The 241,416-nt window shown below is 37.5% G+C and overlaps 15 protein-coding genes and 1 non-coding gene across 32 annotated transcripts; 11 read left to right on the top strand and 5 right to left on the bottom strand.

Moving 5' to 3' along the window:
* The first annotated feature begins 7,544 nt into the window (after nt 1-7,544).
* wbp1la (WW domain binding protein 1-like a) lies at nt 7,545-20,666 on the top strand. Of its 2 annotated transcripts, none has more exons than XM_065296640.1 (4): nt 7,545-7,761; nt 13,948-14,050; nt 16,520-16,681; nt 17,958-20,666. In XM_065296640.1, exons 1-4 carry the CDS (start codon nt 7,612-7,614, stop codon nt 18,662-18,664), a joined length of 1,122 nt encoding a protein of 373 aa, XP_065152712.1. In that variant the 5' UTR covers nt 7,545-7,611; the 3' UTR covers nt 18,665-20,666. The 2 variants fall into 2 exon arrangements, with proteins under 2 accessions (XP_065152712.1, XP_065152713.1); XM_065296641.2 differs by lacking the exon at nt 7,545-7,761 and adding an exon at nt 13,064-13,539.
* Nucleotides 20,667-20,821: 155 nt separating this feature from the next.
* Nucleotides 20,822-23,769, bottom strand: cyp17a1 (cytochrome P450, family 17, subfamily A, polypeptide 1). The gene is made up of 8 exons (XM_065296639.2): nt 23,298-23,769; nt 23,077-23,215; nt 22,676-22,905; nt 22,459-22,545; nt 22,148-22,351; nt 21,887-22,056; nt 21,697-21,800; nt 20,822-21,162 (listed from the first exon to the last, which is right to left on the bottom strand). Exons 1-8 carry the CDS (start codon nt 23,628-23,630, stop codon nt 20,885-20,887), a joined length of 1,545 nt encoding a protein of 514 aa, XP_065152711.1. The 5' UTR covers nt 23,631-23,769; the 3' UTR covers nt 20,822-20,884.
* A 428-nt stretch (nt 23,770-24,197) lies between these two features.
* On the top strand, nt 24,198-26,761 carry borcs7 (BLOC-1 related complex subunit 7). Its single transcript, XM_065296642.2, has 5 exons — nt 24,198-24,358; nt 24,543-24,605; nt 24,724-24,767; nt 25,830-25,850; nt 25,973-26,761. The coding sequence occupies exons 1-5, from the start codon at nt 24,227-24,229 to the stop codon at nt 26,022-26,024; spliced, it is 312 nt and encodes a 103-aa protein (XP_065152714.1). The 5' UTR covers nt 24,198-24,226; the 3' UTR covers nt 26,025-26,761.
* A 1,371-nt stretch (nt 26,762-28,132) lies between these two features.
* cnnm2a (cyclin and CBS domain divalent metal cation transport mediator 2a) lies at nt 28,133-46,282 on the top strand. Its single transcript, XM_065296631.2, has 8 exons — nt 28,133-29,795; nt 37,809-37,952; nt 38,042-38,179; nt 38,277-38,446; nt 39,094-39,187; nt 39,526-39,588; nt 41,274-41,452; nt 42,277-46,282. Exons 1-8 carry the CDS (start codon nt 28,337-28,339, stop codon nt 42,487-42,489), a joined length of 2,460 nt encoding a protein of 819 aa, XP_065152703.1. The 5' UTR covers nt 28,133-28,336; the 3' UTR covers nt 42,490-46,282.
* Nucleotides 46,273-60,295, bottom strand: nt5c2a (5'-nucleotidase, cytosolic IIa). Of its 4 annotated transcripts, none has more exons than XM_065296635.2 (19): nt 60,163-60,295; nt 59,211-59,328; nt 58,530-58,568; nt 57,674-57,747; nt 54,050-54,167; nt 53,873-53,968; nt 53,548-53,639; nt 53,400-53,457; nt 51,563-51,656; nt 51,405-51,458; nt 51,205-51,288; nt 51,062-51,103; nt 50,563-50,670; nt 50,397-50,463; nt 50,138-50,308; nt 49,967-50,018; nt 49,655-49,715; nt 49,401-49,577; nt 46,273-47,993 (listed from the first exon to the last, which is right to left on the bottom strand). In XM_065296635.2, exons 2-19 carry the CDS (start codon nt 59,309-59,311, stop codon nt 47,736-47,738), a joined length of 1,746 nt encoding a protein of 581 aa, XP_065152707.1. In that variant the 5' UTR covers nt 59,312-59,328; nt 60,163-60,295; the 3' UTR covers nt 46,273-47,735. The 4 variants fall into 4 exon arrangements, with proteins under 4 accessions (XP_065152707.1, XP_065152708.1, XP_065152709.1 ...); XM_065296636.2 differs by lacking the exon at nt 60,163-60,295 and adding an exon at nt 60,105-60,125; XM_065296637.2 differs by lacking the exon at nt 58,530-58,568.
* Nucleotides 60,296-61,856: 1,561 nt separating this feature from the next.
* inaa (internexin neuronal intermediate filament protein, alpha a) lies at nt 61,857-64,997 on the top strand. Its single transcript, XM_065296630.2, has 3 exons — nt 61,857-63,124; nt 63,790-63,914; nt 64,034-64,997. Exons 1-3 carry the CDS (start codon nt 62,075-62,077, stop codon nt 64,275-64,277), a joined length of 1,419 nt encoding a protein of 472 aa, XP_065152702.1. The 5' UTR covers nt 61,857-62,074; the 3' UTR covers nt 64,278-64,997.
* Nucleotides 64,998-65,753: 756 nt separating this feature from the next.
* pcgf6 (polycomb group ring finger 6) lies at nt 65,754-71,579 on the bottom strand. 2 transcript variants are annotated; one of them, XM_065296628.2, is made up of 10 exons: nt 71,250-71,579; nt 70,682-70,781; nt 70,497-70,593; nt 70,212-70,267; nt 70,017-70,076; nt 69,784-69,904; nt 68,779-68,806; nt 68,522-68,620; nt 67,273-67,359; nt 65,754-66,385 (listed from the first exon to the last, which is right to left on the bottom strand). In XM_065296628.2, exons 1-10 carry the CDS (start codon nt 71,361-71,363, stop codon nt 66,338-66,340), a joined length of 810 nt encoding a protein of 269 aa, XP_065152700.1. In that variant the 5' UTR covers nt 71,364-71,579; the 3' UTR covers nt 65,754-66,337. The 2 variants fall into 2 exon arrangements, with proteins under 2 accessions (XP_065152700.1, XP_065152701.1); XM_065296629.2 differs by having other exon boundaries at nt 69,784-69,898.
* A 452-nt stretch (nt 71,580-72,031) lies between these two features.
* polr1c (RNA polymerase I and III subunit C) lies at nt 72,032-76,189 on the top strand. Its single transcript, XM_065296627.2, has 9 exons — nt 72,032-72,143; nt 72,356-72,427; nt 72,532-72,639; nt 73,346-73,478; nt 73,641-73,760; nt 73,986-74,138; nt 74,637-74,786; nt 75,090-75,206; nt 75,304-76,189. Exons 1-9 carry the CDS (start codon nt 72,060-72,062, stop codon nt 75,420-75,422), a joined length of 1,056 nt encoding a protein of 351 aa, XP_065152699.1. The 5' UTR covers nt 72,032-72,059; the 3' UTR covers nt 75,423-76,189.
* A 4,459-nt stretch (nt 76,190-80,648) lies between these two features.
* ldb1a (LIM domain binding 1a) lies at nt 80,649-101,306 on the top strand. 8 transcript variants are annotated; one of them, XM_065296620.2, is made up of 13 exons: nt 80,651-80,862; nt 81,047-81,086; nt 82,964-83,064; nt 93,300-93,402; nt 93,593-93,637; nt 94,044-94,119; nt 94,296-94,398; nt 95,759-95,931; nt 96,416-96,538; nt 97,563-97,646; nt 97,790-97,913; nt 98,002-98,153; nt 98,748-101,306. In XM_065296620.2, exons 3-13 carry the CDS (start codon nt 83,037-83,039, stop codon nt 98,976-98,978), a joined length of 1,242 nt encoding a protein of 413 aa, XP_065152692.1. In that variant the 5' UTR covers nt 80,651-80,862; nt 81,047-81,086; nt 82,964-83,036; the 3' UTR covers nt 98,979-101,306. The 8 variants fall into 8 exon arrangements, with proteins under 8 accessions (XP_065152695.1, XP_065152692.1, XP_065152694.1 ...); XM_065296622.2 differs by having other exon boundaries at nt 80,653-80,862; nt 98,002-98,147; XM_065296619.2 differs by having other exon boundaries at nt 80,655-80,862; nt 94,293-94,398.
* On the top strand, nt 96,202-96,336 carry LOC135787702 (small nucleolar RNA SNORA13). The gene has a single exon (XR_010547171.1). It is a non-coding gene; the product is annotated as a small nucleolar RNA SNORA13 (small nucleolar RNA).
* A 586-nt stretch (nt 101,307-101,892) lies between the features above and the next one.
* Nucleotides 101,893-112,981, top strand: prom2 (prominin 2). Its single transcript, XM_065296618.2, has 24 exons — nt 101,893-102,087; nt 102,526-102,820; nt 103,571-103,626; nt 104,433-104,638; nt 104,801-104,921; nt 105,042-105,105; nt 105,204-105,287; nt 105,865-106,058; nt 107,233-107,307; nt 107,846-107,909; nt 109,154-109,310; nt 110,094-110,246; nt 110,364-110,487; nt 110,601-110,689; nt 110,776-110,860; nt 110,959-111,102; nt 111,226-111,294; nt 111,377-111,469; nt 111,605-111,658; nt 111,785-111,865; nt 112,203-112,271; nt 112,368-112,457; nt 112,610-112,722; nt 112,858-112,981. Exons 2-24 carry the CDS (start codon nt 102,601-102,603, stop codon nt 112,916-112,918), a joined length of 2,466 nt encoding a protein of 821 aa, XP_065152690.1. The 5' UTR covers nt 101,893-102,087; nt 102,526-102,600; the 3' UTR covers nt 112,919-112,981.
* Nucleotides 112,982-113,698: 717 nt separating this feature from the next.
* On the bottom strand, nt 113,699-118,425 carry hps6 (HPS6 biogenesis of lysosomal organelles complex 2 subunit 3). Its single transcript, XM_065296617.2, has one exon. It carries the CDS (start codon nt 117,876-117,878, stop codon nt 115,371-115,373), a length of 2,508 nt encoding a protein of 835 aa, XP_065152689.1. The 5' UTR covers nt 117,879-118,425; the 3' UTR covers nt 113,699-115,370.
* A 438-nt stretch (nt 118,426-118,863) lies between these two features.
* Nucleotides 118,864-121,691, top strand: nsmce4a (NSE4 homolog A, SMC5-SMC6 complex component). 2 transcript variants are annotated; one of them, XM_065297533.2, is made up of 12 exons: nt 118,864-118,963; nt 119,071-119,117; nt 119,450-119,589; nt 119,695-119,775; nt 119,922-120,052; nt 120,154-120,296; nt 120,522-120,621; nt 120,714-120,804; nt 120,992-121,086; nt 121,161-121,209; nt 121,284-121,369; nt 121,465-121,691. In XM_065297533.2, the coding sequence occupies exons 3-12, from the start codon at nt 119,472-119,474 to the stop codon at nt 121,534-121,536; spliced, it is 966 nt and encodes a 321-aa protein (XP_065153605.1). In that variant the 5' UTR covers nt 118,864-118,963; nt 119,071-119,117; nt 119,450-119,471; the 3' UTR covers nt 121,537-121,691. The 2 variants fall into 2 exon arrangements, with proteins under 2 accessions (XP_065153605.1, XP_065153606.1); XM_065297534.1 differs by lacking the exon at nt 119,071-119,117 and having other exon boundaries at nt 118,876-118,963.
* Nucleotides 121,692-124,657: 2,966 nt separating this feature from the next.
* Nucleotides 124,658-194,818, top strand: tacc2 (transforming, acidic coiled-coil containing protein 2). The gene is made up of 24 exons (XM_065296616.2): nt 124,658-124,954; nt 138,649-138,878; nt 140,900-141,013; nt 143,757-150,179; nt 151,451-151,897; nt 155,768-156,040; nt 170,878-171,008; nt 171,647-173,087; nt 175,695-175,755; nt 175,855-176,110; nt 178,644-178,693; nt 178,815-178,918; nt 179,096-179,246; nt 179,800-179,934; nt 180,949-181,041; nt 182,166-182,225; nt 183,014-183,079; nt 185,578-185,715; nt 185,789-185,865; nt 187,750-187,793; nt 191,579-191,739; nt 192,547-192,653; nt 192,794-192,914; nt 193,916-194,818. Exons 1-24 carry the CDS (start codon nt 124,844-124,846, stop codon nt 193,979-193,981), a joined length of 10,860 nt encoding a protein of 3,619 aa, XP_065152688.1. The 5' UTR covers nt 124,658-124,843; the 3' UTR covers nt 193,982-194,818.
* A 408-nt stretch (nt 194,819-195,226) lies between these two features.
* ly6pge (lymphocyte antigen 6 family member pge) lies at nt 195,227-200,438 on the top strand. 2 transcript variants are annotated; one of them, XM_065297532.2, is made up of 3 exons: nt 195,227-195,742; nt 199,280-199,396; nt 199,818-200,438. In XM_065297532.2, the coding sequence occupies exons 1-3, from the start codon at nt 195,691-195,693 to the stop codon at nt 200,012-200,014; spliced, it is 366 nt and encodes a 121-aa protein (XP_065153604.1). In that variant the 5' UTR covers nt 195,227-195,690; the 3' UTR covers nt 200,015-200,438. The 2 variants fall into 2 exon arrangements, with proteins under 2 accessions (XP_065153604.1, XP_065153603.1); XM_065297531.2 differs by having other exon boundaries at nt 199,280-199,408.
* A 30,506-nt stretch (nt 200,439-230,944) lies between these two features.
* On the bottom strand, nt 230,945-241,243 carry LOC135786968 (uncharacterized). Of its 3 annotated transcripts, XM_065296615.2 has the most exons (9): nt 241,111-241,210; nt 238,239-238,270; nt 235,986-236,166; nt 235,792-235,894; nt 235,614-235,691; nt 234,873-235,531; nt 233,189-233,388; nt 232,717-232,876; nt 230,945-231,723 (listed from the first exon to the last, which is right to left on the bottom strand). In XM_065296615.2, the coding sequence occupies exons 3-9, from the start codon at nt 236,164-236,166 to the stop codon at nt 231,572-231,574; spliced, it is 1,533 nt and encodes a 510-aa protein (XP_065152687.1). In that variant the 5' UTR covers nt 238,239-238,270; nt 241,111-241,210; the 3' UTR covers nt 230,945-231,571. The 3 variants fall into 3 exon arrangements, with proteins under 3 accessions (XP_065152687.1, XP_065152686.1, XP_065152685.1); XM_065296614.2 differs by lacking the exon at nt 241,111-241,210 and having other exon boundaries at nt 238,206-238,256; XM_065296613.2 differs by lacking the exons at nt 230,945-231,723; nt 232,717-232,876; nt 233,189-233,388; ... (1 more) ...; nt 235,614-235,691; nt 235,792-235,894 and having other exon boundaries at nt 236,106-238,270; nt 241,111-241,243.
* Between the last annotated feature and the right edge of the window lie 173 nt (nt 241,244-241,416).

The following is a 241,416-nucleotide window of genomic DNA, read 5'->3' as shown; positions in this document are numbered from 1 at the left end:
AATGAGATCAAAATGAAGTGTTTATTAATTGTACAGTAGGGCATAGTATACAATTTCAGAAGATGAGTGATCCATGCAGCAGTCAGACTTAACAGAATTTGCGTAAACATAGACTTAACCTATAAACAGCAGTAAAGTCAATCTTAGTAACTTGCAAATACTCTGTGTGCAATGTGATTTCTTATCAGTAGTATTAATTTTCATAAAGTTAACTTATAACTGTTGAATATACAATCAACCCTACGACTAAAGAATCATAACTGTTGTGTTACATGTGTTTTAATAATCTCTCTGTGGTGCTCCTAAAGAGGCAAGGAAGACATTTGGTGACCCTCTAAGTGTTTTTGACTAGTGTTATACACCGTAAAGTGAGAAATCTGAGGTCAAAGGTTAAGTCTTAAAAGCTATGGGTGGCTGCCGGGTTTGTGCAGGAACAGACATCTGCAGGAGGAGAACAGAAAAACCAAAGTAGACTTGCCTCTTTTTTCTTATTCTTCTCAAAGTGTTGTCTCACAGTGCAATAGTAGCTTAGTTAGTGTATGACCATCCACAGCTGACAGAGGCCTGCGCTGACACGGTTAATCCATGCCATCCCAAAACAACTACCTCATGCTTCTGATGTTAAAACCCCCTTGGATTTGACTCAGTCACAAGATGCCACTGCAGTGATGTTGTCCCATTACACTTTTGTTTGCTTTGGGATTCCTCTGTGATAACTCATAGGAATATATCCATCAATCGATCCTATACAACTCAGCGGTGTTAAAAAAAAGTGTAGTACTCTCTGCTTTATGTAATACATTTTAAATCGATAGAAATCCACAGTCTGTTTTCTGCATAAAATCATCTTACATAGTGTAAAGAACATTCTGTGAAAATACAACCTTGATATCTTTAAAATTGATTAAGTTCATGTCAAAGATGGAAATCAATGTGAAATCACACTTTGACCCTTCTAATCTGATATTTAGATTAATGTATAACCTGATAATGCACTGTAAATCATTTTGAATAGTGTCTACCAAATACATACATAGGGGTGATTCTCACGAAATCCAGACTTAGAAGGTGTCCAGCATATGCCAATTTTTTTGCACTTATAAGATTAAGGTCTGAACTCACTATACCATTATTTTTAAAGGAATTTAAAAATATTTCCTATAGAATTATTTACAATTTTTAGATCATCATTATAAAAAAATTATCATTACTGCAACGTGATATTACATTAAATTCATGCATTTAAAAACTCATGTTTCGGTAATGAGAACTAAAAAGTTGTCTAGGTACTATGACAGACAAAATTTCAACTTTTATCTAAAGAGAAAAAATAAGAACTGCTTACCTGGTAGCCATCTTGAGTGTCACAGTCAATTATGTCCCTTCCAATATTTTTTTTAGAAAATGTTAGTTCATTGGGGGCTTTAACACTGATTGAAAATTGTTGCGGAGGATGAGAAAATTTTTCTTGGACACATTTATATTCCTTATTATTGTCTCTATATTTATCAATGATCACCAAATACCACATGTTTCTTTACTGTAAATGTTAATAGTATAACATGCACTGAAGCTTTTTATTTTATAGATTTTTTTTATTATAAATATTTCCATGTCAAAGAACCAAAATCCAGTCATGGACACGTTGCGGTAATGAAAACGTTCCCCTTAAATGTGAAAAAAACTAAAAAATTGGTTTGTATGATGTCATTTGAAATCATGTGCAAAAAAGTACATGAAGAGATGTTTGTAACTGTATGCTGCTTATATTGATACTCTTACTTTGCATTTACTTTTTTTTAACAAAGTCTAATTTCGCAAGAATCACCTTAGCAGAAAGAATATCTGCAGAAACCATGTGGGTCCCATAATAACTAACCAGAGTTAATGTTACTCTTTCTTTGCACATTGTCCACGTACACAGCAAATTTTCCATATCCCACCCTATAACATATGTTCACCATTTGTTTATTCACTACTGAGCAATATACGTTGACCAACTCCCGGGACAATGCACAGAACAGTTGCTGCTCAATGTAATTCTTTAAAGGTGGGGCTCATATTGGGTGGACGTGATTTATAGTCAATCACTGAATAATTATATCACATGCAATGTGGTACAATCCATTACCTGATTTTGTCACTGAGGATAAAAGGCATGCCTACACCTCCACGCAGTATTGTACAATCATGCAGGAAATATGGCCTCCTGGGACTCCAGGACGTGGTCCGTTTAATAAATAATAATCCATATGTTTGGAGCTCAGCGGCAAATGGGCACTCAGTCATATTGAAGATGACACTGTGGATATTCCTAAATGCAGGCATGAAGCATAACTAAAAATTGAGAATTAGAATTAGTTCGATTGTGTGCAATGCTTTAATCACATCTGCCTATCAATCTATCTAATGTGCGTCTGTCTGGCCTCTCACAAGGTCATTAACAAAAGCTCCTTCGGGATTTGTGGGTGAACCACAAGCTCGCAGTTTCTTTTAAAGGTAATGAAGACCTTCAGAACCTACAGCAACACAAAGAAACACGCACATTATCTATAGATCAACCATAATGTGATTATTTATATTTGTCTTTTCTGCTCTCTGATCTTCATACTTGTCTGTGCATGTAACACAGATTCAAAAATGCTGGCATCAAAAAAGAAATGATTACACAGAGGTGGGATTAAACCACTTTACACGCTCCGCACCTGCCCAAATCGCTGTAAAATCATACTGGCAATTTAAGCTCAGTAAAAGGTCTACGTTACTCAAAGAGCACAAAGGTTTACATTTTCCGCCAGTATTACACAACAAATATGTTTACGCCATCTGAGCGCATTCCAGCTTTGATCTCAGAAGAAACATCTGGATGACAAGAAGGAGCCCTCACAAGAAACCGCTGTTGACATTTTTGAAAGCATTATGATCTAATTTGTTTTAATGCGTAGGTCCAGTTGTTTTGTTTGTCTGTAAAGCATCTATTCCCTTGCTGGACACATGCTCCAGCATCATAACACGGTTCAGAGCAAAGACCGCTTCATAAATTTAGATTTAAAGGACAGGCTAAAGGCTGTAATGATGCATCTGGTGAGCTTTTTGGCATGCCTTTTTAAAGCCTCAATTACGCCGTGATTCTCCCGGCAGATGTTGGAAGAATAGTGGGAAGCCGAGCTATTTAACTGGGAAAGTGTAGCAGGTGAAACCGTATCCGTCAGGTTACCTTAGACTTTAGAAAGGTGGGAGCTCATGCGCCGTGATCATGTTTTATATTTTGTGGTTACAAAATTGAAAATCACAAAACGTGTTTAGTAATAAACATAAACTAAAAATCATCCATGCATATTTCTCAAGGAGGTTAGTTGACTGTATGACTTTTATTAATAAGACCTGTAAACCACATAATAAGGTGGATTTCATTTATTATTCTCTTGAATGATAATCCCAACAGTTCTCTTTACTTACTGACTGGACTACAAACGTAATGTGAGATGAAGTTAAAAGTTAGGCTGTGTTTTGCTTGGCCAAGTTCACTGGACTTAAATGGAATTGAGGACTTCCTTTTAAGTGCAGGTGACCCTTGTTTCCTACAGGACGATGCTTTTCCCAAGCTGCATTAGCTTGTGGTTAAGTATCAGGTGTCACAGTGGCTAATCACAGAGCCAGGAATAGGCTTCAACCCACATAGACATCTCAGTGGATTCTGGGGTAATTTTACACCAATAGTGCCATCTAAAGGTCACAAGGAGGACATATCTATTGCGCTTTATTTTGGCACACTAAAAGCACATAGGGCGCAAAGTGCTGCCCCTTAAAATATTAAATGATACCTAATATTTTTGCATACATAACATATGTATGTATGTATAATGTATAAGTTCAGAGTTTGCTAAGCCTGCTTTTAGGGTTTTTATAAAAGTATTTCGACAAGCAACCCTGCCCAGAATTACAGAAATTTATGTAAACTGCCTTTATAGGCTTCAGATGTTATGCAAAGCATGTTGCATGGCGGCACACAAACGGGAAGAACAGGCAACGTATCTCAAATTGTTGTCATTTAGCTTTGTTTATCTGCTACATGTATCCCCATTGAGCATTGGAATCTGATCCATCTGTCAAACACTTTCAAAGTCTTTAGAGTTTGAATCATAAAGGGGTTGACAGAGGGTAAAAGGGTGGAGGGGTAGACCGAGCCAACGGTGCTTCTCCACCTCTCAGCTTCGACTGTGGGAGAAGCCCAGGACCTGTCACTCATCTGTATGCTAGATGCGAAGAATACATGCCTTTCATGCGGACCTCCAGCATCTCTCCTAAAGGAATCCCACCAGCAGTTAATGAAAGGCACCCTTTTCCCTAGAGGAGAAAAAAAGCTAATTTGAAGAAACTCGACCCTACTTTGCAAATCAGTCAGTAGATATCTGATTGTCACTCCAAGAGCTGGGGTCTAATCCTATTGTCTTTTCGATAGGATTACTTGTGCTGGGTACCTCTCCCCCTTTGGCACAGCACGGGAGAAAAGGCAGATTAAGAGGATTAGCTTGTATCCTCCTAACTGTCAAGCTGGGATGTAAGGATCCATTGACTTTACTGCCCTGAATGAGAGAAGTGCCCCAAAAAAGAGAGAAATAAAAAGCAGTGAACAAGAAAAATTCCTGAAAGAACAATGTGATTTGTTTGCTTTTGTTCCTTTTAACTTGGCTTGGTTCAAAGGGCCTCACCTAAGAAGCCGCGGTCCGAAGTTAGGGAGATGTGTCCCAGGAATAAAGCAAGAGCCCTTAGCTATGTCTGTCAAAATAACATTTACCGCAAAACAAATAGGTTTACTTGAGAGATTACACTGATTTTTTTTAGGGATCAGTGGTTGTCACTTTCTTAATGACAGCAGATGCTTTGGTTGTGTCTGAAACCTGAAAGATGCAGCTTTCACCGGCATCTGGAGGTAGGAAAATATCAAGACACCTCTTAAGTCAACCAGCGTTGGTTCAAAATGGACACACCCAGACGTTGGGTAAAATTTAAGGGATAGTTCACCCAAAAATGAAAATTCTGTCATAATTTTGTTCTAAACCTGTATGAATTTATTTTTTCTGATGAACACAAAAGAAGATATTTTGATAAATGATGGTAAGCACACAGCTGATTGTAATCATTGACTTTCATAGTAGCAAAACAAATATTATGGAAATATTGTGATAAATGATGGCACACAGTTGATGGTACCCACTGAATCATTGTATTTGTTGAATTCTATCGAACATAAGTGTATGGGAAGTAAACTTAACAAACAATTGAGTTAAATGTTCCCTAAAAATTTTATTAATGATGACAAAAAATTAATAATGCCATTATATAAACTCCACCCCCTTCAATTAGGATCACCATAACACTGAATCAATCAATCATAGTGCAGCTGCTCAATACAACTAATCATATAGACCTTTTAATTACAGCTTATCAAATATGTATTTAAATTAAATGTTACATTTCAAACCATTAATTTATGTGTTTGTTGGTTTGTTTGTTTGCTTGTGTTCTTAAAATGTATATATTGACAAGTTCATTGACTGCCAGAACAACAATTACTCATATTACACTGCAACATCATCGGGCAATAAGATGCCAGTCTGTATTGGTTTTATTAAAGAGCACCTATTTCATTGCTAAAAAGTTATGGTTAAAAAACACATTTTCAGATACCGTACAATTTTTGTAGCTCCAGATTTCACTCTCTTCCTGAAACGCACAGATTTGAAAAGCTCTGTGTCCCTGATTGGTCAGCTTATCTGTACGTTGTGATTGGCCTGAATACCTCTAAAGTCATCCGTAAATGGGACGCTCCTTACCATGTTTAAAAGATTTGGTTGCTAACAGGAGTTCACTTACAGGCTGAGTCCGAAGCAGAAGAAATTATGATAATGTCGGTCTTGTCTACATCACCAATCCCAGGAAGTAAACTGTTGCCTACAATCCGTGTGTTTGTTGTAGTCCAAGAAAAGAGATGTACGTTGGAGACGATAACTCGCGTCATCGTTTACTTTGGGGTATGTACCTTTAGCATTTATGTAACATGTACTAATAGTGCGTTCCAGGCAACCTGTAACCAGTGTTTTTCCAACCTTCTACCCATGAAAGTGCACTGGAACGGCAGTCAAACCCATGACTTCCCAAACGTGAACTCGTACTAGATCAATCTACTCCCAGTTCAGAGTCGTGATTCGTGGTTTTAAAGTCGTAATTTACGGGCTCAAAAACCAGCCTGAACGCAGCATAATACACACCTACACACCAAAGGATATTTAAAAACGCAAATCAAACAATAGGTGCTCTTTAATTTGTTAATTTTACACCACAATGTTATGTTGTTTGAACAAATAATTTTTAAGTTAAGCTGACACACTTATTTGTTGAATTTACTCTTATTAAGGTCATATAGATAAATAGATTTTTTAAAGTCATCTCAACATAAAGGATAAACTAAAATAAAATTAAAATAGGCAAAAGTGAAAGTTTTTTTTTTTTAAGTGCAGAAAATGTTTACACTTGACCCAACACTGGGTTAAAACAATCCAGCATAGAAATATACCAGTCAATGCCGGTTTGTCCCTTTTGGACCCAACACTGCAAAATTTTTTATTGTAATTCTGTTCATGCAATAAAGCAGTTAAATGTCATGTAATTGAGTGGATAAAGGATGTAAATAATAGCATAAATGTAAATTTTTTAACGTTTTCTATCTTATATTTTCACTCATTATTTAAAAAAACATTATTTTATATCTAAAGCTCATCTTAAGCTAATTTAAATTTGTATAAGATGATGTTATGGTGCATTGTAAGTCTTCGTACAAACGCTGCGTGTTAGATCATTGATAAAAGCCTTTGGTTTTGTGGGGTGTACAAAGAGAAACTTATTGAACGTACCAATCGAAAGTTTTAATTATTTAAAAATTTACTTTATTTTATTTATGTTCTGCCAATAAACAATGCTTATAAATTGTAAATGGAACAATGAAAATATGTAACCTACCAAAAGTTGTTCCTGATTTCAGTAATTCTTAAAATTGCATGTGCTATAAATATAAATTACATAATTTTGCAGTCCAATACATTACAGGATTGCAGTTATGCAGGTTCTGAAACACTGTTAAAATCTGAGCATTCAAGACTCCATAATTAGTAAACTATTAAACTTTTTCTCTTTGAACAGTTTCCTCATATCTGTCTAACTACATAAAGATTAATTGCTAATTCTTGAATTTATATAATGAATCTACAGTTAACAATATACAACATCAGCTTCACCACTGAGCAGGATATGTTGTTTACATAAAGGAAAATATGTCATTTCCTGTCCCTTTAAATTCAGAGTCAGCTGATTTCTTTATCTCAGCTGGTGAAGAACAACAAAATAACGCCCAAATCGGCGATGACATCGGGAAAAATGACAGATAAATCAGCCTATCGCTGCCTGTTCTATTTGCCAAACCCGGAAGTGTACGCTTGAATGGACCAATAGCAACTGTTCGAAGGAAGGGGCGGAGCTTATCTTAGACTTTCAGAGTTTGTGGACGAGTTGAAAGAAAGAGACGTAACTGAAGCTAGCTCGTAGGCTAGCTGAATGTTCTGCCGTCTCGCAGATGTGGCGAAAGCCACAAGAAAGGGCGGAATGTGGGGGGTCCGATATATAAGACTGGGAATGGGCTTGTCTATTACTAACGCGGTAATTGGACCGGTCGGTTCGGTGTCAGTGGAAGCAGCGTTGACCGAGGTAAAGACACTGCTAGCATCATTAGCTTAGCCGGCAGACTGTTACTGTGTTTCAAAACCTAACGAGCTCCCTTCTTGAATATAATTTTTGCCCACAAATGTCTAGCTAGGCAGTTAACTAGGTTTTAAGCCACAGCTTTTGTGGTTTTTTTTACAGCAAAAATTAATTAGGATCTAAGTTTTACACTTTTCAAACATTTCTACAAGTTTTGAAGTCAAGCTCGTTGTGCGCCTCAGTAAAATTAGTTTTTTGGTAAACACAAAAGTTAGGTGACACAAACCTGGATGGCTGATGTCACGTTCATATGTCTTTTAAAGTTAAGTTGCATTTAAATCTTGTGAAATCCAAGATAGTGTTACTGTGATATTTCTCTAAAACCAACCTCAAATTTCTGTCTGTCTGTTGAAGAAAGAAGAAATGAGTAATTGAAAGTTAATGCATAATGTTGTCTTTTGGCAGGTGTTAGTTTTTAGTTAATTAGTAAATGTCTTTGGACTGTACATACTTGACTGTTAACAAAGTCAACAACACATCGTGTAATTTCATTGAGTTACAGAATCCAATCTGGAGTTTGTCCTGTTTCTGATTTGTGGTTAAGATTACATCTGAGGAAATAGCCAAAACAATCTATCAAACATTGTTGACATGTTATCTTCCTTTATGTCAGTCTTTGTGGTTGCAAAGAATTTAAGTGATCTAAAATAACTCAAAGAAAATTGTATTCATGATGATGATGAAGGCCAATTTATGTTGTGGTTGTTGCATTTTACTAGTACAGCTGGCATTGAGTGACACACAAATGTAGGCATAAATGTAAAGCACATTTAACCAGTATCTGTTTCTGGAATAATCACATATTTAAAAGGTTTTACTGAGGCTGTTTTGACTTGTGCTTTTGTTCTGACCTTGACTATGAAAGGAATGTGTTTGTGCTGATGCTTTTATACTGTTGTGTTTTAACAGGTGTTAGATCAAGGTCAGACAATGAAAAACAGGGAGTGGGCTGGTTGTTTAACATAGGTGTTAATGCAAACTTTGTTTTTAATATGAAAATGATCTCAGATTTAGTCTCTTGACATGACAGCACGTGGTTGTTGGCAGCAGTCTCATTTTTTTAGACAATGGACTGGCTTAAAATCTGATGGGTTTGTTAAGTCAACATTAAAATCTAATCACAACCAGTTTGCATAATGTGTGCACTGAGTGAGGAAAAATGTAAGATAGGACTTATTAGAGTTTCACAGCCTATCTCACTGCCCCCATTCCACACAACATCCATCAAAAAAGCAAGTTTAAAACCATTTAGCATTGTAAATATTTAATTGCCAATAGTATTGAAATAAATTACACTTTAGCATTAGGCATAAATATTTTTTGTAAATATAGGTTAATTTTGAAAGACACCACTTCTGTTCATACTGCATTAAACGTATTTATATGTGGCTGCCATTCATTTATTTAATGTTTTGTTCAGTTGCGTGTTATTTTAAAGCTGTGGCAAAGCAATCTGTTGTGCACATACAGACTTTGTTTATTAGTACATAATAATGGTGTACTTGTTAACTGGCATTATGTCATTTGAGAAATAACAAAGGAAACTTTGGATTCTACAGAAGCAAGTATGATTGCTTAATCTCAGAGCTCACTGTCTTGTTCTGTCCTGTCCTTTAAACAATTTCTCTATAAACAATAAGTTTTTATAAGGATTTCCAGAACACCATTCAGGGTTGGCTCGAAATGAGATGGAGGTGGGCCTGTCCAGAGCTATGTTTCCCAAAAGCATTGTTACCTAACTATTGTCATTGTCACCATTGAACTCTATTTGTAACAACAGAACTTGCTACCATAGTTTCTTTTGGGAAACGCCCCCATGACGCACGCATACACGTGTACCATGGCTCAACAACACACTTTACAAGTGACGCATTTTAGTGTTTAACAATTAAATTATTAAAGAAAATGCCAATTATTAACTTTTTTTATAAAACGTTCTGTTGAGATCCTAATCATTTGCTTGATCAAATAACACTATTAAATAATCTTACATAAAATAATATTTCCCATCTCCTCTTTTAGGGCTGCACGATTTGGATAATTTTTCCCATTGCGGTTATTGATGCTAATATTGCGATGTGCTGTTGCGATTATAATAAATGGTATCATGATGAGTTAACTTGATGGGTTTTAAGGAAAATCCACACACATTTTAGTGATAATGCTAAAATGTGTATTTGTAAAACTAGAAATGTTTTCGTATTGCCACGTGATGTATCAACTGCTTAGTGTCAGTAATCCTAAATCCAAAATACCGCCATACAACAGACGTAGAGTTTTTTTTTTTTTAGGTACCAGATCACTGTCAATCTCCTCTGCATCCATCTTCGCTCTTGTATTTCCGCGCTGCGCACACACAAGTGACGACGCACACCACACACGTGCATGCCACACGTGCACTGCCTTTTTTGTTCTTTTTTCTTTTTTTTTTAAACAGCAAGGAAAATCATCAAACTGTTAACATTTATTTATTTAATATAATTGCAACATTTTGCTGTCATATAATCGCACAGGCTGACATCGCGATTGCGATGCGATTAATTGTGCAGCACTATCCTCTTTTAACTGTTATGGTCTACCATAGCTAAATTGAGGTAAAGCGATCTTGGATCTTGAGTCTGCGCAGTAGCGATTTCGGGACCAGTCATGCGCAGCAGGAAGTGAAGCCGCGAAATCAGACCAGTCACTGGGGGGCGATCGAGATGTTTTGGCTTCACTTTTCAGGGCTTGTGCGGCACGCTTGTTGTAAACTATAATAACTGGCTTCGGTTGGACTATTGACAAAAGTCACTGCGCAACATACTCATGGCAACGCTCGCTCACTACGCTGAAACTCTCTCGTAAATTGTGTGAGTCCAAAATGGTGTTGTTACCGGAAGCTAGGTATTACAGTTTATACAGTTTTGAAATATAGATATCATTCGTACAAAATCGTATTGATTACACGCAGATGACCTTTATTTACCCCTTAGAGTCGTGTGGATTACCTCTGTGAAGGATAAATGCACTTTTTTGAAGTTTAAAATTCCTGATCCCTGTTTTCTACCATTATAAAGCTTGAAAGAGCAAGGCATTTACTAAAATAACTCCAAACATGCTCATCTGGAGGATGATGGAAATATGCATCTCGGATTGAATGAAGGTGGATAAATCATTAGGGTAGTTTTGATATTTGGCTGGAGTATACCTTTTAAACTAGCAGCTATGACTCCTGTTATAGACCACTTTCGTGTTTGCAAACAGAGATTACTTTTTTAGGGCGGAGCCAAACTGGTTGCAGAAAGTGACAGGTCTGCAGTAGCTGTGAGAACGTGTTTTAAAGTCACCATGAAACGGAAGTAGCGATTGCCTTATTTTCCCCGTGGTGACGTATATCCGAATGAAACGGCTTTTGAGATGAAATAAGGCAGGGCTGGATTTGAATTTGTCCATCGAGATCTGATTGGATCGTTTGAAGTTGGGTCGTGTTGCTAATTGCTAATCACTGCGATCTTCTCCCGGACCCCGCCCACCTGCCATACTTTTGACCGGAAGTGAAGAGAGATCGTTGAGGAGGGGAGGAGATTTGCATTTTTGATTAAAGATTATGAGCACACACGAATTTTTAAAAAATAATGAAGCTCACAGATAAGTCATTTGTTAATAATACCACACTATTAAAAATACATATATAGTTTTTCATTTCAATTTCATTGCGACTTTAACATTAAACCGTGATTTTTATGGATCCGGTGTTCTGGCGAAGTCTGTTCCCCTATGTTTCCCTTTAGTGCAATGTTTCTTATAGCGTTTTAATCATGTTATGTTTATTTTTTAGATAAATAAAAAGTTTAAGTGGCTTGGTTACTGATGTGCATGTGTGTAATGTATATGTATTGTTCTTTTTTGCTTAATCAATTATTATTTTTACAATCTGAATCGCTAAAGTACATATAAAATCAAAACTATTATGTATTATATATAATAACGTTTATTAAATATTTCATAATTTTCCTGTTTTCTATTATTTTTACTTATATTTATAGCTTACGTGTTTGTTCTAAAACTATTATAAAAGTATTATGTTTACACATAAATTAAAAAGGCCTGTTTATATATTAATAACACTTTACGTGTGTGTGTGTGTGTGCATGTGCTATATTTATATATTCATTATGTAAACATAATAATTTTAGAACAAACAGGAAGAAGACATAAGCTAAGATATAAGGAAATAAAAAGAAATAATAGAAAAAAATTATAAATAAATAATAAATGTAACGTGAAAAAAACTCTATGGGGCGGTTTCCCGGACCAGGATTAGCTTAATCCAGGACTAAGCCTTAGTTTAATTAGGAAATATAAATAGTTTTAACAAACATGCCTTACTAAAAACATTACCTGTGTGCATTTTGAGGTAAAACAAAGGATACTGATGTATTTTAAGATATGTCAGTGCAAGTTGTTTTCAGTTTGGAGAGCTCTTAAAAGTGTTTAAGTCTAGGACTAGTCTAATCTATGTCCGGGAAACCGCCCCTATAAGAAACACACAGAGGGAACAGACTTACGGAACACCGGACATCTTCTCTAATTATTTTCTATTCTAATTATTAATAGATTTCCAGATGATTTCTTCGCTCCAGCCTGTCCGTTTAAGGCTTATTACAAACATTAACCGTATATGTTTATCTTTAAATGGTGTCTTCGATGATGATATTCTATAAAAATGAAAGCCATCTTTTTTGGCATTTCTATTCTGACACTCAACAAGACATTTTCCAGTGAGTTTTCTTGCTCGTTTCACTTGTGTCTAATTCATTGAATTTGCGTGCGCAGCTTGCAGTGATGTAACTGTGACGTCTACTCCAAAATGGTCTATTGCTTTTACATGAATGCATCACCTCATACCAGTGAAAACGATTGATTTTGTAGGTAATGAACTATTAACTTGTAGTATTAACTTGTAGCTTGTCAACAATAGGTCAATAATTTGCATTATTTGCAAAAAGTCTACTAATATGTTTATTAAATGCGTAGAAAACTTTTTAAAAGGTTATTTTTAAGATCAAGTGTTCTTATCAACAAATATCCTAAATCTCTAACCTCTAATTTGTCTGCGCTTTCATTGCTGTTCCCTGTATGGGCTTTTTGGCACCATGTTAGTTGCTTTCTGTTCTTGCATTGGTATGCAGAATGTAGACTTTTGCTTTTTGCAGCTTATCATCTCTAATCATTATCTCAACAGCCCACGAATTAATACTAAAGGACATTTTTACTCCTTACACTTGAAATAGTAAATATATGCATCAGCGAAGCTTTCAGATTTATAATGTTTTGTAAGTGTGCTTTGTATCCAGCTTACCATTCGAGGCAACTGTCAGGCAGGCAGTTGTCTTCATAGCGTTTGTGTGTAAGTGAGAGAGGGTGCGACACTGAGAGAAGGGACAGACCACTTGTCTGGTCATCCTGTTTACTTGCATTCCCTGGCAGTGCTTGCTGAGTTTGAAATGCCATGAGGGAGGCTGAGTGTGTGTGTTTAAATTGAGAGCTCCCGCTAATAAACTGGTCAGTTCATGTCACACTGTACCATGTGTGGATGGTGGGCCGCCCAAGCCCGACCTCCCACTGTCTTTTCATCGGGCTTTGCGCACAGTCCTGTGTGTAACAAAATCGTGTCTCTGCTGGGCCGATTGTTGATTTGTCGGTCGGGTGTCTACAATGCCTTTTCTGCAGGGCTTTCGACAGGTAATACAAGAATGGATAGGATTCAAGGCTTTTATCATTTATAATACGGTCTGTTTACGCAAAGGATTGTAACGTAATATGCTTCTCATTTGCATTTGGATTTAGACATTTTTTTTGTTCTTTATCAGCACACCTGCAGGTGAACCCTGGTGCCATTGTGTTGGGACTTTGTTTTGTTACTGTGCCCTTTTTTTTTCTTTCATACCAAATATATTGGCTTTGAGTCACAAATAATGTTTGCGTTGTTTAAATTCAGGATATATTTTGAATGTTTGTTTCTTTTAAACCTTGCAGAGCATCCATGTGTGAGCAGGAAGTCTTTCACCACAGTAGCATCATGGTCGGAAATACAACAACTCTTCTGTTGTTTGTGCTTATGACGTGTGTGTTTTATGTTTGGTTTTACAGAGCAAGCTGCTGTGTTTTGGGGTGAATAACCAGAGCTATTTCTGCGATTCAGGTCACTGCTGTGGAGAGTCTCAGTGCTGCAGCTATTACTATGAAGTGTGGTGTAAGTATCTCTCAGTCTTTTCTGCCTACACATGCTGTACTATCAAGCCAATCCACAGAGTTTATGTTGGCCACAGGGGCACAGAAAGATGTTTTAGGTTGGTGGGGGCTGTGTGTATGGCCATATGACGTTGCAGAGCTCCGGACCACTGTAAATCTTTAGAATCCTCTTTAAATTAATAATAATTAGTTTAAACACTTTATTTGAGTGTCTACATGTATAATTAACGTAAGACAGTTTGCTACAGTGTTTAACATCTGTGGTTTACTTTGGGATAGCAGCAGGGTTTGATAGAAAGTTGTGATGAGGGCCAGGGTACAGTCTCCAAAGCTATAAAGGAGTTTAAAGGATTATGTATTTTTTAAATTATGAAATGGTTGCTGCATTATTGGGACAATAAAAGCCCTGCAAACACCGACACCTAACCCTAACAAATACTTTTAAATACTTTATTTTTGTTGATTTACAAACCTACTGGTTTGGTCATTGATGCACACAGTGCCTATTGTTATCTAGTGACTGGATTTCTCAGCAACATACACATAGACAACATTTTTTTGACCAACAATTAAGCTTGACATCAGCTCAGTAGTACCATAACTTTTGTGAAATTGCACTAAAAACACCTTGTTCAAGGTTGCTTTAGCTTTGGCAACATGGGTGCCACGCATGTCCTAAAAAAGAAATTCCAAAACACTTTGATCCCCCTGGTGGCTCGCTGCAGTAGAGGTTGTAAAACCCATCCTCTCAGTGTAAACGAATGGGACGTGAGCAACACTTAAAAATCAAGTTACACTACATATACGTTTTGGTAATTTCTTATCATGCTGGTGTTCTTTCAAGTATTAGTGTTTTTTTATAAGTTTGATTTAAGTTAGTTATTACATGCATTTAAACTTGTATATCGACTTGATTTGTGTGTACAGAGTACTTTGCAGACTCTGGCACCAAATGACGTCATTGGTGCAAGATGTCAGCGACCATTTCTGAGATGTTTGGGTTCAACTTTCTCTTTTTTTAGGCGTCGTCCATCTTTTTTACAGTATGGTGGTTGGCAAGCCCCTCACGAGACACTGAAAAAGCTTCTCCCCCAAAGAATCGTCTTTTTTATTGATTGATTGTTGGTTCTTTTAATTGGAAGGCAAGACTTCTGTTACCAGGGCAGGGCAGCCATATTGTGCATTGCATTGTTCCCTAGTAATAGGAGTTCTCAGTCTAATTTCCAGTATCTTTAATAACCACTAAACTGTATATTTGACTGTTTTCAAACAACTTTCTACAACCGTATTAATTCCATGTATCTTGTAGCTTGTCTTCTTATCAAAGAATTTTAGCTTAATGCCTATTTCCATTTTCATTTCCATCTACTTATTTAATTGTTGGGTAAATAGGCAAGCTGGATAATGCACAGTCACTGTCTTATTAGACCAAAGTATGTTTTATTCTAATAATAACCCATGTTTACCAGTACAATGTCCCATACATCTCATACTGCAACTATTGGACTATGTGTGATCGAAGTTTTAATGTGAAATTGTAACCTGTGACACAAGAGCAGTACATGCCTTTAAAAACGTCATGGCTTATATTTGACACAGCAAATGTTTTTTTACTATAAACTGTTTTAAGAGAATTAAGATTACAATTACACAGCTTACTGGAACCACATATGCTGTAAATGACCCTCAACATCAGTGGTTTTCAACTCCAGTCCTCACCCCCCCACAACAGAATGTTTTAGATGTCTCCTGATATGAAACACATGATTCCACTCATCAGACTTCTTTTAGAATTTTTAAAACATCATTAATTAACAAACTGATGAACTGAATCAGGTGTTTTATATATGGAGACATCTAAAATTTTCTGGGAAGGGGGCCCGAGGACTGGAGTTGAGAACCACTGCTCTACATTATAAAGGGTTTGGGAAGCTTGGTTTATCCAAAACAAGTCTATTGCAGCACCTTGGTTATATGGGTTAATAATTATGTGTTGGTTATAACTTTTGAGTCATGCGCTGGCACCGATTTAGTTGTTGTTCTGCCCTGTTCACACCCGTTGGCAGTGTTCCTGTGTTATCAAATTACTCCTCTCCCTTTAGCGTACCATCTATTTTAATAACTAAGGACTAACCTCACCACAGTAATTACAGCACATCATCTGCTGAGTCAAGGGGCTGAACTTAGTCCTTTTCACATCATTCCAAATATGTACGACCCGGGCAGACACAAACCCAGTGTAACTAGATCTGGCCAGCTCCTGTAAACAGTTGCCTTAAATTGCTGTATTCGGAAAAGTGGACTCCCCATCTGCCAGAAAAGGTCTTTTGCTGTATTTGGGGAAATGTTTTACACACTTGGATCTCACATCAAATTTCCCACAGTTCTTTGAGTGGTTTATGAGTTTTCATTATGCCGTTGCATTCATATCTGAAAGTGAAAGTGATGTTATGCGTGTGGTGTTTTTCAGGGTTTTGGTTGGTCCTGACCCTCATCATTATTCTGGGATGCTGCTGCATATGTCACCACCGTCGAGCCAAACACAGACTGCAGCAGCAACAACGACAGCATGAGATCAACCTCATCGCTTACAGAGAAGCCCATAACTACACCTCTGTACCCTTCTACTTCAGTCAGTACCACTTCTTTCTCCCCCCCCCTTCTTGCCTCTAGCTTTCATGCTAATCCATTCAGTCAGTTTTAGCACTCTTTTGTAAATCACCATGTCTACTAAATGCCATAAACGTGAGTCAAAAACATGAAGAGTTTTGAGGGATTTTACTTTTTGAAACACAGAGTAGATGAGACATTGCAGTACAGCTGACTACTCCATGAATATATATATATATATATATATATATATATATATATATATATATATATATATATATATATATATATATATATATATATATATATATATATATATATATATATATATATATATATATATATATATATATATACACACATAATGCCTGTAAAATCTAGGCCAAAGTCTCATAATCTCTTTATAAGATTAGGAGCATCAAAGTTTGATTTCACTTTAATTTCAGTCATTGGCATGACCTTACTCAGGCAATATTTAAGATATCCAAGTTATATTTTCACAGAATGTACTTTACATTAAGAAGGATGATTTTATGCAGAAAACGGTAAATCACAAAAAAAAAAACTTCAGTTGGGTTTTCACAGGCAGGGTGACATAAATGCACTACACCCTAATGTCAGTATAACTGTAACCAAAATAAATGTTAAAAAACAAAAACAAACATATAGACAGTGGGATTTATTATGGAATGCACAATACAATGTAAAACAACAGTGCAAGTTGAAAAACCTTAAAGGGACACTCTCCTGCTCCCCTAGAGTTAAACATTTGATTTTTACCGTTTTTGAATCCTTTCAGCCGGGTCTGGCGCCACCACTTTTAGCATAGCTTATCACAATCTATTGAATCCGATTAGACCAAGGACTCTACTATTTAAAGTTACCAAGGAGACAATTTCAGGTGCTGCGTAATATCATTGCGCCTCCTGCAGCCATGTTAGGGCAGCAAAGTCCTTGATTATTACGCCAGAATGAGAGTATAGTCCTAGTCATATTTGCCTAGAAAATCACAACTTTTAATTTTCCGTAGGTCTTAGTACACAATGTAACTACAGAAGAGTCTTTGGATATTTTTTAGCGCAATGCTAATGGTCTAGTCAGATTCAATGGATTATGCTAAGCTATGCTAAAAGTGGTACCAGCAGACCCGGAGATCAGCTGAATGGATTCCAAAATGGTAAAAATCAAACATTTAACTCTAGGGGAGCTGTAAAATGAGCATATTTTCAAAAAAAAGTGCAGTGTCCCTTTAAGTTTGCGGACAGTACAACAATTAAAAAAATCATCCTCTCTTCCAGGGTTTCTTCCTGGCTACCTCTTACCCCCATACGAGGAAGTAGAGAACAGACCTCCAACCCCTCCGCCTCCATACAGTGCCTCTCAACCAGGCCAGTCCACCAGCACTGACCCCCTTTGTTCTGATCCACCGAATGAGCTCTGCTCTCCCCTGCAATCCAGCCCGGTTGCCTCTGCATCTGAGAACTGTTCCCCAGAACCCTGTGTGGAGCCCTCGCATTCTCTCTCAACTCACCATAAACCGTACCTCACTGTAGAGGACGAAATTCAGCAGGTAGCTTGCGCCACCTCCGACAGCCTGGTAAAACAGAGCGACAGCAAGGAAGATCTGACAAAACCTGGAGATCAAAGTCTGGACTGTTCTCCTGACAGCAAAGACAAGACTCCAGGGCGCCACAGGCGCTTCACAGGTGATTCTGGGATTGAGGTATGCGTTTGCAACCAAGGGCCTGGGGATGGAGAGGAAGAAGAGGAGGAGATGAAGGAGCTCATGGATGGAAAGATGCTTGAGGAGCAGGACTTTTGTGATAGCTGCAATTCCCGTAGCAGTGGCCCCCAGGGTCTAGGGGACGAGGAGCAGGGCCTGGCTGCCTCAGATGGGGCTCTGGAGCACAGGGAGCATCAGCGACCTCCTGTCTGCCTCCATCTGCACACCATTAACGAACAGGAGGGTCCGCATCACGGGAACAATATGGATCCCCAGAGTTGAGCACAACCAGTTCCAGCAGAGTCTTGCTTTAGACTCTTGTCTCCCTTTACTTTGTCAATATACATCGGTTTGTACTGTCAACAGTGTCACTTTGGGTGTATTGTATATGCGCGAGTGAGAGAGTTTTAGCTGGGCGTTTGTGCGAGTCCTATGTTTTTTAGGATAAGCTAGTAAAGACGTTTTATAGGTCTGTTTCCTCAAAGAGGGGTCATGATCAAAGCCACAGGGGAAATTTTGTTCCTCAGTTTATAGCCTTATAGGGTTGACATGCCTGTAGATCTGGAGGTGGTTTGTCAGGGTATATTGATTGATTGTGTTGTTTTGGCGCACAGTTTTTACCTGTAATACCATTTAAAATACGGCACCTCTCGAATGGGCAAAATTACACGATGTAAGAAAAAGGGTCAAGACTGCCAGTGCATTCCAAAGAGCAGTCTACCAACACTTCAGAGCTTTAATGGTTAAATTCTTTTTTGTCTTGTTTATGTTTTTCAATTAAATATTTGATCTGAAGTGTCACTGCATGATGAAGTGTCTAATTTTATCCATGCTTCTGTCTTGTCATTGTATTATATGGTCTCGGCTTATCCAAAACAAAGCCGTATTTTGCATGATTATTTGCATAAACTGAATCGATACCACATGCTATAAAGTAGTGAATTATGAAGTTTATTATGCAATGACTCTTTAATGAAGGCTAATATACCATTTGTGTAGACGTACCCCAGCTTATACATTAGCAATAGGTGCCTTTGTTAAATTTGAGTAGTTTTCATATGCCTTAAAAAGTACAGTTGTGTGAAAGAATGCATTTATGCATAAATGAATCAAGGGCCAATATCAGTAAACATTTTCATCAATGATAACTTCTTGTTTTAAAGGATCACTTGATAAGCCTTCCATTGAAACATATGTATGTTTTGCCTTAATTTTACGTCTTTATTTGCCTATAGTGCAAGTTTTTGTATCTTAACACTGTAAGGGAGCTCTTGCACCACTAATGGTAAGGTGAGTTATGACTTTATTACATAGAATAAGCTTTTAATGCAAGTTTATTGTAGCAGATCAGGTAAAATTACTGTTGTTATGCTAGTATTTTTTACAGATTAGCACTTACATTTTATGATAAGATTGAGATACAGTGTGTTTTTGTTTATTTTGTGGCAGTATATCTGCCCCAAGCCGCTCCACTGCATTTCTTACACTGTCGTGTGTGTGTGTGTGTGTGTGTGTTTTTAATAGTTTTGTTCTGTTAAGGAGATTTTTTTTCCTCAGGCCACTGTGTTTATTTGACCTTTTGGTTCGGATTAGCAGTAGGGTTTCATGAGTTAATTTAGGTTTGTACTGCTTTGGCTGGAAAAACTGGTTTTGGAGGCGGATTACAAAACTGACTTGGTGCCTTTGGAAAATTTATGTAGCAGTATTGTTAGACTAACTCTAATATACAGGAAAGAGTGAATCTTGAGTGGTTTGGACCAGTTATTACATCATAGATACATATATTAAAATACATATTTTTTTTGGCCAAAGATTGAAGCTATGAAATAAGGTCAGTTACAGAAGTGATCTGTCACAGCAAGGAGCTTACGCAGTTCATTCTCTACTAGCTCTAATCCTGATTGTTCTCTTTTGTCCTTTGCTGTTTGAAACCAATATTGTTTAAAGGTGGATATCTGAGTCACAATGTTGGTTAGCTCACTGTAAATGAGTTTTGGTTGACTGTTGTACCTGATAAAAGTTGTCATTGCACTGTTTTGACACTGATGCGGTGAGATTGTGTGCTTGAAGGTGACGAAGGCTTCGCAAGCCAATTGATTTTGTTTTTCTTAAGCTTTGATTTTAAGCCTGGTACTACATTATTGTTTTTTATCTGTAGTCACTTTCTTTTTATATATATATATATATATTAAACTATTTTCTGCATTTTGTAAAGACTCAACCAAAATGATTGATTATCAAAGAATGTTCAATATTAATAAAATAATATTTTTAAGTCAATAAATGAGTACTTTGACTGATTCAGCCACCCTTTTAAAATGACTGGAAATGCTTTATTTTTTATTATGTTGAAGTCACATTCGTCCCAAGAAATTCATTCTACATGGGTTTAATTTGTGATACAGCAGATTTATTTTCTTTTGACCGCAGGCGTAATAAAAAAATATTTACAAATGTATCAGGAATAAAAACAGGAGTAGAAAATACACAGATCAAATTTACTTAGCACATCTGAGGAAGATTTTCCCAGTCCTTTCTAAGTTTAGCAATGACCTTGAATTTTATGGGTTGAAGAACCACACCAAACTTGCCCTGGAGATCAGGCAGAGGCTGGCTAGTGGGCATCTCCAGACTAAACCTCTGCAAAATCCATGCCAAGAAGAGAAAGAGCTCCATCTTTGCCAGAGCTTCGCCCAGACAAACGCGCACTCCAGCGCCGAAAGGCAGGTAGCTTGCTGAGGGACAGCGCAAACCATCGCCCTGCTCATTCAAAAATCTTTCTATAAGATTAGAAAAAGCCTTTTGTTAGCATCTTTTTCATTATTCATCCAACATACATGCATACATAGATGCTGCGTAGAGTGATACAGCACTGCCATATTGAGGAGGTCAAGACTAAAACCTAAGTAAACAGAGAGCTGCGTGTTTTCAGGATTAATAAAACAAAAACGTATACAATTCTCAAGGGGTTTGAAAAAAATATTTGGTATATATACAAAAATATTCAAGTTCATTATATTATGTCTACAAAAGTATCGAAAAGTAACTGGAGACTAAATGTTTTTGTGCTCCACGTTGATGGTTATCCATTAAGTAGATAAATGTAATCGTTACTGTGGCTTTAATAAAATAAAAAATACGCTGCTCTCCTGTTTACTTTTGTATTAAAGCACAATTTGCCCTTTCTAATATGGCGGCGCCCTTGAGGGTAATGACATCATAGTAACGCTTTCGACTCGCTCTCGCGATTCTGTGATGTCAACTATCGATCTGCGCAGCGCTAATGATTTTAACGATGAAGATTCTTATCTTACCAGGGTCGAACAGCTCCGGATTTTTCCACTCTTTCTCGTCATGGTGAATAGACCACAGGTTAATAATGACTCGTGTCCCTTTCTGCACAGTATACTCTCCCACACTGTAAAGAGAAGGAATCATGCCATTACTGTTCGCCGTTCGGTACGTCTCGTTCAGTAACTGCGAGATTACCGTGAGGTCCACTACCTGGAGTCCTGAAGTGTCACGTGAGGGATCAGGAGCGGGGAAACGGGTCGGATTCTTAGCACTTCTCTTATAGTGGCCTCGAGATAAGGCAAATTTCCTCTGTCACCGAGCTGAGGGTGTCTGTCTTTACCAATCTTTGCGTCTAGCTCCTTCTGAATCTTTTTTTGCACCTGATGTTTAATGTTTCAATAACATTAAAGTTTAAAAAAAAATAAGCTGTTTATTTTTTAAATGCGGTCAAGTGGAAGCAATTTTATTTACCTGTGGATTATGGACTAGGTATGCTATTGACCATTTCAGGACAGTGGAAGTGGTTTCCACCCCTGCCCCAAAAATGTCCCCCACTGTCATTAGAATGTGATCTTCAGTCAAACTAACATCATGCGTGTTGTTATTCTCAGAACTGCGCTTGGCCCTCAACAGCGCATCCATCAGGTCGCGTTGGATGTTATCACTGTAATTCAACTGTAGAGGGAGACAAAGGTCTTTGAGAAGGAATTGTTGATGCATTACTTGCATTTCATTTTTTACTTACAAATGTGCATTTTGTTCAAATACATTTTGAGATTTACCTTGTGCTCCTCGTATTTTCTTTTAAGCAGTTTGTCTCTGATGGAAACACATTGTCTTAAGATGCTGAGGTCTTTATTAGGGAATATCTTGGGGAAAATATAAATTGTTATTCTTTTGAATATTCTTAAGACAACATGTATTTTTGTAAATAACAAATATGAAAAGTCATAATTCGAATGTTTCCCAAGACACATTTTAAATAAAGTAAAAGCCTACCTGCAGCCATGGGAAAATATCCACCAAGCTGTCTTTAGCAACCGTATCTACGATTCCCTGGCTGTACTGGAGCATAGACTCAAAGTCAGCATCCCCACGTTTATATGAGGAGCTGAAACACAGGGCACAAACCACATTTGTGACGGCACGTGTCAGCTCTGGTGCCAGATCCACTGCACTGTTCTGAGTATTAGTCAGAACTTGACACATGGAGCTCGCCTCTCTGCAAACTGTAATTGGAAAACAACAATAAGGTGGAATTGAAGATAAGCATAATTTCAGTAAAGAGAAATTTTCAGGTTGAAATTAGTTTGTAAATCCCAGATTTTCAAGGTATATGTGGATAAGCAGCATATCAATGTTGGCAGATGGTGTTTTCTTTTAGGAACAGTAATACTCACTTATCTTCTCAATGGAAACCGATCCCTCGCCAAACATGCAGAGAGCCCCATGCACCATCTTCCGATGGAACTTCCATGTGGAACTGTAGTCGGCAAATGCAATGTCTTTTCCACCTCGAGTTAACAAGTCTGTTGTAACCTTAAAGAAAATCATGCAAAGTTTAATTTAGCCTACAAAGTACTTTGTAATGTAATTGAAATAAGCCATACAGTTTACTTACAGTTCTTGGCCTTCCTGAAAATATTTTTCCTTTTTTGATCAGGACCTCTTTTGCATGATGATGGTTGTTCACAATAAGAACTTTGTGGGAACCCATCATGAGGGAATAAAGATTTCCATATTTCTTCTGAAGCTGCTGAAAGTGGATGTGTGGAGCAACGTCACTCCTGAGACTAAGAATACTCCCAATGATAGGCAGTGAGGGGAGGCTTGGAGCAAATCTGTTGCCCGGCAGAAATCCATTCATTTTTCTTTTTAGATACAGCACTGCCAAAGTTACTGCAGAAAACAGACATGAACAAATGACCCATGGCATGATGTGTTGATCTGACATTGTCAGCTACATTCAAGCAAGTGTCCACCAGCTTAACAAACAGTATGAGCTGTATGAGCAAGTCAGCGGGAGATTTTATGTGATTTCTTCAATGCCAGCTCCTTGACCCTGAAATAGTTTGGCTTTAACTAAGTGTCATCAGTGCGTTTTTCAACAAAGCTCCTAATTGGTGGCCCACATTTAAACATGCATAAATATGTGTGAGCAATTTGTTTTTAATGTATCTTTCTTTTCTTCTGCTTTCTTTCTTTTAAGATATAATGTACTCACTTTGATGGGTTTCATAAAATAAAAGAACATAAAAATAATCAAAAATTTACAACAAGCCTTTTTTTTAAGTAACCTGTATACATAAAATATTAAGATGTGTTACTAATATTTAAGATAAAACACCAAAAAAAAAAAAAATCAGTGGAATGGATTAAAATGAATTCATAAATAAAAAAACCACCAAAACTGCATGCTTTCTTTTGTGCATTTGCTAAAAACAGTAGTTTTACATTCCTCTGTCCTGTGCTTTTAATTTGTTTTTCAAGGTCAACCACTCATGCTCACGCTTTTAATTTGTCTCTCGCGAGTATCCGTAGTAAACAGTGATGGCTTCCTCCGAAACACAACCTCGTTTCGGTCAATCTGTTAAGGGTTTATTGTCTGATAAAGTCAGTTCTTGTAGTGGAGATGTGATTGCTCTAACCCGCCAAGTGTTAAAAGGATCTCGCAGCCAAGAAGTAAATATCCAACACATTATTTAATACGCTATTATCCTGAATGCAAGGGTGAAATAGCAGCCTTGCTAGTTGTTATTTCTAGTAATACACCCAGGTGCCGATCTTTATCGGATCTTAAGATAGTGAGATCTAATTTGAATTCAGTAATTTTTATATAAAGTATTACAATTTCTAATTTCTACAGTTACTCAGCCAGGCAGCGAGAAACATGGTAATTCAAGAGGATGCCATTCTGCACTCTGAAGATGTAAGTGACTGATGTATTTTAACTTATTGTATTGTTTTCCTCTTACTAACATGCATTATATTTGCATTATATAAAAGACAAATAAATGTAATATCTTAAAGTGTTTTTATACTTGCAGAGTCTACGGAAAATGTCTATCATAACGACTCACTTGCAATATCAGTAAGTATTTAACTGTATCAACGTCTAGTACACAACATCAGTAAAGTTGTGTATTGTGTAAACTTGGATACACATTAAAGGGGACATATCATGAAAATCTGACTTTTTCCATGTTTAAGTGCTATAATTGGGTCCCCAGTGATTCTATCAACCTAGGAAATGTGAAAAAGATCAACCCAGTAACTTAGTTTTGGTAAACCAAGCTCTGCTAGCATGTGAAAAAATAAGCCATTGAAATTTTGCTCCCCCTGTGATGTCAGAAGGGGGTAATACCGCCCCTTAATCAGCACTATCCAACCACGACACTGCCATGTAGTGCAAAGATCAGCTCATTTGCATTTAAAAGGACACACACCCAAAAACGGCAAATTTTTGCTCACATCTACAAAGTGGCAAATTTAACATGTTAAAATAAATATGAGCTTAAACTTCACATACGCACTCTGGGGACACCAAAGATTTATTTGACATCTTAAAAAGTCTTGTGAAATGTCCCGTTTAATGTTTACTGTAATTTAAACTGACAAATCAAATTAATTTCTTTGTTATTTGCAAAGTAGTATAGTAATATTATTTAATTAAAATTATTTCCATTTATACATATGGCAGACACTTTAAGCGACTTGAGTGCATTACAAGTTATACATTTTTATCATTATGTGTGTTTACAAGGTTTGAACCCCTGACCTTTTGCACTGCTAATGTAGTGTTTTACCACTGAGGTATACAGAAGGACTATTAGTAAAAATAATATTATATAATAGTTAAAAAATGTATAGAAAATAATAGTGAAGGAAATTGCAAGTGCATTTTTATGGGAATTCCTTCAATACTGTTTACATAAGGTCTTAATAATAATTTGATAATTCAAAGTTTGATGACTGTATCATTATTTTAAAATGTGAAGGAACTATTCATAATATCTTAACATTTGTGATTGGTGGTTTACATGTGTGATGGAAATGGCCAACAGGGAATTAGCAGGTGTAGACACATTATAGTGGACCCTTAAGTTGTAAATAATAATAACACTGAATTTTATTATTTTCCTTTTAAATTTAGGCAAGAGGCTATTCAAAAGAAGTAAGTCATAATGTTTACATAATTTCAGTGAAGACATGATTTATGTGATATTGTGTTTATACACATTTGGAATTCAGAATCAGAACAACTCTTTATTGTTTCTCTCTTTTTCTTCTTCACAGTGTGGAACACTCAAAAAACCTGCAGGACCAGCTGAGACATTTAATGAAATAATGGGACTGTGATCCTAAACTCTTCTATGATCACACCATGGACATAGTTTCCATTTTTTTATGTTTCTCTCATTGACTGATCAAACATTAAATAGCACTAACTTTTTAAGACTGCAAATGATTATTTATACTGTATAGCAGATTGCTCTGTTAAAATATCCACATGCCAGTATTCCCCTTTGCTCTATATTTTGCTGCTGGGTGGCCCTTGTAAAATGTCTGCAAGACCTTCAAGTGAAGGCTTTTCTGGAGGGAAATTTTTTTCTGTTTTCATATTTGTCTTTTTGTAATGATAATACATTGACAAAAACATGTTGTGTCTCTCTGTGCTGGATTGGAATGTGTATGTACATTTGCTTTTGATTTTTAGGACAAAAAAAAATGTCTTGTCTATTCATGTCTTGTTTAATAGTGGTGTTGTTCCATATTTACTTAAATGTGTAATTTATAATTGTATAAAAAATACCAATACTTTGGTTTAAGTTAAATGGAACTTTATTAAAAGTATGTAAGTAAGGCAAATAGGAAAAAACTTTTTTTCTTGAAAGTTCAAAATGGGGGTAGGTGGTAAAGGTTATCCCACATGCAATATCAGCAGCTCCTTTCCTTGCAAGGGCAAGCAGATGGATGTCCTAGAGCCGGCCTTGAGCGTAACTCTAGGATTCCACTACAAAATCTTGATTCACTGTATGTTTGCAAGAAGTATATGTATGTATTTAAGCATAAGCTTTAAACTCACTTAGTTATCGTAGTTATTCATGCACAACTTGCAAAACAATTCAAGTTTAAGTCAAGTTTAAACGGTTAATAAATGGTCTTGCACTGCCAATTCACTTTCAGGATCATGGGAGTCAGTAATAAAAACCTTGAGCTGGAAAGAATGTTCTGTACCTCCCTTAGTTCAACTTATCACTGTTCAAGGTCTCTTATAATACCATTCTTGCAACATGCAAGCAGATTGAAAATATTGTGCTTTTTAAAATAATGTGCTATGATCTAATACATCCAAATTATATTTTACTTTTTTTTTGGTTTATTACAACATTCACAGCAAGAAGAAATTGTTAGATAAGAATGGGGGGGGGGGGTTATTTTAATAAATCCTTTAAATAGTTGCAGGTTTAGTTTGTACATAAAAATGGTAATTTAGTACATGCAGTATGATTATTAGTTTAATTAATTTAGATTTACTAAAATCAGTTTCAGGGTTATTCTAAACATTGCATTAGAGACTCCAGTGTGAAACTATTGTCAGAGTTAAACATAGTTGCAATTACATATTTATGCACCTATATGTACACAGAAAATTATTTGTTACTATGTCAAACTAATGGTTTTATAAAAAATGATAATGAAAGAATGATGGTCAGTAGTTTTTGGTTGGGCTTTGGCTCCCTCTACAGGCCAAAAAGAAAACCAGCAAAACATTACTAGTAGTTCTTCGTTTCGTGCACTGACATAATAATGAATGAAGGCGTTATGTTTAGAGAAGCAGACGAGTTTACAAACTCAACTTTACCATCGAAATTAAAAATCACGTTGTTCTTTTTTCTCGATATTTATTAATTTATAGTTTCTACGAACTTTGTTTATTTATAACAAAAGTGTAATAACTTTGTAAAAACACTTTTTTTGACATATTAATTACATGTGTAAAACGATGCGTTTACTAAAAAAAAAAAACTTGTCAAAATATGTTTATTGTAACATGGTTCAATTACAGTCACCATGGTTTAGTTTTTTTTTTCTATAATTTTGATTCCAAAACGAGATAGCTTTTTTGATTGTGCATTCCAACTCCATTTGGTTTGTTGTGATTTAAGCCTTCATAACTAAAACAAAATAAGCCAGAAATAAGCCTTAAATCCTCAATACGTTAATGCAATGTATTGGTCAGTAGTTTTATTGCTGACATACTGTTGGACGTTGTTGAACACTCCCACCTGTTAGGTAGCCCCTATTTGAACCATTGATTGGTCTTTTAAAACACCCACTACCGCTTTCATGCACGTTAAGCCCGTCCCTCTCCGACATTCCACACGTCGTCATTGGATACGGTCTTCGATAGTCCCGCTGTAATTTGCATACACGATCCGATTGGTCAAAATGACAGTCCGTCAAGAGGCATCTGTACAAACAGCAGTTTACATAGAGCGTGCTGGTGTGTCATCGTGGTGCAGAGAGGCAGCGATACGCGCTGAGTAATGCCGGCCGTGTCGCTTGATGTCAGGCAGGCTATAGACAGGATGAAGGCAGACTCTAATTTCCTCTGACTGTGGCATCTTCATTCACTAAAATCTGCCCATTGTCAACATGGCAGAGCAATGGACCGCAGTGCCCACTTCTAATATGGCGGCGCTGAACCGGGCTCGATCATTGACTGTTATTTTCTTAATTGTCAGCGGTTGTTTGATAAGCTGCGCGCATGGGAAAGACTCGCCGGATGAAACCGTCATCATCGGACTCAGACTCGAGGACACGGACGAGGTGTCTTTTATGGACAGAGGTTATTTGCGCGTGAGCGAGCGATCTCGCGTCAGGTTAAGGGTCTACGGGCAAAACATTAACAACGAGACGTGGTCCAAAATTGCTTTCACGGAACACGCGCGCGACAGCAGCGCACCTGCGGAGATTCCAGGTGACGCGCTTGCCCCTCGTCCATGTGGCATCCGAACCTCCGACATCATCATCCTTCCCAACATGGAAGTTAACAGAAAGACGTCTGGGATTATTGAATTAGAGGTGAAACCGTTGAGGAAAACTGAGAAGAGTAAACTGTATTTTCTGTGCATCGCCACAAATGCACCTGCCTTACCTGGCGCACAGGACACGTGGTCTGAAAGCACCTGGGTATATCACGACGGGCACGACACGAAAGTTCTTGTGGTGGAGGAGAAAAAGTTCCTGCTGCCTTTCTGGCTTCAGGTGATTTTTATTGCGATGCTCTTGTGTTTGTCTGGGATGTTCAGCGGGTTGAATCTGGGACTGATGGCCCTGGATCCCATGGAGCTCCGGATAGTCCAGAACTGCGGCACGGAGAAAGAGAAGAATTACGCGAAGAAGATCGAGCCAGTAAGAAGCCAAGGGAACTACCTTCTTTGCTCATTACTGTTAGGAAATGTTCTGGTCAATACCACTTTGACTATACTGCTTGATGACATCGCAGGTTCAGGTCTGATTGCTGTAGTGGTGTCCACTATAGGCATTGTGATATTTGGGGAAATTGTGCCACAAGCTATTTGCTCCAGGCATGGCCTTGCTGTTGGTGCAAACACAATATTCCTCACGAAATTTTTCATGATCCTTACTTTCCCTGCGTCTTATCCTGTCAGCAAACTCCTGGACCATGTCCTGGGTCAGGAGATAGGCACGGTGTACAACAGGGAGAAACTTTTGGAGATGCTCAGGGTGACAGATCCGTATAATGATTTGGTGAAGGAGGAGCTCAACATCATCCAGGGCGCTCTGGAGCTCAGGACTAAAACCGTAGAAGATGTCATGACACCCCTGCGGGACTGCTTCATGATCGCCGGTGATGCCATCCTGGACTTCAACACCATGTCTGAGATCATGGAGAGTGGCTACACGCGTATACCGGTATATGAGGGTGAGAAGTGTCATATTGTTGACCTGTTGTTTGTCAAGGACTTGGCCTTTGTGGATCCAGATGACTGCACTCCATTGAAAACCATCACTAAGTTCTACAGCCACCCTCTGCATTTTGTCTTCAATGATACAAAGCTGGATGCCATGCTTGAGGAGTTTAAGAAAGGTAAAACTGAATGCAGTGTTTCACAAAAAAAGTGTTTCACCAAACCCTGGGATATTTTCATGTATTTATGAGCCAAGTTATAAGGTACACCTATAATTTAAGAGATTTTGAAAGATCAACAATATAAAAAAATTCATTGTACAAAGCTATTTCTGTCAGCCATCTAAAATCATTTTGACCAAGGATGCTAAGGGCAACTGGGTGACCTGAAGGGGTCTATGACATTTCTTACCATTTATCAATTTAAAAACCATATAACTAATAGACCTGGTTTTATAAACAGGACTTAGATTAAGCTTTAGTTTAACTGGGACTTAAGTAGCTTTATAAAGGTGCCTTAGAAAAAACATTACTGGTGTGCATTTTTTTAATATATATATATTTTTTATGGCCCTTTTTGCCTTTATTTGAAAGTGATCAAGGAGAGGACAGGAAGGTATGGGATCGGCAAATGACCACGAGACCGAATCGAACTCTGGTCGCCGAAAGTGCGAAAGCACCACATGTCGGAGCGCTGCCCCACTACACCATCGGCTCCGACTACTGGTGTGCATTTTGAGACAAAATAGTGGCACTGATATATTTTAAGATACATCAGTAAAGTCTATTTAGGACCGCTCAAACATTCATTTTATTCTGGGATTAGGCTTAAGCTTTGCCTGTAAAACTGGGCCATGTTCTTTTATAGGTCATATAATGTAGATTTTTAGTTAATGATGAATTCTCACCAAGAAAAGCTAGCTTTTTAAAGGGACACTCCACTTTTTTTTTTTAAATGCTCATTTTCCAGCTTCCCTAGAGGTTAACCGTCCGTTTTGCAATCCATTCAGCTGATCTCCGGGTCTGGTGTTATCACTTTTAGCATAGCTTAGCATAATCCATTGAATCTGATTAGACCATTAGCACTGCGCTCAAAAATAACCAAAGACCAATTTTTTTTTATGTTTGCTCCATAATAATTAATTCTGTGTAACTGGAACCTGTTGTACACAAACATGGACAAATACACTGCTCCATGTTCTTAGAAAAACCCTAACCCCAAAATAGCTGGTAGAAATCTTAAAAAAGACAAACCAACGTCCTGGTCTAAGGCGGTTAAAACTTATTATCAATGGCCTAATAATCAAGGAATTTGCTGCCGTAACATGGCTGCAGGAGGTGCAATGATATCACGTAGTGCCCGAAAATAGTCCCCTGCTATTGAAAGATACAAGGGACTATTTTCTGCTGCTGCATAATATCATTGCTGGTGTAACATGGCTGCACGAGGCGCAAAGTCCTTGATTATTACTCCAGAATGAGAGTATAGTTCCTAGCCATATCGGCTTTAAAAATCGCAACTTTTAATTTTCTGTCGCTCTTAGTACACGATATAACTACAGAAGAGTCAAGTTTTAATTTAAATAGGAAAAATATTGAAATTCTTTGGTTATTTTTGAGCGCGATGCTAATGGTCTCATCAGATTCAATGGATTATGCTAAGCTATGCTAAAAGTGGTAGCGCCAGACCCGGAGATCAGCTGAATGGATTCCAAAACGGTAAGAATCAAATGTTTAACTCTAGGGGAGCTGGAAAATGAGCATATTTTCAAAAAAAGTGGAGTGTCCCTTTAATACTGGGGTCACTGACCGGGGTTGGTAAAAGTTACAGTTCATGCAAGTATTTAGGTTTCAAGGCTCAGCATAGTATTATTGTTGGTTTGATGTAAGATAACAGTTAAAATGTTACTTTAACAGTGGCACCTGTTGATGGGATGATATGTTCTTTGCAATGATTAAATGCTGACATTTTAACATTGTTGTTGGAGCAGAGTTCATGAAAGGGCCATATTCACTCCTGTCTAGTCCTATAGCTGTGTAGTGAGGAAATTCAGTTTTGGATATAATCCAAGCTTTTATTTTATGACATCACATACAGTACACAAGGCTGTTTTTACGATAGGTCGTCATTCCTTCAGCAGGCTCGGCTACGGACTAGTCCGTCTGGCTTGCAGTTTTCATTCACTGCCTTGAGCAATGAGAACAAGACGTCTCTAAGCAATGGCTGTGATTTACGGTTCTTTCTCTAATATCAAACAGCAATATGAGTTGCTTTGAAAAAAATAATAATGATACCTTGATACGCCTGGGCGTATTTAAACTCATAGCTGATAGTGGGCATTTGGTCACCATCACTAGTGGTCAGTTGTTTTAAAGACTGACATTAGCATATACCTTCTGCATTAAATGACCCTTATTAGACATTAAATTCTACAGTGCTGTTTTTAAACACGGTTGTCACCCTGTTGGGAAGCGGACCACTGTAGAACCGTGGCCCAACATTCCACAAATTCTGCCTCAACAGGAAATGGACTTAAACAGATTTGGCCAACAATTGAGGTATGTGTAGTACAGTGTTAGACACCCACACATCTCCTGTATAAAAAAACTCTATATCACCCACATCAGCCCTTTTTCTCTGTCTTTGTTGAGACTCGGCATACCTTTTAAACCACGTTTACTCAACACAAAAGTAGTGATATGCTGTTATGGGGAAAGCAGGTTGTCACCTGATGTGTCAAAGGGCAAGTGGCCATTTAGCTGCATTGTAATGGTCTGTGTGTGTGTTTTACACAAATGCTAATTCCAGGTCCCTCTTGGTGCAGATGTCTACAGTTCATTTTATCTTACGTTGTGGTCTAGCATTGATGCATTGCACAATGCTAGACATTTTTTACTCCGATCTACTTCATTTGTCCATTTCATGTTCATGTAAACAGCTCATTGTTGCTTTTTAGTCTTGGCCTGTCTGCTCTTTAAAATCGACTCTTGCTGGGAATGAGAGGTATTTGCGTTCAAAATGTTGTGAGGTTTGTGAGGTTGGTATGTGTAATCCTATAAGCAGGGTCAGGAATTCACAGGGTTAATTGATGTTTATGTTGATAAAGCAAGGAGTTTGGCAGAGTTAAACACAAATTGTGTTGGAAAGATGATAAACGGTTAAGATTTTATGAAATAAATGCATTTCGTGAAGTTTTCAGTTTGTGTAACTGAGTGTCAAACCAATAGCCTACTTAAAATAATATATCTGAAGAATGCATACTTTCCAGTACCCAAGCATTTGGTCTTTCACACACATCCATACAAATGCACAGTTAGACCTCAGATCTAGGCTTTATCAGTAAAGCTTAACAATAAAAGATTTTGGTTAATTAATTTTTTATAATATATCAGTACTGTATTTATTAAAAAAGTAAGCAGAATCCGATTAACGTCATAATTTATAAAAAAATACTTTTTTGCTTTTATTTTATAGCATTCAACTACAAATCTTTCTTTCTGTAGATTACACATCATTTATTGTAGATTGATATCTAAAAGAAATTTTTTCTGGGTGTGTAAAGTGTTTTTAAAGTCTAGACTAGTTTCTGAACGCATTAATTCATGAAGCATTTAGTCTGTCCAGAAGTTTTATGTCTTGACATTAACTTTATAAAATTTATTGTATTCATTGTATACCAAAACCAACTGAATTTTAATGAGTGGGCCCTTTCTCTTTACTAAGCTTCATGGCTATGCTTGAATATAAAGGATTTAAGTAGGCCCTACATTCCTGGTTGTTCCCCCCTGATGAAGGCTCAGGCTGGAGGAGATGCTCTGTATTCAAATAAGAAAATCTCAACCAAAAACAGGGCAATTGTGACCCTGCCTGTGAAGCTAAAGTCATTTTTTGTGATTTACTGCTTTCTACAATACATTGTCCTACATAATGTAAAGAACCTTGTGTGAAAATGGAACCTTGATATGTTTAATATTGACTGAGTAGGGTCAAGACTAAAAAATCAATAATTGAAATCAAACATTTAATCTCATAATTAGTTTATGAGACTTTAGACTGGATTTCACAAGCGAGGTCACATTTCATGGACACTTTATACATTATGGGTGCTGATTTTCCTTTTGCGTTTTATATAACTGTTTATGGCCTTTTTTAGTGTTTATGACACCATGACTCATAGTTGTTCCACACGGGAGAGCAGCTTGAATTTACAGCTAACTGCATAGAAATGTCTCTCTTGCAAGGTGAAATATTATTAAGATTGTTGCAAGTCTCTGGCCTGGGAACAGTTATTTTATTGTTAAAAAAAGCACTAGATAAAAAAAGAGGACTGTCGCTTTGATAAGTGCATGCAACATTTGTAAGATGTTCCAGTAAGGCATCACAGACGTGCCACCCACAGTCCCACTGACTATTTATAGGGATATTCCATTATGGAAAATATCTATGGAAAAACCTAATTCCATAAATAAGGTGGGAATGGACCGAATGTGTCTGAAATGTGTTGTCTAGAAAGCGTGTGTTTATTCAAGAGTCATCTTGGTTCCGTTCACTTGACTCCAGATGTTTAATGTAGGCTGTTCTGGAAAGAGTTTTTTTTTCTCAGGACGTCACTATCGATAATAAAACATTCACGTAGAGTGTCTTAAATATTAAAACGTCTTATCTGCAGTCATCAAAGGCTATAATTCTTATGCCTTGGGAACTGTGGGTGAATTATTACCTATGTGTCTCCAATGACTACAACTATTATGTCAATTACAACTTAGTGACGAGAAATAATTTGGCACATAATGACATAACATTAAGCTTTTGTATAAACTTATTTAAGGTTTTAAAATGGTCAAAATTAGATGGTGGTTTGTTTTTATTTGCTGTTGAAGACTTGCTGTGACACAGTGTGGGTGTTTCTTGGAAGCTCCGAACAATGGTCCTTTTTCTTTAGATGCTTTGGATATAGGACTGTAACTGAAGTGAACCGATCAAGTCGTGTATTGTCTTTTATTTACTCCATGTGTTGAGTAGTAGCCGTTTCAAACTCCTTTAAGATGTAATAAATCAGGGGGTGAGAGATGTGGGCTGGCACAGCAGAGCAAACCAGCTCAGCTTAGACTCTGAACTGTTAAACAGATTTTTATTAGCAAAATAATCTTCGCTTCCCACTGTTTTAAAAGTCTGACATGCTAGTTTTAAATGGAAACAGACCTATATTTCCTCAGGCGAGTAATGGTGCTTAGTGATTCCAGCAGGCATGACACAGGCCTAAACATCCGAGCATGGGATAAAATAAAACCGGTCAGTCATTAACTCCGCTCTCTCTACTAAAGGAAAACTGCCCTGTGGAATTGTAAGGAAACATCATCCTCTGTTTAATCTGGCGTTTACTTGTATTTATAAAGAAAGGTTTACACGGACACCCTACATAACGGATTACTACGCTGTCATGCCGGTGAGAGCATCGCCCAAGTCGAATGGAAACTTCATTTCGGATCTAATATTAGCTCTGGCTACGGAAAATTCCTTTCAAATGATCACTAGCTGAGAAACAGGAAAAGAATTTTCTTTAACGTTTTGGTTGACAGTGCTGGGCAAGAATTTTTAAGCGGCTTAACGAGGAGGTCCTGGGAAAGCAGATGTGGAACCATGAGAGATTTGCTAAGAAAACGCGTCAGACGTTTGTCTGACTGACTACAAGAGCCCTTTTAACACTTTTTTTTTTTTTGGTTGCAATTGTCAAATACTTACTCTCCCTTAGATCACTCCAAAAAAGATGACTTTAGTAAGAATGCATGGCATATTTTTTCCAATAGTCAACAAAACGGAAATTCTAGTTATTAGTGCATTTATGGGCATAGAGGGTTTAGAAGTGCACCCATGTTAGGTTTAATCTTAGATGCGTCATAATCAGGCCTGCCACAGACGTTTTGTGAGATGTTATGCTTCCAGATACCAGTAAGAGTGAAGTACTAATTTAAACACATTTCCAGAAATCCCTTTCACAGATTCCATAGATTTCCAGACATAATCTGCAAATTATGTACTATTGGAAGATAGTGCTGGGATGTCTGGTCACCCTGGAAATTTAGGGGAAAAAATATTCCGTTTGTATATGAAGAGTTCAGATGCAAAAGGTGCTAAACGCCACCTCTGTCAAAAATGACACAAACTATACATTGAGCAAATACTTTAATGTCAAATCTGCTTAATTCTTCCCTCAGGCCATTCAGAAATAAAAAATATTTTAAGCAGAATGCATTTAAGCGATACTTCATCCAAATATCAAAATTACTCCATGATTTACTCGCCCTCAAGCAATCTGAGATACATTTGTCCATCACCTTTCAGACAAACACATTTGGAGTTCCTTGTTCACACTGTCAGTCCATATTTTGGTGCATATCCGATTGGAATCGAATCACATTTAGAACGTGTGAACGGATAAAAATGGCATGAAATCTGTTTCAGGCTACATCCAGAGGTGGTTTGAAATCCGTTTCAAATCGCATTTCAGAAATCCATTTCTGTAGTTTTTTGGTTGCGTCATGCTGTCATGTCACATAAACGCAACCCCAGCGCAAACTTTGGTTGCACTCTAAAAATGGCTGGGATATTTTTGACCCATAATGGGTAAATATTGGACAGAAACCATCACTGGGTTCAAATTGACCCAATGCTGGGTTGTTTTAACCGAACTGTTGGGTTATTAGACATCATGGTTGCATAACAATAACCCAACATTGGGTCATTTTTAACCCAGCATGTGTTCTGTCCAACAGTTACTCATTATGGGTCAAAAATAACCCAGCCATTTTTAGAGTCTACCGTCCATTTATGATTAAATGATGGGTGTTTGGGAAAGTCCATGTATTGGGGAATATAGTTTCTACAACATCAGACGTCAAAGCAGATTGTCGTTCCAGGGCGACGTCATTGCCATAGAAACAGTGCAGATAATCCGGAACATGGCAGAACCTACAGGACACACAGATCAGATCTGAACAGTTGTGATACACAATCTGGACAGTAAGTCTGTCAAATCGGATATTCACCAAAATCAAATATGGACTGACAGTGTGAACAAGGTATTTAGTAAAGGTCCTTGCACTTCCAAGTTTTATAATGGTGGAAAACTGGGATCAAGGAAGGAATAACTTTTGACTTTAAACCCCAAAAAGTGCATTCATCCTTCAGAGAGGTAATCCACACAAATCCAAGGGGTTATTTAAGGTCTTCTGCTTGTATATGATATCGATATTTTTCTTACAAAATCATATTTCATTTAGGGTTGTGCCAATAGATTAGATGATAGTATCGTGCATCGACAATCGTCAGACATATCGCTAATAGCGGGCTTTCATGACGATAGTTGGCGATAGTTATTATAATTATCATCATAGTTTCACATGCCAATACATGTGTGCTTTTCCTCGCATGAGAGTGTTTGTGGGCTTTACTTTGCTTGAGAGAGGTTATAATTCGCGCAGATTCCTTCTCGCATTCATGTGGACTCAATGCGCATGTCTTGAACTCCTGCTCAGACCAAAATGCGATCGGCATGGACTCCTCCTAGCACCTGAACTTTTAATACTCGTGGCTCTGACATTGGTGAGTTTGTTGTTCCCACTACCTGGCAAGCCAGAAATTTTAGAGCGCCTGGATTTAATGATGCACATGGATTAGTGGCATCAGTTTTAAGATGGTTGCGGTCATGACAGTGTTGTCCTTTCTTCTTTTTTGTCCACAAATCATGCGACTTGCCATAAATAAGTAAAAAATAAACAAAATAAATGAGTAAACTACTGCCCCGCCCCCCAATACTGTGGTGTACCAGTGATCTCACAGGCTGACAATAGGACCATCTCAAAATGGGTATATCGACTAACACGAATTTCAATATTCATACTTTGGAAGAGACATTCACTAAAATAACTTCATATGTGTTCGTCTGAAAGATGATGGACATGTGTGTCTCCAATTGCTTGAGGTTGAGTAAATCATGGGGTAATTTTGATATTTGGCTTATGGATCCCTTTAAGAATCCCTTATTAACAAGAAATCATTAGCAGGTTTTGCATCTGAGCTCTTCATATTTTGATACTTAGTTACAATAAAATGTATTCACAAGTGGTCCACTCATAACCTCAAAATTGCAGTCTAACTGTATATGTAACATTGTGTTTTCTTTGCTTTGGCAGGTAAATCGCATTTGGCCATTGTTCAACGAGTGAATAATGAAGGGGAGGGAGATCCATTTTATGAAGTTCTGGGCATTGTCACACTAGAGGACGTTATTGAAGAAATAATCAAATCTGAAATTTTAGACGAGACCGATTTATACAGTAAGTAACTCCCGATTTTATCCTGTTTTTAACACATTCCAATCAAACCACTATGTTTAATACCGTCCTCCTGTTGTTCCCAATGAAAGCTGACAATAAGTCGAAAAAGAAGATTCTTCACAGGGAAAGGAAACAAGACTTCTCAGCTTTCAAACCCACAGATAATGAGTTGAGGGTGAAAATCTCACCACAGCTTCTGCTGGCCACGCTGCGCTTTTTGGCAACTGGTACTAAATATCCGGCATGTACAGTAACCGCGTGTCTCTCTGTGTTTTCCTAATTTTGTCATAATGGATGCATTCAGAGCTTTTTTCTTCCCACCAGAAGTGGAGTCGTTTGGTCCAGCTCAAATGTCAGAGAAGATCCTCCTGCGTCTGCTGAAACATCCTAACGTCATCCAGGAGCTCAAGTACGATGATAAAAACAAGAAAATGTCAGAGCACTACCTCTTTCACCGTAGCAAGCCTGTGGATTATTTCATCCTCATCCTGCAGGTCTGAGCCTCACCGGCTGTATTACGAGTCTGTGTTTTGATCGATTGCGAGATGATGTCACTTTTATAAGCCAGGCAGATGTTCTTAATGCAGTGTTAAAGGAAAACACCACAGTTTTTCAATATTTTACTATGTGCTTACCTCAGCTTAGACAAATTAATACATACCCATCTCTTTTCAATGCGTGCACTTAATCTTTGTACAGTGCATCGTGAACGTGTTAGCATTTAGCCTAGCCCCATTCATTCCTTAGGATCCAAACGAATGAATTTAGAAGCCACCAAACACTTCCATGTTTTCCCTGTTTAAAGACCATTACATGCACTGCCTAAGAAGTGAGGTGCCTGCCTACACTGAATTTGAGGGCATCAAGGTGCGCTGGTGATGTCAAGGCAGCAGATTTATGCTATTTTCCGGTTTAAACCCGTTTGTCACAAATTCAAGTTTTACAGTTCAAATTTTTTTCTAAATATTTATCTTGCAGGGGAGAATGCAATCCCAGAATACCTTGCAGCAAGCTTAGTTGTAGCCATATATAAATAACTTGATGTCTATGAAGGCAACCGCATCTGTGAGAAGCTTATGCTAACATAATGACATGAACTATGAAATAGTTTTCAAATGGCAGCATCTCTCTTGGCCCACAGGGGAAAGTGGAGGTCGAGGCTGGAAAGGAGGGAATGAAGTTTGAAGCTGGTGCCTTCTCATATTATGGAGTTCTGTCTCTAACCTCCTCACCAGGTCTGAACGATGTTTCGTCACACTCATATGGATCTTCTTGAAAATAATTGATTTTAATTGAGATTTCAATGTACTAAGTGCTGTGCTAATGGGAGAAAGGCATTCTATTCCAAAAGAGATATACAACCTCATCTATCTCTCATTTGACTCTTTCCAACAAATTATGCATGATGTTCTTTTCACAATATATTTATTATTAGATGTCTTTGGGCATGCAGAATACATGTTCTTTAACTCTTAATCAATCACAGAATGCAAATGATTCCTGGTGGATATTGTAAATCATATTTCCTCTTCATGATTTCCTTCTATCTTTCTCTATTCCTCTTGACTTCTAGTTCCTCTCTCATTGTCTCGAACCTTTGTTGTGAGCAGGGCAGAATCTCTGGCAGGATCTCCAGGTACTGCACGTCTTTCTTTGCCTTTTCCACCTTTTCTTAGTTTAAACCCCTGACAATTGTTCTTCGTGATCTTAAGATGATGATCTGAATGGCACATGTATGAGTAAAACACGATGCTCATTACTGTGCTTTCAAAATCATTGAACTGTCTAATACAGGGCTTCTCAACCTTTTTCACTTCAAGGCCCACAACTATATTTGGAGGCCTCACAATTTCTAGCAAATAAAATATACTAGAGCGTAGCATAACTTGAACAATGTACATTTGTTACAGAAATAAACGAACATCTTGGTTTTTGGTTGTTTTAGCTCAGTTTTATGCTTGTTTAGTCTAATTCTTAATAAGTCACCTTTAGGCCTCTTTTGAAGTTTGTTGAGGCCCCCTAGTGGGCTCGGCCCACTTATTAAGAAACACTGGCCTAATAAGAATTGCAACCAAGACACGACTGATTAAAATCACAATTTGTGTGTAAGGCTACATGGATATTCATATATTGTAGATGATTTCTGTGTGCTTGTTTTGCTCTCGGGTGCTTTAGTTTTTAAACATGAGCACAAAATGTTCACAGATTTTCTAAATGGTGATATTTTTTAGCTGTTAGAAATAGTGAAAAAATAATCAACAACATAATTAGGTAAACCATAAAACTCATGGCATGAAAACCAAAATACAAAGTTTTAATGTAGTCTCGTAAGACATTACATTTATATAATGCTTAACAGATCATTAATCCCTCCACAGTCATATAGTTAAAAATTTTAATAAAATTTTGAAGTCATATTTAGATTTAAATGTATATGATTGTTAATTAATGCCTTTTTAATGAAAAATATGAAGCATTACCAAAAGTCCTCGACATTATGATACAATTGAGTGTACTTTTATTTATTCATTTATTCCAGTGTTGGACAATTTTTCTACATTGCAACTAACAAAAGAGCGCTTTAGACATTGCCTTTTAGTGTAGTTTCCTTATTTCCATACAAACAGAAAGGGTCACAGTCAAAACCTATTTTCAGGCTGAAGTCTTCTATGTAAATTTGATCAAATCCACACAGTTAGACATCTGACCTCAGGATTATATACATTCCAGTGGAATGACTGTTGCACTGCCTCCCCACGGACACCCTTTGAACTTTTTTCTTTAAGAAGTAGAGAACCTAATCTTATTTTGATTAAAAACACTTTGCTGCACATTACGTGCGAGTTATTAAGCAGATGCACCTAATCCTAATTATGTCATGTCACTGTTTTTATGACCAAAGATTAGAGAAAGCGTGTTAAAAGACCAAATATATGTATTGAGAGTCTTACACCGTTTATTGTCAATTATTCTATCACAGTGCTGTTAAAATTCTGCTTTATATTTAATTCGCACACACTTATTCATTTGCTTTTGGAGAAATGTATACGCATTAGATGCGAGTCACTAAAATGTGAGCATGGACGGATGCTTTTGTTAGCTAATGTTTGAACAAATCTTAAATTGCTGCCAAATTGCTTCACAGTTTGTTTTGTAAATGAATAAATCTCAAATTTTGTGTCTAAACAAACAAAAACAGCGTTTATGTCCACAACATCAAAAAGAGGCATGTAAAATAAATAACCTAGACAAGCATCTTTACGGTTGTTTACATCACACCGGAACCAGCAGCTGACAACTGACCCTTTATTTACTACACAGAAAATAAGTCACCTCCACGACCGTTCGGACTCAACCACTCGGACTCCCTGAACAGGAGTGACCGGATGGAGGCGATCACTCCCACACTGGGCAGCAGTAACAACCAGCTCAACTCTTTCCTGCAGGTCTATGTGCCAGACTACTCTGTGAGAGCCGCCTCTGACCTGCTTTTCATCAAGGTCTGAATGAAACCAAGAATAATCCTTTATTATTTAAGTGCTTAAAGTTGTGTTTTTAGTTCAGTTGTACGTTTTTCATTTAGTACTCAAAAAGACCCATGTGTAGTGATGCAATGCTACATTTTCAACGTTTTCAGTATAAACTTTTAAAGGAAAACAACACAGTTTTTCAATATTTTACTATGTTCTTACCTAAACTTAGATGAATTAATACATCCCTCTCTTTTTAAATGTATGCACTTAATCTTTGCACAGCGTGTCGTGAATGTGTTAGCATTTAGCCTAGCCCCATTCATTCCTTAGGATCCAAACAGGGATAAATTTAGAAGCCACCAAAAACTTCCATGTTTTCCCTATTTAAAGACTTTTACATGAGTAGTTACACAAATAAGTATGGTGGCACAAAATAAAACATGGCGATTTTTTTTTTTAAGCAGATAAAAATGAGAACTATATTGTATGGCAGAAGAGCACTTCACAAGAGGGATAATGTTATTGTGTTTTATTTTGTGCCACCATACTTATTTGTGTAACTACTCATGTAAAAGTCTTTAAATAGGGAAAACATGGAAGTGTTTGGTGGCTTCTAAATTTATCCCTGTTTGGATCCTAAGGAATGAATGGGGCTAGGCTAAATGCTAACACATTCACGACACGCTGTACAAAGATTAAGTGCACGCTTTGAAAAAAGATGGGTATGTATTTATTCGTCCAAGTTGAGGTAAGAACATAGTAAAATATTGAAAACCAGTGTTGTTTTCCTTTAAAATGTTGTCTGATCTCAGCTCTCCTGGTATACGTCATTCATGCCCTCTATCTATCAGGTGACCCGGCAACAATATCAGAACGCCCTGATGGCGTCACGTATGGACAAGACGCCTCAATCCACAGACAGCGAGTTCACCAAGATCGAGTTGACCTTCACCGAGCATCAGGATGGACCACTGGATGAGTCAGCCACTCTTCTGATCCAACAGCAGAGCTCCGCAAATTCACACAAACCCAACCACACCGCCCACAACGACGGGGCAATTTAACTCCCTTCAGCAGAGGGAGAGACAAGAAAAGAGGGGGAGAGAAAGAGATGGTGAGAGATTGTGCACTGTCTGTTAACCTCTTCCTTTCCGCGCAGTGAGCGAGAGGCCTTTGTACACCGGGCAGCTTCACTGATGAGTCCTCATCTAAATGGGATCGGAACGCACTCGAAGACTATACAATGTGAAGGACCGCATATCCCACAATGCATGCACTAATGACCTTAACACATTTCGTAGACAGCGGATCAGTCAGGGACCATATCGTTTTGCTTACTCATCTACTGATTAAGATCATACACACCACGCTCAGGCTGCCCGTGACTCTTGGCATACGCCCAGGAGGTACGGGGACCACAGTACGGCTACGGCACACTTGAAGTACACACTTTCACTTTCTGTTCAGAGAGAGAGCTGTGAGGGGAACAAGGTGAAGAGTCACACCTCGACCAGAGGTCAAAGAAATAATGGTGCCTTTTGACAGTGCCGAGTTACTCTCTGCTTTGTCAACAAAGGAGAAATGGAGGCCCCTGAGGGCCCAGGTGACACGGCCATCTCCCTCATCTTCTATTTCACACATTTCCTATACAGTTAGACTCAGGAAGCCTGAGACGATGCTGCCACAGAAGAGACTTCCAACATTAGCAAACATTTAGCGTAGAAATAAATAACACTAAGCCTGACAAATTAGCATTATATTAGCTTATCGGACGACCGGAACTGAGAGGCCTCATGACCAAAGACATTTGGCATTTAACAAAGTATAAGGTCGTGGTTCACTGTGGATTATGAAGCGTTCAGATGTAACAGATCTTTTAGAGATAACCAATCTAAGCTATTTCAAATTTGGTAACGCCGCAGCAGCTTTGGACTCGAAATGCATAAGCAGACGATGCAGTGTTTGTCTGGATTGTGCCAAATAGTGCAGTTATTTTTTTAATAACAATTTCGGCAATTTCTTCTGCCCTGGTTTATCCATGTCAGGGGGTTGTGTATCTCATACATGTAAAGATATGCTACGTACAGCATTTGCAGTACAAAGAAATCAAACGTGTTTACATACGAGGGCCTTTTTCATCTATATAAAGATTTTTTACTTTAATCCTGAGGTACAGCGTGTCACCTATTTTAAGGTGAAAAGAGTTTGCTGGTCTCATGACCGGTTTCATTTTTATGTACGTTGGACCACTCTTTATTAACAGTGTTTTGATTTCCAGTGCTTTTGTTGTAATCACATAACTCTTAATTTGTATAAAGAAAATTGTTTAAATGTCACAACTACCTTTTTTATCAGAGAAAATTAGCTGCATATATAGTGGAACCTCGAAGAAACATCTTAAAGAAAAGCTTTCTGGAGGCCCTAAACATTTCAGGAACTTACCCGATTAACTTTTATCGTTATACTCATGATCTCCATTGCTATTTTATTTTTATTATGTTGTTTTTTTTTTTTTTAGAAAAAGCTATTTGTGTAGGACTCTGTCATGGGTTTTTTAAAAGTGGTACTTGCATTTAAGTCAAATAAACGTAAAAAGGAGAATAATTAACCATTAATGTATTTATTTTGAATTGATTGATTATAATAATTTACATTTATACACTCGATACAAAGGGGAAAGATTCTCTGGCTTATGTTTTAAATCTGCCGGGTAACGTTTGGCTTCGTGGCTTCGAGGGTCTTTTTTCCAGAACCTACTGAGATGCTTCTGTCAGAATTGTAAGCCTATTGGATATCAGGATATCATTCAAGTCTCAACTGTTTATGTAGCAACCTCTCAGTGCAATAGTGATACAGCTATGCAGAGACAATCCTGACCATAATTAATATGCTTTACAGGTAGTACACGCAGGATGAAATAATAAAAAAAACACTAAGAGATTTTAATAGAGAGGCTGAGAGGTGATGTAGAGAGAAGTCTTAGATTAACATTACACACAGAGTTATAGAGCTTGAGATGTTTGGATGTGAAATCCATTCGGTATAAACGTTTTAACAAAGGCATCTGTCAGCATTCCTGTTCTTATGTTACATGTGTTTTATTCCAGTTCTTTTGGCACTGTGTTATGAGGAGCACCCTTCATTTCCTTTAAAACGTTCGCTGGTGTCCTAAAGTTTGGACAGTATTTTCATGTTGGATTGCCTGCCTTAGAAGAAAGGAAACGTCTTCACAAATGTGGTGCTCTAACATGCGGTTTGAGTCTATCATACACTGCTGCTATTTTCAATCTTGAATGTGTATAGAGATACTGTACAGTCATAAATCAGAGAGTACTATTGTATGCTTACATTCTATAAACCAGACATACTATATCAGATTTAAATATACCTATTATATATGTATATATAATGCAAATGGAAATTGCTATAATAAACTATGTTTGACAACTTTATTGCGGACTGTTTTTTTTTTTTTTAAAGAATTTATTTTGCTTAATGTTTTGGAACGGAACGACTAATACTACATGTTTATATCAGACCATACCAAGCTGGCCAATTATTTAATTCTGGCTAATTGATTAATCTATCACTAGTTAAAAACTTTCCATACGTATGAGCAAAATTAAAGGGATGGTGCACACAAAAATTTAAATTCTGTCCATGTTTGTATCCAAACTGATCAGAGGCCCCATTGACTTCCTCAGGAGAAAAGAATACTATGGAAGTCAGTGGGGCCTCTGCTTGGTTTGGTTACAAACATTCCTCAAAATATCTTCCTTTGTTTACATCATTTATAAAACTGTCAATAAGATCCTTACTAAAAGTCTACGTAAGCACAAAAGCCAAAAGTGTCATACGCAAAAAATATGAAGACTTATAAAACAAAGCAATGTTCCCTTTATAAATCACAGATCACCTGCAAGTGTACGTACATGAATCATCCTCATACCCACCCTGCAAAACCTTTCTCCCATAAACAGGGCTCCAGACCAACTTTTATCACTAGGAGCACAGTTGCCCCAACTGAAAATTTAGGGGCACATACCGTAAATCAACATGCTAACCAAATATTCACATTTCTACTAATAAATACTTTGATGATAGACGCAAAGTACAATGTGCTGTTTCAAATTCAATGTCACATCACAAAAAAAGGTCAAATTAACTGGTCGCACATGTGTGACTGGATGTAAAAGTCAGTGGCACACTCTCAAATTTGGTGGCAGTCTGGAGCCCTGATAAAGTTTTTTTTATAGAGCACAACCTTCGCGTGGGAATTGCCGTATGCACTCTTTATAAATGAGACCCCTGGTTTGTGAAAAGGTGGGTAAATGATGACAGAATTTAAATTTTTGGTTGAACTATCCCTTTAAGCTAAATAACCACCAGGGGGAGCTGCAAAACTGTGGGATTTGCCCTTTATTCTCATTTAAAACACTGTTTTAACATTTCAAATGTGAAACATCACTAAAAACCAACTTTGTGTGTTGCAAACCATACAGATCTAACACTTTATAAATGAAAAACTTTTTAAACACCTTAAATGAAAATATTTAAAGTGACATAAGACGGCAGTCTTATTTTTACATTAAAACTACAATACGATCTAAATGCATCATACTAAAAGGTTTACTCTTTTCAGTAAAGCACAACACCAAAACACAAAAACATGATGAAAATGGCAGTAAAAAATAAAACGGATTCACATCCCTCAATGGGCACTGCTGTTTTCAAAAAAACAAACCAAAAAAATCAGACAAATCCAGAAATGTCAAACAAAATTATCAACAAATTAGACACAAAGCAAATACACCTACATTTACTGTGGGTTTTTTTTTTTGGGGGGGGGGGGGGGGGTAATCAAGTTGCTTAATGTAAATAATTTGAAAACTATATTATAATCACACAGTACAGCCTTTAATAATTTATCAAAATTATAGACTCTAAAACAGTCTTTGCTTATGTATAATCACTTTTCTCTATATTTCTTTATAAATTATATTAGCAATTATAATTAACTTAAGTAAACCATAAACCTAGTTGTTTATCCTTCAAAATACTGTTCAATAACATGTTACAGGTTTCTATCCACATGGTATTGAAATTCCAAAGCAACCTAGTCAAGCAGTAAACTAATACTATAAAATAAATCCCTTACTCGACTTAAAAGAACAACAAAAGACAAAACCGCTGCTGGTGCTAATAAGAGTACTGTATCAGTTAAAAAGCAAGTTTAAGCCTTTACGCAACAGAACCTTGAAATAAAAGCAAACATGGGTCCAGGTCAAATAGACAGTATGTACCTGTTGTTTCTACTTGAACAATGGCAAAGAAAAGTGTTATGACTCCTTTTGGTCCACTGTCACCCACAAATCTTTGTGTCCATATAGTCATCTTAATATACAGTATTCTAATCCATAAATCTCTGTCAAAACCTAAAATGCTATGCCATGTTCATGCTAACATCAAACAAAGTTACTTAAGTTACTAAAATATTTTGTTGAACTAACTGGATATAAAAATAGTAATAATCTATGATCTAGATTCAAGGTATACAACACAGTGACCATGGCGAGTGCATAAGTCATATTTCAGTGTTGGCTTTTCTTCCAAGGATTTAGCAAGCGATATAAACATGAGGTTGAATCTTACAACTCCTTATTTCCACCTGTGCAGCACTGAGAAGTAATCTTGTAACATTTCTTTACCAATGCATAACATTTCATTATTTCAATGTATGCACGGATCACTCAATAACATGAGAACTATTTGCATACTAACAGATAGTACTCCGTTACATTGTTTTACCAGGCAGTCAGACAAAAAACGGATTTGAGCTCCCATTATTGGTGTGAAATGACTAAGGTAATATTTCCCAGCATGCTTCACGGCTCATCTCCAAAAGTTTAAATGCAATATACATAATCCATGAAGCCACTATATAAGTGTAAGCATGCTATTTCGCAAGCTTTAATAGACCAGCGGCAGACTTTGTAACCGTTTTATGTTCACACAATATCATGCAATGTCGTTTGTTGTAACTATACACAAAGTCTGTAAATTCACACCTGTTAAACCAATTTTTTTGTCATTTCTTTGCTTTAAAAAAAAAAAGTTTGGAAAATAAGAACTTTGCATATACCTTATTTAAAAACAATACGCCCAGTTTAGCTTCATACTCAACCTATGAATGTAGTACTTGGTACAGTAATAATTAGAATATACAGTGCAGGAAATAAACATACTCTCTTATATCTGAATGTGAATGCTATGATCATACTTATTGATACAGAACCCGAATAATGCCAGCTTATTCTTCTTCCTCCTCCTCCTCTTCTTCTTCTTCTTCTTCTTCATCCTCATCATCTTCGTCATGGCAGTGGGTGATCTCCTCGGGGGTCTGAGGGAAGAGGTGTGGTGGATTGATCTCGCTAACTGAGCGGGTCAGCTGGTGTCTCTTACACTCGCGGTCTTTGAAGTCAATTGAGTGGCGGTTGCGTGTTGCCATTGGCGACTCTGTGTCAATAATGTCCACATGAGTGTGCTCCACAGTGGACTCATGAGGCATCTAAACATAAATCACAAGACACAAAAGCAATAGCTCTGAGTTTATTACATGAAATTGGATAGGCTGAAAGTTTAATAATACAGTTGCTTAGAGTCATTTATATCATTGTATATAAATACACACTATACTAGTGTACTCACATAAAGGATTATTAGGAACACCATACTAATCCTGTGTTTGACCCACTCACCTTCAGAACTGCCTTAATTCTACCTGGCATTGATTCAACAAAGTGCTGAAAGCATTCTTTAGAAATGTTGGCCTATATTGATAGGATAGCATCTTGCAGTTGATGGAGATTTGTGGGATGCACATCCAGGGCACGAAGCTCCCGTTCCACCATATCCCAAAGATGCTCTATTGGGTTGAGATCTGGTGACTGTGGGGGTCATTTTAGTACAGTGAACTCATTGTCATGTTCAAGAAACCAATTTGAAATGATTCGAGCTTTGTGACATGGTGCATTATCCTGCTGGAAGTAGCCATCACAGGATGGGTACATGGTGGTCATAAAGGGATGGACATGGTCAGAAACAATGCTCAGGTAGGCCGTGGCATTTAAACGATGCCCAATTGGGGCCTAAAGTGTGCCAAGAAAACTTCCCCACACCATTACACCACCACCACCAGCCTGCACAGTGATAACAAGGCATGATGGATCCATGTTCTCATTCTGTTTACGCCAAATTCTGACTCTACCATCTGAATGTCTCAACAGAAATCGAGACTCATCAGACCAAGCAATATTTTTCCAGTATTCAACTGTCCAATTTTGGTGAGCTTGTGCAAGTTGTAGCCTCTTTTTCCTCTTTGTAGTGGAGATGAGTGGTACCCGGTGGGGTCTTCTGTTGTTGTAGCCCATCCGCTTCAAGGTTGTGATTGTTGTGGCTTCACAAATGCTTTGCTTCATACCTCGGTTGTAATGAGTGGTTATTTCAGTCAAAGTTGCTCTTCTATCAGCTTGAATCAGTCGGCCCATTCTCCTCTGACCTCTATTATCAACAAGGCATTTTTACCCACAGGACTGCCGCATACTGGATGTTTTTCCCTTTTCACACCATTCTTTGTAAACCCTGGAAATGGTTGTGCGTAAAAATCCCAGTAACTGAGCAGATTGTGAAATACTCAAACCGGCCCGTCTGGCACCAACAACTATGCCACGCTCAAAATTGCTTAAATCAACTTTCTTTCCCATTCTGACATTCGGTTTGTAGTTCAGAAGATTGTTTTGACCAGGACCACACCCCAAAATGCATTGAAGCAACTGCCACGTGATTGGCTGATTAGATAATTGCATTAAAGAAAAATTGAACATGTGTTCCTAATAATCCTTATGGTGAGTGTAAATATACACTCCAGTGAAAAAGTATTCATGCTTAATACAACCGTTGTGTTTGTTGACCTTACCTGGACGTGGGCGGCTCTAAACAGGTAGCTGAAGGGATAGTGGAGGAGATTGATGAAGGATGCAGCGTACAGATCAGCATAACGCATTACTTGAGACGCAAAGAGAGTCTGACGGGAGCCACTGCGAAACAGGCTTCCCATCATTCCATAGCACATGTCCATATCATGAGTCACTTTCTGAGAAAACACCACACCACACATTAGTATGAAAGAAACAATGGCACTTGTTCTTTTCTTTGTATCAAGAAACGTACTTTAATTTTCTTCTGAAGAGAACTGATATCAGGCCTTTCATTGCTGCTGCTGTCCAAATCCCTGTGGAAAGAAATATTTGTTTGTTTGCGATTTAACATAATCCTCAATAAATCAAAGCTTATGAGATTTGAAGGTGTTGAAAAAGTATAAATAACTGCGGAGAGGAGAGAGGAAAAAGATGTTTAAAAATAGTAAAGAATGCACACTGCATTATCTGCATGGCAAACGGCTGCAACCAGCTATGCGTCCTTCTTTGTGAATGTAAGCGCATGCCTATGGGTGCTTATATGTGTGTGATACGTGATACCTACTTGTAGAGCTCTGCCAGAAATATATCCAAACTCTGCAGCTCTTCAAACAAGGCTATAAAATAAAGAACATGGTGAACTACAATCCTGTACCTTACTTAATTTCATCACATAGTTGGCTTCTAATAATAAGCCTTCCCTTTTAATATTGACCCACAAAATGTTTAGACTCACTGCTCTTGTCAGTCCACACATGCAGTTCCTCAGCCAACTCAGGAATCACCAGAAATGTTCTCCAGCCCTGACGTTTCTTTGACTTAAGGATGTCTCCAAAAATGTGGTCACCGATGTACAAAATGTCCTTTCCTTTAGCTCCCAGTAGGTCACAGACTATGTCTGATGAACCTGAGAAAATGTTTTCCAACCGTATCAGGTGCTTTTCACTAAAAACATTTAATTAGTATAAAGAAAAACAGCATGAATATTATCTTACCACCAGAATACACTATGCCATGCTGCAATGGACCTGTATATGTCCCAATCTTCAGTCTCCCAGTGGTCTACAAATAAGATGCATATGCGAATCATTAAGTAAACTCAATCTAACTAATAGAAAGCGATTTAAAAAAAAATGCATTTTAATGGCACAGAGAGCTTACCGTGTCCACCTGTCTCAAGACTGTTCCCTCCCCGAAAAACACTGGCTTTCTGGCATCCACCACAATGAGGTCAAAGTAAGACTGCCAGGGCCTATGAGGAATACCAATCTGTAATAAAGAAATAATAGATTCAGTCTGTCACTGTCATACGCTGTAAAACTGCAATGCAATTAGTTCACATATGGCCCCTGACACATCCTGTCATTCTTTTCATAAATGTTTACTCAATATTTGTTGCACACTTTATAATGAAAAAATGTCCAACTATGTACCCAATGGGTACACAGACGCACCATAACTGGTGAACTAACCTTCAGGGAGTACACACTGCGGTATCCTGGTTTAAGGTTTCCCACACTTGTAAGAGAAATATGTCGAATGTATACTGACCCCTTTCACTGGACATTTTTATAGGGGGTCTGAGTCAAAATAGAAACACATAGAAACAATGGTACATGCAAGTGTACCCTAAAAATCTAAATATATTGAATTGACTTACTTTTGGACCATGTGGAAAATCAAACAAGTATGTCATTATTTTCTGAAAGAGAAAAGAATGTGAAATCATATTAAAGAATATGTACCAAAAACAAAATTAGATTTTAATTAAAAATGACTTCTGTCACATCTAGAAAAACTCACATCTGTGTATTTGTAATCACTGTTGGTAGCAAGGAACACTTTGGAAACTTCATTCATTCGACTTAGAAGCAAAGGCAACTTGGCCTAGATGAACAAAGCACCAAAGACAGACAAACAAAACAAGTATTATTAGAATAACCTATTATTGAAAAATAATGAATTCTGAATATATCCAGAAGGTGATCATTTGTTTGACTTACATCCTTCACCACATATTTCTCCAGGTTTTCAACAGTTTTCTCTTTCAGAGACCCCTAAAATATCACAGACAGAGAAGCAAATCTCCATAGCATGACATTTATATTAAGTCCATAAAGATTAGAAACACAACAACATGGCACTTAAAAGTATTTTTTACCTTGAAATGGACCCAGTCCACAGAATCCCTGACATCCTGAAACATGCTCTTGTAGGACATGAAAAGATCTCCATCTTTAAAGCCTGTCTCACAACTGCAAATGACAAATAAAGTCAGCATCCCACAAACTCATGACTGAATGTGTTTGTTTCTTTATGTAAAAGGTGACATAGAATGATTGAACGGTGTATTTATCCTTGTTTTGTGATGTGACATGTAGACAAAACATTTTTTGTTTGGGTCTGTAATGCCTTAGAATCTTCCTAAAAACCTCTCTCAGATAGCTCTATTAGAGTGGGGGATTTTAAACAAGTGGTTTTGCACCTATTTGGCTCCCCCTACTGGCTTAACTTGCAATCTCATTACTGATTGGCTGACTTTGCTGCCACTCAAAAAATTGTAGCCAATTATTTTAAAGTGGAGGGGCAGTGAGATGCCTGTGATGTCATAAGTATCAGTTTTTCAGTTTTTTACATTTCTAAAAGAGGAATTTCTATGAGACTGAGATGTTTAGCATGTCTAGCACTTTTTGTATGTTTGTGAATGCAGGTAGACTACCATAAATCAACAAAGACCAGGTAAAAATGGTTTTTCATTCTCTGTCCCCTTTAATGAACAAAAATCTGCCGGAAAAAACAGATGATTTCACAAAGGCCCTTTAAAAATGTGTTATAGGGGCAGTGTCCCAGACAGGGTTTAGATTAATCCAGGTCTCACTGTACGTTCACACCGCTGCAGACTTGAGCTTCCAGAGTTACCGGAAGTCGTTCATTTACAATGGTAGCTGGATTCTCTCAGCTCAGCTGTCAAATTCATCGGTGTCGCGTTTTGGGCGACAATCAGAAAGTTGAAAGAAGCTAAACTTTATGGTTATGAGCTATGATGCGGTTCAGCGGAAAGCAGCGACAAAACGCCATCAACCAATCGGAATATAGCCTAGATGTTCTTCGCTGGCTGATCCGGAGAAACATACAATGTAAACTTTCGTTCCTACCAAAACATTAGTTCAGAGAAAACAGACGCAGCCAAAGTGTTAACAAGCTTCCCCGTACTTTTTGACAAGCGTCCTTGAACGGGCAGCCTGAGCTTCTTTGGAAGCTCAAGTCTGCGGCGGTGTGAATGTACGGTTAGGGGGCGTGCACACCCGGTGGCCGGCGTATGTTTTCAATTGTTTCCAATGGAAGCACTGCGCTTTTCAAAAATGGCAGCAGCTGGCAAGTTTTGACTGAGCGTCAGCCGTTTTACCGTGCTCAGTGGCGAAATGTTAAACTTTGGGTGAAACGCAAAATATCACTTCTTACTCGGCCATCCAATCACAATGGAAGAGGGTCGGGACAAATATCACAACAACCAACCGGTGCATCGTTCAATGACTGATAAATAAAGCAGAAGTATCATAGCAACCAAAGCGCTCAGTAGAAAAAAAGCTGGCAAGCGCCTATGTCGGTGTCCGCCTGCTGTTTTCAGTCATGTTTAAACAGTTTGATGTACACGCCCCCTTGGTTATATTAGGACATTTATATATAACATACCTTACAAAAGAACAATATTGGTGGGCATCTTGAGACAAAACAATGTTAAGATATGTCAATGCATGCTGTTTTTAAATTAAGGCAGCACAAACATGCATTTTAATCTGGGACTAGGATATGCCCTGTCTAGGAAACGCCCTATGAAATTTAAAATGTAATAAAAGAGAGAACACACCCCACCAGTGAAAAAAAACTATTAATTAAAACAAAGCTACAACATCCATTTATTCTAACTCAAACATACAGTATGTGCAGTAACTTCTATGATTTTGTAGTATTGATCGAATAAGAGTATAAAAGCAAACCTTGTGTATCTGGCACAACTTGTAAAGAAGTCAACCAGACAGGCAAAGAGGTATGTCTCTGACAAAATACAAAACAAGACATATGATATAGATGATTCTGTTATTGATATTGGTTAATAAATTTAGTAATAACGACTGCTTGTATTACCTGGCAGGTTGAAGAGTGTGTTGAGGATGTAGAACCGATCTGTATCTCCACGCTGGATAAATTTGTTCGGGTAAAGCTCTCTTATCTCTGGACTATTAATACAAAATAAACATTTAGTATATTTAGTTCCTTTTCACAGTAATTTATGCAGCAACTGAATTAGTCTCAACAAAATGGGTACATAGAAAGCTGTTATAATATCGTTACTGCCAAAAAAGTAAAAATTAAGCTGTTTAGTTTGAGCAGAGACATAAAAACACGTGTCAACTCTTTACTAAAGCTCACTTATCAGAGCATCAACCGTTCTTGAATAAAAAGACCTTACCCACGCAGGAAGTTGAAACCATGAGCGCACACAAGGATGTTTCCGTATGCATCTACTTTCAGCAGATTGCCATACATTGTATCAAACACCAAGCCTCTGCAAGATGAACAGAATTTGTGTGAACAAAAGAAGAGAAAACTGGCTCTATAAATAATGAAAAATACATTTTCAAATTACCTTGTTGGAAAGGCAGGATCATAAACAAAGTTTAGCAGCTCTTGTGGATAACCAATAGAAACCAGTCTTTCCACTGTCAGGTCAAATCCAAGTGATTCATACTCTGGAGACTTGTACACTATTAAGAGAACACAAAAACAAGTTAACCAGAGTGTGTAAATGTGGTTAAAATACAGCAATGATATTTAAAGAAATTAAATGTAATTGTACTAATGAGCTAGCATTAGTAAAGAACCAATAAAAAAAACTTCTCTTGCTTTTAAGAATTGCAAAGTGAATTCCAATTATCATTTTTATGGCACGGGGGTGTTGAATACTGGTTGAGAAATGCATTTTCATAATGCATCCACAAGTAATTCAATAAAAACACCTGACCTGTCAAATGTCTTAAAATATCCAACCAAGAGCAATGTCTTAGCAACGACGGTCATAGCCGTTGTATAAGCAAAATAACTGACCCCAGTTCTTTGAATTATTTACAAAAATAATGCACACTCCGCTTCACGTCATGTCACATTAACAGCATAGGTGTGCATTATTTTCGAGAATTCAATGGTCGTCGTCAATTATTACTTATTGAATGTAATTCAATACTGGCATTTTATTACCAGTTTCTTTAATGAACTATGGATGAAAACCCTGCTTTGTTGATTACGCCTATCAAAGAATACAATTTTCAATCAAGAATAAGGCTGCACATATTCAAAACTGTTCAATAAATGTAAGACACAGACTGATTTAGTTCAAGGTTATTCATAGATTATACTACTCCAAAATTAGATTAAATAAAATATTTGGCACTGTTTCTCCACTCTGTGACAGATGTAAAATAAAAGAGGGCACTTTGTCACATATGTTTTGGTTTTTGGACTGCTACACTCTTAGAAAGGACTTACACATATTTGTGTATAAAGTTTTTAACACATTATGTGTCATTTTGTGTTGATTTTGTGTTAAAATAAAACACGTGTTCTGTTAAAAGTAACACAAAATGTGTTGTTTCAATAATAACAGAGAGATGTGTGGATTCAAGGACAACGCATTTAGTGTGTTGTCCCAGAATCAACACTAATGTGTTGTTTTTAACACATCTGTTCTAAGAGTGTATATTTGATGTTTTCTCAAAAGTATTTCAACAGGAGGTTGGATCTTCTTAGATATTAAACACTCTCCCAAATTCGCAGCAAAAATCCCTACTGATGGGAATGACTCTTGCAAAAAAAGCAATACTTGTAAACTGGAAATCACCGGATCCCCCATGTTTCAAAGTCGGGATGAGTGAACTGTTCCATGTTATACAATTGGAAAGGATACGTTCCCTGGACCATAAATCCCAAAGGCAATTCCAAAAAGTATGGCAACCCTTTGTGGATCTCCTCAAACCAGAACAGTGATCTATTATTATTCACTTTGATTGTACTATTTTTCTTTGAAATGTAATTTTATGTCCATCCATCTTCCCCATTTCCTTTTTTTTATGTTATTTTATGGTACTTATTTATTTCTCGTTATATGTTCTTGTATGTATACTGTAATGTGCAAAATCAAAAAAAAAAAAAAAACAGAATAAGGCTGCACAATATATCATTTCAGCAATGTGTGCATGTGCAATAGTCACTTCGCATGAACATTCAATGTAGTAAGGTAAACATATATCAGTCCACTGTATATTTTCCAAAAGGAAATCTGTCTGATGTGACCTAATTTACTCTCATTCATGGGTTCTAAAAATAATAAGAGTTATTTACTATCATTTTTATTTAACACAGTTGTTGACATGCAGGCTTTAATGATGAAATCATAGCACTATTTTTTCAAGTTGCAATCCCAGAGCTTTACAACAAACACAAGGTAAATGCAGGTCATTATTTTTGAATAATATATTATTTTCAAATAAAGAAAGTGAGGTCATTCCCAAAATATCAAAATGCCACTTTTTTAATTAAAAAAACAAATATTGTGCAATCCTACTCAGTAGTAATCTATAATTTGACTTTACAATGACAGCTGTGTTTTGGTGTCTTTTGTCAAAAAAGAGAACACACGAGTATGTTTAACCTGGTTAAAGTACTGTAGATTTTATCTAGATGAGATACACCAAAACCTACGGCTGTTGAACTGTTCATGCTGAGGGTTTGTGGTCGAGGCAATCAAAGGTCAAAACTTCAACTGATACAAAGGACATGGAAAGTTACTCAGATTACAACCCTGCTTCATTATGCTGTTGAGAGGTGTCCTGTTACACACTTTAGATCAAAGCATCCACAAATACTTTCAGTTATAAATCTGTAACTCTACGAGCATTATTCACTGTCTTAATCAATTCATCTGTCAATCCCATTATGCACACTTACAGTGTTGTTCTGTTGGCAGAGAGGCTTTTCATTTACATTTAAATGCATGTACTACAAACAACAGTACTAGCTCCAAAACTGTGGAACAATCAGCCCCTTTTAATTCAACAGGCCCCATCTTTCAAGGTTTTTAGGTCTTGGCTGAAAATGTTTTTAACCCTTGCATTTGAAGTTAGGGAATGAGTGTTTTACTTTTTTACGTGTTTTTGTTTTACTCCCATTTTATTGTGAAAGCTATTATATTGATGTCTATTATGGTCTAGTCTAATCTAGTCTGTCTTTAGTTTAATCTACACTGTAAAAAGTCCTTGTTGCACTTAAGTTTAACTTGAATAAATTAGTCATTTCAACTTTTTTGACTAGTTAAAAGCTGTTATAAATTATAAAGTTGTAATAATTTAAACCCATTAAACTTTATTATTTTTACTCCTCACTAGTCAAGAAAGTTGAAATGACTTATTTATTCAAGTTGTTTAAACTTTAAAATGTAAGTGCAGCAAGGAATTTTTTTTTACAGTTGTGTCTAGCTGAAAATGTATTTCCAGCAGTGACTAGAAGGATTTCCGCTTGAAAGAGAAAACTGAAATGTCAACCCTTAGACCAACCTTCTAAGATCCCAAACTGCTGGATCTGTCAATATAGCAACAGGGTTCACACCCAGCTAAAGATTTATTCTTAGATACAGTCCAGCACGCTGTCACAGGCACTTTTAAGATTAGGCAATCTCAACCTACAGTCAAAATATGTGTGTAATAAACACGTTTTATGGCCCTCAAAGAATAAGCTGCATTTCTCTTCCGAAATCTGCAACGCTTAGCACTTTTAATAAAGGAACATTTAAGTGAAGTTACACAGCAATTGAACATTAGTCTAAGCTGCTCTCATCTGACAAACCATATGAAATTAAAACCTTTTCCTGTAAGCCTTAGTACTTGTTTATGGACAGAGGCCAATAAACAGGAAGAGGACCAATCAAATAGATGATGGCTAATGTTATGGATGTCAGAAACGTTCTACCATCTTCTATGTTGTTTACTTTAAGTCAGGGGCTGCTATTTACAGACCTATTACACCACTGTGGGCATGTTGTCACTATATTCCTTTAATAAACTGCTCCTCGATACAAGGTCTGTGGATATTGTTGTTTCACTTGTGTTGTGTTATAACCATTTAGCAACACAACTCTTATTTGTTAAAAACTTCCTTCATGATGTTAATCTAAAACAACTTACAATGCAGGAAGAAGTCAAAATGCAGATACTTATCTTACCTGCTAGAGTGTAGTCCATATCAAAGCCAAAGCATTTTATCTTCTCCATTGCCAAACTTCTATTGACAAAAACTCTGTGGAGGTAAATAATATAATCAATATAATCAAAGTCAGACCGTAACAGACAGTGCCATTCCAGTACAATCTGTGAGCTGTGTTTGTATTAATACAGTTAATGAGTAACACTGACATAGAAGTGCCTGTAAAAGCATTAACTCACATCTCTTACATTTTGCTTAAAGAAACTATGCATTTGATAAAATTATATCAATTCATAGTTCAGCCAACATCAGCAAAACATGAGATGTATAAAAGGTCAAGGTAATATTCATTGATTTCATATTGAATCAAGTTTACAGGACAGAAATTACCTGATGATTGGTAATAAAAAAGCATGCAAACGCTCATGGCATCATAAATAAAACATAAATAATATTATGGTCCATCACACTATTATGAATTAGACATATTTTGTTATGGGCAGCTCTGGCTAAACAAGTTAAGCGCCAACTGAGTACACATTTATTATTGCCATTTGCCTATGTTTAACAACACATTTTCTCTTAATTTCAGTGAATAGTAGTGCATTGTTTATCAGTTGTGCATTTCCAGTAAAGCATTTAACATGAATTTGCATTATTGACTCTAAAACCAATGAGCTGCTACACTATGAGGAAATTATGTGTTAAATAGCATGATGACAGAACTCAAAGGGAAAAGAAATGAAGAAGTCATCTTACAGTTTGCTTCAACTTGAATTTTTAGTGCAGTTCATGATTACATGGGAGGAAAAACAACTACAAAACAAATGATCAGCAAGTCAGCAATGCATGTCAACAACAAAACATTGGCATACCTCATAGAAGGATGACAACGGGCCAGATCCTGTGGTAAGCTTTATAATAAAGGAATACATGGACTATATATTATACCAGTACATACAGACTAGTGTATGCTACTGCATAAACAACTGCACTGGTCCGCTTATAAATGACTACCCGGGCCCTGATTTAAAAAATTTATTATTTCCCATTGTGGCTCTCACAAAGCTTTACTAAGTCAATGAATATTCTACATGAAAGTATTGGTCTCAAAAACAAGTAATGCTGACTGGCCAGATTTTCCTGTCAAACTGCATAAAAAATAAATCCGATCTGGTTAAGAAACACAGGCAGTGTTAAATCCAATGTGTCAACACAGTCAGAAAACACTTCATTCTTTTAACATGGCACCAAGCTGGCTTACATTATATGCAGGGCTACAGAACTTCAACAAGGGAGGTGAGCGAGTTTGACGAACAAATGTGCGTTAACACAGATGCATTCATCAACACACACACACAAAGAAAAACAAAAATGCTTTGCAAAATTTGTATTTAGGTATGACAAAGAGACATGGCCTTATGTAGGGATTCAAATTTAGTAATAAATATTCAGAGGCTTGTTTTTCATTAACTAAGAGACCGGGTAAGCTAAGCAGGATCTGATACAAAAGAAATGACGTACAAAGCAGTAAATATTTATAAATGTATTATTACCTGTGATGTACATCTCTTCTGTACTTTTTCATCGATAAACCATCCATGTTGGCTGGAAGGTCTGCATAATCCTGGAGTCGGTCACTCCAAGACGTCGTCATCTTTAACCGTTTTAAGTCTGAAAATGTACACAAACCCCTCAGTACAACATACATAATGTGGCTATGAGTCTTTTAATGAAACTAATGAAAGAGTACACCCAGTACTGGTTTAGCAACTTAGAAGTTTCCATCAAATGGTAAATTATTAAATAATAGCTAGTCTGACCCTGGAAATACCATTCAAAATGTAACAATAACAACAGAGGAGACACACAAACCAATTGTAAAAATATTGGGAACATCATCAACACATCTATTTTACAACATTTATAATTCTTTAAACAAGCCGGTTAAACAGCTGGTTGGTGTAACTTATTTCCTGTATGTCAGAAAACGAACAACCATAAAAGAAAGACCAGAAAAACAAACAAACAAATAAACACCAAACAGCAAGATACCCCGAAACACTATTGTGAAATGTGTTCGCTGACTCAGTGTTTATAAATATATTACGGGCATAGGTGTCGAAGCGATAATAGGCTAGTCTGCTGCACATAACACCTTACCGCAGTCTCGTTCAAATAAAAAACAATATTCAACGTAAAGCTTAAAAAAATGCATCTGACATATTAGACAACTGTGTTGATTCATGAAAATATGAAAGAATAATTGTGAGGAAATCTTTCATCAGGTAGTTCCGTGACTGTACATTTAGCACATCAGCTAACGTTAACTCACATTCCTTTAATTTTTAAACAACAGGAAAATAATGCGTTAAATGAGGGAAACCGCTTTACAAATGTTATTATAATGCTGATATACACAATTTTCCTGCAACTATGTAAAGACACACCGTTATTGAAACACGTTATCCCCCTGTATGTACACGTATGTTTCAGCTGGCTACTTACCTCGTCTCCTTCAGTGATCAACAACTGCAGCGCTGCGCTATCTGTGTTCTGCGCAAAGTGCGCATGCGCGCAAGACCCACTGTTCTTGCATAAATCACTTATGATTTTAATATTCAAAGTAATAGGTTTTCTTTTACCATGTCTTTTAGACAAAGTAATTCCTATTTTGCGCTTCATTGTTGACAAGCTGTGGAAATGACGTCATACAAATATACATGTAGAGTGTAACATTAATCTAGAAGCGAAGGTCACAGAACAGCTAGAGATAGACTCTATAAATAGTGACTTGAACCAGATTGAGAGTATTGTATTTTTGTTGCAGTCTTGTAATATTTAGGAAGTATAAATGATCAGAATAAAGCAGAAATCATGATCCGTCGAAACCTGGTCAAAACTCTAAAAGAAGGATCGCATTAGAAGAGAAATACTGCCATCTACTGGCTGTCAACTGTTGTTGATTGATATGTTTTCAGATTATTAACCAATTCAATATTTATCCTACATCTGACAATTGACGATTTAGATATGTTAATATTAAAAGACGAAAGTGTAAATATGTAAATGTAAGTTACGTTATGATTACGTTAAATGAAATTAGGTACAAGTGTACACATTTTAAATGGAAAACATAAATAAATAAATAAATAAATATTTATGGCTTGTTAGTATTAATGTTTGTTAAAGGCTGTGCAGAAGTTATTTGCAGGCCTACATTTTTTGCCAAAAAACAAACAAACAAACAAACAAAAAAATATGTGTGTCAATATCACATATTTTCTTAGTATTTTTGTCTTGTTTTCAGTACAAATATCAAAAATTCTTAAATTAAGATGCTTTTTCTGGATGAGCAAAACGACCCAAGAAAATGAGTCTAGTTTTTAGACCAAAAATATCAAATTTAGGTGATTTTGTGCATAAAACAAGCAAAACAATCTGCCAATGGGGTAAGCAAAAAAAACACTAAATTCAAGAAAAATTCTAGAAAAATTAGCTTACCCCATTGGAATATTTTTTCCTTGTTTTATGCAGAAAATCACTTAAATACGATATCTTTGGTATAAAAACTTATTTTCTTGGGTCGTTTTGTTCATCAAGAAAAAGCATATTAATTTAAGAATTTTCTGATATTTTTACTAAAAACAAGACAAAAATACTGAGAAATGTATTTCTTGAAAATCTTTTGCAGTGTATATGTGTGTTTGTGTGTGTAATTCGGTTTTAATATAGGCAGGTGTACACATTTTAAATGGCAAATAAATAAATATATGGCTTATAAGTATTAATATTTGTTAAAGGTTGTGCAGTTATTTGCAGGCATACATTTTTAGCAAAAAAAAAAGAATAATAACACAAATTGTGTCGATATCACTTATAAAGATATAAACCCTGTTTTTTTTATTAACCCTATATATAAATATGTATATAATAGTTTACAAAATATACATTTAAGGATGTAAAGGTAATTAAAAACATAGAAAGTGATGAGATTTCAAATATAGAGGTTTAAGTGAGCCTATGTCTTATAAAATGGGTTGAAGTGTGTTTTGCTTTGAAGGGATTAAATTTACACGGATTACATTTTAAAGAAAGCATAAAGAAACTTAAACAAGAGGTTAGATCATAAGTTAAAAATAGACCCACTGGATTTAACTGTTTCAGCACTGCGCAAATCCGGACAGTTCCATCTACACATTGCTGTTTCAAAGAATTCAGAAAATCTTTATGTGAAATGTACGGTCAATCGATTCGAAAACAAATAAACTAAAACAACGCTTTGAAGTTATAAATATTACGGTACTATAATTTTGATTGTCACCACAAGAGGGAACATAATACGTTGTTTAATGGAAGCGTCCGCCGGGTATATAACGAGAATCACACCCATTTTTAGACTCCATCAGTTGTTACCAAGATGAGTTACGGGTCAGACCTGTACATGTCCTCATCCTATAGACGGATTTTTGGGGAAACCCCTCGTTTTACGGCTTCCCCATCTAGACTGAGCAATGTCTCTCCACGGGGTTCTGCGTCTTCCAGTGGTTTTAGGTCCCCCAGCAGCGCAACTCCCGCCGCGTTTTACAAGAGATCGGGCCGGTCATCTTCCTTCTCCCCGATCCCTTTCGACAACGTGGATTTCTCGCAAGCGTCTGTCATAAACAACGAGTTCAAAATCATTCGAACCAATGAAAAGGAACAACTGCAGGGTCTCAATGACCGTTTTGCTATGTTTATTGAGAAAGTGCGCAACCTGGAGCAGCACAATAAAGTCCTGGAGACCGAACTTATCACCCTCCGCCAAAAGCAGACCGAGCCGTCTAGACTGTCTGAACTCTATCAACAAGAGATCAGAGATCTTCGCGCCCAGCTTGATGAAATGAACAATGAGAAGTCTCATATACTTATAGAACGAGACAACATAGAGGAAGACATGCAAAAACTCCGAAGCAAGTTGGAGGACGAGATTCGAGCACGAGAAGAAGCCGAACAGGCTCTCAGAGCATACAAAAAGGACGTGGATGATGCCACAATGGTACGAGTGGATCTGGAAAGAAAACTCGAGTCCCTTTTGGACGAGATCAATTTTTTGAGGAAAGTGCATGATGAAGAGGTGACAGAGTTAACAAGCATGATCCAAGCAGCCCAGATATCTGTGGAAGTGGAGTTATCCAAGCCCGATCTCACTTCGGCACTGAAAGAAATCCGAGGCCAGTATGAAACCATCGCATATAAGAACCAACAGTCTGCCGAAGAATGGTACAAATCAAAGTTTGCCAGTCTAAACGAGCAAGCCAGTAAAACCAACGAGACAATGAGAGCCACGAGGGAGGAGATCAATGATTACAGAAGACAACTGCAATCCAAAACCATCGAAGTTGAAACCTTACGAGGCACAAACGAATCGCTTGAACGACAGATCCGTGAGATGGAAGATGCGCACAATGCCGAGATCGCAGGATATCAGGTAGGCACATAATTACAATGTATTGTTCTTGAGGTGTCCCTAAAGGGTTTGTATTTTATTTAGGTGGAGCTGGGGGTGTTAATTATTATCATGTACACTTTAAAATGCAATTCATGATGTTTTAATAAGTTATCTGAGCTCGATGGTTTCTGGGCGGCCTCTGTCCATGGTGCTGAACTAATGCGCACGAGGTTAATACGACTAAAGAGTCTCTCTGATAAAGAGGATTTTGCAAGGGTGGCTTCTGCAAGGTCATGGTCACCTGGTGAAATAAACACAATTTATTTTATATTGATATAACACAAATATTTTGCAAATATTGATATTTACTAAACAGTTAGTACCATATACCATTACATATTTACTATGAACTATAATAGGCCTATTTCAATTTCTTGAAAGTGAAAAAGTGCCACCTTAAATCAGATTAGTGTCTCTGGAGCTCCTAATGAGAGTTTTTTTTTAACCAAGACTGTCTAATTTAGGTGGAGACATCATTAATTACTTGCTAGTGAGGTGGTCATGTAAATATAAAAAGTCCAACAAACCAACACATAAACTGACTTAATGTACCATATTACTTTATAAAGCAACATCTGTCCATCTTATGATGGACATTGCACAATAGTGTTAAAATAATATTTGTTTTCATTGACCCTAACCAGGAAACCGTTGGGCAGCTGGACCTCGAGCTTAGAAATACTAAAAGTGAAATGGCACATCACCTCAGAGAGTATCAGGATCTGTTGAATGTCAAGATGGCGTTAGACATTGAAATTGCAGCATACAGGTACGGTACACAGGCAGTTATTCATTGTTACTATTTTAATTACCCATAAAGAAAGCGAAAGAATGAGAATGTCACATTAATGTACCTATGACAAAAAATAACTATCAATGTCCTTTTAGGAAACTACTGGAGGGTGAAGAAACCCACTTCAGTTCTGGGATCACTTTCCCCAGCACACCCAGCATTAGTTATGGGTTTCAGAGTCTTTCCACTTTTACATCAAATCGCAATCCCAAAAAAGAAAAAGAGGAAGAGACACAATCCAAATCTAAGGCAGCCATCAAGCGGGATAAAAACATTGAGGAAACTGCTGTTATTATGAAGGAAGAAAAGAGTGATAATGTTGATGCTAAATCTAACTAGAAAGATAAAATCTGACACATGCTATAGATAATGTTGTGTTTAATATGTTTTTCTCTAGTGAGAAACTGATTTTAATCATTGTGTGATGTCTGTCTTAATGTTTGACATAGTAAACACTGCCATTAGTAGTTTATGGTAAAAGCACTTTTAAGATATTCTTACTGTGACATGGTTGTAAACATCATATATACAGAATGTTGGTATCACACTACAGAATTACTGCCTCAAATATTTCCTGTATCTCCTAATTAATGTAGCATTATGGATAGTATTTTAGCACTGTAAATGATGTTATAAGACTATTAACCTTTATGGAGAGAAGAGTTTTTGTAGACACAATTTAATGATTTTAGATAAATTCACATGTACTGTATTATCATGTATTGTTGGGTAGCATTATGGCATATTTCAAATAGAGGACCAAACAACTAAATTATACTTAAACTGTACCACATGTATGCCTTAAACACATTAACAGCAGCAATTTGAGTATCATGTTTCTTCGTATTGTCCATATTTGGCTCTCTTTAACATTAATAAAAATGTATCACAAATCTGTAGTTTGAATGGTATTTGATTTTACGATATGCCCACCAGGATGAATAATGCCTCTCATGTATTTCTTTGACCATTGTTGTTTATTCAAGTCTTTATAAGCAATGCTCAATAGCAACATCCAAGTGTACATATATCTAAATATATTATATCTGAAATGCATTTCATTGTTTTTAATAGTAAAGCTGACCTTCTGTTTGAATGCTAATGGATTCTGTTTCTTTCCACACACAACAGAGGATTTAAAGATCTGATCGATACCTCCCTCCACCTAAAATCAGATGCCCTTTTAAATTCCCTTTATAATCACCAAAAGAAGCTCCTTATGTAAATGGATAAGACAGCAAACGTCAAGTTTATTCAAACTGATACAGTGAACACGTGATCAAGGTAAATTACCAGTTTAACAAATTCAAATTTTGTTTCTAAATTTAAAGAGACTATGACACTACACTGTACTAAATATTTTAAGATGTTACCTAAAACAAAAGTACATTCATTTGATGTAGTATTTGTAGTGGATGCGGTTCTCATGGAAACTATTTTTTACGGTCTCCAGTCTAGACTGTCCCCACGGATTTATGTGTCCTCGACCCCTCCCCTCCTCTTACTCTTTTAGCAATCCTATCTCTAAAGCATTTAAGGGTGATAATGGTTAACAAAGAAGCTCCTACAATTGACGGCCTCAAATCTTAATTAGTTTAATAAAGTGGGGTATATTTACAAAGGAATTCTCAAAACTGTAAAGATTTCTAAATAAAAATGGGTGTGTTATTTATGTGTGTGTGTGTGTGTGTGTGTGTGTGTGTCTGTGCTGATACGTGCACACACACAAACACGTCTGGCCAAGCACACACCTGCATTAACTCATAATGTTGCTGTAAAAAAAGACTTGACTCCATAAATGAAGCTTTTGTTAAGGTATTTTTTTATTCTCAGACGATTTTGTAGAAAAAACCTGAGAAACACAGAGAGTAATGCACTCGATTCACATTTGAAAGATGAGGAAGACAATGAAATAATTAACCATTTAGAGAAAACTAATATCTTGCAATGCTATGACACTGTGGGCACACTGCATTTTACAAAGAAAATATACCTTTTCTTTTTATTTAATTAATATAATCACTGTTAATTGTTCTAGAATCATACACTATTTTACCCTAACTTGTAAAACACCTGCACTCCTAGGTGTAGAGTAAAATCGCCCCCTTATGTTTCTGCAACATAACAGAGGTATAAAACAGAAAACTAACAGACCTGTAAACTACAAAAAAAATAATAATAAACCAAATTCTATTGCTATTATACAGTGTTTGGTGTAAATAACTCATTACAGTGCTGAAGTTTATCAGTGCATTTGCTGAAACAAGTGTGGTATCTTTCTAGCAAATTGATCAAGGAAGGCATCATTTTTGCATAGGATACAATCTTTTAAAGCTCAGTTTAGCTCTTGAAATTAAATCGCTATGACTAAGTTCACAGTAGTTGGTCTTTCTATAGGTTCACTGAGCCGGCAGCATTAGTCCAAAATGTAAAACCAACATCCCATCCTGAAAGAGCAAAGAGACACGAGAATTTAACTTACATTTTAATGTCTTAATAAACATAATAAATGTCTTATTCTGGAAGATTGCTGTCATTTTAATATTAATTCATACTACTAACAAAATTTTTTTAATCATACAAAAAATTACCACGTTACAGTACATATAGCAGATGTTCTGAACCTGGTCTGTCTCTCTCTCTCAAAGAAACATACAAATACCCAATTTAATTTTGTAAAGAAATACTTGACCCAAAAGAATTTGCAGTAAAGATTGGTGGTAACAACCACAAGCCTTCATGTAAATGCTATTTTCAGACGACATAACACATATCACGCAGCAGGTGAGGCTCTAATGTAATGCTGTGTGATGACAGAGTGAGACAGGAACTAGACAAGGCGCCTGTAGTTCACACTTATTAGCAGTTTATACCAGCCGAGCTGAGTCTCTCTAAAACATCACACTGCTACTGACTAAACACAAGTCTAGGCTAGATTTCTATGCACATAGACTTTAGATGGATATCTGTTACATCTAGCTATTTTTAGGGTTGTAAGCATTATTTGCCAAATGCCAACAAACACGGACACAGCGTTGTTTGTTGCTGTTCGTCGGATCACTGTAAATTAGCCAATGGACAATTTTTTAAATCAAGTAACAATTTCTTTAAGTTCTGTACTGTTTTTGCCTTGCGTATACACTTTCTACACTTTACGTTTTACTATTTCTTAAGGAAAAAAGCAAAAAAAAAACCACAATTGCATCAATAATTATACAAGTCCTGTAATATATACCAGTTCTATGAAAGTTATAGAGAGAAAATCATGAGTTGTTCTCTTATGGAGGTGAAGGTAAAAAGAAAGCTAATGTCATTTGCAAAGGATGGCACCCACCTTAAATGAATTTTTCCCCAGGGTGTTACACACTTCGCTCAAAGACTGGTACTGCTCAAGGAGATGCTGTCCGCATACAACATCAACCTGCCAAAGAAAATTATTAACTATAATACTACAACACAACTCAAATATTAAGACAGATTTAATGTGTACATGTATACAGTACAGCATTGACACATTCAGAAACTGTAAACAACTAAACTTCTACAATTTCAATGGCATGCTGTTCTAAAATAGGCTATTCCCAACATAATTAGGTGATTTTTAGCGTCTATTATGTAAAACAGGTTGTCCTGGTACAAACCACACCAACCGTGTATCCAGATAAGTTTTGGCTAATCAAGACTAAGTGATCAGGTGCCAGGTAAATACCATAAGCCATTAATCCAACATCCGTTTAACCGTACAACATGCTACCTCCACCTCAACTCTTCAAAGGCTATTTTATACCAGATGCAATTGTCTTAGTCTGCACTGGTAAAGCTGAATAATATAAATAAGAATAACAAAGCATGAGATTTTCTTTTCAAACATAACCACTGCTATTCACAACTGCAGACAGCTATTTTTGCGCTTGACTGAGCCATGGCCCTTTTTAAAGATTCCAATCCTTATCCAGAATTGGGATTAGGGGAGAACTAATTAAACGGCAACGTGGCAGGACTGTAAAGTGTGATGGAGAGTCATTGAAGCGTTGAAAGAAAAAAGTGAAGATGCTATTAACATTATTTTATTAAATGCTCTTTCATAAAGGCTTATACTGGAAAGAGCAATGGTTTACTAGAGATTGATTTGGCTGAATTAAGAGTCTATCTCATTGGCAGAACATGCCAGCAGCAATGCCAAGATGGTATAACTCAAAATATTATAACGTATACAATGAATATAATGTTGTTGCTTTGATAAGGGTCTGGCAAAAGCAGAAATGTAGACAAATAAAGAAGCAAAAACATGACTCAGCATCCCTGTTTAATTAGCGTCTGACTGACTTTACCAGACCTGTCAGATTGAATTATTGAGCGTCTGACACAGCAGTGGTTTGTTCACCAGACACATCCTCAGACAGTGTCAGACCTCTGACAGAGCTGGCCATCTGAGCCAGGATATATGCCTCTGGTTACATGAAAAACAACCTGTTAACTGTTTCCTTACAAATGGACTGTTGTGGAGACATGGTTTGTGATTTAAATTCCAGGATTCAAAAAATGTGGATGCGATAAAAAAAGCAGAAACAACATTGCTTCACCTTGCAATTTGGACTCAGCTCCATCTTCCTCCGGATGAAGAGCTCCACATGACGGATAGTAGCTTGCCCTGACACACGCACATACTTCCTCTCTAGAGGCTTAAAAGTAAAAATATTATCGACATGCACACAAAAAATAACTAGCATTCAGCCATTTATTTCACAAGAACAAAAAAAATGCTATTTGTTTTGAAGTCTTATCTGCGTAAAAGTCATCAAGTTACATATCAAAGCTATTGACAAAATGTGAACATTACCTTATAATTTGCAACTCCTTCTTCAGCTCTGTAAATCAAAGATATGCAAGATAAATAGATTTAAATACAGAGCACATCTCTTTTATTTGTATAATAACAAATAAAACAAGGATGGGCATTTGCAATTATACCACTGTATAACAAGTTCGATCAAGAAAACAGAACAATGCCTATGAAGAATCTTCTGTTTTTTGATAGATTGGCTCCATCTTGTGGTGCACATGAACTCCTTGGGATTTAGAAATTAGTAAACATTAGGGGTGGGGGGATACAGCATAGTATTGTGATATTTTTCACAATGATACTGTGTCAATACACGGACACCAAGTAGCATTTTCATTTTGCATTGTTCGAAATACCTGTAGTATAGTAGCAGAGCAGTGCATACCTGTGTGCATTTAACCCTTGTGCGTTCGCATGAACATTTTTGTTTATTTTGAACTTAAGTATGTTTTAAATTGAAGCAGAAGGGTTAAGTAAGGACTAGACTATAATACAAATATTTTGCCAGGTGCATACAACATTTATGACAGGTTTTCATAAAAGTGTTGGCAAGTTTGCCTACCTGATAATCACATTTTGCAGCAATAAAATTTAAGTGAGATGAAGCCAATCCCCCCAGCAATATACTGAAGAATATCATAATAAATCTAAAAGCGCAATAATATGGTATTGTGCCATAAGGACCATGATAATATTGTATCGTGCGGCCATTGGTAATTCCCACCCCCAAGTAAACATAAAACAGCTTTTAAAACCCATTATGTTACATTTTTTATACTAAAGGATTTATAGCAAATTTTAAAATCGCAACTCCTTACTAGTCAAGAAAGTTGAAATAAATTAAAAATGTAAGTGCAACAAGGAATTTCTTTACAGTGTACAAATGAATAAAGGAGAGGAGTTGAGATAAGAAGGTGATGTCAGCCCAAAAAAGGAAAGCCATTTCAGAGGTGGAGCTTTAATGTTACTGATAAATTTGCAAAAACAGGAAACCTTACTGACCCCAAAAACTCCAACATCAGAGACACATCCAGCTCTGAGGGAATTGTAAAAATAGACTGAGGCAGGGCATCTTTCTTATGTCTCTGAGGCAGCTTTACTGGACCCATGGCTGGCACTGCCACTGGGGTTAAAGAGAGAAAATTCTCATCATTAGAACATAAATAAACAGGCTTTTTAAAGGTGTACAAAATATTCATAAAATAATCTCATTAGTTGATTTAATTTATACAAACCTGGCTTTGGAACGTCAAGCCCTCTCTTTTTATAAAATTCACTTATTCTTGACCTTTCATCTTGAGGAAAACAAATTTAGTTGTCAATTGTTGATCACACGCACAAAACAACAACAACAGTAATCTTCAAATGAAAGACTTTGCCAGTATGGGGCAATTTGGTTAAACTAAAGTGAAAACTAAAAGACTGATTACCTTCTTCCAAATATGGCACCATCTTAAAAACAATGTCTTGTAATTGCCTATCAGGTCTAAAAGAAACAGATGAAATTTGACTCCTTAACAAACAAGCTAAAGCATAGAAATCAAACAGTGAAGAACACAGAAATCCCTTAGGGACTTTCAGGCATATGGGAGGCCATTATATAAGGGAGGGTCCTGAATATAGCAGCTAAGCTAAATCTCTAGTGATAGCCCCAACTAGTAAACAAGACTATTAGGATTTCATCATAAAAAATAAAAATTAATGTCACAGCTTACCTTACGTGGTACAGTGGCTGTGTCTGATGCACTACAATAGCACAGTTTGGACACCTGTTGCTGTAGAAAAAGTGCTTTACTATGCAGCTCTTACAAACTGGGGGAATGGAAAGAAAACACAAGTAAGATAAATATATGTAATGTTAAAGGGCAGTTTTTACAAAAAAAAAATCATCAATACTTACAAGTATGAAGACACTCTGTAATGGTGGTTGCATCAATGAAAAAGCCATTGCAGAGGGCACAGCGAATATAGGGATAAAAATTCCTGAGAGGCAGCAAATCCTTAACAGAAAAAAACAGAGTTTTCATTTAATATGCAGGAATAAAATAAATACATAAATAATCCGGATAGATTATTGACAAAACTAGAGAAAAATAGTACAACATAGTTTATATACAAAAAGTACAAAACGTAAATACTAAAGAATTCATGAATTTGATAAAATGTCATAAAACTTTGGCCCCAGCACCATCGCATGCCCCCCAGTTTGAGAACCACTGCGGTCAAGGGTCTTAATGTTTTTCTTTTTAATCAATTTACAAACATTTCTAAAATTCTGTATTAATTGTAGATCAAATGATTGTAGCATCAGGCTATAACATAACAACATTTAAAAAAATTGAAAGCATTTATTGCACTGTAAAGGAGATAAAACAAGAGATAGAAGGTACATGCAGGCTACATTTAAAGGTAAGATAATAATACTTAAACTTCCTGGAACAAACTTTAAACTTGATGGTGCAAGTTACCTCGTCGTCGGGTTTATTTATCTCGTTGTGGTCGGACACAGCGTGACAGAGGGAAGGGCTTATGGACCCACGCGCAGATCCCTCCACTTCAACTGTCTCTACAGTTCCGTCCATAGTCCACCCAAACAATCAAGTTCTCAAAACAACTGCACAACAACTCAGTGCCTGTCTGGTGTCTTCTATAGTGTCTGTATGCGTTCACTCTAGCGGTATCGCCAATAATCATTTCAGGTATAAGTTTAAAAAACACTTCTGTGCACCTTCACGGTGTTCGCGCTGTACTCAGTGAAGCAGTTTATTCAGTCCAGAATAAAAGTCCCACGCTCAAAAGCAACACGTTGGTGCCGCACTTAACCAGACTAGAATAAAAGTCCTCAGATGATAGTGGTTGTGGGGTAAACAAACGAAATAAATAAAATTAAATAACTAATAGGCGTAAAGATATAAACTAAAACAAACACAGAAATGTAAAAATGTGTATACATAAATCAAAAAGTTAAGGTAGTACAAATACATGCATAACGGATTGCATACTGATTATTTTCCCAGATTACAACTATACTTTTATATGTAAACATTAACTTTTGTGAGCTCTATGTAGATTTGAAAAAAGATTTTGCATAAAAATTATTGAAGTTTTGGAATTCCTTAATTGAAAATAAAATACTGCCACGAATTTCCTTTATGAAACGCATTGTTTGTATTTTATAAGATGTTTAAATCTTCGTCATTATGTATAAGTAAACGCAACAGTCAGAAACGTTTTCGTTTTGGCAATGTTTTACTGCTCTCTACCGGCGCAAGGAACGTATGACAGCAAAGATGGCGGCGTCCAGGAGCAACGTGGATGAAATTCGTGATCGAGTAATATTGGGTGAATTTGGGGTGAAAAATGTAAGTTATTGCTCTGCGAGAGAATTGCATATGGTTAACTGTTTGTCTGTGTGAATATACATTTATTAGGCAATTAAGCATTCGCAATTTGATAATATACGTTTGCACATGCGATACAGTTTTCTTTACACATGTATATGTTAACTTTTTCATTAAGAGGCGTTTATAATGCACACACATATTTAATTGTATTGTATTTCAACCAAACTCAGGTCCATACTACAGATTATCCTGGAAATTATCCTGGTTACGATGACACATGGGACCTGGAAAATTTTAAAAAGGTGTGTGTTTAACTGCACTTTACTTAAATGTTTACGTTCATTGCCATTAGTTGCTAAGTCTTTTATACTTAATTGGTGTAAACGTGTATAACTTTACTCTTCAGAACTTCAAGATCGATATTATTCATTCGGATGAAACCACGTTGGAGTTTGATATGATTGGAATAGATGCTGCTATAGCAAATGCTTTTCGCCGTATATTACTTGCTGAGGTATGTTTAAATGACATTTTACCTATATGCATTTACGTCTCACCTACCTTATCTTTTGCTATTATAGTGTTCTTGTAAATAAAAAAATATAGTGTTTTTGTATTGGAGACTGGGGCTACTTGACACAAGATCATATCTAAGTTACTACAAGGTTTTGAGTCAAATGTTTTCTAGTACTGTATGTTGTCTTTGAAGTTTTTATTAAGTTATATAAAGCATATATAACATATATATATATATATATAAGAATATTTTTTGTAACTAATCTATAGAAAAAATAAATAACGAATATTCCAAAAAAAATGTAAAAAAAAAAATAAGGATTTCATAATATCATAATCCTTGCATGCGTTTTGTTTTAAAAATAACCTTACTATTATTTTACTTTTTATTTTCATAGAAAAAATATGAAATACAGGTTCTGGTGTAGCAGCATACCCCATAGTGTAGTTATCATGTGTTTATGGTCTTCATGGACTATAAAGATAAAAAAAATAATCTTTTTCCCTTAAATTTAAATTCATGTACATGAACCCACCCTGAGAAATATTCTGTCGAATATATGGCAACCAGTATGGGTCTCCCCTTTGTTATATAAAAGCTGTTCTTGAAACAGTAGATTATAGTAATTATATAGCTTATTAACACACTGCCCTCATACTTTTCTCATTGTTTAATTGTTATTTTGTCTCATTTACCAATTTAGGTCCCAACAATGGCAATTGAAAAAGTGTTCATTTACAATAACACATCCATTATTCAGGATGAGATTTTGGCCCATAGACTTGGTCTAGTGCCCATTAAAGCAGATCCTCGTCTTTTTGAGTACAGAAATGCAGGTGAGAACACTTAGCAAACATAATCAGCATGATTTGTATATTTTTATCAGATTATATGTTGTCCTCAATAATAAGCTTGTTATTCTAACATGACTGCCAGTATTAAGATTAAGTCATAAAGATATGAAGACAGAGATTAGAAGTGTGTGTTTTGTTTATCAGAGGATCAGGAGGGCACGGAAATCGACACAATTCAGCTTCAGCTAAAGGTAAAATGCTCCCGAAATCCTAGAGCACCTAAAGACTCTGCAGATCCCAAGGAGTTATATCTCCATCACATGGGTGAGTAAAGTGATACTTACTTGATCATTCCGTTATGTGTTGCATAAAGGTCACGCATTTCACAAATATTTAAAACATTTTGATTGCACAAAAATCCATCAGAGTACTGTGACTGTCTTTAGAGATTAAGTTTACATCAATATTACTTTTCTCACCACAATCAAACCTTTAATGTTTCACTGTTGTGTTTACACTTTTACACTGACCTCTTGTGTTCGGTTTCAGTGTACTCGGGTGACATTAAATGGGTCCCTGTTGGAAACCAAGCCGATGTGTTTGCAGATGCCAAGATTGGCCCTGTGCATGATGACATTCTCCTGGCACAGCTCCGACCAGGACATGAACTTGATATAGTCATGCACTGTGTCAAAGGAATAGGTAAACTAACATTGGCTGTTTTATTTCCAGAGGTGCAAATATTTTTCTTTAAACAAGGTTAAACGAATAGTTTACTCCCAAAAAAAGAATAAAGAAAACCATCAGGGTGTAAACAACATGAGGGAGAGTAAACCGTAATGAAAATCTTCATATCTGGATTAGCTTAATTATTTTATCAATGCAAAAAAGGAAAGGTTGTAGTCTCTTTTTCTTGTATATTTATTCATTGATTAAAGGGGACATAACATGAAAATCTTAGTTTTAGTAAACTAGTTCATAATTTGTCTCCCCTTGTGATGTCATAAGGGGAATAGGGGATAATACAGCCCCTTATTCTGCACTATCCAGCCACGGCACTGCCATTTAATGCAGAGATCAACTCATTTGCATTTGAGGAAAAACCCAAAACCGGCAAATTTTTGCTCACACACATGTGAAATGTCCCCCTTTAACTTAAACTGCATGAGATTGTGTAATCTTTTTATTGGCACCTCACAGGCAAGGATCATGCCAAGTTTTCTCCAGTGGCAACTGCAAGTTACAGACTTCTTCCTGAAATAACATTATTAGAGACCATTGAGGGGGAAAAGGCAGAGAGGTTAAAGGGTTGCTTCTCACCTGGAGTTATTGAACTTGAAAATGTTAATGGTAAGACTCTCCCACTTTATTTGCAAGTAGTGTTGGTATCTGTGACCCTGCCTGTGAAATCCATGATCTAATTATGAGACATGGAGCATCAAAGTTTGATTTTAGACTTTAATTTTAATCTTTGACATGGCCTCACCCAGCCAATATTAAAGATAACAGAGTTATATATTTTTACAAAATGTTTTTTATTATGTTTATTTTATATTATTTTTAAAATACAAAAATTACTTAGGCAGGGTCACATTTGATATGTTGAAAAAAGTTGCATGTGTCATAATTTTACAAAATAATCATATATTTCAGGAAAGCAAGTGGCTAAGGTTGTCAACAGTCGTTTGGACACATGCAGCAGAGAAGTTCTCCGACACGACGACTTGAAGAACTTGGTGAAACTTGGAAGAGTGCGGGATCATTTTATATGTATGTTCATAATGAAGGGTGTTGCATACCATATAGTATTGTTTTTTCCGAATGATGTAATAAATTACAATTTTCTTTATCTTTTTTTTCTTCCCAGTCTCAGTTGAGTCCACAGGGATACTGTCTCCTGAAGTCCTGGTTAGTGAGGCCATTAATGTTCTCATTGCTAAGTGTCAGAAGTTTCTCACAGCACTTGATGCAACAGACATGGACTAAATGGAGAAAATTAAGGCCAGTCACAATCTGCCTAATACCTGGAATTAAAAGGACCATGTATCAGTGGAGTGAATGGTGTTATTGGTTTCATGAATCTGTATGTAGCTTTTGGTCTAAAGCTTTCCTTTGTGATTTCACACCAATTCCATCACCATATGCACAACCAACAACTGAACTTTAGCAGCAGCACCATTAATTTTAGACCTTACATTTGCATCAGAAGATCTTTATTCAATCTTAGGACAGTAAATCTCTGAAGACTATGCTTGGTGTCTATGTTAAGTTTACTCTCTAAGCAATGTAATAGCAGAGGTGAACAGTAAAGTATTTTTTACTCGAGTACATTTTTAATGTTTATTAGGGTTTTTTCTTTTAAAAATGTTTACTTGACTTAATTCTAAAGCATAATGTCATACTTTACTCATTTGCATTTTATATTAAGTTGTGTTTAATAATTTATTGCATTTAAAAAATGTAGAACTTTCTTACTTTACTAAATTACTTGCACATTAAATTATTCATATCAAATAATAAAAAAATATCGATACAGTATTATGCTTTGGAATATAGTGAAGTAAAAGTTTTCCCAAAGAAAAAACGAATAAAGTGTACAGAATTGAAAAAATCTACCCAAGTTAAATAAAAGTACTTTATTGTCCACTTCTGTTAAATAGTCAATTTATTATGACTATTACAAATATAATGCTATATATGGCATTTGACCAGACATGTAGTGACATGTTTATGTTTTTCCATGTGTATAAAATCTTTGGTTTTGACAAAAAAAATTGTCTGTGTTATTTTATCAGAACTATTAATGTTTTGATCTCTTTGGCTTTGTTCCTGCCTGGTTGTTGGCAGCATCCGAATAATAATCCTTCGCTCTTTATGCCTTACTCGCCGAAGACCATTTGCTTAATGTATATAAACCCCTTCAGTGTGATACAAGACACTCCCCTTAGCGTTGGGTCCTGATCACACGGTCAGGGCTTATTTCTGCGATAACAACTGGCTGCCTGTGCATTAACACGCTTATTACATGGCTATTTACCTCATGAATAAGGTAAGAAACATTTGTTATTAATTTGAAATATTTTATTTGCTAATTTTAAACGAAAGCAGACCTTCCATGAGAAAAAAACCTGTTTATTTTTGTTCGGTTTAGTCATTTGTAAATACAATTCCATTGTGCAAGTAGACTAAATAATGCAGACCTATTGAGACTTATTTCCAATCTTTGTAGCAGTGACCTGAGAATCTGCATCTTTAAAAGTTAATATGATGGTATGTCTCGGTATGTGGGGCTTGCTTGAAAAGTTAAAAACACAGATCCACATCTAATAGTTATGTTCTATTGAGACTTATAAAGTGAACATGTTTAGATTCAGCATGTGCTGTTTTGAAATAAAAACATACTGACTGAATTATAAGCTAATGTCCAGCATATGTGGTTGTTACCAGAGGCAGATGAATTTAAAAAGTAGCTTTACTATATTTGCACTGTTGGACTTTGTTTTGCACAGTTAGGGCTGTAGTCAACACAATGAAAGTATTATCTCTTTCTCTTTCAATCACTTCAGCACCTGATGGACTTTTGCAGATTTGGGCACGAAGCTCTGTATTTAATGTCTATTAAGCTCGACAGGAAATGTGTTTGCTGTTCCCAGGATAAGTCCTTAGATTAATTTTTCTTTTCCATGTAAACTGGCATTTTGACTTAGTCGTACGCATAAGTTTGGTCACCCCTGACAATTTCCATGTTTTTCATTTATAAATATTTGGGTGTTTGGATCAGCAATTTCATTTTGATTTATCAAATAACCTAAGGGCACAGCAATATCAGTAGTGAAATGAGGTTTATTGGATTAATAGAAAATATGCAAAATGCATCAAAACGAAATTAGATGGGTGCATAAATTTGGGCACCCCAATAGAAAAAACACATCAATATTTAGTAGAGCCTCCTTCAGCAGAAATTCCAGCCTGTAGATGCTTCCTATAGCCTGCAATGAGTGTCTGGATTCTGGATGAATGTATTTTGGACCATTCCTACTTACAAAACATCTCCAGTTCAGTTAGGTTTGATAGTTGCCAAGCATGAACAGCCCCACAGATGTTTAATGATATTCATGTCTGGGGACTGGGATGACCATTCCAGAACATATCAGAATGTACTTGTTCCTCTGCATAAATGCCAGAGTAGATTTTGAGCAGGGTTTTGGGTCGTTGTCTTGTTGAAATATCTAGCCCCGGTGTACCTTCAACTTTGTGACTGATTTCTCAACATTATTCTTAAGAATCTGCTGATATTTAGTGGAATCCATGTGACCCTCAATTTTAACTAGATTCCCAGTACCGCCACTGGCAACACAGCCCCACAACATGATGGAACCTCCACCATATTTTACTGTGGGTAGCAAGTGTTATTGGAACTTGATGTGCTTTTGCCGTTATGCATAACCCCCTTGTTATGACCAAATAACTAAATCTTTCATCAGTCCACAACACCTTATTTCAAAATGTAGCTGGCTTTTCCAATTGTGCCTTTGCATACCTCAAGGGACTCTGTTTGTGGCATGTGTGCAGAAAAGGCTTCTTTCGCATGAAAGTGCGCAGAGTTGTTAAACGATGCACAGTGACACCATCTGCAGCAAATTGATGTTGTAGGTCTTTGGAGGTGGTCTATGGGCTGTTTTTGACCGTTCTCGCCATCCTTCGCCTTTGCCTCTCCAATATTTTATTTGGCCTGCCACTTTTGGCCTTAAGAAGAACTGTGCCTCTGGTCTTCCATTTCCTCACTATGTTCCTCACAGTGGACACTGGCCACTTATTTCTTTGCGATAACATTTTGTAGCCTTCCCCTCAACCATAATATTGAACAATCTTTGCTTTCAGGTCATTTGAGAGTTGTTTTAAGGTCTCCATGTTGCCACTCTTCAGGGAGAGTCAAAGAGAACAACAACTTGCAATTGGACACCTTAAATACCTTTTCTCATGATTGAATGCACCTGTCAATGAAGTTCAAGGCTTAATGAGCTCACCAAACCAATTGTGTGTTTCAATTAATCAGTGCTAAGTAGTTACAAGTATTCAAATTAACAAAATGCCAAGGGTGCCCAAATTTATGCACCCGTCTAATTTCATTTTGATGCATATTGCACATTTTCTGTTAATCCAATAAACCTCATTACTGCGTCTTTCAGTTATTTGATAGATCCAAATGAAATTGCTGATCCAAAAAATATTTATAAATGAAAATCATGGAAATTGTCAGGGGTGCCCAAACGTTTGCATACGACTGTGTTATTAGTGGAAAGGGCACTGCATTTGCGTTGCATCAATCGTTTACACCATTCCACCCATGACACATGCCGTAAACAGATATCTGTTAAAATTGGGCCAGAGTGTATTCAGAGACGACGAGTTGCCTAAGGACAAGGCGCAATAAGTGGGTCACCTTCTATTGTGTGGCTCTCATCACTATAACAGCTGCGCTGGGGAGGTTCTGCTGAGACTGGTTGAGACTGGAACACACGGATGGAGTCGCTTGGCATTCTCCATTTCTCTCCGCTCTCGCAGACTGTGTCAGTACATAGCTTTGCTTTTTGGCAGGAACCACTCGAAGGATAAAAGACAGTAAAAAGATCTAATATCTTTGCTGGCCAGAACTGTTTAGAAAACATACTGTATTATTTTCCTTGGAAAGCAAATTACGATCACTTCAATAAAGGATCAATTCCAATCACTGACATTCTCCAATGAAGCTCATTGGCTGGACATTTTCAATTTTATAGTATTTTCTTAGTTGGAGTGCAAAATGCATCATGGTGGTCTGTAAATATGTAAATGTGTTATCTGAGGTTGGTTGAAATTTACTAATAATGTGGGAAACACAATGTTAGGATGTATTTGTGACCCTGCCTATTAAATCCCAGTCTTATAATCAAATGTATCAAGATTAGATTTTTCACATTTTGTCCCAGACTGAGTGCTTGTTGGCAAAGAATTTAAATTGTTTTGTTACTTTTTGTTTGTATAGTGGCATAATGATGGCGAAATTAACAATTGATAACCAGCCTCATGACCTGCCACAGGCCACCCACAGTCTGTTCATTGACCTGATGCATTTGCATTCATCTTTAACTTTGGCAATCTCTAATCTGATTGGCTGACTTGACATAACCTCAAGACGTCTACACACATTTTTTTATTTTCCGCAGTATTTTGTGGTGAACTGTTTGTGAGGACTCTTGCACCCTGCCTGTGAAAACTCAGATCAATAAATTTTTAACATAAAGATGTCCTACATAATGTAAAGGCCATTCATTTATGTTTTTATGCAAAGCGACTTGCAGATCATTACAAGGTACACATTTTTTTTATCAGTATGTCTGTTCCCTGGGTTCAAACCCATGACCTAATGCAATGCAATGCTCTACCATTGGCTATACGGAAGCATTCTGGGAAAATATAACTATTTATGTTGACTGAGTACGACCATGTCAAAGATTGAAATCAATAAGTTAGATTATAAGACCGGGTCACATTTGACTTGTTTCAACCTAGTCTATAGCACATAAAACAACTGTGCTTGTTTATGTTTTACTTTCTTTATGTCTAAGTAGGACAAGATCAGAGCAATACTTTTGGACCAGACTTTTTGCTAAAGGTCTATCCACATGAGACTAGCCAAACCTTGACTCCTTGTTTGCATTGCTAATAAAACTCCCATTGCATTTGATCTCCTCTCAGATCAGCTGATTTGAATAACATCTGACTCATTATGTGTGAGACAATGGAACATTGGAAGTTTAAGAGGGAGGTTGCTTCTGGCATCCTGAGAGATCATTAAAACGGCACTAAACCCAATCTGACAAGGTTTGCTTTTTCTCAAAACAAGTCTGCAGGTATTCATCTCCAGATGCTGATCTGTGACCCACTTGGCAACGTTTCAAATAATCTTTGCATTAAACAGTGTCTGTATTTGTAGCAAGTCACAGGTGGCCGGGCTCTCAGGCCCCAGGACCAGAAGAGTTAATTGAATACAAGGCGCCTGTCTGCCTGAACGCCCACCCGCCAGTTCTCCTGCCTACGTGATTGCCTGCCTGCTTGAGTGGAACTGTGTATTTCCAGTGAGTGAGAGACAGAATAATGCCGTGCCTTGTGTGCCCCGGCGAGCTATCACTGCTCTGCCGTTGCCATGGTGACAGTGCCCTCGCTGGGTACAGCGGGCTGGAGAAGTTGCTCTGGCTCTGCGTCATATTTATTCCAGCGGATCCGTGCGCTCTCTCCCGCCTCTTCCTCTAAATTCTCTCTCTCTCTTTCTTTCTTTCTATCTCTCTGTCCATGCTTTTTAGGGCTAATTGACCCAGCTCCAGAACATCAATACACAGAGCTTCGACTGCCACAAACAGCGCAGACCCTGAAGAGGTAAAACGTGGTGAGGCGAACAATGTGATCTTGATTGCATTCATTTGCATGCGGTTTTGACTGCGCTCACTTGAACTGTGAGGTTGTGTTGATGCCAGTGCTGTCAGTCTGAATGGTTTGGGTTTTGTTTTCATGCTGTTAACTGGATTAAGAGTTGATTATGGATCCTGCATCTCTCTGTTGTTTCTCTACAGTACGGTTACAGCAAGAACGCCATTGTGACTCCAAGGGAAGGTGAGTGTGTGTGTCATGCAGGTAAACATCCAGTGTTGAACAATGCCGTTTATCAGAGAGAGTGCGCAGGAAGGACAGAGGAGGGATCATCTTTGTTTTCAGTGGAGCTGCAAGTGGGAGCGTGTGAATGTGTGACTGAAAATAAAGAGAGAGAGAGGGAGACCTGATTGTGCGGTCTGTGGTGAAGAGAATCTCCCGAGGCTTATGGCTTCAAAGCCAATCTGTAGCTCTAAAAAACAAAAAGCCATTTCCCTCGAAGCCTCAGAGCAACCTCTCCATCTGAAATTATTCTCCCTGGAGTGGCTCTCTTTGTTCTTCGCTCACTGTTTTAGACCACAGGTCCTTTTAAGTAAAGAAAGTAAATCAAATGAGGAGTTTATTAGTAGTGGATTTAGCTAGTCTTGTAGCTAAGCTGGTCAACCATTGCACTTGCAATAAAGGTCATGTTTGGTCATCCAAGTGAATTTAAAATGTCGGTTTGGATAAAAGCTAAGTCTGCTAAATGTAAATCCTTAAAAGTCCTTTGTGTCCTAGCTTGAGAAAAATGTGTTAAATTTTACGTTTGATTGGCTGCTCACTCATGCGCATGTGGAAATTGTTGTCTTCATGTCAGCGTATTGATTTTGAGTGACAGGTGACATGTATCAACAGGAGTATGATGAAACAGCCCTGTTCCCCTAGATACGCCGGATGAGAGTCTGTGAAATCAAGGGGTTGTTCTCAACCCCTCCGGAGTTGTCAGACGGTTTGACGGGCAGTGAAGGACCAGTGGTGTGTGAGATTTGGTGGTTAAAAGCACAGCCCACTCGGGGGAGAGGCTTTGAGAAGAGAAAGCGAGGGAGGCGTTGGATCGATCGCAGAGCGGGTGCCATGTGGACCTCTCCATGTCCTCTGGGACCGAGTGAAGCCAATAAGTGTGTGACTTTGAGCTCCAAATAGGGAGGGAGGAAAGAATGCGACAAAGCCCATCTGCAGAATTTCTCTTAATGTTGAAGTAATAGGCAATAACTTCTACATTCGCGGTGACTTAGTGTTTATTGAATTGCTGAGGCAGTTTTACGCACTTGTTCCTTGACGAAATTAGACTCCCTGGCGTACTACTTGCTAAGCTGTCCGGGTGCTCCAGGTAGGCTTTGCATTTTTAATATAAACTGTCTGTAACCATTAACAGAACCATTTTCTTGTCAGCACAGTTGCAAAACATGGTATAACCGTGTATATTCTGATAGAGATACCATTATGGTATTATGTAAATACCATGTTATTACACAGAAGATGCTAACGTATTGCACGATTCAATCACAGAACAGAAGATAAGCTATAAGAAGACAAGAAGGGAGATCAGTCATGCTGCAGACAAAGTGTGCGTCTCACTCTGGCAGGGGTGAGCTGTGCAGCAGACCCCAGGGAGCTTCAGGAGGGCAGGCTGTACGTGTGTGTGTGTGTGTGTGTGTGTCTGCCTGTGTGTGTTTATGTAGTGTGTCGTAGCTCCACTAGGCAGTAATGACTCCGTGCCTCTGGGCTCCAACTGCCTGTGTTTATCTCCGTTAGCAGCACAAGGCGAAAATAGGCAATACATTCACAGAGAAAAGAACAGCATCACATGGACAGCGTGATCTAAAATCTGCCTCACAGGTCACTTTGACCACTTTTACCCCCCTCCTCTGGTCCTCTCCTATGTCACACACACATAATCTCTGTCTCACTCTCATATTTTCACCCTCCCACAAGTATTGCAATTTGCATATTAATGAACCTGGGCGCAGTGTCGAGCAGGAGTGTAATTCCTACTTCCTGCTTCTCGCTGAGCTCTTGTTTCTACATTTTTATTTTTGTGCCCTCCTCCTGCTGACTCCCCACCCCTTTCTATTTCTCAGAAGAAGCCCATGCTCACAGTGCGTGGACTGAACAACACCGTTTCATTAAGAGCAGTGCCAAACATGTGAGAAGATGTCTGTTGGAGGTTGTGCTTGCCCAGGTAAGAGCTTTAATCTCTTCCGCATGGTGAGCTTCTGGACAGGCAGGAGTTGCGAAACAGCATGGGTGTTTTGGGTGGGATTTTGAAATAGTGAGGGCTACCTGGAAAATCTTGTATCTGCCGTGCACCACTTACTGTAGGTCATATGCTGCTTTGTGCACTGTAGTCTGTTTATATGAACTGAAAAGGCTTGACCACATTATTTAAAACTGAAGAGGGCATTTCTGTAAAGCTATTTGTTGTAGACGTTTATTTTTGTACTAAGCCGTTAGTACAAGAAATGGATAAGTGAACTCATAGCAGGGACTTCCTGGACGTTACCGTGACCTGAATAGCCTCTCTGACTGGTTTAAATAGCTGTGCAGAGCGCGTTCCTTCTGGTGTGACGTCAGCCCTCGTTCGCACATCTTAAAGTACTTTGCATAGAAGAACAAGGTTTTACTGAAGCTGGACATTTTGGCATGTAAACTTTTACCAATTCAGAAAGCATTTTCTTGTTTTCCTTGTACCTTTTCTGGAGGCATGCTTCATTATTTGTTCCAGTTGCAACGAAAGGACTTTCTGAAATGGACTTTCACTACTGCCCAGTGCAGTTGTCTAGGTTGCAAGGCATTGAAATCAAAAGCTATAGCCTTGGATGTGCATTTACTTTTATGGCACTAGGTGTTGCCTCCACACGTACAGAGTTCAGGTACAGGGGTGAATCTGTGGGGTCTGTGTTTCCATTGGCAACAGCAACCACAGGGTTGGGTCATGGGAGACTATTGTGGTCTCAGGGCAGGACACACTAAGTTGAAAACGAAAAATCATACAGAGGAAAACATCTGATTCTTGTCCCTGTTATTATTAGAATACTTGTAGATTTTAGTCACATGTATAATTCATTTCAAGTTTTTGACTTAACCGTGTCCTTTGTGTAGCCGTCTTATATGCATCTTGGGCCTTGGCTGATTGTTTCAATCAATGACACTTCGCTGCTGATCTAACAGCAATGTGTCCTTATAGGATATCTTAAAATTATTACATGTTTTGAACTTTCTGTTCTGATCAATGACAACATGTAATGTCATACTGTACTGAACCTTCTGAGATGTTGTGCAATACCGTTAAAGAAGGGTATAAAAGCTGTTTTTCCTGTATATTTGCCTTTTGGTGGAACATCCAAATCGGCCAACTGAATTATAGAGATCTAGGTTTCTGTAGGTTAAAATACTGCTCAGACCTGTTGGACCTATAACGATCATCTATAACAGATCGAGTATGGTAAAAAAAATGAACTGAGAAGGTTGGACTTTGGTCTGCTGTGAAACAGCTTGTGTTGACTTTGCTGTGGAGACTGATGTGCGCCAGTACCTAAATAGAAAAGACTAATTTACACGTGCAGACACAAGGAACCCTTGTTTCTGACCTGGTCTTTCCCCACATCTCTCTCACAAGGTAGTCACTGGATCACCACCCAGATATGTTTTTAATAGAGTCCATATGTTCAGTGTATAGACGTTTCCAAGTAGTTTTGCTTCAAAATATTCAGAATAATAAGTCACGTAATGTCCGTCCTCTCCTTCGATGCGATTGCAGATTAAAAACAAGGTTTTAGAGGAAAGGCAAGTTTGAACCGGTGTGTGAATTGTTTCTTGTCTTAAACCCAAGGCAAGCAGTTTCTTCAGACGCTCTAAAGAAAGATTTTTATCTCAGCACAAGAGCCAGCCATGAAAACCTCTCTGGCAACCCAACTGATAAACAAGCCAAAATTTGGCATATAACATTTGTTTAAAATCAAGTCACAAGGGTACATTTTTAGGAGCGTAGTCATGGAAATTTCCACAGACGTGTGTCCTGATTGCTTTCCTTTTTTTTGCGGAGAGAGGCGGGAAAGAGAGAAGCAGTGAAGAAGGAAGACAGAAAGAGAGGCTTGAAATGAAAGCGACGACTGCCTTTGTGTGGGGTCCCTCTGTGCCGTTTTGTAAAAGGCAGAGGAGCTTCATAATGCCTGTCTGTGATGTTCACGTCTGTCACGACGCAACCTCCCTCCCTATCTTTGCTTACAACACATGCCCCTCCTCCTGACACAGGTTTTATTTGAAGTCTGGTTTGTTTACATTCCTACGCTCATGTGGGCTGCACGTATAGCGCTGCGGTGATCTTTCTGTCTGGATTCGTGGATATTGCTGAGCATGGATTGCCTCTTCTTAATGGCCTCTTTTATAGCTTTGTTTGAACAAGATAACAACCCATACCGAAGCTTTTAAACATGAGCTATTTGCACGACCGCTGGTGCTAAAAGCTTCATCCACTTTGCTCAAACAGCTCTTGAATGCACCTCTCACCCACACGCATACGCACATGCACACGCTCAATGTCAGCATGTGCTCTGTTACCTCACGCAGAAAGTCACATGGCCGCTTGATTCAAAGGAAACGACTTTAAGCAAAGCTAAAATAGCAACCTCACAAAGCTTGCCTGTTTCAAGTTGCACAACGGACATATGAGCAAAGAACGAGGGTAGGGTGTGCCTGTCAAGTCGAAAAGCTGTACTGATTTACAGTTTCCCTGCTGGATTGGTAATGCCTGTGCGTGGCATGTTTTGTGTGTGTGTGCGCGCACACCATCCCCCCCCTACCCGCTGCTCCAGAGCCGCACAGATCTGTCTCATTTCACAGAGCTAGAACAAAATGGCTTCCTGTGCAGAAAATCAGCTCCCCTCAACTTGTCAGCCACTGGCAACATTAGGATGTTGCCGCTCATTGTGTCATGTGTCAGTGATGGTGAGGGAATATTAGATGAGAGCTGGCATTTACCAGCGTCACAAATCTCCACTATAGTAGGAATCAATACAGTGTATGAGCAAAAAGGACGTTTTATTTTACTAACATGAATGTTTCACAAACATTTTGTACATATTCGGGTCTTTAACAACCCAGAATGTATATCTAACAGGGATGAATCTTTAAATTGCCCCATTATTACTATAAAATTGTCACAATATTTTTTTTTCAATTAAAACAAAGATAAATAAAGCACATTTCTCTATATTTTTTATATTTTATTTGTCAGATGCAAAAATAACCTGTGTTAAAATTATCCACTACACAGTCTCAAGGCAATTTGTATGTATTTTATGAGGCGAATAATTCGTATTAATTCCATATTCATACATTTTGTACGATTTGCTTTTGCCCCTGTGACTTTGGGGTTAGAGGTGGGGTTTTATAATTGTTTTTTTTTTTATAATTGTACAAATGTGTATGATTCACTTCGTACAAATTCATATGAATGAGCCAACTTGTAAAATACTGTGAAATCGGGTTGAAATAAAATCACTGTTTTCATCCAAAATTTCCATCCAAAAATGTAAGTCACGGTAACAAAAGAAAAGCATTAAAATATTTAATATTTTAAAAATATTTAATATTTTAAATAAAATAATACATTATTTTTAATGTATATTTTCATGACTTCATATTCGAATTTTATAATATTTTATTATAATAACTTAAAATAATTTAATATTATAATTTATTTGCCACCCTATAGTTTTTACAAAAAAGATGATTTATTTATTTGTAATAAATGTTGATTTTTGTAGATGATGCCGCAAGTTGTTACAGTTCAACATTTGACATGAAACCTGTCATGCTGTTTGTGCTGTAGACATGATGACTGACACTTTAATTTATGCTGCTTTCCATCTCCCCAAACCCAAGCCAGATGTAGTGACCGGTATCACAGAAAGAGGATGTACTATAGACTTGGGTCAACAAACTAGCAACCACTTACAACACCCTAGCAACCGCATAGCAATGTATTTAGTGTAATACTTAGATCACCTTGGTAAAGATAACAGCAACTTGGCAAGCATCTACAACACCATACTGTATAATTTGTCAGTATCCTTTACATGGGAATGCACCATAAACATTTCTTAGTAAATAAGTAAACATTTTGTTCCGATAATAATAAGGTGCTTATATTGTGATTAAGCACTGTGCTTTATTTTATATGATTAAGGCTTAAGAGAGGGGTATACGAAAGAAGACAAGAATCAGATGTTTCCCTCTGTATGATATTTCCCTTTCAACTTAGTGTGTCCTTCCCTGAGACCACAATAGTCTCCCATGACCCAACCCTGCGGTTGCTGTTGCCAATGGAAACACACTGAGTCCGCTAACAGCAGACCCCACACATTTGCCCCTGTACCTAAACTCTGTACGTGGCAACACTTAATGTCCCTGAACTGATTTATATGCCCAGTGACAGCAAATGTATTTTCCTGTGTGTTTTACGGCTTATTGATTTTCCTCTGCATTCTCATCAAGTAACTCTGCCGCCGTTTTTGAGGTCTGACACTTTTGGTTGATGGCACAGAATGTTGGCCAACAAAGTCGACGTTTACCACAGTTAGTTATTAGTCATTAAGCAGACACTTTCATATACAAAGTGACTTACAGTACATTTATTACAGTCTCAATTCTACTGGGAGTGATTTGAGGTTAAGTGTTGGCTCAGTGCATTGCTAGTACAGATCTTAAACACCACTAAACTGCAGAATACATCGAATATTAAGACATTTCAGATATTTCGTTCCCTCTTACAGCACAGCAATTTATGTTTTCTGGTGATTTAATGGCTTAAAGATATCAAAGAGATACTTGGAAAAAACAGCCAATTTAATCCACTAATGGGTTCATCCAGCTTATGTCTCTGGGAATCTAATTTGTGTAAGACTTTTCGGCAGTAATGAGGGGTTTGTAATAAAAGAAATGGGAGTCACCTGTAGAGCACTGGATGCATAAAAGACTGAAGAAGTGGTTCCCTGCTGGGCCACCCCAGAACATCCTCATCTGTTTTGTATTAGTGCTAAAGGCGGCTTTTAAAGTATGTCCGTTGCTTTTGTTAACATGAGTCATGTCTAAAGCTAGGTCAGATTTTTAAGTTTAATTCATGAGTTGCTTTAGAACTTAGTCTTTAAACATCATGTTAAATCAAAACTATAAACAAACCATTTCCACATCAATTCTAAATTTAATTCTGCAGTTTAAAAATGCTGGGTTGTGTCAAACCATGGTTGGGTAAAATATGGACAAATCCATCCATTGGGTCTAAATAACCTAGAAAAGGTCCAAATGAGACCAAACCTTGGGTTGAAACAACCCGACATTTCTTGGCATTAATGTAAAGCTTAATTAAAAACTTATTTTGTTTTGGAATAAAACCCTTGCAATAACATTTCTCCTAACATAACCCATTTAACAAATATTTAGTTTATTTATATATATTGTATACTAATGTCTACATTTTAAAGGAATACAGAATTAGCTAATAGGTATGTACATCTCTGCATGTATAGCATACGAATGTCTGAAACTAGAATTTGATTAAACTTCATTGCAAAAGGAAAAATTAGGTATATCAGTTGCAGAAAGCGCATTCAATTTCTTTCCTTTATGTTTCTATGAGTGAGGACAGCCATTATAGCCATTATTGTACTGCAGTCAGTTCTCCTCAGTAGTTAGTATGACTCTCACATATGTTGTCGGTTGCCAGCGCATTATCGCGCTCCGCCAGCCGTGTAGCTGCGAGCAGGCTGGGTGAGCATGAGGCACATGGATCCTCCTTCGCTTGTGTTTGGGAGAGATGAGGCAATGGGATGACAAAGAGCCCCGGAGCCCTAAGAGCCAAGCAGGGGCCTCATCAGGGAGAGAAATTTTGTCAGCCGTGCCTGAGTGGAGTGTTTAAAATGGGAATAACTTCACTGCTGCAGAAGAACATTTATAAAGCTCCATAAAACTTTATAAAGCTCATGAATTCATCACCACCCCCGAACATTAAGGCTAGCTGTAATCTTGTCAAACATTTAAATCAACGCGAAATGAAAACTGACCCTGATTACTTTCCTAATGCATATTTCAAGTCTTATTGAAAATGATTCACCAATGCATGCTACTCCAAATACATTTTGAACTAAAATGTAATAACTTTCTTTCCCTCTAAAACTATTTCCGCTGATGTCACTGAGGCTGGAAAGGCTATTGAATAAAAAGCAGTGGCGGCTCGTGACTGCTCATCCGAGGGGCGCAAATACAAAATATGTGTTCGGAGTGTCATTTGTGGTGCTCGTGTTTTCAAAATATGTGTTTGTCACGTCATGTGAACCATGTGCATCACGTGTTTTGTTAAAATAAGTGCCTGCTGCACACACGTTAAAACCATTTATGATAAAAGAGACCCCCACGTTCACAAAATACACGCAAGACACTCCCTTAACACTAAACTCTGATTACGCATGAGATTATGCGAGTATCTGGCAAACGTGAGTGTCTCTTTTATTATAAACCTTTAGACGCGCAAACACATATTTTGAAATTACGAACCACACACATGATGGGCTACATACATGTTGTCACGAACTTCGCATCAAGCGTCCTCGAAAAAAGAAGTCACCGGCTGCCACTGATAAAAGTAAACTGAGGTTTTTTTTGGTATGGAATCCCCACTTTTCATAATCACATAAATTTGAGAGGGATAAACCTTAGTTTAATCCATTAAGTATCCAGTGTCACTTAAAAATAAGTCGCCTCAGTCACAACATGAATAGGATTTCATATTGACATAGGAAATGGCAGCTTATTAGATCCTTACATCTTCATGCTCTTTGTAAATATGCTCATGCCAGATAACTACCTTCATTATCATACCCACTAATTTATATAACCATCCTTTGAAACATATGTCTAATTGTGATTAACTCTTGCTTGCTTTGTTGGGTTTGGGATGCAGTCCTGTGGTCTGGGTTCTGTACCCATTCAGTGACACCAGAGGGCAGTGGTGTTCCAGTTTATCTGTATGTGTTGATGGATTTATTTAAAGTGGTCTGACACGTGCCAACAGGCAGTTGTGAATTCACTGTGTACTGTGACTAATATAAAATTATCTTTTAAAGCACAGTTACTGGCTTGAATTGTTATGTCATTCTTGACAAAGTTATATCATTTTGGTTCCAATTACTTATTGCTAAAATGCAGTAATCTGAAGGATAGATGTTCATTTACTCACTTTTATGTTGTTCCAGACTTCTCCTTTGTAAAATAAATGATATGTTAAGTAGTTAGTGACTCATATCAGTCACCATTTTCAATTCTTTGGAAGTTTTTGTACCTGAGAATGAGTTATTGATGACAGAATTTTACCCCTTTAAAGGAGTAGTTCACTAAAAAAATGGTCCAAATTGACTTGACCACAGTTGACAATGGTCCCCAGTTTTGGGTTGGACTACTCCTTTAATACCAGGATAAATACTGGGGAAAGAACACTGGAAAATAGTTCTGTAACTCAGTTGAGTACCATTATGTTAGCAACGCAGAGGTTATGAGAACAATTCCCAAGGAACACACATAAGATTATGTATAAAATACATGGATAATGTGTCCGAGATTTGTCCCTGCATCGTTTGATTTAGGTCCATTCACACTGCCAGTGATTTTCTGGAACATGTGAGTAATGCAACTTCTTTCACACAGCACGTTGATCCCAGAAAAGTGGTGTCCAAAGTAAAATTGTGTGAAGGCAAAAACATTCTGGAATTGATCCTGTGATCGCTCCCGGGTAGGGACCTAACATTGTGTGCTGCAGAGATGATGTATTTTTGTAAGCAAAACCCGGAAACAAGTTAGCATTTTTAGCAATTTCAGTTCAGTCGTCCTGAAGTTTTTTGAAAGAGTTTTGGTTAAAATTCTTAAAGAAGATTTTGGGTTAACATAAGCCCAAGATATTAATACCATAAAGTAGCATGCACACCAAAGTGTTAATGCCGGCAGCCGGCATATGTTTTCAATTGTTGAGAAGTGCCGCACTTTTCAAAACGCCAGCAGCTGGCGGGTTTTGTCGGCACTGAGCGACGGCACTCAACGTTTTTTTCTGCACTCAACGTTCCACAGTGTATTTTCTTATGAAGAAACATGTTTTTAAATGTGTTTAATAAAGTTTGAAAAAGCTGTCGGAAGCTTGGTGGTGATGACGTTGATGTCGAGAGACCAAGGTTCGCTTGTAGCCTAAGGTTAGCTTTTTATTTCTAGTAAATGCATTTAGACTTTAAAATTCATAAAAGTTGTGTTTATCTGTGAAGATTATCTTGTTGCACAATTGTTGGTTAACAAGAGTTTATTTTTTGCAATAATCCAAAAGTGTATGGGAAAAATTAATAGGGTTTTTGCCGAGGGAACCAGTGTCCTGCTAATTTCCGGTTTAGGCAACAAAAATACGTCATCCCTGCGACATTCTATTGCCATAGTATTCCTGGAACACGTACTGTGTGAACAAATGACAGGAACAATGCCGTAAGGAGTGTGTTTTAGTGAGAATGTGTGGCGTGTAAATAAACCAAAATCACATGATCCCGGTACAAATTCTGGACAAATTATCCTTGTATTGTCCTGAATGCACTGTAAGTCACGTTGTGCAAGATGTAGTTGTAAATTAAATGTAAATGCAATCAAGGAAAATTTTAAATGATCATACTGTAAAAAAACATGCTGAATTCACTCTGTGGGGTCATTGGAATTGGGAAGAGTACACATCAGCATCATAAATTCTTTATTTATTGCCACAGAACTGAAACCAGTGAAACTTTGTTTCTGCACAATTCTTTTCCTAAAGATACACCTTCCATCCAAATCTTGATTTTAGCTTGTTTTATTAGAGGTGGAATTGGATCTTTAAGAGACTGAGCCCCTGGAGATTAAGCTGAGGATTTATATGGACAATTGGTTAAAAAGACCTTATTTTTTGTGCTGTTCCAATGAAAGCTATTCTTACATGGAGTAATTAGTTGTATGGCTTAGTTCTTCATCAATATTGAACATAAGCTATGCAGTGTGACGTTGATTAACATGGAAAAATTGACCTTGCTTTAGCAATGATTTTCATTGCTTCAAGTCATGTGCTTATATCAAAGGTCCTTAAAGTTGAACTTTGTGGTGGATGACTGTTTTGTCTTTTTTTCCACGTTACTACATTTATACCAGTATTTCGATCTTATCTGTATTTAGTAAATAGCAGAAGGGAGGCAGGGCAGAAGAATGGGGGAGGGGTGGCTTTGGCTTAGTTGAAGGATTGATGCTCCAGCAGGGGGGTTGCACACGTAGAAAGACGGGCTTGTGCCATTGTTCGCGTGCAAGAACAAAGGGTCGCACGGGCACTTTTCTTCTTTATCCCACCTAGTCGGGTTCACTTTTAACAACATCTACAACTTCCAGTTTTGTGGTAGCCGTCTGCACAGCGCAATGGTTTTAAAGGGGTAAAGCTGATGTTACTGCCCTCCTCGCTTTAAAAACAGCGAGGATACTATCGACACACGGGGATATTATCGAGGAGGACCGAGGTCGTCGATTTACTGCGTGTATTTCTCCAGGTGCGGATAAAACTTAAGCAAGGTGCAAAAGTGCCTAATTGCAACATTTAGTTGTCAAGAACACAAGGAAATGCATTGAATTGTGTCGCTATGGTGATGGATTGTCAGCGCCAGCCTGTGCTGGGCCTTGCCTGTCTGGTGTCGCGAGAGCAGCCTGGCATAGCTAAGCTATGCTAGCAAGGAGAGTCGTTATTATCAGACCATAAAATATTTAAGTCTTAAAAAACATTTGAAAACGGAACTTGTTGTACATTCAGAACTGTTTATGGAAATAGTGGTTTAGGAGATTTAATCGTGAAATGCGTAAGGTGTTAGCTTAGCACAAATGTGCACCCCTTGAACAGCTAGGGCAAGTTTACCAGTGGCCCTTATTAACGTGAATAAAAGTTTCATTGCACTGTATTAACGTAGTCTACCTATTTAAATTTAAAGTATGCTTGAAAAAAATGCATTAAAATGTATTAATTCATATTTAATAATATTGCTATATTTTTAAGTAAAATTGATAATAAATATCAACAATCTGTGCAAATAATGGATGGATGTTTTGTCTTTTATACCTGCAACTTTGCTCTAAATGCAGATATGTTTATATCTATATTTTTAAGTAAAATTGATAATAATTACAAACAATCTGTGTAAGTAATGGATGTATGTTTTGTCTTTTATACCTGCAACTTTGCTCTAAATGGAGATATGTTAATAAACCTGTGTGTGTATATATAGGCTTGAATTTTTGTTTATTGTGTATATTTTTAGGCTGTAATTTTATAAATATACTGTTTTTATTTTTTTTAAATTGACTGTTTTCTGGTCTTTTGTATCATAGGCTGTTCGTCCAAGTCGTTCAAGCTGTACTCCCCAAAGGAGCCTCCCAACGGCAGTGCCTTCCCTCCATTTCACCCAGGCGCAATGCTGGATAGAGATGTGGGGTAAGACTTAAAAAAATTGCGAGCACAGGGTGGCATACTCAACTTGTGGAAACATTACCCTGTTATTTTTTAGCAGCCATGTGTGTTCACTGTGCTGACATTGCAAATGAAATTGACTGTAATATTGTAGATATACTCATAATGTCTATGGTTACGCCAATATAGTCTCATAATGTATCATATTTTGCAGTCCAACACCAATGTATCCCCCATCTTACATGGAACCTGGAATAGGGTGCGTATATGCTTGTAAAGAAATCTGTGAACTATTTGAGCTTTTATAAAGAAGAGTAAACCCAGACAGGGATTAAACTAGTCCTAGACTTAAAAAATATTAAGAGCTGTACAAACTGAAAACAAATTGCACTGACATATTTTGAAATACATCAGTACTCTTTGTTTTGTCTCAAAATGCACACAAGTAATGTTTTTAATAATGCATGTTTGTTAAAACGAATTATATTTCCTATTTAAGCTAAGCCCTAGTCCTGTTTTAAGATAATCCCTGTCCGGGAAACCACCCCTAGATCTATTATTCCACCTTTTTGGTCCTTGCATTAAATGTTATATTTGTTTATTGTGTATTTAGTAATTATATGCTTATTATTGCATATTTAATATGTAAACATGTCATGTTACAGAAGGCACACACCGTATGGGAATCAAACAGACTACAGAATATTTGAGCTTAACAAAAGGCTACAGAATTGGACAGAGGTAGGAAACACATTTTAGCAGCAACATTTTGACTTATGTTTCACTTATTTAAATAATTTTAAAAGAACACCTTTCTCTTATATTAGGAATATAATTTGCATGTGATTTAGTTTACGCACAGGCAAATTTTAGTTAAGGTCATAGTTAAAATGATTTTTGAATGCTTTTCTCAGCAGGACTGTGACAATCTGTGGTGGGATGCGTTCACAACAGAGTTTTTTGAAGATGACGCAATGTTGACTATCACATTCTGTCTGGAAGATGGACCCAAACGATATAGTAATGTTCTCTTTTCATTTCGTGTATTTATTTATGCAAGCTGTATTGTGGCATACAGACAACTATCACAAGTGCAACATCAAAGAAGACATTTAAAGACAAAAAGTAGACAACAAATGAAGAGTTTGGTTCCTAAACGCAATAAATCCCTTTTGACAAATTTTGGTAAAAACGTGTTTTCTATACCAAGAAAGTGACAAGATGAAAACCACTATTTTCTGTTACAAACTTTCACATAGCATCTTTAGGTTATAAAAACATAAAAAATTGAAATCCATAACTTGATTTTCAAAGATTTATTATAAAAACAAATATTTTTTTTCCAGAAAATGCAATAAATCCATGACAATTTTTTTTTTCAAAATTCTATAAATCTATTTAATCAATATATAAATGTGCATTCATTTTTGCCATTTTATATTAATTTAGTTGAACAGTTGTACACACTGATTAAAAAAAATTAATGGCATTAATCAAAACACTTACTTTGTCATATTAGGAACACTGTCATTGCAGCGTGGTTATACTTGACGTCGTCGCTTAACATTTTTCACAGCGATCAGCTGTGATTCTCGTTGACTTTGAGTAAAATAATGGAAAGTTTTTCAATAGATCCCCTGGGGTCAATGTGTTAGCACTATGGAAGCTATGCTGTCGGGAGAACAAGCGATCGTCTTCCGAGTGCCTCTCGCGTAAATTATTAGATGTTGATGGCTTACGTTTCTTTCCCGTCACAGAAAACCACCACAGGTTTATCAATGCTATTAAAGTATTATTTCGTTTTTGTTTGTTTGTTGATCACGAAGTACAAAGTAGATATGGAAAACTAGGACTCTGTGTACTCAACGCGCCACCATTGTTTGTTTACATTGTGTGGAATGGTGCGCTGTAATTTGTGGAGCGGATTTATTGCATTCTGTAGAAAAGGAGGAGTGGCGTTTATTGCATTTTGGGAAAAAAGGGAGAAAAGATGACAGAATAACACAGCAGATATTGGATTTTGCGTAAAATGAAGATTTTACTTTTAAATACTGACCTGATATAATACTGATTCTGGCAGTAACTCATTTTTTTCAAAAATGGCGTTTATTGCGTTTTGGAACAAAACTCTTCAAATAACCAATGGGTATAAATGAAAACAGCTAATCATTATATATGACATCACTTTGCTATTCAGGTGCTAAGTAACTGCTTGTGCATTTGACTCAAGTTAAATAAGCAAGTTATTAGATTAGTTAATTTTGTGGTAGTTAATTGACTTTTCTGAAGCCTTAATTACAGATGTTATTGAATGTGAATTATTGATAAAATATAGGTGTAAGTACATAAAAACAAAGTTTCCTATTTTTCCTATTTTCAGCTATCGGTAGGACGTTGATTCCACGATACTTCCGAAGTATTTTCGAGGGTGGTGCCACAGAGCTCTTCTATGTGCTGAAACATCCCAAGGAATCTTTCCACAATAACTTTGTGTCCTTGGACTGCGATCAGTGCACCATGGTTACACAGAATGGCAAACCCATGTTCACACAGGTATCATCTTCCTCTGCTTTTATGTGTAGTTTTATAGTACAGAGGCTATAAAACTAGCTGGTTTTGTATGCACAATTACAAATTTTCAGTGTTTAGTGCATTGGTTGTCTGAACAACTAGTTGGTTAAAAGGATATGATGTATTATTTAGGGTTTGCTAGACCCCATTCAGGAGGTTTTACAATAAATACTTTGACCGGAGTTGCAAATCATATATGAGCATAAAAGTCAGAAATGAATCTTGAGTTTGTGTGATTTATTCGTCAATATTAGCCTCTATGTGTTGCCCATTTATTTCTTTTCCAAAATGAATGTGGTGTCAAATGAGGCTTACAATAACTCTTATTGCAATCTTACATGAAAATCTAAATGGTTCCATTAAATAAGCTCTGCAATAAGAACAACACCAAGTCATCAAATTGGATGTACATAAGGAGGAACTGCACATGATGTTGATTTTATGTTAAGTGCTTTTATCTCTGCAGGTGTGTGTGGAGGGCAGGTTGTACCTGGAGTTCATGTTTGATGACATGATGCGTATAAAGACGTGGCACTTCAGTATCAGACAGCACAGAGAGGTTGTGCCGAGGAGCATCCTAGCAATGCATGTAAGTTATTCCTCATTGTTTAATAACTGCTTCTAATATCCAAACTGTAATGTTAAACATCTGCAAGTAATTCACCCCAAACCACTAAAAGGGATAGTGCATCCAAAAATAAAAATAATGTCATTACTGACTCACCCTCATGTCGTTCCAAACGCGTAAGACCTTCGTTCATCTTCGGAAACACAGTTTAAGATGTTTTATATTTAGTCTAAGAGCTTGTTGACCCTTCATTGAAAATCTATGTACAGTTTACTGTCCATCTCCAGAAAGACAATAAAAACATCATCAAAGTAGTCCATGTGACATCAGTGGGTCAGTTAGAATGTGTTGAAGCATCGAAACATTTTGGTCCAAAAAAGAATAAAAATTACAACTTTGTTCAGGTTCGTCTTCTCTTCCGTGTCTGTTGTGAAGTGCATGTGCGAGACTAAAGTCATGTGACTGCAGTGATGCGGCTGACATCCAACGCGGCTGACGTGTTATCTGGTGCACCCCAGCTATTTTTTGTTTATTTGCCCGGGCTTCATTTACAGTCTGAGGGAGATGCACGCTGTAAGTTTGGAAAAAAAACTTTGCAAACATGTCTGAGGATAACACGTCACCCGCATCACTGCAGTCACGTGACTTTAGTCTTGCGCATGTGCTTCACAACAGACGCGGAAGAGACGGCAATGCTGAATAAAGTGGGATTTTTGTTATTTTTGGACCAAAATGTATTTTTTATGTCATTAATGACATTTATTTTCATTTTTGGGTGAACTATCCCTTTAATGTACAGACTTCATTCCTACTCTCTTGTTGCTTATTACAGCTTTAGGTAGGGCGTTGTCTTTTTTTGAACTTCATACTAAGAAATTCCTTTTTGATGTTAATATAATGGTATTGTTTAGTAGAGAATTAAACTCTTATTGTACAAGCATTATGTAATTGTGTCATTAAAGCAATGGTGCCATTGTAAATTCAGCTTGTTCATCTTTTTAAACATAAATGACATGTATATATATTTTTTTTAATCTTCCAACAGTCCCAAGACCCTCAAATGCTCGACCAGCTATCAAAAAACATCACAAGATGTGGATTATCTAACTCTACCCTGAACTACCTCCGAGTAAGTTCGTTTTACATCAGTACAAATAAGAAAACCTATCATGCTGCAATGGCTGCCCTTATCTGTTCTTTTATTTTTAAAATTGTCTATTTGTCAAAAAATTAAACGCTAGCATTTTTCATTTGATGGTTTCGTCTCTATAGCTTTGTGTAATCCTGGAGCCCATGCAGGAGCTGATGTCAAGACACAAGACGTACAGTCTCAGCCCACGAGACTGCCTCAAAACCTGTCTGTTTCAGAAGTGGCAGAGGATGGTGGCCCCACCAGGTGAGCATCAGGTGACTTTTACCAGACCAGACATCCAACCATATTTCAACCAAAGTTTCTCAAATAACCATCTCCTCTCTCGTACCAGCTGAGCCTGCGAGACAAGCCCCCAGCAAACGAAGGAAACGAAAAATGTCCGGTGGCAGCACCATGAGTTCGGGAGGGGGCAACAATAACAACAGCAACAGTAAAAAGAAAAGTCCAGGCGGCGGCGGCTTTGCGCTTTCCACCCAGGTACCTGTAAGCATCTCATTTTGATGTCTGTTTACAACTATACAAAAGCTATGGGAGATAGGTGGTGGGAGGTGGGTGGGAGCAAGAGAAACTTTTTTTTAAAATATGAGTAACAATAGCAAGACAGACCCAATTTTAGAGACAAGTGGACATGATCCAATGCTGGGCAGTCCCTGGTCCTTTTGGGCCGCAGGTCTGTGAGTTTTGTGATTTTTGTCAAGTCTGTTAAAGCCTGTTGGGTGTTTTGAGCTCCAGAGACACGGCCAATACTTGAGACCCGAGGTGGAATAAACCCGTGCAGCACTCAAGGATCCGGGATGCCCACCGCTGATCTTTTCACTGTGGCAGGGCTATTTAGTTTTCAACACGGTTCCCCAATGACTGAACTTAGCCTTTTCACACACACAGCACTTCCTGTAGGTTTAAGTTCCTGTGGCTGGTGAACTGTGCTGGGCTTCATGATTTGGGCACAAGTGTCTTATAGTGGGCAGAATAGTGGAGGTCTTCTCCCTCGATGTGGTGTAGAAAGCCACCGCGTCCCCCACGGAGCACCCCCCGGGTTGCGGCGATAATGTTTGCGCCCCTTCCTGTCCCCTGCAGGATGTGATGGTGGTGGGAGAGCCCACTCTGATGGGAGGGGAGTTCGGGGACGAGGATGAGCGACTGATCACGCGGCTGGAGAACACACAGTTTGATGCGGCCAATGGCATCGACGACGAGGACAGTTTCAACAGTTCCCCTGCCCTGGGCACCAACAGCCCCTGGAACAGCAAAGCCCCTTCCAGCCAGGAGAGCAAAAATGACAACCCCAACTCACAGTCATCCCAGTAGAAGAATTAGGGGGCTAGACTCGTAGCTGGTAGACACGCACCTTTGTTAAAAGCGCCAATCGCATGACAGTTCCTAAAGGTCTTCGGCCTCGATTAGTCCTTAATTGGCTCTGTTGACTTTTTTTGTATCATATTTGAAGAGTAAAATTACTCCTCGCCTTTCAAAACGCCGTTTTGTTCTTTTTATTTTTTTGATTCTTTGAGAGTCGTTTTCCAGTATCGCCTTTCGCATTTGACCTCTCAGAGCCTCGACTCGATTAGGCTTGGCGAAGGCAGCCGTATCTGTGGGTTATTGTTCCAACCTCGGGTCTCTCTGTGCGTGCTGTGCTGTGACACGCATGGCCGTTTCTGTTGTGCTCACCTCACAGGAAAGGATCTTTTTTTATCTAACCATTTGGTAATATGACCATTGTGTGCACCTCAGACTCAAACCCAACACTCCATTTTTAAAAACTAAATTATTTGTTTTATAGGACCTGGTTGGAACAAAAACCTGTACAGTACCGGAGCTTGAGGACCGGAGTTGAGAACCACTACGTAAAGTCCTTAAAGTAAAAATAAATAAAAAGTGTAAAGCATTGAGGTTTTTGAGTTTGGTCGTGCCCAAAATGGTCAGGGAGAACATGCCTGACCATAAAGCCAGACTCAAAGGAAGTGTTTAATTTTTTGCATTTTGTTTTTGTTTTTTATTTTTATAACTATTTCTAAGGAGAAAATAAGCAAGCAAACAAAACTCTAAATATCCTTTGCACTCTTGTCACTGTATTTTGGATCTATTTTTCTTAAAAAAAAGATGAATTTTGTTCTTATTGAAAATTGATAATCTTTAACTGGAAAAAAATGCTGTCAATCTCAATGTAAAATAACACATTTTGTATTGTTATCAATATTTTAAGGAAATGCTACTTGCTCTAAGCTTTACACCTTAACTGTCTTTCTGTTAAAATTGTCTTTGATAAAGAATATTACATGATCATAGCATGTATGTCTGGGTACTGCATGTGCAGACATTAGCTAGTTCAGCTTTAACAGTCCCATTGTTTGCTGGATTTAAATCCCTCGCTGTTATTCAAGACTGTGATCACATTTTGTTCAGAGACAAATTGCAAGTGGACAGATCGTAGATACTTTTTTTTGTTACAAGAAAGAACGGATCAAAATTACTCATGCTTTTGTCGTTCACACTGATAAGTTTGCTAAGAAAACATTTCTAAGATGGTATAAATATACAAATTTTTCTTCCCTAATGCTACAGACCAAGGAGCAAGATCCTTTAATCAACACATTTCTATAAAGACTCTTTTTTTTTTTCATTATTTTGTTTGTGTATTTGTGATTGTATATTTAAGACTGTAGCCTGTATAAGTTCTGTATAAGTGTAATTCTATTTACTCTTCTTGTTCATCTTCACAATCTGTTTTATGTCAAAAGCTGAACTTCTCATTTCAGAACATGTTTTTAGATGCATTAAAGGTACTACCTGTCACCTAAGAACTACCTTTCATTCAAAAGGGTAGATTCTAGTTGTTAAGTCAATGTCATTGTATTTATTATAATTTTTTTAAGTCTTTGCCATTGCATTATATATCAAGACAATACATGTTGCTGTGTATTTGATTTTGCCTTTGTATGTTGTTTCACTTTTAATGTTGTTTTATCAGATGACATAAATATAATGGACTCCATAAAAGAATACTTATTTAAACTAGTGTTACAACAGTCTAGACCAGTGGTTCTCAAACGTTTTGGGCATGCAACCCACCCTCGTGTCTGGTGCACCCATTCGTGCTAAAAGAATAATGTGAGACATAAAACGTTCTTAAACTTAACATTTTGATTAAACAAACATTTAGTTACACAAAATGTAGAGATGTTGGTTAGTAGCCTTTCTTTTCTGAGGTTTAATTACATAGAATTTATGATAAATTAATATATTTTTATAAAACTGTGCCCCAGTTTGAGAACCACTAGCCTAGACCATCAATTCTTAAAAGCCTGCAGTGTATTAGGTTTTAAAACACCAGAGGGCACTCCTGTGAGATCTTCATCTTATAAATAAGCATCAAACTAGCCAAATCCAGCATTTCCTCCTGTATCTACTGCAACATCATACAGACGAAACATTTCATTTTCTACATTCATCATCAGTCACTTGTAAACTACAGTGTTGTGTAGGCTTCATTAACCAAATCGGCCAAAACCCCCAGGTGTGCTTTTTCCTGTCCCTGTAGAGCCACTTTGTTAGTGGTTGTTTTAGAAGGATATTTTTGCCTAGTGTCTGCCATTGACAGTTGATGTATGGAAACAATAAAACAAATTTTTACAGCTATTGTGTGTCACACGTGGTTAAAATATGCACAACATTACAAAGAGAGAGTTCCATCTAATTCACATCTTCCATCTAATTTATCTTACAGTGAATAATTGACTCTAATAGAACTGCTATTACTACAAATGGTTAAAACAGATCTACTGTTTTTATTAGCATAATGCAAACAGTTATAGCGTAAACAAGATTTGAATCACATTAGGCACCAGGAAGTATATCCTGCTTTTTACAGATACCCATCAACACATTTGGAAACATAAGGTAACTAATTGTATCCAAAATCCTTGTATCAAAACAGGACATTTGCATAATTGCATGTATTTAATTATAGGCTACATATCCTGTAGTTATGTAGTAAAAAAGTTTTCTGTGTTGCAATGTTTTGTAACATTTTTTTACAAAGTTGTGGGTTATAAATTAAGTTTGTTCACTGTCATCATCACTAGTTTCAACTGAAATGTGATTACTCAAGGTAATTCGAACAACCATTTTACCTTAAAAAAATTACAAATTAACCAATGAGAATTAATCTAATGTAGCCCACCTGCAGATTTTATTTCATCCCTTTTCCCTGCATGACTATTTGTATGTCATTCTCAAACTCAGAGCCTCCCATTTATCCAGCCCACACCTTACCCCTCCTGCTATTAGTCTGTATGACTTCGGTCATTGCAGCTGAATTGCAGGTTTGTCTGCGATAGAGGTCGCACATTGGATCTCATTTGAACTGGTGTAAGGAATACAAACTCAACTCAACTGGAAGGCTATAAAAAGAATACAGGTACTAAAGTTACTCCATTTTTTTCAGAATCTTTTTATTATGTTCTAAACTAACTGTTTTTAGGTAAACAAAGGTTTAGTGTATGCCACCTGTGATTTCAGAGTTGTTTATTAAATTTGTTCTTGACCTTGTTAAGGTGTTACAGGTAAGTCCATGCCGGGAGAAGTTACCTGTTCCCTTTCTATAATATTCTAATGACAATAATTGCCATTACTATACAATGGACAAGTGTGTGCATGATAGTCTTATAATTTTTTTTTTCTTTGAATGTCAGTGACTAATTCTTTCACAGGATCTCAAAGAAACTGTGAAACATGTTGCATTATATCATCTTAAAAAAGTTATTTCATAAACAGCAGTCACATGGCAATTTATAAAAATCTAAAAAGATTATGGTCTTATGTTTTGTTTCGTTTTGAATATGATACTCATTCACAGGTGAAGTTTGACGGCCATTGGACTAAAGACATGACCTGACAACTCATTGCCGTTGACTAGTAATCCAGATTGAGAATGAAGGGGCAGGAGGTTGGGGCAGTGGTCGTTTGGAGCTGCTTTTTGCTGCTGCTTCAGCCATGTGGGTGCCAGGTGAAGACCTGTCCAGCGGAGACGAGAAGACCACAGCTACAAAATGCAAATTCAACATCAGCCCAGCTAAACGTAAACAGTGCTTTTATGTCTCCAATTGTAAATTCTTTCCTGGACTCGGTCAAGAGCCGCCCTTTCCCTAAAGGTAAGTTTGCTGAGCTGTAATGTTTATTCTGTCTTACATTTAATACAAATAGAAGAAGCTTGTTGAGCAAGTTGTTTTTGTGTTGAATAACCAATGACAAAAATTTGAGAGCGTATTGGTTGTAATTAGACTTATGTGGAGAAGCTCATCCACATGGCTACATGATATTCATTCAGGTGGGATAAATGCACTACGTTAATAGTCAGAAACAAATCCCCTGGTCGGACACCATGCATAGTCAAATTAATTTGAATATCCTGCCTCCCTCTTTCGAGGTGTTTTGTTTACCACAAAATATTGTATTACAGCATATTGCTCTAGTAAATATCAGAGTTCATTTGTACCTAGAAAGACAAAAACTCTAGCGCATTCAGAGAATCAACCTTCTTCCTGCACACCTCATGAAACGGTTCACAAATTGTTAACAATTTCTCTTTGATCTCTTTGAACTATTTTCAATAGCAAACCTATTTAGGAAGCTATTTGCTCTGACAATATAACGTCATGTTAGTCTATAGAAATGAGTCAGTTTTTCCAAAGCACCCCTTAATTATGTGCTTCCTTTATAGTTAGATTTTAACCAAAGTTTTCTATTACAATGACCACTAGCCATTATCAGCTTTTTAAAACAATTCAACAATTGAAAAACAAAAGATGATACTGTTATTGCTACTGGAGATACCAGTGGTAAAATAGCACTCTATTAAACACTGGTTGAAATTCACAATTTCTATAACATTATTTCCATAGATCTGCTAATAGGAATGATACAAAACATGGCTGTATCGCAGGACTCGATTAGAAAGGTATGTAAAGATTTATGCCTGTAAGTAAATGTTAAACCTATGCAAGGTGTTTTTTCCTAAAAATAAGAATATTTTGATTCAATAAAAACTAGGGATGCACCGATAGGATTTTTTGGGCCGATACCGATTTAAACAGACAACTTCTGGCCGATACCGATATTTAACACTTGTATACAATACTATACAGTTGGTCTATTAGCTAGTTTATTTCTGCATCAAATTATTTTTACTGAACATGGATTGGATCTAATTAACATTCAACTGACCAACATAATAAGAGAGGCACAAATTAAGCTAAAACATTAATAAGACAGCATGAAAACCTTCAAAGGTGGTTTTTGCTATTCAGCATTTATTTTATTAATAACATTAACAATATTTTTTTTTAACAATCGGTATCGGCCTTTCTAGTGCTATTGCCGATGGTTTCAAATTCATCAAAAATCGTCCGATAAATATCGGCGGCCGATACATCGGTGCATCACTAATAAAAACTTCTAAGCGCTTACACTTAAAAAAGAAAATGCTGGGTTATGTCAGGACATTGTGTTTGTGTGTACTAGAAAATATTGCACTGAATATTTTTACTAAGTAAATGATGTCTTCACATGCATGTTGTATTGTGTAAACACTGACTGTTTGCCTGTTATTGCTTTGATCATGTGCTACACAGGTGTTAGCTCATACAAATATACATGGACACGCTGTATATAACGTAATCAGGAAGTTTCTTAGTTTTACAGTTAGTTTATCGTGACTCATGTACCCACAGTAACAAACCTGTCTTACATCTTTCACATTGCCAGGTTTTGGAATACGAGAAAGGTTTCCTGGTCTGTATAATTATTGGGATCCTCTACATCATCCTCATGCCTCTAATTGGTCTAATCTTCGCCTGCTGTCGTTGCTGTGGTAACTGCGGAGGCCGCATGTACCAGGAACAGACGTCGAAAATTAATTGCAAGAGGAGAACCTTTTACTGGTTCACATTTTTCATCACAATAATAATTCTGTGAGCACCATTTAAGATTTAGGCATCCTGGAATAAGCTTAATGTGATTTTTGCCTGCTTCTAAACACTTGACACATCAGTTATTAAGCATTATCTGCTATTTTAAAGCTTGTTTTTGTTCTCAGTAATTAACGTGCCCTTTTAATATTATTTACTTTTCAGGGCAGGGAATATTTGTATGTTCATGAGCAGTACAAATACTTCGGAAACTTTGAAGCGTGCCCCTAACGAACTTTCCAGCATATTGGAAAATGTTCAAGGCTATCTTGCAACCGTTCCAAAGGTACATTAATCAGAATAGAAATGATATTTGTTATATATGTTACACATATTGTGGGTGATTCATAAATACTTTCATTCCTAGATTAAAAAAAAATTGCATAACATTTTTTGTTTTTAACAGCAACTCCAACAAGTGGTGGATGGGAGTTCTGCAACTGTGGATGAAGTAAAGAATAACTTAAATGGTACGTCTCTTATTCATTTTGTTTATTAATCTAAATGCTTTTACGCTATAGTAAGTTAATCCTACACTGAATTCCTGTGTAATTGCTTATATAAACAGGGTCTTTGCTTGGCACATTTATCCAGAACGGTCTTGCAGATCATCTCAGCCCAGCACTGAACTCCATTACAGATTTAGCTCAAGGTACATGCACGGACCAGTGCCAGAAATACATTATTTATTAAGGGATATTATTTCCCCTCTGGAAAAATATCCAAGTTTTTTCTAACCATATAAAACTATGAGTTATCCTTTATTAAAACCTAAAATGAATCAGTTAATATAAATTCTTGATCTATAAATTCATTAACATAAGATTAGTATATAATGCAGTAATGTTTCTGTGTCATTTCCCCTCTCCGAGATAAATTTCAGTTTTCGTTGAGCACTTTTTACACTACTACATCTAATATACTCTAGAAAATTACTCTAGAGACTAACATTTAGACTTGACCCAGCAGTGTGTCTGTAATTTATGTGCTTTTAATATGTTAGGAAGGCTTGCAGTTTCATTACATTTACATTACATGTAGGCATTTAGCAGACGCATTTATCCAAAGATTAGGAAACAATAAAGTGATTTATAGGGAGGCAATAATACTTGCTTAGACATTTCTATTATTTATATGTATGGAGGTCAACCATTTTGGCCTTTCAGCTAACTTTCCAACATTCATTAATCATACAACATTCCTTTGTTCTTTTTGCATGTGTGTTACAGTAATAAACAGCACTGGCGTTTCACTGAAGCATGTTAATAAAACTTTGGAGCAGCTGACACCAAAGGTGGATGAGCTACGTCGTAATTTATCTGCGGTACAGCAGCGAATCAACAACACGCTACATTCGGCCTGTGTAGACTGTACATCACTTCAGACAGATGTTGACAAACTAACCCTGACTACAGATCTCAATGTAAGCCAATCCAGGGGTATCATGGGGACAAACGAGTTAAAAACCCATAGGGGAATTTTGTAATGGCCAGTCAGTGAAGCATATGACATCTTGATTATCACGATTGTGCTTCTGTCGTTCTGGTAGTTTCAGGTTGAAGTTCAGAGCAAATTACTGCACACGCATGGATGACTTTTATCTTCCTCTACAGTTTTAGACTGTTTGCTTTGCACACAAATAAAGGTGCTTCACGATTTCATAGAAAAAACTTTTTTGGCTAAAGGTTCCATAAAAACTACTTTTTTGTAGTATAAAGGTTCTTTAGATTATAAAAAGTTATGAAAGTTATGAACCTTTGACTGAATGGTTCTTTATGAACCAAAAATGGTTCTTCTATGGTATCACTGTGAAGAACCCTTCGGGCACCTTTATTTGAAAGTGCAGTTTTAGCTTTGTTATTGAAACAGAAAGCGTTCTGTACCTTCCTCTTGGGAAGAAAATTATAAGCATTGTTATAAAACCTCAGGCAATAATGCACAACAATGTAATGGTTTAAGTTACGTAGATACTACATTTTTCTCCAAATACAGAGCACCAAGTTGTATTACCTGCTTAGCTTTGGCACACAATGATCCAAACACTCCCATTGTTGGGAAACAGCGAAATGGGAACAACACAAACAATAAGTAACACGAGAAGTTAACGTCAGTGTTTGTAAGCCGTTTCTCTTAGAAACCCAATTCATACCAATAAAAAGGTTTAGTCAGGTCAAACTTTAAATAAGAACGGCTATAGAGGTGGATTTGTGTAGAAGTGGTTTTGCCCTATTTTAATGCATTAGAAAATGTTTAAATTGCACTTAGAAATTTTGGTAACACGAAATGGGTTAATACTGGGAGAAGAAACACAAAAACTATAACTGGGACTGTAACCTTTAAAAGGTCAATATATGCACCTACTAAGAATAGATGTACCTCTGAGGTACCACCAGTATGTACTAATTTGCTTCCTTTAGAAACAAGTTGTACTTTTTTTTGGGGAGGGTACCACCCTAGTGATACCTGAGAGTGTACTAACAAAAGTTAATAAACAACTAAAGTTAATAAATGAACTCTATTTTAAAGTGTTACCAATTTCTTCTAACTCCTTTTGCATTATTTGTAGGCATATTAGCATATTTGTCTGTTTTTGACAGTTTCCCGATCAGAATGACCTGATGTCTGCTGTAAACAAAGCTGAGAATGCTGATGTCATCGGACAAGCAAATAAGGTGAGGGCAAAACATAACACTCAAAACGACTAACAGTTTTCACAGGGACACAGTTTAGTTTCTGTTTTCAGCATTCACCCAAAAATGACTTAGATGTGGTCTTCTGTACAACCTCTGTTCCCCTTTACATTTGTTAATTTAGCAGAGGTTTTTATCCAAAGGGACTTACAAATGATAGATCATTGACAGAATGGAAAAATTGACAAAAATGATAATTTTACTTTAACATAAACCTATAAAAACAAAAGTGAAAATAAAGTGGTCTCTTATTTTTTTCTGCGCCTGTATGTGGTGGTTAAACTTATATGTGACCCTGTCTGTGAAATCCATTTGAATAGAAGCATCAAAATTTTATTTGAATATTGGACATGACCTCACTCAGTCAATATTAAATATATCAAGGTTATATTTTCTGGGTTTAAAATAGCTGGGTTTTCACAGGCAGGGTCATATATGGGTGAGTGTGTTTATAGTAAACAGTAATGTTCTCTTCATGCTATTAAAGCAGTTTGGTGAGTGTTATACATTTATCTTCTAGGGGAAAGAATTTTTTGACAGTATTCCAGAAAAGGCGAGAAACGCGACCAGGGATAGTGTGAAGGGTACGTTTTTGTTGTTTAGTGGCCACTTTTCATCTTTATTTTAAACTTTTCAGATATAATACTGTATCTAAAAGCTTTTTATTGGCAACTAAGCAATCACTGGGCCCATTAATGTTTATTCTCTAGGGATATTGTAGCATACACTCCAAGAAAGGATGTGATATTTTTACAAATTTTTTTGTTATGCTTTCAACACAATATGTGGCATTTTATGTTAATTTTGTGTTAAATGTAACACAAAATGTGTTGTTCCAATTAAGGCTGATCTCATGGAAAGTCGTCTTATAGTCACAATTAATTTTTTTTATTAGTGTCCATGGCATGAAATTCTGCTTTTTTCGTGCCTTGTGCACGAATGTCTTTTTCGTGTCACTTGCACAATATTTCTATTAATAGTTTATCGTGTCTGTTGTACGACTTTCTTTTTCGATTCATTTTTTGTATTGTTTTCTCATTGGTTTTCCTATTTTCTTAGCATTGACCCTAAGGTTGGAGTTAGAATCACTTCCTGTTACATTTTTAGACATCCTAACCCAAACCCCAACTCCAACCCTAACTCCAGGTGAGAATAGTTTTAAAAACGGAAGAAAAACATGTAGAAACCAATACATAAAAGTACATCCTAACCAAAACCCTGAATCTAATCCCAACCCCAAGCGACAATGATTTAAAAATAGAAAAAAAATGAGAAAACAAAACATAAAATGACGTGAAAAAGAAAGTCATGCCACAGACACAAAAAACTATTTATAGAAATGTGTGCTCAAGGCACAAAAAAGCTGCATTTTGTGCCATGGACACAACCCTGCTGAAAAAACCAGCATACCAGCAAGACCAGCATATGTTGTGTTTTGGTGCTGGTTTTCTAGTGAACACCAGCTAAACCAGCATCAAACCAGCATCAGCACCAGCATTAGCACCAGCATCCCATGCTGGTCATACCAGCATATGTTGTGTTTTGGTGCTGGTATGCTGTGACCACCAGCTAAACCAGCATAGACCAGCATAATTCCCATGCTGGTTTGATGCTGGTTTTTTCAGCAGGGAAATAAATAAATAAATCAATTTTTTTATGACAATAACACGACTTTCCGTGAGATTAAGTTGTTTCAATAATAACAAAAAGATGTGTGTAGAACACATTTAGTCCCTGAACTAACACTGATTGTGTTGTTTTTAACACATCCTGTCTTTCTGTTCTACGAGTGTAGTTGTTAAAATGTTGCATCTTTTTTCTTTCAAAGTGGCTCTAATGGAGCTTGATAAAGTAAAATCCCAGATTGCAGGTGTGACTAAAGGCCTTCCTCTGAAGGCACTGGATATGATATCAAGTCCACTTAAGGAAACACAAACATATATGTCAACATATTCTCCATACATACAGCAGTCCAGTCAAATCAGGTACTATAATCGTTACTCACGTGCATCTTTAATTTCTTGTGATTCATTAGCTAGTGGATCATTTGCTAGTTTAGGGCTTTTCACACCAAAATTAACCTAGGGTTATGAAACCCTGCTCTGAACCCCGCATCGCGGTAACGTGAAACGAAGCGGCGTTAAGATGTTATTACTCGATGCGTAGCAACAGTTTAAAAAGCACTTACCTCATATCACGACTCACGACCTGTTCAGAAACTCCATTGGCTGTGTGCAATCGTTTCACCAGTTGAGAAAAAACGTGAAAATTCTCTGAAGGGTAATGGAAAAACATCTAAAATGGGGTATAAAAAAATGTCCCAGAAGCTAATAAAGACTTGCGTTGGGACCTGTTTGGTCACTCATGCGGTAGCGCGAGACAGTTATTTAAGCGGTAGCCCGCTAAGTTACTTTAATTCAGTCAGTCTTTATTTATCCAATCGTGACTGTTGTTGTTATATGCTAATAAGAACGTTAACCCCAGCATTTAATTAGGAATGTACAACGTGAAACGTTAGAGGATGAATAGCTTACCTCGGATTCTCTTTTAACCCCTTAAACCGTGGTTTAGAATAACCCTTGGTTAATTATTTAAAGTGTGAAAAACCATAAATTGTGTCTAAATATTAAACACTTACTATAGCCTGAAGTCTGATTATAATTGTTTATACCGATTTCCTATCTTTTAAATATATCTAATTTATAATATTCACCACAATTCACCATTATCTCAAAGTAAAGGGTAAAAAATCTTTTGTTTGTTTACAGCCAGGCTATTGGATTGGTCCTGAGCTGTTTGATTTTGCTTGTGGTGGTTTGTAATCTTCTGGGTCTGCTGTTGGGTGCGGCTGGACTGAAATCTTACGATGACCCATCTGAACGGTCATGCACATCCAACTGTGGAGGAATATTTTTCATGATGTAAATACGAACTTCCCTGCAGATCTGTGTTTGGTTGTTGTTATGCCTTCCATTGTGATCAAAAACAATCAATTCATGACCATGTACCTGTAATTATTTCCTCTTGTGTCATTTCAGAGGAGTAGGTTTCAGCTTCCTGGTTTCTTGGATCTTCATGTTGGTGGTGCTGATACTCTTTATAGTGGGAGGGAACACTTATACCCTTGTTTGTGAACCTTGGCAAAGTGGGGAGCTCATCCGGGTACTTATTCATTAAAAATGTTTGACTCTGATTTGTTGCAATTTAGTATAACTTTGCTGGTCTTGTGGACTACATCATTATGCTTAATTGATAACGTGATTGTGTTTATTTAGGTTGTTGGCACTCCAGGGGTGATTCCAGGATTTAACCTGTCCGCTGCTATGAATTTGAAGACAAACCTGACAATTGTTGATGTGTACAGGTAAGTTGCACATAGCAGAGATCGATTGAACAAATTACAATTTTATTATGTCCAACATCAATCAAACGTCAATTCCTTATTTCCAGTGATTGCCAAATGAACAAGTCATTATGGACCACCCTTCATTTGAATGAGATCATCAATCTAAACGACTATCTGAGTATTTCAAAGGTAGGAAATGTTTACATTTTTTTTTGCTAACTGCTGAATGAACTGAATCAGCTTTCTTCATCTGCCGGGCACTAACAACGATTTAATTCTTTCAACAGTACACAGGGAACATCTATAGCTCCTTTGACGGTGCACAAATTAACATAACAAATATCACAATCCTCACTTCAGAGACAGAGTCCCAGATTCACAATTTTTCCGACACTGCCACCACTACGAACTTTAGCAGCATCATGCAGCAGGTGCACTTTACGTTTCATTTTCAGATCTAGATTAGCATGTTTTCAAAAACTGAATTCATAATAATGTAATAACAGTGGATCATCTGTTTTTTGAGGCATTAATCTTAATATTACATATTTTAGATCAGTGATATTTCAGATATTAATTTATCATCATCTGCAAAAGATCTGGAGGATTTGGCCTCCAAACAGGTAATATATTGTAATGTTTTTAAGTTTTTTTTTTTTAAGTATGATTGATGTGTATCATTAACACCTTATTTGTGTATTTTAGAGCAACCAAACAATCAAGAATGAACTAAATAGTGAAGCTAAAGAACTGCGAGACATCCAGACCGCAATTACTTCAACTATCATGCCTCTGCTGGTATTTTAAAATGCAAAAGACAGTCTTCAAAATCTAATTTTTAATAAAGATGGACTAATAGATTTGTTATTAGCTCTCCACTTGTTAACGTCATTTGCTTTGGTTTAGTGTGATGTATTATGTTCTTCTATGTAGCTCGATCTGAACTCCACCATTAAGAATCTAAGTGCAACAGCATCACAAATCAATGTAAGTATCAAATCTAAAAAAGTTGTGACTATACCTTGAACAGAATGCATCACTGTATTAAATAAATGAAGATGTAGGATGTATATTTTACAATATATTGGCTTTTATTTTCTGAATTTTTTGTAGGGAACTGTGGAGAATGTTTTAAAACAAGTTGCCATGGCTCAGGACATTTTGAACTACAACATATCACAGATAGTGAAAACTGTAAGTGCTGTATTTCACTACTGTAGGAATGATGTGTCATAGTAGTTTTATTAATATTAATAATAACCATATTAAAGGGCTTGGATGCAAAAGCCACTAAATACCACCTGCGTCAAAAATGGGATAATGATATTAACTGAATGCTATCATATTAAACGTTTATCAAATACTTTTGCTTCAAATCTGCTATATCCCGGCCTCAGGCCATTAAAAAAATACCGGTTTGTTGGCAGAATCCATTAAGAGTCTAACAAAAAAAATGCTCATTTACAAGAAAACATGTCAAATGCACTTTTAGAGGGTTTTGCATCTTAAAAATGTTCTTCTCATTCTGCAGGGGAGCAAGGCATTCATAGATTGTCAATTGAACATCTTTATGACATTTGTTCAGTGGGCGAATCAAACGGTATATATTTCATTTTTCTTTATATTTAAAGTGTCATCTAGCCTAATGCTATACAAATTTGTTGCTTATTTAATAATATCGTATTGCATGTGTCAGATTACACAGCATCTGGGGGCTTGTGGGCCTGCGGCTGAAGCGATCAATAGATCAGAAGATCTGGTCTGTAAACACCTGGTGGGAAGTTTGGTAAGAGTTGTTCAATTTGATGTCGTCTTTTACTTTTTTAAGGCTAATAGAGTTTTAAGTGTCCAGCAAGTTTCCATGTAGTAAATTTTCAGCAGTGGACTATTGGACATCGGGCCCAAATACTATGTGTAATGTCCCATCTTTGTTTCCAGAATGGCTTTTGGTTCAGTTTGGGCTGGTGTATGATGTTCCTGATCCCCAGCATTATTTTCTCAGTTAAACTGGCCAAGTTTTACCGCAGGATGGAGTGCACAGATGTTTATGAGTAAGTTTTCTTATTAGATTTCTAAATAGATCATGAATTACTGTAGCAGAGCATAATGTACTTAATGTAAAATACAGAGTTTAATGATGAAAGAAATCCATTCCAATTATTTTTTTTCTGATTCTCTATTTATAGGAACAAAGTCATGATGAATCCTTTCCCAAGGGCCCAAATTGACCCTAAGATAAATACATAAATATGAGTGTAAAGAGAAATTATTTATACACACTGACCCATCAATCGATGAACTTTTTTTTCCCCCAAAAACAGACATATCTAAAATTTACAATCAGAAGATGTTTGTGCCATTTTAAGTTATTTATTTTAGTTATTTTAAATAGTTTTTGAATGAATATACAAAATGTAAAGTCAAAGATGGACTTTTTAAGCGAATGATTTCTCTACTATATTTTAAACGCAGTGGAGTCATAAACTCACATTTTTTGTGTCAAAATGTCAAAGAAAACCAACTTTTACTGTCGTTTTTTATTTTTAATGTGAAATTATGTGGGTTCAAGCTTTAGAGAGCACTTTATTGTATGGAAATACATATCTTTTTACTATATTTACAGTAAGAAACATTGAGATACTGTTATTGACATGTTATAGACTTAAATATTGTTGTTTTTCTTTTAACATGAAACATTTCCATGACATACTTGTTGTAATGATCAATTGAATAAAAAGACAATGCAGGTAGTTACTATTGAGAACTTCTGTTACACAACTTCTGTTTCACAAATTCATCACAGCTCTTTGTTTCGTGCAAAGCATTGTTTGCTATATTGTCTCTCAGTTCTTATAGAAACCCCTCCCTTGCAAATCCTCTGTCCTGTGACCGTGGTCTCACGACAGAACTGCCCTTACAGCAGTGTGTCAGCCAGAATAAACTGCACTAGTCCAACGCTTGTAGTAAAACAAGCATTCCACACATACCTGTGCCGCTTAAAACACAGACAACAGGCTTTCTTGATACCTTGAAGAAAATGTTATGTGTTCAGAAAGCAAGGTAATATAACAGCTTTCAAAAACATTAGTGTTGTGCAGCATGATAAAGTTTATCATTTAAATATGTACCTGTTAGTTTGTATTTGGATTATAAGCCAGGAGTATGTAGATGTGTAGCATAGTACCAAGGATACAGATGTGATTGCTCCTGAAAATATGCAAATCTGCATATACAAATATTTGTAATGCATTTCACAAGCTCACAAGTATACAATGTAAGGCATTTGAATGATTATTCATCATGCATAAAAGGGTGTTTCCACACAACTCTCAGCAGACTGGTTAAATAAAAAAACAAGGTTTGATGTCAAAAAGTATTTTTAATTGCTTTAAAAACAAGCACACAGTGTGATACAGAATGCCTATTTTTAGTGTCTTTAGTTACTTTAGATCTTAAAATGTACAATGAAATATTAAATACAGTATGGCTTTGGATACTTTTGTCATGCTATTTTGTTACCACTTGGGAAATATGTGAAACTTAAGGGGTTTGGGTTTGAATACAAATAGTCATGCAGAGCAAAGCTGTCCTGAACCATTCCAATGTGTTTCAGTTTGAAGCTCACCGTAATTCACTGCATAATAAAATTAAGTTAAATTCAATTAAAAGCAGTGCTGTAAATGTTGCTGCAGCCTAGGTCAACATAAGTCTAATGACTTTATAAAGCTTTGTATTGGAAACACACTGCCTGTAATGAATATCTGAATTCCCCTCTTTGACCACACAACCATAAGTCATTTATGTACTAATAACCGTCAATGCAAGTGAGGGAAGTGATGACAGAAATTGTTCACTTTAGTTCACTTTTTAAAAACGTTTTCTTCTCATTTAACCGAGCCAAAAACAGATCTGAATATGTTTTGGTCAAAATCTGAGGAACAAAATTATGCATAACATTTAATTGTTTTTTATAAAGTTAAAATCCCTGTAAAAGCACAAAGGTAAGGATTTGCAAATACAGAGCAATCCTTATATGTAAGGCATTGTAAAGCATTTACCTATCATCAAACTGCCAAATCTAAATAGTCCGATGCATCAGCATGCATGTTATATTTTACTGTACATTTAACGTACCTTATTAATAACTGATACGTGTCTTAGCAGTGATACATCTTCCACATGTGATTAAATAATTACAACAGCATATTGTCTGTAGTGTATTGTAAATAGAGAAGCGAGATTAACAAAAAGAGATTACAGTGCCAAGAGTTTCTAAAATAAATAAAACATTGTGTATTGATATTTAACCTTGTAATAGGATCAGGGTGATACCATTGCCTCCATGTGATGATTTAGAGATAGGTTAGAAGGGTAAAAATACAGGTTAAACTTAAAATGCAGACCTGTCCATATGCCAAACACGTACAATGAAGTAAACCAAATAAATGTTAAGAACAAGTGTTTTACAAACAAAAACTCATATAATACATTTATATTAGGAATAATTAAAGCAGTTAATCTCATTACAGGAATGACTTTACAGTTTTAACTGTTCATGAAATATCATTTGATCCAGAAAGAACCCATCATTTCTTCTCAGTAGTAAATAATACTTTTTAAGAGCAGGTAATTATGATTAAATAAGTCTCCTTTCTTTAAAAATTAAGGTGTACACGCATGATATTGGGAAATGGAAAGGTCAGCCCAAACTGGCTTGAGGTGTCATTTGGGCTTCAAGGGAAGCCCTCTGCTTGGTTTCCTGCAACTCATTGTCCAGCTCAGCGCCAAGTCTTGGAAGTCCCTTTGCCTGACGTGGAGGAGTCGGAGGAGGTCGGGTGGGTGACTGAAGGATGTCTGCGTACCTCTGACTAGGTTTAGTTTCCCTTTGGAGAACTTTCCTGAGCAGTGGTTTCAAAAGCCCGATTGTGACCTGGCCTCCATGAGCCTCAAAAGGTCCAGAGTTTTGTTCTGAAGACGGGAGGTTTGTCAATACAATATTGAGTATGCTCGTAACGCTCATGTCCTCTGGGCACAGAGTCCACAACAGATCCAAATAAGGGTCTAGGTCCCTGTGCTGGGACACTTCACATAACAGAGCGCTAAAAATCTCCTTGTTTAGAAACGGGCTCTGGCGGCAAAACTTCTCGGCGACTTGCGTTGCGCGCTCCCATCTGCGCTGTTCAATGAGGATTCGTAAAGCTTGCATTATCGCATTGGGCCGTTGACTGCACAAGAGCAGCTCCACTTCCAGGTGTTGGTCTTTGCATGGGAGCGCCATTAAAGCCCTCTTGTAAAGTGGCAAGCTCTCAGAGCTCTCCTTAACACCGTAACTCCACGAAGAGGTGGAAGAAGTGCCGGCCTGCTGGTGTGCCAGCTCAACAAACCTTGGCATCCAGCCGGGCTGGAATTTATAGATGGAGTGGCAAAGGAGCTCAAAGACTGGAAGTACAACATTACCTGTAGCGCGTTTCTGTTGATTGTTGCAGTGAGCGAAGTTTGCCGTTTGCTGGATGGGGCTGAGTATAATCTTCCACAATTCAGAGGAAGCTTTAGAGGACAACGAACCTTCACCATTGCACTCTAACTGCAGGGCGGCCTGCACGGCATGCCAGGACTCAGTGGGAAAGAGTTGAAAAATGCTGTTTAGGTATTGAAGGTTTTCCTTGTCGATTTCAGCGCTTAGCAGCCTGCAGATTTCCTGCTGCACCAGGCTTTCACAGTAGCTTTCTACATCTTTTTCAGAAGCCTTCACCATTGATGTTTTCATGTCCTCTAGCATTACAAGACTCCTAAGCTCTGCTTCAAGAGAGTTCATCAACCTCTCTTGACCCGAGGACTTTTTCTCTGCAGATTTGCTCTTGTGGTTGCTAAGGTAATCCCCGAGGATGGCAGCCAGCGATATGGGGGCTTGAAACATCCCTTCTTTTTTTAGCTTCTCCACTGTGAGCTGTGCACTACTGAGACTTCTTTGCTGATAATACTTACATGCCTCCTCAAACACAGCCTCTACCAACAATGTACTCGAGTCAACGGCTATTGAATTTGGCTTAGCATCCAGTTCTCTTGGTGTAACTATAAATAACCCTGTCTCTGAAAGCATCTGTGGAGATTGACTGTCCAAAGAGTTTACAAAGAGAAGGCCCTCCTTTTTCAGACTTATTCTCTCGATTTCCAGACCACATTTAGCATCTATCAAAAAGAGGGTCCTGCCTACTGTTAGTGCCAGGGTTTCATTATACATATTCAGGCTATTTTGTGTTCCACCAGTGCCCAGGCAATTGTCAGGCAATTTGTATATCTTTAATAGACTGCCATCCCTCTTCATAATGCACACCCATCTGGTGCTGAGGAGAAGCAGGAGGTCTCCACATCCAGCAGGTGAGAATCCACAAATATCAGGAGGATTTATGGTGGAGAGAATACCAATGCAACCTGCAACTAGTCTCTTAAAATCAGATGATTCTTTGTTTGAACTTTTCATTAGAAGTGAACCACGACAAGTACTGTGGACTGTAAAAGTGTCATATTCAGGGGACCACGCTAGAAAAACTTTGAAAGCATCAGTCAGGTCTGGCAAAAGGTACACCAAATCCCCAGAAGTGATAGCAGTGTATCGAGGATTATTAAATAATGCAATTTTAAGACGTCCCAAACTGACACCCCCCTCATTTACTTCTATAGTCTGTTTGCAGACACAGTATTTGAAGTTGCTGCAGGAGCTTTCACATGAGGGTCTCTCCTCACACCAAACAATGAAATTCCCACAAATACACACTGATACCACTTTTGCTGCTGGGCTGTTACACAGATCCACAGTCTGGAGTAATTGCCATCCCGGCCTGCACTCTAGGAATTTCCAAAATTCTGCTTTTCCGTTCTCAAAAATGACTGCAAGTACGCATGCTCCGTCTTCTTTGCTTTGCGCGATGTAAATGACATCCACTATCGGGACACTGCGGGTCAGCATTAGATCAGCGTGCTTCTGACATTGCATTAAATGGGGTTTGTGGTATCTGTCATATGTCATAAGACCGCTCGTGGGCTGACGCATGATGACATGAATGTGACGTCCATTTGGACTCAGACGAACATCTGACAGGCTTTGGGAAGCGACGTTGGAGTACGCCTCTTTTAAAAACTCTTTTAAATCCGTTCCCCTCGTGAAATCTCCGAAATCGGTAACTTGCTCTAATTCAAGTCGAGTCATGGTAGCTGAAATATAGGTCGATGTAGAATAGGAAGCACGCGCGTTAAAACACGTTCACTTTGGACCAGTCAACATCCATAGTCTCCCAAAAAACACGTCCATAGCTCATCTCACGAATTAAATCCATGGTCGCGAACGTTACAGCTTTATTTTCCGATAAACTTGTGAAATAAACGTTAATTTCACTTGTGTCGCTGTCCCACTCCTCCTGACATCACGAGTTTGTTAATTTCCGGACAGTGTGGTTGTCGTACAAAACCCAGTGAGTCGCCTATCTAGGCAGCGTTTTTTGGGCCTCACGGCTCGTGCATTTTACGCCCATATGTGTTGTCTAGGTAGGGAGCTCACTCAGTTTTGAAACACAGCCTATGATTTTTTACTCTGGAGAAAGGAGGAGTCTACAAGCTCACCCTGCTCTACAAAGGCTATCTTCTATGCTTTGGCAAAATGAATTTGGCTATTGCTGAAAATATTAATAAAAAAGATTATTTTACAGTTGGAAGCATTGCTGGGTTTAAATGCAAGTCAGAAAGACAAACAAACTCACACATTTTTATCAACTTAATTATTGATGACTGGCACCATGTAAAGTAAATTCTCATGCAAGAAATGCTTTTAGTGTTTATAAAAGAAATAATACACAACGTTAAGCTATTTATGTTTTACATGCATGTATTTCTTTTTATGCATGTATGCAATATTGCTTATTCTGTGTTATTTTTCCCTTCCTATATTTGACTATACTGTTTACATAGCCTATGTACCTGTCATTCAACAATAAAATTAAATATTTATTTGCATTTTTCTCTTTTCGTCCAGATTTGCATAAAATTCTCTATTATCTCATCTTACATCGGTATAATTATTTTCTTTAAATACAAGACTTTAATATTGTTATTTTTATTTTAGTGTGGTTAAGATATGCAGTGTAGTATCGATACTAGTTTTTTATATTGCTTTTACAGTCTGTTATGAAGGCTTTTATGTGTTATTATTTACGTCACGCGCTTGTCGGAAGTGACGTTGTTAACAAACGCACTTCCTTTGATTCCCGCGAACTTGTGGACTGCGGATTTGTAAAGTTTGTAAGTTTTTATGATACATTACTATTTGCTAATCTCTTATACCCATTTTGATCATTTGCCCTCTGGCTTTGTATTTTTTTAATGTCCGATCTTGTTTTTATTTGCAGTGGACAGCAAGTGCAGCCGTCATCATCAAACATTAACCTGTTTGTTAGTAAGTTATACTGAATAATACTTTATACTATATAAGTTAAATGTTTACACGAATTACATGCACACAAGCTCTTACTGTATTACCAAATCTATTAAAAAGTCTCACTAAGATCGGTTTGTTTACGTTGTCTCCTAGTGTTGATTCGCTCCATTGCTATTAATAAGCAGGAAGGGTGCCTTACTATGTCAAAATAAAATACAGTAACGTTATTAGTGTGCTTTATTATGGCTACTATACTGCCATAATAAATACATAGTATGCTGTGCTATTTATTAAAATACTAAATAAATAGTATACTGTATTTTTCTATTCTCTGTGTTATTCTCTTAAAGGTCAAATCTAAGGGCTCGTACCATGGGTGATGAAGATGAGATTGGTGCTGGTCCCTCAGGTATCAGTGAGGAAGATGATGATCCAGCACGCAGAAGAGAGATCAGGAGCAAATACAGGGATCTCATCAATTCTGTCCAACGTAAGTCCCTTAGCATGACCTTTGCTTTATTGATATGATTTGAATTTGGTTTATGAAGCAGGTATGTCGATAATCTATAAAAGCACTTTTTCTTTCTCTCCATAGAAAATCGGGACGACATGTTAAACCCTGCTAACAATAAGCTCACGGATGTTTTGGAAGAAGCCAACAGACTTTTTGCAAATGGTAATATATGCTTACAAATTCAGTAGAGGAGTTGGATGAATGATTTGTCACACCTCCAACAGAACAAACCTAGTGTAATGTCATGTGTATATATTTGTATGTGCACCTTCTCCTGTGTAGTTGTGATGGTGTTTCTTTACTGTCAGTTAAACAGGCTCGGGAAGCAGCGCTGGACGCACAGCTCCTGGTACTTGCCACTGACTTAGGGAAGGAGAAAGCAAGCCAACTACATGCAGAAGGCTCTGCTTTTGACCCCAGTGCATTTGCAGAACATTTGGTAGGGTACTCTTAAGGCTAGATCTTGTGTTTGGGTGCAGATGAAACAAACTTTGCACTGTTTTATTCTGAAATTAATTTTTCTTTGGTTGATCATTCTAGTTGTCTTTCATGGGACTGAATCGCTTGGAGGACGACGATGATCCGAATGGAAATTTGAATGGGTATTTGCCACAAGATGCCTGGCAGAAACTGGCAAAAAGATCTCAGTGCTGCTTCAGGACAGCCCCATCATTCCACTACATGTGAGCAATATTATGCCAATGAGATATTTGTTAAACTTGTTTAGGGTGATATATCATGAATAATAATTATGATTTTTTTTAATTAAATACATTAAAGCATAATCATTAAATGCAATATTTAAATTTTTTGGGGGGCTGAAACGTTTTTATAAAATAGAAATGTTATAAACAATTTTATCAATATTTAACAAAATATGCCTTAAACTCTTCTCATTTTAAATCAAGGCTGGGCTCATTTTTGGCCGAGCCTCCTCCACCACGCCAGAGGGTGGAAAGACAGAGAAAAGCAGCCAGTAAAGAAGCAAAGCGAATTATGCCCACTCAGGTGTTCACTTTATAATGCAAGCACTCAATTATCCACTCAATTATTTTTTTTGCAATTCATGTATAACATTATTTTGAAAATACAATTCACAGCTTAAGAAAATGGAGGAGTCGCACCAAGAAGCAACAGAAAAGGAGGTTGAAAGAATTCTTGGATGTCTGCAGGGTTACTTTGCTGATGACCGTAAGCATATTGAGCAAATTTTACTAGTCTGTTTGTTGCGTTTTCATTATGTTGGTGTAACCTGTCAAGACTGCTGCCATTTTGGTACCTGACTTTATAATAATATTTCTTAATAATTCCAGTGATTATTTAGCAGCACAATTGTTTTTGTGCAATACATCTAAATCATCTAAATTTCTATGCGCAGCTGAGGATCCAATTTCGTACTACGAGTTTGTCATTGACCCGAACTCCTTCTCAAGAACTGTTGAGAACATCTTTCATACATCTTTTCTCATAAGGGTGAGTAAAGAGTCTATAGCAGTTTTGGAGATTCAATTAAGCTGTGGAATTAATGTTCTTTATATCCCTGGCAGGACGGTCTGGCAAGGATCTACTTAGACAAGGATGGGCTTCCTTGTATAGGTAACATCTAGCCACTTTTTTGGTTGTATTTGATTGAATTTGCTTGCATACTAAATTCAACTTGTTTGTGATAGCGCAAGTAGAAGAAGGTGAGATGGAGCCCGGTGGAGCGACCACCCGTCATCAGTGTGTAATCTCCATCAGTCAGAAAAGCTGGAGGGTGAGCATGTCATGACTGTTTGGTGTGCTTTTGCGTTCTTTCAGCAGTTGTTGTTTGTTGAATAACTTACAGATATCTCTTTTTTTTTCTTTAAGGAAATGATTGAAGCCTTTGAAATTAAGCAGGCTTTAATTCCGGCTCCAAAAAATGTGTCGCAGGAAAGTTAAGTAGAGAACAACTGTAAATGGCCAACAACCACTTCAAAATTTCAAGAATCAAAACATTGTTTATAACCTCTACAGTTTTTTAATGTTTAAAAGATCTTAAGTTTAGAGGTTTTTTGTATTTTGTATAGTTTGTAATAAAAGTGTTTTATATAATACATGTATACAATTGCAGTCTATGATACATTACAAGACAAACGGATATGTTAGACAAAAGCTAAGTTTATTAAGAGAGATCCAGTGTGATCTTTTTTTAAATTAAAACTAAGCTTGATTTGATGGCTTTGTTTTAGAGATTTTCACCTGTTATTGCTGTTTATCTCTGTTCAATCTCAAAGCATCCGTTTTGCCATAAAAATCATACTATAGTATGAAAAAAATATTTCCTATGTGCTTCATACAGTGACCATCACAGATTCATTATTTCATGAAACAGGTTTGCATTGTAAAACCATTATGTAAATGTTTAATTCTTTTGCAAGTCAAAACTCTCTTTACAAAGCCCTCCTGTCACAGTTTGAGTGTCTATCAAAAAGAATTCCCAAAAAAGAAAGATAAAAATGCTTAAACAAGTCACACTCCCTTTGTTTCATTTTTAAAGGGAACATATCATGAAAATCCTTTTCCATGTTTAAGTGCTATAATTGGCTCCCCAGTGCTTCTATCAACCTAGAAAATGTGAAACAGACCAACCTATTAACTTAGTTTTAGTTTTAAACCATTCTCTGTAAGTATGTGAAAAATAGGTAATTGAAATTTGGCTCCCCTTGTGATGTCAGAAGGGCATAATACCGGCCCTTAATCTGCACTATCCAACCATGGCACTGCCATTTTAACTTGCTGTAATAAATTATCTATATGGTATTTTAAGCTAGAATTTCACATACATACTCTGGGGACACCAAAAATGTATTTGACATCTTAAAAAGTTTTGTGAAATGTCTTCTGTAAAAACTATTCAAATAGATATTTTAGATGGATGCAGAGATTGCTTTTATTCTGTGTACCTAAAAAACTAAAGACAGTGGTAATGTAGTTCTGTTATGATTACCCAAAAGAAATCATTATTCGTTGTACTAAAATGTGGTTGAACATGTTAAAAGTAAAATATAGGGTGACTTTAGGAAATATAGGCTACATGTAAATAATACCACCTAGTGGCCAAATATTGTATTTTCGGAATTGATGAGGCATTCTTTTGTAGTTTTTTATTTGATAAACATCAAATTTAAATAGAAATAGATGTAATTTAAACAAGATAAACTTAAGTAAAGGTAAATTTTAAGATGTCACTTGCTAGTTTGAGGGCAAATGTTGGTTGGTAGTTAGTACAATTTAGTAGTATTTCAGTTTTATTTACTGTTTCCCTTAAATTAAAGAAATATGTTTAAAGAAAAAAAACTATATATATATATATATATATTAAAATGGTGAAATTTTACAATAACTTGGGTAACACTACAATGTATTTAATGAAAATGTAATGAGATTATGTATTTGACTTTTTGTGATACTGCACAAATGGTAGCCAAAAGTTTTTCTTTAGTGTCACAACGTTAAAAAAAAAAATGGTGCTAAATAGCACTAAGCTTGTAATCATATGGGAACCATTTTTAGTGCTATATGGCACCTATGAAGAATGGGGATGATATAGCACCACTATAGCACCAGATATGGTTCTATATAGCACAATAGGGTTCTACATAGGTGCTATATGGCACTTAAAATGGTTCCCCTATGATTATGAGCCAGGGAACCACTTTAAGTACTATTATTGTTGTTTTTAGAGTTGTTTGTTTGTTTTTTAACATTTTTATTTTGGGGTGAATGTGTGCACAACTAGTCATTTTTCATGCTTGGTAAATTGTTTATTAATCAGTTTATCAAACAATGAAACACTTTATCAATCCTATTATTGAACTACAAAAAACAACACGGGATGCATGTCTCTAAAATAAAAAAATTGAAAACTGAAATTTTTTAAAAGTGCACATAATAAATTATATAATTTTTAATTGGCAACATGTGTTTTGCCTTTAATTTTGTTTAATACAAATTGATATTTTAAGTCTCTAAACGAAATGTATTAAAAGAGGTCATTAGTGTCCATTTGCGTATTGCTGTAGTCCTCCATATGCACACAGATTGGTCCAAGTTTGGATTAACCGTCATGTAGTTTGATCCCACAGACATCTGAATCCTTTTAGAAGGATCTGCCTTGTGTCAGACTATAATCATCATCCCACTGCTGTCTGTAACTCTCATCACAAGACACTGAAGTGTGAAAGTCTCGTCTCAGGTCAGTGCCTAGTGTTAAAATTTTAGCATCTATATCTGTGTTTTAACAATTAAACAGGTTGGGTGCTGTTTTATACAACTGTGAGTGTTATTATAGCATTTGGTCCTGAAGAGGTGGTATACTGTATTTAGTTTTGCACTTGAACTGGTTATTAAATGTCTATAAATAAAACATCTGCTTAAATTAGGTCAGTGTGATTGAATGCTTTATATAGAGTCTTACATTTCATTTACTAAAGGTTTGTCATGATTCTTGAAATGTGTGTAGTTTTTTTATAGTAGTAAAGAATGCCTGTATTTAACACAAAAAAAGTAATATTATTTAGGGCACAATTATACTCTTTCTATATAATATCAAACTTTAGTTATTTGTATTATTATGGATGCAATTTAGCAATCTTCATCCATAAATTAATCTAACTGAGCTCTTAAGAACTGGTGGTAGATGCTTATTGAAAGCCTCCAGATTTCAGTATATTATTTTATGGGTTGCAAAACAAAAATCATTGCATTTATTGTGATTGTAGCAGCTATATGAATGTCTTTATAGTCCTGTTTCGATTGGGTGCTGGCATCATTTTATCATTTTGATGCCGAGCATCATGTCATCCAGCCTGCAGCTGTTGCTCTTTCAAACCATCTGATGTTCTTCTAAATATTTTCGTTCTTATTCTCGCTCTATATTTTTCTCTCCTCCCCCTTCTGCCCCTGCATGTGTGACGGTTGCTTTCGATAACAGAGGGGCTTTTTACCCCCTTACTGTGCTGCATCTCTTTGCATCAGTGCCGAGCTGTAGAATCGAGGAAAATGTGAAGACGCCCATTTTGCTTTCCTGAACTGTGCTATTTATATAATTGCATTGTTATGTAAAAGACCATGGAGCATGGATGCCACATATATACCCTGGGCATTGCAGTAGATGAGACTTATTCACACACACACATCCTTGCACGCTTGCACTCGCTTATGCTCTGCCTGGATTGATCAGTGATGCCATGCCTCTGTAGTGGCAATGCAATTCTGGAAGGACTATTTTTGCAAGCCTTGTAGTGCCGCTGTCACGTCTCCTCAGGAGGACATGGACTACAGGATGGGAAACTGCATTGGTGTCGCACGCAGTCAGGTAACATCCTTCAGAAATTGCAGCTAGAATGGTACGATGAGATTGACTGAGAGGAGATGCAGTGGGTTGCGGAGATGCAGTGTGGTTGCCTGTGCAGGCAGAAGGGGGATGAGAGGCAGTATTTGTGTTTAAATGGGCTGACGTCAGGGGGATATGAAAGGAAGGAGCATGATTTTTTTTGGCAGTCTCCTGTTGTGCTGGCCTGTAGTGGTCGGAGCTCAGAAGATGAAGAGAAGGAAAGGAAAGGGGGATAGAAGGAAGAAGAAGAAAAAGGGGGAGGGGCAAAGGACACTATACAAGATCTGTACAGTAGGGGGTAAAAATTAGAATCCTATAAATGGAAGCCAATAGACAGTGCTTTTAGTCAGGATGGCAACAAGCAAATTAAATGTATATACCAAGCTGAAAATAAGCAGATCAATTCTGATGCTCCTATGGCAATAAATGAAATACTGATATAAGCCTGGAACAAATGGATATTGTCTTGATACCTTACTAATTATTTATGAATGAAAATCTCTTGTTTGTGTGATTAAACATATTGATCTTGTACTGCAGTCATGCTATACAGTGCACTTACAGTCTTGGCTATACGTTTAGTTTTTGTGAATTTTATTTTTTGTATGGCATAGCACAATATGACTACAGAATAATGGTTTAATTTTAAAGTGAAATAAATGTATGCTGTTGCAGAAATGTATGCAAATAGATATCGGACAAATAACATAATATAATGCATGTGTGGATGTTGGTATGTAATGCAAAATTTGTGAAAGGAAACAATTGGGATTCAATTGAAAGCAAATGCAAAACATGGCAATAAACATGAAACCAAATTTAACTCAAATATATCAAAATATATAGAATGCCTGCATGGGTTTGTCTCGTATTCAGCCAATGCTGGGATAAAACAATAACCCATAATTTTTAAAGTGTGCTTTTTTGCATTGTTTCAAAGCAACTTTAATGAAAGAAAATGGTAATGGGAATTTTTAACAGTGGGTAAATTGTTCTGTCCAATATTTACTGAACCATCCCGCATTTTTAGCGTGTAAGTACATACAGTACATAGAGATTTTGCAATGAACAGAAATTCAACTTTGCAAGCAAAACCATTAAATTTACCTAAGCATTGAAGAAAAGTGGTACTAACGCAATTTACAAAACCCCAAGGTAACATCTCACAGGAAGCAAGCCAACACGGGGAAACCAATGTCCAATGATGTGTAAATGGAGAGTGAAGTGGAGAATTAATGGGAAATTAAGTGTCCATATTTTACAAAGTGCATGTGCAATTGCTTTAAACCATGTTGACGGGCTTAAGAGATTTTGTTTGTTTACAAATGTTACCAGGAGCCTGGGCAGCTGATATTGTCATCTCTAAATCATCCAGGTCATTGCATAACCCCCTTTCCCCCATGCTCTCCATGTCAACCCACTGCTTTACACCCCCCCTCTGTTTATGCCCCTTCTGCACTGTCGCCAGCCTTATGAAAATATAGCAACCCGGTGTGTCATTTACCTCAGGAGAGAAGTTTGCTTGCTGTGGCCCACTGTAAGAAAAACAGTGTAAGGAGCGTGAATTTGGATAAATGCTTACCCTTGTATGTTAGGTGAGTGCGTGCACTGCTTGTGTGAGTTTTTGATTTTACTTTGCTGTTGTTCCTTTTTGTGAATTACACCGTGACCTACACTAGTTTAAAAGTTTTACCTATTAATTACTATAAATTACACTGTAAATTTTTTTAATTATTTAGTTAAATCAACTCAGATTTACAAGTCATTTCAACTTACTATTATTTATCTTGACAAGAAATGAGTTGCTACAACTTATAGAAATGAAGTTGACTTCTTTCAACTATATTTTATAAGTTATAACAACTCAACCTTAGTCAAGATAGATAATAATAAGTTGAAATGACTTGTAAATCTGAGTTGATTTAACTAAAAGATTTAAGGCTGTACACTGAAGAAATACTTTGCTGCCTTAAAATTTTTTGCTAAATCAGCTCAGATTTACAAGTCATGTCAACAGACATGAGTTGTCACAACTTATAAAATATAGTTGAGAAATGCCAACTTAATTTTATAAGTTATAACAACTCACCTGTAGTTATAACAACTCATCTCTAGTCAAGATAAATAATAGGAAGTTGAAATGACTTGTAAATCTGAGTTGATTCAACAAAACATTTTAAGGCAGCAAATATTTTTTACAGTGTACCTGTAAATGTGCTCATAAATTCTTTAGCTAATGCATTTGGCCAAATCATGGCACACTAACTAGTGTACAGTGTCAGTACACTATGTTTTGTCTATGTCCTTGCAGCATGAAGTCAATGCAACCTACTATTTTAAGTTTTGGCTTGTGAAAAGTTGACATAACTTATAAAATCAAGTTGAAATTGTTTAACTTCAATTCTAAGTTAAAGTAACATAAAAATATATGTTGATTTGACAAAAATGCTGAATATTTCTTACAGTGCAGTAGTGCAGGAATAAAGAGAACACCTGCCATTTAAAGCCCTTAATGCTTGCAAGTGATTTAAACTTTATTCTGATAGGATAATTAAATAAATAAATAATAATAATAATTATATATATATATATATATATATATATATATATATATATATATATATATATATATATATATATATATATATATATATATATATATATATATATATATATTAGCAGCAGGATTATATTTCTTGTAAATCTTTAATGTGAGATATATCACTGAGAACATGTTTTTGGACTAAGATGTGTTCTAGCATCATATGGGTTTACAAGCTATAGTTGGCCAAAAGCTTTAAGGCTTTAAATCAGTGCTTTGTTCATCTTATGTTATTATCTTTGTTTACCACAAGAGTCTGTCCAAATCTGGCTATATACAGTCTCAGGTAGTTGTCACTGGGGTGGTACCTTTTAAAAAGGTCGAAATATGTACTAATTTGATACAAATATATTCCTTGAGGGTACCGGTATGTACATCAAAGACACCAATATTCACCTTTTAGGTACAGAAATGTATTTTTGGAAAAGGTACCACCCCAGTGACAACTTGTGTCTTGTACCTTTTTTTTAGAGTCTATGAGAACAGATGATCTAAAACTTATTTCTGTGAAAGTTGTTGTATAAATACTTTATTATATATTATACACCCCTGTCTGTTTAGAAGGCAAACTGATGCACATGACTCGTGGCTTTATGGGAAGACTTAAATAACGGGTGACAGACTGATCTATTTATAACAAGTTTCACATTCAGGTTTGGACTAACATGTACAGCAGGCGCTAATCACCCAGCCGAGTTACATGGGCACACAAACAGTTCAGTAGCAGAGGACCAGCTGATATTGCCTGGTTTTTGTAGTTTGATAATAATTTTGTGAGTTGGAGTTGGTCCATTGTTATCATATCTCATGTCTTCTTCCACATGTATTGTAGGAGATTTTTTTCAATTTGATTCCGGTATAGAGGAAAGCTGGAAAGCTACATATTCCATTGAAACACCTGATTGCTTTCATGTAGTTTAATTTCAATCAATGACTCATGACATGTCTTTACTTAGTTAATATATTTTAAGATTTCAATGTTATCACAAAATATTTACATCATGTAGGAAAACAACATTAGCTAGGTTTTCACAGGCAGAACGTTTTTTTTTAAGTGATGTTTTTAAGTTTGCACTAATTGCTTACAGAAGGGAGAGACTAGAGTAGTTATTGTCAACCCACAAACACACTGTATAGTACTTACACAATATGTCAAATGATGAGCTTACTGCACCAGATTAACCTACTGACACAGCTAATGCATCAAAGACAGACTCACAAACTGTTTCATGATGCAAGACATCTTAAGTCCAAACATCAATTTATTCTGTCACAAAACAGTATGAGTGTAAACTCTCGCCTTCTTAAATACTGAAAGATCATGGAAATAAACACACTGCTGTATGTGGGTTAGACAGATGCGATGATCAGTGCTGGGTTTCCCCACATGAGAGTCTGTTGTAGTTGCGGTTATTTGAGGGGGCAGAGACATGACGGTTGCGCCAGGAGCTTTCCACTGGCTACAGATCAGCAGTGTGTGTGAAATCCCGCAAGACACAGATTTACGTTTGTAATGAGCTTGTGGTTCTGAGCTTGAGCTCAGTCCAGATGTCTGTTAGGCCCATCTAGAATTGCTTTCTTCATGGGATATTAAGACTTACAAACTTTAATGCAGTGAACAGCTCAAGTCAAATGCGCCGGAAAACATAACTGTGGAAATGTGGCACATGGGAATCGTTTATCCCTGCAGATTTTCCACTTTAACATCAACCACACCGAATCTTCTGAAAGTACATGTTCAATTGTGCAGTCAGAAACAATTGTACTGTAGCTGTCATGGGCGCTCACTTTTATAAAATATTTTATAGTTTATATTAGTACCTCAATGGTACATGTATACATTTGTGTACCTTAATGGGTTAGGGCAGTGGTTCTCAAACTTTTTTGGCATGCGCGGCCCCCCTTGTGTACGGTGCATCCTTTCATGCCTCCCCCCAAAGAAAATGGATTATATAACACATTCCAAAACTTTCAATTTGAGTTAAGCAAAACATATTAAATTATAAAATGTATGGTTGTAATGTGCTGTTGGTTCGTAGCCTTATTTATCTGAGGCTTATTAAACAGAATGTATGATATATTAATGTATTTTATAAAATGTCATTAAACTGGGGCCCCCTTGCACGTTCTCAGGGCCCCCCGGCCCCCAGTCTGAGAACCACTGGGTTAGGGCCTCTCTAGAGGATACTGTCCCAGTAACAGATTGGAAACATTTTTTAAACATATTTGACAGTTTTTGTACCTTTTTTCTAAGAGCGTCGAAAGGTTCTGGTAAATGTGAGATTTTCCTCGCCACCCTGCGAATTAAGAAGCTGTACTACTGGACAGCAGCTCTGCACTTTGTTCTGCTTTCACCAGAGCCTCTTAATCTCAACACATGACACATACTTACATATTTTACTCTTTGTTTTGCACAAAGCACAGCGTTTATCTGGATGTCTGGCGTAGAAATTGTTTGTAAATCCTTGACAGTGTCCTTTCCGCTATCTGGTTCCTCAGTCTGCCAGAGGTGGTCTGTGTTGGGTTTCAGTGGTGGTCTAATGTGAAGGGGTCACCTGACAGCCCCGCTCAACAAGATGGGAAATGAAAACAGCACTCAGGAGTTGCCGGTAAGAGGGAATGATTCAGCAATCCAATGTTCTGTCATAGTAAAGTGTGCTCAGGCTTAAACTATCATGGGTTTGAGCTGTTATGACATCTCTTAGCATTCTAACACCGACTTTCATGCTGCCTGCTAAAAGTTACCTTTGTTATAAAACAATAGCATAGACAGAGACTGAGATTTTCACTTTTTATATCTGTTATTACTGTGTTGTAAAACATTTGGTCTGAATTTAGATGTAAAAGAATGCAGATGAGATGTGCGTGTGTGATAGTTTTATATTTTACTAGTGCATCCAAAAATAGTAATTCTGTCATCATTTACTAATCCTTGTGTTGTTCCAAACTATGATTTTCTTAATGGAAGTAGTTAGGGACCAAAGTCTGTTAAGGACCATAAAAGCAGTAAAATTGTCATCAATATAATGTGTACACTAAATCCCAAAATTTAGCTTTGTGTGAAACAGAATTAATTACTCATATGGACTGAAATGTCTTTTTTAAAGCCAACATTCAATGAAAATCTTGCTTGAGAGCTGTGGTCACCGTTTGGGCAATTCCATGTAAATGTCAACCTTATAATGAAAAATAAAGTTTTTCCTAAAATGTTTATCCATACTGAAATCTCAGATGTCAATATTTGGTGGTTTAAATACCCATGTAAAGTCTCTGTTAAAGTTTTAAAAGCATTTTTGCAATATTTTCCATAGTCAAGTAAGTGTACATTTTAGAATTGTCACGTTCATAATGTAAAAATGTCATGTCCATTTGTGTTGTTTTTTTCCTCATAAATGCTTTACAAAATTAAGATAAAATAAATATAAAATGAGCCATCCGTGTGTGCATTTTAATTCACAGAATTTCTACAAAGTATGTTATCTCCCAAAACCTTTTGGTCACATCCATAACACATGCATGTTTCCCTTATCTAAAATATAAAACATGCACTGTAAAAATACTTTGCTGCCTTAAAATTTTTTGTTGAATCAACTTGGATTTACAAGTAATTGCAACTTACTATTATTTATCTTGAATAGAGATTAGTTGTTATTACTACAGGTGAGTTGTTATAACTAATAAAATTAAGTTGACTTTTCTCAACTATATTTTATAAGTTGTGACAACTCATCTCTGTTGACATGACTTGTAAATCTGAGTGGATTTAACAAAAAAATTTAAGGCAGCAAAGTATTTTTTACAGTGTGTAAATAGACTGATATTTTTTATGTCTGGACTCTATCATCAGGGGTTTAGGAATATATAAACAGATAATGTAATATATTTTAAAAAATTTTGTTAAATCAACTCAGATTTACAAGTCATGTCAACAGAGATGAGTTGTCACAACTTATAAAATATAGTTGAGAAAAGTCAACTTAATTTTATAAGTAATAACAACTTACCTGTAGTTATAACAACTCATCTCTAGTCAAGATAAATAGTAAGTTGAAATAACTTTTAAGTCTGAGTTGATTCAACAAAAAATTTTAAAGCGGCAAAGTATTTTTTACAGTGTAAGAAATTCATTCTCAATGAATTATTTATATTTATTTAAAGGGGACATATCATAAAAATCTGATCAACCTATAAAATGTGAAAAGATCAACCCAGTAAGTTTTGGCAAAACCATTCGATGCAAGCATGTGAAAAAATAGGTCATTGAAATTTGGCTCCCCTTGTGATGTCATGGAATAGGGGATAATACCGCCCCTTATTATGCACTATCCAACCACGGCACTACCATTTAGTGCAGAGATCAGCTCATTTGCATTTTAGGACACCCAATAACAGAAAATTTTTACTCACACAAAGTGGCAATTTTAACATGCTATAATAAAATATCTATATGCTATTTTGAGCTAGAACTTCACATATGTACTCTGGGGACACCAAATATTTATTTTACATTTTTAAAAGTCTTGTGAAATGTCCCCTTTAAATTTATTACGTAATATTTATATTATTTATAAGTTTTGACTGCAAATGTCACATTCATAATGCTGGAATTTCCTATTTACACGGTTAAAAGTAAAAGTTGGATCAACTTAAAAAATTACAAATCTTATCACATTTCAGTGCCATCAAGATGCAAAACCAGTAATGTTTTATATCAGGTATGTTTGTAAAAACGACTTATATGTCCTAATATAATTAAGGCCTAATCCTGGCTTAATCTAAACTCTGTCCGGAAAACTGACCCTTAAAGTTTGCAAAGCCTTTTAATGCTGACACAATTCTTTACTATTTATACAATATTTAAACCTGTTGTTTATTTCTTAATGGATCCCCTAAGGAATGTGTTGGCCAAAGTTATGTTACATTAAACAAACTATCCAACTTGAAATCTAGGGATTATCCTAAAAGGAGCAAATCACTTGTGCTCTAGGTTTTTTTTTATTTAAGTTTGTTTTCAAAGTGTACTTTGCTTTCAACCCTGAAGCCTGTATGTGGCATATTTGCCCTGCATTTCTTCAATGATCTAGTTTTCACCACAATTGCTCATTTTATGTTGCACCCATTTGTCTCTGCCACAGGAGGGCGCCCCAGATAACGTGGTGCTATTTCCTCCAGAAGAAACTGAGTTTGATTCGTTTTCTGAGGTACTGGATGGCTGGCTGGTGCATGTGTGTATAGTTTTTTGTAACGGCATTGCTTTGCTACGATAACTTGTTGGCACGTGATTGCAGTTAGCAAAATATTTAGGGAATATACTGTACAGCAGCAAGTGTTTGCTTAACAGTTTGCCAAATAAGGAATTTGCTCGCTATTTAAACAATGTTAACAATGCGAGTGATCTGAGTTAGCTAAGACGGTAAGACATAATGTTTAAGGGGAAGGGGGTCATTAGGGGGCCCCTACAAATTGGGGCCCTAGGGAGGCAATTAACAAATCATGTCTGAAAAGCATAAACAGTAAGTGTGTACATGTTTGCTTTTTATCTTACAGAAGCTTGAAAGTCTCTGTATAACATGATTCCTAACAGTAGGATACTTTAAGATCGACCTTTGGCACATTTCCCAGTATTCACCTGCAGTGGGTGCATCAGAAAGCCCACAGCAGGAAGTGACAGAACAGCAGCAGAAATAAGAGCAGGAGGTAACTAGAGAGGGAGGGGCCGAGAGGGAGCAGCGGGAGGGAGTGTTTAGCTGGAGAGGAGGGAGGGATCACTACTCAAGTTGCCAGTGAGTGTCCTAGTATGAGCCTTTGTACTAGTAGTTACTCTCTGGAGGAGCATACTGTACAGTACACACTTCCTGGGACTAGCAGAGTTTTCCTCTGAATGCCCTCAGAAGGGCACGGATCGGTAGCTGTGGAGGGAAGCTGAGTCAGGACTCTTTGGAGGACATTTAAACAGAGTCAGGGCAGCAGCATGTGTTGCAGCATGTTTGTGTCTTTAGCCGGCTGAACCATAACATGCACACGTCTCTCTGCTAAGGCACTCTGGGAGTTAAGAGCTCAGGGGTGCTGGACTGTGAAGCCGCAGCGTGGTGTTGCAAATGTGTGTGTGTCTTCTTACAAGGTGAGTTTGGGACTGTGCAATTGTGTGTTGGGGACAGAGCTCAAAGTATGGATTAATTTACCTTAGGGCATTTCAATATAAAATTACATTCAAGTAGGGAAGTATTGAAACTTTTTGCAATTTTATGAAAACTATTCTAAACAAAAATTGGCTTTGATTTAATAATCTTTTATCAGAAAAGTCTCTTTGGGGTCACCATAAGTATAAAACCTAAATAAATAAAGATGCAAAAACTTTATTTAACTGTAAATCACTGTTTTTGAATGCATACATTCAATATTATGAGTCCCATTTTATAGCAATCATTTCTATTTCTATTTATGTATAACTAACTAGATGTCTGTCTTACTTGTGTTGGGCTTAGCTATAAAAGTGCCATGGCAACCAATAGCCCTACATAGGATCCATGATAGCTAACAACAGGGATTTACTGTAGTTGGTCTGTAAAAGGGGCAGGGAAAAAGAGACCATATAGGGTCTGCATTTCAGGATAATTCATACTGCAGGTCAAAGGACAAATAAAATGTTATTACTACTAGTTACTGGTTATTACCATTTCTATTCCTTAAGTCCTCTGTGTTCATTACACGACCAACAGAACCGAGTAAAGGAAGCTCTGGACTTAAATCTAAGAGAGATGGAGATCACTACATGTGATGTGTGCTCACTGAAGTTGTTTAGATATAAGTTCAGAGCCCAAACAGGAAACAGGAAGTTGTGGAACTTGAACTCTACCGTGAGAAGCAAGATCATAGATTATTTATGAATAGTCTAGGTGTGAAGAATTGGGTTGTTTTGGTATGAGCAAACTGTTACATATCACTTTCAAATGAATAGGAAGTTTGAAAAAAGTACTTTATGTGATCAAGAAGACTTTCTGGCTCTTGCTTATTGCTTTGAATAAAATACAAGGATTGTAACACATTTTGAAAATAATAATTATATATTATTTATATATATTGCGAATTATACATATATGAGTCCAGCAGTGGTCTGTTTAGGTTTTCATTTTATTGGCATAGCAATTTGAGAATAAGTTTAACTGTATAATGTACATGAATTACAGTATTTACTGACAGCATGCATTCAAGCTGGCATGGACTGCAAGTTTGTGCCACATCTGACAGTTCATGTTTTTATAATATATGTGCTTTAATGGAAGCAATGAAATGTGACATTGTGCTCGAAGTAGGTATTAAATATTTCCATGGATACTGATATCCGACTATTCGGAAGGATATCTGCCAATACAGATAGTTTGGTGGTTATATTGGCTTGAATTAACTAATTTCAAAGGTTAAATGTTCTGAATGTTATTCATTCATAATGACCATTAAAATTAAATATTAAACTAGCGTGTTTTTTAGAGTTTTATTGCATTTACCTGTTCTCTTTTGATTGACAGGTTATATCAGCCATGACTATCGGCTGTTTTTAAACTTTACTTCTTTTGACCAATGTCGATCATTGGCCGATATATCGATGCATCTCTAGCCTAAAGAAATTATTGTGCAGGCAGGGGGTATAAGTCAGCTAGAAAGCATCACATCTCTTTTTACACCACACAAAGTATTAACTTTAAAAAAATTAATTGTAAATCTTTTAAAACTACAATTTTGGGTTATTTCCTAAAAATGAAAAAGTTGTGATTTTAATAAGTTTACAACATTCCAAATCACACAAAAGTCCTTGTTTTCTACTCTGAATGTGTGTAAATGAATCCTCAGGTTGATGGAGGAATCTTATAGCAGGTCTTAGCATTTGCTTGGGAGCAACCCAGGTGCTGAAGGAGAGAGAGAGATAGTTAGAAACACAGTAGGAATACCAGTGATTTTTCCGATGTAAGAAATGCATCCTGTTCTTCAGGAGTGTTGCTGTTTTCTGTGGAAAACATAAATTTGTCTAATTTCAGCCAGTCACCTGTCACTATTAAACAGCATGTATTCCTGGTTTGGTGAACAAATTAGGTCACTAAAAAGTGAATGGAAATTGATCCCTTAGGATTGTCTGCAGTTGAAAGAGGATGTTTAATTTGATACCGTGCCCTGATTTGAATTGAGTGATGTTTGTGCCTGTGAATGTTGTGTATCAGTGCATTAATACATAAATGTCTTAAAGCTCTGTGTAATTTTGTATGCATGTGTGTGTAGTAGTCAATGATGATGAAAACAATGGTCAATGGATGTGGGGGTTTCTGTAATGCACCTCTAATGTGACTTTTGTTCCCATGAGCGTGAAACATGATCCTCTTTAACTTTACAAAGGCTTGTCTGTGAATCATACTGTCTGTCAATGAGTGTATTTTAAAGGGATAAGTGTTCTTACAAAGTATTTATTACACAAATGATAAGAGGAAAAAACATTTATGACTTTAGTGTGTGATGTCATTTTTATGTTTGTTCTCTTTGATCTTTTCAGGAATAATAGTTCTTGGCAAAAATAGGTTTGCTAACCTATTCTTACATTAAGCTTTTTATGTGACCAACATGTTGCTTTTAAACTGATGAGGTCATTAACTATATAAAAGCTATCAGAGCTGTTAAACTAATGTGTGAGCGATATGACCAAAATTTTATATCATGATAGGATTAATTTTTGTTTATCTTTTAATAAGGTTTTTGTGTTATGAAAATATAAAAAAATAAAACGAACAAAACTCAAGCTCACTGAAGATAAACAGTTAGTGGTGACAGAATGATTAATAATAATAATAATAATATATGAGATTTTCTCTCAATGCTTTTTGATTAACATGAGTGACAGACGGGAGCAAAATTAGGTAACTTCCCCTTTAAGACCAAAGTCCGGATCTAATATACTGTTACACATGCGTTTGTTCTTTTAGCTGTTTACTTTCTCTTAAGCCCTAAACGGTTGTGCTTATGAGGAATTTTGATGCATGTGTATTTTAGGCAGCGGCAAAAATGCTTAAGAACTTTAAGGATTAGTCCATTTTCTTAAAAAAATCCAGATAATTTACTCACCACCATGTCATCCAAAATGTTGATGTTTCTTGGTTCAGTTAAGGAGAAATTATGTTTTTTGAGGAAAACATTCCAGGATTTTTGTCATTTTAATGGACACATAACAGTTTTGATGCAGTTTTTCAAAATTGCAGTTTCGACGGAGTTTCAAAAGACTCTAAATGAACCCAAACGAGGCATAAGGGTCTTATCTAGCGAAACGATTGTCATTTTTGACAATAAAAATAAAAATATGCACTTTTAAACTACAACTTCTCGTCTATCTCCGGCCAGCGCAACCTCATGTAATTGCAATGTTGTGGAAAGGTCTCGTGTTACATATATGAAACGCACATTTACGGACCATTTTAAACAATAAACTGACACAAAGACATTAATTAGTATCATTCCACATACAACAACTTCGGAACGGTCAACTTTCTCCACACTTGTAAACACTGGGGCGTAGTTTCGCATATGTCATCGTGACCTCTTGACGTGATGACGTATTACGTGAGGTCGCGCTGGCGCATCACATGACCGGAGATAGAAGAGAAGTTGTAGTTTAAAAGTGCATTTTTTTTTCTTGCCAAAAATGACAATCGTTTCACTAGATAAGACCCTTATGCCTCGTTGGAGATCGTTAAGAGTCCTTTGAAACTGCAATTTTAAACTGCATTAAGTATTGGGGTCCATTAAAGTCCATTAAAATGAGAAAAATCCTGGAATGTTTTCCTCAAAAAACATAATTTCTTCTAGACTGAACAAAGAGACATCAACATTTCGGATGACATGGTGGTGAGTAAATTATCTGGATTTTTTTAAGAAAATGGACTAATCATTTAATGAGCATGGGATAAGCGGCAAGTGATGTGCGGTGACGTGATTACGCGTCTGGTCGGAACTCTAATTCCGGTTTCTGTTTGTTTAATGGTCTGACTAGTTGCTAAACTGAACTCTTGAAGAAGTACCTCATCGAAAATAACACGTTTTGGTTTCCTAGGTAATGTACGTGTTGTTTATTTTGCTTGTTATATAAATAAACTGCTTTAAAAGGACTTTGCTGTTATTTATTATTAGCGGAGTTTACCGGAAGTTACGTGTTTTCCATGAAAGCCGCTTGTTTATGTAGTTACTGCTGAAACCGTTTATATCTCTGTTGTTTGTGTTTCAACGGCTTAAAATCACTTGTTTTATAACTGCGGTGCTTAAATACATGTACAAACTTTTCGTGACCATGCGCCCAGCAACTTGATGTGGGCGCGTAACCTCGATAGAGAGATCGTCCAAAATCTCTACCGGTGGACAAAATGTTTAATAATAATTTATAACAATTAAACATTTAATTAAAGTAGTTTTAGATGAACCTGCTGTATCTTTATCACACTTGCAACAAAGATTAGGGGTTTAATTTTTAGTACTGTGGACTTTTTACCAACTGCTTCAAAATGTAAATATGCAATTATGTGTTTGAAGTGGTTTGTGAATGTCTATTTAGCTGAAGGCTATTTTTTGTGATCTGGACAACATAGTAAAACCTGTTACATCCATGTTAGTTTATGCCCATTAATATCCATTTTTTCATTCCTATGTGTGTGTGAGGGGGGAAAACGTGTCTGAACGGATCCCTAATTTGCAGTACGATATAGGGGATTGACTATAAAACACTTTTTTTTTGAGATTCGTGTAAACATTCTGAAGGCACAATGACAAATGATCAGGGTGTGTAGTTTGGAGTTGCTCACCTCATGTTTTTTTATAAAATAAGTGGGTGTGTTTTTTTTTCTTTAAGCAAATATTTTGTGAGTGAGCATGAGTGTGAAAAGAAACCTGAAAATAATTACAAGTCACAAGTATTTAATTATTTTAAGTTATTCAACAAACTTGTTTGGTAAGTGAACATATTTAGGTATGTGCAACTGGGTGATACTGATCTCAGTAAACACTAGATATCAGTTTGCACTCTAATGGCTTTTATTGTTTTTCTCAGGCTGCAGTTCACAATGATGAGGTGAGCCCAGTAAAGGAGAAGAGTAACGGTGCAGAGAACGGATCTGTCCGCACTGATTCAGCCACAGCGGAGCCACAGGTGTCTGATGAGGAAGACAAGCAGCGAAGACAGGAGGACGAAGACAAAGAAGAGCTTGAGTTTCCTCATGACCTGCTGCCCAGCATTGACCTCAGCACTGAACTCAATCTAACCTGGGGATCCTCACTTGGGTAAACGTCTTATTTTGAATCTTTTTTTGCTCCCTGCTGGAAAAGTTGATGCATGGTAGCTGGTTTTGGTGGTTTTAAGTTAGATCAGATAGAAAACAGTTACCATGTAGTTAGTTACCAGTATAAACTGGATTTTCCAGTTGCTTATGCTCATGCATGTAAAGCAACTTGCATAAAATTGACACAAACATTTCCTAAGGAGAACTTTGATGTAATCAAATAGCAAGGGGCAAGTTTCAACATGATAAGCGCTGCTTTTGGAAAACTATTCACATCTTTTATATATCCTGTCAAGTTAAAGTATTTTTAGAATGATCATTTCCATGACCTCTAGAATTTAATGTGATAATATTTGTCTGTTGTAGTTTATTTCAGTCTTGAAACTGAAAACTACAGATTAGATTTTTAGACTCTGACACTTTCTCAATTCTGTCTCACCGTATATGCACTATTAATATTTCACAATCACAGCAAAATACACAACTTGCGCTTGTGTTTGTTCTCTTCCTTGTACTCTGTTAACTGGATACACGCTGTGTGAATGTGCATTAATGTCTGACTCATTTCTATGGAAAATTTGACTGAACGGATAACTGGCTGAACTACAGAAGAGTTGCAAATCCTGCCAGTTGTAGGTTGTACAGCCCAGACACATTCCTCTGAAAAGAAATTTACATTTTAATGAGAAGGCTTAATATTTTGATTTTAATAATTAGTTAAAACAACAGCTGGATACAGATTGAATCTTGTAGAAATCACAAAACAATTCTAAGCAACTTTTGAAGCTACTTAGATATGTGAAAGTAGTCTTAAAAAAAATGTAAACATAACATTTCATGGCTGTTAATAGAGTGTAACATTTCTAGTATGGCCTGTATATACTCTATTAAAAGTTTATTGATTTGTTAAAATTAGGGCTGGGCATAGATTAATCTAGATTAATCTCTTACAAAATAAAAATAATTTTTTGCATAATATATGAGTTTGTAATGTGTGTAAATATTATGTATATTTAAACACACACACATACATATATATATATATATACATTTAAGAAATGTTTTATTTAAATATCGTTTTTTAATTTATATATAATTTAGAATATATAAAAATATGATTAAATATATATACACATGTAAATGTTTCTTAAATACATACATGAATGTGTGTGTTTTTATAGAAACATAATAATTACACACAGCACAAACTCATATGTTATGCAAAAAATTACTTTTATTTTGTATGAGATTAATCTAGATTAATCTATGCCCAGCTCTAGTTAAAATATATAAACATTATTAATAATAAGTAAATATGTTACAAAAAATAATTAAACTTGCATTAATATTATGGGGAATGTCAAAGAATATATTTTTAAGCTTAAAGGGATAGTTCACCCAAAATTTAACATTCTGTCATCATTTACCAATCAGAAGCCCCATTGACATCCATAGTAGGAAAAAGAATACTATGGAAGTCAATGGGGCTTCTGATCAATCGATTTCAATCGATTTGGTTACAAACATTCCTCAAAATATCTTCATTTGTGTTTATCAAAACAAAGAAATGTATACAGGTTTGTAACAACATGAGGTTGATGATGACATCATTTTCATATTTGGGTGAACTGTCCCTTTAAACCTCAAGATTAATGCAGAAAACATGAAAATAACAGGGATTGGGTACACAGTTTTGCTTCTCAAGAATTGTATCTTGTTTTACTGGAAAACATTAAAAAGTACTGACTCTGAGAATAATTGCAATGTAAATTGAATTTGTAAATTCACCGTAATTTCATTTGTAAGCATGTTGTGAGTTTCTCACAATTTATTCTTATAATGCACAAGGTATATATGGACCTAATGTTTGCGCTTTTACAAAAGCATCTGACATCTCAGATTCCTTTTAAACCTCTCTCATTTATTTAATCTTCTTTAAGTGAACGCCTCTGGTTTAATGTGTTAATTGGCTCATGTTCTACATTCATGGGTGTTTATCTGTGCATGTGTGTATCTGTATAGCAGTGGTCAGGTGGGCTCAGGTGAGATGAAGAATGAGACCACTGCCAACCCTCTGCTGGCAGGTTTACAGCACTACATGGAGGCCAGTCCACCTGTAGTGGGCCTCATGAAGAGGTAACCGAAAAAATCATAAAAATGGAGACCGAGAGATATCACTCCAAATATTACAAAGCTAAATTTGGCCAAACATTTTCTAAAATTTTAATATGGTGATATCTCTCTTCCTTCATTTTGTGTGGCTATTGACGTGGCATCACTTTGCTGTAGGCTTAAAATTTGATTGAGCTGTTTTGCTGTGAACTAAACTAGTGGTTGGTTTGTGACTTGTGACAGCTGCAGTGGCCCTTTAACACACTTGCATGAGGTGAAAGTGTATGGCTTACCAGATCGATCTACAGCGTGAACAGGAAACCGTGTTTAAATGTGGTGTGTATGGTTGTTTTGTGTGCGTGTTCAGACTGTGTCAGTTGTTTCGTGTTGAGACAGTCATCGACATGCAGTCACATATGGTTGTAATTGCATAGGATTGCACTGACACAGATGGATGAGATCTACGTTCCTACTTGACATGTTTTGATGATATTCATTATGTTTGCTTTTTCAGCACTGCCCTTCTTTGTTTGACGTAAACTCGGCAATAAACTAGGTATTTATTGTACTTTTAGTATTATGTTGCTACTTGTAGTAAGGGCTCAAATCTGCTTTATTTACAATCAGTGGACTGTGGGTATTTAAACGTTGCCTGACCGCACTTTAAGGAGTGGCTGCAGTTCAGTAATTCATGCAGGCATATGGCAAAGGCCTCAAGTCTTAGCATATACACATGCACACATAACTACAGTACAGTATGTACACTACAGTTATCCCACTTTCCAGTTATGCCAGGGAATGGTTTTGAACTTTTTTCTGTATAGGAGTGGCAGCTCCAGTCATAATCATTTACTAAATAAAGAAACAGACTGCATGGTTGAAACCTTTGTCATGTATTGTACAGTCTACACTAAAAAAATGATGTGTTTATATTTTACACATTATGCAAAACAAATAAAATGGACAACACATTAAAAGTTGAATGTAACACAAAATGTGTTGTTCCAATAATAACAACACAGGGATGTGTCAAGTTTGTGTTGTCCCCAAAATAAAACAGATTGTGTTGTTTTTAACTCAGCTATTTTTAGAGTGTACAGTATATCAACAGGCTGGCAGGTCACATGACCTCTATGGTCCAATCAGAAAGAAGAATCATTTGGCTTTTTCCTCTCTCATTTGTTTCCCTTTGGAGTGAGGATGATTGATAGATTTATTGTAGTAAATGACAGGCATAAATGTTAGGTAAGCAGCCTAACTGTTTTAAACACGAGACACAGGGAGAAATACACTAAGGTCAGGGAGAATCGGCAGTGTGGGGAAGCGTGGCTGTCATGTTAGATCAGCTGTAACTATTTAATTTGTATGATACTGTGTTTTGGCTCCTAAAACATGAACTATTTTACCCCAGGCTCTGAAGTGTCGGCTGTAATAAGTAAAAAATGCACATTTTGTACATTTTTTGATTGTTGTTCGGATCATAAGTAGGTAGTTTGATGCTGGTCCACTAATGGATGATGAAAGCAGTGATGCATTAACCTTGCTCTGAACAGCTTAAAGGATTAGTCCATTTTCTTAAAATAAATCCAGATAATTTACTCACCACCATGTCATCCAAAATGTTGATGTCTTTCTTTGTTCAGTCGTTCAATTATTTCAGGAAAAAACATTCCAGGATTTTTCTAATTTTAATGGACTTTAATGGACCCCAACACTTAACAATTTTAATGCAGTTTAAAATTGCAGCTTCAAAGGACTCTAAACGATCTTATCTAGTGAAACCATTGTCATTTTTGGCAAGAAAAATAAAAAATATGCACTTTTAAATCACAACTTCTCTTCTTTCTCCGGCTGTGTGACGCGCCAGAGCTACATCACGTAATTGCGTAATGACGTGGAAAGGTCACGTGTTACAAATACGAAACGCACATTTGCGGACCTTTTTAAACAATAAACTGACACAAAGACATTAATTAGTATCATTCCACATACAACAACGTGGGAACGGTCCTCTTTCTCCACACTTGTAAACACTGGGGAGTAGTTTCGATACGTCATCCATGACCTCTTGATGTGATGATGTATTACGTGAGGTTGTGCTGGCGCGTCACAGAACCGGAGGATGACGAGAAGTTGTGGTTTAAAAGTGCATATTTTTTATTTTTCTTGCCAAAAATGACAATAGTTTCGCTAGATAAGACCCTTATGCCTCGTTTGAGATTGTTTAGAGTCCTTTGAAACTGCAATTTTAAAATGCATTAAAACTGTTAAGTGTTGGGGTCCATTAAAGTCCATTAAAATGAGAAAAATCCTGGAATGTTTTCCTCAAAATCATAATTTCTTCTCTACTGAACAAAGAAAGACATCAACATTTTGGATGACATGGTGTTGAGTAAATTATCTGGATTATTATTTTTTTTTAAATGAACTAATGCTTTGGATTTCTGTGAAGGCTGTTACATAGCTAATACTTTAATTTCAGCATTAAAAATTTATTTAGAAATATCAGGAATGAAAAATATGCATGAGTGCAATTGATTTGTACTATTCAAGAGTAGGCTATGCTTCCTTTTGAAGAAATATTTGTAGTATGTGTGTTTGGTTTCCTGCCCTTTATATGGTAATGCATTTAGTTTTGGCCATGCATGAACTTTCATCCTGGCATTAGTGTGAGTTTTTGGCCCGGTGTGAAATGAGAAACTGAATGTTACTCAGATCAGATACATTGTAACGTCTCCAACACTCTCTTTTGGTGAATCCTGAATAGCTATGACGCTGACCAAGTCTCTACTGCGAGCCCATTGGAGCACCAGGCCCAGTCAAGCACAGCTCAGGAAAATGTATCATCTCTCAAGCCTTTGGCTGAAATGGATTTCGAACTTGAGGAAGCTTTTAAGGAATGCGAGAACCAAATGGCTGTTCTGGGCATGTCCTCACATGCAGACACCTGGAGTGCAGGTGATATGGACAGGAGTTTCTCAGTTGCCCTGCCTGACCAAAAGGATCCTGGATCATCTTCACAAAGCGATCAAAGCGATGTAGTGCACAAAAATGTGTCATCGGCAGGTGAAGTGGAAGTGTTTAGCTTTAGGGACTATATACTGGGAAAGAAGAAAAGTAATACAGGTGCAGTCAGAACTGATTTAGGAAATAGCATCATGGAAAACCATAGTGAGGAAGCTAGCCAACTGTCAGATCCAAAAAAGCAAACTAAGTCAGAGATAGAGACAAAAATAGACACTGCTGAATACATACCAGATCAAGAAACGATAGAGAGTATGTGGACAGGTACCCACACAGCATCAGAGAGTGAAGCAGCAATGCAAACACTTATCCAGGATCAGTTAACACAAGATATGTGCTCTTTAATGTACAGTATAGAGGCTGAAAGCACAAAAGGATTGAAAGGTTCAGACAGGATTTCCATCACTCAAGAAGCAAATCCTGTGAATAAAGTAGCGTGGTCTGCAAAAGATACACAGATTGTTCAAAAGACAAATGCAGATGTGAAAATAGAAACACATGCTCAGTTAATGAGTGATTTAACCACGCTTACTGATACACACACTGGGGAAATGTTGTTAAACTTGGAACCAAAACCAAACATACAGAAACAGGTGGAGTCAGGGACACAGAAGCAGATCTGTGGACAGAAAGAAACGAACTTAAAAGTACAATCAAGCCCAAACAATCAAAGAACAAAATTAGGACTGAGTTGTGAAGATAAACAGCCCATCTGTTCTCCATCACCAAAACCTGACACTCACCAAGCTCATCTTTCCCAATCCGGGGCTCCCCCTGCCCCGATTCTGCACTCCCCACAGGGGGGGCTTGAGCAACACGATGACCAGAAGTGGACAGATGGCCACTGCAGATCAATATCAGACCAAGAAACAATACACCACAACCACTGTTCGATCGTGGAAGTCAAACATGAGAAAAATTTATCCGTTGCATCTGCTGTTGTGATTGATTTTGGCCATGCTGCCTCTGGACATGAGCCCACAGGGAGTCGTGATTTACAAACATGTTTGCTAGAACAGGGGAATGGACCTCCTGTAAGCGGTGGAGCTGGCGTGCACACGCCACTGTGGGGGAATTCACACTCTCTGAGCCGAACTGGTGCAGGAGAAGAGGAGGAGGACGAGAGTGCCCTTGAATGGATTTCAGCTGCCGATTCGTTTTTGCAAACGACACCCACGAGGCAGGAATGCGAGGGAGAGAAAAGAGGTGATGCGTACCAAAGTGCCGCAATAATAGTAGAGGCAGCAGAGAGAGATACGTCAGATTTAGATTCGGACCTGCTGCAATCAGGAACGCAGGAGCGAATATGCACCATTTTTCCAAAGATTAATAGCTCACCTGTTCAGAGATTGGAAGAGAAAGAAGAAGTGGCTAAGAAGAGCTGTGACAGCAGAATGCCACATAACTCGTTGGAGAGTGAAGAGAAGGGAGGGGGTCTGCCGATCGTACTCTCACCAGCCGGAGACGAGGATACAAGCTCAGTCGGCACAGAGGACAAAGCCCTGGTCACCATTTCCTCTCCAGACGTCCCGGAAACATGTGACTGGAAGGAAGAGAGCTCCCAATCAACAGAGAGAATGGGAGAGGGAGAGAAAAAAGGGAGTGATGAGGAGGGGAAAGAGCAAAGTAAAGGCGGAGCACAGAATGCAGCCCATGCCGGCAGATTGTCACTGACTGAGGCAGATTCATCCCACAGCATCACAGCATCGCTAACAGCAACGCATGATGAGAGTGACCTCACCCCTTCTGTCACAGCTGACACGGCTTCATCTGCTCTGACCATCAAAAGAACAAACGACTGCGACTCCATCAATCCACCCCCTCCTCGTTTCCACTTAAACAACACGAAAACAGCCGAAGAGCAGAAAGAGGCAGAGGCGTATTTGAGTCCATCAGGCAGTGATAGTTTACTCCCACCAGCTGTCTTTTCTGAAACGGACGTACTCGCAGCGCAAGCCAGCGATCAACAGGTACAGAGCTCTTCACAAACTGAGATCGCAAACAGCGACGCAGAGATCAAGACAGACACACATCAGCAAAATCAAGCTGTAAGTACTGCAATTGAAGACGAATCACTTAAGCTAAGCATGAAGAATATGAATGAAATTGCATTGAAAACAGAAACCGGGGGCCAAAAGGATGCAGCGTTGAAATGCCAAATGACTAAATGTGCTTCTCTGCCCCCTTTGATGGTGTTTGAGAAACTACGTCATCCAGTTAGAGAGTCAAGCTTTAACTTTGAAGGTTTTCTCAACACAAGCAAACCACCTCCGATTGCAAACCTGCAGAAAACTGGGGGAGAAAACTCTCAGGGTGCAAATAATAAACCTATTGCCTTTGAGGAAAAAAATGAAAAGCAGGAAGACAAAAAGGAACATGTGGAAATGACATGTCAAGAGCGGAAAAGCAGCAAAGATGGATATACCACTCAAGACATTAATGATTTTCAAGAAAATTTTGGTGTAATTATTGGTAGTTCTGACGAAAGTGGAAAAGTGACAGATGACATCATCAAAAAGCGTCCTGTTATATCTGTATCACAGTCAGCTGCAGGTGAGAGCACCAGTGTTTCAAGTGTGAGTAATGGAACTCTGAAAGACGTTAAAGAAAAGCAGAAAATTAAGGAATCTGTCAGTGTTACCCAGATCACTCCAAACGATGAAAATGAGTCGGTATCCACCGAGAAGAAAAGCATTATACCACAACATGTTTCTTTACAAGAGAATACAAGTCAAAAGGACAGCCCCGCTGTGAATTGTGTAGGAGCCGAAATCGCTGTAGGCGATGAACAGCTAGCCACTAAAGAACCGAATGGAAAGAGTGATGAATCAGTAAGATGTGTTTCAGCTGAAACTGTCCAAAAAACATGTCCAGATAATTCAGAAATCCTTATAAATGACAATCTGGGGTCGGAACAGTATACATGTGAAGATAAGCCACAGGTAAAATCCACCTCCATGTCTTCAGACACAGACACCACTTGCCCGGGTGTGATCAATACTACGTGTTTATCTCAACCAGACATGAAATCAAACACCGAACAGCCTAATACAGAGATGCAAATTCTGCCGAAAGCAGATGAATACCCAGACAAACTGTCCTGTGAGACTGAATCACAGCTGAGTGATGGAGGGATGACAAGTGCTGCAGCGGATGCTGATGACAAGCCGGTCCCCTCTCCTACTACTGCAGAGACTTCAGTTCCAGCACAAAGAGATCTTTCCTCAAACAGCGCACAAAGCACCAACAGTGATGCCAGGGATGTGCCCGTCATTGTACTAAAGACTCCAGGCCCGATGCTGAGTCACTGTGAGGACATTTATGACCGTGATATTGCTTTAGGAGGAGCTGGGGAGCACTGCAGTGTAGACTGTGTATGTGATTCCCATACAGAGGCTGTAAAGGACTTTAAAGGGGAGAGAAGTGATGCAAACGAAAAGTTTCTTGAAGAAAAAAATGCAGATTATCAGTCATACATTGTTTGTGTCTCCGCACAGGAAGTTGCAACTTCATCTGAATCCATTCTGCTCACGGCTGATAGTCCAAAACAGGCATGTGGTTTACTGTTAGCATCAGAGAGCCCAGAAACCGATAAAAATGCAGAAAGGAATGAGAGTGAGACTGATATTGGTATAAAAGAAAAGAGTGAATATTTAAATTCTGAAAATGAGAAAGATTTAAGTGGTGTACCTACGAATATTAAAGCAGAGGTTGGCACGGCTGTTCAGGGCGATGAGCAAAATAGCCAATCTCTATTGCACTCATCTCATATTTGTAGTGATGAAAATGTCTCTTTTTCAATATCAAATATCACTGATCCCAAACCAGCTGTAACACTACTGTCAGATCTTTCCTCTGGTCATGTAAGCTCAACATCAGTAGCCAAAGAGTTACAGTCGATTACCGATATGCAAAATGTTTCAGTCTCTTTAGAAACAACCTGTACTGATGAGTCACTTAGTTCTCAATCGACTGTGACAAGTCTCAATGATGGCATCAAAACCGAATTGCCTGAAATGTCTAAGGAACCTGCTCATCATGTATCATTAGATACAAATGATGCATTCATGCCAGTGATGGGAGGAGAATCAAACAAGGAGTGTGTGAACGAACCTCAGGGACAATTTTCCAGTGCAAAAAATGGCTCAGAGGAGGAAGGAAACAAGCAAAACCAAAGGAGTCAGACAGCATTAAAAGAACAAGCAGAAAATACATGCAAAAAGGACTTAGATAGTGCACATACATATCAAAAAAAGGATGAGACTACTGTAAAACCTGGGCGAAATGTCGATGAAACAGATGGACAGAAAGAGGAGTTAAAAAATGCGGATGACCTTAACGAAGAAAATAACACTGATCCTGCTTTAACCTCAAAAGGGTGTAAAGAGGAAGACTTGGGTATTCATCCAACCTTAAGCCAATCAAATTTGTTATTTTCACCGTCCCAGGAGCTCCATCAGCAACAGGTGTTCATGAGCACCGCTCCAGAAGCAATATTAGAGGTGGAGGAGAATACAGATAAAAGAAATGAAAATGCTGATGCCAATAATTATGCAGATGCTGAGGCAAGTGAAAATCAAGAGAAAGTGATTGTGAGCTGCACCGCAAAAGCTCAAAGTTCCTTAAACGGCACATCAGAGAGTTCCACAGTGCAGGAAGGTAATAAAACACATCTTATAGTCGACATTACTGGTCTACAGAATGAACAGCAGAGCGTACAAACAACAGATCTATGTAGTGAGAACAGCCCATATCCTGTTTGTGGTGAAAGTACATCAAGAGAAAGCTCGAACCAAACACAGAAGGTAGTAAAAGAAGAAAGTGAAGTGTCACTAACGTCATTACTGGCTACAGAAAAACAGGACACACAGACTAAAGAGCTTGCTGTTTTAGCCTTACAGGAAAGTAACCGTTCAGAATGTGTCATCTCGGAGACCATTGCTGATAAGCACGGGAATCTGTGGAACAAAATCCCAGATGCCAAGTTAGAATTAGAATGTCCCGTAGATCAGTCAAGCGGTCCCAGCATCTTACACCAAGAAGCAGGAGATAAAACAGATGGGCGGTGTTTGAGTTCAGTTCCCAATGGAGACAATGCGATCAGACTTGATTCACAGAGTGATGTTGCACAAATCTCAATTCTAGAAACTTCTGCTTTTCAGCATAATGAGTCAGGTTCTCAACCTACTGACAGGCAGCTTTCTATCACCACCACTTACACTTCACCCGCCGTGCTCCCAGAAAATGTTGAAGATGATAAAAAGACAACTGTTGATCAGGACTCCAGAGATGCAGAGATTTTAGGTTCATGCCGCTCGGTGGATCCCACTGAATCTCTAAATTGCAATTCTGAAGTTCTGAAGACAAAACAGCCTAATGAGTATTTGTCAGAGCAATTCCCAGACTGTACCCAAAAAACAGAGGATCAGGATACACAGTGTACTGCACAACATTTGAATATTCAAAACATAATCTGTGCTGTAAAAGCAGAAGACACCTTTTCGAAGAAAAGTCAACAGGGAGAAGAAATGATTAAAGCAGAGATAAATGTGCACACGGACATGGAGGTTAATCTTAAGCCTCCAGAGCCTGTTGTTGAAGCGGGGACATCTAAAGATGAACATCAGAGGCAAGCCATAGCCAAAGATGAGACACAAACAGAAATGAAACAGGCTGCTGCCAATGTAACATCATTATGTCCCAAGATTTCTGTCTCTTTATTTACTGACACCCAGGATTCCCTTCAGATCCCTCTCATGGTCAATCAACGGTCTAGTCAGCCGGCAACTGAGTCTGTTGTGCTATCTTTTCATGAAATTGGCAGTGATCAAAATCCTGACACAGCAAACAGCCCTACTGATAACATAGGATCCTTTCCAATCAAAAACACTTTACAGAAAGATGACACTGAGGTTAAAGAGGAAGGCAACAGTGTGTCAGAAAGTGAAGATGGGTTGCTGGGTTCAGGCCAAGGAAAAGCACAGCTATCACAAGTTATAAAGAGTTTAGACAGCCAGGTCACAAGTGTAATCTCTGTACCTGAGAGCTCAGGTACGATCAACGATTCTGAGTGTTCTGATTGGCTCAGAGCATTGAAAGAATCAGCCGCCATGTGTCAGATCACTGCAGAACACAAAGATGACATCTGTGGATCTGCAGAAAACAGGTACTGCAGCTAATGTGCGTTTGCGTTTAAAGAAACATCTGTAATTGTTTTAACTCATTCCCTTTTTTAAAAAGTTGCCCGCCAGCATTTTTTGTGATTTTCACAAGTGTTTCAAAAAATGCCTTCCAGGAAAATTTTCTTCTATAAATAAATAAGCATACAAATATATAAAAAACAACCTGATCTCACAAAGTTCCGTGGGATAGTCACGGAATTTTTTGCTAGTTTTTCCGTGGCATTCTCACGAATCTCCGCATTTTTCCGTGACCCTGCTACAGACTGTCTTTTTCCGTGGCATTCTCAAGGATTGGTTACTCAACTGCTTTTTCCTATTTTCAAACCATTTTCGTTTCGGTTTAGGGTTAGATTTGGTGTTTTTGCGTTAGTATGTCACTTTAACTATTGGTTTATATAATTCTTTCTGATTTATTATTTTATATTTTCTTAACTTTAAACAATTGTCGCCTGGTGTTGGGGTTAGAGTTGGGTTTGGTTAGGGATGTCATTTCATGTAAATCTAACCCTAAACCAAAGCAAAAATGGTAAGAAAATAGGACAAAACAGTTGAGTAACCAATCCGTGAGAATGCCACGGAAAAAGACAGTTTGTAGCAGGGCCACGGAAAAATGCGGAGATCCGTGAGAATGCTAGGGACTAATTAGCGAAAAATTCTGTGACTATCCCACGGAAAATCATGAGATCAGGCTGATAAACAATGCTTTCAAACAAACAAACAAACAAAACAAGAAAAAACATTTCATCCTATCTTCATTTGTTCTCTATTTATAACCTCTTAACTATGGGTAGGTTTCTTCAAAAATAATTTTTTTTTTTGCAAAAAATAGAATTTTTGTTAAGGTATTTTGTTAGAGATCAGATTCAGAAGGAATATCAAAACATACATGGAGTTTAAAATGTTAAATATCATTTCGATCACTGACAGTTTTATAAAGAAACCTGGACTTAAAAAATGACATATGTGTAATAGTAACTTATGATCATGTGGCATTTTGTGTGGAAATGGAGCCAAGTGCAAGTTCTACAGCCTATTATCTCCTGTGAGTGACCTCAGCAGTGACATCAACTCATGCCCTTTGTGGCAAGAAAGAATCCTTTCATACCCACACACACACAAACACATCAGGCTTCTTATATTTGAGAGCACACGCACTTACACAGAGGCTGTAAACGTCTGATGGGTGAAAACCATTGGAAGAAACGGTGAGGAAGATGTATTAATCTGCTCTCTTTGTTTATCTTTTCTACTCCAGGCCACTTGAGTTCCTCAGTTTGCATCAGCCTGAACCAGAATTCAGTACCCCTACTGAGGAAGGCTTCCCCCCAGCGCCAGAGAGTTTTTCCCCGGAGATCGAGGACAGTTTCCCCCCTGCTTCTGAGAATTTTCCCCCTGAGATCGAGGACAATTTTCCCCCTGCACCTGAGAGTTTTCCCCCTGAGATCGAGGAGAATTTTCCACCTGCACCTGAAAGTTTTCCCCCTGTAATCGAGGAGAATTTTCCACCTGCACCTGAAAGTTTTCCCCCTATAATCGAGGAGAATTTTCCATCTGCACCTGAAAGTTTTCCCCCTGAAATCGAGGAGAATTTTCCACCTGCTCCTGAGAGTTTTTTCCCTGAAACCGAAGAGACCTTTTCACCTGACACGAAAGAAAGTTTACTTCCTGTGATTGAGCAAACAGAAGAACCACCAGACTGCAGGTAAGACCTCCTAAAATATCTCAATTGTGTTTTTATTGAGTACTGCTGCTTCCTACTACATTTCTGCAGTTTGTTTAGACTAAAATTGTATTCAGATCTCACTAACTGAAACATTATATTTCTTTACATTTATTAAGATGTATTTTTGAGATGGTGACCTACATCCTTATTTAGCTTGCGGTTTAAAAAAAGAATTTCTTCCTCAATCAGGGTGCAAAAATACTATTTTCAGGGTCAAGAAAATTACATCATTGGTATGAGCACATGATCATGTAGTATAAAACTGTTGCTACATAATGTTAGCAGTAACATAATGATACAATGGATGCACGCTCAGTGAAGAGGTCAAAGCTGTGCTTTATAATTTACAAACCACAGCTATTGACCAATCAGCATCAAACACTAAAACTATCCATTTTATAATATTCCCCACCCTCTCTTCAGGCTATATCTGCTTGGTTTTAGTAGCCACACAGCAGATAAAACTGAAGCACTTGCTGCTTGTCAGTCAGAGCTGTTAGCTTAACATACTGGAGCCACAGTGAAAGATCAAGAGATACTGTGACCTCCTCTTGCCCTGAGAATCCCCATTCATCACTATATTGCTTGCCACAGATGTGTACTAAAGGAATTTCGTCTGATTCTGTAACTGTGCGTGTGTGTGCATACACGTGTCCACTTGAGCATGCATATGTGTTTGCTATTTGCGCCAACGCCCTCACATGAGGTCATACCAAGAGGCCTGTCAGTCTGGAACAAAAGCCATAGATCAGGGCTGCTCCAGTTGAAAATATAATCTCCTCCTCTGTGTGAGGAGAGATACAGATGAACAGACAGACAGATAGACATAAGATGACAGAGAGAGAGAGGGTGAAAAAGTGAGAGCGTGTGAACTGGTTGTCCTAGGGATTTTGAGTGGTGTGGCTAAAAAATAGTTGCACACTTTCTTGCCGAAGGACTCTGAGTACTGACCTGAGGTGAGTTCGATATTTCCTTTTCTACTTTAAAAAGTTTAAAGGATTCTTTTTTACTGATGGTGGTGTAAGTTGTGTGTTGTGATGGTCTCACTGGAGCAATGGTGGTGAAGAGGGCAGTAGAAAGACTGGTCTGGGAGGGATAAGTAAGCGTATTCTCTCTCTTCAGTTTGCTTGCTTGCTCATTGTTTTGACAGTGTCAGGCACCTGATGATAATGATTTGATTTGTGTTGACAGATGAGGAAATTAATTCAGTCATTGTAAGAACTCCCAAAGGCATAGAATGGGTGTAGTTACGTTAACTTTGCTGCTTGTGATGATATGCAATAAATGTGCTCATAAAATTTTGTCATTTCATTTGTTAATATAAATGTATTTTTAGCACAGTCAATAGACAATATTAAAACTTTTGGAATATAATTGAATTACAATAACTTTATAACCTGACCTTTATAGGGTATAGTCAGATTTTAGATTTGGCTACCAGCTTTACGAGTAAAAAGTCCTGTTCTTTCTGTGTTTTTAAAGCTTGGATAGTGTTTACAGTGCGCAATATAACATGAATAATAAATCAATACATGCTGATGCTGTAGCAGTGTAAATATTTGATAAAGTATTAGGGCTGTTAAAAGATTAATCGCGATTAATCGCATACAAAATAAAAGTTTGTTCATGTTTCACGTATAAAAAAACGCGGTATTTTCTACACATTTTACTTATCTGTATACCGCTGTTTTCACTGTCCTCAAAACAAGCTGATGTCTTCCTTGTTCTATGAAGTCCGTCCTTCAGAAATACGCATTGAGTTCTGATTGTGTAGCTTGTTTACGGTGTTGTGATTCGATAGCAGCTTAGCTTGCCGTTAGCTTAGCTGGCGACTGACGTATTCCTGTGGGCGGAGTTTATTCAAATACTGTTCTACTGACATCATTAAAGCAGGAAGTAGAGGGCTGTAGTCCAAACCGTCTATTTGCTGAAGGCTTTAAAAGGCAAATTATGTTACAGAAAATATATCGCCTGGCAGTGAACTTTGAGCTTTATCATTTTACAGTTATTATTTATGCTATTATAGCAACATTACACACCAACTAGGGTTCAAAAAAAAGTTTCAGAAAGAACGTGACCTTTAATACTAATATGGTGGATGACGTTTGCCACATTTGCAAATGCCTGAGCAGCTATAATTTCATACTAGTTTTTACGATTCCACCATTTATTTGTGCTTTTTATTTCACATTGCTTCTGCCACTCCCAACAACAAATGCAACAATTGTATAAAATAACTAATTGATTTCAGCTGCTTAACATTTGAGCTCCAGTTTACTGATTTTAATAGAGCCTACCACAATGTCAACAAGCAGAACATGTACACCAGCCTTTCAATTCCCCTGAAGTCATACATTATATGCAAAAATAGAGCAGCTAAATGTGCCATTTCCAAACTATACTGTTTAGTTTAGGATGCTTGATCCTTACCTTTTAAAGTGTTTTAATTGGTTCCAGTACAAATTGAGAGAGCAAGAGAGAGAGGGAGAGAGAGAGAGAGAGGGTTGACTTGTAAACCATGTGATGTAAACCGTGTCAAGAACTGGGCAACAGTTACCGTGGCAACAAGTATTGGCCACAGCAATTATTTGGAGTACTGGAACACAGTTATTTTTAGAGGAAGTGTTTCAATGGGGCTTCAATCAAAACGTTTCACAATTTTGCGAGACGAGACAACAGGCCCTAATAATTGGGATCAAAAGAGAACAGTGTCATCTCTTCAACACTGCTTATCAAACCCAAGCACACCATAATTGTCCAATAATGCCCTAAATATACCTATCAGTCAGTTTGATGGAATGCCTCTGCACAGGGGTGTGAAAACACTGTGATACGGCGCCTGTGCTAACAGTAGTGTCGTTGTTGTTTTTATGGCTGGTGAAACACCAGCTCCCCCTTTAGTTACTGCAGTCTGTTTGCTATTAAAACCCTGTCTGGATCCATTCCTCTAGACACAGCTGCTTGTGGGAGATTATTGTGTGCTTGTGTGTAAGCTATACAGTATGTGTCTATGCACGTTTGTACATTAGTAACCTTGCTTTGCACTTTAAAGACATACATTGCGCACAGTTGCTAACAATCTCACTTATACGTTGAAAGCAAATAAGTGGAGGAACCTCGAATCTGCTTAACATCTACAAGTGTTTCTGATAAAATAGCACAGTGCTATGTGCAGTTGTTTTGGGTGTGCGGTGGGTCGAGTTGTATTTTTAGCATGTGACATGAGGCACGCCTGTTAACAGGAGCAGCTGAAGGGCTGTCTGCTGCGCTGCCTGTTGGATTAGGTTTTATCTGAAATATTGCTCAGTTGGGTGTGAGCCAGCTAACCCTGCCCTGTGCTAGGATGATTTGTGGCATTGTGATTTATTATAAAAATAAGGTTCATTGCCTATACAGATGAATTATTAGTGTTAAGTATGTTGTTTGTCAAAATATCACATGTGACAAGTGTTAGATTCATAATGTTTTTAATCTTAATATTGATAAGATTCATCATTTTATAAGTTTCCTTGGCTCAGAAGTTGGCACAGGTGTTGTGGTTCTTGTATGGGCAATGTGAGTGGGGTGGCGGTGTTTTATTATATTATGAATTAGTAAAATCAGGATTATTATATACTTATTTAAGATACTGCCATTTTATTAACACTGTTTAACACATCTGTGGAATGTGCAAATTATATATATGCGGTGTGCCTGATGTCGCATTGAATCATGCACTTGTCTGTAGATACTGTGGCAATGGTTATGACGTGAACCATCTCACAGGTGACAGGACTTCTCACCTGCCCTGTGTTTTTGCATGTGTTTGTGTGCCGTTCATGTTTATGTAAGTGTGTGTTTGTTGTACAGGTCCCCCATTACAGAAGCTGTTGAGAGAAGTGAGCCCATTCTCTGCTCCACGTCACCCCCACCACAGCACGTGGTTGCTGCCGCCCTCCCTGCCCACCTCCTCTACAACACAGTTGAGTTCCCCACTCCGCCTCCTACCCCTCCTGAAAGGTTTCCCCCGGAGCCTCAGATCTTTCCTTCAACTTCTGCTCCTCCTGATCTACCTGAAACTTCCCCTGTCGCTCCTCTGCCTCATCCGATCCAACAGCTCCAGCAGTGTGAACCTTCAGCCAGGTAGGATATAACTATCACTACTGTATATTCAACTGGATAATTGTGCTTCTGTTTACCAATGGTGTTTTTGTTTATTATTTTAAAACACTTAATAGCACGAAATGTTCTTTCTCTGCTTCTGAAAACAAAGCTCTTGAGACACCTTTTATTCAAATTTATGTAAAACATTATTCATTTCATATGCATTGCACCTAAAGGGTTTGTTTGATGGGACTGATCATGTTGATAATTCTGAGAGACTTGAGCAGTACACAGAATGTGCAGTTCTGTACTTTTTAACTGAATAATGTAATACAGCCTGTTTTCCCCCTTTGGCTGAACTAATTTTGCAAATAAATTAGTTTACCCTGAAGTCTTTAGGCTTTGAATAAGTTGTCCTTAATTCCTCTGAAAGTATTTGCACACTGGCCATAGTCTCAATAATTAAATTCTGTTATTATTAGTTCCTGCTGCTGTAGCTTAACCGTTACAGCATTGTGTTCGGCACACAAAGGGTGTGGGTTCGATCTTCTAGGGAACACACATATTGATTTATTGTATGGATTGAATGCACTTTAAGTTGCTTTGGATAAAATGCATAAATGTGATAGAGTATACTGTAAATTAACTCACCCTTATTTAATTAATTGTGAATGACAGATGGACCACTAAATGAGGAGAGAAATATAATTTACTGCATACATGTAAATATATAAATATTACAATAACTAATGAGAAATGTAAATCCATCACAATCATAACATGTCACTGTTCAAGGTTACTCATTGTTAACTGTGTGCATGCATGGCTATAAAAGTTATGGCTATCTGAGGCTTTGCAGTGTTTGAATGTGAATGTGTTCTCTTTGTGCTCCTGTCAAAAGTCTGGATTTGAGCTTTGCTGCCGACTGCAGCACAGAGGTTGTAATTACACATACAAAGTTTTAAAAGTGATTGTTTAATTTTGTTGTGTTTCAATAATCTTTGGTAATTTCCTAATCATTGTCTTTTGTGTGTGTGTGTGTGTGTGTGTGTGTGTGTGTGTGTGTGTGTGTGTGTGTGTGTGTGGCCGGGTAATTATCACGTTGGGGGGACCAATTGTCCCCACAAAGATAGGAATACCAGTATTTTTGTGACCTTGTGGGGACATTTTGATGTCCCCATGAGGAAACAAGCTAATAAATCAAACAGAATGATGTTTCTTGAAAATCTAAGGTATCAGACAGTTTCCTGTGATGGTTGGGGTTAGGGAATGGGGCAGGTAAGGGGAATAGAATATACAGTTTGTACAGAATAAAATGCATTACGTCTATGGAATGTCCCCAAAAAACATGGAAACCAGAATGTGCGTGCGTGTGTGTGTGTGTGTGTGTGTGTGTGTGTGTGTGTGTGTGTGTGTGAAGCCTACTGTACCAAGGAAAGCTCATGTTCTGTTTATCTTCATCTTTCAAGTACCTACAGTATAAGGGCTGCCACCATGATTAAATAATCATCTCATCGTGATTGTTTGACCTCATCGCGATGATTTCAAATCACCGGAATGATTGCACATCTCTTTAATAACACACGGGGGAGCTGCAGCACCTGTATAAACGAGACAGTATCAGATTACTTTTAAATATGTGTTAACTTATGTGTATTAATATTTACTGCCAGGTGAACCTTGCAAAATATTTAATTTAAATAATCACATCAATGAGTGAAAATAATTTCATAAGAAAAAAAGTATGATAATTAAATGTCAGAGCAATAAAACAGACAATTAATCCAAAGGCAATTAATCGTCATAATTAGGGCTGTGACAAATAATCGTGCAAATGCGCGTTTTCTCAATTAATTTAATGAATTGCTGCAAGTTAAAGCTCACGTAACACACGCTGTTTCTGCATTTCTGATGTTAATCTGGAGTACCTATAGAGTAGTATGACATGCTTTATATCTCTGAAGAGTCTTTAGTTTAATCAGATTTATAAAAGAAAGATTAGCTTTACCGAATCTTTCCGATAACATACGAAACAATGAAGAAGGAGGAGTTACTACCGCGGGTGGAGCGAGTATGAGTCATGCAACACTTTATACAACACTGTTTAACTTATGATTCACTACATGTTCATGTCATTTATATAATATGCACGCGTAAGACAAAAGTCTTACTTACCGCATGCAACTCGTGACCCGGTTGGGAAAATCCAGTGCATCAAACACGCATGCAAAACTCCGCTGCTACCCCGGATAATAAACTAAATCCATTGTTTTCATAAGGCTGGATTTCTGCTCCTTACATCCAAAAACACACTTCTTCATTCGTGCCATTGTTAAGTTTTGAAATTAAACAAAGCTGTCGCGTGATGTGAATGTTTGTAAGTTCTAGCGTCTACCGCTCAGAGTCGTATAATAATAGAGTTACGACACTCACATAGACGTCCGTTGTAAGAATGGAATGCGGAAGTAACAGCGTTTCATGTAGTGACCGGTAGTGACGCATAGTTCCAAACGCAGCACTGAAGCCCATTCATTTCAATGGCACCTGCTGGTAAATCGATGAAATTACCGTTTCTCTTTACATTTTCGGACATTTCATTAATATAGTCAACAGTGATATTTTATGAACTCTGCTGTAGGTAATGATTTTCGTTAATAATAACTAGTAAAATTTTTATATTTTAATGAGTTGTGTATAATGTGTGAATAATATAGATTTAATGGTTTAATATTTTATTACTGGTGGCCATCTACTTTATACTTATCTTTTTTACGAGTAACACTAGGGGGCAACAGCGACAAGCTAAATGCCTTATAAGAAAGTCACACTGCTTACAATGCTGCTATGTGTTTCATTGTGTTTGGTAAGTAATACGAGTGATGTATCCTCGAAAATCATGTATGATTATATTAACATTTAATGTGTGTACTATAAATACAATTAAATATTAATTTAGTGTGTTTATGTTATGCTTCACTGTTACAAATAACCGCGTTGGCGATCTTTTTTGTGATTTTAATATAGTAAAAGTGTAGGAATTATGTTTTTAGCAGATTGATAGCCATTTATATAGCCATATTTTGCTACAAAAATAAAAGATAAACTGTGTTGCTGTAGTTGGTATAGATAACCACAGTTATCTTTGGGCCACAATTAACTGTTTATCTTTATTAACTGTTTTACTATATTTACATCACTCCCTAGTAAAAAAAACGTTATAAACATAGTAAGTATAGTGATCAATTCACATTACAAGCTAATATTTATCTAAAATAGCTGAAAACCTATGCAAACAGATTGACAGCCCTGCTTGGTTTGGAACTGCAGAACGTTACATGAATCACGTGACCGCACGGCGGCGAGATCAAAGCGTTTCATAACTCTGTTATTATACGACTCTGACCGCTGATTGACGGGTGGGCGGGGTTTTCCGGGGGAAGTGCCCATATAAAGAAGTGATACGTATAGAAAACCCCTGAAACGTCAGTTGGACCTGTAATCGAAAAAAACATTCCTAAACTTGTACGAACCCTGGCGAGGTGCATTCGGCACAGAAATACTCTGTAACACATCCAACTGCTTTTTTGACACTTTGCCTACGTTTAGCATGAGGTAACAACTCTATAACTGTGTTAAAAAGTCAGAATGCATGAAATACCATTGAACCCCCCCTTTAAACCTAGATACTAAAAGCCCATGTTATTAAGCTTTAAAAAATCTTTGCAATATCTTTCAGTGGCAGCGCTTGAAATTGTATTTTTTAATTTCCTGGGTCTAAACATAGGCACAAACACACACACACACACACAAACACACGACTCTGTATCTTACATTACTGCGATTCTAATTGATTTAAAAAAGTTTGTGGTTTAACTCTCTCATGCTTTCCAACTTGCTTGCCTAAGGTACAACTGGTTTGTCTTTATTCCAGGGGAGCTGCTGAGATGAAAGCAGAAGTTTTATAGAGCTGCACAGGGTCAGGAATAAACATAGTAATAAATAGCTTTAACATTTAAATAAACACATGTCGGCAGTGGGTATACTGAGAAAATATACCAGCCATTAATATTTCTTGCCGTGAAAATTTATTGTGCATTATTTTCATTTAGGAAAAAATATCTCTTTGACAATGAAAATTGTTTATCATATAGCATATTTATAACGAGCAGTCAATCTCAGTCTTTTTGCACTCACAACAATGTGAAAACTCTGTTAGAGGGCATGCACACCAAAGCTTTTTTACGCGGCTGAAAACTTCCAGCAGACAGCTTTATTTCAGCTGACTGACAGCTTTCTTCAGCTGAGCGCTTTGGTTGCTGTGATACTTCTGCTTTGTTTATCAGTCGTTGTTCGATGCACCGGTTGGGTGTTGTGATATTTGGCCCACCCCTCCTCCACTGTGATTGGACGACCGTGTGAAAGCTGAATATAAACATAAACCTCCAAGTGCCGGGTTTCAGCGCTGAAAAAACTGCCAGCTGCTGGCTTTTTTGAAAAACGCCACGCTTCCATTGGAAACAACTGAAAACATACGCCGGCCACTGCTGTAAAAGCTTTGATGTGCACGCCCCTTAATATTAATTTTATTTTAATATTTTTGTTATGCCAAATAAAATACTGCATTTATTATGGAGAAAGACAACTTTCATAGATTTGCTAGATAAACTTCTAATGGTAAAGCTTCCACTGTAAGTTATCAGAAACATACGTTGTGTTTCTTTAGTGGATGTTTGCATGGGTTTTATTTAAATTGTGCATGTCACGTCAGCAAAAGGTGTACTGTCTATTGACACGGCAAAGTTTACCTTACATGGGGGCATGAAGACAATCCCCATTCTATCCACACTGCAAGCGTTGTAAGTGAATAGCCAGATCTGTGTCGAAAGCTGTTTGTTCTGCTTTCTCATACATGAACAATAGATTTTTAATCCTCATGTTTCAGACCCCCCCACCAATGCCCCAATTTCCCACAACTAATGTTGTCTCACACTGTAAATCAATATGGATTAGTCTGCTAAGTGAGTCACTGCCACTCCGCTTGAGGCACATAAACACTTTGTTTTTTCTTTTACTATTTTTCTTTCACTTTGCATCTATTTTACACCCACACACACATTTGTGACCCAGTCTGTAAAAACACATTTATATTAATATATTAATATATTGATGGAGTAATGATTGAAATCAATGATTGTAGTTGATGATCCAAATCTTATAATTCGATTTGACAGATATTGGGCACATATTAAAATAGTAAATCATTGAGTCAGTGAGTCATTTTAATACATTGTGTGTCCTTGCATAGATATGGTAATGAATAACAAAGTTGGCTAGATACATATAATTTATTACAGGTGTTACATTATTGTGCCTCCTTTTTTGTCTTGGTGTGAAAGAGAAACCAGCATCTTTTGGCTTTGCGTGGGGTCGGCTATTGTTTGTGTCCTCTCTTCTGATCACCCATGAGGGAGTTCAGATCGACTGGGGAAAGCGCTCATCTTGTAAAGCAGTCGAGTCCCTGAAGAGAGAGAGAGAGAGAAACACGGAGAGAGAGAAAGAGAGGGAGGGGTTAGTTAGACAACCACCAGCAAGCTGCTTTGCTAAGCAGCACAGCAATCCAATGAGAAGACGGACTTGCTAGAGAGCAGGAGCATCTCTTATTCCCTCCCTTCTTTCCCCACACTGCCTTCTTCTCTTCTTAACTTGCCATCCCATCGTTCCACATCGCTACCCTTAAGGCTTAGCAGTGCTCTTCTATTGTTGTCAGGGATACAGAGAGAGATTCAGCCTCCCTTCTGTAATGTAGAGCAGCCGAGTGAGTCAAGAGAGAGAGAGAGAGAGAGCGACCGAAAGGCTCCGGCAGGGATGCTGATAGCTCCGTGTGGCTAACCCGTGTGCCCCCGATGCCATCTGGTCCAGCAGCAAAGCAGTGCGCATCAGCCACCCGACCTCCATTCCTCTGCTCTGACGGCAGCCCTCAGGACGAAAGACGTGGAGGAGCAGGAGGTGCAGGAGGGGGGAGGAGGAGGTGGGAGACGGGTGCCAGCGGATATCATATAGCAGAGGATGGGAGCCGTAGAGTCGGCTGAGAATGGACAGCCCCCCTGTCCCTCTCATGAGCGTCCTGAAAGCATGTAAGTAGGAGCAGATGGGGGTGGGGGGTCTTGATGATCTCATTGTCGTCGGTGTTGTTGTTGTTTTGATGGAGGTGTCTGGTACTGAATGTACACGTCACCTGGTTTGGGTTGAATGCATAAAAGCTCGGTGTAAAGCAAGTCACAATTCAATTCCAATGACAGAAATGACACAAAGTGGATGTTATTATTGTCTTGACTTTTTGATGTCATACATAAAGGTGATGCTTATTTACCTTTGAGATGTGCTGGCTGTAGTAAGGCTTTGGTGCATGTGTTTGTGTATCTATATATGTGCTGCATATAGACAAATGTATGTGTGTGTGTGTGTGTTACAGTCTGGAGGTCTTGCAGACGTCTGGATGGGGGAATAATGGCTGTATTTAATAAGGTAGAGATGCATGTGTTGTTGTGGGGGATGGAGGCTTATGCCGCAGCACTGAGAGAGAGAGAGAGGCACAGAGAGATTGTGTTGAAGCAAAACACAGAGATTTGTTTGAGGAAAAGGATAAAGGGAGAGAGAGAGAGTTGGGCTATTTATGTTCTGTGTGCTATTTATGACCACACATATACTGTAGGTGGATGTATGTTTTTATATAGAGAAGACTCGGTTACTTGGTTATCCTTCTGTAAATGTAAACACAAAATTGAAGATTCTGTCATCATGTACTCACCTTCACTTGTTTAAAAAGCCAAAAACTTTCTTCAGTGGAGGATGAAAGGACTTTAGGATGTTTATGTAAGTGAATGATCATGTCCAGCAAGATTTTCAGTCTGTTCTTTGCATTGCATGGCTTCAAAAGATTTAGAAAATGAGGCATGAGTCATATAGACTTGTAATGATGCTGTCGTGGGGCTTTTTGAAGCCCTAGTTCCCATCCACTTTCATTATATGGAATAGAGCAGCTTATTGTGTGTATCTTTTGGTTCTCCACACATTACATTTATGGGAGACACATCTCTATCCAAAGCGACTTACAGTGCATTACAAGGTATTCATTCTTATCAGTTTGTGTGTTCCTGGGATCGCACCCATGACCCATTTGCTAACTCAAACCCAAATATCTTAAAGGATTAGTCCATTTTCTTAAAAAAAAAAAAATCCAGATAATTTACTCACCACAATGTCATCCAAAATGTTGATGTCTTTCTTTGTTTAGTCGAGAAGAAATTACGTTTGTTGAGGAAAACATTCAAGGATTTTTTTCATTTTAATAGACTTAATGGACCCCAATACTTTAATTACAGTTTTAATGCAGTTTAAAATTGCAGTTTCGACTGAGCTTCAAAGGACTTTAAACGATCCCTACCAAGGCATAAGGGTCTAGCAAAACGATTGTCATTTTTGGCAAGAAAAATAAAAAACATGCACTTTTAAACCACAACTTCTCTTTTTCCTCCGGCTGTGTGAAGAGCCAGCACGACCTCACGTAATTCCGTAATGATGTAGAAAGGTCACGTGTTACTCATGAAACGCACATTTGAGGACCATTTTAAACAATAAACTGACACAAAGACATTAATTAGTATCATTCCACGTACAACAACGTCGGAAAGGTCCTCTTTCTCCACACTTGTAAACACTGGGGTGTAGTTTCGCATACGTGACCTCTTGACGTGATGACGTACTACATGAGGTCGCGCTGGCGCGTCACAGGACCGGAGGAAGACGAGAAGTTGTGGTTTAAAAGTGCAATTTTTATTCTTCTTGCCAAAAATGACAATCGTTTCACTTGATAAGACCCTTATGCCTCGTTTGAGATCGTTTAGAGTCCTTTGAAACTGCGATTTTAAACTGCATTAAAACTGTTAAGTTTAGTCCATTAAAATGAGAAAAATCCTGAAATGTTTTCCTTAAAAAAAAAAACATAATTTATTTTCGACTGAACAAAGAAAGACATCAACATTTTGGATGATATGGTGGTGAGTAAATGATCTAGATTTTTTTTGGAATAATCCTTTAAGCCCTGAATACACTGCAGGATTTTTGCACTCCTATAAGATCATTACCATATCACACTCACTGTGCGACATGGATTATTTAAACTTGGGTACGACAAGCATTTAGACTGTATGATAATGACATGGAGGCTTTGATGCCTGCGTCACATGCGCAACATCATCAGCATAAGCTAGTGGTAAACAAATACAAGTACGCAGGTCATAGCAGCAAAGACACTGTGCGTTGATCATGCTGAATTTCTGACACTGTCAGAAAACTATCCTAAGCTATCTTTGGACGCAAAACCGGAAAAATGTCCGTCTTTGAACCTCTCTCACTGTACAACATAGGACCACCCACCGATGAAGAGCCACGATTACAGAAATCACAACGATTGTTCCACGATGGCAATCTTTCATCTGGGACAGCCAAAAATTGTGCAGTGTTTTCCGGGCTTTATATAAAGCATTGTGTATTGCAGTATGCATGCATTCTACTACCATAAGTTTTTGCTTTATTCCTCAGCCTCATTGTCCTCATTTATAGTAAGGGACATCTATGCAAAAACTTCCCTAGACAGCACATCTACAGATGATGGAAAGTCCGTTGATGGAAAGAGCGTACAGTGGTGCTCATTCAGCCATGACTAACATAGCTTTTAGCATGTCTAAAATTACTCCTATGCAGCCTCTTTTGAGAGGTCTTACATAACAGCACTACTGCAGTGTGTTAGGAGTTGGCTTTGGAAGTTTACAAAGCATTTGTGCATAAGAGTTTAAAATCCTATTTTTACATGCAACTGCAAGCCATGCAACCACTATACATGTTTGTTAGATGATTTTATACATTGTATTTTTATGTTTACACATGGTTTCATGTGATTTATGAGAATTTTCTGCAATATAAATACAGAAACAAATGTCACCACCGCTATTCACATGTGGTCCATGGTCAGAATGATGTATATTGCTCAGACAGAAGTATCGTTTAATAATCTTCAATTAATCAGTTTTGCTTGGTTGCCAGTGTTGGTTACCATTGGTGACCTTAAACACAATTTACATAAAACCTATAATCTTTAGATCTGATCTAATCTTTGGTACAATGAAATCTTAAGAATGTTTTTCTTGCACTTTGTACAAGTACAGGCAAAAGTGTTAGGCCACCATGCCACAATTAGATTTGTTGTTTTTGCAATGTTACAGTGATCATATATAATTGTTTCTTAGTCTCTTTAATAGAACACATCCAGAAAATACAAGAAATGTGTATATAGTGTTAATAGTTATAGTATAAATGTAAACTGATGTGTCAAGTGTTTAGGGTAAAAAAAAAATTATTTTAAAGAAATTAGTCTTTTACTTCATTCTGCTCAAAAACGCTCAAGATCTGTTTAGTGCCAAGAGAGGTCACACTAAACACCGACGATGCCTAAAGAAAATTATTATTTTTTTGTACATATTTCCTGTATTTTCTGTTTGTATCTTAATAAAGTAGATTGAAATATAAATGTGGATGGACATTAAAACTTCTAAAACAACAAGTCTTTTGCACAGTACTGTACATATTTGTGCATACAGTATGACAATGGATGACTATGGGCTTGACTATATTATAATGTCAAGTTGGATTTAGTTGGTTTGAGTGAGGCTGCAAACAGATGATTTAAGACCATGACTTCCTCTGTGTCCCTAGATGTTTCAGTACATGGGCTGTCTGAATATACTTAAATCCTTTTAATAGTTTAGTAGATTTCAGCAGACATATTAAGTGAGAAACTGTACTTGATGTCTTTCAGTAGTCAGGGATCATTTGCTTCTGTATACAGTCTTATTCTATTAAAACTGTCATGTTTTATTACTTCATCTATAACTGTCTGTGTCTTCTCCAAATTCTCCAGTGGTGTAATATAATGCTTCAAAGTGATCTAGATCCACTAAAAACATTTGTATTCGGTACAACTTCAGTACAGTATTCAGAAGCCAAGTTAGATTTTGCTTTTTGGCCTCACACAATTTGCTCTGCCTCAAAGAAAGCATATTTCCATATTAATTAAAGATGAACTACTTTGGGTTCCTTACTTGCTACTGTAGGACACATTGACCTGTACTGCTGTACTCACTTGCACGCTCTGCACCCATGAATCAGGTTTGGTGTGTTTATCCCAAATTTCTGTCCTCTTTCTGCTCTCTGAATTAAGTGGCAGAATGCCAATAATAAAATGGAAACGAAAACTTGAAACTTTTTATGACAAATCCATAACACTGCCATAAAGCAGTCGTGGGTTGAATGCCAAGGCACTAAAGCACAATTTGTCCTTCAAGTTTTACTGTTTGGCAAGATTCTTTTAGACTAAACAATACATGTGCTGTCTTCAGCAGCATTATTATGTGATCTATATTCTGCTAAAATCTTCTATACCAAAACTTATTTTAAGATTTTTAAGAATTTAAAGTCAATTCCCTGATTATTGGTCCATTTATATACGCTCTGTCTTTTGACAACTTTTTGATTAGAAATGAGCACCATGTGAATAATATTTTTGAGATATCACTGATGATAAAGGTGATGCATGTATATGACAGCACTCTAGTTGTCTCTCACCACTTCTTAAAGCCTCTCAGACCCTGATGAAAGCTTCATGACGCCGGAGATCTAGAACACATAAAATATTGAGAGTGTTCATTTTGGTAGGGAAATTTGGTACATCTCTTATCCCTCCAGAGAGGTGGAGGGAAAACTGTATTACGCTCTGTTATCTCCCCACTGTTTTATGCACAGATTATATGCATGGCTATAATAGCTCTCTGTGATTTAACTGCATAATGAAGTCATATAAATTGCTGCCATTGTGTTGATTAAATTCTGGTTGTTAATTTGGCAATGGAAGAAATGGTTTACTCATAAAACACCATCACTGTCAAACACTGCTGACACTGCATAAATGTTAGAAACAGTTGAAACATGGCATGAAAAAAAGAACAAACGTTAGGATTAAAGGCTGTTGTTGTTATTTAGCAGGTACATTTAAAGGATTTCTAATACTTTTTTGCTAATATTCTTTTTGAAGCAGAAACTGTTTTTCTTTGCCTCTTTATGGTTTACTTTGTCTCCCTCTACTGGTCAATTTGTGTCCTTACCAGAATTGAGAGGACACTCAGGGCTCTGTCATTTATACAAGGTAGCACAATATATTGTTTTATCAGTAGGTTATTTTGAAGCTTTAGAGTATTATTATGCTTATATTTAGGTTGAAGAGTATTTTAAGGATGTTTTAGAATAGATTATGTATTGCATTAGCATGCATTTACCTTTAACCATGGACGATATAATGTATAGTAGGCCTATATATAGTGCAGTGTAAAAGCTGTGCTTTCAAATTAGGTAAATTTAGTTTGAACAGATTTTTGGGATGTCAAATTCATAACAGTGCCTGCGACTGGAGCACAGCAGTGACTGTTCTGTGCCAGAAAGCCTGACTGTTTCCAGGCAGAAAAACTCCCAGAAAACCCGCTCATCACCTCTGTCTCCTTTTACATTTCCCTTCTGCATTTATGTTTATCGCAGATGTTTACTAAAAGTAGCATTGTGCATTGATCCTGCAAATGGATATACAACCACGAATGATTGATGGGTTTTATAGTAAAGTAACCATTTTATAGCAACCATCGTACATTTTGCAATGTACTGTTGGTCTCAGTGGCAAAACAAAATGTGCTCGGATAGATTTACCTTTTCAACTAAGATGTATTAACGCTATATTTCTTCACAGTCTGGAGGGGAGTTTTACAGACAAGGATGGGGAAGAATCATTCTTTGTTTTTTAAAAACACTCGCAGGGAACATAAAGCTTGATGATACAGCATTCCACCTAATTTCCTCAGCAGACCTTTAGGAAATAAATAACGTTTTTATTTTTCAATACCAGGAAATAATGGTATATGGCATTTTTACAGTGCATGCGCTAATAGACTTTCTGTGTGTGGGTTTGTGAATGAGAAAAGGAAATTGGAAATATCTGCCAAGACTTTGTGCAAGTTGCCAGTATGTGCGTTGTCTGGCGCATGGGAGCATATGTCTAGAGAGCACCGTCACCATGGCAACAGTGACATTGAAGATATGTGAATATGTCCTCACACAGGAATAAAATGCTCATTTACTGATAACTATCTCATTAGCCATTACATTGTAAACTGTAAAACTACTGTAGATCTTATCTCTGGAAACTAGACTGGATTTTAGTTTTGAAATAATGTATTCTTGGTTCGGCCGTATAAACGATGGATGTTTTACTGGTTGTGCTAGTTGAGAGGCCTGATGGGAACACCAACACATCAGCATATCCGATGCAGAGAACCAGCATCCTAAACACAAAATATGCTGATGATCAGCTATGCTGGTTTTTGCTGGGTATGTTCACTGTACTCAGGCCATCAATGCATTTATCAGAGCTTAATGCAGCAAAATTGGATATATGGCTATAGCCAAAGTCTTTGCTATAGCACAGCGAAAAATCAGATTATGAGGAAAGATTGAGAAAAATGAGGGAATATGGACAGTGTGAATTTTTTTGTGTGTCCTTTATACTGTTAGAAAAAAAGTGTACCTACAGTATAAGATGTACATTAATGATCATAGGTATGACTGCATTTCTAAACAAAAAATGTGCAAAATAATTTTTTCATTAGTTTTTTGTCTAAATATATTTAAAATAGGGCTGAGTTAATCACATACAAAATAAAAGTTTATGTTTGCATAATATATGTGTGTGTCCTGTGTGTAATTATTATGTATTTACAAATACACACACATTGATGTATGTATTAAAAAACATTTACATGTGTGTGTATATATATTAATTTACATTTTATATATTTTATAAATATAAAAGGATATATAAATTTTTTTTTCTAAAATTTATACATGCATGTGTGTGGTTTTCTATACATAATAATTACACGCACATATATTATGCAAACACAATCTTTTATTTTGTATATGATTAATCGTGATTAATCGTTTGACATCACTTATTGAAAACAAAATACATTACTTGAAAAAATAACAAAATGGGTAAAAACTATTTATTTTAAAAAGATATATTCTTGCTGTCCTAGGCAGTCCTATGCACAAATGTATGTTGTTTTCCAAAAATGTTTGATATTTTAAGATAAAAATATTGTTAGACAATAAAATTGGCTGTGTTATGCTATAGCATCCATTCTGTGCTTACCATGGGGGAGGGAATAATTGTCAGAGGTTGTGTTAAAGAGAGAGAGAGAGAGAGAGGCAGTGAGTCTGCAAAGACCTGCAGCGGTTTCTTTGGGATAAAGCCCTCTATCGGAGAGCAGAATATATGTAAGTAAAAGGTTAGGAGAGAGAGACTCGAGAAATGGAGGCAAGAAGAAAAGGAATAGAATGCACAAAAGCTTCATAGACACAACACAGAGGAGAAATCAGCATTACTGTAGGAAGAAATAAGGACGCGTGTGAGTCTCTGATCAGCATCAGGGATGGCGGTGAGCACATGGCAGGCTCTGTCTCCTCTGCAGTGGGCTCGCTGGGGCTGGGATACGCTGCTGGGTGGGACACCAGGAGAGGATGAAGCAGACCCAGCCCTGGGGATCCTCAGACGCCTCAGCTGGAACTCCAGACATGAGTATATGATTCAAGGCAGGCAGAGGTGAGCGTGAGGCAAGGATGTAACCAAATTTTCAATATTAGGGGAATCAAGGGTTAAAGAAGAATTTTTTATTGAATTTACCCATGTCCCCCTCAGTGGTAATGGTCCTGGTGTGGGGTAATGGCAGGGATAATGCGGTTAGGAAGGGTGGAGGGCTGCACATCTTGCGTAGGCTATGCCTTTGTTGGTTGATTGGGCTTGTTGCTGGGTTGTTATGTGAATTTAACTAGTGTGTGCCTACTGTTTTGCTCAGAAGTTGATCTTTCATAGCTCAGGATACCAAACTGTGATGTCAGATATGGTTTTGTTTAATTGAGAATTTTGTCATTAAATTCCTGTGACAAAGGCAATATACAATATTCATACAGAGATAGACCTAAACTATAAATAAAAATATTAATTGTATACAGTAGCTTGGATCAATTGTGATTGCTTATAGTTGTTATCTTGACAAATCATTGTTTAGACATTGTTATTGTTGAGATATCTGATACTGGAAAACTGATGTGATATGACCTGTGTCTTTTCTCAACATAAGGAATCTCAGCCTGAGATTTGGGTAATTTGTTACTTAAATATTAATGACAGGAGAAACTGGCAGTGTGCTAAAGCTGAATACAATTTTTGAGCTGCTGTTTTTGGTCTCTTAGCTGGAGGTTCAGTGCTTTCATTTCCATTTGCTTTATAATAATCCTCATGGGAGTGATGTTAACTAATGCTGATTTAGACATTTCTTTATAGTTAGCTTTGGACCACCACAAATGATTGCTTAATGAAGCTTTAGCTGAATGTATTTGATACTGTGGCGTAAATTTCAACTGTACTGTATTGTGAATTGTGGCATTATAGTGCTCCTGTACAGCTTAGTGATAGAGCATTGCGTTTGAACCCATTTTTTTTTATATCTTGTAATGCACAGTAATAAGGTTATAAAAGGGTCTTCCAAATGCATAAATGTAATGTAATGTAAACTAATGTGTCATATTTATCCCATCAGTCCTGGACAGGATGTGCAGCTTCATTGAATTAAGACACAAAGCACATCGTGTTCATACCCCAATCACATTATTTAATACTTCAGTGTATTAAGACTTCTCTTCCACTGTATATTCTGTAGGAGTTCAGACTCAGATGGAGCATTTGAAACCCCCGAGTCCACAACCCCTGTGAAGTCTGCTGCCTCACCAGTGTCCCCTCCAGAGCCCCCCAGCACCAGTTCAGAACCATTGCCCTCACAGGAACACACAAGTAAGAATTATTAAAATATTTTTTCTTTTAAAAGGAGTTTCACTGGCATTTAATCCATACTGTCTTTATAAAATGTATAGTGATCACAATGGTCTGGCATCAATCTGAGACATGATAGCTTCAAGTTTGCAGGCCTTTGTCATTGAGCTTATCCTCTAGTGGACATGTACTATAATATATTATATATATTATACTATATACTATATACTATACTATATACTATAATATATTATATATACTATAATATATTATATATATTATTGCAATAACTTGTTACTCAAAAAAAAAAAAAAAGTAACAGTCTCTATTTCTTTATTTACACAGACACACTACTATTCAAAGTTTTAGGGTCACAAACTAATTGTTTACTGAATTTAATTCAACCTTTTATTAAACCTTGTGTGTAGCGGTCCATCCTTTTTGTGAAAATTCATGACATAAAACAATCTCAAACTTATAATTTTATTTAAACAAAAACATTAGATTATACAGTGTAGTAGTTCTGTTGGTTGGTATCCTTTTTTTGTCTTAAGTTTGATTTAATTTATGATAAATTCATTTATTTCATAAAATGTCATAAAACTGTGCAACATTTTCAAAATATTAGCAGTACTGTAATTCTTTTTTCACGTTTACAGCTTCCACTGCTGATATCACTGCCAGTGAAGTTCCAAACCCGGAGTCATCACCTCCACCTCCGAGTCGATCTCCATCAACTGTTTTTGATGAAGACAAACCAATAGCTGCAAGTGGTACCTACAACCTCGAATACTTAGCCACTAATGACCCCTTCCAAGAATCAAATTCTGGGCCGTCAAGCCAACAGGGTCGTACGCCTCTAACACGCTCCTTAAGCCTTCAGTCTGGTGAATTAGAAAGTCCTGGAGACAAATCCTCAGTAGGTACCTCTGACCAACCCTCTCACCCACGAACACAGTCCTTTAGCATAGAAACAGAGAGTGCTCCAGGAACTCTCCGCAGAGTGAAGAAGCCCCGTCCAGGTACTATAAAGAAAAAGCCTCTTTCCAGGCAGAACTCAAACCCGGAAGGTTCCTCGCCCAAGCCTGCTTCTTTTAGTAGCACACCGGAGGAAAAGAAAAGGGGGAAACCTCGTGCTGAAAGCCCATTGCAAACTCAAGAGAGACCCAGTGCCTCACCCAGTCCTAGTCCAAGTCCCGCTAGTACCTTGAAGAGGAACAGAATAAAGTCTCGAGTGGAGAGTCCTCCGCCATTGGCTGAGGAGATCACACTTGCTCCCACCTTAGTACCCCTCCAAGCAGAGGTTGTTGATCCAATATCTGAGACCCCAGCTGTCCCTGACGAGGACTCTCCTATCCCTCCCAGTGCCTCCTACAAATGGGATCCGGATAACTTTGAAAACATTGACCCATTCCGAACAGGAGGCAGTAAGATTGCTAATTCGCCGGAATTATCCAGGAAAGCTGATTTTACATCAGTGTCAGACCCCAATACCAACACTTCTGTTGCTGTAGAAAAGCACCGTTCCCCATCTCCTGCTAAAGAGGAATCCCTCAACGCTGAGGAGCAGCCAGTCGTCAAACGTCAACCAGTCAGACTGGAGTTTGACTATTCCGAAGACAGTGGAGAGGCGCCACGCACCACTCCTCCTCCTAAAAAACTTGGCAAGAAGCCAGGGGCCAAGATGCCCATCAGAAAGCCAAAACCAGTGATTCGAAAGCCCCCCCCACCTCAAATGGAACAGTTAGACAATGCACCACCCATCCCACCACTTTCAAATGACAATGATGATATCGCCATTCCCAAGGCATCATATAACTTTGACCCTAGCAAGTGGGATGACCCTAATTTCAACCCATTTTCTTCAAGCAGCGGTGTCCCCAACTCTCCTCGCCTGTCCAAAGGAAGCTATAGTTTTGACCCAGACTCATTTGATGAGTCTGCAGGTCCCTTTCAACCATCCAATAAGATAGGGAACTTGCCTCCAAAAGCTGCCACTTTTGATGTGTCAACCAATGACAGTGAGAACGATAACATTGTTGAGTTGGAGGATCACAACCAGAACAAACCTGCCAAAAATAAGAAGAAGCCTCTTAAATCGTAAGTCTGCTCATATTCTGAAGTCATTTTCTTATCAAATGTAAGTACTGTGGCAAGAAAAATTATGTCAACCCCTAGGAATAAACTGGTTTTCTTAGTGATTTGCCATAAAATGTAATCTGTTCCTCATCTACTGTAGGTCACAACGATAGACAAACACAATGTGTATAAGTTGACAACACACAAATAATTCTAGTTTCTTGTGTATTTTTTTAAAACGACCATTAAACATTCACAGTGCTGAAGGAATATGTTAGTGAACCCTTGGATTTAATAGCTGGTTTAACTTTCTTTGGCAGCAAATACTTCAAGCAAGCGCTTTTCGTAGTTCTGAAAAAGACCTCCACATTGTTTAGAAGGAATTTTTACCCATTCCCCTTTACAAAACCAGTTCAACTCAAACACCTTTGTAGGTTTTTAGTTGTGAACCGCTCTCTTGAGGTCATACCTCAGGTTAAGGTCTGGGGTTTGACTTGGCCACTCCAAATGGTGCATTTTGTATTTCTTAAGCCAGTCTGTGGTGGATTTACTTTGATGCTTAAGGTCATTGTCCTGCTGCATCAACAAACAACTTCTGAGCTTCAACTGGCAGACAGCCACCCTGACATTATCCTGTAGGATATTTTGTTAAATTTGGGAATTCATTTTCCCTTTAATGGTGGCAAATGGTCTAGGCCCACCACCATGATGTTTCATCCACCAAATTCCACTGTTGGGATGATGTTTACTGTTGGTAAGCTGTGCCCTTTTTGAGCCAAAATTTGAGTATTTTTTCCAAACAATTTAACTTTTGTTTCAACAGTCCATAAAGTATTTTTCCAGTAGCACTGGTGTTTGCCAACGTGCTCTTTTGCAAACTTCAGGCTCACATCAATGTTTTTCCGAAATGTTTTTACTTACATATGGTAGACTTATGAACAGAGATATGTGCCAGTTTCAATGATGTATTTAAGCCTTAAGCTGTTCCTGGTGGGTTCTTCTTTACTTCATTGGGTATTCTGCATTGTGCCTTAGAAGTCACCTTGGCTGTGCACCCACTTCTAGGAAGAGTAGCTATAGTATTAAACTGTCTCCATTAAACTGTAGGCCGATGGATATCTAAACACTTTGAGATTGTTTTGTATCCCTTTTCAGCCTTATGGAGTGCAATAACTCTTGATCGGATATCTTTAGAGGGGCACGGTTGATAAGAGCTGATGCTTCTTCAGGACAGCAATCTTAAAATGTTTAAGTGTCTTTATATCAATCAAAGTAGCACTGAACCACATCTTTAAACTCATTTTATTAATTGGACTCCAGTTTGCCAGCTTCTGACACAAATTAGCTTTCATCAAAGTAATTAGTCTATGGGTTCACTTACATTTTCCTCCAGCACTGTGAATGTTTAATGGGTGTTTTCAAAAAAGACACAAGAAACTAGAATTATTTGTGTGTTGTCAGCTTATGCACATTGTGTTTGTCCATTGTTGTGACCTAGATGCGGATCAGATCACATTTTATGGCGAATTACTGTAGAAAATACACATACGTTTTCTTGCCACTGTATACACACTCTAATAATGGCTGGGTTATTTTTTACCCATAATGGGTAAATATTGGACAGAACACGTGCTGGGTTAAAAATTGACCCAATGCTGGGTTATTTTAACCCAGCTGCTCGGTTATTATACCACAGCCATTTTTAGAGTGCAGTGTTGAATAGATCACCATTGCTCATTACCATCTTACGTTGGCCAGCGCATGGCTTCTAGCACAATCAATTAGCCTTTCTTTTTCAGTCATTAAGAGGGTTAATATGAGCCCTCATGTGTTATGTCTTATTGTGTATGAAGTTTGTAAGTTGTATTCTTCTGGATGGTTTGAATACAGTATGTGACAGTGAGTGTGTTAGTATGTGTATTCTGTCAGCCTTTGTGTCACCTGTCTGTTGATCTTATATATGACAGGGAGCCCAACAATTTCTCTTCTCTGTGTTGTTTCTTGTAAGTAGAGTTGATTAAATAAGCATTAGTAATATTATTAATATATATTTTTAAAGCTCATGAAATTTTCATCCGACTGCTTTATCATTCATTTAATGCATATATTAACCTGATAAAATGTACATCATTCCTAAGTCCTTTATAATTCCCTGCTATAATGGGTCAAATAATTAACGGTAAAAATTGCAACCGACTTGTCATTGTAGCCTTAATGTTTCCGTCAAAATAAACACATTTTCAGAAAAAATGACACAATGTAACAGTCATATATCTTACTAATAGAAGCACTTATTCAATGTAAACCCGAGTAGTTAATGTCATTGTGCATCAACATTAAGATGTCAAAATGTTAATCCCTTATTAATAACCTCTGTAATTTACTGCGTAATTTACAGTATACTTAAGTTTTTCCAAAATTATCTGAACAACAAATGTATGTATTACTCTTATTCAAGAGAACAGCTCTCACAAAACATAACTTTATATTTCAATATGATGGTTGGAAGGCAAGCACCAGGAGTACTAACTTCATGTCCCCTAAATAGAGTGTATGTTATGTGATTTTTCCAAATTGATTCCCTAAATATAGCACCTAACACAACTTCTGTCTTATGATCTCAAACAGCAACACTTTCAGAGTGAAGAAATCTCCAAAGAGGTCTCCGATTTCCGAGCAGAATGCACAAGTGAGTTTAGACACCCCCGCAGTTATTCAAACTAAAACTGATGGTCATTTTGAGGGTGATGTGTTTCTCCCTTTTTGCTGTCACCTCATATCATAACAGTGTTGTCCTGTGTGTTCCCCACTCTCACCCTCCACCTCACACACACATCATCACCTGCAGGAGCACACACCCGACACAAACCCTGACTCTTCACAGGATCACGCTACTGATGAGGAGAAACTGGCTTCCTCTACCAATCAGAAATGGGCAACTCGACATGATGTCGAGGTGGAGCTTACCAGCAATCAAGACTTCCCACAGCCATCTGATTTTACAACTTTTGTCAACGAGAACAGTTTATCCACACAGAATGATGGTGAGAGAGTGAATTAGAGTTATTATATCACCATACCAGTCATGAGTCATGGGTGAACTGTCAATGATCCTAAAATACTTTATATGGAGCAGTGGGTGGACTCAAAGAAACTAGGTCCGTGTCCTACTTGATACAAAAAACAAAGAATTTTCATTTTTGCATTATTTATGTGACAACACTACTCCCATTTGTACTTCCATACTGTTGGTTGTACTTTCTGTAATTTATAGAAAAAGTTAATCGGATTACAGTAATGTGAATCTAATTCATACGTATTTTAAGAAGTGGCTAATTCATATTAATACGTATGACCACATTTGTACATTTTTGTACGATTTGCCTTTGTGACGTTGGGGGCGGGGTTTTATTATTGTTTTCTTTATGATAATCGTTTTTGCACGTTTATCTTCGGACAAATTCATACGAATTAGCCAACTCGTAAAATATATACGAATTCTCGTTCTCGTGAGAATTGGACTTTATTAGTGCTGTTCATTGATTTGAGTAACTTTTTTGACATTTGGGTATAATGGGCTCTATCTTACACCCGGCGCAATGCAGCGCAATGCGCGACGCAAGTGTCTTTCGCTAGTTTCTGGTCTGAAAACGAGGTGTGTTCAGGCACATTATTGGCGCATTGCTATTTTGAGGCAACTAAAATAGACTACGCCATTGACCAACAAAAACCTGGTCTAAAGTCTAAAGTCAATGGCGCAATGTGTTTTATGTTATTTAAAGAGCGCATTAGTAAAATGCGCCTATAAACGGGAGGACAACGCAGGTTTGCTTATCACAAAGTACATGAATGCGCAGCAGCACATAAATGCTTTTAAATATGAAAGATTAAAGGATTGAATGTAAAAGATTATTATTGAGTCTCTTGGACATAAATGAGGAGTAATTATGAGACGTTAGAAGGCACAAAGAGCTGCTTCACCTGCAGCCTGGTAAGTAAATAAATGCTTTGCTTTAAACAAATGCATCTGTTTTTAAATGTTTTTTTAATGCTACCTCACGGATTTATTGTATATGATGACTCTGTACCTGCGGATATGGTGGGATGAGAAACATTTGTAAGTAATGCTTAAAAAAACTCTTTGCTAAAAAAACGCTGTCCAAAGTGCTGAAATGTGAGGAGAGCCGTTTGTAAATTCTTTATCTCCTGTTTGTTACAAATAAAGTATTTTTAGAGTACAAACCTTATCTTACATACTTGTAAATTATGTTTTGATGATATTGGATAGCCATACATTTAAAGCAATTAAAAGCCTGCTTTTTACTTCCATGACTAAAAGAAAACGGGTTTTAAAAGTTTTTAATAAAAAAATAACAATTTCAATACAAGTGAAAAACAACACAATTATTTAACATTAATCTTAAACTGGGGATCTTCTTCCTCCGCTTAGTTTTTCAGTTTACAAAGTCCGTCATCTAAATAGGGATAAGAGATAGCGCCAGCGCACTTGCCTTTAAAGGGGATGAGAGCTGAGTCTCTCATTGGTTTACTGCACGTTACGCCCAAAATACTCCCATTACAACAGGACCTACCCTTTTCGACCATGCGCTCGGCGCACAAACCATTTTTCCCGTCGTTAAATTAGCAAAAGTGGATCCTCTTCAGGTTGAACGGTGGCTACTGCAGTTGAATTTTCCTATTGGATTTTGCGGTTCTGCATGATGTAGGCTCAAACTCGCCACGCCCTTTTTACGATCTCACCGCACCCTTTTTGCGAGCTAAGTTCGTCCCCTCTATCTCCGTTGGGGTCTTCCCACTTTTCTTGCATTTTTCAAAAATTGCCAGTGGGTGAAGTCTGGCTTTAAACAGGGGTTTAGCTACTCTTTAAAAAAAGTGAAGCTGCTGGCTCTTTGATCGCCCCCTGGTGGCTGGCACAGTCAAAGTCATAAACCTTGCAAACGAAAGGGACTCAACTCTAAAAAAATAAAATTTTCTTTTAAGGTAGTTGTATCACGCTGATATATGTTTAATTGTTAATTTTTGAGATCAGTTTCATTTTAGCTAGTAATTATGCTATAGAAACGGAGCGTATTGTTATGATTGGTGTGGTTGAATTGGGTGTGCGAGCGTTTGGGTGGAAGTTTGATACCGCGGCTCTGCCTCTGGCTACACGGACGATTCCTTCTGCGCATGCCCTGGCTCCAAACTGACGTTTTTACGTAACATGGCAGCGCTCATGGTCGGACATTTTTGGCTTCAATCCATTACAATGGAAGGAAGCGATGTCATGTCGTCCATCTTTTCTTACAGTCTATGCTGTAAACCCAAATGACCTAACAGTGACCCATTTTATCAGCCTTTGACCTAAATGTGAAACAGCTGCACCCTGGGGCCTCAAATTAACTGGGTCACTGGTAGAGCCACGGATGAATTGTTGTGTCTCTTTCATGTTTAGGAACTGATAATCAGGGTATAAAAGATTTCAGTCCCAGTCATGTATTATTTTTAAGCCATAATTTAGCCTATATAAAATATTTAACATTTCAAATCCTCATTGTTTTGGCCTCTCCTCTGCAGTTACAGACTACGAGATTGAGTACATGGAGAAGATTGGCTCTTCAGCTCCGGTAAGTGTTTGATTCATCAACGTAGATGTAGCTTTTGGCAAAACACCAAACCCTGAAGGTAATGGTACATTAGAAAATACTTTTGAGTTTGTTTAAGGAAATATTTTGTTATTGTTTACAGTCTCTCTCATCAAAGAAACCATCACTTTACCTTAAGCTGGACTCAGTGACAGACAGTCCGAAGAAAAGCATGCAAGATTCAGAGCCTAACTCGCCATGCACTGGGTAAAAGACTAACTTACATACTCAAGCATGTATTACTGACAGTAAAGACCCCATAAAATAGCTTAATGAGCATATAGTCCACAAAAGTCCAATTATTTATCCATAGGGTCTTTAAAACATGTATTTCCATTGACGGTATATTTAATGTCGTTTTTTTGTATGTCTTACTGTTCACAGGAGCTTTGAGGAGATGGAGGCTCAGATCTCACAGGGGAAGTCACCTGTGTTGCCACCACGCAGTGCTCGCGAGCCCACGGCCCCAGAGAAAAGCAGAAAGAGAGAGAGTCAGTCTCAAAGTCAAACGCAGAGCATTGAGAGAGATGGAGCGGTAAGTGTAAACCAATAAATGTGATTGGTTTGATAGATTGGAGTGATAGAACACTTCTCCAATGAGCTCCTTCACAAATATTGCATTTATTATACATTTATGATTATTATGGAGATTGAGTGATTTTATTTGGTAGCTTTCGATTAAACAGCTTATTGTATGTATTTATAGTCAAACTACATTTTTACTCACACAGGAAAAGTTCACCCAAAAATGAAACCTCTGTTATTATTTTTTGTCATTTCTTCTGTGGGTAACAAAATGAAAATGTATTGTAATGTAATTTTTTCACAGGCCCGTACAATGCCACATAGCAAACTTGATTTATATGGATTACTTTTTATAATGTTATTTGGCCATTGTCCCTATGCCACATAAAGGTTCTGTGATCCACATGAGGATGTGTAAATAATGACACAGTATTGCATAATCTCAATTCAGGTTTCTTAAACCAGTCATAAAACTTTTAAGATGCACTAGGTTGCTTTGACTCACTGACACCCAGACACCTCCCACTCCTCTTGTCCCTTTCCTGCTCTTGGTCCCAAAACAGTCCCCGATGCAGGGCCCTATGGACCCCTCAGATCTGCCCCTCTTAGACAGACTGTCTGATTCAGCCACCCCTCTCAGCTACCTGGAGCCTGATCTGGCAGAGACCAACCCCACTGCCTTCGCCCAAAAACTGCAGGTGTGTAGAGAGAAACCCTCCTGCCCTATCTATTCTCCCCTGGACCTGTGTGTGTGTTTGTTTGTGTTTGTTTGTGTGTGTGTGTGTGTGTGTGTGTGTGTGTGTGTGTGTGTGTGTGTGTGTGTGTGTGTGTGTGTGTGTGTGTGTGTGTGTGTGTGTGTGTTTGTGTGTGTGCGTATCATCACTTATAGTAACTGTGTGTCTACTGTCTTTTGCACTGTAAAATCATTTTCTTAAAGGGATAGTTCATACAAAAATAAAAATGTTGTCATCATTTACTCACTTTCATGCTGTTTAAATGTCTTTGTTCTGATAAAAGTGAAGGAAGATATTTTGAGGAATGTTTGTAACCAAACCGATCATAGGCCCCATTGAGTTCCATAGCAGGAATAAAGAATACTATGGAAGTAAATGGGACCTCTGATCGGTTTGGTTACCAACCTTTCTCAAAAATCTTCCTTTGTGTTCATCAGCACAAAGAAATGTATACAGGTTTGTAACAACATGCGAGTGAGTAAACGATGACAGAATTTTCATTTTTGGGTGAACTATCCCATCAAACTTTAAAAAAATTGTTTATTCAGTTTTATGTTTCAAACCGAGATGGCGATAGGGAGGCAAAAATTACAGATTGGGGCTTAAAGCATTTATTTTTCAAGGATGTAAAGTTTCTGTCTCTACCTTGTCTGTTTCTTTATCCCACATTTGTTTTAAACATTTGTTTAATTTTGTTTTGTCCCTTGTTGGTGTCAGTAGAGATTCAACTGATGGCACTGTATTCAAACTCCTAAGATGTTTCTTACAGTGCTGTGGATCTGACCTCATTCATAACATTTGTGCATGAGTGTCTGTATGCGTGTATGTGTATGTTTTCTCCTCAGGTTAGTATTTGAGTGGGGTCAGTACAATTCTAACCCCTCTTTTCCTCTATGCCCCCTGTCCCCACTCCACGGGTCACTCCCCTTTCCTCCTCTGCTCCTCAACCAACCCTTCACCTCTCCCCCTGTGGCCCAGGAGGAGCTGGTGCTCGCATCCTTGAGGATAGAGGCTCTTCAGGTAGCCAAAAACATCTCTCAGAGCCCCTCTTTGTCCACTGTGTCCCCTAAGGTACTGCGCTGGGCCCGCACCTGTTTGTGTGTGTGAGCGTGTGTGTAAGCACGTGTGTGATATCCCCCTTTGAACGGAACCCCCTGACTGCTTTGTTGGTAACTACCCATAAACTACCTCACCATACTGTGGACGTGACATTTCACCCCCGGTGCTCCCCATGTGACGTATCTAACTTGGCTCCTGTACCCTTGATTGGTGCTACTTTCTCCCGATCCAGCACCCTCTTGAGCAAAAGAGGCGTGTTTCTCCCAGGGCTTTGTGACAATCCTGCATGTTTGCCTGGACAGGAGATGCATACAGACAAAGGTCAATGTGACTTGGAAACTAATGCTGTAAAATATATCACTAAATCGAGTATGAGGACATTCCTTCAACTACAAGCAGTTCTATTTGTCGGGAATAGATTTTTCTTAAATACAGAAGTTATAACAGAGTTATTCTGCATAATTGTAACATCAGTGTGTAAATATGTATTTGTGCACATCAGAGATATACAAGATGTGAAATTAGCCTTAGGAGACAAATGAATAAACCATTATATTCCAAACATATTTAAAAGTCATTTTCACCACAGTATGTTTTCAGTGACAATACATGCTGCTTTTAATTTAGGATGATGAATATGACAGTATGGTGGAGATGGTGCTTGCACATCATTGTCAGAAAACTAATTGAATAGTCTAAATTGTAAAAGTATGTTTTAAAATCAGTCAACAGTGCCTGTAGTTGAAGAAACACTCATGAATGTTCTTCAGATTATAAAATGCATTGTATACTTTTCCAAAGCACAAAATTCCTTGTCACATTCTTGCTGGTTCCTGGTTTTTTTCAATACTAATTTACATTAACCCACTGAAATACTGTGGACATACAGAGCATCTGTATGCCTGGCCTCAGGACGCTGGTGTGGCTTCACATGAAGCTTTGCTCTGATCAGATCTGCTCTCAGTCAGAGCTTCAGACATGTCATATTGAATGTGTGACCGTCACCTCAGCCTCAACATTTGTACAGGAAATAGAATGAACAGACTAATCACATGATCTCAGACACACAAATCCACTACAGCCCCTTTGACATCTCCTCAACCCACTCTCATGATGTTGTCTTGCACGATTCACAGTCTCGCCTCAGGAAGCCCAGTCAGCGCCGCTGGTATCTCAACGGTTCCCACATGGCTAAAGTAAGACGGACAGAAAGTAACTTTTCTGCAGTTAACTAGACCTAATCTATTTGTGCTAATCCCAGTGTCCTTGTACCACCATTAGACTAAACCATCTGTGTCTCCTAGTGAAAGAATATAAACATATTATAGAGAAAAAGCATATCATTCTTCTCATATCTTCTGCATTCACTGCAAAATTCGTTTTTATCAGTATTTTTCTTGCTCTTGCCTGTTAAAAAGTGTCCTTTGATACAAGAGAAATTTACCTGAGAAGCAAAATTGGGTAAGGTAGTATGACGTTTTCAGAGAACATATTTATTTTTCTCACTTTGGTTTTTAAGTCAGATTTATAAAACAAGACAAAAAATTTTAAACCAAAAGATAGGAAACTTATTTAAGATACAGTATATTCAAAAAAGAAGTCTTTCGTTTAAGTTTTGCTGCTTAAATACATCTTGATAGATTCTTTTTTACTCAAAAGTTATATAAAATGACTGATTAAAAAGGTTTTTGCAGTGTTTGTTTAACCAAAAACTAGGATGTCTATGCCAATCCTGAATCACTTTATTTTCTAGCAACAAAAGTGTAACATTTTAGCCTTGAAAGAAAGTCACATTGTACATATTAACAACACATCAACCTTCATGTTCTAGACACATTTAATATGTCTATATACTGTACTTACATCTTACAAAAATATGACATATCACAATAATGTCTAATTTTAAGGTCTGACAAGATCTTTAAACCACACCATAGTTAAAAAATTTCTTACTATTGCAAAACTAGTGTGGTTATTTTTGTAGAAGACTGCAGGAAAGTCCACACAAACAGATATCAAACTCTGTCGCAGGATGTCCCGTATACCAAAGGTACAGTTTCTGCCCATGGAAAAGTTCAGAAATTTTCTAATAATAGATTCAAGCTTTAAATGTCTTAGAAGTATTTTTGGCACAGTACTTTGATGTAGAGAGAATGAGTGACACTGTATTATATAGCTTTTTAATGGAGTAATGTGGTTTAGTGAATATTCTTAAATATTAAATATTTTAACATACATTACTCCTCCTGAATTAGTCTCGCAGACACATTTCATATGCTGTCTCATTGTATTATAAAAATAAAATTTCATGCAAAAACTACATTCTAAAAAAAGCTGGGTTATTTTTAACCCAGCGTTGGGTCAGAAAGAGACAAGCCCAGCCATTGGGTTAAATTAACACAGAAAATTTTTATATTTTACCCTACAATTGGTTAAAACATCCCAGCAATTTGGGTTGAAACAACCCAGCATAGCAACTCAGTGGGCTGGGCTTGACTCTTTTTGACCCACACTGTGTTGAAAATAACCCAGCATTCTTTAAGACTTCAGGATTACATCACAACCCCTTTTTGCCACTGACCTCTCTCATATTTACATATTCATTTTTAAAGCTTTTGTTTCCATTTGCATTCACAGTTGTTCCTGAACATTCCTTATTGTCCACTAACTGTTTTGGGTGATATATACAATTGGTGATGAGATGCATCCTGTTCTTTTTGGCTGGATCACACATTCAGGGAAATCAAAGTCTAGGTACAATCATGCAGATTGTTGGGAAGGTTATGGAGCAGACCAAAGATGGAGACAGGATTCAGGTCTAGATTCCAGGACCCAAAACTAGCTGTGCATTTTAAGGACAAAAATAAAGGAAATACAGAAGAAAATTTATTGCACCCTTCATTTAAAACACAAAATCACTTTGCACAGTACAAAGCCATAACATTTGTCTGAATCCTCTGCAGTTGTGAAGATACGGTATCGGGTTGACATGCTTACCAGATTTAGTAGGTTGAAATTAGGCAATATACAGGTTTATGTGATCATGAAAGGTCTCAAGACACCCAATAAGATTTGCTAGAATATTTTAAGTTGGTCAGTTTTTCTTGTTGAACCTCTTTGTGTCTTATAATAGAGCTTTGTCTTCCATTTAAGTACAGCTCAATTATACAATAAGTGGTATTAATGTAGGTGTAAATGCTTCTTTCAGACCAAACATTATATGATTGGCACACAACCCCCTACCTTTAGCCATAAGCCAAATTTAATTAATCTTTTAATCCAGCTCTTTAAGAAAGAATTAATCTCTCAATAGCAAGAGATTTTAAGGGCTAAACATGACGATTATTGAATAACTACACCACATGACTACACCAGCGTTGGGGCAAAAAAGACAAACCCATCCCATTGGGTTGTAATTTAACTTATGCTGGTTGTTTCAACCCAAAATACTGGGTTGTTTTAACTCATTGTTGGGCCAAATATAAGCATTTTCTGGGTTAATTTAACTGGGTTTCTTGGTTAGTTTGTCCCTTTTTGACCAAACCCATTTATTTTTGAGTGGATGAATATATCTAGTCCTTTGGAAACACATTCACACCTATGAATAGTGAACATTTCTAGCCATTGTGAATAGTTAGTTTTAGTTTTGTTTTTAAAATGTTTAGATAATTTGAAAATAATTTATTAAATTACATTCATCACAACTTGTGTCTTTGGAATATTTGCTGTCCTTATTAACATTATAAGCAAAACATAGGGATGCTTTGCAGAATAAAAGTTTTTGTTTACATCATATATGTGTGTGAACTGTGTTTAATAACTTTGTATAAATAAATGTACACACATGCATGTATATGTTTTAGAAATGTTTACATGTGTATATACATTTGTATATTTATGTATAATTTATATTATATATAAATATAAATACTTAATATATAAAAAAATTTTTCTTAAAATTATACATGAATGTGTTCATATTTATATATATATACATATTTATTATACACAGTTTACACACATATGTGATGTAAACAAAAACTTTTATTCTGCTAACGATTAATCACGATTAATTGTTTAGCATCCCTAAGACTCGTACAGTATGTGCTCAGTTGTTCTTTAAAAGAGATTTTTTTTGTTGCAAAAAATGAATCATCAACTTCTCAATTAACTTCTCTCATCATTTGATCTCCAATAACCAATGAAAGGTCTGACCTAGAGCCTTGTAGCCCTCATCTGACCCAGCATTCCCCCCCCTGACCCAGATCCGGTCACTGCCGCAAACTCTTTCATGACAAACAGCTTATTGCAACCATCTTGCATTGGGGAATGTCGATCATGGCATCCCAGCTGTATGCAGTGGACCAGTCACAAACTAAAAGCTCATTTTCAACTGCTGGAAACTAAGAGCCTGCTCTCCATGGCATTGTGGCTTTGCTGAGTAGAACCTGTAGATGATGTGCTGCCTCCCTCCAGGTTGTGTGGACAAAATGTTTATGCAGATATAAGCTCAGACCTTTAATGCTTTCTACACAAATCTCTCTACAGCAGCAGAGGGAAATGGCCTCACCGGGAGACAGCGGAGTTTCCAAGAGTTCCCTGTATTGTCGAGCAGGATACGGTGAAGGGGAAAGCCCTCATCTGCCTCGTGACATGGACCACTCACTGGGCATTGCGCGAGAGGAGGTATTGTATTATATTTCACCATTAGTATAGTATTTTCTAACTGTGTGTGACATGTTGCTGTTTTAATCATCAGGTTGTTGTCAAAGAGAAAGAAGCCATGGAGTGGAAGAGAAAGTATGAGGAGAGCAGACGGGAGGTGGAGGAGATGAGGTGGGACAGATGCTTTTATGACCTTGGGTTTACGTCATTTTGTGACCCCATTTTCTGTACTCTTCTGATCAGTGACACTACCAAAACTAAAAGCCAATTAAAGAGGGCCTTAATGTATCAAATGTGCCAATAGGAGGGAGGAAATACGTTAGTTTAGTTTTTATCATCTAAAACACACAATTTTATGTCACACAATAGAGTGGCACATTATACTATACTGTATGTATATATATTCCACATTGTGTGCTCATAGATGCAGTGTTGTCTAATGTAAAAAAAACTGATAGAAAAAAGACACTTTTCAAACCTTTGTTTCCAGGGACAGAGTGGATGAGGCAGTTGAGGAGCTTGGGGATTATGGCCAGCTGGACTATGGCTTGTTAGCGTAGATAAGAATAAAGCTTATTTTATTAGTCTGATTGGGCTTAGGATAAGGAAGAACTAAGAGGCTAAGGGAAGGCATAGCTTATCCATCTGCTTACTTTGCTGGCAACCTGCTTTTCTTTACTGGCAGTTTCAGCCACCAAGGGTATTGAAAGAATGGCCAACTCCAGCCCTTCCCATGTGCAAAAGCTCTGTTTTAAAATGTAGTGACATCCCTCATTGCCTACTGCACTGTCAGAAAAAATGGACCCTCGCTGTCACTATGGTGGTATCTTTCAAAAAGTACACTTTTGCACCTAGATTTCAGAGGTACAGTACATACTGGTATCAAATAGTGCATATCAGTACCTCAAATGTACATATTGGTACCAAACGATATCTAAATGGTACATATTTTTTCTGACAGCATACATTCTGTAGGCTGATTTAGAATGCTCTAAAAGGTAGCACCACTATACTGTAAGCCACAAAATTATTCTCTGCAGAGATGTGTCTTGTAATTGCTTTCAATATTAAAAGTTTGCATGCTGCCAAGTTATAAAAATGTAACTCTAAAAAGCATAAAATAAATATTTTAATACATTTCATTGTTATGCATTTGGCAGATGCTTTTATCCAAAGCGACTTACAGTCCATTTTAAGATGTACATTTTATAAGTATGCGTGTTCCCTGGGAATCAAACCTATAAGCTTTCATTTGCTAATGGTATATTTGACCAACCGAGCTGCAGGATCTTACTGTACACCTACACTGACATAAAGGCGTAATTCAACTACAGACACTGATTCCACATGATTGAAATAAGTTTTCTTAAAGGGGCCATGGCATAAAAATCTGACTTTTTCCATGTGCTATAATTGGATTCCCAGTGCCTCTATCAACCTAGAAAATGTGAAAAAGATCAACCCAATAACTTAGTTTTGGTAAATTATTTTCTGCAAGCACTTGAAAAATTAGGTAATTGAAATTTGGCTCTCCTTATGATGTCATAAGGAGATCTTATTATAATAATACCGCTCCATAATCTGCACTATCCAACCACGCCACTGCCATTTAGTTCAGAAAGAAAGAGAGAGAGAGAGAAAATAATCAACAGCACAATTGAGTTTCAATTTCACCAATCCACCATCATTGTGATAAGTGTTTGCATTTCATCAGCTCATTTGCATTTAAAGGACACACCCAAAACGGCACATTTTTGTGGCAATTTTAACATGTTATAATAAATTATTTATGGTATGGTATTTTGAGCTAAAACTTCACATGTGTACTCTGGGGACACCAACGATTTATTTTACATCTTAAAAAGACAATGGCCCCTTTAAAATAAATTGAATGTGTTACCTCTGCAGATACATGTTAATTTTATTTTAAGATGTGGAACCGGTGTCCATAATTGAATTACATAAATCCAACAATTCTCTTTTATCAGTTATTTATAATAAAAATTTCTCTGAATTAATTTGAATTTCTAAATTGATTCATGCTCTATTTTCCAGGAGAATAGTTATGGAGTATGAGAAAACCATTGCAGAAATGATCGGTGAGTCTTGATTTCTATTGCTGCAAGTTTGATTTTTGTGAACACTGTCAGGCACTTTTGGTTTGCCTGATCTCTTCTTCTGCTTTAGTACTTTAAATGACCAGGCACAAACCTTCCCCAAACATGTCACGTCTACACACATATGCAACACTTATGCACATGTGCAAGTTTTAAATCTCTCATTTAATTTGCAGAGAAATTTTGTGTGCCTCTGGACCCAAAGACTGGTCAGTTAAAAGCACAACGCTTCATCTCCCTGTATATTCCACTTGACCCGGCTTACTTTTGCAAACTTAACATGATCTGCTTAAACACGTCCCTCGCCAGGCCTTACCCACTGACAAGTTCATTGTATTTCTTTGCCTTCAGTATTTTCTCTTTTAGACTTTTACACCGGGCGTCTGGTTTAATCTTGACATGCTTTTCTCTTTTTGCACCAAAACTGTTTTCTGGACATGCTTCATTTTTCACTTCTTTATTCATGATTCATAATAAAAAACATTCACCTTCCAGCTGTATCATTTATTTCATTTCAGTTTATTATTTATTCAAACATATTCGACTTTCTTGGCTTATTTTGTCCAGTTCATTTTTTTTCATTCTCACTATATTTCATCACTTCTTAGTTTAATTTCATTTCTGGCTCCAGTTTCATTACTTTAGGAAGTTGGTTCATATCTGTATGTGACATATACTTGTCTCTCACACATCCATCCCTGCTGGCTTGATTTAATGCAGTGCCTTCTTTCTGTTTTGCTCCCTTTGTCCCCCATAAATATTTGATAAATGACTCAGGCATGCCTGGTAAGTAACAGCGACTTTTTATTTTTTGTTTGTATATCATCTACATATGATAGTGACTGGCAAAAAGAGTTCTGGCTTTAGTCTGATATTGTCTGTTTTTTATTTTATTATCGTCTTCAGGTGTTTTTGTAAGCCGATTCTCAGATATTCTCATCATCACAATCTCACATGACAACTACTAAAAGCGAATAAAGAACAACACTCTAAAAACACATGGGGCCCTATTTTAACGATCTGAAACGCAAGTGCGAAGCGCAATGCGCAAGTGACTTTGTGGGCGGATCTTGGGCGCTGTTGCTATTTTCCCGGCGTGAGAAATAACTCTTGCGCCAGGCGCAAATCAATAAGGGGTTGGTCTGAAGTAGGTTCATTATTCATAGGTGTGGTTTGGGCGTAACGTCAAATAAACCAATCAGAACGCTATCCAACATTCCCTTTAAACGCAAGGGCGCAAGTTCCATGGCGGGTTGCTATTATTATGACGGATTTGCCAGGCGCACGCCAGGAGCAGTTCACAGCCGAGGAGACCCACGTTCTTGTAAGAGCAGTCAAAGACAGAGAAGTTGTTTTGTATTAGGATAGGAGAAACCCGCCCAAATCAGCGTAGGTTAAACAGGCGTGAGAGGAAATAGCCACAATTGTCTCATCAGCTGGCATCCCCATCGTTGCGCCAAGCGCTACAATAATGTCAGGAGACGGGGGAAACCCAAGCTTGCCAGCATAAATCGGGCACGCCGTGTAACGGGAGGTGGATCTGCCTCAGGACCTGACGCCAGCAGAGGACATCGCTGCGTCCACCCTCACCGCTGAAAGGGTTTGGGGGCTTTGAAATCGGACCCAAGAAACGCAAGCAAGGTCCAACCCCAAAGTAGACTTACAAATCAATATACATTAAAGCTAGGGTAGGTAATGTTTGAGAGCTAGCAAAATTAGAAAACGGCACCTCTTCTAAGCTCCACCGCCTCTCGTTAGCACTCCGTCCAAAGCTACGCCCCCACAAACATGAACGCGCATCCACAGTCGGAGTCAGCTGCAGGTCACAGGAAAACCGAGTATTTCAACACATTATAGGCATCAACCAAACGACTTCATGTCTCATTCACCTGTAACTCAACTGATTTACACCGACAGAGAATCTAATGTTAGCATTGGGCTAATACTAGCTACAAAAATAGCTACGTTGCCTAACGTAACATTTATAATGGAAATAACAAATCCACCCGAAGCAAAACAAATTATTACCTGTTCAGCAGAAAGACCGCAACCTCGGCATCGCTTTTCAGGCCCTTCAGCTCCCTCAGTTGTCTCCACCGTTCAAATGCTCCACCGATGTTTACGCGAGTTTGTCCTCTGGCTTTATCCAGTACCTGTTTAGTTGCAGCCTTTTCTGCCTCAGATTTTCTTTTTCTAGGTTTTTTATTAGGGCGAGCAGTTACCAGCAAAGCTGGCAGTGGTAGTTTTGGCTGCTTTTTATCTTCCATTGTGCCGGTGCTGCAAACTCCTGCTTACTCGGTGTAGTGAGACTGAATATTTCAGGGAACGATGACGTGATTAGTGCACGCAGGGCAGCGCGCGCAGTGGGGCTGGGCCACGAGACATGAAGGCATCTGATTGGTTCTTTACACACGCACCGAATGGCAGTGATTGGTCGGAGTTTTTTCTGTCCTCCAGCTGCTACAGAGGTCTGATTGTTTTCATTCCGTTTTCTGAACACATAATGTATTGACTACTCTCAGGAAAGAAGGACCATTTCACCCAGTATAATAAAAAATGTATCTGAACAGGATTACCAACCCTAGCTTTAAGGTTTCTTATGAAAACATTTTAATTATTATTTACATCAAATAAACGCAATACAGCCACACATCAAACTTATGAAAATATTTTAATGGTTATTTGCATGAGAATTTTTTAACGCAGCCACACAATAAATAAAAACTATCACCACAATGCTCACCACTATGATTTCCCTTATCTCATGTGTTAATATTTTTTATTGTAACAATTTATGATTTGCAAAAATAACTGTTGCATCTGTGTAGATTAGATAAGCAAAGTGTATGCGCGTTGTGCACGCTATACATTATGATCAAGCATGCGCCCTTAAAATAGCATAATGAACCACGCGCAACGCGCCACTGACTTTAGACTAGTTTTTTTCTGGTCAGTGGCGCAATTGTTTTTTGAAACTGCAAAATAGCATTAGGGATGGTTTGCGCTGCAATACGCCTCCTTTTTTGCGCTGAACCGCCCAGGGAGCGCAAGTTCATTCCCTAGTTTGCCGACGTGCGTCTGTGGAGGGAAAAACCCGCTGTGCGCCGGTGCAAAATACGAATGATACATGTGTCACTGACAAAGTCAATTGCGCTGGGTGCAAGATAGGGCCCATAGTGCTAAATAGCACCAAAAGTGGTTCACTGGCTCGTAATCATATAGGGAACCATTTTAAGTTCTATATAGCACCTATGTAGCACTTTTCTAGAACCCTATAGTGCTATATAGAACCATATTTGGTGCTATATCACCCCCGCATGGTTCTTCATAGGTGCTATACAGCACTAAAAATGGTTCCCCTATGATTACGAGCTTTTAGTGCTATTTAGCACCTTTGTTTTTAGAGTGAACTGCATTGAGCCATAATTTATGTAAAATCATTCACTGTATTAATAATAAATAATCTTAGTGTAGGATATACCATAATCTTTTCTTTTGATGTGTAAAAGTTTGTCTTTACAGTTAAACAGGTTGCAAGTCTTTTCATCTCTCATTATGTGTCTCAGTGGTTTGCCATTCATTTGATGTGTGTGAAAGTTGTCTGCATGCATCACAGGGATTCAGGGTCAAAATAACAGCTACCATTTAAGTCATCATAACAATGCAAATATATTGTATAGAGTATAAAAACAGTGGTCACCATCCTGTTTTTGGAGATCAATAATTGTATTAATTGTATAATATGTATTGTTGTGTGTGTTTCTCAGAGGGTGAGCAGAGAGAGAAGAACCTGTCACATCACACCATCCAGCAGTTGATTCTTGAGAGGGACCAGGCTTTGGCTGACCTCAACTCTGTAGAGAAATCCCTCGCTGACTTGTTTCGGCGCTACGAGAAAATGAAAGACGTTTTGGAGGGCTTCCGCAAGGTCAGTCACTTACACATGACCCAGTCCCAGCTAAAGTCATTATTTTGCAGTGGCGGCCGGTGACTTCTTTTTTTGAGTGCGCTCGATGCGAAGTTCGTCACAACGTGTATGTAGCCCGTCGAGTGTGGTTCGTAATTTCAAAATATGTGCGCGTCGAGTGATCCTTTGTGCATCACGTGTCTTGTCAAAATAAGTACCTGCTGCAGATGTGTCTAAAGGGTTTATGATAAAAGAGATGCTCGCGTTTCTCAGATACTCACATAATTTCATGCGTATGCAGAGTTTACAGTTAAGGGAGTGTCTTGCGTGTGTTTTGTGAATGTGAGCGTCTCTTTTATCATAAACGGTTTTGACTGGTGTGCAGCAGGCACTTAATTTGACAAAACACGTGATGTACAAGGTTCACATGACGCAACAAAGACATATTTTGAATTTGCGCCGCTCGTATGTGCAGTCACGAGCCGCCACTGTTATTTTGTCAGTTTTGTACATTAAACCATCCTATATACTAATAGGGTATATGTTAAAATGTAACCTTGATATCTTTAATATTGACTGAGTAAGGCCATGCCAAAGATTAAAATCAATGTAAAACCAGTGACTGAAATCAAACTTTAATGCTCCTTATCTCATAATTAGATTGAGACTCTAGCCTGGATTCACAGACAGGGTCACATATTTAAATTGATATCATGTAAAATTGCCATATTTTAGTAAATCTTTTGAGTTTACATTTAAAGAAGATTTGGTTGTAGATCTTTTCATTATTAATAGCTTATCGACTATAACGTTTCATCTTACATTCAGAATGAGGACGTCTTGAAGAAATGTGCTCAGGAGTACCTGTCTCGTGTCCGTAAGGAGGAGCAGCGCTACCAGGCCCTGAAGTTCCATGCTGAGGAAAAACTGGATAAGTAAGCACACACATTCTCATGGTTTTTATCTGCTTTGCTTGTTATAGGATTTATACTCCCTAGATGACTGCTCAGCTATGTAACTAACAAAGTCAAGTAAAATGTGAAGTGATGCCATGCGTTTGTCCATGTGACTGCAGGGCGAATTCTGAGATCGCTCAGGTGAGAGTCAAAGCCAAGCAAGAGCAGGCAGCTTATCAGGCCAGTCTGAGGAAAGAACAGATGAAAGTGGATTCACTGGAGCGCACGCTGGAACAAAAGGTTTGAAACTCAAGTCAACCTGTCCATTTGCTACAGACATTGACTCTTGCATAGCTAAAATGAACTGATTCAAATGTTTAGTTAAAGGAAAACACCACCGTTTTTTAAAAATGTTACTATGTTTTTACCTCAACTTAGATGAATTAATACATACCTATCTTTTTCAATGCATGCACTTTTAATCTTTGCATATAGCCTCATGAATGTGTTAGCATTTAGCCTAGCCCCATTCATTCCTTAGGATCCAAAAAGAGATGAATTTAGAAGCCACCAAACACTTTCATGTTTTCCCTATTTAAAGACTGTTACATGAATAGTTACACGAGTAAGTATGGTGGCACAAAATAAAACTTTTGTTTGGAGCCATAGGAATGAATGGGACTATGCTAAATGCTAACACATTCATGAAGCACTGTACAAAGATTAAAAGTGCATGCATTGAAAAAAGATAGGTATGTATTAATTCATCTAAGTTAAGGTAAAAACATAGTAAAATTTTGAAAAATGGTGGTGTTTTCCTTTAATGTTCCCATCACTCATTTGGTAGAGCATTGTGTTGGGTTCAGTCAACGCATTGATCATGCACTGTAAAAATTTCTTGTTGCACTTAAATTTTTAAGTTTAATCAACTTGAATTCACAGTTAATTTAAACTTTCTTGGCTAGTGAGAAGTTGCAATAAGTTATAAAAATAATGTTGAAATAACTAAAGCTAATTTAACTTTATTCTTATCATTTATTGCAACTCCTCACTAGTCAAGAAAGTTTAAATGAATTTTAAATTCAAGTTGGATAAAAAATATTGTTTTACAGTGTGGGTTCAATCCCAGGGAACACACATACCATATAAAATGTATACCTTGAATGCAAGTCATTTTTAGACGAAAGCATCTTCCCCGTAATGTATATGTTGTTGCCAATGATCTCAATATGTTTTGTAGCTAAGCTGTTCTCTTAAACAAAGCAAACAAAATAATAAGTGCAATTTTTTTTTTTTTGCAGAACAAAGAGATTGAAGAACTGACCAAAATATGTGACGAATTGATTGCCAAGATGGGGAAGAGTTAGCCCCCTATCAGAGTCCTGTGTTACACTACAACAGGACAATGTTTGGACAAGAGTTGTATAAAAAGATGGAGGTTCAGTGTAATTTTTCGCTTTTTGTGATGGACAGAACTAATGGATCTCACACTACTGATGTCTTCACAAAACTGGACGCTCTGGGAGGACGCACTATGTTCTGACTGTAATTATTTCATTTTGATGTATTAATGTACACAAATGTACCTACTGTATATCGAGGGTCTTGTGACAGTACTTTCCATCGGTAGAGACTTTTGTGAGAATCTGTATAGCTCACAGAAAGAGTATGCGTGTTCAGTGAGTGTGAAGTTATGAGTGCCGTTGCCATGACAACCACTGATGGAGCCGACTGTTAAACTGATTCCTGTGGTTCTCGTCTTCTTAACCTAGAAACAGAAATGACCATAAGAAAGAGAATATATAAATATATAATATAGAACAGTCTGAATAATCATTCACAGTTGTCACAAAGTGATATTCATGATTATGAAAAAATGCATGTTGTATGCCTTGATGGTTTTGTAAATATGAAAATGACTTGAATATATCGTAAACGAACACAACTGCGGATTTTGATACTGTTAGTTTGTTTTGCTTCATTGCTTATCTTTGTAGATACTTGTTGTTTCTTTTGTTGTCTCTTAGCAAACTGATTTTATTTTGATATATAAATGAACCCAGTTGTGACTGTCAATTGCTCTGACTTGAACTAATTTAACACGGATTTGTCTCAGTCCAGCTATGCTGAATGTTTTACACGAGAGAAGTTCTGCCAGTTGTACAGGACATGCTTCAAAGTGCAATAAAAGATGGCAATACAGATCTTTTAATCTCCTCATCCATGTCTCACAAAGTCAATACACAAATGTATTTTTATATTGCAATTTACTCCCTCAATGGGTCGTTTTAAAAAGCATTTGGGGGTGTTAATGAACAAACAATGACTCTTGCTCACATGATCTCATGTGTCTGGAAACATGTGCAATAATTATCTGGCAGATGGGCATTAAGATCTTACCAGACAGACTATAATAGTGCCAGTGGCATGCTGGCACACAACCAAGATGTCTGTCAGCAAGCAAATAAAAGACCTGCGATATAAACAACAATATAAGAACAGAAAAAAGCTGTTTCACTTTGTAGGTGATTTCACATTGCATTTAATAAAACTAACCTGATTTTTTAAAATCGCAATTTCAATATACTGATAACATCTGAAGCCAGCCAACATCAATAATATTATCATACAGATCATCAATTATACTGGACTGATTCTGACTTATTACTTTGTATGGACTAAAGAATTTATTTTACATGACTTATACACATATTTAAATAGCCTTGATTACTAAAATAGTTTTGATTGGTTGTCCGTTATCCCACGTTTGTTGATTATCAAGTAATGCTACACATAGAGGATGCATTATGAAACCAGTGGGGACACCTGGCCAGCATGCAGCACTGTAGGGGTGGAGCACAGTAATCAGTCCCTCATCTCTGATTAGTCTAGATGTTAAGGAGCCATTCAGATCCTATTGAACCACAGGCCTACAGTAAGTGGACAGACTGGTAATCTGTGTCTCCTCACTCCTGTTGGGTATTAGTGCTCCAAGAACAGGGCTTAAGCTGAGGGGTTTTGCAAGCAAACAATCTGCTTTTTATTGTACTGACCTGAAAGCAAGACCACAGGAGATATGAGGTCTGTCTATTTCTACCTGCTGATTGGCACCTTCCTTCTTGCTCAGAGTGAGTAACCTTTCTTTCAGCGTTTGTCTTCTGTTTTAAACTGGCCAAGTGTCCTCTTGGTTACTGTAGGTGAAGCTCTATGCCAAATCCTGATAAGCTTTTAAGTCTAGACCTCTCAATCTGCTGTTTTGTCTTCAGTTTACATTTTCTATGTTTCATTGTTTTCTGTAAGCGTGCCTTTGAAAATCTTGTCACTTTGGACTAAATGTAAGGAATTTGTAAAAGCAATCCTTTAAACATATTAATACAGTAGCTAAAAAGGAGATAATGTTCCCCTGTACCAAAAGCAAAGTCAAAGCAATTATGTTAAACATACTTGTTAAATCAATTGAACGTACTGTACTGTATATAGAGAGGCTGTGGAAAGTTATGTTTATCACTTTAATCAGGCTATATAATGGAAGGTTGTCATATTTATTTATAAAGGTGCTCTTTCTTTCATTGTATATACAGTAGGCAACTTTTGCAAACAACGTAAATATTCATTCTTCAGTAGCTTCAGTTTTTTTCTCATCTAATTGAACAAAAGAAATTCCAGACTGTTTTACAGAAATAGGCTCTGGAAAGTCTATAGTGTGTAGTCTGTAGGTGCCATCAAATTGTAATTTAGATGAATGCTTAAAAAAATAAGGTTTTACTTTAGTGCAAGCACGATACTTTACACTTATTGATTTGTGGATCATTTCAAACAGCTAGAATAAGGTTTTGCTATAGGCCTACATGTCCTGTAAACTGAAGGTCTTCGCTATAAAAGACAGTTATTTAGATCTGTTATATGGTGAGGACACAAATGCCAGAGAAAGCATAGAAATTCAGGTTTTGAAGGTGTTTTAGTGGTGCAGGCATGTGTGTTTATGTCTCTGATCTTGTTGTCTTCAAAGGATGTTTGTTTATAAAAGCAGACGAAGAGGATGATAGCAAAGAGGCACTTAAAAAAGGCTTAGCTACAATATATTTTGCTGGGTTTTTACAAGACACTGTCTTGTTTTTCTATCATTTTTTGTTAATCCCTAGTGTATGGTGAACGGTTGCTAGAAAATATGTACTGTTTAGAGTTCACAGTCCCTATAGTGAAAAAGGTGGAAAGTTTGAAAGATGTAAAACGGCCTCTAGAATTTTATAAGATGCTATCAAAATTATTTCTTTTTGACAGCATATTTGCTGCCATTGTGTGACTCTTCTATATATGACTTTACACATAAAACCCTCTTTAATGGATTGTTCACCCAAAAACTTGAATTCTGTCATCATTTACTCACCCTCATGTTGTTACAAACCTGTATACATTTCTTTATTCTGATGAACACAAAGGAAGATATTTGAGAGATGTTTGTAACCAAACCGTTTGTGGACTACATTCACTTCCATAGTAGGAAAAAGAAAACCATGGAAGAAAATGGGGTCCACGAACGGTTTGGTTATACATTTCTCAAAATATCTTCCATTGTGTTCATTAGAACAAAGAAATGTATTCTTATCTCAACTTAGACAGGTTTGTAAAAACATGAGGGCGAGTAAATGATGACAGAATTTTCATTTTTGGGTGAACTATCCCTTTAAGATATTAGGCTTTGCTTAGTCAACTGTGTCAGAGACGTGATTTATTTTGCAATTATGAGCATCGATTTATTTAGAATCAAGAAATGTGCTTTGACTGTCACAACAAAAAAGAAAAAAAAAAGAAAGAAAAACAGCCATGACTTAATGCGAATGGACACATTGAGCCAGGACCCTTAAGAATTGCAAGTTTTAATCTGGCTTGTTTGACTTTTTCTTCCCATTTCTTGCTATAATTTGCAGAAATAAAAATTACAAGTTTACACATTGTTAAAAAGGATCAAATGTGCTATTTATGTAACTACATACTTTATAGGGAAATGTTGAATGTTTTGCCTATACACAGTATATAAAAAACACATCTTCTCTCTCCCATAACAGATAGTGTCTCTATAAAATGCTGAAACTTTGTAAGCTTTGCAAACACATTCTATGTAATTGCTTAAGATGAATATTTTTTTTCATTAAAGGTTCCACTAAATTCATAAATGTACATGTAAATGTGTATTTAACAGTATTTTTGTTTGTTTAGAATGTAAAAAAATGGTCAAAAATTGTCCCTATAGCTGTCACTGGGGCTACCATTTCCAAAACCACACCTTTGTTCTTAAAGGAAAACCGCACCGTTTTTCAATATTTTACTTTTCTCAACTTAGACAAATTAATACAGAAATATCTTTATTCAGTGTGTGCACTTAATCTTTGTACAGAACGTTGTGAATGTGTTAGCATTTAGCCTAGCCCCATTCATTCCTTAGGATCCAAACAGGAATGAATTCAGAAGCCACCAAACACTTCAATGTTTTCCCTATTTAAAGACTCTTACATGAGTTGTTACACGAGTAAGTATGGTGGCACAAAATAAAACATGGTGATTTTTTTAAGCGGATAAAAAAAGAACAATAATGTGTGGCGGAAGAGCACTTAGTTTGCAATACTTTGATCTTGGCGTGCAGTAACAACATTACTACTTCCCCTCTTGCTCAAACTTACGTTAATATTATTGTGCCCGAGGTCAAAGTGCTGCAAACTAATGGCTCTTCCACCATACAAAATTGTTCTTTTTTATACGCTTAAAAAATTACCATGTTTTATTTTGTGCCACCATTACTACTCATGTAACAGTCTTTAAATATGAAAAACATGGAAGTGTTTGGTGGCTTCTAAATTCATCTCTGTTTGGATCCTAAGGAATGAATGGGGATAACGCATTCACGACGTGTTGTACAAAGATTAAGTGCACACATTGAATAAAGATAGGTATGTATTAATTTCTCTCAGCTGAGGTAAGAACATAATACAATATTGAAAAACGGTGGTGTTTTCCTTTAAAATTGTTCCTAATAGCACATCACAGGTACATATTACAGTAAATACATAATAGTACCTCAAAAGTACATGTTGGTACTGTACACTGCAAAAAATGACTTTCTTACTTAGTATTTTTGTCTTGTTTTCAGTAAAAAACTTATTTTAAGAACATTTTTATTATTCCATTGGCAGATTTTTGCTTGTTTTAAGCACTTACTGTATATCTTAAAGTTTATATTTTTGGTCTAAAAACTAGACTTATTTTCCTTTTTGCTCATTTTGCTCATCATGTATCAGAAAATACATCTTAATTTAAGAACATTTTGATATTTTTACTGAAAACAAGACAAAGAAAGTCATTTTTGCAGTGTACCCAATGTATATCAGTACATACATTATAAATATTAGGACTTTTCTAAAGGATACTGCCCCAAACGGCTATAACCACAACAGACATTGAAGGGAACATGTCCACTCAAAAATCTTAAACGTTGATATTTTTAATATACAAACATATTTTCCTGAATGTTTTGGTCCCACCCAATGTTCAAGATGTGGGTACAGCCTTGCTGCTGTAGTGAAAGCTAGGGACCATTTTTTCTGACCCTGTATAATCTTGTGCCTCTTCATAATGACTTGTTATATTAAATGGATTCTGTCTTTCCGTAGGTGAAGCACTGCAGTGTTATACCTGCATGGGTGCCACAGATGAAGACTGTAATCGGCAGGGCTCCAAAACATGTCCAAGCTTCTCAGATGCATGTGCTATTGTCCGAGGACATGGCAGTAAGTTTAATGGTAATGTAGATCATTATTGTGCTCCAGTATTGCTCAGTGAAAGAGCACTGCATTAGTAGCACAAAAGGTCATGGGTTTAAACCCAGGAAACACATATACAGTAAAAATTATACCTTGTAATGCACTCTAAGTCGCTTTGGGTATAGCGTCTGCCAAATGTATAAATGTTCTTGCGTTGGCACAAGAGAAGAAACTCTCAGAACATTAAATTGCTTAAATCAGAGTAATTCATCACTTAAAAATAAATGAATTGGAAAAATCATTAACAACTTTAGTGTGTGTATATGAGTGCTTGAAAGGAATATATTAAATAAGGCTTGTGTTTAGGAATACTGCTGACCTCAGAATGGAAAAGCATCTTCCTTTTCATTAATATGTAATCAAGCTTTTATACCATTTGTCTTTTTAGGTGGTGTTATGAAGTCGTGCTCTTACAAATCCTTCTGCAGTCAGGCTAACAGCCAGGGTTACAGAGCTCCAGGGGTGAAAGTTCATTGCTGCTACTCTGATGACTGTAATGTTAAAGGACACGCCAACAGAATGAGCACAGGGGTCAACTTCCTTCTGGGGCTTCTGCTATTTGTCTGGCATTTGCTGTCAAACTAATGTGACCATAGACGAACTGACCTGGCTGTTAAAGTTCATTACCACTGTGGGACTTGACCGAACGCTGTATACTCCATGATTTTATTGTCATATATAAAATGAGTCATGTAAAAATGTACCACACTTACATTTTTAGCAACTTGTTAAAAGCTGTGCATGCAATATAATGTTTAGTCAACATATAGAACCTTACATGCACAGATGTCTACATTACATGAGGCAAATGTATTTATGGTATTGTTTCAATTGTTCTAGGAACTCAAAAAGCCAAAAGCCTTTTATTCTGTAGGCCAAATAAATGTAAATGAGATCTATTTAAGGCAGTTTTGGTGGTACAGAGTTAACAAGACCATTATGGAGCAGATTCCCAGACAGGGTTTAGGTTAACCCAAGACCCCAAACAGCACTTGTGTGCATTTTAAGAGAAAACAATAGCACCGAAATATGTTAAGAAATGTCAGTACAAGAGTTTTTTATTTATTTATTAAAGCAGCTCTAACATGTAACTAAAACATGCATTTTAGTCTGGGACTAGGATAAACCCTGTCCGGGAAACCCCCTATATTATTTAATCTTCATGATACTCTGTGGATGGAAATGAACACATGGAAAAACATACAGAAACACAAACTTGCTGGCTCTGTTTGTTTTTGTGCTTGACTGTAAATAAACTGCTTTTTCTTTGTTTTAATGACTGTTAATATGGGAATTCATGGGATATGTATATGATATATATGATTCAAAAGTATAGCTTTTTTAAACGCCCTATACCCTCAGATGTTTTACATCTTGTTAACACTAGGTGTCAGTGTAAATACACATTTCAACAACAATTGAACAACACAGACGCCGTTGAAACACTGCAGCTGGTGGTGGTTACTCCATCCAAAATACCTGACCTGACCAGACCAAGGTAAAGTCATAATGTTTAATTTTCCAGTATTACGTTTAACCTAAGTCAAACATGTAACTGATGTTACGAGATCAAACAATATGGATTATCACATTCACAGACGTGGTACAGTAGTAGTACTGAGAGAAGTCAAAATGGGACTTTTTTACTGTGAAAATGCTATGATATTTGCAGTAAAACTGTATGGTAATCAATTTCCTTGGTTAATTTTGTAAGGGTTTTGATAATTCTATTATTTAAGTCTGTGATTAAAGATAATATACATTTGAACGTTTGACCTTTTAAGACAATCGCTTTCAGAATAATATTTGGTTTTTTCATTAAGGTGTCAGGAAAGAGCTACAATATGAGAGAGTGGGGTAATTGTCTTTGATTAAGAAAACGATCGTGAAACTTTGTTGTCTCTTGATTGACTTCCCAACCCAAAATTTTCAAACTTCAACTCCTGTGTTCCAATTTGCATACTTGTCCAAATCGTAAATGTGGAAATGAGTCCCAGATGGTCTTTTTCCGGTAAAAAATATAATGTTCAGTTCCATGCACACTGTAACGGCTGATATTTTATACAGACAGTCTATGTATGGATATTAGCCACAACTCACTGTGAGAAAGGAGTTTGAAGAGGATGCACCGAATGAATACATTTAAATGTAAAAATTAAATTAAATATTATTAATGATAGCACAATAATAAAAAAATAAAAGTCATAATATATGTCACATCATTCCATTCATGAAGTAAAATCACTAAAAGTTTACCTTCCGCTGGAAGAAATAGACCCCTTTGACTGACTGTGAACAGCAACAGAATGTTTCACATGTTGTTTATGTCGCAAAGGGTGGTTGCTAAGGGCAAAGTGATACACAGAAACGCTGGGTGCAGCGGTCCTAGCTGTATTTTATTGTAAATTAACCCCCCATTCAGACAGCCAGCGACCAGCAGTAGCAGAGCGACGCAATCTCATTCATTTCAATGGAAACCGAGCGACTTCCGGCGGCACGAACGAAAGTGACCGTTGGTGACCGTATGGGCGTGTCCAGCGACGAGAGAAAGTTAAGAAAAGTTTAACTTTATACAAATGTCGAGCAAATTTCGGGAGCGACTACCAATGAGAACGAAGCAGTGGAGTTCACGTCATCCTTCTCTCATCAGTTATTGGCGTGGATGGTACTCATTTGTGTATGACAAGCAGATTTAGAAGCGCCTCATTGAAAGAGACGGGCGACACACAGCGATAACGCCGCATTCAGACAGCCAGCGATGTTATCGCTGTGTGTCGCCCATCTCTTTCAATGAGGCGTTTCTAAATCTGCTTAAACAAATGAGGTCCATCCACGCCAGTAACTGACGAGAGAAGGATGACGTGAACTCCACTGCTTTGTTCTCATTGGTAGTCGCTCCCGAAAGTCGCTCGACATTTGCATAAAGTTAAACTTTTCTTAACTTTCTCGCGTCGCTGGACACGCCCATACGGTCGCCAACGGTCACTTTCACTCGTGTCGCCGGAAGTCGCCAGGTTTCCATTGAAATGAATGAGATCGCGTCACTCTGCTACTGCTTGTCGTTGGCTGTCTGAATGGGGCGTAACATCGCTGGCTGTCTAAATGCGGTGTAAGGCTATGTTTACACGTGGGTGGCTATTTTCATAAACAGACATTTCAACCTCTCCGGTTTCAAAAATAATATCGTGCACACATGTCAGTTTTCAGAAAAGTGTTCATTTACACGTACTCGTGCATATATGCCGTCAAGAGAAGCTCAAGCCCATTTAAGCCAATCACCGGCGGCGCTGGTGGTGACGCGGACTGATTCTTCAAGTTAGAGGGAGGAGTTGATGCAGTAGGTGTTCGATGACGTCAAAGTACCGTGAGAGTGATTCCAAATTAGACCTCTACGTGTGATTTCTCAACTCGCTCTCGCGGTACGTTGACATGTAAACGAAGGCCGCAAACGAAGGTAAATGTCTCATTTTTCAAAATAACCATGTACGTGAAAACGTAGCCTTAAATCAAAGCTAATGAACAAACCAGAATCAAGGACTGGAATTAACCATATCAACTAAATATATATAAAAGGTATGATGACAAAATTTTCAAAAACCCCAAAGCTCAAAATTGATCACATGACTAGACAGAGAAGACATTTTCCTTTACAAGATTGTAAAAATCCGTTGAGGATTGAGAAAGTTATGATATTTTTAATATTACAAATCAGAGGAAAAAGTTATATATGGATGTCTATAGAAGGTGTTTGACCAAAAATGCTGCTTATTCACAAGTTTTTGCTTGTAACTTTTTATTTGCATGAAATTTAAACAGAATGTAGAATTTTGTTAGTTCTTTCAAATGAAATCATGAACATTTGCTGTTTTAGTTGAAATGGGCATTCAGACCCATGGTAACCATGTTTTTTAGAACGATGCCTGCAGTTCTGATGTTCTGACAGGGCGTTCACTATAGTGACTACCAAATTTCCGCGATTCCACCTTCTCCTCCATAGATTTAGAGTACCTAAAGTATCTTTTTTCAGTACCAAGATAAAAGATATATATTTTGGTCCACCTACCTTTCATTAGAGTCCAGAGTTTAGTGGAATCACATCGAAAGTGACACAAATTTTCAAATAGTATCTGTGAACTAAAAACACCTCGGGGTTGAAAGCTCAAAATATCAAACGCTTCCAGTGGTTGAAATTAACATATTTATTGTTGTATTTAGTAAAAACATACTACAACCATTTGGCGAGGAGTGGATATTGCATAACAAACATTGTAAAAGTACCACGCAGGCTGAAACAGTTTTTCCGACACAGAATTTTGACGCACGTGTCCTTGATGCCAGCATTGCTATATATACTTTCCAACAACAAAAACAGTACATCATTTTAGAAAATGTAAATATTTGTAAAAAAAAAATAGGCAAATTAGGACACAGCGAATGTCTACATTTTAATCCTTTCCATGTTCCGTTATTTCAGTTTTCTTTCATTTTCTGACACTTTTGCACTCATCAACCTTCCTCGTTTCCACTTCTGAGGCCTGTAAGGTTCTCCTCTGACAGACAGGTGTGATAGTGTGAACCAGCTGCCCCAGAGGGTGATAGAGCTTGACCCCAAACTGTGATACTCCATGACTGTTCAACCATGTGCTCAGTGCCCATCAGGCCTCATCATCTTTATTTGCAGATTACTGTATGTTTTCATTTTGTCAAGACCTTAGTATGGAGGATAAAGCTATGAATCATAAGACAAATGGGTGTTTGTGGAAAATCAAGGGTGCACTTTACCTTCAGAAGCAGAGGTGCATCTAGCTTGGTACTACATTATTTTTATTACTATGGTAAACATTTGTTTAGATTATTAGTAGCCTTGACATACACTATGTGTCCTTGTGTATTCATCTGTGGGGTGGGGGACATTTGACTGCAAAAGAAACAGTGGTGCATCTTTTGTTTTTTGCCTTCTGGATTTCTTCATGGTAAGATGGGGGATCCTTCCCCAGAGAAAAGTCTGACTTGAAGAAGGTCTGTTGCTATGATGTATATTCGTGACTTGCCTGAGGTTGCGAGTTAAATTTTATCGTACTAAACCAGAGCGGGTGCCTTGGAGCTTATAGGGAAAGTGTTGTCCGAAAAATGTCTTATCATTTCATAAATTTGCTACTGGTTCCCATCAGTGGTATACTTAAAGGTCATTACTATGGTGACCATATCACTCATTTCATCTTCCCTAGGTAACTGCTCAGGTCTAATCCTTTTCTTCCTATAGGGAGAGAGACTATTATTACTGTAAATCCCATCCTCACTATGGAAAGCATTAAGCCAAATGCCATTTACTGGTGGAGGCTGGAAACCAGACAACGGTCATTTTGATCCCCGGCCTAGAGGGTCTTGGCAGCACACTTGGGTTTTTGCACATTGTTGTTCTATGAACTATGTGGCATTAAATCTACACAATTGCCTTTTGCAGTAGAGCAGCATCTTAAATGGTGATACGCTCTTAGCAAATTTGTGCAACTTATTTGTTGTGTTTGGGATGTTTTTTAACTACTCCCTCCATTGTGTAGAACAAATTTTTGGTTTGATGTGTTGCGATCAGTTACCAACATATACAATAAATATACAGCTTAGTCTAAAAATGCCATTTAGCTGGTTTCCCTGGTTACACTGTCTGGATAAATATGGGAATGATTTGAAAGTGTTTATTTTGTCTTCAACATATCAAGTGGTGGAACAAAAGAATATGGTGGAAAAGTATGTGAGATTATGTCTGTGCGTGTGCTGTGCCAGACTGGCAGGTCTGGGTTCAGCACACGGTCACTGGTTCTGGGGTCTCCGGGTCTCGGGTCTTTTTGAAAAAGATCTATGAAGCAGAATTAAAGTGATCTACCTCCGGACTGAGGACCCAGGGCTTTTGGAACCAGGAAAGAAGTGGGCACAGAGACAGGAGGGGGACAAGGGAATAAGTTCAGGGAAAGGGGGTGGATGGGGGGGTAGGAAGAATGAGTTATGCATAATCAGTCAGGCCTCAGCCACTTTGAAATGAAACTAAACAGTCTGCTGTGTTCAAGTATAAGCACTGTAGTGAAGATATTTAAAGAAGCAGAATTCAACCGAGTTGAAACTTGAGAATAAAAAATAACCCTAACTTTTCATTTTCACTTTGTGAACATGTAAACAAAATCTGCAGAAGTGCGGAATCAAGAATGACTATATTTGAAGCTTTTTTTAGTCGTGCAATTTATTTGAATGTTGCAAGATAACTGTTTTATCACTGCAGTTTTATTTAGCTCATTATCACAAAATGTGCAAGGTAACTGTTTTTATATAACATGAAAACAGTGGATTCCCAGGGTTTACAATCGTGAGATACTGAAATAGAAGTTTAGTTCAATTATTTTTCTCACGTGCTATTTCACACTTTAGACATTGACAAATCTTTCATCACTGCAGGCGACTCGCTTTCAACAATTAAATACTTCCTGACCTGTCAGAGAAGGGTTTTTGAAGATCCTTTGCTGAAGATCCTTTTGAAAGGTATAATCATATGGTTTTACATATGATAATTATTTTAGATTCATATTATTTGCAGCATAGTAAGTCTGACACATTTTTGAAAAACCATTTATTTTAACTCTTTCCCCGCCAGCATTTTTTTTTTAAAGTTGCCGTCGCCAGCCTTTTTCATGATTTTCACAAAAGTTTAATGCCTTCCAGAAACGATTTTTCTTAAAATATATAAACATGCAATATGTCAAATGAAAGAACAGATCCTAATAGCGTTATTGCGGAAAGCCGGAAATACTCGTCATTGGCAGGGAAGCGTTTTCTCTTAATTGACGAGTTAACTTGTCAATGGCGGAGAAAGAGTTGATTATAAAAAGACTTATTCTTGCACACTACAAAAAAATTTCAAGCTTAGTATTTCATTTGCCAGTGAAAAGTCTCATAAGTCTAAATAAAAACTAAATACATTTTGTTGGCAAATAATTCAATATTTGGCCAATTAAAATCAAATAATACAACAAGACTTAAAGGTGCAATCTGTAACTTTTAGAAGAATCTTTTGACAGAAATGCAATATAATATACATAACTAGAATTAGAATGAGACGTTTTTACTGTTTTGTGTTTTTTTTTTACTGCGCGTTTCGTCCCTACGTTGTCTCAGATGACAACGTGTTTATCCTGTGGCAGCTACCATATCTTCTCATTGCATTTCGAAATTAAGGTTGATTGCAATTTGTAATGTTACTGCTAGATGGCGCTAAAACCCACACTGTACCTTTAATATATTTTGCCACTTGTTTCTAAGAATATCAAAATTTTTCTTTCAAATTAATCGTTGTAGTTACTATATTAAGTTTTAAGAACATTAAAAATAATACATTTATGAAGCAAACAAAGTCTCAGTGCTTTGTTATATTTACTATATAATAATAAGTGTGCAACATGAGACTCTATAACAACATGGAAGATCCTTGTTGTTCATCCCCTTCTGGACCAGACTGAATTTTAAAAATTAAGAAATGCATAAATGCATCCCCATCAGTTTCACCCTAGAGTCATTATGTTTCATTGAATTAAATGTTTTAATTGAAATCATATAAATTGTCTACAAATAAATGAAATAAATAAAACAATGAACCATTCCACTATTCACCAGTCATTTTATGGCTCAGCACTGTGTCAAAAAATAATGAAAATGTCCATATAAGCACTGTACAATTAGCTGCCAATCAAAGTCTTCAACAGTAATATCACTTCTATGTATGTTTTTGCCAGACTAAACTTGCAGTTAAGTGAGAATTAAATATTAAGGAAATTTAAGCCGCTTTAAAATCAAATAGAAAAAGCAAAAAATACAGTGGAGCCAAAACCAACTTGCACCGCTGCACCCTGGGGCAGGGACAGACTCACTCAGCCATGTCATGCAACTGGGACAATTAGTCTTGGAAATGAATTTCAACTGATATAATTGAACATTCTGTCCTAATGAAGATCCTTCACATTGTCACTAGTGAGGCGCTAATTGAAGAGATGTGGAAGTGGAGGCCGTGAAGGGGTTCAAGTTTTTGAAGGCCAAGCCTTCCGTCATAGACTGTCAAGTAATACCTTTCCCTAGCAACGTTTTCTTAGTTTTTGTTTCAAGCAGTTAATTGTGTTTCCCGAGCCTTTGCCATTTTGTTTTTGTACCTTTATTGTTTTCTGTTACAGAGTGAGAGTTTAACAGAGAATGAGGTCCACAATAAAGCAGAAGAGATTGACACCGCAGGTACTGTGGAGTCCAACTCAGGAAGGGTCCGGATGGTGGGGGGTTATTCGGTTTAGTTGGAGCACAGGTCGTGTTGGGGTTTCCGTTGAGAGATGCAGTGGATTGAGGAGAAAGTGGGAAAGTGGGGGGGAGAGAGGAGGTCACTGCGAAATCAGTTCAGGGGATAATAGGGGAGCAAATTGGTTTTGACAAGTTTGTGGAGGTGGAAGTAATTCAGTTCTTTAAAGAGAAGGGTGCAAACACAGGAATACCATGAGATAATAAAGGGAGCTGGTGGAAAGGGGGGAGAGATGGGCCTCAGGCCAAAGTTTGTGGCCTGGCTCCGGGTACACTGGGAGAGAAGAGGAAGACTGGCACTCACAACAGACGGAGGCATGGAACAGCGGCTGCCAGGTGCCATAATGGAGGAGGCACAGCTGGGTATGTTCTTAACCGTCCAACTGTGACTATCCAACTGCTAGATGACTCATGTCTTGGCCTATAAATGAGTTTGTTAAAGCACAAGTCCTCATGTAAGATCTTCTTGTACCTGTCAGAGGATATGCTTAGCTGGTCATCTTCATACTGATTCCTTTTGTATTGCAACTGTTGGGGAAAAAGCATGGGTGTATTTGAGCACAATCACCAGATTACTGTGCGACAGTCTGCTGGCTTTCATCATACAGACAGAGCCAAGTTTGAATCAACCTCTGACTGACTGCAGAGAGTTGAACATAAGCCTCTCTGAAATATTTATTTGGTTTCGGGAAACTATTTTGCATAAAACACTGCTTTCCAAAGCCATTGTTAGCAAGCAAATTTACACTTATTTCAAGTGGACTCTCTAGGGTATTGAAATACTATGAAGTGCAGGCATTAAGTTGTAATGTACCTCCTAATGCAAGGTGTTTCATCTTCTACTGGCTAAATGGAAGATGGGCGGAACAGAAAGCTCCAACAGAAATGCTTTATTTGCATCTACTGTAGTGCTTCAGCAAAGCCATTAAAAAAACAGACACGATTGAAAGTCACACACAGAGGATGACTCACATCCATTCAGTGCTCCTCAATTGTACAGTTAGATCCTACAAACTCAAATCAATACCATTCTCCTGTTTAAGTATGTGAGAATTTGCATTTAAACCGTAATTAAAAGTTTTCCTGACAAATGTGATTTCACCCTGGTTCCTCTTCAGCATGTATACACTCTTGTCTCCTTCCCACTCGGTTCAACTAGTGACTGCAGTGGGCTGGTAGATCTTGCAGAGCTGGTAGACAATGACAGACCTTGGCAGACAGTTACGCGATGATATATTCAGACTCCTGTCATTAGTACGTTTCTATCTATGATGTGCTTCCACTCTTGGCTTTTTTTCTGGCATTAGAAAAGTCTGCCATTTCGTTGGGCTTGTCTTGTGTTTGCAATGGCTGTTGAGTGGGCTGACATTGCACTTAATGAGAAACTGCTATTTTATGAATACTCCCCTCACATAACCCTGATAAGGGCCGGCTGTTACATTGCTGTAAGCAGTTTGGATGGGTCATATGTTACAGGAAAAACTGTTTCTGTAAATCAACACTGATTGTACCTCCCTTTAATCTTTTAGAAATTACATTTTAGTTTTTATGCTTACTTAGCTGGATGAGCATGGTGCTTGCAACGCAAAAGGTTATGGCTTCGATTCCCAGGGAAAGCATGGACTGATAAGATGTATAAAGTAAATGTAGGCGATTTGAATAATAGTAGCAGCCAAATTTGTAAATGTTTCACCAAAATGTTTTCCGACTGCAGCTAGGTGTTCCTGTAGCTTATGGCGCTTTTCCATTGCATAGTACCCTACAGTTTGGTTTGGATCAGGTCGGGTCAGCTCACCTCACTTTGGCTTGATTAGCTTTTCCATCGAGTTTAGTAACACTTTCGAAGTGGAAGGGATTATAGGCGTGGTGTTATATTTGCGCTGTCTACTGCTGTGAGATCATGTGAGAGTGTCGTTGTACATTCCCATACATTCATTTATTTCTTCTCAGCCCGCCACAAAATTAAAATTGACCACCACAAATAAATGTTTGCACATTCGTTTATCACTACCTCTGTCTCACATGACAGTTTTTGTACAAACACGTTTGGCGTCAGTCGACGCGCTCCGCTGAGCCTCGTTTAGTTGCATTTAAGCATATGCGGATTAGCAAAGCTAATCTTTTACATTATAGCGATAACGCTGGTAGTAACGATTCTCTCAAACCAATCAGTGATCTACAGTATTTTCGCGTCACATTTTGGTATCAGCTGGGGTCGCTTGGAACGCCGACCGAGGTGGTACAAAAAAAAGTATCGGGTACTACGTACTGCACTCAGTGGAAAGCTCCCAAAAGTAAGCTGACCCGACCCAAAACAACCAAATCGTGGCGTACCATGCAATGAAAAAGCGCCATTAGTTGCAGAGCACCCAAAGGTCATGGGTTCAAACGTCTAGGGAAGACACTGCACTTTAAGTTGCTTTGGATGAAAGTTGCTGCCAAATGCACAAATGTAAAATTTAAAACAGGAAATTTTGGATTGATGAAGGGAGATTGGGAGCAAAAGTGACACCTCTAAAAAATACAAATTAGGTTGGTTGCTGTTTTTAGAAACACACTGTAGTCGTGGTCAGCACCCACACAAGAACTAGTGCTACATTATATGCCCTAACCACAAGGCCATAGTTTACGTTATTGGGTGTCTTGAAAAACCATTGGATCATTTAACACATCATGGCATTTCAGCGTTTTAGAAAAAAATAAAACTAACATTTTTGTCCTTATTCTTGACAGAAAACCTAAACAGTCTTTCTAGTTCTCCTCATCTTGCTTCGTACAACTCCCGATCCTGATCAGATGTCCATTTCCATGTATTCTCTGTTGCTGTGTCCTCACCAAGTCAGTGGACCCTGTGAAAGTAGCTTTAAAACACAGTCAGCGGTCAGTTTTGGGAGGGGGAAATACGGCCAAGACTTTCTAAGACTGTTTTCCTTCTCTTCCCCACCCTTTCTTGTTTACTCTGACTGTAATCTTGGCAGCTCTGATGCAGAGTGGTCACAGGTTTTGACAGCACACTGTAATGACCTAAGCTACTCTCTATAGGGGGGCAAGAGGCTTTGTTGAAGCTGTGTGAGAAGAGAAGGGAGGAGGGCATGTAGCCTGGTTGAAAGAGATCATAGGAGTCGGGAAGCAGGGATTATTCTGTCTAGCACTGCTGCATGTAATTCTCCTTTGCACCACTAGGGGTAGCAGCGACACGCATTCAGAGATGGACCAATTTTATCCCAACTGTGTCTTGGCCATCTATCTGCCTTGGTGCTTTTTCAGCTTGTGCATCACAAACTGCATGACTCATTCAAGAAATTGCACATTTGTAATTTTAATTCAATTAACACCATGTAACAAGGTTTTCGAAACTTGTGAAAAGTCGCAGTGACTCTACGTGTCATCTCAGAATGTGGTGTCATTACAGAAGGCTCATATAATCAAAACATTCTTTACAAGTCTTTTTAATGTGCTCATTTTAATCCTCTCACTCACCCGAGTCAATGGACAAGACTGATGTGTGTAACCTTAGTAACCTGGTGCGTTCAATGAGCTGTAATTTTAAAATGGTTTCGATGTTGGCAGCAGTCCTATTGTAAGATCACAGACACTTTAATGTGGTTGCGCATGTTAGGTTTCACACAACTGATTCCCATAGATGAATGCTCTTGAGTCATACACTTTGAAATCATCTGAGTCAATAATAGAAAGATGTGATTGAGCATAATCTGCAAAATCAGAGGGCAAATTTAATGATCAGCCTGTACTTTAATGTAGTTGTCAGTGCACAACTACACACCCACTAGAGTGGTGTTACGCACAGCAAAAACTCTTTCCACATTTTTTCAATTATTATATAAATATTGCAAACATTTTAAAGATCAAAGTGCAAATAATGGCTTAGTGACATGCTCTCAGAGAAGAAAACACATTCTGAATACTTCTCCCTTTGAGAATGTCAATAATCCTGCCGTAATTTTGCTGAGAATCTCAATTAATGTGCCGCTAACATTTTTTCATATCTCTTTATTGGCACAAATATAAAACATCGTTGTGATCGTGCCATTGGCTCCCAAGAAATTATTCTAGACAGAGTAGCTGGATACTGCATCTGAAGTACTATACAGCAGAGTTTTTTTAATATTCATATATCATAATTCATAAGAGCTCAGAATGTGTATTTATTCAAATATATAGATTCAAATATACAAAAGGAAAAAATGATGCATGACCTTGGCAGAGGGATGGACATAAAATTTCAAAAAGCGTTGAAGAGAGCATTAAACTAACATTTTATTTTGTGAGGAACAGACTTAAAGGAAGAGCTTACTAAAAATGAATAACTGCTATTAAATTCTTTTCATTTGTTTTTAATAACCATTGAAGTTCATCATTCCACACCATTGCTGAGTATTTTCTCCATAAAATTTGAGTTTTCCAAAGACTCACAAACATGTAACCAATCACCTCAACACTGTTGAACAAGTGCATCAGTAGTTTGAGCCATAGATATGTATGGATGCATAGGCTCAGTACTGAAAAGATTGCAGCATTGCTGCTTTTTTTCCTCCATTTCTGTGATGTGAGCACCTGCTGCTTGCACATGCAGTGTGAATGCTGTAACATGTTAACACCATGCACTAAAAAATAGTGCTGTAAACTCTCAACTCAGCAACTGCTGAATATAGCATCTATGTGCATATATATCTATGGTCAGAGTTGGTGCGATGTAGTAGAGGCGCATATTCATATCTGTGGTCCGACTGGTGCAATGGCCAGTGTTTCTTTAGCTAAGTGCTTTGGTTGCTATGATACTTTTGTTTTGTTTTTCAATCATTTTACGAGGCACAGGTTGGTTGATTGTGGTATTTATTCCGCCCCTCCTTCATTGTGATTGGATGGCTGAGTAAGTGACATTGACAAGCTTAGTGTTTCACCCAGAGTTGAACATTTTCGGCGCTCAGCACTGGGTGTGGTAGAAAACGCTGAGCCCCCAAAATGTTCAACTCTGGGTGAAACAATCAGCTTGTCAATGTCACTTTTCACTCAGCCATCCAATCACAATGGAGGAGGGGCGGAATAAATACCACAATCAACCAACCAGCAGACAGAACCCGTTAGCTGCTGCCGTTTTTGAAAAGCGCAGCAATTCCATTGAAAACAAATGAAAACATATGCCAGCCGCAGGTGTACATATATATTTGTTACCAGTGCATTTTATAACAGCTAAGGGGCGTTGTTAGGCACGACGCGAAGCGGAATGCACTGTAACCCCACTGCTTCGTGTGGATTGTTGCTTTTTTAAAACTTACTTCATATGCATAACGTTAGCGGGATTTTATAAAATAAAACACAAATAAGTTGTAATATACTGTAATATACAATATTAGTACAAATATTCCGCCAAACAAAGTAGTTCCTCAGAATCAAGTGTGACTGAAACAGAGCACAGTTCCCAACCAACACAGACGCAGCAAAGACACAATGAAAATATGATTTAAGACTGTGGTGTTTATTTTATAAATCAACATTCATCTAATTTTGTTGAAGTGATGATCAATGCTTGGAAGCATGCTTAACTCTTTCCCCGTCAGCGTTTTTTTTTTTTTTAAGTTGCCACCCAGTTTTAGAGTAATGCCTTGCAGAAAAATTATCTTCTTTAAATAAACATAAACCATCCGCTTTCAAACAAAAACAACAACAACAACAAAAAACGTTTCATTCTACCTTCATTTGTTCTCTCATATGATAAGAGTGTGGTGTTTATTTTCATAAATCAGTACGCAGCAACAGTGGCGCAGTGATACTTATGTAATACGGTCTGAACCGTGGGTTTACCGGGGTATTTTATCACGGCTTAGAACGCGTTTCAACCAATCAGAATGAAGAACCAGAACTACCCGTTTTATAATCTGCTATTATGATGCTCAAAGATAAGTTTTAAGTGATAAAATTATTGACTACAGGGGGGATTTAAAATAAAGTTTTCTCCATTATTTTTTTTTACTATTAACAGTCTCCCCAGTTGACCCAGGAAGCCAATGAAAAACAAAAATAAGGGCGCACCTCTGGGAAGTGGCAGGAGGAAAACCTGTCTAAATTGCCTGACAATTACCACCACACACACCAGGTACGTGGATAACAGCAAGCATTTATGTGGTGAAAATTAATTTGCCCTTTTTTATTTAGACTTAAGATTTCCCATTCAGTGCTAAATGGGTTGAAAACATCTCTGCTTATATATTTAAAGTTTGGATGGAGGAAATGTTTTATCACCGTGACAAAGGGTGAGGGTACGGGCGGAGTGCTGTGGGGTAGCACATTTTTAGCTAATTGGACAGTACAAAGCATATCTTAAAACTGAAATGTACTGAATGTGGGCCACCATCTAATTATTTAACCTCCAATCTTGCTGTGTTTGACGCCTGGGGCATATGCATTAAAAATTGTAATGAAAAAGTTTGCCAGTTACAGAAACAGAAATGAAGGCCCTATAATTGTGGAAAATTCATTATGAATGATTTAATTACATTCTGCTTTATCACATTCCAAACAGCAAGACGACCTCAAAGGTGAGGCCACTGTCAGTGCAGCGGAAATTAATTTCCGCCACTGAATGCCATGTTTGAGACTTTGAAGATCTACAGATAATATAGAGTGAACCAGGTGTTTTCAGTTTTTCTCAGTGGTGATTTGGCTAAATGTTTTGCTTTTGTTATTTTGGTAGAAAAGTTGAGTGGTGCTTGAACACTAGGCAGGGGTCGCCCCCTCACCGGCACTATACCGCCCCCTTATATCATCATTAATGTGGAATGGGATTTTAATGATAACATGAACTACAAGCAACGGCCACTACCTCTGGGTCTGAGCTCCAAATAAGCAGTGTTGTGCTTATATGTAGGTATGCATTTTTTTGTTGTTGTTGTATATAGTAAGATTTTTCAAAGCTCTGTACGTTGCTTACTATAGCTGCAGTTTTTGTGGTTGTATTACCAAGATCTTTGTTGATAACGTGTTAAAACTTAAAGCTCTACTGTGTACTTTATTGAGTTAATTCTTAACAAAAACCCATGTTTTCTTTCAAAAGTATGTGCTCATTCATGTGTAATTACTTCCCACCCACTAATCAAAGTATTCTCTTAAGTGTAGAATCTGCTATTTAAAATGCATACCGTCGAAGCGCTCTCTGGCTGAATCCATGTTGTGCCTCCATCTTTGAAATACATTCGCCGACGAGGGACATTCCTGAAATTCAAGCTCCGCCTTTCGCGCTTTCACTCTACACTCACGCTGTCCGATAGCTGAAGCCTCCGGAGGTTGCATGTGTAGGCGGTATACGTCATCAAGACAGTCTTATTTCAGAATATTAACAATTATAAAGCTGACAATTATTCTTAGTTAATTGTAAGTTGATGTAATATGCGTATGACTTGCGAATGTAATGCTCAGTTGATTTAAATAAACCAGGCTTGATGACGTATCTAGCCTGTGACCTGCGTAGCTGAATCCTTCGGATTTTACAACAACCGCACACCGTGATGAACCTGCGATCTAATGCTTTGATTTGAAAGCCTGTTGAAGACATATTCTCGAGGACATTAAAACAAATCGCCAAGGATGCGAAACGGGGATTTTAAACGACAACGTGACAGGAAAAACATCAAGACCAAAGTCACTATTGGAGTTAGTTTTCCAAGATGGGGCTCAAGGGACACTGAAGTTTACTTTCTATATTCTCCACAGGTAATTCAGCATATTCGTTTACATCTATACAGTCCATGTTGTAAACTTGAAGTTTTATAGTTCCTTGGCTAACTTTAGCATGATTATGCATAACACTTGTTAGTGTAAACATGCATGTGGTTTAATGTGTCCGAACAGACACACGCCGTCTCTCCGCCCATTTATGTAATCTGAGTTACTGAGATAAATGTTTTTCATCTTTTCTGACCTCTAGCACAAACACACGGTGACAGCGCTATTTTTAGCCTTTCATTGATAAAAGCGTCTGATCTGCGCGTCTTTCGTTTCATTTTACAAGCGTGTGAAAGTTGCGCGATCTTTTTTCACCAATATCAGAGAAAGCTCTTACATATACACGGACATGTAACATGTTTACTTAAAACATAAGCATTGTACTCTGACATAATGTTTGACACAATACTCTGATAAAAGCGTTTGATCTGCGCGTCTTTCGTTTCATTTTACAAGCTTGTGAAAGTTGCGCGATCTTTTTTCACCAATATGAGAGAAAGCTCTTACATATACACGGACATGTAACGTTTACTTAAAACATAAGCATTGTACTCTGACATAATGTCTGACATAATACTCTGATAAAAGCGTCTGATCTGGGCGTCTTTCGTTTCATTTTACAAGCTTGTGAAAGTTGCGCGATCTTTTTTCACCAATATGAGAGAAAGCTCTTACATATACACGGACATGTATTGTTTACTTAAAACATAAGCATTGTACTTTGACATAATATTAGTTCGCGTCCATTTAAACCCGTCATGGTTGCTTTTTGTATGTGATTTTAAGCGGACATATCATGACAATCAGACTTTTTTCATGTTAAACATAAATCTGTGTGCTTTGATGGATCACAGGCAAAGGACATTGCAAATTGTTAATTTTTTTTCTCATTGCTTTTGCTTTGTAGCTACTGGAAGCCATGTTAACCTTGGCATGACACGGCTGGGCCACCGTACGAGTTAAAACGCGTTCCGAATGGGGGGGGCTAGAAAGTAATATTCAGTTACTTGTCATATAGACTTTCACCGCTAGATGGGAGTAGATCCTACACAGTGGAGCTTTAAGGAACATACCAAAGCTACATGTATTTTTTATCTGGGAGAATTATATGCATTCATGTGATCGCCTCCTCTCAGTATTTCAGACGCCCCCTCATCAGTTGGCTGGCACCAGCACTGACACTAGGGTGACCATACGTGCCATTTTTCCTGGCCAGGATTTGGGTACATCTTCTGGAAGTCGTATTTGTCGAATGCATACGTCATCGAGGTTTATTATTTCAGGTTCTATTTTAGAAAAGCAACCGTTACATTTCAAGGTAAGAATGAAACTACAATGACTGACATCTGAGAACCTCGATGACGTATGTCGCCAACAAATGCAACTTCCGTAAGACGCACCTGAAATCCTGGCCAGTATGCATCTCGGAAAAATGGTCACCCAATCTTTAAAATTTAAGTTTGATTAAAGAGCCGTTCACATTATAACGATAACTATAACTTTAACCATAACGATAAATATATTACCGTCCACATCATAATGATAACTTTATTCTAATTTGCTCACACGCATGGCATTCGTGCAAATCACTTGCCTTTAATGGCTTTAACTAATATTGGATGTTTCTTGTAATAAAAACTTTTGCAATTGTTGCATAAGTGTCACTGAATATGTAAATATGCATTGCATTTACACAGCGGGTAACCAGCAGATGTATTCAACACACTGCGCACACAGTATTTCGCACCTCTAAACAGTGAATCTAGTAGTTTGTGTAATCTAATCTTACCTTTTGGCGTAGTCAATGTGGTAGGAAAAAAGCATTTCGTAGTGAATTTCAAAGCAACTGCATCAGTGCTGGATACCTGAGGTAATATGGACCTCAGCAATGAGCTCCACTGCCAATTCAAGCACGTGTGCACTTGAAGTTCAAATAGATTTGATTGGCTGTGAATGGTTTATCGTTCAGCAGGTGAGAAAAAAAAATCGCTCAGAAAGATCCCAACAATATCGTTCAATGTATCTTTATCGTTATAGTTGTGGTGTGAACTCCGCTATTATCTTTGATATAAAAGATATTCAAAACTATCTTTTTTATAGTTATTGTTATAATGTGAAAGGCCCTTAAGTCTGATCACTTTAAAAAAGTAATAACCCTCAATCTCTTAATCAAATTAATTGATGCAAATATTAAATTACATACCACTGTTATTGTTTTGTATCAAGTCTGAACAGATGTTTTTTAAAGTCAATCAGATTCAGAATAAGATGCTGTCATTCAGCTCAGTCCCAACATGGCTGCCGTTTTCTTTTTAGAAATCAAATGCTATAAAAATTCTATAGCAGTACAGTCCGTGGCTTAGTGGCAAATCTGCTTTTTTGGAGAAGCCTGTCCTGTATTCTGTCTGATCATAACACATACAAACAGCAAGTCTCAGTCCCACTCACAGTTATTTTTTTTAAACTAAAAGAGAACACCCATTGAAGGTTGAAGCTTTCAGTGGTTGGAGTTCAGTGCTGAATGTCACAGATTTCATACTGGCAAGCTTTTAAGCGATTCCAACAGTGCCATTAGTGGCAAAAAACATATTGGTGAAATCATTCAAAAAGGGAACCAAGACTCAAATACGGCCTCAACAACAGCAGTTATCACCAATGGGTCGTGCGTGTGTGTGTGTGTATGCATGCCAGTGGTAACTTGTCATTTTGGCTGAATCACTTCTGCTATATTGATATGAATGAAAGGATAGTCTGAGTCAGAAACTCACAATAAAGTGAATGCCAGTGAACTTGTGTAAGTGTCACACAGTTGAGCCTGTGAGAGAAATGGAGAGGCACCACAAATGTACTATGGTGAAAGACATTTGCAAGTTATGTACGGCTTAAAAGGGTTGTGTTTGTGTGAATAAGTTTTAAGTGGATTGACAAAAAGGGAAGGAATTAGTCATGACCCGGGCAGATGGATGGAGAGAGAGTTTTAGAAAGTGATGAAGAGACCATTAGACTAGAGCGGTAAAACAAAATAAAGTTTCTTTGTGTTTATTACACAAAGCTATCATGTTTTATAGTGCTAGTACATGCTCTGAAGTTTTAAACACTCAATAAATACTGGGATCAAAAAAGGGACAAACCCAACTATTGGGTTAAATAACCCAGCATAGGTTAAATTACAACCCAATGTGTTGAGTTCGTCCCTTTTTGACCAACGCTTAAAGGAAAACTACACCGTTTTTCAATAATTTACTATGTTCTTACCTCAACTTAGATGAAGTAATACATCCCTGTCTTTTTTCAATGCGTGCAGTTCATTTTTGTACAGTGGGTCGTGAATGTGTTAGCATTTAGTTTAGCCCATTCATTCCTTAGGATCTAAACAAGGATGAATTTAGAAGCCACCAAACACTTCCATGTTTTCCATATTTAAAGACGTGGCTTTTTTTAAGCGTATAAATAAAGAGAACTATATTGTATGGCGGAAGAGGACTTAGTATGCAGCACTTCAACCTATGGCGCAGTAACATAAAAAGTAACATAAAAATCACCACGTTTTATTTTGTGCCACCATACTTACTCGTGTAACTACTCATGTCTTTAAATAGGGAAAACATGGAAGTGTTTGGTCGCTTCTAAATTCATCCCTGTTTGGATCCTAAGGACTAAATGGGGCTAGACTAATGCTAACACATTCACGACGTGCTGTACAAAAATGAACTGCACGCATTGAAAAAAGACAGGGATGTATTATTTCATCGAAGAGGCTGTTTACACTTGGCATTAACATGCGTTTTCGTCGATCGGATCACAAGTGGACGACGTTAATGCCAGGTGTAAACGGTGTTCAAAATGTTTTGAATGCGTCCACTTTCGACCAGTTTCAACCACATCCAGAGGTAGTCGAAACCACTTTCGATTGGATCGCTTTAGAGTTGCGGAACACAAATGTGGTTAAATGTGTTCGAACAGCCACACGCGACTGCCTTCTCTCCTCCCATTTATCTAATCTAAGGTATTAAACACAAGTTTTACGTCTTTTTTTGACTTCTGGCGTGAACATACGGTGAACAGCGCTATTTTTAGCCTTTCATTGATAAAAACTACTGCGGGTGTTCTCCGTAGTTTCGTTTTGAAAGCGTGAAAGTTGCGAGATCCTATTTCATCAATTGCGCTGAAAATTCAGAGAAAGCTCCAACATATAAACAAACAAAACACTGTGCAGCATGTATACTTGCTAAACAAGCAGCGGACTCCGACATAATATTAGTTTGCGTCCATATAAACTCATAATTACTCCCGCTCGCGTTTGAATGACAGCAGAGAGACTCGCCCACCGTCTCACGGACCGTCCCCTCACAGTATTCAGGACAGAAGCCGTCGAAAGTGGACAAAAGAGACGGATTTAAATACCAGGTGTAAACGTAATGTGTCTCTCTCGTCCACTTGTGATCCGATCGATGAAAACACATCTTAATACCAAGTGTAAACAGCCCCTAAGTTAAGGTAAGAACATAGTAAAATATTGAAAAATGGTGTAGTTTTCCTTTAAGTTCTCATTCGTATTTGCACAAACAAGATTAACCAATAAATTCATCAAAATTATGCCTTTCTGTGTTTTAAGTCTTTTTCACATGAAAGAATAAGTCAGACAGGTAGTAAATGATATACATAAATGATGACATTCATTGTTGAGTGAACTATTCCTTTAAATGAAGAACAGAGAAAGGGAGTGGCCTTTGTGGCCTTAGCCTGAGGTGGACATGGTCTGTAGTACGTGTCTCCATGTCCCTACCTTCCCACTTCATCCCCCAGAGATGTGGTTAGGTTCCCCCCCTCGATCCACCGCTCAGCGCCCCTGGCCATAGCTGACTTTACAAGCAGCTGGCCGTGATATGGAACAAAACACTGTGGAAACAGCAGGATAAAAAGTTCGGCTCTTATCTTTCTATTTTCTCTCCTGTCCCCTCCGAGGTGGGGTACGGGAGGGGTTGACCGATTTAGCAGCTGCTAGGTAATACACTTAGAAAGTCATTTGTTAAAATCTAATTGATGGCTATACTTGCACCTTCACTCATGGTGTCTGGGCAGAGCGGGGCTGAACTGCAGCAGATGTTGGCCGTCTGTTAGAGACCTCCATTTAAGTCAAGGTGCTCCTCCGGCACAGCACATCCACAAAAACACACACACCAGACTGCACGCTTGATACGCACACAAGCGCATCTGCGTGATCTGGCCATATAATTAAACTGGAAAATTGGGTGCTGTCTTCATCAGCATTGATAATGACAATCAATCACGCCGTGTCTTATCTGACGTTCGCCGGTACGCGCAAATCAACAATCAACGTTCGTGCATAATCTTCTATTCTTGCGATTGTGAATCTGTATGAATACATTTATGCCGCCTCTGTGTAAACTCGAGTTATATTTTCAGCTTTTACACACATCTCCAGGCATATTTAACTAGAATAAAATAGTTTCATAATGCCACAAGGGAAGCCCTCTGTGTACTGTAGGTCCGGGCTCAAGGATTGTGGGGGTGTCCTGTACGCCGGTGGCAGCCATGATTTACGCAATCACGTGCGATCACTTTGATTTACTAAGTATTCAGCATAGCATTACAGTATGTGCTGCTCTGAATGAAATACATTTAAGCTTATCGTCTCATGTGTTTTAACACAAAGATCACACCTCAGCACAAACCTTATGCTTTGGTGATGTGTTATTGAGGGACTATGGGTTGTCGGCTTGTATCTTTTAGAAGAGGGCATCACTGAGATCATTCCCCGTGTATGCGTCACCCACCCTCAGTCTGCATCCTTTTCATTTGCACCTTTCAAGCTGAGCACAGGGTCTCTCCTAAAGGGACATTACCTGATGATCAGACTAGCAGCTGTGTTCTCACTTAGCTCAGTTGTGTTGCTAAAGAGCGCACGTGTGTGCATGTAGGGTATGAGAGTTAACATTAGCGTGCCTATTTGAGTGGTATCGAAATTCACCCGCGGTCTGTGGACCCCACCGGCGGGCACAGTGAAATCATTTCACGTCAAAGCAATCACCAGAAGGGCCCGCGGCGCCGTTCTCACCAACAAAGCTGTGAGACACCAGGCACCATCACGGCACACTCAATCTCTCGCCTTCCAAAACTAGGATGTCACACGTGCCTAGCATTAAACACGGGCTCTGACACACACATACATTCACACGCTCATCCCGGCAAACCTCCTGCTCCTCTGCGAGTCCCAAAGAGCAAGTGGCTAATTACAAACCTTACTTCAGGCAATCTGCAGACTTCAGCCCACCTCTGAAGCCTCCCTGCCCTGCTGCACCCTGAGCCGAACCAGAGGGAGATGGAGAAATGGAACTGTCAGCCTGGGCGCTATGCTGTCACCCCGGGTGCAAATAGGATGGAAGTCCAGGCATCTCCTGGGAGGCTGTACGTACACGATGTGTGTTATTGTTGTGATGCCTCTGATTGCGGACTTTCAAGGGAATATGATGTGACACGTACTGCGGGGGTTCATCGACCCGCCGTGCTTCGAGAGACGGTCACATGCAGATACGGGCATCCGTGCATGCGTAAAACGTTGAAATGCAGAATGCCAACTACTCTACTTTTGTCTGCCATCAATCATGTACAACAGGGGCTCTGGAATCTCATTTTTAACAAGTGACCAATGGGACTCATTTAAATAGCTTTTACCAGTGGGAGACCAGGGAGAAGCTACGGCAGATGATGATGGTAGTGATGAGACTCAGTTGTAATGAACTGGCTTCGATTTAGCGCAGTTGCAAGCAGGTCAAGCAGCAGAAAATGGCTGTGTGTGAATATTTGCAAGCAGGGCGTCATGCCCAATGAAAGTGAAGAGAAAGTGCACCATTAGATTTTGAGGAATGCACATTTTCAATGTAGAATAACGATAGACTATATGCTATTTCTTGAGTTCAAAATGTAATCGATAGGGAACGAGTAAAAGCATATTTAGTGTGCTGTCCGAGAGGAGGGCTTAATTTTAAATTAGCTTCATTAAAAATAAGGGTTTCTAAAATCCTAATTGGTGTTCCTGTCCAATTCATTTGGGTTTATTGAGATAAAATTGTACATTTATTGTACTTCTAATGAAGACTAAAGTGTCAAATACAATTTCACACATATAAAGTTAAAACAACTTGATTTTGCAAGTCATATCAACCTACTCAATTACTTTTAAGTTTTGACTTGTAATAAGTTGACATAACTTATAAAACAAGTTTAAATTGTTTAACTTACTTTTTGTTAACACAATAATATATGAAAAGTTTGGTTCCAAAACGAAATAAATCCATTTTGACTAATTTGGGTAAAATCAAGTTTTCAATACCAAGAAAGTGACAAGATGAAAACCACTATTTTCTGTTACAAACTTTCACATAACATCTTTATGTTATAGTAACATTAAAATTTCAAATCATGGATTTTTGGTCATCTTTGATTTTCAAAGATTTATTATAAAAACTGATTTTCAATAAATCAATGACAAGTTTTTTCAAAATGTTATAAATCTGTTGTATTAATATATAAATGCGCATTCATCTTTGCCATGTTTTATTCATTTAGTTGACTAGTGGTATACACTGATTAATGGCATTAATCAAAACACTTACTTTGTCATATTAAGAACACTGTCATTGCTGCTGTCATCCTTGATACGTCGTCGCTGAACTTTTTTGACAGCGATCAGCTGTAAAATGTTTTGGTCCTTCTTTATTTTTGTTGACTTCGAGTAAAATAATGGAACGTTTTTCATAAGATCCCCTGGGGTCAATGTGTTAGCATGACATAAGCTTGATTCTGTCATGTGAGAACAAGCAACAGCTGGCATTTTTCCTTCGCCCGAGTGCCTCTCGTGTAAATTATTCGATTTTGATGGCTTACGTTTCTTCCCTGCCACAGAAAACCACCACAAGTTTATCAATGCCAACAAAAGTATTCTTTTGTTTTTGTTTGTTTGTTGATCACGAAGTACAAAGTAGATGCGTGGAAGTAGGTGCATGAAATGGTGCGTTGTGATTGGTTAAGCAGTCCTCCTTCTCTGCATTCTGAAAAAAAAGGGAGAAAAGATGACAGAATAACATGGCGGATATCGGATTTTGCATAAAATGACGAATTTACTTTTTAATACTGACCAGATACAATACTGATTTTGGCGATAAATCAAACCAAACTCTTCATATGCTGATTTGACAACTGTTTTGTGTCCTAATAACTTAATTATTATAATTTTGGCTGCACATTTTGTTTATATTTTTTGAACATACAGAATACATGATATGAATATGAATATGTACAGTATATGAATACAGATTTTTGTAAAAAAAAATTAAACATAAGGTATGCTGGTGTCTGTTCAACACAGACGTTGTTAAAAGTAAATATTTTTTATTTAGCCCTGTGTTATCTTGTTTGGGACATTAAGTGCACCGTTGACCACTCACAAAAAATAGGTGCATAATGCCTTTGGCTGGAACTGGAGCTTAATGTAATCTTAATAGTGCTTTAAATGACCAGAGGCTGTTATTTACCTCTGGACAGCAGACAGCTGGTTTGACAGGTGCTGGCAGCAGTTCTCAGCCTGCATAATCAGTGTCCGAATGGTTCAGTCACACTCCGGGTGTACAGGAGCCTTGTCAGACAATGCTGTGGGCTGTCACCAAGATTGCTTTTGTCAAACCAGACACTGCTAAGATTCCTGGATGATGATAAGGACTTTCATAATGCAATGTGCCTGTGTTGTCTGACAGGTGGACAATACGGTCAGTGCTGATTTTATACAGTTAAATGCATTTGTTAGCCTGTGTTTTGGAGGTGGTTGGAGGTGAGGGATTGGTGTGACAGATGTCATTGTTGTAGATTTTAAATTGTGTGTTTGAGTCATCATGTACTGAGAGGAATGTTACTGAGTTTCTGGCAATAATGAGGTGGAAATTGCACAATAGGATGTCTTACAGGGCTCTTGTCTGCTCTGGGCAAATGCTGTCATTAAGAGTTTATGAAGTGGTAGATACAGACAGACGAGATTCCAAAACGGACCAATAGTATAACCGATAAACGTGTTATTACTGTGTTTGATTATGTTATTAATCCTTCCTTTATTTCTACCTCCCTCTTGTTTTCCAGTAGTTTTCTTCTCTTTTCATTTTGGTGCAGTATCATTAACTACTGACTTCATTTCTGTGATTGACAGCCGCGTTGAGTCGTCTGGAGGTTTACGTATCTCATGTCTGAGCGTTACCTGCCGCTAATGGCAGCATTCCCCAGACAAGGACTCCTGAATTAGCATCTGCCAGTCTGGGAGCGGACTGCGCTAATCCGCCTGGGACAGGGAGGTGTAGGAAGGGAAGCTTTAAATTACATCTTTCGCAGTCAAAAGGAGGAGCACATGAAAAGGCTGCATCCTGCCGTCTTATCAAATGCCTGGAAGACTGGAGATCAGTTTTGACGGCATCACATACACCTTGGAGACTCTTGGAGACCATCACCAATTAAAGTTCTTTAATGATTTCTTGTATTAATAATAAATGGCCTGGGTTTGGGGAGGGTGTGTGTCAGATACCGTATGTGCGTTTGAGGTCGAGAGGTGTGTGTGCGCCGAACATGACTTTTATGTGCGTTACATCATGTACAGGGGACTGAGTTTCATAATGGTGTCAGTAACAGTTTGTGGCGTTTGTGGTTATGCCTCTATCCTAATGCAAAAAGCTGTTAGAGGCCTCTGAGGAAACTGACTCCACATTGGGTTACGACTGGAAATCTGAAGAGTCGACGCCTGCGAATTGCTGAGGTGGATGCCGGGAAGCTGGTGCTGCTTGAGAAAAAAAGATATTGTTTTTCCAGGAAAAGTTCCTACCACTAAACTTATCTTTTGTTCCGATCTTATAGCAAACATTAATCACATCTACAGAACACCTGCTTGGCACCAAGCGTTGTTATGGTGACTGCTGTATTTATAACACTATTAAAGATGAGCACTAGCTAACTTTAAGCCCTAAATTAAGAGGAATGGACATATGGGGTTGAGGGAAAAAAATTGTAAAAGTAAAAAAAAATGTTGTGAGGTGTTTTAAAGGGAAAACTTTTTAGTTTCTAAAAAGTGGGTCAGTGACTTCATTAAAGTTATCATGCCAAAGTTTTCTTCAGGAAGAGCAGCAGACTGGTGGAGCAGCAGGTGGAAAGCAGCATATATTTAAGAAGTAAATTGGACTTTTCAGTTTTCTCTTTATCATTTTTTCTCTTTTTAGTTTGGCTGAATGTCTATGAGCCCTCTCTTCTTGTATTAACCAGAAAGTCTTATATTTGCCAGTGCTTAAAGGGATAACTCACCCAAAAATGAACATTCTGATATAATTTACTCAATTTATCCTTATTTTGTTTTAAACCTGTATGAGTTTCTTTTTTCTGTTGAACACAAAAGAAGATATTTTGATTAATGATGGTAAGCACAGAGTTGACAATAGGGGAGAACCGGGGCGAAAGTAACATGGGACGAAAGTAACAAAGCGATTTTCTCCAAGCCCTGATAACATTTGCATTCCAGACTATGACAGCATCTTTAGCATGCAACCCTTGACAGAGCTAACACATTTGGTGTTCTCCCTTACCGTTTTGCGCGTCTATATACTGGTCTGGAAAGCTTTCAACCATGATAAGTAATTTCCTAAAGCGGTTATTTTTTTCTTATTACACGGCTCTCTGGAATGCTTGATTCTGATTGGTCAGTTGAGACATTTGCAGGTTCGTTCTTTTCGAATAATAACCGCTCCAAAATAATAACGCATAGCCGGTACTACTTTTACGAGTAAGATCGCTCCGCGCCAATAAAGATCAATAAAGATTACTGTCTGTTGGCGCCATCTTGTGACAAACACTGGACAACCACGACAAGACACAGAGAGCTTACTGAGACTGAACTTGACAAAATAGAGCATGACAGCTACGAAGCCAACACACAAAAAAATACAGAATGGGCATTAAAACTTCTCAAAGACTGGCTAAAAGAGAAAAAAATGGAGACAGACAAGTATGAAGCAGAGGATCTTAATAAGGTATTACGATCATTTTATGCATCTGTGCAAAGTTTCGCGGAAGGATAAAAATGTTAATTTAAAACAAATATGCCAATAAAATGTTTCAAATTCATATTCATGTCCAGTTTTTTTTTCTTATGTGACAAGTAGCCGTGTAATAAGCGGGATAATGTAGAGTCAGCCGGTAGTTATCGGGAAATAAGCCCCTTCAGTGTGATACAAGACCCTCCGCTTCGCGTCGGGTCCTGATCACACTGTCGGGGCTTATTTCCCGATAACTACCGGCTGCCTCTACATTATCCCTTACTTATAACGCATTGTGTTTCTCATTTCATGTGTTAAAGTACAGATCAATCTACAGGTTATTTAGTGACCTAACACAGTGGTTTTCAAACTGGGGGCCGTGAGATGGTGCCAGGGGGGCCCCAGTTTTATGATATTTTATGAAATACATTAATTTATCATGAATTCTGTGTAATTAAACCTAAAAAAATAAGGCTACTAACCAAAAGCACTACTTTTTTGTATAATTTAATGTTTTTTTTTTATTAAAATGTTGAGTTTTAGAACAGTTTTTTGTCACAAATTTTCTTTGGGGGGCCACGAAGGAATGCACCATACACAAGGGGGGCCACACGCTGAAAAAGTTTGGGAACCACTGACCTAACACATCCTGAAGTTTGACTTTTCAGAGTTTTTCAATATAAAAGTAAATCGGGTTTAAAGCAACACCAAAGAGTTTTTTTTACCTTAAAATAACGTTTCCAAAAAAATCTCAGTGGTTCATCCACTCAAAACAGGGTGAATGGCACTTTCACATTCTCTTTGCAGCCCTCTATCGGCCAAAACCGCACTAAAGAAGTTTCCAACCGTCGGGTAGTGGTCCTGTAGTTCGAGTGAAAACTACAAAAACTTGCTTTACGGCAGACCTACAATCCAATCAGAGCCAGCTATGCTGCAGTATTTACGACAGTGCTAATGAACAATTACGCTTCTAACATGTAGGGGGAGCAAAGAGCAATAACTCTTTAGTGTTGCTTTAAATGTCAGAAGTTCCTGTCGGGGCGAAAGTAACACTAGTCCCGCAGCTAATACTGTTGCATTATGTTGAAAATTGATATTATTCTAATTTAATTTAATTTTATAGTGTTCATTCGTTCATTTTATTTTTTTTCAACAATTCAAGTTTGTACTGTCAAGTTGCTTTTAAAACATTTGATAAACCTGAAATTTAAAATGAAATGTAATTTCATTATTTTATACAAATATAAATGACAAAATATGTTTGCAGTTACATATTAACGAGGTCATAGTTAAGCAATATCGCTCGAGTAGGAGTGTGATATAGCTCTATATCATCACGGCTGTGATTAGGTCAGATGCACGAGGCCATAGGCCGGAGAGCGATAGCGCTTTTATACAACAGTTCGACGGCACACGTTTGAAAAACGAAAACTAGAAAACAACAACGAGTTATTTTAAAAGCCTCTTTGTTTGGGAACTACTTTCTTCCTCCACGGATTTGAGGGCGGCCAGAATGACAGGTAACACCTTCGGCTGCTTTGAATCTCATAATAAGTCAATGGACGGAAAAGCTGTTTCTTTATATTACCGTCCACATTTAAAAGCTGCGGTGCTTACCTGCAGTTCCACAGTGTTTTTGCGTTCTGAGAAGAGATATAGCTCCAGAAAAAATATTGTTTACATTCCTCTTTCCAAGTGTTAATCGTCCACACGATGTGACAAGACATTACTCCCATTAAGTTTAACGTAACATCCAAGAGCGCTGATCTTTGACGGAATAGTCGCTTCCGATTGGGATTCACAGACTGATTTACGAGCTAGTGAACTAATGAGACACACGGATAGTGTTTAAAAACAGCGCGTCTGTGTTTGTCCGTGTGTGCGTGCAGTTTTTACATTTAGAGATGAGCCTGTTTAAAGGACCTCCATTCACTAGGTGGCAGAATGATACGAAAGGTGAAGCGGTTACTGTGCCGTTATCAGTAGAAAATCGCATAGCTCTTAGCTAATCAGATTCGAGAACCAGAAAGAACTGTTGTATAATCATGTATATTTACTAAAATCAAGTATAACACAAAAATCTATCTTGTTTTGATGTGTTACTTCTGACCCACCTGTGTGTTACTTTCGTCCCTGCTGACAGGGTCAAAAGTAACAATGCGCTACTCATGTTCAAAGTAAAAAAGTCTTTTACATTTGCTCAAAATTCCACCTGGTATTGATAGACCGCACTTGTGAGTTATTGACCACAGCAAAAATATATCTATTGTCTAAAACATTATGTTCTAAAAAAAAATTTTATTTTACTTTCGCCCCCGCTCTCCCTATCCATTGACTTCCATAATAGGAAAACTAGTTTGGTACCATCAACTTTAATAAATATGCTAAACCATGATTTATCATATATCATCATATAATATCTTCTTTTGTGTTCTGGTTTAAAACAACATGAGGGTGAGTCAGTTTTTTTGGGTGAACTCCAAACTTCATCAAGTTATCCTTAACTCACTTACTTTCTTCCATGGAACATGAAAGGAGTTTTAGGCAAAAATATTTTTGACTGACAGCCTCTGTCCCCATTATATGAAAAACAACCTTAACATTCTTAAAAATTTCTTCTCTTGTGTTCAATTGTTAAAAAAATATTACTGTGACAAAAAGATTAGTAAATGATACCCCATTATTTGTTTGCAAATCTCTTCTATTTGCATAGATAAGAAGATATGGTCATATGAAGTCCCAGAGGTAAGAGAAATGATCTTGTTGGGATGCCCTGTGGGTGATTTGTTTTCTGTACGTGGCCATGGTGTGTCGGCTTGCGGAGGCCACGGGGTGAGGTGGTGTGATGTATTAAGCAGGACTGACCTTGCGAAGGGTCTGACTCTCTCCACAATGCTGTGACCCTGCTCTCTCCTCAATGTTGGCTGCCATCATAATGAGCCCACTGAAAAATGACTAGATGTTTCTCTACTCCTTTGTCTCTCTGGATTCCTATTGGTTTGAGGCCCGCTGTATCTGTCATGTTCTGCCATTCATGACACTAGCAGCATTTAAAATTATATTTTAGGGGCCGTTTAAATGACAATGTTTACAAACAAAAGTTTTTATGTGTTTTGGGGTCCTGAAACAAAGAAACAAAGTTTTAAACTGCAAGTTTTTGAATACGACGCCTTTGTCGTCTCCGTGTAAAATGTGAAAACATGAAAACCATGACTTTATGCGAGACCTCATAGGTCGTTTGTGCAAGCACCATATTACGACGTAAAGTGATGTATTGAAGGATTAGTGTCCTCTAGCGACAGTAGCTTATATAACCTGTTGTTACGTTTTAAGGTTTTTGCCTTATGCATCAGATTAGACAGATTTAATTTTATGAATTTGTAAATGTAAAAACGGTTTCATAAACATTTATGGTTTTAAAGATATTTTCGAGCATCTAACCCCACCCTTACCCTAAACCCAACCACTACTCAACCATATAAAACACATCACGCAAGTAAAAGTACAGTCACAGAGGTATTTACTGCATAAAACAGTTTAAAAGTCTTACAAACCATTTGCATTGCGAACTAAAGCCATACGATTACTTTATATGAAGAACTTTGTGATCAAACCGCACAGTCAGATCTCATTCAAACATAAACCAGCATGATATTCACATTCTTAGCTAATGTAATGATGCAATCGTTCGAGAGCCAATGCCTTTTCACAATCATAGATGACGTGTTATTGCTTCTTATGCCCACATAGCAAAATTGGTTTGGCCCAGTGATGGGCCACACAATCCACTTTCACTTGGCCCAAATACAGCAATGAATTACGGTACATGACTGGACCAGGTCTGGTTGCCAGAACTTGGGTCACATATGGCCCATGGCATAGCCATATCTCAGTCAAATGTATGACTATAGCTGGCCCTATTCTGGTCCTTTTTAGGACCAAACAATTGATTCTACATGTCAGCCTCAACTAAACCTCAATCTAGCCACTTTATACACACCCTTGGCCCAAATGAAAAATGCCAGAAAAACAACAGGGTTCTTAACAAATATTTATTGTTCCTAATTAAAACGAAACAATGAGCAAAACAATTTGAATGAAATGAGCAATATCTTGCACACTTCAACATCTGATTTAGTTCATGAACAAGAGGCACTGTGCACACAAATCTTCAACATCTGATTCAGTTCATGAACAAGAGGCACTTTGCACACTTCCAAAATCTGATTCAGTCCATGAACAAGAGGCCCTTTGCACACTTCCAAAATCTGATTTAGTCCATGAACAAGAGGCACTTTGCACACTTCCAAAATCTGATTTAGTCCATGAACAAGAGGCACTTTGCACACTTCCAACATCTGATTCAGTCCATGAACAAGAGGCACTTTGCACACTTCAACATCTGATTCAGTCCATGAACAAGAGGCACTTTGCACACTTCCAACATCTGATTCAGTCCATGAACAAGAGGCACTTTGCACACTTCCAACATCTGATTCAGTCCATGAACAAGAGGCACTTTGCACACTTCCAAAATCTGATTTAGTCCATGAACAAGAGGCACTTTGCACACTTCCAAAATCTGATTTAGTCCATGAACAAGAGGCACTTTGCACACTTCCAACATCTGATTCAGTCCATGAACAAGAGGCACTGTGCACACTTCCAACATCTGATTCAGACAATGAACAAGAGGCACTGTGCACCCTTCCAACATCTGATTCAGTCCATGAACAAGAGGCACTGTGCACACTTCAACACCTGATTCAGTCCATGAACAAGAAGCACTGTGCACACAACTCTTTAACATCTGATTCAGTCCATAAACAAGAGGCACTGTGCACACAACTCTATAACATCTGATTCAGTCCATGAACAGGAGGCACTGTGCACACTTCAACACCTGATTCAGTCCATAACCAAGAGGCACTTTCCACACTTCAACATCTGATTCAGTGCATGAACATGGGGCACTGTGCACCAAGTCGCAAGTAGGTTAACCAGTTGTACTCTCCTGACGCTCTTTTCTCTTCATCCGTTCTCTTCTGCCACCATCCCTATCCGGGGCCAGATATAGCCATCTCTTAATGTTGGAATCGATTTCCTTTTCTGTGGCCGCAGACGTCAGGTGGTTACGCCTCACAGCCGCTGTAACATACATGGTCTGAAATTAGTTTCTGTATCAAAAGAAAATATGGCTATTGGATTCTAAATGGATAGTTCACTTTAAAATGAAAATTCTGTCATCATATAGTCACCCTCAAGTTGTTTCAACCCTGTATGAATTTTTTCTTCTGCTGAACACAATGGAAGATATTTTGAAACAGTTAACCAAACAGTTAAAGGAATAGTCTACCCTTTTGCCATATTAAACTATGTTATTACCTTAACTTAGACGAATTAATACATATCTATCTTTTTTCAATGCGTGCACTGTACAGCCTGTTGTGAATGTGTTAGCATTTAGCCTAGACCCATTCATTCCTATGGTACTAAACAGGGAAGCCACCAAACAATTCCGTGTTTTGCCTATTTAAAGACTGTTACATGAGGAGTTATACCAGTAAGTATGGTGCCACAAAATAAAACTTTTTTTGGTACCATAGGAATGAATGGGGCTAGGCTAAAGGCTAACACATTCACAACGCGCTGTACAGTGCACGCATTGAAAAAAGAAAGGTATGTATTAATTCGTCTAGGTTGAGGTAATAACATAGTTTAATATGGTAAAAGGGTAGACTATTCCTTTAACTGGAGCCATGGGACCAGTTAACTGTTTGGTTACTGTCATAACTGCATGTATCTAATCATAATTCACAGTTATTACAGTAGCTACATGTTACATGTAGCAAGGTAACTGTAAAATAAAGGATAACAGAATTGTTTTCTTCCCCTCTCTACCTCCTCTACATATACCTTCTTCATGTCCCCTCCTCTCATCTTTTTCTTTACTCATCCCCCAATTTCTCCACCATCTCCTCTTCCTCTGCTCTTTTTCTCCCTCCCCCTTTCCATCCCTCACATTTCCATCATCTCGTTCTCCTCTGCTTTTTTCCTCTACTCCCCTCGTAACCTGAATTTAAATACATTTTAATTATTCTTAAAACTTAAACCACTCTTTTGGCATTGAGTAAAACTTACCAATCACAACATCCCGTAAACGCAAACGCTGGAAACCAATTTTTCCATTTATTCCTCTCATATTGATTTTTTTGGCCAAATCGTTAGTAACCAGTCCATGCATAATCCTCCAAATGCACTCATGAACATCCACCCCACCTTTGAGAGCCAGTGCGTGTACCTGAAATCATAATGATTTTTAAAATAAAAGCAATGGTTTACATCATGAAATGCTACGAATACTATAGGTGACACTGTTAACATAAGAGTTCTCTTTCTCTCTCTCTCACACACACACACACACAAATACATTACAAATTACATCCGTCTGTTAGAAAATATGACCATTTTTGTGTGAGTGCTTTGGAGGTGTGCACACAGAGAAGCGTCTTTAATGTTCCCACATTTAACAGGGGAAGTGCCACCACAAATAGAGTGCAAGTCTGTGGAAAACACTGCATCTAGTCAATTTAGTTTTGATTTTTCAACATACCAACTGTTTCTGGAGGTCAGGATTACTTCGCAGTTGTTCCTCTATGTCCTGAAGAGAACTGACATCTTTAAGTGGCAACACATTTTGAGCCAGGTCTGTCTGTGACTCATCAGTCGATTTCATACTTTGCAGGGTCTTGAAGATGATTCGCAGTTGGTCCATCACCATTTCCTGTTTTGTTAATATATTACGCAGGAGGGCTAAGAAGAAAACAAGTTTTCAGTCACTTAAATTAGGTAAAATAGACTATTTGCTGTAGTGTTGCACAATGCATTGATACTTCAAAAGCATCACGATTCTCAGAAATAAAAACTATATGGTTCCTACATTTATTAGTATCGATACTTCTAATAATGTTCCAGATTTGTTAGAGATGTATTTCATGTTGGGTGTGCGCAATGCACGCTTCCAGTGCCTCCCTATGGACGTCTGTGTTTTTTCTCACGCACGCAGCAAAGAAGCTGCGGCTGTCATGTGACAAACACTACAGCGAGACGGCTGCATGTGCGAGCACAAGTGATTCTGTGGCCGCCGGTCCACGACTCTTAGAAAAAGATAACACGAGGAGTGAAATATGGAAGTGTGTGCTCGTGCAAGATGACGGAGTCCATCTCGCTCACGGCCGGACAGACCTTTGCCGATCACCTCTGTGCAAAAAGAGGGATGGTCTAGCTAGGACAAACAGAGAAAAAAGACGCAAAAGCAAAATGACGCAAATTATTGCTGCCCTGATGGTCTTATAAAAGTAACCATTTGTATGAAAAATCATTTCTACTGCATTTGAAGAGTTTCGTTGCAAAACTAGATAAATCCATTTTTTTACATTTTTGTCAAAACATGTTTATTATTATGTTATCATGTTATTATTTTATTTTATGGTGCTACTTAGCTGTATTTTTTATTTTTGAAGGTTTAAATCAAAACAAACCAACTGCAGTTGAATTGAAATTAATTGGAATGCACAACCAAAAAACGCAATTTCTGAACAATTAAAAAAACGGTGAAACGGTGGTTCTCTCGTTTTGCAACGAAACTCTTCATTTGTACATGTGTGACACTGTCTGTCTCTGTCTCGCACGCGTCCGGGCAAACCTTCGCCTCTGTCCTAGACCCTGACCATGAACATCTTTCTTTTTCCACAAACAAAGAAGGAAGATGCAAAAGCAAAACTTTTTGAAAGCTTAGAAATGGCCACTGTGGTAGATGAAAAAGAAACAATCCACCCACTTTGGATATTAATCCTCTGGACTGAATCGCGTGCTCTTTGATAATGTAATGCTGTGTTAAAATGTAATAATGTATGACTCCTGGTTCTGTTGTTGATCTTTTGCTGCTGTTTGCACGTTCAAATTAAATAAAATGTTTGTATTGTTTTTACCAGGTCATTTTTTTGGATCTTGACAATTTTGGTATCTTGACAACACTAATTGGCTGGTATTATTACTATTTCTTACTAAAACTATTACAAGGAAAATCAAATGTAAAGTTAACATGATAAACCATCAGGACTTCTGAAACATCACAAATTACAACATCTCAACAAAACATTCTTGAGATAATAATTTTTGAAGGTTTATGGCAAAATATCTGAAGTAATTTGCATTACTTGTATTATCTGAAATTATCTGAAGTAAGTAGTTTTTTATTAAAAACAAACAACTATAATAAACATTAATATACTCACATGATTGCAAACTAGATGTTTGCTCCCTGGACTGGTGTGGCTCAGTATGTTTCAATGGGTCTGGAGAAGGTGCAGTGTGGCATGGTCTTGGTCTACGGATATCAGAGCTGGCATGGCATGATCTAAGAATTTCCCTGCTGGCATGATTTGTTCTGCTTATCTTACTGCTGGTGTTGCTTGATGTGTGAATCTCACTGCTGGCATGCCTTAATGGACGGATCTCAGGACTGACGTGCCTCGATGTACAGCGCTCAGTGATGGTGTGCTTGCTTGAAGATAACTTGCTGCTATAGTGCTGACTTGAATGGAGCTTATGACTGTTGAGGCCTCTTGGGTTGGGCTCAGGACTGCTATGGCCTCTTGGGTAGAGCTCAGGAGTGCAGTCGTCACTTGGAAAAAGCTCAGGACTGCTATGGCCTCTTGGGTAGAGCTCAGGAGTGCTGTCGTCACTTGGAAAAAGCTCAGGACTGCTGTGGCCTCTTCGATGGAGGTCAAAAGTGCTGTTGGCTTTTGGGTGGAGGTCAGCGGCACTGTGGCCTTTTGGGTGGACCTGAGAAGCTCTGTGGTCTCTTTGGTGAAGCTTGGGGCTGTTTTGCTTTACTGGTTCTAATGCAGGACCTTTGTGCTGCCTCATGATCTTTGGAGCATTGGGCAACTTTCTGCTCAGAAGTACAAAAGATCTTAGCACTTTATGTGGTATGATAAAATAAACTATAATTTAAAATTGCAGAAGATTCTTACCCTTTCTTTGACTTTTTTTCTTTCAGAGTGTTTTCCATCTCATCGTCATCCTCTCCAGGGAAAATATTGTTTTTCGGTCTAAGAACATATTCCATAAATTCAAGATATGCAATTATTAGTAAATGTTGTGCACCAGCAAATAATTTAAATATAAAAATAAATCACATTTTCCCCCTACATTCTTTTTCTTTTAAATTGAATTGGTGAGTTCCCTCCATCACTTCCAATGTCAGTGTGATCAACAGCTTGAGGAAGTTTTCTTCTAGCTTCATTGTAGTCATCTGGGAAAGTCATTTTAAGTAATACATGAGGGTTTTAGTAATACATAACATAAGTTCAGTTTATAGGAAGAAGTGAAAGAATGTTACTTACTGGATGTGAATATAATTCTGGCCTTATGGGGCTTCCATTCATCTCCAGGACATTCTTGCAATTTTACAGCTTTTGCTATATCTATTTTATTTGGAGGCCACATGCACTCTCCATTTTTTATCCAGCTGGAAGGCACAACTTCTACCTCATTGGTGTTGTCAAAAACAACTATGTGAAACATCTAAAGATAAAACAAATCAAAACATACTCTTTAGCTAACTGAAATACTAAACTAAAAGGGCTATTTGTCTCAATGCAATAGTGGAACAACAACAAATCGGTTTTGGAATGGTAATCTCACAAACTTCTGGGGCTTATTTCGAATCATGAAACTTTTGATGTTAGTAGAGAGGTTAGAAACAACATAAATTCCCAGCTCTCTTGAGTCAATAGGATATTTAAAGAAGTGTTCCACCTGTTTGTATTCATTGGCCACAATGTACACTACTCCTTTATCCTCAACAATGTTCTGGACCAACACCAACTTGTTTTCAATTTTGATGCAACAATCTCTCTCTTTGACCTTCACAACTACATCATCTGAAACAAGCCCTTTATATTGACGAACTTGTCGTGAGAAGCATTCTGGTACTGGCCCATCCATGTGCTCATTTTCCAGTTTTTGAGTTGCCTCTTTAACATCAGGACTGTAGCTGCCATTTTCCATCTCTGATAATCTGCGCATTACCTGAGTCAAAGGATTAAGTGGCCCTCGAACCAATTTTTTTAGTTTTCCTAAGAAGCTCTCAAAGGGAAATGCTGATATAAGGTCTAAATTGCCGTGGACTTTGACATCTTCACTGAGATGCACCAGACCATGAACATTATAAACCAAAAACTCCTCACCGTAAAGCTGGCCAAAGTGTTCAACGAATGACACCAACAGAGTTTTAGCCAAGTCATTCAACTCCAAACAATATTTTGGACTTGCCAAAATGTACACACCTACTGACAACAGCATGAAGTTGTCATAGATCTGAGGCTGTAGAACACCTCTCAGCACAACTGGACCAGTGTACAGCAAGAATTGGCGTAGTTCGGTGGCTTTCCACCTACATCGTTCAATCAGAGCCCGTGGCCTTCGAGCAAACTCGGTTGGTATGTAATTTCTCAGTGCAAGAAGTCTGTCTGAAACCATGGAAGCTTGACTAGATGAAATGCGACAGTGCATGGGACCAGTGGTGCTGATCCACAAGTCTAAGAGACGCCTCATTACACCCAGACAAACAAGATGCATATAATCGTATGGAAAACAAGTGATCATGTCAATGCCAACCTCTGTAAAAGGTGAGTGTTGGACATGGTGTTCTTCATCTGTTTCTTGCCTAAAACTATCATCAGTTCTGCGCCTTGCATTGACCTCAGGAAATGTCATTCTATTTGATTTTCGGACACCTAATTGGTGACACTTGTCACATCCATAATATGCAGTGTGGGACTTTACACCTCTGATGAAGGCTCGGGCTGGGGTGTCACACACAACAGAACCAACATTCAAAAAGAAGGTTTTCTGCTTGAATAGAAACCCATCTTTCAACAATTTCAGCTCTTGAACCAGATCATGAAGATATTCATTCAATGAATTTGGCTTAGAAGTACCACAAAACAATCCAATCAAAATTGGTTTCTTGGTGTATCCTTGCAACAAACCAAGAATTGGCCAAAACTGTGTAGAAGTACTCTTGAAGAGGGGCAGACCATCAAAATTCAACTGTAGTTTAAAAACATGTCTGTCTGGCACATTAGACCAAATTGCATCTAGAATTGTCCTAATAGAATTCAGAATTCCACAATAATGGAACATTCCACCAGCTACACTGCTAATTTTAAAGCTTAAATTTGTTTTCAGCAACGTTCGTCCATCCTTTGGTAGAGAGGGATGATAGATTTTGAGGATACTGAGAAGCGCTGACAGAGCTATAAGAGATATTCCAAATTCAATTGCCCAGTCTGCCAGAGAACTCTGCAAATCACCATCCATCTCACTACACTGTTCTCCAAGATCAGGAAGATCTTTAACAGAAGCTGCAGTCTTTTCATGTACTTCCTCATCATCAATGCCATCAACTAGATCCTCATCACTTTCATCACTAATTTGCATGTCAGATTCCTCTGCATCATCAACATAACCAGTTGTCTCATCATTCATGGCTCCTTCCCTATGGTGCTCATTTTCCATTAGTTTACCGACTAGCCTTAATGCCCTTCTTCGTGAATTACCCCTATCATTGTACATCCAAGTTTTTTCCATACCGTGGCTTTACTCAGGTCTTTTGTTCTTCAACCTAAAACAAACAGAAGAGAAAAAAAATATATATAAATTATTAATAATATAGAAAGCAAACGCGCACGCACGCACGCACGCAAACACACACACACACACACACACACACACACACACACACACACACACACACACAATCAAGAAAATCATAAATGAATTTGACTACAAGACCCATGAATGTTTTGACAAGTTTTTTGTTTTTCAATTTAAAATGAAATAAGCAGAAACAAGAAAATTGTGCCTTGAATACAGTAGTTTTCTTTCATTTGTTCCAAAAATGTAAGATTTTGACTATATTTTCCTTTTTTGGTTCACAGCAGAAATCTTGTTTTTTTTTACAAACGTAAAAACAAGAATAAAGGTTTTTTTATTTAAATTAAAGACAAACTATCAAAACACAAACCCATTTGCTCGCTTGCTACATAATTTGTCACAAAAAAATCTACAACGCAGAACAAACTGCAGAAATAATGAGTGACACCACAAGAAAATCCACAATGGATAAGAAATGCAAACACACACACACACTCAAATGTTAGGAGGTCCAAAACTAAAACCTTTATTTTTTACTCACCATGGCTATATTTACTTGCTAAAAATACAGTCAAACGGTTATTTCAGACTGCCAGTGTGTAATATATATGATAATACCATGTAAAACATGTAATGATAGCATAATTGCAAAAAAAACTGATGCTTCATAAATGTTAAACTTTACTGATTTGATCTCTCTGTATCTCTGCATATTTTAAATTTTAATAGGGCTTTGTGTTGAAAATGAGCATCTCTACAGATAAAAATATCATAAGGGAATACACATTAAATATAGTACATATTTATATAAAATATAAACAAAATTAATCAACATCCTTTTGATATTTATATTTTTGTGTGATGTTTCAAGTGCCAATTCCCAGCAAACACATTTACGTTGTGGCAACGTCTGTGGCACGTTGCATTTCTACTATGGCAACGTTGTAGCTACCCCACTTGAATGATGATCCGGCAGGGCGGGTAGCAACGTTGTTGTGCGACATTCAGCTGAGAGATGACGTTCTGACAATTACATTTTTAATAACAACCTTAACGGCCCTGAACGGTAGTTCAATGTCAACATTGTGACAACGCCGTAACTAGGGCTGGGTTTCGATTCAAATTTCAAGAATCGATTCAATTCTGATTCTCAAGATCTTGAATTGATTATCATTATTCGATTCGATCTGATCCGATCCTCGAGATTTAGATAAGGGTTTTTTGAATAAAGCATTTTTTTCCAGCTGTTACCTGAATTACCGGACTGTATTTATGCAACATATTGATACTATTATTATAGACATTTCATTGTTTTAACAGGGTTTCTGCAGTGTGCAAGCATTTATGTGCTTTTGAAGACCTTTTATCTTTCATGAAAAAAAAAAACTAGATGTATTTTCTAGGGGTGTGACAAGACACTTAAAAATAGCCTTTTAATTACCTAAAATCACAACATTTTAAAATAGTTTAACCAATCTAGAGGTTTCACTAACAATTATTTTGTTAAATGATGATTTAGTAATTTAATATTTTTGGTAATAAAAATAGACCTAATTGGGCAATAGCATTAAGAATAACAATAATGATGAGACAATAATAATTAGTTCAAATAAAGTATCAAAACCAAATAAACACATGGTCTATCTAAATATTATTGTACACTAAAATCAAGTAACCAACTTATTAAAACTGTTTAATTCAGTTTTAATTTCAAACTGTTGGAATTAATCAGCAAATTATTACCTGTGTGCAAACGGGACATGCTTCTTTTTATGTAATTTTTTATGGGGTTTTTTGTGTGTGTATTTGGGTTAATGTGATTTTATTTATTTATTTTTTGTATAATCGAGAAGGAAACCAGGAGTAAGTGAAATAGATTGTAGACCTATTATCAGATCCACCCTCCGGAACAGAGGGGGCGGTAATGCATCTATAAGCTGGATGGCAACCGCAGTTACAGGAGAAGAAGAAGACAGGCTTCGCTAGCAGTAAAGCTAACCAAACGTTGATGGGATGTCAGAACAGAAGCCGTGGTGCTAAAGCTGCTGATGTTTTGCATGCCTTGGCGCTTGTTGGGCTCACACATTTGCGGACATGTAAACATCAACATCCAACAGGAAAATTCAACGGAAGTAGCCACCGTTCAACATAAAGAGGGCAGCACTCAGACGTTTTTACACCATATATTGTAGTATTGAAACACTTTATATTCAAATGTCAAAAAACTTAAATCAATGAACAGCACTAATAAAGCATCATTCTCTTTAGGAAATTTTAATGCTAATTAAGGCCTTATTTTCATACTACAGAATCTAAGACATTTTAAGACTTTTTAAGGATCCGCGGACACCCTGGAATGTCCTTCCACCTCGCGCGCATGCGTGAATTCAATGACGCGGCAAGTTTAAGTTATTAATTATTAAATCGATCCTCTGAGTTACGGATCGATCTTTAGAAATTAATATGAAAATCACCACACAACGTAAATAAATTATGGCGACCTTCTGGCCATGTTGTTAACGTTGTTAGAAGGTTGGGTACGTTGTTCCAACGTTCTGTGTTTGCTGGGAATTGCTGCTACACATTTTTGTATGTTAATCCATCAGTGTATGTCACTTAAACTGAAATAAATAAATGGCTGTGATATAAAGATGTCTGTCATCTATCGATAAATGTTATCAACGCACATTTAGAGAATTACAACATTTCAAATAACATCTACGATTATACATTGTGGCACATCTTTAACATTTAACTTTCCGACTATGTTAACTTATACTAACTGTAAAATTCAACATTATTACTTACCAAACTTCGCTCGCTTTAAGTCCAACCGTTACTGAAGCGGAGCCTCGAGTGCATCTGCTGCATCAGTGCCACTGCCTGCTCTTCCGGCGCGGGATCCGGAAGTATCAATATATTTTTTTAATTTGGGTTGAAGCGTTCTAACCATTAACTAAATATAACCATTAACTAAATCGGCCAAATGGCAGGATTACAGTTTCAATTGAAGAAAAAATATTTAAAAAAAAAGAAAAAATTAAAAAGTACAAGATTGAGTGTAAAGACTATAATTATGTACAACTACAAAACCCATGAATCATTGCGTTTTAG

Source organism: Paramisgurnus dabryanus, chromosome 20, assembly GCF_030506205.2.
Source record: "Paramisgurnus dabryanus chromosome 20, PD_genome_1.1, whole genome shotgun sequence".
Taxonomy (NCBI): domain Eukaryota; kingdom Metazoa; phylum Chordata; class Actinopteri; order Cypriniformes; family Cobitidae; genus Paramisgurnus; species Paramisgurnus dabryanus.
This window is presented reverse-complemented; position numbering and strand designations above follow the sequence as displayed.

Bases quoted from the DNA above. Each gene is read 5' to 3' on its own strand.
- wbp1la (XM_065296640.1), top strand. From the start codon at position 7,612: ATGTTCTGCCGTCTCGCAGATGTGGCGAAAGCCACAAGAAAGGGCGGA. The intron at 14,051-16,519 runs GTAAGTATCTCT...GGTGTTTTTCAG, and splicing joins CTATTACTATGAAGTGTGGT to GGTTTTGGTTGGTCCTGACC. The intron at 16,682-17,957 runs GTCAGTACCACT...CCTCTCTTCCAG, and splicing joins CTCTGTACCCTTCTACTTCA to GGTTTCTTCCTGGCTACCTC.
- cyp17a1 (XM_065296639.2), bottom strand. From the start codon at position 23,630: ATGTCAGATCAACACATCATGCCATGGGTCATTTGTTCATGTCTGTTT. The intron at 21,801-21,886 runs GTAGTGGACCTC...TTCTCTTTACAG, and splicing joins GTGACACTTCAGGACTCCAG to TGTGGGAGAGTATACTGTGC. The intron at 21,163-21,696 runs GTAAGATAAGAA...CTAATCTTATAG, and splicing joins TCCGGAGCTGTTCGACCCTG to AAAGATTTTTGAATGAGCAG.
- borcs7 (XM_065296642.2), top strand. From the start codon at position 24,227: ATGGCTTCCTCCGAAACACAACCTCGTTTCGGTCAATCTGTTAAGGGT. The intron at 24,606-24,723 runs GTAAGTGACTGA...TTATACTTGCAG, and splicing joins CCATTCTGCACTCTGAAGAT to AGTCTACGGAAAATGTCTAT. The intron at 24,768-25,829 runs GTAAGTATTTAA...TTTTAAATTTAG, and splicing joins ACGACTCACTTGCAATATCA to GCAAGAGGCTATTCAAAAGA.
- cnnm2a (XM_065296631.2), top strand. From the start codon at position 28,337: ATGGCAGAGCAATGGACCGCAGTGCCCACTTCTAATATGGCGGCGCTG. The intron at 38,180-38,276 runs GTACTAAATATC...TCTTCCCACCAG, and splicing joins GCTGCGCTTTTTGGCAACTG to AAGTGGAGTCGTTTGGTCCA. The intron at 39,188-39,525 runs GTCTGAACGATG...CTTGACTTCTAG, and splicing joins GTCTCTAACCTCCTCACCAG to TTCCTCTCTCATTGTCTCGA.
- nt5c2a (XM_065296635.2), bottom strand. From the start codon at position 59,311: ATGACGACGTCTTGGAGTGACCGACTCCAGGATTATGCAGACCTTCCA. The intron at 53,969-54,049 runs GTAATTTGAAAA...TTCATCTTGCAG, and splicing joins GATCCTGCCTTTCCAACAAG to AGGCTTGGTGTTTGATACAA. The intron at 51,657-53,399 runs GTTTGCTTTTAT...TGTCATTTGCAG, and splicing joins AGTTGTGCCAGATACACAAG to TTGTGAGACAGGCTTTAAAG.
- inaa (XM_065296630.2), top strand. From the start codon at position 62,075: ATGAGTTACGGGTCAGACCTGTACATGTCCTCATCCTATAGACGGATT. The intron at 63,125-63,789 runs GTAGGCACATAA...GACCCTAACCAG, and splicing joins CCGAGATCGCAGGATATCAG to GAAACCGTTGGGCAGCTGGA. The intron at 63,915-64,033 runs GTACGGTACACA...ATGTCCTTTTAG, and splicing joins ATTGAAATTGCAGCATACAG to GAAACTACTGGAGGGTGAAG.
- pcgf6 (XM_065296628.2), bottom strand. From the start codon at position 71,363: ATGGACGGAACTGTAGAGACAGTTGAAGTGGAGGGATCTGCGCGTGGG. The intron at 70,594-70,681 runs GTAAGTATTGAT...CCATTCCCCCAG, and splicing joins TACAGAGTGTCTTCATACTT to TTTGTAAGAGCTGCATAGTA. The intron at 68,621-68,778 runs GTAATGTTCACA...TTTACTTTTAAG, and splicing joins AAGGAGTTGCAAATTATAAG to CCTCTAGAGAGGAAGTATGT.
- polr1c (XM_065296627.2), top strand. From the start codon at position 72,060: ATGACAGCAAAGATGGCGGCGTCCAGGAGCAACGTGGATGAAATTCGT. The intron at 73,479-73,640 runs GTGAGAACACTT...TTTGTTTATCAG, and splicing joins TTTTGAGTACAGAAATGCAG to AGGATCAGGAGGGCACGGAA. The intron at 73,761-73,985 runs GTGAGTAAAGTG...GTTCGGTTTCAG, and splicing joins GTTATATCTCCATCACATGG to TGTACTCGGGTGACATTAAA.
- ldb1a (XM_065296619.2), top strand. From the start codon at position 83,037: ATGTCTGTTGGAGGTTGTGCTTGCCCAG. The intron at 97,914-98,001 runs GTGAGCATCAGG...CTCTCGTACCAG, and splicing joins GAGGATGGTGGCCCCACCAG to CTGAGCCTGCGAGACAAGCC. The intron at 98,154-98,747 runs GTAAGCATCTCA...TGTCCCCTGCAG, and splicing joins CGCTTTCCACCCAGGTACCT to GATGTGATGGTGGTGGGAGA.
- prom2 (XM_065296618.2), top strand. From the start codon at position 102,601: ATGAAGGGGCAGGAGGTTGGGGCAGTGGTCGTTTGGAGCTGCTTTTTG. The intron at 111,659-111,784 runs GTAAGTATCAAA...AATTTTTTGTAG, and splicing joins CAACAGCATCACAAATCAAT to GGAACTGTGGAGAATGTTTT. The intron at 112,458-112,609 runs GTAAGAGTTGTT...CTTTGTTTCCAG, and splicing joins AACACCTGGTGGGAAGTTTG to AATGGCTTTTGGTTCAGTTT.
- hps6 (XM_065296617.2), bottom strand. From the start codon at position 117,878: ATGACTCGACTTGAATTAGAGCAAGTTACCGATTTCGGAGATTTCACG.
- nsmce4a (XM_065297533.2), top strand. From the start codon at position 119,472: ATGGGTGATGAAGATGAGATTGGTGCTGGTCCCTCAGGTATCAGTGAG. The intron at 119,590-119,694 runs GTAAGTCCCTTA...TTCTCTCCATAG, and splicing joins TCTCATCAATTCTGTCCAAC to AAAATCGGGACGACATGTTA. The intron at 121,087-121,160 runs GTGAGTAAAGAG...TATCCCTGGCAG, and splicing joins ATACATCTTTTCTCATAAGG to GACGGTCTGGCAAGGATCTA.
- tacc2 (XM_065296616.2), top strand. From the start codon at position 124,844: ATGCAATTCTGGAAGGACTATTTTTGCAAGCCTTGTAGTGCCGCTGTC. The intron at 171,009-171,646 runs GTAAGAATTATT...TCACGTTTACAG, and splicing joins GCCCTCACAGGAACACACAA to CTTCCACTGCTGATATCACT. The intron at 192,654-192,793 runs GTAAGCACACAC...ATGTGACTGCAG, and splicing joins GCTGAGGAAAAACTGGATAA to GGCGAATTCTGAGATCGCTC.
- ly6pge (XM_065297531.2), top strand. From the start codon at position 195,691: ATGAGGTCTGTCTATTTCTACCTGCTGATTGGCACCTTCCTTCTTGCT. The intron at 195,743-199,279 runs GTGAGTAACCTT...GTCTTTCCGTAG, and splicing joins CACCTTCCTTCTTGCTCAGA to GTGAAGCACTGCAGTGTTAT. The intron at 199,409-199,817 runs GTAATGTAGATC...TTGTCTTTTTAG, and splicing joins ACATGGCAGTAAGTTTAATG to GTGGTGTTATGAAGTCGTGC.
- LOC135786968 (XM_065296613.2), bottom strand. From the start codon at position 238,236: ATGGAAAAAACTTGGATGTACAATGATAGGGGTAATTCACGAAGAAGG.